The 288,358-nt window shown below is 43.6% G+C and overlaps 6 protein-coding genes and 1 long non-coding RNA gene across 19 annotated transcripts in view; 5 read left to right on the plus strand and 2 right to left on the minus strand.

The window, feature by feature from the left end:
• The first annotated feature begins 258 nt into the window (after window positions 1-258).
• On the plus strand, window positions 259-13,733 carry Dcaf4 (DDB1 and CUL4 associated factor 4). The gene is made up of 14 exons (XM_051196283.1): window positions 259-413; window positions 2,693-2,793; window positions 3,157-3,314; window positions 3,964-4,046; window positions 4,806-4,908; window positions 6,610-6,753; window positions 7,730-7,779; window positions 8,868-8,947; window positions 9,831-9,932; window positions 10,062-10,159; window positions 10,847-11,020; window positions 11,293-11,410; window positions 12,571-12,793; window positions 13,406-13,733. Exons 1-14 carry the CDS (start codon window positions 274-276, stop codon window positions 13,431-13,433), a joined length of 1,602 nt encoding a protein of 533 aa, XP_051052240.1. The 5' UTR covers window positions 259-273; the 3' UTR covers window positions 13,434-13,733.
• A 3,786-nt stretch (window positions 13,734-17,519) lies between these two features.
• Zfyve1 (zinc finger FYVE-type containing 1) lies at window positions 17,520-65,597 on the minus strand. The gene is made up of 11 exons (XM_051196282.1): window positions 64,838-65,597; window positions 43,656-44,160; window positions 38,442-38,656; window positions 28,168-28,274; window positions 25,583-25,691; window positions 25,029-25,126; window positions 24,822-24,939; window positions 23,991-24,161; window positions 22,767-22,947; window positions 22,112-22,225; window positions 17,520-19,160 (listed from the first exon to the last, which is right to left on the minus strand). The coding sequence occupies exons 1-11, from the start codon at window positions 65,318-65,320 to the stop codon at window positions 18,928-18,930; spliced, it is 2,334 nt and encodes a 777-aa protein (XP_051052239.1). The 5' UTR covers window positions 65,321-65,597; the 3' UTR covers window positions 17,520-18,927.
• On the plus strand, window positions 31,852-65,010 carry LOC127230948 (uncharacterized). Its single transcript, XR_007835236.1, has 3 exons — window positions 31,852-31,924; window positions 32,468-32,594; window positions 64,865-65,010. It is a non-coding gene; the product is annotated as an uncharacterized LOC127230948 (long non-coding RNA).
• A 13,912-nt stretch (window positions 65,598-79,509) lies between the features above and the next one.
• Window positions 79,510-123,249, plus strand: Rbm25 (RNA binding motif protein 25). 4 transcript variants are annotated; one of them, XM_051196288.1, is made up of 21 exons: window positions 79,510-80,040; window positions 86,009-86,074; window positions 88,875-88,992; window positions 89,101-89,221; window positions 90,699-90,748; window positions 92,140-92,307; window positions 94,808-94,865; window positions 96,905-97,065; window positions 104,051-104,236; window positions 105,627-105,680; window positions 105,911-105,994; window positions 109,270-109,550; window positions 110,901-111,111; window positions 111,223-111,312; window positions 113,360-113,433; window positions 114,520-114,670; window positions 115,942-116,266; window positions 116,651-116,925; window positions 118,596-118,694; window positions 120,032-120,079; window positions 121,644-123,249. In XM_051196288.1, exons 3-21 carry the CDS (start codon window positions 88,951-88,953, stop codon window positions 121,734-121,736), a joined length of 2,571 nt encoding a protein of 856 aa, XP_051052245.1. In that variant the 5' UTR covers window positions 79,510-80,040; window positions 86,009-86,074; window positions 88,875-88,950; the 3' UTR covers window positions 121,737-123,249. The 4 variants fall into 4 exon arrangements, with proteins under 4 accessions (XP_051052245.1, XP_051052246.1, XP_051052248.1 ...); XM_051196289.1 differs by lacking the exon at window positions 86,009-86,074; XM_051196291.1 differs by lacking the exon at window positions 88,875-88,992 and having other exon boundaries at window positions 79,511-80,040.
• A 4,154-nt stretch (window positions 123,250-127,403) lies between these two features.
• Window positions 127,404-178,089, plus strand: Psen1 (presenilin 1). 3 transcript variants are annotated; one of them, XM_051196292.1, is made up of 12 exons: window positions 127,404-127,558; window positions 136,660-136,733; window positions 136,827-136,966; window positions 151,146-151,396; window positions 152,781-152,922; window positions 161,902-161,969; window positions 166,165-166,385; window positions 169,981-170,079; window positions 170,489-170,575; window positions 172,613-172,786; window positions 175,367-175,485; window positions 176,924-178,089. In XM_051196292.1, the coding sequence occupies exons 3-12, from the start codon at window positions 136,880-136,882 to the stop codon at window positions 177,077-177,079; spliced, it is 1,404 nt and encodes a 467-aa protein (XP_051052249.1). In that variant the 5' UTR covers window positions 127,404-127,558; window positions 136,660-136,733; window positions 136,827-136,879; the 3' UTR covers window positions 177,080-178,089. The 3 variants fall into 3 exon arrangements, with proteins under 3 accessions (XP_051052249.1, XP_051052251.1, XP_051052250.1); XM_051196293.1 differs by lacking the exon at window positions 127,404-127,558 and adding an exon at window positions 127,816-127,959; XM_051196294.1 differs by lacking the exon at window positions 136,660-136,733 and having other exon boundaries at window positions 127,425-127,558.
• Window positions 178,090-199,953: 21,864 nt separating this feature from the next.
• On the plus strand, window positions 199,954-227,958 carry Papln (papilin, proteoglycan like sulfated glycoprotein). Its single transcript, XM_051196321.1, has 27 exons — window positions 199,954-200,225; window positions 203,741-203,856; window positions 205,244-205,304; window positions 205,524-205,626; window positions 207,681-207,811; window positions 208,469-208,592; window positions 209,002-209,082; window positions 209,168-209,340; window positions 209,433-209,556; window positions 209,993-210,119; window positions 210,477-210,542; window positions 210,957-211,164; window positions 211,857-212,039; window positions 212,199-212,340; window positions 214,844-214,906; window positions 215,071-215,332; window positions 216,175-216,295; window positions 216,569-216,707; window positions 217,831-218,293; window positions 218,899-219,036; window positions 219,239-219,363; window positions 219,614-219,767; window positions 220,213-220,350; window positions 221,662-221,789; window positions 221,877-221,985; window positions 224,237-224,403; window positions 227,495-227,958. Exons 1-27 carry the CDS (start codon window positions 200,172-200,174, stop codon window positions 227,668-227,670), a joined length of 3,876 nt encoding a protein of 1,291 aa, XP_051052278.1. The 5' UTR covers window positions 199,954-200,171; the 3' UTR covers window positions 227,671-227,958.
• Window positions 227,959-229,797: 1,839 nt separating this feature from the next.
• The window catches only part of Numb (NUMB endocytic adaptor protein), an 89,790-nt gene continuing 31,229 nt past the window's right edge, over window positions 229,798-288,358 (minus strand). For 3 of the 8 annotated variants that reach the window (XM_051196298.1, XM_051196299.1, XM_051196300.1), the window contains exons 3-13: window positions 282,058-282,142; window positions 266,862-267,002; window positions 261,478-261,552; window positions 255,237-255,269; window positions 244,307-244,381; window positions 241,552-241,692; window positions 239,866-240,070; window positions 236,712-237,005; window positions 235,104-235,253; window positions 232,700-232,846; window positions 229,798-231,843 (exon numbers count right to left, since the gene is read on the minus strand). In XM_051196298.1, coding sequence (XP_051052255.1) covers window positions 231,128-231,843; window positions 232,700-232,846; window positions 235,104-235,253; window positions 236,712-237,005; window positions 239,866-240,070; window positions 241,552-241,692; window positions 244,307-244,381; window positions 255,237-255,269; window positions 261,478-261,552; window positions 266,862-266,987 — 1,962 coding nt within the window. In that variant the 5' untranslated portion in view covers window positions 266,988-267,002; window positions 282,058-282,142 and the 3' untranslated portion in view covers window positions 229,798-231,127. The remainder of the gene's footprint in view (window positions 231,844-232,699; window positions 232,847-235,103; window positions 235,254-236,711; window positions 237,006-239,865; window positions 240,071-241,551; window positions 241,693-244,306; window positions 244,382-255,236; window positions 255,270-261,477; window positions 261,553-266,861; window positions 267,003-282,057; window positions 282,143-288,358) is intronic. The other 5 variants (XM_051196302.1, XM_051196301.1, XM_051196303.1 and 2 more) reach the window with 5 other exon arrangements.

Raw genomic sequence — 288,358 nt, forward strand, 5'->3', positions numbered from 1 at the left:
TGAGTTCGAGGCCAGCAGGACTGTTCTGCAGACAGCCAGGGGTACACAGAGAGCCCTGTCTGGGAGGTGGGGGGCTGGGTACACAAAAAGGATTCACACAAGTGTTAGTGGAGAAGATGTGGAAGAAGTTAAGATCTTCATGTCTAATCATGTATCATCTCTGTCAGTGGTGGGAAGGGATACTGGGAAAGTGCTAGAAGCAGACTTTTGGGGGAAGGCTTGGGTGGCAGCCTCGCCAGTGGCTATCGAGAGCATAATGGAGCTGCCAGGCAAATGGGAGAGCGCACAGCTGTGGTGTCTGACGTGCTGTCTTCTCTTACAGAAATGAGTAGAAGCTTCTGGCACAGCAAGAGGAGACGTGGGCGAAACCGCCAGCAGAACCCTGCCTTCAGGCAGAGTAATTCCAATGAGAGGCAAGTGTACAGATTTGGGAACCCGATTTGCCCAGTGCTCTTCTGGCTGTCCGGCACAATGCTCACACATGTGCTCGCCTCTCAGAATGAGTTGGCAGGAGCCGGTGTGCTCAGAAGCCTGACAGTTTGTCTTCAGCCCATGGCTCCAGGGAGTGGGGACACAGACACATCGTTTCACAAAACTCACTTCTGACCAAAGTGTTTCCTAACACATCTGCAGACCTGCTTTCCCATTTGGAGACTCGAGGGGGCAAAACAATCTCTCTGGGAATATTATCTAGTGTAAGTCCTGGAAAGGGACTTATGTAATATGTAGTTACCATATATTGCTTATACACATATATGTAGCATGTAGCATATTTACATAAAAAGGCAAATCTTTACGCAGATTCATGTGGACTACAAGTCTTTTTGGTGTGTGGGTGGGGGGGTCTCTACATAGCATCTGAAGTCCCCAGTATAAGCATCTTCCACATTTCATTTATTGTCCCGCTGAAGGAGGTTCAAACATCCTTGTCTCAGAACGAGGCCCCCTCTCACTTCCCCCCCAGTCCCCACCTGACCTTGGGTGAGGACTCCCAGGACTTGCACAGTAGGAAGTCTTCATGCAGGACGTGTGCCAGCTGCAATTTCTTCCAGTCAGTCCTCAACATGCCAGACCTCCTTGTATGTATTTGGGGTGTGTTTGTGTGTGTGTGTGTGTGTGAGTGATGGCATACATGTGAAGGTGAGGTGATAACTTGGGGAATCATTTCTTCACCATGTGAGTCCCAGGGACCAACTCAAGTCATCAGGCTTGACCACAAACACCTTCACCCACTTAGTTGTCTTGCCAACCTAGTCCTCCTGGATAATGGAGTTGGATAAATTTGGAGTTGGTGAGGTGACTCTTTGAGTATGAGTTCCCACTGCCATGGTGGAAGGAAAGGGGGGAAAAACATATTCTGTCCCCATAAGCCACCCTGGTTTAACTGTACACAAAATAAACTGCCCAGCTGGCCCTTGGAGCCCTTAGCACAAAGTTTGTTCCCTACCGTAGAAAGGTTAGCAATAGACTCGGTGTTGGTATATTTTGTTAGGAGAGCCATGGCTACCTTTTGGGCCTTGGGCCTTCCCCACAAGCCATAATGAGTAACAAGATGTGATCTATGAGAGCCCCAGCCCAGTTTTGGCAGAGTGCCTTGGAAACCTGCTGGGCACAGCCACCTTCTGGTCTCTGTGTGGAAAAAAATGGAGCAGCAGTCACTGGATGAGAACGACCAACATTTGTCATGACACTTAATCCATTCTCCTGCTGATCACAGATGGGCTGCCTCAGAAAGGCAGAAAAAGGAGAGAAAATAATTTTCCCTACAGCTGTGATAGCGTAGGTGTTGATGGGACGCAGGCCAGTCTTTGCTCCCCTCAGCCTCCCCTTGTAAACTTCCTTTTATTGTGTGTGGGGAGAGGGCTTCTTTCAGGGTTCTCACCCTACATGTCAGCCTGTAATTGCCACAGAGGCCACTGGTGGGTGGCTTTACAAATCCAGTGTGTTGGCCATGGCTCCATCCTAATATTATGGAAAAAAATTACCTCTGTTCCCCGAATCCCAGTGTCTCATCTGTGAGGTTGTCTAGCCAGGTAATAGTTAAAGTGTTCTGTTGCTGACACCAATAAAGAATGAGACTCACCTGGCTGTGTAAATGCTGCTAAGCAGATAGACAGCCCAGCTAGTAACAGTCTTAGTGGCCAAGATTTCTGGTTTTCTTTTTGTCCTGGAAAATTCTGAAAGACCTCACGACGTACACAATACCCAAATGAGAAGATGAGAAATTCCTATAACAGGTGTCCTCTTTCTTAGGAAGGAAGGAAGGGGGAGGGATCGGAGGAGGAGAAGGGAAGGAAAGGAAAGGAGAGGCTTGCCCGTGTTTTAGTGTGTTTGCAGGAGGGTAAGTGTGCCCCAGATAATCACAAAGATCAGTTGAAGGCTACAGACCTGCTCAAGTAGGACCTCCTGTCTGAAAGACTGAGAACCAGCCTGGGGAGATGCACTTGTTTGATTGCTTGGAACCCATGTTTGAAAAGGGGTGTGGCATCATGTGCTTGTGCTCCCCACACTGGGAAGGCAGGGGCAAACATATCCCTGAGACTCACCAGCCAGTCCCCGTCTATTTTGCGAGTTCCAGGCTAATGAGAGCCTCTGTCTCAAAAAGATGGACAGCATCTAAGGATTGACACCCAAGATTGTCTGTTGGCCTCCATGAGCCCACACACTCATTGCCACAACTGTATGTCAACAGGTACACTGCAGGGACATCTCGGGGCCCACAAGATTCTGGCCACCATGATGCTCAGGCCCCATCAACCTCATCCAGCACAGCTGCGGAGTCATCTGTGCCAGGTAGGCAGTAAGCTAGGTAGGGCTCCTGGCCTGCCTGGAGGGAGATAAAACCTCTTCCTGTGTCAAACCAGGGAGTGAGTCTGTCCTAGCTGCCATTCCTTGGCCAGGGCTTGGATGTGTCTCTTCACTTATTGAGGGGGTTGTGTGCCCATTCTTGACTTGAGGGAACTCTAAGAGCAAATTGATCCACTGGAGGAAGAAGCCAGGTGATGGGATTAATGATTGATTCTGGGCCAGATGTCCTCTCAGTACAGAACTCAGTGACGACCTTGACTGTCGCTCAACCAGCAGAAAAGATTAGGTAGGACTGTGATTAGGTAGGTTGGTGTTATAATTTGGTCAGTTGAATTCTTTTTCTTAAAGAACTTCCAGGCTTTTATTTCGACCCTGAAAAGAACCGCTACTTCCGTTTACTCCCTGGTCATAACAACTGCAACCCCCTGACAAAGGAGGGCATCCGGCACAGGGAAATGGAGAGCAGAAGGCTGCAGCTGCTTCAGCAAGAGGACAAGCAGGAAAAGGTGGGCACTCAGCCTTGGCTACTCAGGCCCCTCTCTCCGACAGCCCCCATCTGCTGGCAGCAGATTGCCAGTCAGACGCCCTGTGACACTCAGAGGGAGTACGTCCATGTGCCGTCACGTTTTCCCTAGTGTGGGAATGACGAGGACAAGCTCAGGCAAGAGACCCATTTCCTACTTGCTTTTCTGTTTGCTGACATGGACCCGGCATCTGGCCTTGCTCAACTCTCATCAGCTTGTGGCCTATCAAGGAGCCAACACAGGTGTGGGTGGCTTAGGCTCTCCAGTACAACCCACAGGGCTGCCTTGTGCTTGGGGTATCTTCCTGCCTTTGAGAGGACACCATCACATTTTACTCATCAAATGTCTGACCACTTAATACCTGTTTCCCTCATTGTGTGCTGTGGAACTAAATACCTCTGTTACCCAAACATATCACAGATAAATCTTCAGTGGCTTTTTGTTTTTGTTTATTGGGCAAGGTTTCTCATAACCCAAACTGGTCTTGAAAGTATTATGTGTCCAAGGGTGGCTTTGAACTGTGTCCAGGATCTTCCTCCTCGAAGTTAGAAATCCAGGATCTTGCTATCATGGCTGCCTCCACTACTCACCACTGACTCTTTTTTTTTTTTTTTTTTTTAAACAAACTTAGAAAATTACTAGAATGGGATTTAACGCATCTTCCATCCTACGGAAAAACCAGCTGGGTATTCTCAACATCACCAGTTATTGCCGGTAAGACAATGTCTTATTTGTTCTTTCCTGTCCTGATTTCTGTAGTTCACAAATCTACTCAAGAGACCTTGTGCTACTCTGTGGCAAGTCTCTGTAGCTGAGTCTTCAGTTTGCTGGCTGCCTTTGGCTGCACATCTGGGCTCTCATGATTTCGCCCTGTGCCCCTTAGCAGCTTGTTCATCTCAGGCATAGCCTTATCATCCCGAGAGAAAGTTGGTACCAGGTGACTGGAGTCTAACTACCTCTTTGATTTAGGGAAGGGCTACCCTTAGCATTCCATGTGAGAACTTGATGAGTGTGGGAACAGGCAGAAGCCTAGGTGTTTGCATTTTTTATTGTTGAGACATGACCTAGTTTGGCCTTGAAATTCTGCACTCAAATCATCTAATGGTTCAAGGCCAACCTGGTCTACAGATGGAGTCCAGGACAGCCAGGGCTATACAGATAAACCCTGTCTCAAAAAAAAACAAAACAAAACATCTTAGGCTGGAGAAGTGGCTCAGAGGTTAACCTCACGGGCTGCTCTTTCAGAGGTCCTAAGTTCATTTCTCAGCCACCACATGGTGGCTCACAGCCATCTATAATGGAATCTGATGCCCTCTTCTGGCAAGCAGGTGTACATGCAGATAGAACACCATTTACATTAAACATAAATGTTTTTTACAAATCATCTTGTCACAGAGGTGGTTCTACAGAAGTACACCCTAGCATCAGACTTGAGTGTCCATTCCCTCCCTGTATTTCTGTTTCCCTCTTCAGTTTATCCCATGAGCTGCGGGTGAGCTGCATGGAGAGGAAAAAGGTGGAGATTCAGAGCGCAGACCCTTCTGCTCTGGCAAGTGACCGGTTTAACTTCATCCTGGTAAGTGACACACGTCTGTGGGTGCCCATGTATGGCTTTCACTAAGCCTGGGTAGCAAGAAGCTGATTACATTGAAAACTGGTGTCTTCCCTTGGGTTTGGTGGGATTTTTCTTTTTTTGTTGTTTTAAGGGTGTGTGTGGGTGTGTGTGTCTGTCTGTCTGTCTGTCCCATGACGGAAAGCCTGGGTCTAGTCACATGCTAAGAACAAAGGATTTACTCCCTGGCTATAGTGTGTGCAGCTGAAAAGGGGCCCAGGGGGCAGGATCCGTGTACCATCAGCTCTAGCACAGTGGGTTTCTTCTCTCAGTGGCCCTGACCATAGTGGCAGGGCCCTATACACCACCCTCATACCATTCACAGAAAGTGGAGCGTCTCTATTTACTGAGACCTGGGTTGGCTGGAAACCAAAGCTAAGTACTAGAGCCTGAGGACAGTGGAGCATCATCTGGAGCCAGAGTGCACCCTGCACATAAAGGGTGCTCCCCTACATGGGCCTCCTGGGTGCCTGTCTTGCCAGAAAGGCCACATCCAAAGGGAAGCCTGGGAGAGTGAGAGTAGGCCATGGAAGCAGTGGTCAGCTTGCAGGATGGGAGGCCAAAGCCACAGAGTGACCCTTAAGTACGTTGTCTCCTGGCCCAGGAGACCTTGAGGGCAGAGCCTATCCATAAAGGGAGTATTGGGGTCAGGTCCAGGTTCTCTGTTGCTGCCGCCCTTGTGATGGCAGTGTGATCTGAATCAGAAGGCACTTGCTGCAGTGGGTCCCTCACACCCTTCGCTGGCACTAGAGTGCAGTCTGCTGTCTTTGGTAGAACAGTTCCCCGTCATCACACACGCGCGCGCACACACACACACACACCCACACACACACACACACACACACGCATGCACATACACACGCATGCACACACACGTACACGCATGCATGCACATCGTCACCCAGCATCACATGTGACTGGCTGCCTTGTATGACTGGAGAACTGGGAAAGCAGTTTTCCACATGTGATTCTCATCACTAGTAGGTTTATCCAGGCATGTAACTCTTGAAACTTGCAGAGTAGGGGGAATTTCACCAGTGTGTATGTGTGTACTTTTGTGCACACAAGCATATGATTACATATAAAAAAGGTAAGCCAGGCGGTGATGGCACATGCCCAGCAGAAGCAGGCAGATCTCTGAGTTCAAGGCCAGCCTGGTCTACAAAGTAAGTAGAGGCCAGGCCAGGCTCCAAAGCTACACAGAGAAACTCTGTCTTGAAAAACAAAAACAGAAAAAAGTAAATATGACGATTTTAGTTTGAAATAACAATGTTATGTTTTGTTTGGAGTTCTTTTGTTTTTGGTGGGTTTTCTTTAGTTAGCTTCCTAAATGTTAATATTACAGACACTCTGTTGTATTTTTAAATTAAATACAGTAGGATCTTACTATGTAGCTGGCTTTCATGGTGGCCATATGGGTATAGACCTCCAGGCCAACATTAAGATCCTCCCAGACTTAGTTCTTAGGTGGTCACTAAGGACACCAAACTTCTGGACCATGTCCTCTTTTTACCATCTTCATCTGTGCCTCAGAAATGGCAAGGCTCAGACTCACTACATTGAGCGGGAGCAAAGGTAGGGCCCTGCTATATTCCCTCATGGAGTAGAGTTCAGGCGGTCACATGGTTCAGCCTGAGAGGTCACTTACAGCATGTTTCCCTCCAGGCAGATACTAGCAGTGACCGCCTCTTCACAGTGAATGATGTCCAAATAGGAGGCTCCAAGTACGGCATCATCAACCTGCAGGGTCTGAAGGCCCCCACGTTCAGGGTGCACATGCACGAGAACCTGTACTTCACCAACAGGAAGGTGGGTCCTGCCCTGTCTCTTTTCTAAAGGATGGGGATTGCAGTGAAGGGTGTGGTCTGTGGGATGTGGGCTGCAGTGGCCACAGCCTGGATGGAGTCCTCCATGGCCATCACAGTTGTCAGGGTGTTCTCCCTCCAGGAGCCACCTTTAAACTGCTTCTAAGAGGCTGTGACTTCCCGTTCAGCAGGGACATGAGCCACGCGGTAGATCCAAGTTGAAAAATGACTTGGGGAGCCAGGTGTGGTAGCTAGAATCTCAGTACACAAGAAGACTGAGACTAGAGGGTCGCCGTTCGCTTGAGGTTAGCCTGAGCTACAGGCATTTCCCCTATCTCAGAGGAGGCAGAGAAAGGAAGGAAAGAAAGAAACTCCGGGTGGGTGAGCAGGACACAGGACTTGTCTCCTGGCCCTGTAAATTATAATTGAGAATGCAGGTCTGGCTTGAGTAGGGGTGGGGAAGGGGGTGTACCAGATATGAATCATAATGTAAATATCTAATATGCAGGATATCTGATATGCAACCCCTGGGAAAGGGCCGCCCGACACCCCTCCCGAAAAGGGGTCACAACCACAGGTTGAGAACCTGAATTAAGGAGTAACTTAGTGGTAGAGGGTTTGCCTAGTATGTTCAGAGCTTTGAGTTTACTCTCAGTACTTTAGAGGGTAGGAGGTCATGTGTCTGTGTCCCTTCAAGTCTTTTCTGTCTTTTTGCATTTTAAGGGGGTGTATGTGTGCATGCATGCACACGCACATACATGTGCATATGTATCTGTGTGTGTCCAGAAGAGGTTGTTGGATCTCCTGGAACTGGAGTTATTGGGTGTGGGTGCTGGGTCCAAACTGAGATGCTCTGTAAGGGCAGCAGGTGCTGAATCCTCTCTCCAGCCCCTACAAGGCATTTCCTAGAAAAGCATTTGGCCATTGTTCCCATGGGCGGCAGTCAACCTAGTCTTTGTCTCATCCTGCTTCCTCTCCAGGTGAACTCTGTGTGCTGGGCCTCGCTCAGTCACTTGGATTCCCACATCCTGTATCCTTTGGCAGGTGAATAGGTTTAGTGGACAACCATCTGTGAAGACAGCAGAAGGGTGGACCGTTCTGCACCCTTGTCTCACTTTTTGGACAAAGACTACACCTGGGTCCACAGCAGGGCATCTCCAGAAGCAACTGAAGTCCAGAGGTGGCTGTTGACTGGATGATGATGAAGTTTGTGTGCCAGACATCTGGGACTTGACGTGTAATTGTTAGAAGAAGTCTGACTCCAGACCCCATGTGCTCTGCCACTGACATACAGTCTCAGGGTCGTAGGTCACCAGACAAACCCAGCATCCCTGCCAGGGAAGTAGTGCTTTGGTGAAGAAATAAAGTAAAAAGGATTAGCACATTCCTAAGAACGTACCCAGCCGGGAGGTAGAGGAGGAAGGCGGTAAGGGAAGTACTTTGATGCTGAGCACAAGACTGTAGATCTGAGGTCTGTGCCTTCAGAACTCTCTAGTGTATGGCCTCTCAGTGAACCAGCAGGGCTTTTCTCTAGGAACACAGTAGGGTTTGTGTAACACATTCAGGACACTGGTTCATCCCATAACTGATTAGTTCTTAGCCTCTTCGCTGTCATTGAACTTGAGACTTGACTTCATCATATGCACAGGCAAATACATGTACAAACATGTTACACTGTGGCCTCAATGAACTCACTTCACTTTGAAAACCCTAGTTCTTTGGTAGAAGACAGGAAAGAGATTACAAGGGGCTTTTTTGTTTGTTTGTTTGTTTGTTTTGTTTTTTGGAGACAGGGTTTCTCTGTGTAGCTTTGGAGCCTGTCCTGGAACTCACTCTGTAGACCAGGCTGGCCTCGAACTCACAGAGATCCACCTGCCTCTGCCTCCCGAGTGCTGGGATTAAAGGCATGTGCCACCACTGCCTGGCTCACAAGGGACTAACTTTAACTGTGTCTGGGACATACTCCTGAAGAAACTAAAACTGGAAAATGTAGAATGTCATATCTGGACTCCCCACCCTACTTTGTGTTTTATAATTTCCTGAAAGTCACTGATGGCCATTCTCCTCCCAGAGGAGGGCCCGGTCCATACCTGGCTATCCTTGACAGATTTTTTGCAGGTTGTGCCTCATGGGCCTTGCAGAGACACCAGGCTGTGCCACCCTGCTCCCAGCATCACTGTTCGTCAGTAATCACCAAGGTACAGAGTCCCTTTGTCTTGAGGAAGGCCTGTGTCCTCTGGGTGACCCCAGTTCAGCACATGGGCTGGGGTAGGCAGCAGGGTGGGAGGGTTCCCAAAGTCTGTCCCAGGACCACTGGATCTTAAGAGTCTGCTGCTTTTTAATAAACCCTTTGAGGTCATTTCTGCAACCAGAGCAAAGTGGGTGTGACTAGCCAGCACAAGACATCCAAACACTGGTCTCAGCTGCAGCCTGTGGCGATCATTCAGAAGGTGTTGCTTAAGCTCCCGAGTGTGGTAGGCATGCTAGCTGGCTGGAAGCAGTTTGACTGTTCCTTCTGACAGACCTGCATGTGGTGTGCAGACATCAGGCAGAGCTAACCTAAAGCATAGCTACTCCATTCCCACATTGAAGCACTTCGCCTGACCTCTGGAAGGTCATGGAGGTAGAGGAAGGAGGCCATGAGCATTTAGCCCTGTGGGCGTCTCACTGCCCCCCACAAACGTATCTTACCATTTTACAGATAAGGAGACCGAGGTGAGGAGCAGGTCAAATTTTGCCCCACAAAAGTCTTGATAGTAACTCCTGTAGGAAACAATGTGAAGTGAGATAGAAATTGGAAAGCGGCGTGAGGGAGGCTTCTGGGATACTGGTGTATCTTAGTGGTGGGCACGTGGCTGGATTTACCCCTTGAGGTGTTCTGTCAGGTCTTAGTTTTCAGGGTTTGACTTGAGCACACTGTTGGTACTGGGACAAGGATTGACACCACCCCCGTCACAGCTGTTAGCACCATGAATGCCACAGTCTGGGCTGAGAACTTGACATCTGATCATCAGGCCATCTTTGTTAGATCATAAATAAAATATCACCACAGGCAGCCCTGTTTCCCTTTGTTTCTCTTAGCGGGTACAGACCAGCCTGGCATGCTCTGCAGCTTCCGGATCCCTGGTGCCTGGTCCTGTGCCTGGTGCCTGAACACCCAGGCAGATAACTGCTTCAGTACCGGTGAGCCATGGCCATAGCCCTGGGTGTCAAGTAAAGAACTCCCCAGACCTGAAGGTCCCACCCAGCATTTCCTCTTCCCCAGGCTGCCAGCATCCCTGGTCTCAGGGATCCATTTCTTGTCTCTACCAGGTTTGTCTCGAAGGATCCTGTTGACCAATGTGGTGACAGGGCACCGGCAGTTATACGGGACCAACAGTGATGTCTTGGCTCAGCAGTTTGCTGTCAAGGTTGGTTGGATTGGGAAAGGGTATAACAGAATGTTCCCAGAGTGAAATGTTTGTGGGAGTGAAACTGGTGTAGCGTCTGGGCCCCCACCTCTTTTACAAGAAAAAAGGCATGGGAATGACCAGTGGGTACTTTGTTAGTTGGTTGCTGGCTTGTTTGGGGTTTTTTATTGGTTGTTTTGGTTTCCTTGAGACAGAATCTCGCTATGTAGCCATGGCTGACTTGGAACTCACTTGTAGGCCAGGCTATCTTTGAATTCAGAGATCGCTCTGCCTCAGCCTCCTGAGTGCTGAGATTAAAGGTATGTGCCACCATGCTCAGCAGGATTTGTTTGTTTTTTCAAGATAGGGTTTCTCTGTAGTCTTGGCTGTCCTAGAACTCACTCTGTAACTGAGAGAGCTGCCAGTTCATAGCCAATCTCTGGTCTACAAAGTGAGTTCCAGGACAACCAGGGCTACCTAGAAAAAAATCTGCCTCCAAAAAAGGGGGGGTAAGAAGCCTAAGGGAACAATGGCACTACCTCCAAGCACCTACAGGCTCACCACAGGGTGGATACTGGAGGGACACAGGGTCGTGTCTTCTAGTCTCTCACAAGAACTCGGCCTCCCTTCTGAGTCCATTGAGACCTACACACCCTTAGGAGCTGGTGGTAAAAACTGGGCACTGCCTCTGGCTCTCTCTGTCTCCAGACTCCCTTACTGTTTAATGGCTGTCGTTCTGGGGAGATCTTTGCCATTGACCTGCGGTCTCCAAGTCAAGGCACGGGCTGGAAGGGCATGCGAATTTTCCACGACTCCGCAGTGACCTCTGTGCGGGTCCTCAAGGAGGAGCAATACCTGATAGCATCAGACATGGCTGGAAAGGTAGGAGATCCTGACTTCAGGCCTCAGGGTGGTGGGTGCGAGAGACGCTGGCACCAGGGTAGGGGCTGCCCTGAAGTTCTTTCGCTCCTCCGCGTGAGTGTAGTCTTGCCGGGTTAGAAGTGCAGAGGGGCCTCTGGCTCTGTGACTCTGATGGACTCAAGCTGTAGGGGTTAAGGGCCCCTGGCAATCGCCTCACCCTTCCAGCTTCATACCTGGTAGTCTGAGTGCCTGCTGCACCCTTCCCAAGTAACCCCTTGTGCTTTTCCTCCCAGATCAAGCTGTGGGACCTGAGGGCCACTAAATGTGTTGTGAGGCAGTATGAAGGTCATGTGAATGAGTATGCCTACCTGCCCCTGCATGTGCACGAGGAGGAAGGAATCCTGGTGGCAGGTGTGTGGGGAAGGGGAGACCCCGTGCCTCAAATGCTATCTGTGAGGGCTCTCACATTTAATTAGTATCACCTCAGAAACAGGCAGGTAATGAGCACCACTACACAGCAGCTGGGAACTGAGTTTGGCTTGGAAGTCATGCCTCTTTGAGTCATGGGAGTCCATCGGGCACCATCTTGTCTAAAAGCTGTCCATTCTGCTCACATTCCGTTCAGAGGATGCTGAGAAACTAAGGGTACCGAAAGTGCTTGTATCCTGGCCATTTGATATTACCTGTGATCTACCGAGGGGCAGCAGCCACCTGGCCATTAAGCCCTGAGGGACTTACAGTAACTATAGATCGTACTATTTCCAGGCCACAACAGTGTGTCTACATATGAAACAGTAATAGGCCCTTAACATGTGCTAGGCAGCATTACCATGTTAGCAGTTTAAATGTGCTTACCGTCTTCAGCTCTAGCACTGGGCTTGCTCCAAAACGTATGTTCATCTCAGAAGAGTTTTCATGTGCTAGATGGTGGGCTAAAGGTAAGCCAGCTGAGAGTCCCGCACAGCTGTCTGCCCAAATACAGTAGTGAACCACATACCCCAAGTGCATCCTCTGCTGAGGCACACTGGGCCTACAGTCGCTCAGCTGGAATCTGATTGCTGATCTCTAGGAGCATACAGCATCTGGGCTGCCACAATCCGTGGTGTCCTGGGCCACATTGCTCAGAACTAGGAGTCCTGCAGACTTTTAACTTGAATTCAACCAGAAATAGCTGTCATCTGCTCTGCCAAGATGTAACAAAGTTGAGAGATCTTCCTGGCTAGTTCATCAAAGGAACCCAGCTGCCTGGCATTTAGGTCAGGTGGGCAGGACTCCCACTTGAGAAGAATCCCTACCCATAAATGGTGCCAGCTGAGCCCCTGCTGTGTCACGGGCAGCCAGTGCATCTGTCACTTTGAACACCTGCAGCTGGTTACGGTTCAGGAGCGAGATACCAATTCATGGTCTTATTTTTTAAGAAATATGTTAGCACAAATACCTTCCACTCTAGGTTTGTGTTTTGGCTTAGTACAATCACTTGGCCCTGAGAGGTCCTAAGAAGCCGTGTCTACATGCCGTAACTTTCTTGCATTCTCTTACTAACTTGCTATGTTGTCTTCCTTCTTTCTTAGTGGGCCAAGACTGCTATACCAGAATCTGGAGCCTCCATGATGCACACCTGCTCAGAACCATACCTTCTCCATACCCCACCTCCAAGGCCAACATTCCTAGTGTGGCCTTCTCTTCTCGCCTTGGGGGCCCCCAGGGAGCCCCAGGGCTGCTCATGGCTGTCCAGAAGGACCTTTACTGTTTCTCCTACAGCTCATTCTGTCCAGGCCATCTGGAGGAAGGCAGGTGAGGGCGAATGGCAGCTTCCTTCAGCCTCTAACGAGAACTTTTTTGTTTTGTTTTGTTTCTTTTGGCTTTTTGAAACAGGGTTTCTCTGTGTAGCTCTGTAGACCAGGCTGGCCTCGAACTCACAGAGATCTGCCTGCCTCTGCCTCCTGAGTGCTGGGGTTAAAGGCATGCACCACCACCGCCTAGCTCTAACTAGGACTTGTGTCCAGATGATGCCCTTCCAGCTTGAGGGCAGTACAAAGTGGTTGACATAGGGGGCTGGAGAGATGACTCAGCTGTTAAGAGCATTGGCTGCTCCTTCTGGGTTTGACTCCCAGCACCCACATGGCAGCTCACAACCACCTTTGACTGCAGTTCCAGAGAAGCTAACACACTCTTCAGGCCTTAGCACCAGGCATACATGTGGTACAGACATAAAACAAAAATAATTTTTTTCTAAAATAGTTATGTGGTTTAACTTCAGTAAAGCAGTGGTTAAACTGTGGGCTTGGAGCATGAAAGGCCTTGACATAAGAGGTACTGGCTTTTCCTATTGAGTTCCATAAACAAAGCAGACTCTGGATTGGAGACCAACGAAACAAAATTAGTTAAAACTGCTGCTTTCACCAGGAATCACCCAGTGATGGAGACTTCCTGAGTGTTCAGCACTGCAGCCCAGGAATACGTGCATCTACCCTGGAGAAGGCACCCGGGCTGCAGAGGGAATGGCAGGGAAGACGGATCCTTTCGAGTGCTGTGGCTCTAAACATCCCCGAACATGGCTTTCTTGAGTTTCCCCAGGTGTAAGGGACAGTGGCTTCTGTTACAGTGGCTTGAGTGTCAGTTCTAAAGCTCAAGGCCAAATTTGGCTTTGACCTTTTATCTTGGAGCTGCAGCTTTTAAAATATTTATGCTAAAATCCTTTCTACCTACCAATAAAGTAAAAAGAAGCATGTGATATGTTGTCTCTCCATCTAATTCTATCTCGATCCCTTAAGCTGGTGAAGCATCAAACTGAGCCCGCCAATGGGGGGAAAGAGACCCTAAGACCAGCTTTGATAGCTTGCTGGGGACCTTCGGGTTGCCCTCCTATACCACTGCCCTGCTCAGCTCATGCTCCAGGAGGCTGCTTTCTAAGACCTCCAGACTCCCTGCCCCCCCCAGCAATCAGTGGGAGAGCAGTGGATGGGATTGACGGTCCTCTGGCTCCCTTCCTGTTGGAAATATGAGTATCTGACCAGTAGGCCATGGTCTTTATTGGAACACAGATTTCTGTCCTATGAATATTCTATTTGTCTTAAACATATACCACCTGTTGGGCACAATGCTCCCCAATTAAGCAATTACCCATTGAGTAGTCATCTTTTTTCCCCAAGACCCCTAATATAAATAACTTAAATGTAGACTATCACATATCTACTATTCTTACTATCTAAATTTTTATTTGATCTTGTAACAATTCTTCAAGGACAGGGAATACATAGTAACATGATTTATATCGGAAACTGGGGTCTAGGCTCAGTGGTTCAGCATGTGCTTGACAAGCACGAGGCACTGGCTTCAGGTAAAGCTGTGGCAATTTAAAACTGTCCTCTTCAGAGGCCGTAACACAGATGACACGACAGCAGCCTGAGGGACACAGGCTCTCATAATCCTAGATTGTAAGGACAAGGGGTCACAGGATAAAGTAGTTTAAAACACTCAGCGCCAAGCAATGATGTGTCCTGTTGACTACAAAGCATCAGAGCACTCTGGTCACATGTAATAGCTGGATCTATGACAAATACATGGGGCAGTGTAGCGTGACAACAGAAGCCAAAGGGTGGAGTGTGTACAGTATATTATAAACAGTAAGTGAATCTAGTTCTATTAATCAGAATATACATGCACAGATTCGATTTCTTCCCTGAATATGATGATTCTTAAGTTAGAAATGCAAACATGGTTGTACAATTACGACAGGTTTTTTTTTTTTTTTTTTTTTTTTTTTTTGCAACATCTGGAAGCCTGTTCCCAACTAGAACACTCTATAACCTCTGAGCCAGTTGCTGCCAATAAAGAGATATTACTGTTGTCGTGTGCCATGAACGTCAGAACAACAGGAAAGGAATAGGAAAGGTTAGGCTGCCAAATTCTCCCCATGCTAATGGAGAGTGGCTCTGAAACTTCTCTTAGGGAAAAGGTACTGACCTTACTGCAAATGCAGAAGTCAGCCTGTGAAAGGGAAGGGAAACACCTGACACCAGGTGGCTCTGCACTTGCGAACCTGAGCCTGCGAGTTCCAGCACACGCCTTCCAGCCTGGCGGGGGGGGGGGGAGACGGGACACAGCCAAAGCTCACACACAAGGCCTGGGGGTGCATTAGGCAACTTAAGTGGTTTTTTTTCCAACTCCCAATTAGCCTACCAGCTGAGAAAGCCAAGACACAGAAGGAGACTACTCAGGCACAACTGAGACCTCCTACCCACTGTGTTCACGATGACCAACCATTTCACCTGTAAGCTGGGTTTGTGTACTTACCTGAGCCAGTATGGAGGACGGTGAGCAAATGACCTAAGGAACGGGTGCCTGCAGAGCTATTGGTGAGGAGGGACGGGGTGTTCCTGGAGTACAGCCATGCTGTTTCTTAATCAGGGTGCTGGTTGAATTGGTGGCATCCAGCTGGAGAAAATTAACCAAGCTGATAGGTTTGACGGCTGAGGAAGTTTCTTCGGGCCTTGTTTTCAGCCTGCATTCAGCTAGCTACCCCCTCCCTAGCTGAGGCTGGGACTGCATTGTTTGTTTGGCCAAGAAAGGAGCCCCAATCTGATGCCAGTGCATGTCCTCTCCTGCACTGGACTGAAAAGCAGGAAGACAAGGAGCTTTTTGCAGACTTTCCTAAGATTTCTATACAAGCCTGAAATAGGCGGGGGGGGGGGGCGGCTCGCGCTCAATACATGCTTAGCGGGATTCACACTCAAGCACCCCGGCAATGTCAAAACAACAGGGTCTTACACAGCCAATTTCCACCTCTCTTGCCCAAGCCCTCCCAAAATAAAGGTAGAAGTGGGGGGGGGGGTAAATAAATAAAGGCAAAGAAGCTGCAGACCAGAGTGTCCATAGTCACAGAGGGACATGACAAGGTAGATGTTTGGAGGGGCATCTGTGGAGATATTTTTTTTGTTTGTGACCTAAAGGTCAGAGTGTGGAGCTAGCCACACTAGTCAACCACAGAGGCCAGGCAGTGGTGGCACACACCTTTAATCCCAGCAGGTGGAGGTGGAGGCAGACAGCTCTGCAAATTCAAGGCCACCCAGGATTATACTAGATTGAGCCGGTCTCAAAGAGAAACCGCTCACAACTTTGATCCCAGCACTAGGGAGGTCAAGACAGGAGTGTAATGGCTGGGCAGAGAAAGGAATGTAAGGCGGGAAGAGGCAGGAGCTCAGAGAATTCAGAGGTTTCCTAGAGACAGCATTCAGTCTGATGGGGACAGGTTTCCCATTCAATTTGAGGATTTGGTAGAGGTGAGAACTAGTGGCTGGCTATTCTGCTCCTCTGATCTTTTAGCATTTTCCCCTATATCTGACTTGGGATTTTTATTAACACCAATTAGAATTTGTGCATCCAGTGGTTAGCACAGCCTAGGACAATCAAGGGCCAGCACCACAATTTCCCACTGTCTCCATAGATCACTGACACTCATCTGTTTAAAACATCCAAGTTGCACATCAGGAGGAATGTTCAAACTACACCATGACACAAAGACAGAGGGAAGCCCGGTCAAACAGCTGCCACCAAGCTACAAACCACCAAACTCAGCAGGCCAGGCTGCAGCTGTCCCTAGCTCTCAAACCCCACCGAGAGAGTTTGAGGAAGAATGACAATGTGGTGAGAACTTACAGAGCCCACTGGTCACTACTAAGAATTCCAAGACCACCAGGCATTGGGGCACATGCCTTTGATCCCAGCACTCAGGAGACAGAAGCACACAGATCTCTGAGTTCAAGACCAGCCTGGTCTACAAGAGTGAGTTCCAGGACAGGTTCCAAAACCAGAGTAACCCTGTCTCAAAAAACCAAAATAAAGAATTCCAAGACCACAATTCACCTTCTCTATGAAGGGCTAATTTACAACAATCATAAAGATCGGGCCCCACTTGGTAAACTAATCTAGGGCATGCTAGCTACTGACCTGGAGAATTCGGATGAGGCATGTAGTTCAATTGGAAGAGTGCTTGAGTGTTGAGACCCAACACCACCTAAACCGGGCATGGTGGTGCATACCTGAAGTCTGGGCATTGGAAGGTGAAGGCAGCCATGACCAGAGGTTCAAGTTTGAGCCTGGAGTACATGAAACCTGAGACAGAGGTAACGTGGGGAAACTGTCAACTGTTAGGAGGTTGGCTAAAACCTATCCTAAGCTTAGTATGGTGACACACTTTTGAAGCTGACGAAGAAGGCTCTTGAGCTCAAGTTCAAGATCAGCCTGACATAAAATCAGACTTTATCCATCTTAAGTGTGTGTGTAAATATAAATGGGTTTGTGGTACCTATGTTCTAAAAAAGCTCTTGTCTGAATAATAAGCTGAAGTAATATAGTAAAATATTACTTTTTTTAATTTATTTTTTCCTTCCAATTATCACCTTTCTTAGACATGCCTCTCTTGACTTCTGCTAGCCACCAGCTCTGCTCCTATCAACCAGAAAAGAGACGGGAGAACAAAAAAAAAAAAAAAAAAAAAAAAAAAGCCAACACAGCCATGTTCAGCAGGAAGATTCCTTTATGGTGGTGAATAGATGACACAGTTCTAGAGTAGGGCAGGGCCTCGGGAGGCAGAAAGGAACAGGTCTAAGAAGGACCAATCCATTCCATTCCAGGGCTCACGACAAACAGATACACACCCCAGAAGTAACTGCCCAAATACCTCCCCAAGGCTCCACCCACCCATCAGTTTAATCAGTAACGAGGTTGCTTTCATTCTGCTTTTTTTTTTTTTTTTTTGGCCACTGCGGATAAACTCCACCCTAATGGGAGTTCAACACAACAGGCTTTGCAGTCATGATCGATAGATGTCCAAGCTGTTGTTGAGAAACATTTGTTCATTTGGTTTCTTTTGTAAGAACCAAAGAGGTTTTTTTTTTCCTCCTTATGATCTGTTGAAATATTCATACATATATATTTTTATATATATAATTAAAAAACATACAACCAACAGTCCATTCTGTGCTGTTTCCCTGGAAGGCTTCTCATGATCACCCCCCCCCCCAATAGACAGAGGGGTTGTATGTCTGGAAACAAAGAGTAAGACACTTTGAGTAATAAAAGTTCTAGTGTGACACTCAGAAGCAGGCTGGAACTCCAGGGACAAAGGGGGAGGTGTTGGGCTGACTCAGGAGCAGGGTGTGGGCCCATTACCTCATGGAGACAGGAGCATGGAGGGGCACAGGTCCCACTAGGGGAGACCTACTTCCTCCTGGACGCCCCCAACTGCAGGGGCCCCAAGCACCTGCATTTTGACTTCTTATGTCAAGGCCCCAACCCTCCGGCCCTCTACACACACCAGTGGCTTGCCGAAGCCAGGTGATCTCTGCCTACAACAGGCTGGAACCAAGGACCGGGACTGGCACTGGGAAAGCCTGGTGGAATCCCCCTAGGCTGCTGCAGGCAAGAGGAGGTTCAACCCCAGGCAGCCCAGGAGCAGGAAGGGAAAAGGGCAGGAAAGCCTCTGCCAAGCTTGGGAAGATGCAGCAGGGGTGACTCTGAACTGGCTGGCTTCATGAGGAAGACTGGCTCCCAAGGCCACCTTAACCCTGTGCTGGAGACACACCAGGGAAGCCTTCAAAGCAGAAGCAGCCTACTCACTCCAAATCCCCTCTACGTGGATATAAGGAGATACAGGTAGATAGAGTCGATATTTCTAACTGAAACAAATGCAATGGACTCGGGCCCATTAACCTTTACTGAGAGCTGCTCGGTCCTCTGCCCTGAGGTGGTTCATGCCTTCAGGTCCACAGCCAGGCTCGCCTCCACTGAGGGAAAAGTGGCCCAGGGATGTGAGAGGAGAGCACACACACCACAACAGGTGACCAGGAGGGCCTGCCTCAGTGAGTCTTCAGTTTCTAACCCTGAGAACCTAAGGAATTGTGAAGGAGTCGGAGAGGGAGCTGGGGTTAAAGGTCACCGGGCTTTTTATTGCAGTTGAAGCAGACTCGGACTGGATGGTCCCAGCCACGAGAGGGGACAGCCCTCCGGTCATGGGAGCACTCATCACAGAAGCCCTGTCCGCAAGCTCGGCAGTGGTGCTTCGACAGCTTGACGCTGAACTCCTTGCGGCAGTTGTGGCAGTGCAGGATCTCATGGTCGGGCACCCAGTAGGCCGGCCTGGCAGCATCTTTCACCAGGCCTGTATCAGGGAAGGAATGGGAACAGTTAGGACCCTGGAACCCTGCACCCTGAGTCCCTCTGACACTTCTCGGCTTGTCATCCCAACTGCACACAGAACCTTACTGTGTTATGGTTTTCAGTTTATTTTTATCCATTAATTTCTAAGATTTATTTATTAGGTATATAGTTTTCTGCCTGCATGCGTGCCTGCAGGCCAGAAGAGGGCACCAGATCCCACTATAGATGGTTGTGAGCCACCGTGTGGGGGCTGAGAATGAACTCAGGACCTCTGGAAGAGCAGCCAGGGCTCTTAACCTCTGAGCCATCTCTCCATAAAAATATTCATGTATTTTATGAGATATGTAGCACAGGGTAGCCTGAGACTCATTGTTGCTGAGGATGATCCTGTCCTCTGATCCTCCTGTCTCACTTCTCCAGTGCTAGGATTATAGGTATACACCAACGCACCTAGTTTATGGAGTGAATTAGACCTAGGCTTTCAAGAATGTTACCCAAACACTCTACCAAGTGAGCCACATCCTGGCCCTGCTTTCTGTGGAAGTCAAAGCTAACTGTGAAATCTGTTCTCTTCCTCCATTTTATTTAGATGGGTTCCAGGGACAGAACTCAGGGTGCCAGGCTTGCACAGCGGGGGTCTTTAACAGCCTGAGTTCAATCCCCCAGGACTCATGTGGTAGAAAGGGAAAGCCAACTCCTACAAGCTGTCCTCTGACCTATGTGTGTGCCATGGCACACGCAAGCAAGTACGTGCACCTGCCACACAAACACAATAGATAAATTATTTTTAAAAAGATGCCAGGTTTCCACCCTTGACCACAGGACTTGTGGCTGAGGCGGAGGCAATGTATTGCACTCTCCAAGAGACAATAAGGCAAAGCTGCACTCAAACCAATCAAAGGGGCCACGAAGAAGTCCTGACACTGTAGTCAGAAATCCAGTCGCATCCTAGCACCACTGAGCATGGCAGCTGTGGGATTAAGCAAGAGCAAGGTGGCTTCATTTTTTAGGGGCTTATTCATTTTTAACAAACCCTTCTAAAGCTATCATCAGCAATCAGAAATAATACGCCTATATTGTAGAGTTGGCTCAGTGGTTAGGAACATTTGTAAGCCCAGTTTGGTGATGCAAACCTTCAACACTAGCATTTGGGAGGCACAGGCAGGCCTGAGTTCAAGGCCAGCTTGGTCTACAGAGTGAGTTCCAGGACAGCCAAGACTACACAGAGAAACCCTGTCTCAAAAAATAAACCCAAAACAAAAAAGCACTTGTTGCTCTTGGGAGTAAATCTAAAAGAAAAAATAAAACAGAAAGAAAATACATACTGAACTCAACATGATATGGAAGCTCAGCAAGGGAACAGTTGGCCAAGGGCTGATGTAATCTTAGCTTCAAGCCAGGGTAAATCTACCTATTACTATACCATTGAGTCAAAAGCACAGAATGTTTTGTGGACTATTCATGTATTTGATATAAGCCATAGTTTTTTGTTGCCGTTTTGTCTCTAGCAGCACTGGCCTCTCTGGTCTCTCCCTTACCTTACACCAAAATACAGAGTCCTCCATCCACTATTCTCCTCTCTTCTTCCCACTCTGGTGTAAGTATCCCTCACAATGGGAGCAGAGTGGGAGCAGAGTTGTTGTTTTGAAACAAGGTTTCCCTGTGTAGCCCTGGCTGATCTCCTCTGTAGACTAGTTTGGCCTTGAACTCACAGAGATTCGCCTGTCTCTGCCTCCTGAGTGCTGGGATTAAAGGCCTGTGCCACCACTGTCAGTGAGCAAGAATCTTAAATGCTGAGTTAGCAAGCAATAGCTTTGGCGGATGAGAGGCCTCAGCAGGGAAGTGATAAAAGACACTTGCCACTAAGCCTGGTACCTGCACAGGAGAAGGGGATAACTGATTGCCAAAGTTGTCCTCTGACCTCCACACTTAGGCCATGCCAGGAGGGCACAAAGTAAATAAGTAAATTAATATAACAAGTTCTCTGTCATACTTTCCTTCCTTGAACCTAGGCAGGTTCTAGAACTGCAACACATTACACAAGCATACTTCCTACCTCTTCAAACTTGAAAGCATTAACTGCTTCTGCCCCACCCACCCACCCCCTTTTTTTGGAGACAGGGTCCTACTATGTAACCCTAGTTGGCCTAGAACATACTGTGTATGTAGACCAGACCGGCCTTAAAGTCAGAGACCCAGCTGCCTCTGCCTCTCTGCCTCTGCCTCCTGAGTGCTGCCTGTACCGCCTGGCTTCATCCGTTAGCTTTTTCTTAAACAATTAAGATTTATTTATTCATGTCTATGTGTGTGACAGCCACGTGTGGATGTGGGTGCACATGGAAGCACACACAAGAGCAGAAGAGTCCCTGGAACTGGAGTTATGGGGGGTTGCGAGCTGCCCAACACAGGTGCTGGACATGAACTTGGCCCTCCGTGAGCGCAGCAAATGCTCTTAAGCACTGAGCCATTTCTCTAGCCCTAAAATATTAGCTCTTGAAACTCTGAGACACTAGTTACTACCAGAGACTCCACAGGGAAAGGTCCACAGAACAGAGAGGAAGTGGGATGCTCCACTGAGCAGAGCTTCTAACTGTCCTTCTAAGGGCAGCGTGGACCTTCCAAACCGATGCAAATGCTACCCTGCAATAGTCAGTGACTCCAGGCAATGACAAAGGGAATAAGCAGATGATCTGACCTCTGGATGCACGCCACTTTAAGACAGAGCAGCATGGACCTGCCTTTATGTACGGCAACAGGAGATGGAAACAATAGCCTCCAGAAATAATGCTGATGCCACTAAAGGACTCGGCACAAAAGCAAATATAAAGCTTTCCTTCATTCCCTTGCTGCCAAACTCAATCCAGTAAGCAAGCATGTTAATGACCATCCAGGGTACCCTGAGCCCCTCATCCTTCATGCATTACACCCAAGACAGGCACTGCCCAGGCTCACCAAGTGGTATATCAATAGCTGTCACCACGGCTCCCAAGGTGTTCTGCACGGCCTCGCCCACCTTCCGGGCAATCAGGGTTCCACCTTCATCATCTGCCTGCGCCTCAGTCACATCTGTGGATGGTAACAAGGGATAGCTGCCCCTTGACAGTCTTTTCTCCAATGGGAGCTCCGGGCCACCGTGGAACCTTTCTGGATTCTCAGTCACTAAAAGGAAGTGACCTGTGGGCCAGTCAGCTTAGACTGCCAGGGAATCTCCTGTTCTTTACCTCCAACTCTCTAGGGCTGATTTTAAAGTCAACCAGATTGGTTCTGAGAGAAAGACCTAGAACTTTCTACAGAAAGAGGACTCAATCTTAGCTTACCCGAACTTATCAACTATATGCGGATATTCTTCTCTCAGAAGCACCACTAAGCTCAGAGCTCAGGCCAGGCCAAGTTCAATCCTGCCTCCTAAACCTCCACTCCAAGGGCCAGCATCTTAGGCTATACTAAGAAGGAGCTCAGGGGTTGCCTAGCTGTGACCAGAGGAGCAACTGCTCTCGGGACCGCTATGACTGGAGCAGTGAGCCACCCGGTGCCCAACATTCAGCAAGTGCAAAGGAAGGTGACTCCCCTTCCCTTCCACCCTGGCAGCTTCTGAGCCCCACGTTACCTAACTGGACGTTCCTGGCATCGTAGCAGTTGTCACACACCCGGACGGGTGCAGGTCCCCAGCCCCGCTCAGGCACTGGCCGTGTCTTGGATGAGCAGCTATCACAGAAGCCTTCACCACAGGCCCGGCAGTGATGCTTGGTGTCATTGTCTTTGAAGGACGTGGCACACTGGTTACAGCTCTGTTCCAAGTCCAAAACAAAGCAGAGATGCCGGGTTCTACCCACCTGCTCAGCTGGGCAGTGGGAATGACCCGGGGGGCAACCACAAACTCCTGGAAGTGGGTTCCAGCTCAGCCAGGACCCACCCTGTTGTGACATGTGTTTAATATTTGTTTATGCTGGGGGATATGTAATGATGCAAAGATGTGCTGCATTCTTTTATGTTGCATTTGTTTAACTCTGTAAAGCTGTGTTATTTTGCCTGCCTAAAACACCTGATTGGCCTCGTAAAGAGCTAAACAGCCAAGAGAGAGAAATAGGTAGGGCTGATAGGCAGAGAGAATAAATAGGAGGAAAGATCTAGAGAAGGGAGTGGGGAACCAAAAAAAAGGAGGAGAAGGGGATGCCAGGGGCCAGGCACCCTGTCAGCCCTGGAGTTAGAAGGAAAGAAAGATATATTGAATTAAGAAAGGTAAAAAAATCCAGAGGCAAAAAGGAAAGAGAAATGGGATCATTTAAGTTTGAAAAGCTGGCTAGAAACAAGCCAAGCTAAGGCCAGGCATTCTGAGTAAGAATAAGTCTCGGTATATTTATTTGGGAGCTGGGTGGTGGGCCCCATAAGACTAAAAAACCAAGTACACCCCACTTTCTTGTAATAATAATTCCCTGAATGCAGAAAGCAGCGGGGAGAGTTTCCTGTTACAGGTGTTTGGGCAGAAACGAGCCCCAGGTTTGGGTTCTCTAAAGGATTGTCTATCTAGCCAAGAACTGACTCCTTTCGCCAGATCATGTAGCTGTCATTTTTGACATCTAGGTAATATTAATTAGTTCTCCTGGGAATGGAAATAAAACCCATGACAAAGAAAATACAGGAAACAAAAGGGAGTCCGGAAGCAAAGAAGTGGCCTAAAGCTGAGCCCTTCCAAAGACTCCCAGAGCTAACTCTACGAGAGGAAAGGGTCTGCGTCTCCCTCCTGGAACCAGCATAGCACCAGGCAAAGTGGCATAAGCAGGGTGGTCTATGTCAGGGCTCAAGAGGGCTCAAGAGGGCTCCTACGTCATACCAGGATCTGGGAGTTGGGCCTCCAGTAGGCAGGGGCGATCTGGTCTGTTAGCCAAGAAGTCACAGCCTTAGTGGGTCCAAGGCTAAGCTCGGACACTGACTGAGCCATGAAGTTCATCCCATCCAACAGACGCTGGGCAGCATTGTTGTTGTCCTTCAGAAATGCATCAGTCTGCAACGAAAACACGGGGGGGGGGGGGGGTCACTAATCTCTGAGTGCAGGGAAGAAAAGAGAGGGACAGCTGGGACCTACTCAGAACAGTAAACCACCAGGCAGTGTGGTGCAAATAAAGTTTCTCTAAAGATCAGAAGGTGGAGCTTGCCACTAGCTAACCATAGAGGTCTGGAGGTCTGTACAGACAGACAGGAAGTGAAACGGCTGGGAGGAGAGAGGACATAAATGGGAGGAAACAGGAACTCAGCTCTCTTTCCTGCTTGGGAAGCTAAGGAGGTAAAGGTGGCTTTGGCTTACTCCTCCTCCTCTCTGGTCTCTCAGTCCCATCGCTACATAAATAAATGAACAGAAAGACATCTATAAAAATCAAGTGCCTGTGCATATGGAAAATTAAGAACACACATAATGAAGTTTTACTTGCCAGTTGAGAAAAGCAGACTAATTTCCATCTATTTCATCCCAGGTTGTGTTCCTACCATCTATGCAATGAAAGTAAGAAACGAAGGGCTGGGACAGGGTGCGCTCTGCAGATCTGCTTTCTAGACCACTAATATGCTGAAACTCATGGTTGACTTTTCTACTGTAAACAAGCGCTACCTCTCCAGGCACAAACACACAATCACTGAACAGGGCACCCAACGAGCAGTTCTTACTTACTCCAGGCCACACGTGTACAATCTCGGTCCGCACCACTGTATCCACAGGATCTTGGTTCCCAAACCAGTACTGCCGGCTCCGATAGACCACACCGCAGTTAGGACATTCGATCACATACCTACGGGAGGCAAGTTGGCAAGTCAACAGTGTCACTCTGCCAGGTGCTGAGAAAACAAATACCTAGAGGTGGCTGTTATTCAAACTCACCCAGACCAGGCGTACTTCGCAAGTCCCATCCAGGGAGAGTCAGTGGAGGCAGATGTTTTCGGCACCACGCTGACTTCCTTGCCTCTCTCATAGCAGGCCTGAAACATGGAGTACTCTCCCCGTTTATTCAGGGTACACTGAGCCCCCGTGACCTCACACCACCACCCCACAAATCTCACCAGCTGCGGGGTGCACGCCTTGAGTTTAGCCCCTCAGAAGGAGGTCAACTCTAAAGAAGCCAGTGAACGCCTTCTATGAGAAGGAGCTGTGATCTAGTCTGGAACCCAAAACTATGCTCTGTCTAAATTATATGCCTGTCACAGACAGGGGGAAAAAAATCCATCTAAATTGGTTTCCTGAGAAGCAGCTCTGCTCAGAAGTAGACAGATGATCCTTACCCATGAGCTCAACAGAAGGAGAGAGAAATAAGCTCAAACAACAGAGAAGAGGCCCCAGAATGAGGTGTAAGCCCTGCTGGGTCATCACTTTCTCTTCCATCCACAGGGTTTCTAGACTTTTCCCTGTTGGAAGAAGGAGCAGCACAGCAGACTCACCTTACAGGTATAAACTCGGTTGTCATACTGGTGTGAGTACCTACAGCGAGTCTTGGCTTCATGAGGTACTCCTTCCTTGCCGTGGTTCATGCTGTTCTTACATCCAACCCTAAAGGGAGCCAAACAGTGAGAGAGTGGGCTAAAACAACAGCAGCATCACGCACAAGCAAGCCAGCATCTGGATCTGAAGAGGCACGGGGCCAGATCCAGACCTGGTTCCCGCACACAGGGAGCCAGTGACCCCCCACACACAAACCCCTCTGCAATACTCATGGTCAGTCATAACAGAGGGCAAGTAACTGTTAGCCTGAAAGGGGGAATGGGGGAAAGAAAACTCAACCTGACTCCTCAGTAAAGATGGGAGAGACACAAGACACCAGCTAGACTAGAGATGAAAGCTGAGCACGTCTCAAGAAATTAAATACGAAAGGGATGAAATGGACAGGAGGCAGTTTAAACAAGACTGCTGCTAATAGGCTTGAATGCTTGGTTCCCAGGTGGTGTAGCTGTTCGAGAAGGATTAGGAGGCGCAGCCACATAGGAGCAGGTGTGTCACTGGGATGGCCTTTGCCTCCTCCCCCTCCCCCCCCCTTCATGGATCTCAAGATGTAAGTTCCCAGGTACTGCTCCAGCATGGTACCTGCCTGGCCACTGCCATGCTTCCCACCATGATACCATGGACTCCAAACCTTCTGGAACTGAGTCCCCACATTAAATGCTTTCTTTTGTATATTGCTTGCTCGTGGTGTCTCTTCACAGCAACAGAAAAGCAACTAAGACAGGAAAGTTACAGCATAAGGCTGTCAAAATGTAAAGATGAAGAGCAAGCCCCCAAACCTGGCAATGTATCCAGGAGCAGCTTAATGATGAGCCACAAGAACTTTCAAGCTCTGCTATGCAGACAAGGCAGACACGGAGGTCAGCACTTTAGGGATTCACTGCGGTAACAGAGAATTCTAGAAATCCTGCAGATGTTCAGATTGAAAGGTGATGGTGACCCAACAGTGCTTAATCCTCTCATGCTGGACTCAGGCAGAGCAAAAAGGTTAAGTAATACTGGTAACTAATGTGTCTTCCTGACCTCCCTTCACAAGAGGAACTCTCCAAAAGTACCCCTGCTCTCCACTGTAAAGTTTAAGAGCCTTTCCACCCAGGTTAGAAATGCTTCTGTAGCCCTCAGATGGGGTGTAGAGCCCAAGGTCAAAAGCCATTCATAAAAGAAAGGGGTTACAGTATCCTCCTGTAAATGGGCAAGAGTGGAGGATACAGAGGAGATGGCAGCCCTAATATGAGCAAAACAATTCAGAGGTGAAGAGAATTTGGAAGTGTGTCTACAGGATAAGAAGACTGGAACCTGGTCTTGACACACTTTCTTTAGACCCATAGGATCCATCAGGCAAGGAATAAGACTGATTTAATTGCCCTCAACAGCTTAAAATGATACACCAATCCTCTATAAACACTTGGGAAGTTACCAAAACCACCACTTCTCAGGTTCTCTGTAGAGCTACTAAATCTGAAATGTAACTAACCAATCAGTTCAGCACACTCTGGGCTCCTCTGACTCATGCTAACATTTGTGAGTCACTGCTCTAAGCCTTTTGCAGCCAAGTGGGGTCCACAGACCAGCAGCAGCATCACCCTGAGATTTGTTCAAGACATGGGCATATTCCAGACCTGCTGATCTGAGCCTGTATTTTAACAACTAGGACGCTACAGATTCAAGATGGGGAATTATTATACCCAATGCTCTCAGCTCAAGGTACACTTGAAAATACCCCCAGGAGCCTTGTGAATACACCACTGCCAAAGGCACACCCAGATCCATCCAAGTAAGAGCCCTGGATCCCACAAGATCCCTTGGGGGCCTTGGCCTCAATTCCATATGTTCCTTAGAAAAACCAACCGTGTTCTAAGAATTTGTCCTTAGAAAGAAAAGCGTCACCCAGGACCAGCACCTGTCACAGAGCTCTGTACACAGCTGGAGTGAAGATGGGGACACTAAGTACTAGCTGAATAAATAGACCAGTGTGAGAAAACAATAACCACTGACAGCTGTGGTTGAGGAACCAGAGAAAAGCAGGCCACACAGTCTCCTGCCAGGAAAACTGCCTGCACCGGAAGACAACCACTCAGATCTACAGCAGTCTGCAGGCAATTTCTCCTAACATGTATTCCTAAAGCCCTTACTGCCCCAAAGGGTGGTCTCCAGACCAGCAGGGCCACTGGAACTTGTCAGAAATGCACCACGAGGCTTACCCCTGGGAATTTATTTTCTTTAGTCCATCTCTCTCTCCTCTCCTCTCCCTCGATTCCTCCCTCCCTCTCTCCCTCTGCATTAGCAAAAGTCAGAGGATAACTTGTGGGATTCAGTTCTCTCTTTCCACCACATGGGTCCCAGAGATCAAACTCAGGTCTTCAAGTTTAGAAGTTTTTTTTTCCTCACTGAGCCATCATGCCGGCCCAGCCCATCAGATTCTATACTTTAACAGCACTCAGGTGACAGGGCCACACACTCAGTCAGAAGCAACACTTGTCAGCCTCTGGTTCCAAGCTGGAGGATGGGCACGGCTGCTCTCACTTACCCACAGCTGAGGCAGAGCGAGGAGCAGGTGAAGTACTCATCGGGAAAAAATGAACTGTGCGCCATTTGGTCATCGGGAATTTCACCGCTGAAGCGGTCGCTCAGTGCCTGCCAAGGAGGGAAGGTGATCGTGAAAGCCCTCGCAGAAGCCTAGGCTTTGCCTCTTCCCACCTGCCTTTGCAGGGTGGCCCATTCACTCCCAGCAGAGCTCCTGCAAGTACCCTAGTGCAGGAGGGAACCCCACACACGAGCTCCTGACTCTCCGCCCTGGCGCAACCTGCACCAACTCTCACGACCAAAAACTCCCGGAAAAAGCAACCCACTGCCCAAGAGGTCAAAAGTAAATGGTTACTCTTGTCCCTTAATTGCCTTAGAAGTCACAGCACGGCTCTCTCACACGTCAGTCAGCATTTTATTCAAAACCATCACAGATCCTGACCGGTGCTCACTTCCTTTGGGAAAGAACTCAGACTCAAGGGTAGGAGCCCAGAGGTGAGCTGGGAATGTCCTAGTCTTCCCTCCCATTTCTATACACCGGCTCCCCCGTGAATGTTAGTAGGCCACAGAACTATCTCAACATAAAGAATCTGTAAGAACAAAAACGCAGTAAGAATGACCATAGTATTTCCCAGTCATTTATCAACTGAATTAACCTAAAAGTTGGCAAATGACCAAACACTGAAGGGAAAGGGTCTAGTGCCTGAGACTGACAGAGAGCAATTTCATGCAGAGAGTGCCTTTCATTTCAAAACAATTCCACTATTTGATTTTGAAGCAGTCTTCACCTTACTGACACACAGGGAAGAGAAGGGAAAATAGCTGAAAACAAAAGCTTACGGGGTTATCCCCTCAGTGAAAGATGGACATGTTGATGTGAGAGCTGAAGGGCAGGGTGAGTGGAGTTGTGGTGAGGGCTTTCAGACAGGGTCTCATGTAGCCAGGCTGGCCTTGAACTCGGAGCTCCTCCTGCCTCTGCCTTCCGAGTACTGGGATTAAAGGCGTGTGCCACCCCCTGCTTACTTATTGTTTTCCTGGAGTTAGCTACACACACCAGCATCACAGAGGTCCATCTGCCTCCCGAGTGCTGTGACTAAAGTGGCGTGCCACTCGGCCCACCTTTCAAGCTTCTTAAAGAGTCTCAGCTAAAGGGAACTTACTTCAGCTTTCCTTTCCGCTGCTGGGCTGTAAGTTAGTGGTGAGCAATGATTTAGAATGCATTAGGACCTACATAAATTCTACAACAGCAAAACACTACAACAGCTTTCTCTTCTTCTTTCCTATAGGCTCAAGGGCTACAGGGCCAGGTGGTGCCAGTGCTGCATGCAGTCGGCATGACACAGAGCCATAGGGACTCGCACAAAGGCACTCAAATGCCAGGTCCTGCAAGGACAGTCAGGGGGCCCATAAAACACCATTTGTAAGTGATGGCAACCAAGCAGCAATTCCTGAGTCAGGCTAACAGAGACCTGACAAAAAGCACAAAGACCTGAAACTGAAGACTGGAATAGTCTATGGATTCATAAAGAGAATAAAATGATAATCAGGGCATGCAGAACTTGTTGGCGCTGACTTATTCATCAAGGAATGTGTGGTCTCCTCTCTTCCACTGTAGCCTTCCCAACCACTGAAGACCATACCTTCAGCCCTCTTGGATGCACCAATTACACCAGACACCTGAACTAGGTACTAAGCAGCCAGAGGTGGAACACTATGGATATTTCACAGATTTTCCTCCCAGGTTAGATCACAAACGCTGCAAATGTCCTTTGCTGCCACCTCCAAACCCAGTACAGGTCCTCAAAGGCAATCAAACAGGTCACCAGCATCCACCCCCACTCCCAATCAACTCCTACCCCCTCCTTCTTGGTCCTGGCCTTGATCCAGCCTTTATCTCATTCCATAGGCCCTCTCCATTTTTATTCCTTTAAATGGCCAAATTTTTGATAACCCTTAAGGCTGTGTTTCTCAAACATTGGCATAACTAACTTTGAGGGTAACTACAGGGGAAACATCATCTTCTTACTAAATCACCAACAGATTTGGGAATTTTTTTTTTTAAAAATTTAAATTTTATGTGTGTGTATGGGTATTTTGTCTGTATCTATGCCTGTGCACCACTGTGAGTCTGGTGTCTGAGAACCAGAAGAGGGTGCTGAGTCTCCTGGGATTGGAGTTACAGATGGTTGTGAGCCATCATGTGGGTACTGGGAATTGAACCCAGGTCCTCTAGAAGAGTAGCGAGTGCTCTTAGCCACTGAGCCATCCCTCCAGACCCCTTGGGAAGTTATTTTTCTATTTTAAAAAACAACAAGATAGAAGGTAAAAGTGTGGTGGCTCATTGTGGTTGTCAGCTTGACTTCATTTGGAATTAACTAAAAGCCAAGCAGTGTGTAGCTGACAGCTCTGCACTGTCTGTCTGTTTTCTTTCTTTAGAATGGGCTGCCTGTACCACTTCCCTCACCAGATCCCACAAACCACACTAAGAACCATGTGAGATGTCCCGGCCGGGACATTAGCTGCTGCTGCTAACATCCTTGCTGCTGGTTTTGATGGTGGGATTGTTTCCCTCTTTCTAAGCCATCCTCACTGCCCAACCAGACAATGCACAGGACCTAAGAACCTTTCTCAGGCTGTACGTTTATAATCCCAACACTTGAAAGGTTCAGGCAGGGCTGGAGAGATGGCTCAGCAGTTAAGAGCACTAGCTGCTCTTCCAGAGGTCCTGAGTTCAATTCCCAGCAACCACATGGTGGCTCACAACCATCTGCAATGTGATGTGGTGCCTCTTCCAGTGTGCAGCCATACATGCAGGCAGAACACAATACATAATAAATATATAAATCTTTTTTTAAAAAAAAAGTTGCAGGCAGAGGACCAGGAATTCAAGGTCATCTTTGTCTACATAGTGAGTTTGAGGCCAGCCTGGGCTAATGAGACCCTGACTCAAATAAAACAATGGAAAATATGGAGGAATATGATACAGAAGGCATATAGCAATATTTTAGCCTTGGAGGTTTTGCAACATAGTCCAAAAGCTCATTTATATTTGTTCTAAGACAGTCTCATGTAGCCCAGGCTGGCCTGAAACTCACTCTGAGGCCAAGGCTAACATGAATTCCTTGATCCTCCCACTGGCACCTCCAAGCCCCAGCATAAAGGATGCTACCATGCTCTGGCAAAACCTATTTCCTAGAAGACAAATAGTATCAAATCCAGCTGGCATGGAATCAGTTATCTGGGTTGAATTCAGAGGAGGGATTTGTCACTCAGTAACACTGGCAGAACATCCCAAGTAGCTCAGTTCACTACTTTGAAAAGTTCTTTATAGAAATGTGGGCATTTGCCACTAGTGATGGCACACGCCTTTAATCCCAGGACTCTTGAGGCAGAGGCAGGCTGATCTGACTTCCAGATCAGCCAGGGCTACCTACTGAGACCCTATTTCAAAACAAAGCACAACAAATGACCATTTTAAAGTATCTCTGAGCTTTTCATGAGACAAGCTGTGGCTTTTCCCCCATGGTATTCATGCCCTTAAAAGTGCAGCATCCTCTCTGACCCAAACAGTAACTGCTGCTTACACTGTCAAAGGTAACAGTGGCCTCTTATGACATCAGAGAGAGAACTCTTACACAGACCAGCCTAATCCCTTTGGAGGCTGGGTAAGAGAGCAGTCATGCCAATTCTTTCCCACATCACAAGCTGATAATAATGCATCCAGCCCCAACAAGCTTCAGGAGGACTTAGAGACATCAAGTGTATGGGAACATAACAGTAACTTTAAAAAAGAAAAATAATCAAAGGTAGCATATTTTAGACACGAGGATAGAGAAACACTACCTGCTTTCCATTGTAATTTTTTCTAATACAGACATAAACTACTGCCTGATCCACTGGCTCAGCCAATTCAGAACTCCCAAACCAGGCCTGAGGATGTACAGGCATGAAGTCCTAGGTACATTTCCCAGCACTAAAAAAAAAAATTCCAAACCTCACATCATTCCATGGGTCTTGTTCTCTGCTCCTCCTCGGGGCTCAAGCTACAAGGGAAAGGCAGGGAAGGGTTTCTCTTGAGAGTGCCTGTGAAAGTATTTGAGGCAAAATTGCAGACCTGGTTGCCTGGAGACCAGATGATCTTGAACTTTAGTTGCCTTGGCAACAGTAGGGCCCTTTCTATTGTACCTTTAAGGTTAGCCCCTGGTATCAGGAGCTAGCAGTGGAAGGCTTGGTTCCTAATGGACATTCTTCAGTCAATGCTGCCACCCCACCCCCCCAGCAATAACTTCATGAATATTTAACAGATGCTTGCTAATGTGATGGAATTGGAAAGTCAGAGTTTCTACACTTAAGGATTGGAGGCTAAAGAAGGTATCGAATGACACCTACATGGCTTCAACCTGAAAATGCATCTCCCAATTATTGAGGACGGTGAGTACAGATATCCACCAGTGATTCTATTTTCAATTCCCCTTTCATTCAACACGGATTCCCCTACTGGACTGGGACTTGGGCATCTATGAAGGTGTACTTACAGGTATCTAGGCTGGTGCTACTGTGTACCTTACATAAAGGGGCAGTTATCACAACTAGGGAATGGTACTGGGGCCTGGAGAACATCGCGTGCCCAGATGACAGGGAAAGTTACCCTGTGAGTGTAGCCATTTTTAGACACAAATGGGCACGCCACTAGAGGCCGCAGGCATCACTGACACTTGTACAAGTCACAGCCAACACACACTCCCATTACTTGCTTCCTTCTCACAAATCACATCTCCAAAGCCATCTTTCCCATTCAGTCATGCACATGACTGGATGTCAACAATAAGAGCACTTGACTAATGTGTGAAACCCTGGCTTCAATCCCTAGGACCCCCAAAACCAAAAAGAACATGGAAGCTGCCTGGTGGTGGTGGTGGTGGCTCAAGCCTTCGGTCCCAGCACTTGGGAGGCAGAGGCAGGCGGATCTCTGTGAGTTCCAGGCCAGCCTGGTCTACAGAGCTATACAGAGAAACCCTGTCTGGAAACAAACAAACAAGAACACAGAAGTAAGGCCAGGTGTCGTAACACATGTTTTAGTCCCAGCAGAGGCGAAGGGTCTCTGGGTTATTAGAGATCAGCCTAGTCTACAGAGTAAGTTCCAGACCAGCCAGGGCTACATAATGAGACCTTGTGTGTCTTAGTCACTGTTCTATTGCTGTGAAAAGACACAATGGCCAGGCAACTCTTTGAAAGTAAAACATTTAATTGGGGCTGACTTACAGTGATTCAGTTCATTATTGTCATGGTGGGAAGCATGCAGACATGGTGCTGGACAGGTAGCTGTGAGTTCTACATCTGGATCTCCAGGCAACAGGAAGAAAGTGACATTGGGCCTGGCTTGAGCATTTGAAACCCCAAAGCCCAGCCCCAATGTCACACTTCCTCCAGCAAGGCCAGACCTAATCCCTGTCAAGTATTGACACTCCCTATTACAAAGCATCTGAATCTATGAGCCTATGTGGGCCATTTTCATTCAAACCACCACAGTCTCAAAACAAGAAAAGAAAAAGAACAGCTATGAGGTAAGGCAGTCCCTGGACTCCCTCCAAATTCACTGCAGTTGCATCCATCAGGGGGACACACACACAAATAAGACACAGCTAGTTTTTGTTTTGTTTTGGTGAGGCAGGTTCATAGCAGGTACACCAGCACCGTTCTGACTTGAGTCTGCTAAGTGCTGATATTATAGACATGGACCTCACTGTACATTAAGTACTGTTAAAGCGTTAGCTATGTACTATTAACTAATATTAAAGCTCACCAAAATGCATACTTAAATGAAAGGAAAGCCAGACCTAGACGAGTATCATGATACTTTGATTAAAAAAAAAAAAAATCTTGGTTCCTGTTGTAAAGCGCCCTCCTCAAAGCAAGCTACAGAAACTTAGAATTCACAAGTAACTAATTAAGCTGAGTAGGGAGGGGAGATGTGGGAGGAGGAGGGGAAGATAACTAGAAAGGGGAATATATTGAGAAGAGGGATGGAAGGAAAACAAGGAAGTAATACAGTCAAAACACATTTGTTCATGTATGAAACTGTCAAAGAATTAATGAAAAATACTTTAAAATGTAATTTCTTACATTGTGTATGATGGTACATGCTAGGAATCCTAGCACTAGGAGGGACAGAGGCACGGGGGTCATAAGTTCATGACCAGTCTAGGTTACATAAGACTGTATCCAGAAAACAGAAAGAAATACAAACTAGAGTTTCTCTTCCAACTCATAGAAACCCTAACCTACCCTCCCCCAAACTTGCCTGTCTCAGCATCAACCATAAAGAAATTGTCTGACCTATTTCTGTCTGATAACAGTCATGTTCCCCTCCTTACTCCAGAGAAACCCTCCCCCATCCTCTGGAGAAAGCAAGGATGTACCGAAAGCACAAAGAATCTACACAAACCTTGCTGGGTTGCCTCACGCAGTCTAATGTACATTAGCTTAAGGCCACTCTAACCAATCACACATGCCAAAGCAAGGATGACCAGGCATATCCACAGCATGACGAGATCTTTATAGAAAGCCCAAAGAAAGCTAGATATGGTGCCAAATGTCTTTAATCCCAGCACTCAGGAAGCAGTAACAAGTGAATCTCTGTGAGTTCAAGGCCAGCCTGGCCTATACAAAGAATTCCAGGAACACAGTGCAATGTTTTCCTCACTAATCTACCTTGGGTAGGTCATCTAGCACCCTAAGGGGAAGTCCCTGAGCTCCCAGTATTCAGTGTCTCCAAGATGATCTCAGCAAAACATTAGGTTGGGTTCCTTTGGGGAAGGACTAGAAACTGCTTCATTAACCTGCCCCCAGGCAAGTCACCTAACAATTCCTGGCAATCAGTTACAATCCTTTGTATATCACAGCATAAACTCAGCCCCTTCTGAGACTGTTTACATTGTTTAAGACTAGTCTTTCACCTTCCAGCCACAACAAGGACATGTTGAGCTGGACAAGTAAGTACAGTCTAGCCACAAATGTAACAACAAGTACTTCACCGATCATTCCAAGAGAAATTTTGGTGACTTAAAAAAAAGAAGGAGGTTTTAGAGATTCGGTCTCATTCTGTACCCTAGGCTGGCCAGAAACTCACTATGCAGACCAAATGGCCTTGTTTGCAGTGACCTTCCTGCCTCTGCCTTCAGTGTACATGAATGTACTACCACGCCAAGATCTTTTTCTTTTCTTTTTTAGTGTCTGGAAACAGGGTTTCTCTGTGTGACCTTGGCTGTCCTAGAACTCGCTCTGTGGACCATGTGGTCTCTCTCTCTGAAATCTGCCCACCTCTGTCTCCCAGGTGCTAGGATTAAGGGCATGTGCCACCATGTTTCAAAGAAGCAAGGAAACTATTTTTAGCAAACCTAGAGACTGGTCGCAGCACTACAGGGGAGTACCCAAGAATGGACATGCTGAATTATGTCTATTTATAGACGTGTGTTCATGGGAAGGTGACACACATACCATAGCATATGTTTGGAGGTCAGGGGACAGACTGCAAGACTTGGTTCTGTCCTTAAACCATGTGAGTCCTAGGGCCAGCACCCAAGCCATCTTGCCAGCCCACAGGTGACTTTCATTTCTACATATGAATTTGCAGAAGCCTTAAGAACAGCTGAAGGAACACAAGTCACAATTTATGCACACTAGCCAGCTGTGGTGGTAAACGCCTGTAACCCCAGCACCGGGGTGAAGGATCTAAGGCAGGAGGATGGAGAGACTAAAGCTAGCCTGGGCTACAGAGGAAGCCTCGCAAAACAAAGCTCTAAAACTATGAATTCACCTACTGTCTACACCGTGCCCCACTGCACCAAGCAAAGCCAGGACCCACCCTGCTTTATGGCAACTCCTATCTTTTCTTTCCCACCCTTCCCAGGTCCACAAGTCCAACCCCTGAGTCACTGGGTGTCCTCAGCCTAGTTCCAATCTCTTGGCCAACGCTCCCCTCTTGTCTCCCCAAGAGCTCAAATACTAGCACTGCCTCAAGACCCTGGCTCCCTTCCTACCACCAACTGCCTGAGGCCTGCAGGCCTACAACAGTGTGCACAGAGCAAACAGCAGATGAGCGGTGAGTTCAGTACAAAGAACGGTGAATTAAAGTATATATATACTGAAGAGAAAAGATTATTATGGCAATGGTGGTGCCTTTAATTTTAACACTCGGGAGGCAGAGACAGGCGCATATCCGAGTTCAAGGCTAGCCTGGTCTAAAGAGAGAGTTCCAGGACAGGCAGTGCTACAGAAAAAAAACCCTATCTCAAACTGGAAAAACAAAAAACAGAAACAAAAAGAAGAAAAAAGAAAAGATTATGTTGAAGTCAAAGCCTTGATGGAAAGAGAGCAGGAAAAAAAAAACATTAAAATATTTAAATAGGATTCCATACTAAACTACATAAAAGTTCATGAATAATGATCATTTGTTAAAATATAAATACACAGCACTGGGCAGCCTGACAGCTGGGACAATGAGAAAGCACACTTCCAGAGAAAATACAATGCAGAGATCCCCTGCCCAGATAAGGCCCAGAGCACTGTACATACAGACAGACACACACACACACAGACACACACACACAGACACACACACACACACACACACAAACACTCCCTGTGATGCTAGCGCTCCCTCTGGAGTTAGAGGCAGGAGAAAGAAGAGTTCAAGGTCAGCTTCAGTGAACCGCCAATTTGAGACCAGCCTGAACTACATGAGACACTGTCTCAAAGAAGAGACACCTAGGGCTCAGTGGTTCAGAGCAGGTACTGTTCTTGCACAGGACCCAAGTTTGCTTCCCCGCACCCAGAACAGGTGGCTCACAATTGCCTATAACTTTAGCACCAAGTGATCCAGTGCCTTCTGGCCTCCAAGGGTACTGCACTCACATTCACATGCATAATTAAAAAAATAAAACCAAATGCTAGGTGTGATGGCGCATGCCTTTAATCCCAGCACTCTGGAGGCAGAGCCAGGCAAATCTCTGTAAGACTGAGGCCAGCCTGGTCAACAGTGTGAGTTCCAGCCAGAGCTGCACAGTAAGACCCTGTCTCAAAGGGGGAGTGGGGGCAGGAGAGCTCAGAGGTTTAGAGCACCTATTGCTGCTCTTGCAGAGGACACAGGTTTGATTCCCAGTTAGAGTACCTCATAACCATCTGTAAATCCAGTCTCAGGGATCCAACCCCTTCTGCCCTCTACCAGCACCAGACGTACAGCTTGTTCACAAACATACATTCAGGCAAAACACCCACACACATAATTTTAAAAACAAACAAACGAACGAAAGGTGCCAGAATCTGCCTAGTAGGTTCCACAGCAGCTGTCAAGGTTGAAGAGCAGGGCTCTCCTACCACACAGGTCAAGCTGTCTTACAAAGCAGTAGGCATCCTCCCTCAAAACACTCTACAAATGGATGGCCAGGAGCTTTACAACAGGATTTCACTGCACTGTGCTACCAAAACAACAGATTGATCCTGGTGCCTGAATGGGTCTATAGTAAGTCTAGTTTCAAAGGAAAATGAGGGGTTTTTGGTTTGTTTTGTTTTTTAAGATAGGTCTCACTATGTAGCTCTGGCTAGCCTGGAACTCACAATGTAGACCAAGCTGGCCGTAAACTCACAGATCTGCCTCCATAATGCTAGATTAAAGGCATGTGCTATTGTGTCCAGCAGAAATGATAAAACTCTTAAAGATGAACTTCCCAAAATGTGAGCCCACTACCACTTAATGGGTTTTAGATGATCGAGGTGACACACCGAATGACATCAAATTCTACAGTAGAAACCATCCATCCCCCTTGCAATTTTTCCACCAAATTTCAGACTGCTCTGAAGAAAGTCTTGTGCAAAGATCCTCCAGAATATCCCGCTCTTGAGTCCCAGGTGCCCTGAAACTTGATAATTAGCAGCCAAAATGTGCTTGAACTCTGATGCTCCTCCTTCTACTTTCCCAGTGCCCAGACTACAGGCACACACCCCCACGCCCAGCTTATGTGATACAGGGGAGCCAACAAGGGGCTAAATTCCTGCTAGGCAAACAGTCTACCGACCGAGCTACAATCTCCTTGCCCTTTATAAACTGTCTGACCGACTCAAGATCCCTTCCCACTGGAGTTCCTGGCAAGCTGAAAGCATATGACACCGGCAGCCTCCACTCGAACTCCCTCTTCTGTCCCAGCTCCTAGCCCAGGCCTCCAAGCACCTTCACTCAGAGCACTGGAGAACCGGGTGTTCTGCTGGCAGGAGCCAACTGACCTTCAGGGCTTTGAAGATGACCCCCGGGTGCCGGGGAGACCTGGTGGTATTGTTCTCTAGCAGCTGCTCCAAAGCACGACGAAGCCCAGAGAAGTCTGTTGGGGGATTGTATGTCCTTGTTCCCTTGTAATGAATGGAGCTAAAGGCTTCGGGGAAGCGGCCCAACTTCCTGAACCGGTCCTGGATGAGCTTCTCCGGCGCCTCTGAGGGGTGATCTGTGCAAGCAGAAACAAGCATGTGGGCAATGAGTGCCGTTTTTGAAAACAAAAGTTACCTACATTTCACTGTAAAATTAAGAAAAATTTCACTCCGAATATGTAAAGCACATGTTTAGGATTTGCTTGGTCCTGACTGGAATGGAGGGGAGAGGGCATGGACATCTCATAAGCTGCCTTACACAGTGTGGTATGATGGTCACTTGTCTGTACGTATAACTCAGAAGAATCTTAAAGGGTTCACGGGGAGAAAAATGTAGACATGTACGCATAAAAGGAGAGAGGTGCTGCCCGTGTCTTCCTACTCCCACGCATTCACCCCCTCTGTTCGTCTGTGCATCGTTACATTTACCACCGTTACCGCAGTCACAGAAGAAGCACCTACTTCTTTTTATGAGCGATGTAGTTTTCCAGCGTGTGGGGATATACTTAGCCAGCTGTCACTAGTGAGCATTCACAATTATATACTTTGAGGACTCTGCTCTTACACAATGCAGCTGCGAAGCTGTAGCTAGCTAGAGATGCAGGGGACTGGCCTGCACACAGGCTTAGTACCTGTCCGGCAGCCATGGGATGGGCAGTGTCAGTGCACCTTTTAAAGGGTTTGTTTAGACAGATACTTCCCTTAACATTTCAATAAAGTCACTCAAACATTAAAGATACATTAGTTCAAATTTAAAGGGACAGCCATTAAATAACTCTGGACTTACCCCTACACCCAGCTCATGCTGAGATCTGAAGAAGCAGTGGGAAGTGTTAGTCCCTGCCTTCTTCCAAAGCAGCCTGGGAAGCAGACCAGGCCGCTTCCCTTCCCAACACCTCTCACATGCCTTTCCTTGAGCACGCAATTATTGCTCCCAAGTGAATTCCTTCTGCTCACCTGTGTAACAACATCCAGGCAGGGCACTCCTAAAATGAATATCCTAACTCAGAAATTATTCCAACACTGTCCTAGCTTGATTTCTGTTGCTGGCCAAAAGCAACTGTGGGGGGGGGGGGAAGAATTTACTTTCTTACAGAGCCTAGGCCCACCTGCATAGGGATAGTACTGCCCTCAGTGGGCTAGGCTCTCATATATCAATTAGCAATCAAGAAAACAGGTTCGGACTGGAGAGGTGGACCAGTGGTTGCTCTTTCAAAGGATATAGGTTCTATTCCCAGCACTCACATGGCAGCTCACAAGGTTTGTAACTTGATTCCTAGGGAGTCTGACACCCTCTTCTAGCCTCCTCAGGAATCAAGGCATGCATGTGGTGAATAGGTGCAGGCATGCCTGCATAGGTGCAAGCATATATGCAAGCAGAACACCACACACATAATAAACCTTTAAAAAAGAAAATACAGGCCAGGTGGCGTCCCACACCTTTAATCCTAGCACTCAGGAGGCAGAGACAGGCGGATCTCTATGAATTCCAGACCAACCTGGTCTATGAAGAAAGTTCCAGAACAGCCAGAACTGTTAGGACAAAGAAACCCTGTCTTGACAAACAAAACAAAAATAAACAACATAGAAAAGAAAATATGAGCTAGAGAGATGGCTCATGGCCCTCTTCCAGAAGACCCAGGTTCAAACCCCAGTACTCATGGTTAGCCAACAAACCTATGTAACTCCAGTTCCAGGAGAATATAACACTCCTCTAGTCCCACCCCCAGGCACCGCATGCATGGTCCACAGACATACGCAGGTAAAACATCCATACACTTAAAAATAAATCCAAAGGAAATGCCCACAGACCAATCTGATCAAGTCAGTCCCCCAACTGCTACTCCCTCAGACAACATGGGGCTCTGTCGAGTGGACTTCTGAAACTATCCAGAGTTCAGACTTTCAGACTCAGGGTGCTCCTTTCACAAGGCTTTGCAAACATTCCAAAACTCTGATCTTCTGGTCCCAGGCATTTTGAATAAGGAATACTCAACCTGTCTTTCACTTTCCAACTAAACTCCTACCTAGCACTCTTCTACCCAGAAAAGCAGCAAGATCAAACAGCAATCTGAAACAAACAGCTCTGAGACATGAAAAATGCAATGACCAATTTGTCCACTTTTTGACCCACCTCCTACCCTGCTGTCCTTGCTCTGTCTCAAGGCTCCAAGAAGCCCTGCTGCTTCACAAAAGGCTCTGAATTTCAGGACCCCAATTCTGCTAAGACCCTCTTGGCCACAGATTGCACGCAGTTCTCTGTGCTGTCTTTTGGGGCTGCCACACATAACACAGTACACAGCACAACACAAAAGAGATGGCTTCTGGGGACTGGTTATTTCAAAAGCCAGAGCTGACAATTAAGCCATTTCTTTAGTCTCTCCCTTCACTCTGGAAGGTCATGACTCTAACACAAACAACTGGTCCCAATCCATCAAAACACCCCCCTCAAGGTCCAGTCTGACCACTGCCCTCTTACGGCCACTATCCTGGCTCAGTCCCCATATCCTTCTACCTATCTACTACCATGAGACTCCCCAGCTCCTCTACTTGTTCCTGGGGACAAGGGTGGTGCTCTGAAACACAGACCTGACATTAGGTCTCTGCCAAGATCATTCAGAGAACCGACCCAAGGCCAGCCATGGTCTGATCCTCAAGTACTGCCAACTCCCTCTAACGCAAACAAGCTATGCTTCAGATGGGCACAATTGTTCATTTATCACTGACACACATCTGTGCACCAAACAGTCATCTGAGCTCTTGAATACACACACACATACACACAGCAGTAAATGAGGTAGGCGGTGTTTCTGCCTTCTCATGGGAAACACCAAAAACAAATAAGTGCATGCAGGGGGACTCCAGATGAGGGGAATGCAGGTGAGAGGGCGTGGGACAGCACTGGGATGCGGGAAGGACCACATCATAGGAAGAGTCGGGAAAGGCTCGGCCCAGATGAGAGCTGAGCTTGAGAGCCGGTCAGCTAGGTGAGGCAAAGTCATCTAGACAGAGAGCATATGCCAAGGTGAGGACACAGAAATAATAGCACAGCAAGTGGGGAGTGTGTGTGTGTGTGTGTGTGTGTGTGTGTGTGTGTGTGCGCGCGCGCGAGTATTCACATATGCACATATGTACATGGGCAAACACACACACACAGAGTGAGAAGAGGATCAGTCAACTAGTGGCCAGACATATTGACAGAGGTTAGATAGAACACCACATTTGGGAGTTTAGGTTTCACCTATTTTTATTTTTGGTTTCTGAAAACAGGGTCTCACTGTTTCAGGCTAGCCCCAGATTTGAGCTCCTCCTGCCTCAGTTTCCTGAGTGACAGGATTACAGGAGTATATGCATATATCCAGCTACTAGATTTTTTTCTGGGCTTGGTTTACATTTTGATGTAATGAAGGAAGCAGGAATATCACAAGCTGGGATATCTAAATTATAAATGAAGCTTGAGAGCCCTCTTGGAAGGCAGACAGAGAACACATCCAAGGGCTGATGCTGGAGTTTAGGAATCTACTGCAGAACTAGCTGCAGCCCCCTGCATACAGCTGTTCCAGAAAACTCACGGGGATGTGCCCCTCCAAGACTCAACTTAGAGGAATCGCTTTCTCTTTCCAAGGCCCCACTAAGATGCACGGTACCTCCTCTCCATTCCCACAGCTCCAGTACCCACATGTGCAACCAAACCAAGAACCACACTGTCTCTCCAATTAGACTGAGGGTAGGGGTTTTGAGTGCTACACCTCACTGTCTAGAACATGGCATGGGTACTTTCTTGGCTGAATAAACAGATGAGAACAGTATAATTGTTTTAGAAGCCAGATTACTATCCCTACTACATCTAATAACTATTACTACACCTGATCATATTGCTTCATATTTCTCAAAGAATACAAACAATAAAATAAATAACTTGCAGGCACACTCACCACACACACCTCCTTACATTCCATCCTCTCTCCTGTAGTCATATGGGAACTGTCACGGTCTTAAGGCCAACCCCTCCACTCGAGTCACTCCAGCTGCTTCTGCCTTTTCTTTTCGTCCTTATTTTGAGTAGGGTCTCACTGTGTAGACCAGAACGGCTTCAAACTTACAGCAAGCAATTCTGCTGAGTCTGCCTCCCAAGTGCTGGGATTACACGTGTGTACCATCACACTGTCCTTTTCTTTTGCAGTGTTCAGGGTTCAACCCGAGCCTCCAGCATGGAGGTGTCTGGTCTCTTCCTCATGACTCATCTCATCAGGACACCAGTATCATAAATACTTAAATATTTAAAGAGAGAAATTCTTAGAAATTCCACATGAGCCACCAGCTACCACTTTATAGTCCTATTTCCCTCCGTGGAACTTTTTTGGAATGAATTCATCCAACATACTCACGTCCTTAATAGTAATAGTGATAGTGACAATGCATATATATATATATATATATATATATATATCTTCTTTTCTGGCTTTTTGAGACAGTTTCATGTTGTCTATGCTAGCCTCTGACAGAATGTAGCTAAGGGTGGCTTTAAAGCTACTAATCTCCCTACCTCTAGCTCTTAGATACTGGGCCTGTAGGCATGCACCACCTTACCTGCCTTTCTTTTGTTTCAATGTGACAAGTTCTCACTATGTAATCCAACCTCCTGCCTCAGGGTTCCAGATATTGGAATTACAGGCATCCATTATCACTCTATCAGCATTCCAGGGAAACAGATCTGACCTCAATCTCCCAGGACCCTTAGTCCACTGCCATGTCTTTTTGGGGGGAGGGGTGCAATTCGAGACAGGGTTTCTCTGTGAAACAGTTCTGGCTGTGTTGGAACTCACTCAGTAGACCAGGCTGGCCTCAAACTCACAAAGATCTGCCTGCCTCTGCCCCCCAAGTGTTGGGATTAAAGGCGTGCACCACCACTGCTCAGGCACTAGCATGACTTGATCCCGGCCACAGCTGATTACTCCAGCCTTCCTGGGACATTTTCTTAGTCTTGCCTGGGCACAAGTTTTTCTGGGCATTCCACCATCACTATATTGCATCCCAGAGGCCACCTCATTGTGTGACACAGCACTGTCTACTCACCAGAACCCAGAAGTTGAGTATGTACAGTCTCATGGAAAATAATAACTGCAGGGCCCAGGGTGGATAAGGGGACATCCAGGCCACAGCGTGCAGTGGTAGCCTTGAGTTCCTTGGTAAAGTGCTTCAGGTAAGCTTCCGAGGCATCCCCAAGGAATTTGAAGAGGTCATTATGCAGCCGGTCTGCATGAGTTCGATAGATGACCAGGTCTGAGATGGCCAGGACCTTTAGCAGCAGCCGTGTTCTCTGGCTTAGATTCACGGTGGCCCCCAAGAGCCCTTCTGTGTCTATCACTGCTACTTTATGGACTGGGTCATAGGCTGCCCACACTCCCACTGTGCAGGACTCCTGAGCAGGAGAGGTTTTGAAGACTTCTCGGCCATAGAAGAAAGTATGGTTGAGGGTATGGGACTTTCCATCACCAGTATTTCCAAAAATAGAAACCACCTTGAGATGTTGATCAGGCTTACAGTCCAACTTCCTAATGAAGTCCTCTTCATTCGTTACCTTCAAAAACAACACAAAAAGGAAAAGACAATAAAATATGGAAACTGAAAAACCGACAGAAATGCTTCCCAGGGTCAAGACCCTTTCTGACCCGTCTAAGTGGAAGGAAAAGGATGTTCTAAGACAATAGCTCCACCCTTAGCAAGCGGCTCACAGAGGACCCTCTGAAGCTTCAGTCAGTGGAAGAACTCGGTAGTCATCAAAGAGCTAAAGCCGGGGGCTGATGAGATGGCTTGATAGTTAAAAAATTAAAAAGTATTTGCTGCTCGTACAGAAGGTCCAAACTTGGTTCTCAGCATCCACACTGAGAAGCTCATAGCTACCTGTAATTCTAGCTCCGAGGTATCACATGCCCTCTTCTGGGTCCATGGGCCTACAAACACACACACACACACACACACACACACACACACAGAAAGAGAGACAATCACACAACTGAAAAATAAAAATTTAATGAAGAGCTAAAATCATAAAGTTCTTAAAAGAAAACATGGTGATTGTTGGTTAAGCAGTAGTGTCTAAAAAGGAAGGTAAATGAATAGTTTAAGCGAAGACCATGTGCTGTAGAGAGCCACCAACACAGTGAAAAGATGGAGTGGAGGGATGGCTCAGTGGTTAAGAGCACTGGCTGTTGTTCTTCTAGGGGACCGGGCTTCATTTCCCAGAACTCTTATCTTGGCTCACAATCATCTGTAACTCCAACCTCAGGGGTTCCAATACCCTCGTCTAGTCACCACAGACATAAAGTATGCCTGTGATTTAAATACATATATGCAGGCCAAGCAGTCATACACACAAAATAAATATAAATTAATGCATTCTTTTTTGAAATAAGCCAAGAATTTGAATAGGTATTTCTCCAAGGAAGATCTGCAAATGGCCAAAAGTGCATGAAAATCTGCATAATACCATTCACTACGGGAGAAACACAAATTGAAACCATAATGACAGCATTCTCCCCATCCAACAGAATGGCTATGTTCAAAAGGCATTAACAAGTGTTGGCAAAAACAGAAATTACAACCTTGCAGAACACAGAACAGCATGGTCACTCTAGAAATAGTGCAGCAGGCACTAATATGTATGTATGTATGTATGTATGTATGTATGTATGTATATATTTTTTAAAAAAACAAGTATGGTGGCACATGCTTGCAATCCTATTAAGGGAGGCTAAGACTCAAGAAATCAGAGGACAGCCTGTGCTACATCAAAAAAATAATAGGAATGCTTATTTTTCAATGTGTGTGTGTGTGTGTGTGTGAGAGAGAGAGAGAGAGAGAGAGAGAGAGAGTGAGAATGTACAAAAGGAAGGAAGGAAGGAGGGATGGAAAAAAGAGAGAGGGAAGAAGGAGATAAGAAGCAGGGAAAAGTTGAGGCTAGATAGATGGCTCGGAGGTTTAGAGCACTTGCTGCTTTTACAGGACCCAGGTTCAGTTCCCAGCACCCACACAGAAGTCTACAACAACCTGTGACTCTAGTTTCAGGGGCTCCAATGCCCTCTTCTGGCACCCATGGGCACCAAACATGCACAGGGTGCACAGGCATACATACAGACAAAACACCATACATAAAATAACTTTAAATGTGTTGGGCAGTGGTGGTGCACACCTTTTATCCCAGCATTCAAGAGGCAGAGGAGTTCGAGGCCAGCTTGGTCTACAAAGCAAGTTCCAGGACAGGCTCCAAAGCCACAAAGAGAAACCCTGTCTCAAAAAACCAAAAATAATAATAGTAGTAATAATTTTCAAATGTAATAAAGAAAAGATTATATGCAAGATTCCCATTACTTGTGGCTGGAGAGATGGCTCAGAGGTTACAAGCACTGGCTGCTCTTCTAGAAGCCCTGAGTTCAAGTCCCAGCAACAACAGGATAACTCACAGCCATCTATAATAAGATCTGATGCTCTCTTCTGTCATGCAGAGGACACATGAGGCCACTGTATATGTAATAAACAAATCTGTTTTAAAAATTCCCATAACTCAGAAATACTAATTCTAGGTTTGTATCCAACAGAATGAAAACATTCATCCACACAAACCCTCTCTTGTATGTAATATAAATAGCAGGATTAGCCATCCCAACCAAAAAGGTTTAGAGGCAAGCACCTTCCCCTGATGAGTCTTCCCTCAGGCTCCTGTTTGCAATCATGACGGTGCAGGTTCCCCCTCTCTAGCCTTCCTAAGTCTTTGCTCACTCAACTTCAGAGGGGATGAAAATGCTACACTGAGACTATATAGTCCCTTGGCTGCCAAAGAGTATTGCTGCATGGAAAAATGGCCACTGACCTAAAGCTCGGGTGGGCATTAGATCTATACCGTTTCTGGACTGAGCTGTTTTGACTGGTTGGAAAAAGCCTGAAAATAGCTTTGGAGGGGAATTACACATGTGAAGGATTTTGCTGGAAAGATGTATCGTAAATCATTCCAATTACTTTTCCAGTTGGGCAATTGACTCTGAGGCGTATTCTCCTCTGACTCATGCTAGTCTTCCACCTAAGTTCACTTAACAACAACCTTTACTGAATCAGAAAAGTGCATGAAATAAACATGATCACATTTGTTCTAAATTAGAGAACTTACAATATTTTATAGTACAAACTATTTTTATTTGTAACCCAAATGGAGTGAACAAATGACAGTTTCACACACCCATCATTCCCCAAACTGTAACTACAGATGCTAAAATAAAAATATTATCCCCATAAAAATAATAAAAAGGAAGCCGGGCATTGGTGGTGCACAACTTTAGGCCCAGCACTTAGGAGGCAGAGGCAGGCAGATCTCTGTGAGTTCAAGGCCAGCCTGGTCTACAGAGCAAGTTCCAGGACAGCCTCCAAAGCTACAGAGAAACCCTGTCTCAAAAACCAAAAATAATAATAATAATAAAAGCAGCAGAGTTGTGCATACCTACAATCTTGTCACTTGAGAGGCTGAGACAGGAGGATCAGATACAAGCACATGCAACAAAAGCCCAACATACCTGAGTTTAACCCCAGGAACAAATGGTAAAAGGAAAGAACTCCCAAAAATTACCCTGGGACTGGTCGCAAGGTCACTGTGACACATGTATGCCCACATACATTCATTCCACATACACAATAATAGTAATATAAAATCTTCATTGTTACCAATAACGGTTAGACAAAAATATTTTTAAAAAATATGACATAAAAGTAAATAACTATCTGGGAGGAGGCGGCTCCCACCTTTAATCCCAATACTTGGGAGGCAGAGGCAGGTAGATTTCTGTGACTTAGAACTCAGACAGCAAGAGCTATGCAGAGGAATCCTTTCTTGAAAAACCAAAACAAACAAACAAACAACTATCAGCATTTGCTTGACACGCTGCGAAGGAAAAAAACTAAGTACCAACACATGCTAAACATGATTACAGGCAAATGAGATTAAATGGAAAGAACCAGATAGAAATGCCACATATGATGTGACCCATTTATATCAGATGTTCAGAACAAGCCAATTCATAAGGCAGGCAGAAAGTAGATTAGTGGCTGCCAGCAGAGGAGGCCACAGGGAGAGCCTGTTAATGGGAACAAGGTCTCTGCTTGGGGTTCTGGAATCACATGGTGTCCTGAGCTCCACTGCTTTATGAATTCTCAGTTCATTTACTTACTTATTCTGTTTGTGGTGCTGGGGATCAGAACAAGCATGGGCTTTCAATGAACTGCACACTTTATAAGATCACTCTGGACTGAGGGTCAAATTTAGTAGTTTAAGAGTTGTCTAGCATGTCCAAGGCCCCAAATCTGGTCCTAACACTGAAAAAGCAACTTTGTTGGTGGGTTTGTGGTATGTGAATTCCATTTTGATGAAATTGTGATGTTTTTACAGAGCTTACTCTTCCAATTTCATGCACTGATAACCCCATGACAATGTAAAGAATACCAGTGGGAGGGGCTGGCTCACGTGCTACCACCCAGTAACCCTGGAGTCCCCCAACCCCTTCACATTCCCCACACATGCTCTCAAGAGCCAGAACACACACACACACACACACACACACACACACACACCACACCCTCTCAATATGTTGGGTTTTTTTTTTTTTTTTTTTTTTTTTCAAGATCCAGAACAGAGCTTCAGAAAGCCCCTGTACTCAGACTCCAGAACCCCACATCAATACCACACAGGGGTTTTGCTTTTGGTTTTTTGAGACAGGGTTTTTCTGTGTAGCCCTGGCTGTCCTGGAACTCTGTTGTAGACCAGGCTAGTCTTTAACTCAGAGATCCTCCAGCCTCTACCTCCCAAGTGCTAGGATTAGAGGTGTGGGCCACCACCATCTGGTAGGAATAACTTTATAACCAATCTCTTTGAGCCATCAGAGAAAAAAAACAAAACATCTGTTTGATTCAAGTGTCTGAAGCTTGACAGAGAATGGGAATACAGACAGACCACTGAGTGTGAAGATGATGAGCTTTTATCTCCTTTAATCATCAAGACATCGAAGCACTCATTATTAATGATGTGACCATTGTTGAGATTATTAAGTGCTTTAATGCTGATGACAATACCAATAATTCACTAAATGATCCTACAGTGACAGGGCTCAGCAATGAACAGGGCATAGGACCAAGTCTATCTTATCTTTGCATGCATAGCACTTAAGACACACGATTGACACCTTGCTAGAATTTTTAATCACCCACCCACCCCAACCCCCAGGACCTTCCACAGCAGCATTTGATAGCTTTTGGAGACAGGCTCTGTGAACTAGCTGATAGCTCTGAGAAATAAGAGATCCCGAAGCTGTCGTGGGAGTTCAAATCTGTAATCCCCGCAATGAGACAGAGGCAGAAGGATCAGAAATTCAAGACAAACTTGGACTACACAGCAAAACTCTGTCTCAAAATTTTAAGTTAAAAAATTGTAAGTGGCCAAGTATAGTGGCACACGCCTTTAATCCAGCACTCTAGAGGCAGAAGAAGGAGAATCTCTGAATTTGAGGCCAGCCTGGTCTACAGAGAAAGGTCCAGGGCTGCCAGGGCTACAACACAGTGAGATCCTGTCTCGAAAAACAAACCAACAAAAAATTCAAAGTAACACAGAACAGACCATTTTGGACCTGTGTCACTCAGCCAGTCTGGTTCCAAGTTGCTAAGGTGGCCAGCAAGACACAAACAAAAGCCCCACAAATTTCTATTAATAAGGAGTCAGCTAAGGTCAGGGTAGCCAGCTGGAAGAAGCATCACTTTCTCAAACACTCCTGAGGCAGAAAGACCAGGCCTTCGGGGTCCTCTCAAAACCTATGATGTGATGAAACTGTCAATGCAGAAGCAGCAGAGTGTGGTAAGAGCAGACATGTAGGAGCCTTTAGGTACAGAACCCAGTGTTTCTACATTAATAGTAAGTGCTTGTCAAATGATGTATGCAGTGTGCTGACACACTCCTATAATCTCCACACTCAGGAGGCCAAGGAAAGAGGCTCTTGAGTTTAAGGCCAACACAAGCTATAGAACAAGACCCATCCCAGAGGGGGAAAAAAAGGCAAAGTTAGTACACACACAGGTGCAAGCACACACAGGCATGCATACACACACACACTCGAGCACACTCATGTCTCAGTGTGTCTGTATATGCAGATGATGAAGCTAACATTTGGAATATTATTTGGTATTTAGTACCCTGGGATATATTAAACATGCATGCTCTTTTGTTGGGCATAGCTTCTGGATCCAGTGAGCAGACTCAGAGAAAAGAACTCAAAAGCCTTGGCAGGTTTTTCTTCTGGTTTTCTATGGACAATCAGCATATACCAGTGACTTTTTTCAGATGCAAAGAGAGGACATAGGCATTTTGAGCTCCACTAACTAGAAACTGCAGGGGCTAACTCACTAACTGAACAGACGAGGAAACACTTGGCAGAGCAGGCCCCACTCTCCTATCCTTCAGATTACTTTGCTCCCTGGTAACACTACTAAACACATCCCCACCTGTGGACACCTTTCCCTGAGTAAGAAAAGACCCAGCTGCCTTTACTTTGGCAGCAGCAAGACTGGTTTTTAAACTGGGAAAGCAAAGGTCAAGGAAGATAAAAGGTCAGGTGTGATGGCACAGGACACGAGAGGCTGTGGCTGGAGGATCAGGCTGCAGAGGAGTCCTGGGTCAGCCTGGGCTACCTGATAAAACCACATCTCAAAAAAAAAAAAAAAAAAAAAAAAAAGGGGGGGGTCCCCTTTGACAGCAGAAGAAGACTCTGGAAGAGACAAGGCTCCTGCTTATCCACCCCATTTTTGCTCCATTTGAGGTGAGGGAACTCCCTGTCCTTGTCACCCCACTCAATTCTGACTGTCTGAAATAACCCTTGGGCCCTGACACAAGAGCAAAAGCAGGAACGACATCAAAGCCACCCCTCTCCAAAATCACCTTTGCTCCCCCAGAGCCTGGACTCTGAGACCTTAGGCAAGTCAGCAGCTCCCAGATTCTACCACAGGCTTAGCCACACTGCAGGGCCTTGAAAGACCTACTTCACTAAGAAGCCTCAGGGACATTAGATAACAACGAACTGTCCAAGCCTGTGGGGACACAGAGGACTGCCTAAGATAAAGTACTGCTTAAGATACAGTAGCAAAGAGCATAGTCCAGTGTGCAGCCCACAGTGAGGAAGAACAGGGGCCATTATTACTTAGAACCAGCCCACTGGGAAAACACCCAAGAGTGTTGCAATGGGTTCCCACCTGCCTATTACCCAGAAGCCACTAACTCAGCAGCATGGCCAGATCTAAACCAACAACTCTACCCAAAAAAAAAAAAAAAACAGATGTCTCCACTGCACACTTCAAATAACCCCTTTCTTCTCCCTAACCAAAACAATGCTTAACACATGTCCTGAGGCACATGTCCTGAATCCCAGCACTCAGTTGGCCCTCTGTGAGTTCTAGGATAGCCAAGGATACACACAGTGAGTCCCTGTCTTGTGGGGGGGGGAGGGGGGAGAGGGAGAGACTAGGAACCAGGCAAGATGGCCCAGTAGGTTAAGCACTTGCTACCAAACCTGGTGAGGCTCTTGTCTCACAAAAACAAAACAAAAGAGAAATCAAGCCAGGCAGTGGTGGCACACCTTTAATCCCATGACTCTGGAGGCAGAGACAGGTGGAACTCTGAGTTCAAGGCCAGCCTGGTCTACAGAGTGAGTTCCAGGACAGGCTCCAATGCTTCAGAGAAACCCAGTCTCGAAAAATAAAAACCATCTAAAATAGAATTGAATTATTAATACTTGTGTGTTCCTGACTCTAGTAAAGTCACCATCTCATAAATTGGGAGGAACACAAGGCAGCTGGAGAGACGGTCAGCAGCTAAGAGCGTATACTTCTCTTCCAGAGGAGTCCCGAACCCCAGCACCTGCATCAGGAATAACCCAGCCCCACGAGACTCAATGCCCCTAACCTACACTCACACACAATTAAAAAGCAGTCTTTCAGAGAGAAACTCAAAAACATCTCTGCCTTACCCATGTCTCTTCCCACTTTCTCCTTTACTACAAAGTTTAATTTGTGTAACATTCCAAGTCCAGTTTGGAAAATGAATTAACAATTCTAAATGATCCCCACCATTCCCACTTGAAAATCAGGGTACTTCATGGGCAGAAAGTGCCCAGCAAGGAGAGCAGTTCGACAACCCAGTCATGCTCTAGAAGATGAGGCCTGGCAGGCCTCGCCTCCCTAAGATCCCATCTATATCAACCATGATCAGATGTCCCTCTCAAACTACTCTGTTCCCAGTGCCAGAGGCCCCAAAAGACACAATGGGCTATCAGAAGCTCCGCTACTCGTGCCACAATAAAAAACATGTGATAAATTCCACCCCATCCAACAAATGATTATTTTATAATCTTCCACTGAGATTCTTAAGTTATTCTAAACACTGAGTTTCTATAAATGATCTGTATTTGTTTGTTTCTAGTTCATTTTGCTTTCCTTTTCTGGCTGAGTTCAGAGGAAGAGCCAAAGAAACCAAGCAAGATTCTCTAGCTGTAACTGAGATCACTACCCTACAATACAAGTAGAGCTTGCCCATCGTCAACAGGCATATACTGAGTTCACCTTGTATCCAGCACTAACCTCTTTATGACAAACCACACAAAAACAGACAATTTTTTTTGTTTTCTTCTAGAGGAAGTTAAGAGATGGAAAGTGAGGGAATTTCCCCTTTAAGAACCCAAAGCCATTTCCATCACATTCAAGGTAACAAGGCAGGAGAGATAACTCAGCAGTTAAGACTTGTTGCTCTCCCAAAGGACCTTAGTTCAGGTCCCAAAACCCACATCAGGCTGCTCACAACCTCCTGTAACTCTGCTCCAAGGAGGACATCCTCTCCTGGCATCAATGGGCACCTACACACATATGGCATTCACTCACAAAAACACATATCCATAAATAAAATAACATAAACCTTGTAAACATTTATCAGAAGCTCAGTGGTAGGGCATGTGTGTGGCCCTGGAGGTTCCAACTCTCCCAAGATAAAAGAACATCAGGCATGTTCATGGTCTAATTTGTATCTTGACTGAATAAAAAGGTGCAATTTGCATCCTTTCCGATAGGACTTTACATGACCGCCGAAATGGCTCAGTGGTTAAGAGCGCTGGCTGTTCTTCCAGAGGACCCGGCATCCTCAAGGTAGTTCATGAGTACAACTCCAGTTCTAGGGCATCCAACACCCTCATACAACCACACATGCAGGCAAAACACCAATGAACATGAAATAGAAGTAAATGACTCAAATAGGACTTTATTAAAACTATGTTAAACAGATCAGTATTCTAGTCCCAACAAAGGTTCCATTCTAGTAACAAATCCCTGTTATCAGGAGGCAGAAGCAGGCAGATCTCTTGTGAGTTTGAGGCCAGCCTAATCTATAAAGTGAGTTCCAGGACAGCCAAGGATATTATGCAGAGAAACCCTGTCTCGGGGAGAAAAAAAAAAAATCCTTATAACCAGAACATTGTGGAAACTCTTCTACATCACAGGAAGTTCTAAAGAAGTGCACACTCTAGGTTCACATGTGAGATGGCAGAGAGAAGTAGCCATTTCCCTATCAAATGTTTACTTAAGGTGACTAGAGTCACAGTTTGGCCTCACAAACACTGAGTACATTTGATAAGGACAAAGATCACTTTCTTCTACTCCATTGTCCCCAAAGTGTCCTGTGACTTGAGGTCAGGAATTCCCCTCCTGTGTCTTATAACTCCAACAGTGCCTGGCCCTTGCCTCACAGACACTGCCCACAGCTCCTCCATTGTCTGAGCAGTGAGAACATATCTACAGAGAAATGATCCTTACACAAATTCTTCAAACATAGTTCTTTTTAGCTCCATGACGAGTTTCTTTGACACACCCAACTAACCCGGTTCAGCTCTCCTTTTATATCTGAATAGAGAGCCTTCCAATCCTGAGGACAGGAAACACCAACTCAAAAATATCTTTCCAAAACCCTTCCGAAGAGACATGCAGCCCCCTTTCACACAGCAGTCACTGTCCTGTGGGTCCTGCATGTCCAGTTTGGACAGCATACAGTCAAACAGCCCAGACAAGAGCAGTTTCTTGCCCAAATGGCTAGTCTTGCCATGTCGAAGGCAAACTCCATAGTGAGTTTCTTCCATGCCTATCTTCCTCTCTCAAGCAATTGGTATTGCTAGGAACAGTTGTGTCTGTCATGAAAAAGCCTAAACCTCTATTCTGTAGGTCTTTGAAAGGTTTGAAGAATAGCTATCCATTTGAAATATATCAATGTATACCTAGAAAAATCTAACATAAGTCTTGACTATTATAAAGTGACCACAATCTGTATTTTAATTATTCATTACATTTTTTTAAAAAGCTGTATAAACACAATACCTAAACAAAAGGAGAAATACACCTATAACAAATTGACCTTAAATTTGTATCAATAAATCAAAACCCATACTAACACAAAGTATTCATTTCTTTATCATATACATAGCAAACTCCTATTTAGCTACAACAAAACCAGCATAAGCTCTGGTGACACTTGGACCTTAGAAATAAGGTACCAGACTAGAAGACAAAGAAACAGGACACACACACACACACACACACACACCACACCAGAGGTGACCTCCTGCTCACACCCCTCACTCCCACCCACCCTTCTGCTAACAGGTCCACATTCTTCCCAGCTCTCAGCTTCACTACAGTGTACTTACTCCTTGCTGGCAGGGGTCTGGTCTGTGCTATTCCATACCGCACACCTAGCTAGCACTACAGTGTGTATTGCTTAAATGAATGGATGACGGTAGCACAGGACATCTAGATGGAGAAAGAAGAGAGTACTGTCACCATGGAGGGGTTGGTCAAGCTGAGCCTCCGGTCACCCACTTTGCAACAATCTTGACAAGTTCATGTAACTTCTTTTGGCCACAATTGTCTCACTGTGAAGTGAATGAAGCAGGGCCTTTTACTCCATTATTTTTAATGCTGTGATGGTTATCTTGACTGTCGACTAGAATCATCAAGGAGAAACACCTTCTGGATGCATCCGTGAAGGTGTTGTCTAGAGAAGCTAAACTGAAGATATAAGAGCCACCTGAGTGTGGGTGACACTATCCCATGGGCTGGAGTTCTGGACTGAATAAAAGAGGAAAATTGAAAAAAAAAAAAAGGAAAAGGATTCAAATGTAAACAAACTTTAAAAGGCTAGCTGAGCCCCAGCATCCATGCCTGCTCCCTGCTGACAGATGCTGTGTGACCACTGCCTCCCATTCCTCCTGACAGGTTTTCAACTATGACCGACTAAATCACTGAATGCTGAGGTCTAAATAAGCCCTGCCTGCCTGAATTTGCCTGGTCGGGTATTTCACCACAACAAATGCAGCTATGTTCATGGAGCTTACGTTCTAATACAAAGAATGACAATATATGATACAAGCTGAGTCCCAGGGCCACACCTAGAATTCAAAGAGGCTGATGCAGGAGGATCATGAGTTGAAGACCCTATCTCCAAATAAATGATGCATATGTACATATTTAACATAATCATCAATAAATAAATTACATTGTACCTATATAACTCAGAAACAAAATTAATTACCTTGCAAGACATACAGAAATATGACGACTCCCCAAAGCCTAATAAGCTGGGTATAACAGCTGGGGGCCTAGTTACTCAGGAAAGTAAAGCAGGAAAACCATAAATTCAAGGCCAGTCTAGACAACTTAGTGGCCAGGGATATCAATGTGATAAGTGGTAGGAGCATTTGCCATCATATCTGACCATCAGTCAAGAGGTTCCATTTGACCGATTTGTGGGTCAGAGTGGCACTGGTTGAAATTTTAGGGTAGAGAGTATACTAGTTATATATAAGAACCTGATCACTGGCTTGATATCTTTGGAGGATGATTTGATTTTTCTAGTAGCTATTGGAATCCCTGCCCCCATCCCCAACTTTTCTTAATACTGGATCATTCCTGATTGATTCAAGACACTGGGTGCTTGAAAAGAACTAACCAAGTTTGGTCCTTTCAGATACTCCAAGTTCAAGTTAAGTCACAACACAGACCTGAGCAACTTAGCAGTCAAAGAATAATCTAGAATTCTTCTATTTTTTTAGTTCAAGCCCTGTTGGCTGGTGACTATGTCATCCACATGGCTAAACTATTCCATATCCTTTTATAATCTTTTCTTTCCAAGTTCAGACATCAGTACACTGCCCTTGAAATGCAAGTTTTTAGTGAGTTGTACATCTTAGTCGTTGGGACAATCTCTGTGTAAACCTTTTCTATCCTGTAGTACTGGGGATCAAACCCAGAACTTTTATGCATGGCAGGCAAATGCTCCGTCACTGAGCTACGTCCCTACCTCACTCCAAAATGTTTTTAAAATGGGAACTTTCAGTGTTGAACAAGCCTGGGAGGAGTGATAGAGGCCCACATTGCATAGAATGCCCAGTTCTCCCTTGCCCTGAGTAGAGGTTATTTGAGGATTCCATAGGTCTTTCTGCACAGCCTTTCTGGTCCTAGTGACCATGGGTTTAATTTAGTTAGTAAGTCACTGTTGTGTGACCTACCCTTTTGAGTTTTTCTGTAACTTTGGAGCCTGTCCTGGAACTCACTCTGTAGACCAGGCTGGCCTCGAACTAACAGAGATACCCTGCCTCTGCCTCTCAAGTGCTGGGATTAAAGGCATTCGACACTACCACCTGGCTGGTGGCACACCTCTTGATCCTAGCACTCCAGAGGAGAGGCAGGTGGCAGGTGGATCTCTGTGAGTTCAAGGCCAGCCTGGTCTACAAGTCAAGTTCCAGGCCAACCAGAGCTGTACAGTGAGATCTTGTCTTAAAAAAAAAAAAAAAAAAAGTGGGACAAGAGGCTGTGAGATGGCTCAGCGTGGCTACGCCATATGCTTCCAAGCCTGATGACCTAAATTCAGTCCCTGGACCTCCTGGGAAGGAGAAAGGAGAGAATGGACCTCTGCTTGTTACCCTCTGACCGCCACACTCAGGCAGTGGCACACCTGCCCACCACACAGTCATGCACACAGACCACACAAAATTGGGAGTTGGGAATATAGCTAGCTCACTTGTTTGATGGAGCCCTGGGCGTGGTCTCCAGAACTACACAAACCAGTGGAGATGCATACCTGCTCATCCCAATTCTGAGGTAGACGCACGAGGATCGGTCAAGGTCATTCTCAGCTGAGTTCAGGACCAGCCCAGACTACACAAGATCCTACCTGAGGGAGGAGGGGGGAGGGAAGAGGAGGAAAATAAACAAAACTCCAGGGAAGCATCACCCATTCCTGCCTCAGAAAGCGCCTCTGCCAGCAACGCGCTACACCCTCGCTTCCCTTCCCTTCATCATGCTCTCTGCACTAGCTCCCTCTAATTTCTCATTACCAATCAGTTGTGCTCAAAACTTGAGCACTCAAGCTACAAAGGAGCTCCTAGGAACTCCAAGCAAATCAGGCCAGGTACCGGGCACAGTCCGGCCAGCCACCAGAGCCCCAGGAAAGCCCCAGCCAGCAACACATCCCAGAGAAAAGGCACAGAGTCAAGTTAAACCTGGCTCAGAAAGAAAAGCACTTGCCCAATGCAAAAAGATCACTTCAAAAGCAACAGACAAGCGGGGCGGCGGGGAGAACACACAAACTGGGCTGGCAGAACAGCTATGGTGGTTCCTAAAAAAGCTGACCCACTGATTTAGATAGTTTCTATGGGTCAAATCGTAAACAGCCTTGTACTAACAAAATACTCTCCTAGGTGAAAAGCCAGGAGTCAGTCAGAGCAGAATGAGCCCCAAAGTGCGAACACTCACAGGCCCCTGAACAGACACACAATAGGGGCTCTTTCATCTTCCTGTTTGTCTGAGTCATCCCCAACGCTGTGTTTCCCAGTAATCCCATTTAAGGCAGTCCAGTCCACCGCCATCACTAAACAAAGGGGCTTTTACTTTATATGAGTAAAAGGGGAAGGGGGGGCTGCCATTCAAGCAAGTATTGCTTATTATTTTGACATTACCAGGGAGTTTTTGTGTTTTATTTTTTTGTCACAGCACCTACAAAACTAATGGCAAAATGTACCTATGTTCTGAGCAGACTTTGCCCCTGGGTGACTACCCACATCGCCATAGTCAGTTCCTACTCTGTCTGGCCATTAGTAAGAAGAATGGATAAGTTCAACAAGGCAGAAAGGCAGAAAGTCAAGGCTCTCCCGCCTTATGACCTACTAACCAAAACTGATATCTTGGGGATTTAAACGAGCCTACCTAAGGAGAGGGCCCAGAAGGAGCAGAGCCAAGAAGCTACCTAGACCTGAAGCTAGAGGTGTCTTACACAGTGAGGTAGGCCCACGGCACATGACAGGAAAACAGAAATGTGGCAGACACGCCCAGCCAATCAGGGTAAAGACATCCCATCCAGTAAGAAAACACCCTCTGCTGGTTTCCCTCTTTGAGCCCTACTAAAATAAGGTCTCTTTTGGCCAATTAAAAAAAAAAAAAAAAAAAAAAAGACAAGTCCCAGTATTTTGCGCAGCACTATTCTAGGACTGTAAACACTGGAAGCGGCCAAGCAGTGTGTTGGGTCTTCTTAAAGGACCCGTCTCAGTGAGGTATCCAATGACCAGGCCAAGGGAAGGGCAGAAGACTCAGCTTGGGTTCCCATTAGCCTAGGGATGATTCTAACTCAAGCAGGGCTTGGCACACCCACAGGCTGTTTGTTAGCCTCTCTTCATTTCCTGAGCCCACACAGCGTCCTCAGAAGACAAGGGCTAGGCCCTCCTGAGTTGAGCAGTCTGTCAGCATGAAGGTGGGACAGAGTTCCGGGCAGCATGCTTCCTTGTGCTCCTGGAGTAAGAACTTCATAGACAACAAAGAGGTGAATTGTGGAAGGGTGAGGACCAAACCTGTCTGCAGCCTTTACACAAAGGGGGGCCAGAGCATTAGCCGCTCTTCCAGAGGACCCAGGTGTGGATGCCAGCACCCACACGGCAGCTCACCACTGTCTCTAACTCCAGTAGAGGGCCCTGTGGCACCAGACATGCACGAGACACCACAAACATACATGCAGGCAGAGGGCACTCATACACGTAAGAGAAAAACACACAAGCCTTAGAAAATGAAGTCACTGGCCTCAGTTGGAGGAAAAAAGAGTGAAGACTGGCTTTTTGTTTCTCATCGTGAACATGCTGACAAAACAATATGTCTGACTCCCTGAAGATCCCCAAACCAGGAAACATCCTCTTCCTCCCCTATGGCTAGAAATCGTATTCTCCTAACCTTTGAGACATTTGCTAAGGGCGATGCCCTGGCTCCTTCATATCAATTAAATAATGTGTCTCTATATACTGTGTTCCTCAGCCACCCCCCCTGAGGCCTAGAAAACCAGTGAGTATGACCTAGAAGTCTACCCATCTCACTAGAAAGGCCACAGACACTTGAAAACGAAGAAGGGCTTCCTCGGAGAACTACTGAGAAACCAGAAGCAAGAGAAAGGCAGAAAGGTGTCTGGTTAAAAACTGTGCCTGGAGGCAGCTTCACCCTCTGGAACCCAGTTCTGTAGTGGGCGTTCATCTGGTACATCCATTCCTCAATCACTGCACCGTGGACATTTTGCATCAGATGGTCCTTTAAGGTCCCCCTCTGTGAAACACAATCTACTTCACAAAATGTAGCAGGTTGGAGTGGCACTCCCCAAGTGACATCCATGTCCTAATCCCAGAAACCTGTGAACAATCCATGTCCTAATCCCAGAAACCTGTGAATATGCCACTTTGCATAACAAACAGAACTTTGCAGATGACTAAATAAAGGACCTAGAAATGGGGAGATTATGCTAGATTACCTTGGTAGGTTCCAAAATACTCTCAAGGATCCATACAAGAAGGCATCAGGAAAGACATAGAAGCAGAAAGAATGTGAGGATAAAGCAGAGAAACGCAAAGGGTCTGGAAATTACTATACTGCTGGCTTTGAAGTTCAATGACAAAGCCACAAACCAAGGAATGTGGGTCAATTCTTACAGCTAGACAAAACCAGAAGAAACAAATTCTCCTCTATGGCTAGCAACCCATTTTAGGATGCGTGACCTCTAAAATTACAAGGATAATCTATGTGATAATTTGTTGCTCCAACATGAGACTAATACACAGCATTATCATTAGGATTAGATATCTTATACAGGAACTAAGAAAAATTCCTAACCCCATGATAGGAGCTCTTAAAATTTCAGGTATCAGCTTATCAACATTAGTTGGGAGTAGGGTTTTCATAGAATCATTAAGTAAAACCTTAGGAAATTTAGGCCTGTTAGTGGTGGCACAAGCACCCGGGAGGGAAAGGAAGTTGAATCTCTGTGAGTTCAAGGTCAGCCTGGTCTACAGAGCTAATTTCAGGACAGCCCTAGCTGTCCTAAAACCCTGTCTTGAAACAAACAAACAAAAAAGCTTAGGAAATTACCTAGTTCAGTTTTCTGATAGATAGCTGCATGTACAAAACAATTAAAAACATGGTTTGTGAGGCGGGGTGGTGATAGCACATGCCTTTAATCCTAGCACTTGGTGGCAGGAGGCAGAGGTAGACGGATCTCTGTGAGTTCGAGGTTAGTCTGGTCTACAGAGAGTTCCAAGACATCCAGGGCTTGTTAAACAGTAAAACCCTCCCTGTCTTGGGAGGGTAGGGAGAATCCAGCTCTTATGTGCCAAGACTAGAACACAGAGAGAAGAAATTTCAGGGCCAGCTGTGGTGGTACACATGTGTAATGCCAGCATTAGGGAGGTAAAGGCAAGATTGAAAGTTTAAAAACAGACTGGGTTATATAAAAGCTCAAGACCATGAACTACATAATGGACTCTATAATTTTTAACAATGTTTCATTTCTTTGTGTGCAAGAGTGCATGAATGTATACAGAGCACATGTGGAAATCATAGCACAGCTGTTGCAAGCCTGTTCTCTCCTGGTGTCAAGCACCTTTACCTACTGAACCACCTCACAAGCCTGTCTAAAATGTAAGGTCAACACTAACACTGTGCTTATCCGTTGCATATGATGTTGTATAGGACATAAAACATACACTAGCTGGAGGTCCTGAGTTTAATTCCCAGCACCCACATGGTGACTCACAACTATTTATAGTGGGATCTGGTGCCCTCTTCTGGCATAAAAGTATACATGCAGATAGAGCATCAAATAAACAAACATAAACTGGCTAAATCTATAGTCTACATTTGTATTACACACTTCCCTCTTCTCTCCCCAAAGTCAGGGTATTTCCATGGAGCTGGATTTCTCTCATTACATTTCTTTCTATCTTCCTAATCCCTTACTAAGAAACATGGACTATCTTGTCATGGTGTCTAACATTTTTTTGTTTTGTTTTGCTTTTGTTTTGAGACTGGGTTTCTCTGTGGCTTTGGAGCTTGTCCTAGAACTAGCTCTTATAGACCAGGCTGGTCTTGAGCTCAGAGACCCGCCTGCCTCTGCCTCCCAAGTGCTGAGATCAAAGGTGTGTGCCGCCAGCACCCGACTGGTGTCTAACATTTTTAATCCTAGCACACAGAAGGCAGAGAGAGGCAGGCAGAGCTCTACAGAGCAAGTTCCAGGACAACCAAGGCAATCAGACAAACTGTCTCAAAAGTTGAAAAAATGAAAAAGAAACATGGAAATAGGGACACAGTGAGACCCTGCCACAAACTGTAAGAGGGGGCTAGAGAGGTGACTCAGAGGTTAAGAGAGTATATATGCCACTCCTCAGAGACCCAGAGACGGGCTCCCAGCAACCACATCAGCTGAAAGACTCACAACTGCCCATAACTCCAGCTTCCTTCCAACACCCTCTTCTGGCCGGATAAGACACCGGCACACATGTGGCACACGTGAACTCAGACAAACACATACACCCACATATATAAGAATAATTTTTAATTTTAAAAAAATTAAATATGCCATGGACTACATTAGCTGAAGCCTCTCCAAAGAGGAGGGAGAGGAGATGAAGATGATGTGGGTGTGGTAACAGGGACATGGGTGAAGGTGAACGCAGGGGGAGGGCCCTAAGGACGTTCAGGCCAGACAGCAAGCTGTAAGTTCAGCAAGTGACCCTGAATCCAAGAATAACTGAAGCTCGACCTCCAGCTTCAGCAGGCAAAAGACACATACACTCCCAACCCCCATCCCCACCCCCACACAAAGGTTAGGGTAAATGTTAGGTTAAAATGAACATGTACCTTAAGTACAAGCAAATTTTTTAAATCATAAATATTTAAATATTCATGAAAATTACTGGTTCCTCAAAAATCTTCCTCTCCAGAAAAATGTCAATACCATGAACTGTGACTTTCAGGGGCTGACATTCATTATACCAGAACAAACAAGAACCACCCAGACCCAACTGCTCCATTTATAAAACATTCAGTCCTCAATGTTGCCCAATTAGAGCATAACCCATAATGAAGACATTATTGCTGACAAGAGAGGCAGAATGGGATCTGGGTCATTCTTCCCTAACTCTATTAGTTCCTCTCAAACCAATAAAGGGAAGTCTGTGTTAGCAAAGTATTCAGCAATCATGACGTAATTCATTGCCATCAGCCTGTCCACATAAGAAAAAGGTAGAGGTAAAAGATACTTAGTGGATAATTGAGAAATCTCTCTAATGGTGACTTATATTAGTGTTCCTCCCTCTTGGGACTGAGTCATCACCACCACAAGTACTAAGTCAGTGGGCCACAAATACCACAGGGGTACTGGCAACAATAAACTGGTACTGGGACAGAAGGTTCTAGGCCCTGGGATAAGTCTTTTTCACTCCTAATCTCTGAATCCTCTCAACCGTTTTATGAAGCAGAGATGGACCGGACTGGTGTACAGCCTGTGAGCACTAGCTCGGATGTGAATTTCCACAGAGAAGCAGTCTTCCCTTGAAAGCCAACCAAAGGGCCTGCCTCAAGATGGCTTCTCCAGTGAGAAGCTTGCTGCTACCAACACCAGTTCAACCCCAGGGAACAGTGTGGTAGGAGGAGAGAATCGGGTCTTAAAAATTGTAAGGATATCCATACACAAGCAGTAGAATACACAAACACATGATTTTTTTTTAAAGCCAACAACAACAAAAATACACTACTCTAGCAGGGCAGGGGCACCAGGCTTTAACCCCAGCACTTAAGAGGCAGAAGCAGGTAAATCCTTGTCTACAGATTGGAGTTCTAGGACAGCCAGGGCTACACAGAGACTTCGTCTCAAAAAAAAAAAAAAAACAAGTGTGGAGTGGTGGCACATGCCTCTCATCCCAGTACTCGGCAAGCAGGGGCAGGCAGATCTCTGAGTTCAAGGCCAGCCTGGTTTACAAAGTTCCAAGTACACAGTGAAACCCGGTCTTGAAAAACTTAAAAAAAAAAAAAAAAAAAAGGAAGAAAGGAAGGAAGGAAGAAAGGAAGGAAGGAAGGAAGGAAGGAAGGAAGGAAGGAAGGAAGAAAGGAAGGAAGGATTCTATAGGCATTCTAGAAGCCCTCACTGGCTTCTACACATTATAAGTCACCATGGGCCTAGTGGTGGTGGCACCCGCCTTTGATTCCAGCACTCGGGAGGCAGAGGCAAGCAGATCTCTGTGAACTTGAGACCAGCCTGGTCTACAAGAGCTAGATCCAGGACAGCCTTCAAAGCCACAGAGAAACCCTGTCTCAAAACACCAAAAAAAAAAAAAAAAAAAAAAAAAAAGTCACCATGGTTGGAATATTCCTCTGAAACTATGTTTAAGTTTAAATGCTGTATACTCATGTGTGGTATGGGTTGTGCACATGGTATTCTTAGAGGCCAACAGAGTGTGTTGGATCCCTGGAACTAGGATTACATACAGACTTACAGACAGTTGCAAGCCTCCTAACATGAATGCTGGAAATTGAACTTGGGTCATTTGCAAGAACAATGCACTGCTCTAAACCAACAACCCGCCCTGCCCCACCCATACTTGATCTTCACATTCATATGCTAATGTTCTCAAAGTGGACCCTACAAGCAATTGAGATAAGGTCATCAAAGTGGAGCCCAGTAAAGGGAGAGGTGGCTTATCGAGTCAAGACACTTGAGCAGGACAGCAGGAGACACACACACACACACACACACACACACACACACACACACACACACACCAGCCCTTAGATGCTCAGATACAAGGGAGAGGTGGCTTATCGAGTCAAGACACTTGAGCAGGACAGCAGGAGACACACACACACACACACACACACACACACACACACACACACACACACCAGCCCTTAGATGCTCAGATACATTTCCCAGTCTCTAGACCTATGAGCAAAATGAACTTTTATTCATCATAAATAAGTTACTTGGGTATTTTGTTACAGCAACAGATAATGGACTAAGAAGCATATATAAGAAAACCAAAAGAGAGGCCATTGAAAGAATATTGTCTCTGTAAAAAAGAAAAGTTCCCTCAATACTGAAAATACATAGTCCCTTATTTGTCACATTATTCTTGGTTTGCTAAGTGCCCTCCTGCAGACCACTGTTCTACGCTGTTCTTCCTACTACTACTACTGACAGTGCTGGTAGGCAATCCCCTGCAGTCTCATTTCATTCTCCCAACCACTGTTCCCATTGTACAGATGAGGAAACTAAGGCTCAAGGGAAAGGAAAATGAATTTGGCCCAAATCTTACTCCACAGTCCCAGTGCCTCAGAAAGCTGAAGCAGGAGGATCACCAGAATCAAGGCCAGCCTGGACTACCCAGCAGGCCCTGTCTCAAAAAACCAAAAGGTGCGCAGGTGGTAGTGGTGCACGCCTTTAATCCCAACACTCAGGAGGCAGAGGCAGGAGGATCTCTGTGAGTTCAAGGCCAGCCTGGTCTACAAAAGAAGCTACAGGACAGCCAGGGCTACACAGAGAAACCCTGCCTCGAAAAAAAAAAAAAAAAAGAAAGAAAGAAAAAAAGGTAGGCCAGGCATAGAGGCAAACACCTACAATCCCAGTGCTTGGGAAGCTGAGGCAGGAGGCCAGCTGAGCTATGGAGTGAATTTCTGAAAACAAAACAAAAAAAACTAAGTATGACTCTAGGCAACTTAAGGCTTCTGAACCCTTGGCTTTTACTGCTTCTATGGGACACTCCTGGACTGTTTTGGGGAGCAACCTCCCAACAGAAGATCAACACAACAGAAGTCCAGGAGTCCTATAATGGCAGGTCACTTACCTGAATCTCTTCATTTTCATCTACCAGGAGGAAGCTCACAACCCTCTCTGTCATCTTCTTCCTCTTGGTCTCCTCATCCATCTCTTCCCCGTCCAAGGATTCCTGGACCTTACTGACAAGGTACACAGTAATGGGGTGTCTCCTCTTGTTACCTCCTGAATGAGTCCTCTTCTGGCAATCCAGGCACAGATTGATCTTGCAGGTCTGGCACCTCACAGCTGCCCTCTGCCTAACACCTGGCGAATGCCCATTGGGGCCCTTGCAGGGGTCACAGTAAGGGACGTGGCCAGCTTTGAGCCTTATCCGCTCATGGTTTCGTAGACGCTCTTGCCTATGCAGCTCCTCCTCACAGCGGAGACACTGCAAACTGCAGCACTCATCACATTCGAAGACAGCTTCGTCAGTCCCACTGCAGGCATAACTCTCCTGGCACATGAGCCCTGGATTCAGGCCCTTCTCTGCTGGGGAAGTCTGGGCACTCATAACTTAGACTTGTCTAAAAACCACACACCCTAGAACACTTGCTATTGCACTCTCCCAGGAATGAAGGAAGACAAAGGCTTTGAGTCGGAAGTGGCTAGTACTTCCACAGGGTTCTGAACACTTTAAAAAGGAAAACCTGTCCGGCTAAGAATTTATGCACAATCAACAAATGTTCAAATGTTTAACAGTCTGCCTCCAAGTCTCCTGAATCAGCACCGATGTCGACTGAGTTTGAAGGTTTCATTCTCCGCAAAGGATAGAGAAAGTTGCTGTCTCTGATGCACACTAAGAGGTCTCTGCATTCACAAAGGCAGGTACATCAGTTGGGCCTCGGCCTTAAATTGTAGTGATGAAATAAAGTGGTGAGGAGCTATTCCATATACGTGAACCTCAAGCCAATGTTTCAAGGGCTTCCTAGAATAGGGGAAGAGGGTTTCACTCATCTGGAAGCAAAAGGAGAAGTGCACCTTAAAATGAACAAACAAAAAGAGCACCTAAATGCCAGTCCACTTTGGGGAATCTAGTTCTTGCACATACAACTTACAATGGCTTATTCCAGGACCAGAAATTTTATCTCAAAATGATGGTTAAGGAGCTTCCTCATAAAAGCAATCTCTATGCTAGGTACGGTGGTAAACCTGTGACTCAAAAGGCTGAAGCAAGGCTACTGAACTACCTACAAAAAGTCTTATCTTAAAAAAAAAAAAAAAAAAAAAAACCCAGCCTACAGGCATCTGCACTTGGAAGGCAGAGGCAGGTGGACCTCTGTGAGTTCCAGGCCAGCCAGGGCTACCTAGACAGACCCTGTCTCAAAACAAACATCTATCAACAACAAAACACTCCTAGGCCTAGAGCCTCTAGATTTTGCAGCTTTGTTGTTGGCACAATGCTGTGTTCGTTTTATTAAATTCTGATTCAAAATCACTAAACAAACAGTCCTTGGGAAGCTAGCCCTTTGCACCTGCTCCTTACAAGTGAGAAGTGGAGAAGGCAGTCTTTAAAAGGCTAAAGAAAAAAACTACAACAATAAACTTTAGACTTCCCTCAAAGACCTAGACAAACCCAATCATCCTTATAAGAGGACCGCTTAGGCTTCAGACAGGTAAAGGTCTAGTAAGGACTCAAGTTGGCAACAATAGTCTCACATAGTCTTAATTTCATGCTCAAAAACTAAAACTACCACCATCCTTCTTTTTTGTCCCTTATTTCTCTTGTCTAGAGCAAGGAAGCTGGGAGCAACAGGAGGCAGAATTCCTGTACTCTGGTGCACAGGAGAGTCAGGCCCTATAATCAGGCAAAACAAATCATTTTTCTCTTGACACTCAAAAACTAACTTAAAAATAACTTTAAAGGAAAAAAAAAAAAAAACAGGGAGACAGGAAAGGGGGTTTGAGTCACTTCTTCATGTAATTACCCTCCTTATTCCTCCTAGATTTGCCTTCCATTCCAATAGCACAACAAAGTGTAAAGTCCTCCTTTCAAATATCCACTCCTCCCTTACAGTAATCAATCATTCCATCTGATCTTCAGATAAACAAGGAAGGCAATGGAGTAACCAGGGGCCATTATTTACACCCTAACCTCAGACGAGCAGAGCTAGCTCCCAAAAGGAAAACAAAAATCAAAACTTGTCACTACTGTGAAAAACAGAAAACCAACCTTCAGAATACCTGACCCCTACCAGGCCAAGCAAACAATCTGCTCCCTTGGGTCCCCCACCTCGACGCCTCTCTCCAATCCCCGGTTCCTCACCCCCACCTTGTGCCCGGACACCGCCACCACAACACGAGGGGTGGCAGCGGAGCCGAAGAACAAAGAAGGCCCCCCAAATCTCCCCCACACCCGCACATCCCGGAGCCGAATCCATTGTTTATGCCACCCCACCCCCACCCGAGCCGCACCCGTCCCCCCTTCCTCCTAGGAGCGACTGGAGCCCCGGGACCAGTGCTCGCCGCCCAGGGCTGGGCCGAGCTGCCCCCGCCCTGCCCGTCGTGGCCCGCAGAGCCCACCCGGAGCAACTTGGCCGCGGCAAGGCGATGTGGGGTGACGCGGGGTGCCGACGGGACCCAGGCTGCTCTAGAGCCCCGACGGATCCATCCTCAGCAACATCTCCGCCCCCTCCTCCTCTGCTGCCTCCCAGGCTTCCTCCTCTCTTGTTGTCAGTTGGAATCAGCTGATCAGAGTGAACTTCTCCCAGCTCGGACCAACAGGAAGGCATGAGCAGCGCAGCCCAGCGAGGGAGGAGCGGCCGGGGGCGGAGCGCGACGGCGGTGGGGCGGGAAGGGCGCGCATAGCCTCTTGGGAGATGTAGTTTTCTAGGGGCGTCCCCCTGTCCCAAAGACTAGAAATACAGGCTCCAGATGACTACAACTCCCAGATGGAAGTGTCGTCCTTGCGAACAGGTGGTGCAGATAGGCGGACGAGCATTTCGGGACTTGGAGTTTCCGCTGCGACTGTGGGTTTCTTTTTCTTTTCTTTTTTTCTTTTCTTTTTTTTTTTCAGGTTGCAGCCCGTTGTTTAGGACAGTGGCCTGGAAAGAAGTTCTGTAAATTAAACAAATATTATGTATATGTAATCAGGAAATGGAACGGCACATTTTTATTGTAACTTTACTTCAGAAATGTGCAAAGTGGGAAAAGATGGGTTAACATTGCTTGAAGGGATATTAAGGTGCTTGAGGGTATTTTGTTTTCCTTTCAAAGGTATTCCACAAACCCACTGTTAATTTTGCTCCTGCTTTTTCTTTTTCTGTGTTTTTCCCTATATAGGCTTCATAACTTTTAATTTTTAAAATGTGCACACTGGAGCACACACTCAAAAGTAAACTTTTGAGATTACAGTGCCTGCTAATGTTAACACTATTATACTATTATTATCTGACGTTTTAAAAATAGCTTTATATTTGTTTAGTGCTTTCAGTTTTTCTCAGTTATTTCTTGGAACAACAATAAGAGAAAACAAGATGTGTGGAAAAGATACTGGACTGTAATGCCTAGGAAAGCTAACTATGTAGGTGGTTAGCATAAATCACTTAATCTTTCCATGAAATAAAGGAATTCTGTTGTGTAATTTCTAAAGGCTCTGCCAGTTTTATCTCGATAATGGTTAACCTGAGAGAGAAAACTAAGGTTAAGTTTCTTGCCAAAGTACACCGCAAATTATTGACAATGCTGGATAAGACCTCATCTTCTGACTTAAGCAGGACACTCTTTTGTGATCTGATTCAAAGAACATAATTAGATCAATAGTCAAGCCAAATATACAAAATAGTAAATGGGTTATGTATAATGGTTATGTTACTGAAAATCATCTCTTCGTGACAGAAAACCAACAGGGGACAGCCCCGGGGGTGTAGCTTTTTCTCCTACACCATATCACAAACCAGGGTGGTAAAAACTAAGCTATTTGTAGTGCTTTCAAAATTAAATGTTTATCTAAGTGGTGGTGGCTCATGCCCAGCCCTCCAGAGGCAGAGGCAGGTGGATCTCTGTGAGTTCAAGGAAAGCCTGGTCTGCAGAGTGAAATCCAGGATAGCCAGGGGCTGTTAACACAGAGAACTATCCTGTCTCAGAAAAACCAGAGAAAAGAAAATACATAAATGTTTATTAAAAATAAGGTGGTGCAGAGAGAGGAAAGACAGGATTTTAGAAGAGAAGTTAAGCTAACAAGTTTTAAACAAGCCTGAGATTAGTCAGCATGAAAGATTTTATTTCTAGGACTGCCTCTGTGATGGCTTTGCCAGGTTATTTCATAACCCTGTTTATAAAATGAAGATATTGGTCTGTGTATACAGCTCAAAAAGAGTGCTTTCCTGAAATATACAAAGGCCCTGGGCTTGATTCCCTCCACAAAAAAAAAAAAAAAAAAAAAAGGATATAATGCATTTTACAAACAAACATTTAGCATCTCAAGTTTTATTTTAGTTACTTTATTTTGTATTATGGCTGCTGGTGCATGTGCACATGTGAATGTTTAGGTCAGAGGTCATTTATTCCTCAGAAGTCATCTACCTTGTTTGTTTATTTTTTTTGTTTTGTTTTGTTTTTGTTTTAAGGGAGGGAGAAGTTGAGACAGAGTTTCTTTGTGTTGCTAGTCCTGTCCTGTAACCTACTCTGTAGACCAGACTGGCCTCAAACTCCTGAGACCTGCCTGCCTCTGCCTCCCAAGTGCTGAGATTAAAGGTGTATGCCACCACCGCCCAGCTGCACCTTGGTTTTTGTTTGTTTAGTTTTTTGTAGCATTTTTTCTTTTCTTTTTTCTTTCTTCCTTTCCTCCTTCCTTCCTTTCTTTCTTTCTTTCTTCCTTCCTTCCTTCATTTCTTTTTTTGAGATCTCTCTTAGCCTGGATATTACCAAGAAGGTTAGACTGGCTGGCCAGTGAGCATCTAAGATCTTCATGTCTCTGTTGGCCAGCACTGGGGTTTCAAGCATATTCCTGGTCTATTAGTAAGGGTTCTCTAGAAGCACAGAACCAATAGAATGTATATTTATTCCTCTGAATTTGAGGCCACCCTGGTCTACAGAGTAAGAAACTCTGTCTTAACCCCTCACCAAAAAGCATATTTATTAAAATGAAACTATTAGATTGGTGTATTAGAGTTTCTTTTTCTTTTTTTCTTTTTGTTTGTTTTATGAGGCAGGGTTTCTCTGTGTAGCTTTGGAGCCTATCCTGGAACTCGCTCTGTAGACCAGACTGCCCTCGAATTCTAACTCACAGAGATCCACCTGTCTCTGCCTCCCAAGTGCTGGGATTAATGGCTTGTGCCACCAATGCCTGGTTTAGAGTTTCTATTGCTGTAATGAAACACTTTGACCAAAAAGCAAGTTAGGAGGAAAGGGCTCATTTGGCTTACACTTGTAGATCACAGTCCATCATTGTAGGAAGTCAGGACAGGCCCTCAAGCAGGGCTGGAACCTGGAGGCAGGAGCTGATGCAGTCATGGAGAGATACTGCTTACTGACTTGATCCTGGCTTGTTCGACCTACTTTTTTTCCCCTTGAGACATTGTTTCTCTATGTAACAGCCCCAAATATCCTGGAACTTAGTCTGTAGACCAGGCCAGCCTCAAATTCCTACCTCTATTTCCCAAGTGCTGGGTTTAAAGGCTTGCACCACCCATAGGCCAGCTCACTCTGCTTTCTTATAGAACCCAGGACACAAGTCTAGGGATGGTACCATCCACAATGAGCTGAGCCCTCTCCTATCAATCACCAACTAAGGAAATGCCTTACAGAAGATTGTTTTGTTTTGTTTTGTTTTGTTTTGTTTTGTTTTTGATACAGGGTTTCTCTGTATTGTTTTGGAGCCTGCCCTGGAACTAGCTCTGTAGACCAGGCTGGCCTTGAATTCACAGAGATCTGCCTGCCTCTGCCTCCCGAGTGCTGGGACTAAAGGCATGCAACTACCAACTTCCGACCTTACAGAGAATTTTATGGAGGCATTTTCTCAGTTGAGTCTCTGATGCCTCTATAGTGTCAAGTTGACATAAAACTAGACAGTATGCAAGGTGTTGCCTTTAGTCCCAGCATTCAGTAGGCAGAGGCAGACAAATCTCTATGAGTTTGAAAAACCAACAAACTAGACAGTATAATTGGCTTACACAATATACTCAACATTCCTAATACATGTCCTCATGTTGTGGTGACCCCCCCCACCATAAAATTATTTTCATTGCTACTTCATAGCTTTAATTTTGCTACTGTTATGAATGGAAACATAGTTACCTGTGTTTTCCAATAGTCTTAGGTGACCCCTGTGAAAGGGTCGTTCAACCCCCCAAAGGGGTCATGACCCACAGATTGAGAACCACTGCTCGGGTAGTACAACAATGGCTCCCTTTACATTGGAGAGGCTGTGTATTCATATGTTTGTGTATAGTGTGGGTATATGCATGTGCACATATGTGTGTATCTGAGTGAAAGCCAGAAGATAAAGTTGAGTGTATTGTTCAATCTCTTCCCACCCTGAGTCCCTCAGTTGAACCCCAGAAATGATTCAGTCTCGTTAGCCAGTTTGGCTCAAGGGATCTTGAGCAATGTGTTCTGTAGTAAAAATAATAAAAATCCAGAGACAGATTTTGGGGTTCAAGCTGAAGATCAGAGAAGCAAAGTATCCAGCCAATATCAAGGCTGAAATGGAGATACTGTTTTCCCTGTGACTAGAAACGGAGTCTCACATGAGACCCTTTGCTTCTTCCTTACATATCTCTCTAGTGCTCAGATTAAAGGTGTGAGCTCTGTTATTTCCTTAGACTGACTCACTGTCATGTAGGCCTGAGTGGTCTTGGTCTCACAGAGATCCATCTGCCTCTGTCTCCTGAGTTCTGGGATAAAGGTGTGTGCCACCACTGCCTGGCATCTATAGCTAACTAGTGTGGCTATCATTGCATTCTGATCCCAAGGCAAGCTTTATTAAATCATAAACAATACATCACCACAGTATTCTATCTGCCTCACACTGGGATTATAGGTAGGCAGCATGCCCATGGACATTTACATGGTTGCTGGGGATCTGAACTCCAGTACTCATGTTTGCTGAGCCAACTCCTCAGGTGCACTTTTAAGTTTTAAGATTTATTCGTGCATTTTTAAAATGATGTGTATGCGGTGGTGGTTTATGTACATGTGGATGCAGATGCCCATGGGAGGCCAGAGGTGTTGAGTCTCTCTGGAAATGGAGTAACCGGCAGTCATAGGCCCCCTGATTTGGATGCTGGGAATTGAACTCAGGTCCTTTGCAAGGACAATGTGTACTTAACTGCTGAGCCATCTCTCTAGCCCCCCAGAAGTTTAAATTTTAGATGATGTCAGACTCTCTTCTCTCTTTTGTACAAATTGAGGTTTGCACATCGGGTATCAGGCATGCAAAGCAAGTGTTCTATCTCAGCTGCTGCCTCAGCCCTGATGTCAGAACCTCCTAGAGCAAACTAGACAAATTTGCTGCCTTCCTTCCTTCTTGGGACAAGATCTCATGTAACCTGTGACTTCTTTATCCTACCTTTATATCCTAAGTGCTGGGATTACAGGTGTGTGCCTCTGTGCCCTGCTTAGTTTCTTCTCTTTTCTCTCTCTAAAATTGGTTTTGTTTTTTTTTTTTTAAATTATGTGTGTGCCAGTATATCTTTAGGGAGCACGTGCATGTTTAAGTGTCCCACAGAAGTCTGAAGAGGGCATTGGATCCCTTGGAGACAGAATTGCAGGGGGTTGAGAGCTCTGCATTGCAGACGCTGGGAATCATACCCAGGTCCTCTACAAGAGTTGTGCTCTAACCACTGAGCCACTTCTCCAGCCTAGTTTCCCTTCTTCAGAGAATTTGTGTTGACCTTTGCTAATAGCCCCAGAGTGTTATCAAGACGATACACTTGTATTAGTTTTACTGTTGTTGTTATAATACAGTTTAGAAACAGCAACCAAAAGAGAGGAAAAATCTACTTTGATTTCTGCTTTCAGTCTGTGGTCAACTGGCCCCATGATTATATGTCTGTGAGGTAGAATAGAGTTGCTTTCCTCATTACCCACTTCCTCCAGCTGGATCCAGAATTTTTTTTTTTTTCAAGACAGGATTTCTCAGTGTAACAGCCCTGGCTGTCCTGGAACTCGCTTTGTAGACCAGGCTGAACTCAAACTCACAGATCTACCTGCCTTTGCCTGCTGAGTGCTGGGATCAAAGGTGTGTAATCTCTTATTTATTTATTTCCTTCCTTCCTTTTGTTTGTTTGTTTGTTTTGTTTTGTTTTTAAAGAAAGGGTTTCTCTGTGTAACAGCCCTGGCTGTCCTGGAACTCCACTTTGTAGACCAGGCTGGCCTCAAACTCACAGAGATCTGCATGTCTCTGCCATAGGGGTGGGTGTGGACAGATGATTAAAGGTGCCCACCTCCAGTGCCCAGGCCAAAAGCCCTTTCAGTGATGACCCCATGGATTAATTAATTCATTGGTAAAATTCATTGGTAGGAACCCTTAGAATCCAGTCACTTTCTACAGTGTGCTTCTGAACACTAAGTGTGCTGGTGGTGATATTTCATTCATGTGCAGTCTATGACATGCCTTAATTCTTCTTTCAGAGTCTGACTCAGTTGGCAGACCTCACCTGTGGTGATCCCAGCCTTGATCTGCAGAGTCTGTGTAAGTACCAATGTTTCCTCATTATTCCTCTCTCTGCAGACCTGGCTAAGACACAGCTCAGGAGAGCACTTCTTTAGGAAGTCCTCCCTGATTCCCACACACTTTCTGCATTCAGTTAGTGTCACTGTCAACATTCTATGTATTTTCATTTTTCAGGGCTATCCAAATTTCCTTTTCTTTCAACCCAAAGTCTAACTTAATCTTCACTGACAATGACCTTTTGAAACATACATTTGCTGTGCATTTATTTTTTTTTTATTTGATATAGAATCTTGCTATGCAGCTATGGATGGCTTGGAACTTTCTATATAGAACTGGCTACCCTGGAACTCCCTATGTAGCTATGGATAGCCTGGAACACCCTATGTAGATCTGTCTGAGATTGAACTTGCCTTTGCTTCTGAAATGCCAGGATTATAGGAGTGCACTGCTGTACTGATCAGGATGCCATCTCTTTCACTCAATGTTGTTACTTTTTCTTCAGTGACTTTAGAAGATCTAACATGGCTTAGAAAGGAATGGTGCATGGGAGGGAGCTAGAAATGGTTCAGCAGTTAAAAGCCCTTGATCTTGTAGTCATGAGGACTGAAGTCTGGATCCCAGAACAGGAATGGCAAACCAGCTATCTATGCAAGTGCCTGTAACCTCAGCTCTGAGTTGGGCAGAAAAAGAAAGTTTGTTGGGGTTTGCTGGCTTTCAACCTAGCCAAGAAGACCTGAACCCCAGAGAGAGAGAAAGAGAAAGAGGGAGGGAGGTAGAAATGAATAGATAGATATAGATAGACAGACAGATGAAAGATAGAGGCACTGCCCTAAAGGAATGGGCAGAGAGTGACAGAGGAGCACACCAGACTCTTTTCTGAACTCTGTGCACATGTACCTGCGCGTGCACACACACATACTAAGATAAAGAAAAAAAGAAGAACTGGGCGCTTATTTTCCATTAACCCTACTACCCTTCCAGCCTGTGGAAGAATGGATTAGGACTGGTAGCTGTTTCTACCCATTCAGTGGCCTAGTTAGTAGAAGCAGCAGACCAGTCTTGTGCAATGAGCTGTCTTCTAGATTTCATAAGCCATGTGGTGAGCAGGCATTCACACACACACACACACACACACACACACACACACACACACACACACAGAGACAGAGAGAGAGAGAAAGAGAGAGAGAACTTCCTGGCCAGCACCTGTCACACTGAGTGCCTTTGTGCTGCAGGGACACAATTATACACACACATTTTAATCTTGGAAGCAATTGTTTGGAAGTTATATTAAGTCTGAATCTTGATGACAGGACTGAAATAGAACTTAAAGCAAAAATGTAGAGAAAAAATTTATATGTAGTTGCTTAAAATTATTTTTTGTTTCCCATTTTATAAAGACATATTCTGTTTTTAAATTAAACATTAATTTGGGGGCTGGCAAGATGGCTCAGAGGTTAAGAGCACTGGCTGCTCTTCCAGGGGTCCTGAGTTCAATTCCCAGCAACCACAAGGTGACTCAAAACCATCTATAATGAGATCTAGTGCCCTCTTCTGTCATGTAGGTGTACATGCAGGCAGAACACTGTATATAATATAAAACATTAGGGCTGGAGAGATGGCTCAGAGGTTAAGGGTACTGGCTGCTCTTCTAGTGCCCACATGATGGCTCACAACCATCTACATGCCAGAACACTGTATACATAATAAATAAATAAATAAATCTTTAAAGAAAGCTTTAAAAAAACATTAATTTGGTGGGATTGGAGAAATGGCTCAGTGTATCACTGAGTCTGGTTAGTGCTGTCTGTCTGCTGGGATGTTGATTGATTTTGTAGCCTTTTTTTAAAAAAAATTTTTTTATGTCTAGTGTTGGGGATTAATCCTAGGGTCTCACCCACGTGGACAAACAGTACCACTGAGCTGCATTCCAACCTCCCACTATCAACTTACCATCTCTTCCATGCCTCCAATTTAAATGCTTAGCATCTGGATGATTCAGCTAAATAATGCTTTTCCTGTTTAGGCAGTTTTCCTGGCAAGTCACCCAATAGGCCATGGAACACTTATGTCAAATGTGCTCACAGGGATAGCATCAGAATACACATGGCTATTTATCTATGGCAGCTGTCTTCCTAGCAAGTGACTAGAATAGCCTCTCTGACTCTGCAAGTGGATGGCTTAACCTGGCCTCCACACATGATAAACATGCTTATTGGTGGCTCATTCTTTTCTTTTCTTTTTGTGACAGTCTTAAGTTTTCCTAGCTGGCCTCAAATTCACTTATTTTTAGTTTATTTTTTACCCAAGACAAGGTTTCTACATGTAACAGCTCTGGCTGTCCTGGAACTCACTTTGTGGACCAGGCTGGCCTTGAACTCAGAGATTCACCTGCTTCTGCTTCCCAAATGCTGGGATTTATGGCATGTGCCACCACCACTAGGCTTCTGTTTTTCTGATGGCCCCATTCTTTTTATTTTTCTGTAAATTCAGAGTTCTACAAGGTGGCTTCATTGACAACTCTGTTCACCATGGTTTCCATTCATGCTACAAGAAAGCAACCTGCTTTCTTTCCTTTGGTTGGGTAGTTACCACTCAGCAGTCTTGAGAACTGGTCCAATGGTTTTTAGTTTAATTATTTTATTATTTTCCATGTGTATGGGTGTTCGGTCTGCATGTGTGCCTGTATACCACATGGGTGTCTGTTGTCCACCCATCATGGTCTGGACCCTCCGCCACTGGTCACTACATGAGAAAATGCCTTACAGCTGGATCTCACTGAGGCACTTCTCAATTGAGGCTCCTTCCTCTCTTATGACTGTATAGCTTTCGTCAAGTTGACACAACACCACCCAGTACTACCACCCCACCCATTCTACCCCCATGAAAAGAAAAAAAGGAAACTGAAGAGTTTGTATTTTTTTTTCTTTCTTTTTTGCGACAGGGTTTCTCTGTGTCACAGCCCTAGCTGTCCTGGAACTCATTTTGTGGACCAGGCTGGCCTTGAACTCACCTGTAGAATTTCTTTTGGCTTACAGTTGATGAGTACAGTCCATCATGGCAGGGGAATCACAGTTACAGGAACTTAAGGCTGCTGGTTGGATATATGACATCCGCAGCCAGGAAGCAAAAAACCATGAATGCTAGCAATCAGCCTTTCTTTATTCGATCTAAACTTGAACCCATGTGTGGTGAAATATTATTTATGATTTATTAAAGTTTGCCTGAGGATTCAGAAAGCAATCAGCCACATGCCATAGAAGCCAGCCACACACCTTTAATCCCAGCAGCCAGAAGCTTGGAAGTGGTGGTACACATCTTTAATCCTAGGTTTTAGGATTAAGAGATAAACCGATCTCTGTGAGACCAAGGCCACCCAGATCTACACAAAATTGAATCAGCCTAAATGAGAAATAGCTCACACTTTAATCCCAACATTAGGAAGTATATAAGACAGAAGCAAGGTCTCAGGGATTGATTCATTATCCAGCCACACTAAGGAGAGGTTACAGTCTGAGGCTTGGTGAGAGCTCATGGAGACAGGATCAAACCACTCAGCCTGAGCTAGAGGCAAGAAGCTAGAGATCAGCTGCTTTGCCTTTCTGATATTCAGCTTGAAGTTTGAACCCCAATATCAGTCTCTGAGTCATTTATTTGTCCATGTTACACCCATAGAATGGTGTCACCAACGTTTATATGTGGGTCTTCCTACCTCAGTTAACCAACCTGGGAAACCAACCTAGGTAATCCCTCCTAAGCATGCTATGAAGCTGGGACACCAGGTGAGTCTAGATCCTAGTTTCTCTATAATAACCATCACACTGGGTAAACTTAAAGAACAAATGTCAGCCAGGCAGTGGTGGCTCATACGACTTTAATCCCAGCAATCAGGAGGCAGAGGCAGGTGCATCTCTGAGTTTGAGGCCAGCCTGCTCTACAGAGTGAGTTCCATGACAGGCTCCAGAGAAACCTTGTCTCGAAACACCAATAAATAGATAAAATTTCTTTTTAGATTAATGTGTATGAATGCTGAATGGCAGAGATCAGAAGACAGCAACATTGATTATTCCCTGAATTGCAGATAAAGATTGTGAGCCAACACATAGGTGCTGGGATCTGAACCTAGTTCCTGTGCAGGAGCAACGAGTGTTCTTAACTGTTGAGCCATGCCTCCCGCTACTACAACCATCTTTTTATTTATGATTTTCAAGGCAGTGTTTCTCTCTAGCCCTGGCTTTCGGGGACTTGCTCTATGGACCAGGCTGGCTTTAAACTCAGAGATGCACCTGCCTCTGCCTCCTGAGTGCTGGCATTAAAGTCATGAGCCACCACTGCCTACCTTATTTGTTTTTTGATTATTATTTACATTTATTTATTGTTTACATGTGTGCATATAGGTTAACTTGAGCGTATCCCATAGTGCTCAGATTTTGGGAGTTTAGTCTCCTCTTCTACCAGGTGAGTTCAGGGGTTGAAATAAGGTTGTCATGGATGGCAGTCACCTTTATCTGCTTGACCCATCTTACTGGTCCCTGAGGACTTATTTAACTAGTGGAGAGATGACTCAATTAAAGGCACATGCTATTCTTGCAAAAGACCCTGGTTCACTTTCAAGTCTACAAGATGGCTCACAACCATCTCTAGTTTCAGTTCCAAGGGATATGATGTCATCTTTTGTCCTATACTGGTACCAGGCATGGAATGTGGTACACATCCATTTCTTAAAAGGTATTTATAAGCTGGTAGATGGTGGCACACATCTTTGATCCAGCAGTTGGGCAGCAGAAGCAGGCAGATCTCTGTCAGTTTGAGGCTAGCCTGGTCTATAGAGGGAGTTCCAGGACAGCCAGAACAGAAAAACCCTATCTCAAAAAAAAAAAAAAAAAAAAAAAAAAAAAGCCCTCCCCCCAAAGGGTACATAGTGATTTGAGAGGATTTCAATGTTTATGCTTGTGGTTGTAAAAACAAACATTTACAAAATATAAATAGCATTTAATGAGGATTTTTTTTTTTTTTTTTTTTTTTTTTTGGAGACAGGGTTTCTCTGTGGAACTCATTTTGTCCACTAGGCTGGTGATCTCACAGAGAGCTGCCTGTCTCTTCCTTCTGAGTGCTGGGATTAACAGCATGCACCAACAACTGCCCAGCTCAAATTTTTATTTAACAAATACTGAGTACTTGCTAAATTCCAATCACTATTCAATGCACTGTAGCTACAGTAGCTACAAGATCTGTGCTCTCTTTATGTGTACATTCTAGTGTGGAAGGATCAGGTGGACCATAAATTGAGACATATTAGTATGGCAGACGGTGATACATACTAGAATAAAACTATGAGAATTTGGGTGTGGTGGCACATGCCTTTAATCCCTGCACCTGTGAAGAGGCTGTCGGATCTCTCAGGCAGTCCAGCCTGGTCTATGTAGACTCAGTCTAAAAACAACTAAGGAAGACAACAGGCTGAGTATGAATGATAAAGTGGTCAGGGTTTGCTACTTGTTACTCCAGGATGGGACTCCAGTTCTCCCAGGACAGGAATAATTCTCTCTGTACTTTCTGACTTCTTGGCATACCACCAGGCATTCAGAGAAGCAAGATCCCTATGCACAAATTATAAGCCTTCTCAGTAGCAAGCAACAAAGTACTAGATACTGCTTATAAAGTCCATATGTTTAACAACACAGTAATTTGTGAGTGTTCACTTTATTATTATTTTGGTTTTTCCAGACAGGGTTTCTCTGTGTAACTCTGTAGACCAGACTGGCCTCAAACTCAGACTGGCCTCCTGAGAGCTGGGACTAAAGGTGTGCGCCACCACCGCCCGGCATTTTTTTTAAATTTTAATATTCTTTTTATAGTTCGCACACTACGGAAAGTTGTACTAAATATTCTCACAGGCTTTTGAAGCTGTCAAGCATCTAGTTACCTCTGGGATCCTATTACCTCGCTTAAGTTGTAGTGCGTGTAAGCACAAAAAGCCAAAAAACAAAACCACTGTAGCCGTTGTCGGTTATTTCTTGATGTGACCAGTTGTTTTCGAAGGACAAATGACATTTGGGCTTTCTGTTGAGGTTCTCGGTCCCGCCCAGGTGTCAGTTCGTCGAACCTCAAAGACCCAGGAGATCAAGGTTCTAATTCCCAGAAAACGAACCACCAAAAAGTGAGAAATCCTCTAACAAACCCCGCGCGGGTAACCAGCCGGAACCTTGACCTCAAGATGGCGTCGCGCAGTCATCATAAGATTTCAATCGGCTCCAATCAAAAATGGCAGGGTGGGTCGTAATTTACAGCTCGAGCCTCTCTAGGTCCCACTAGGCGCTCCTTCTCTATGGTTATTCTTCTGTGCGTAGCGAGTCAGAGGCAACAGTGGAGACTATCTATGTACAATCCTCTCTATGGTTTCCCTTTTCCACGCCTCCTGGCGCAGTGCACGCCGGGCAAGAGGAAGACCTCTAGGAGCTCCCCGCGCTGCGCGGCTGTGTTTGCGGCCTATTCGAGTAGGCGCTTCGGACCCGGTCTCTCAGTCCGGCGGCGCGCAGAAACCTCGAACCGGTGGAGCCCACCCGTAACCTGACGCCCAAGAGGCCGCGGAGACCGTACCGTTTCCTCAGCGGCGGGTGAGTTCACGCTTCCGAACGCGTGAGGAAACCGATCCGACCGGGTGGGTACCTCAGCTGCGGGAGGAGGAGAAGCCAGGGTGGCTGCGGAGGGCCGGGTGGGGTGGGGGGGTGAGGGGGTGGGGTGGGGGAGGGGACGGGCACGAGGCTCGGGGCTTCTCCGCTCCTCCAAGGCCTCGAAAAACCAGTGGGACGAGGAGGAGGCCATGGGGGCCCGGCCCCCGTCCCGAGCGCGCCCCCGTGAGCCCCGTGAATTTTTGTCGCCCACTCTCACTGTTGCTGCACGTTGCGCCTGGGTGTGAGTCGCCTCGGCCCTGACGGGGCTCGGTGTTAGCCGCGGCTAGGATCGGTCGGCCTGGAGGCCCTTTTCTCATCGGGCCTCCAGGTCCGCTCGTCGGTAGATTTCCGGGGCCGAGGGCTCACGGGCCTCACGGCTGCGTCTTTAAGCTGGCCTGCGCCCACTCTTTCTGCGAGGGGGCTGGCCGCCAACGAACTTGTCCCTCTCCGGCCCTCCGGTGCCGGCCGCCAGAAGAAGGGGCCCCACCCCTCCTTGAATTCAGCGAGCGCCCACTTTTTGGTTTTCTGAAGCACCTTTCCGGTTTGCTGAAGACGGGGATGAGCTTTGCCGTCCTGTCGTCTTTCCGTTTGGACGGATGCTGTAGCTCTCCATTCATTCTAGGCAGCGCCAACCTTCATATTAAAATGTAGTACCATCCTTTTGTTTTCGGTATTGATTTTTTAGATACCCTTCTCGAAACAAGGTTTGAAGGTTATCTTGAAGTTATGTAATAGATTAATATTGACGTGAAAATGCCATGTTGATACAGGGCAGAATAAAGCGTGACCAAAAGGAGGGAAATGGATTGGGTTTCTCACGGCATTACGTTCTTTTAGAATTGAAATACAGGGTAGCAGGTAGCTGGCAGTACTGTATAGACAGTTTCTTTTTCTTTTTTTGTATTGCCTGCGACTACCCTCTCCAATTTCCTTTAAAAAAATGATTTTTAAAAAACATTTTAGACTTGAAGAATGTCACAAATAAGCCTGTATATAGAACTAGGAATGGTTGACAGCTTAAAGCAGGAGTCTTCTCACCAGGAATGTAATTTTGTGAGAAGTTTAATTTTTTTTTAAAGGCCATTCCAAAAATATTGAGAGGTCTCAAAAGGATTCAGTTGCTCAGTTCTTGTAATACAAGCAGACAATGTGCTTTTTTTATTTGTTTTTTTTTTTTTTTTTTTCTAGATAGGGTTTCTGCTGGGATTAAAGGCATGCACCATGGCCCAGCAATATGTTCTTATTACTAAAATTTTTAAATTTTGATTTTCTTCATCAGTAAAATGAGTTATATTACAATCTACTTCACAGATTGGACTTGGGGGACCGAAGAAATGTATGTAAAATGCTAACTAAAGTGTTCCTATAACATGATGCTGGTTTATACTTGTAAATGTTACTTAAGAGCTAAATTGAGAAGGTCCAAAACCTTTTTACATTTCTTCTTGTGTACTTGGACTAGATTTAAATAGTTCTAATCTTTTTTTTCCTCTGGTTCTATTAATTCTTAAATTCCTTTCTTTCTCATTGGTATGTTAGGGAATTGAGACCTTGTAGTAGACTGAAAGCAGTCTTTGAATTGGTAATTTCAGGACAGTGGGGAACCTTGGAGTCCCCACCTACTTCCTATGTCCTGAACAAATTCACTTCTTCATCCACAAAGACAGTAACAATTAGCCCAGCTGCATGCCTTTAATCCCAGCACTCAAGAAGCAGGGTCAGGAGGATTTCTGTGAGTTTGAAACCAGCCTGGTCTACAGATCAAGTTTTAGAACAAGCTCCAAAGCTACACAGAGAAACCCTGTCTGGAAAAACGACCAAAAGAAAAAAAAAAGTATTTTTGAGACAGGGTCTCTGTCGCTCCTGGAAATAACTATGTAGACCAACCTGGCCTCCGATTCACAGAGATCCACCTGCTTTACAAGTGCTGAGATTAAAAGGTGTGTGTGCTACCATTCCTGGTCTTAAAAATGTTTTGAGGGTTAATATACAGTTATTTATTTACTTGAGATGCTGGGGAGCAAATCCAAGGCCTTGGACTTGTTAGGCAAGTTCTGTTCCCTTGTTTTAATATCATAACTACTATTCACATTCCTTAAAGGGATTTTGAGTCCTTAAAAGCTTGAATGCCATTTTTTTTTTTTTTTTTTTTTTTTTTTTTTTTGGTTTTTTGAGACAGAGATCTGCCTGCCTCTGCCTGCTGAGTGGTGGTATTAAAGGTATTGCCACCACTGCCCAGCTCAAGCTTGAATACTATGTACTTTTGGTCTTTGACACAGGATTCGGTACTCAAACTCAACCTTCTGCTCTGACATCCCCAATACTGGGATTACAGGCTTGTATTCAATCTTGACTTCTTTCTTATATTTAAATAACTTTTAAAAAGAATATTTGGAGAAAATACTAAGAATTACTAACTAGTATTGCTTTTTTTTTTTTCCCAATTATTTAACTTTATGTGCTTTGGTGTGAAGTTATCAGATCCCATGGAACTGGAGCCACAGACAGTTGTGAGCTGCCATGTGGGTGCTGGGAATTGAACCTGGGTCCTCTGGAAGAGCAGTCAGTGCTTTTAATTGCTGAGTCATCTCTCCAATCCTAGCATTGCTGTTTTTCCTTTATCTTTTCTCAAAAATTTTGAGACAGACTGTCATATTCTAGCCCAGACTGGCTCAAATATATTATGTAGTTCAGGCTGACCTAGAACTCATGGCACTTCTGCACTTTGACAATTTAAAATAGCACATGAATTCTCAATCATCCTAACTCTGAGATTCCTTAGCATCTTCCTCCCTTGTGCTGGGATTAAGGCCTGTGCCACCATGAACAGCTAGATTTTAACATTTTTGCCGATTTGATTTTGTTCTTTAAAGTTTTCCTTTTGACATTTGCTAGTAAGTGTCAAATGTGATGTTCTTAAACCCACAAATAATAATAGAGTAATTCCTGAAAGCTTTAGGAAATTTTTTCTTTATCATTTAAAAACAGTGATCACAATCAGGAAAAGAACATTGATACAATATTGTTTCATCTTCAGGCCTTAGATTTTTAGTAGTTGTCCTGAATTGATAACTGCTCTTCTAAAAATAGTCGCTTTAGGAAGCTCAGTGATCTGTCTTAATGTACAGAGCTATGTAACTGTTACCCCAAAGTGTCCCTCTAGCCCATTTGGGAAGCACTGTGTGTTCCACTTTAGTTTGTAGCAATCAGTAATGTGTCTATATAGGGCAATGCTGCCTTTTTCATTGAAAATAGTGAATAAACACAGCGGTCAGGTAATGCTGTCTTTTTCTCAATGAAAGTGAAAATTTTTGAGTGAAACACTTTAGTATTTCTTTCCCTGTCTCTTGCCATCAGTGTTTCTGTGTATTGCTGCCCACAGGGCCTTGACTGTATTAGTAAAGGGCTCTATGTCTGAGTTAGGTCCCTAGTCTGCTAGAAAGTTTTACTATATTACTATAAAAGTTTCTTTTCAACATTTTTATTATTTGGGCACAGAATTTTTTCTTTTTCTTAAAATATTGTAATCATCGGTGTCTAGTGATATGCAGACTGTAAGCTGGACAGGAGACAGTGTTAAATTAATAGTCACTTGCATTCATTGTGGCCACTGAATTACTTGTAAAGGTTTTTTTTTTTTTTTTTTTTCTTCGAGACAGGGTTTTTCTGTTTTGAAGGCTGGTCTCCCCGACTCACACAGATCTGCCTCTGCCTCCCAAGTGCTGGGCCTAAAGGTGTGCGCCACCACCCGCCTGGCTGTAAAGGTTTCTTAAAAATCTTACCCTTTTATAACTAATACTAATGGCTCCTAGAGGAGAGCTTGCAATATAATTGGATCTAGGTACTTATAAGTGTTTGCTGAGGGAAATCAATTGTTTATTCTTAACCATTTCAGATATTTGATATATACTGTCCCAAGAGAGCTAATGTGCCACTCTCTTCCTAGTAACATTTGTTTTTGTCTAGATGAGTGTGCAGTGGAGAACTGTTTAAAAGTAGTATTGGTTTTATTTTGTATACATGTGGTATTCCCAGGAATAAAAAAAGAATGGGCTGAAAAAAGAGAAAGTAGAGTACATGCATATGCTGAATATTATAAATATATTTCATGTCTGTTTTCTTTTTTAGACTGAATAGATACACATAAATTACATATATGAAATTAATACATTTTTAATTCCAGTGAGTCTTGACAGGTAAAATTGTGTGACTACCATCACACTAGATAAAGATTATGAACACCTATATTACAGATACTTGCTATTTGGGGACATAAAACTTCATACTTAACAAATAAAAGTATTTTAAATCTTCTAAAAGTTAATACATTTTAGGCCAGGCATGGTGGCATACACCTTTAATACCAGGACCTAGGAGGCAGAGGCAGCAGGATCATTTAGGGCAATCTGGTCTACATAGTGAGTTCCATAACATCTACAACTATACAAGAAGAGAGACCTGGTCTTGAAAACATACAAACAACCTCCCAAAACCCCAAAATAAGAAAATAAACATCTACAAAAGAAAAACAAAAAATAAAAAAACAATTTTACGATTTTAGTCAGACAGTGGTGGCATATAACCAGGGCTACACAGAAAACTTGTCTTGAAAAACCAAAAACCAAACAAACAAAAAACCAACAAACAAACCATCACCACAACAAAAACCATTTTTATAAGTAGTATTAAAATAATTTCAGTATTATCTGTAGCTCATTAAACATAACCCTTAGAAAATCCTTTTGGCTATCTTTAAAATGTGTCCAGAACCCAGCAACTTGTTAACTAGTACTTTGACAACTTCCACCTCCATCAGGTACAATCTCTGGTTTGTATTATTGCAGTATACAAAGCTTCCAACCTATATCCTTCTGGATTTAACCGGGTGACAATGATTGAGTCAGAAACATTTCAGAATGTGTTTTATCCCATGTAAAGTAGTAGCCCAAACCTTGACAGTGTACTACTACAAAGCCCTATCCTTTTTGATCACTCCCTCTTCCCCAGTTAATACTCACTTTTTACCTGACTCAGTGGTTAGTCTCTTCATGACATACAGATGATTGTGCTGGTCTTCCTCAAAGGCATGTCTACCTTAGTCTCTTTGTCTTTCCATTGCTTGGAAGGCTGTTCCTGTGATGTAGAATAGGGCTTCCTGCCTCAGCCTCTCAGCCTGTTTCAGATCTTTGTTCAAATCTTTGCTTAGTGAGGCCTGATGACTGGAACTGAAAGTAAACCACTCCTAGCTCTTTTCCTTGCATTATTATCAACTTACAATGTCCCTAAAACTTAGAAGAAAGTATATTTTAAAGTTTAAATTTACATTAAAAATAAAACCTGGTACATTTTGGTATGGCTGTATTTTCACTTCACATAACAAAGCATAATGCTATTGATAATTTGAAGTGTTTAAAATAGACATTTATATTGTCAAAGGCATCAGGAATTTTTTTTTAATGTCCCAAGGAGGGGGCCATTGTCTCAAAAAAGGACTATTTGTAAATGTTGGCTGTTGACTATGATTTTTTTCACCTTGAAGTCCAGCCCATGTTAAGTTTTGAGCAGCTTTAAATAAAAGGGAGGTTATTTCATAGAAAAATTAGAAATGTATGCAGTAATTATATTGATAAACTTAAAATGTATCTGGTTAATTAGCATTTAATATTAAAAACTATAAAACATAGGTTAACTCCTAAGATGATAGCTTTACTTTAAAACTTTACTTTAAAACTGCTATTTATATCTAATACTGGTGGGAGAGAAATGACTGTAAAAATGAATATGGCCAAGTTTACACCATTGTGAAATTAGACCCTGGACTGTTGCTGGGATGTAGTAGCTGTTTAATAAATATGTCAATGAGTCCTCAGGCATTGTTTACTGTTCATTAATTAATTTATTTATTCAACAGGTACTATACCAACTGCCTTCCTAAGAAAGTGCTGAGATAGAGTATTAATATAATACAAGAGCTTCTGTAAGTAGGACAGTAGCCTGCTGTTTTAACAGACACACCTTCCTGCTCATTTTCATGCAGAACATTTGTAATACAGATGACTAAAAAACTCAATGGGGAAGGGGGACAAATGAGAACCTAGTGTATAACAACACGTGTGAAGATACATAATTGAAACCCATTACTTGATGTGGTCATTTTAAAGGTAATAATTATTAAAAAGGAAAAGCAAGCAATACTGGGAAATTGAATGCATAGTGTCTTATAAGTGTATATCTTTCCGTTGTAAGATATGCTAATGATTACCTAAGTTTTTAAAAGCTTTTCTAGCACCTTTTTGCTAGAATCATTCTAACAGCTCTTATTTGTGAATAAGAACATTTACTGAAACCAAAGCTTCTTTGTGGGATGGTGAGGGTGGTGGTGTATGTGTGTGTGTTTGTATTTTCCAGACAGGGTTTCTCTGTAGTTTTGGATCCTGACCTGGAACTTGCTTTATAGACGAGGCTGGCCTCGAACTCATAGACATCAGCCTGCTTCTGCCTCCTAAGTGTTGGGATTAAAGGTGTGTGACACCACCACCTGGCCCAAAGCTGAAATTGTATAGTTTTTTTAAATTACTGATTTGTTTTGAGACAGGGTTTCTCTGTATAGTTGTATAGCCCTGGCTGTCTTGGAACTTGCTTTGTAGACCAGGCTACCTGCAGCTTATATTTGTTTGGCTATGCCTTCTGAGTTGTGGGATTAAAGACATATGCTACTTCTGCTTGGCAAAATAGTTTAAAGTTATATTTCTATTTACTTATTTTGGGGCATGTGTTCAATGGCACATGTATGGAATCCAAAGGACAACTTGTGGGAGTCAATTCTCAGGTATGAAATTTAGACGGTCAGTCTTGGTTGCAAGTATCTCCTCTACCTGCTGATTCATCTCACCAACCCTTAGAGACTATTTAAAAAGCCAGAGGAACAGTGTAAGAAGGAACAGTGTGAGCATGTGGTATATGCTTTTCTATTTCAAAGATGCTAATTAATAGGCAGCTTTCATGATTGAGGAACTAAACTGAAATGGGTTTTATTTTTATTTTTAAGCCTCAGATTCTTACAGTTTATATATACTGGTGATAGAAATATAAACATACACATTAGTTTGGAAGGAATGATTTAGTACTAGTGTTTGGATGCAAAAGTGATAATCTGTATTGCAGAATTATTGTGGGCTCACTCAATGGCTCAGTAAGGTTGTGCTTGCTGCTACACCTGACAGCCCAAGCTCAATCCCACCAAGACCCAGGTGATAGTTGCCTCCTGTGGCTTCTCTGAATTCATACATGTCACACACATAGTCAAAACACACATAAATTCACACAAATGGATAAATGTAAGTTTAAAAATCCTAAATATTTACAAAAATAAAATTAAATGTCCAGGACTCTTCAGTGTTAAAGGACTAAGGCAATTGTTGTTTCAGTATTATATATAATTTACTATATTATAAAGAAAAGAACTGATATGGAGAGATGTCAGCAACAATGAAGGAGAAATGCAGGTAATAGTGAAATATGAATACATTATAATAAATCATAAGTTATTAAATATCTGTATATAAAAAGATGCAGAATACAAAACATAGCAAACTGGTGCCATTTGGTGGGTAAGAGAAAAAGTAGATGATACCACACTTGAAGTCAGGAATGGTGTTATTATTGAGAAAGGCTAAGGATGCTGTGTTTTATGCCAGCTTGGCCACAGAATGTATTAAACTGAAGAAACCAAATAAGTATATATACTCACTAAAAATAAAACAGTGTACTTTTGAGACAGGGTCTCATGCAGCCTAGGTTGGTCTCGTAGCAGTCTGGCCATGAATTGATCCTCCTGCCTCTACCTCCTTACTTAGTGATTACAGTCATGTGCAGTAACCTGTTCTAGGCTCTCTCAGTTACAGAATATGGGATTTTCTCCTATAGGTGAAATAAGTTTTGCTAGTGACTTGACAGAAATAACTTAGGCTTAGTTAAAAACAAAACAACACACACACACACAAAAAAAAAAATAACAAAAAAACTCAGCCATTTGGAATTATATTTTTCTTTTTTCTTTTCTTTTTTTTGAGACAATGTCTCCCCATGTAGCCCTGGCTAACTTGACTATGTGAACAATGTGGTCTTGCCTTTTTCCTTCCCACCTCTTTGCACCCAGCTCAGACCTTGGATTTTTGAGGCAAATCCTAGCATACTCAAGATTCTTCTGCTTCCAGTCTCGGATTGGGATTATAGGCTTGTGCCACCAGGTCTGACTAGAGGTTTGCTTTAAGAAAAATGTCTTAAATTGGGTGTGGTGGTATCTACCTGTCATCTTAGTACTTGAAGTGTGGCGGCAGGAGGGTCAAGTGTTCATAGTTGTCATCAGCTATAGTGTTGAAGGCCAGCTTTGACTATGTGAAGTCCTTGTCTCCAAAAAGAAGGAAAAATCCAGTTTCCTTATTACAAATAGTGAGCTCTTTATATGTTAGAGCAGTTACTATGTGACCTAATAGCAGGAATACCCTCGTTCCCCTTCGTTTGTAATTTAAATGACACATTTGTCTTTAAGAATTAGGTAATATTGAGTCATCAAATACTGTTAACCATGTTAGTCGAGCTTTCAGACAGTTATTGGGTTAAAAAATGAATGTATTAGAACACTTAGAAAATTAGCTACCCTCCTGGATTCTGAGTTTGTTTTAAAAGATTCATTGATGTTTGGCATTTAATTTTTTGATATTAACTGAACCTCAAAATTTTTTTCTTCCTTTATATGTATTCCCACATGATTGTAGGAGTCTATCCTGAACTTAGTTCGTGTACATTTTGGGAACTTATTTTAGAAAAGATCTAAGTTTTAAAAAATTCTCAATGGACAGACAGAGAAAAGAGGGTCTTTGCCAACTCCTTTGGGTAAGAAACTTTAGACTTTTGCAGATACTCTAAAAATGAAGGTCAACAATGTAGGCAGATCATATTGGAAAGGTTTCAAATAAAATGATTTGTCATTTCTTTCTTTAGACTGGTGCAGTCAGAATGTCTTTCCCCCCTCATTTGAATCGCCCTCCCATGGGAATCCCAGCACTCCCTCCAGGGATCCCACCCCCACAGTTTCCCGGCTTTCCTCCACCTGTACCTCCAGGTAAGTTTGATCTTGTTTTTAAAATGTTTTAAACCTGTGTCTTTGTCATAGCGATACTATCTTTGGGACATGATACATGTGGTTTATTAGTGAAGATGGTAGTCTTACTGTGAAAATGGATGTCTGGTTTTTCTGTGGCATTAAGTTGTCTGGGAATAGAATCTGTGTTGCTCCAAGTGTTTAGTAACCCTTCATGCTCCTGAATGCTAGAATTACAGTTGTGAGCCTCTACGCCTGGTTTGATCAGTAGATTTGTGTTTGTGCTTGAGTTTCTGACTCATTTTGGAAATTCCTTAAACAGTATATATTTAAAGGTGCTCTATTCATAAGGTTCAAAATAGAGAAAGATCAGCAGCGAAATTTCCTTCATGTAGCTACATCAATAAACACAGGTGTTGTTACTGCCTGATACTGCCAAACGGAAACAAAGTAGGTTTATCTTTCCAGATATTTTTTAATGCATTACATAAACTAATTAAAGTTTACATTTTTTTTTTTTTTTTTATCTTTTTGTGTGTGTTTTTTCATGCCTGCCCTTCTTTGTGTATCCCTGTCTATCCTGGATCTCACTCTGTAACCAGGCTCAAACTCATAGAGATCCATCTACCTTTCTCTGCCTCCCAAATCCTGGGATTAAAGATGTGTTCCTCCACTGCCCGGTTTGAGACAAGTTTTGAGTTGGTTTGGAACTGTGTAGTCTAGGCTAGTCTTGAACTCATTATCCTCTTGCCTCAGCCTTGCAGGTGACTGTCCACATCCCAAATTTCACCTCTTAGTTTTACACACAAATTCTTTGATGGGGACTGGAGGGATGGCTTTCAGGTGGCCTAGGGTGGTCTGGAACTTAAGCATGGATCTTCCTGCCATATCTAAGTGCAGGATTATATACTTGTTTGTCAGCATGCGTAGCTTTGAATATTTTCTTGTATTTTTCTTTGTAGCCTTGGCTGTCAAATACAGAGCCTTCTGATTATGTTCATTATTACTATTTAGTTTGTACTTGTGCTCAGATGCAAAGCAAGGATATGCCATGGTGGCCATGGTGTGAGTAACAGCTAGAAGCCATTAGATCTCTTTCCACCATGAGGTTACCAGGGACTGAACTGAGGTTGTCTGTCTTGGCAGCAGGCACTTTTATCTACTTAACTGTATTTCTAGCCCTGTCTGATTAATTGATGCAGGATCTTTCTCTGGAACTGGGGCTCTTATTTAGGCAAGGATGTGATCCCTGAGGATACATCTGTCATCTGTCTTTATGTTGTCTCCTTGTTGGGATTATAAGTACTGGACCCTATGCTTTTTTTTTTTTCTTCCTCTTGTGGGTGCTGGGGATTTAACTGGGGTCCTCATGCTTGTGAAAAAAACACCTTACTGTGTAAGACATCTCTCCACAAACACCTTACTGTGTAAAACATCTCTCCAGCCCTGTAGTTATTTTTAATTGTATTCTTAAAATGTTATGCTTTTTCACTCTTAGGCACACCAATGATTCCTGTACCAATGAGTATTATGGCTCCTGCTCCAACTGTAAGTATAGTTGGGTTTTTTTGTTGTTTGTTTGAGACTGAGTCTCATCTCCTGCCTAGTCTTGTTGAACTTTGGTCCTCTTGCGTCTACCTCTTGAATGCTGGTGTATGTACTCATGTCTGGTTTATGTGTTGGGGATTGAACCTAAGGCTTCATGTTTTATAGGGAAGTAGTCTACCAAGTTGAGTACCTCAACCCTGTAAATATAAAGGGGAAATTACGATTTAGGATAAAGCTAGTACTTTTTGAAATATAAAACTTTGGTAAACTTAGATAACTTAAATACTTGTACATATGTGTCCTAATTGTGCAACATTTGCATGCAGTGCTTCTTGGGGGCCAGAAGGTGGTATGAGCCACCCAAGTAGTTGTTTTGAACTGAATCTGGGTCCTCTGTAAGAGTAGTATAATAGTTACTTTTATATTGCTGAGGCAAAACTCCAGGATGAAGGTGGTTTGTTGAAAGGTTGATTTAGGTTTACTGTTCTTGGAGGGTTAGGGTCCATCTTGTAGGATATCATGGCACCAGATGGAAATAATGGCAGAAAGAGCTAAGAGCCCAAATTTGAGACTACCAGCAGAAAGAAGAGAGGAAACTCATAATGGTGGGAATCTTTAAACTATCAAAGCCTCCATCTAGAGATGTACTTCCTACAACCAAGGTCACACGTCTTAAACCTCCCAAATTGTTGGACTATATTTTGTTTAATTGCTTTTTGTTTTTGAGACATTGTCTTACTTTTTAGTCCTGACTGGCCTGGAACTCATTATGTAAACCAGGTCCTCATTGAAATGTTTCTTGTCTCCTAGGATTAAAGATGTGTAACACTATAGTTTTTTTTTTTTTTTTTTTTTTTTTTAAGAAGCCTCCAAATGACACTCCCTTTGTATTGTAGAATAGGGTAAGTTGGAATTAGGGTTTGGAGCAACTCTACCAGTTCTCAGTTTACCTTACTGAGTTTATAATGGATTGCTTGTCAAGTTCATAGATATCTGTTTCTGTATGTGGGGAAGTTGCAAGTTTAGTTACTAACAAGCTTATAGCACAAGGACCTTGTAGAAAAGCAAAAGTGTTGCAGTGTTTGAATATTGTATGACAGTATCAGCAGGAATAATGAATTTGTTTGTATAATTGTGATGAACTTCTCAATGTTTCCAATCTCATGGTTTATGTTTTAAACATTTAAAAAACATGTAAAAGAAGGTTCCACATTTTTGTTTCCTTTTTAAAGGTAATTAACAATGGACATTTGTGAAAACTAAGTTTGCATTAATGAAACATACTAGTAGGGTCTTTAATACTATGCTATATATTTATACTTTAAATTTGGAATTTTAAACAGAATGTCGTAATTGCTAGATCAAGTTTTTTTTGCCTTTCTTTACCATAGGTCCTAGTACCTACTGTGTCCATGGTTGGGAAGCATTTGGGAGCAAGAAAGGATCATCCAGGCTTAAAGTTGAAAGAAAATGATGAAAATTGTGGTCCTACTACAACGGTTTTTGTTGGCAACATCTCTGAGAAAGCCTCAGACATGCTTATACGACAGCTCTTAGCTGTAAGTTAAACTGTTTTCTTTTTTTAAAGTTAAAATTTTAAACTTACCAAAAAAAAAGAAGAAGAAGAAAAAGACTTAAGTGAGTAGTTTGTTTTTAGTGAAAGGCTTGCTTCAAATGGAACCTCCTGCTTCTGCCTCCCAGATAGTTGGGGTTAAGTCCTATACCTAGCTTCTCTATTTTTTTTCCCCCCAGAATTTTATTATGAAACTTAGCTGGGTGATGGTGGCACATGCATTTAATCCCAGCACTCAGGAGGCAGAGGTAGGCCTCTACAGAGCAAGTTTCAGAACAGCCAAAGCTACTCAGAGACCCAATCTTGAAAAAACAAAATAAAAGGAAAAATTTCAGATCTTCAGAAAAAAGAGCAAGACAGTAAGCATACTAGTATTCTTTGATGCAGATTCATCTGAACTTTTTTGTTTTGTTTTTTGAAACAGGGTTTTTCTGTATAATATCCCTGGCTGTCCTGGAACTTGCTCTGTAGACCAGACTGGCCGCGAACTTATATCCACCTGCCTCTGCCTACCTCTGCCTCCTTAATGCTTAGATTAAAGGTATACATCACCACTGCCAGTGAACTTACCAATTTTGTCTCTTAAATATATACACATTTCATATTTCCTAAATAATTCATGGATAAGTTATGATATAATACTCACTTTTGAGTGAAAATACATGTTTACTGAGAGTAAATTGACACTGCCCTTATACATAATCACAATGCCGTTTAACACTTAATACATCTATAATTTGTGTGAAGCCTTCCCAGTAATGACCATAACTGCTTTTTCATTTCGATTTATAATATAATGAATGAATTCATGGCTCATTTAATCATATACAGAACAAGCTCTCTGGTTTTATTTTATTCATTTATTTATTTTGCTTGTTTCCCTGATACAACTTCAGATCTTTCATAAAATGTTTCTCAGAGCTTGAACTTGCTTAGTATTTATTCACATTCAAATCACACATTATTTTACACAAGTGTTTCATGATGCCCTTATTCCTTGTTTTGGTAATGCTGAGTTCTTTAGTTAAAGTAAAACCCAAACTATAATAAGAGTGGAGTTTTCTCAATATTAATAATGTATGGATTAATATACACTTGTTCAGATTTTTCATAAAATGTTTCTCAGAGCTTGAACTTGCTTAGTATTTGTTCACATTCAAATCACCCATTATTTTACACAAGTGTTTCATGGTGCCCTTATTCCTAGTTTTGGTAATGCTGGGTTCTTTAGTTAAAGTAATCAAAACCCAAACCATAATTAGTGGAGTTTTCTCAATATTAATAATGTATGGGTTAATATGGTGTAATTTTTGTGATATTTAGTAAACAGTTAAAAATTCTTTAAAAGTGCTTTTATACCGTATATTTTGATCATTAGAAGATTTTTAACATAGGTGATGATGATTCTTAATTTTTTGCATAACAGATACAATGTTTAGGTATCTTGGTGGTTTTTATTTCCAATTATATTTTGATTATAGAGCAAAAAAAACTTCAAAGAAATTGCTCATTTTCGGGGTGAGGTAGGTTCAAGTCATGGTTGACCAAGCTGGTCTTGAATTCAGATACACATCTGCCTCTGCCTCCAGAGTGCTGGGATAAAACTGGGCCCCATTTTTGACTGTCTGCTTATTTTTATATTTTGCCTGTTTGGACCATCCCATCCTGTGAGTCACATTTTTTTTTTTTTTTTTTTTGGGGTGGTACTAGGAATAGGATATAAGATTTATTAATGAAGACGGGGTCAGAGATTCAGTACAAGAGAAGCAATGCATTGTCCAAAGGGACTAATATAAATCCTATATCACATTAAAACAATCCACAGAATAAACGATAAAAAATACACAACCCCCTTCCTGTTTTCTTCTGTTAGGCGTTAGTAAGGCTCCTTTTTCTTTTTTCTTAAAGCTTCGTGGTTTTCTTTTTTGGTTTTTCAAGGCAAGTTTTCTCAGTAGTTACAGAGCCAGTCCTAGAACTTACTATGTAGACCAGGTGTCTAGATCTGCCTGGCTTCTGCCTCCCAAATGCTGGGATTAAAGGTGTGTGTCACCACTGCCCAGCTCATTTTTGGTTTTTCCAGACAGGGTTTCTTTTCATAGTCCTGGCTGTCCCTGGAACTCATTCTGTAGATTGGGCTGGCCTCAAACTCCGCCTCCTGAGTGATAGGATTAAAGTGTGATACCACTTCCTGGCTAAGGTTTTATGTTTTTGTTTTAAGCAATTTGTTTTATGTCTCATATTTATGGGAGACTTCATAATTTATTTTAGTTGCTGCCATGATCTTACTAAACATTTTGTTTCTGTGGTGGTGGTATTTTGAAAATGGGTCTCACATTGTAACCCAGGCAGCCATTAAACTTGTTCTACCTTAGCCTCCTGGATTACAGGTGTGAGCTACCATACTCTGTAGCCTTTTAATTGTGATCTTATTTGTCTTGAAGATATTTCATCTTGTTAAGTGGTAAATTCTTAAATTTCTTTTTAAGAAATGTGGCTTGGTGTTGAGCTGGAAGAGAGTACAAGGTGCTTCTGGAAAACTTCAAGGTATACATATTTTCTTTATTTGTTGCTAGCACTTTAACCTCCTTGCATAAATCACCTAGCTTGTTTTACTTTAATTTTCCTATTATAATGTATTAAAAGAAATTGAGAAGGTTTTGGCTGAAATTTGGGTTTAAAAGATTCAAAAGTTGAAATAGAAATGAGGTAGGAGAAGAAAATTTAATATATTAAATTGAAGAAATCTAGCAGTTTCTTTTTAAAAAATTTTTATAACTGCCTGTAAATTGTGGGTGGGTTTCTGCATGTGAGTGCTATGCCCATCAAAGCTGGAAGAGATCCCTTAGAGCTGATGTTAAGCCACTTTCCAGCTGCCTGACAAGGGTCCTAGGAATGTGCCTTCTGTTACAAGTATATATATTATGTGTTCTAAATTGCTGTGCTATCTCTCTAAATCTCCCACTAGTTTCTTGCCTGTTTAAGGCCCATTTTGTTCAAAAGAAAGGCTGTCTGGTCCAGTTGGGTTGGTTAGTGCTTAGAAAGAGAAGAAAGACAAGCTGGTGATTTATTATTTACTTAATTGAGATTTGTTTTGGTTTTTCCAGGCAGGGTTTCTCTGTGTACTTTTGGAGCCTGTCCTGGAACTCACTCTGTAGACCAGGCTGGCCATAAGCTCACAGAGATCCGCCTGCCTCTATCTCCTGAGTGCTGGGATCAAAGGTGTGGGTCAGCATTGCCCAGCAAGATTATTTTTGTATATGTGAATGTGTGCCTACATGTATGTACCTCCTGTTTTCAGTTCTGCAAACACCGGAAAAGAGAGGCAAATCCCCTGGAACTGCTGCTATTCCAGATGATTATGAGATGTTAATGGGTGTGATGGGAATGGACCCTGGGTCCCCTACAGGGACAAGTGCTCTCAGTGAAAAGAGCATCTTTAGCTGCTCTTTTTTGGTTGTGTATATCTAGGCATGGTTGGTTTGTTTCTTAGGTCTTAGTTTCTCTCCACTTTTGAGTCTGTTGCTGAACTTGGGGTTTGTAGATGCTAGTTGGTATAGATAGGCAATTTGGCCAGGATGTCCTCAAGTTTGCCTCTGGGGTGCTGGGATTACTAGAGGTTATGGTGTTACTTCTGCTCTTGTGTGAGTATTACATATCCTGACTTCGGTCCTCACACTTCTATAGCAAGTGCTTCCTAGCCACAAATGGCCTGTTTTGAAAGTAAATTACTTTTCATTCTAGACAGAAACACTGTTTAACTCCGTCCTTCTTTCTTCTCTTGATGCTATGAATTAAGTATAGTGGTTCCTATGTGTAATTGTTAGTATTTAAGTTATACCTAGTCTTGATTTAGAAATCTGTTTGTCGTCCGTCTGTCTGTCCATCCATCCATCTCTGTGTAACCTTGGCTGTTCTGGTACTTTGTAACCTTGTCTGAAACTCTTCCTGATCTGCCTCTCCCCCTCAAGTGCTGTGATCAAAGGTGTGCGCACCACAATGCCTGGCCTTTTCTTTCTATATTTTAGTAAAACTTCTGAAACAAAATTTTTGTTTTGCTCTTTTTCCTTGTCGGGGGAAAGAAGGGGGCTATAGAAAACATATCCAAAATATAATAATACCTAAAAAGACTTGTTTTTTTCTTAGTACAGAAAAAATAGTCATGTTGTACAGTTAATATTGAAGTGCTTGCTTATGTTTCTCTAAATTTGTTCTTTGAAAGCTATTGTGGTCCTCATTCTTTCTCTTGAGTACATAGTTATGTAATACCATGCCCAGCAAATGCCTGCATGGTTAGAGCTTTATCCTCAGTCCTTTGACTTTTTTGTTTTTAATTTATTATTATTATTTAGCTCTTAGTTAAATAATGATTTACTTGATTTCAATTTTTTTCCTGGTTTATACACACACACACACACACACACAACCAGTTTACAGATGTTAAAAGCAAAATAGTTATTAGTGAGCTAAAGAGCAGGATTGGAGTAGTGACTTAAGTACCTTCATAAGCAATGTCTTTAATCATTTTATTTTGCTGTATTTTTTCACTTTATAATTATATATCACAAATTTTTGTTTATTGCTAGCTTTTGGATTTTGTGAGTATAAAGAGCCTGAATCTACCCTCCGTGCTCTGAGATTATTGCATGACCTTCAGATTGGAGAGAAGAAGCTACTTGTTAAAGTTGATGCAAAGACAAAGGCACAGTTGGATGAATGGAAAGCAAAGAAGAAAGCTTCTAATGGGGTATGCAATATCTTTTCTAGTCTGGGTATGCCTGTTCAGTGTGATTACTTCATATTGTAATAAATCTAATATGGGGACTCAAGAGATCATTATTGTATCATGTGCTTATGGATTATTCAGGAGTGTATTTTTATAGTTTGTAGATAAGTGTTTTATCTACCCACAGTGGGTGGATGACTGTTGGTTTGCTTGTTCCAGGTTGGGATGAAGGTAGTAAGGGAGGCTGGACAAGGTTAACTTGCCAGAGAAATCACTTGTACAGACTATTCCAATCAGAGCTAATTCATTAAGGCAGCTTTGTAAGTAAGTATAAAATATATTTCAACCTACCCAATGTTTATTAGTTACCCTCTCTTATAGACGCACACAAATTGGGTTTTAAAATGACTAAAAATAAGTTGTATTGCTTAATGTATTGGGGTGACTTTATTAAAGCCATTTTTTAGTTTTCATTTTAATTATTTAAAATGAGCACAAAGATTTTTGTGTCTTGTGTGGTATATGTTATCTTCACAAAACAAATTTTAAACCTGAGTATATATTTTGTCCATTTTTTTTTCTTTTGTCTTCCATACTCCTTACAGTCTTCCTTTCCATCTCCCACCCAAAAAAAAAAAAAAAAAGTCTTTGCTCTCATCAGACTTTCATTATTTTTCAAGATAGATATTAGCCCCCTTCACCCCCTTTATAAAAGCTTTATAAATTACATTTTTCTTTAAAGGTTTAAAAAAAGAAACTCAAATTTAAAGTATAGAAGGGAATTAAGTTTTTAGCACTTCAAGTAGTATAGACATTTTGGTCTCATGTTCCTAAAGGCATTTTCTTCTGTGTGACTGATGTAGTTTTCTGTTCCCTCCTTGTTTTTTCTGTCAATGCTAAGGGTCCAGGTCTCCTGTGTAACAGGCAAGCACTCTACCACTGAGCCATGTCCCCGCCCCATGAGTATAGCTTTAGTTAGAATATTTTCATCTCATAAAAGTAGGATTAAAGCCATCTGTAATGGTACAATTCCAGTACTTGGGAGGGGAAGGCAGTTGGGACAGGAGTTCAAGCTTATCAGTAGATATACAGGGAATTTGAGTCCAGTCTGGGCGATAAGAGACTATTAAATCAAAAAGGTTTTTTTTTTTTTTTTTTTGGTAAACCACTTTCCCCCCTGCTTAATTTTGTTTTTCGTTGAACTTCTAGTACTTAAATAATGTCACTGTATGTATCATAAGGTAAAATAACCATTGCTTGTTTGTCAGACCCAGTCTAGTGGTTTGGATTTCCTTCTAAAGCCAAGCCTGTGTTTTGCATAGTGTTCAGGCTTTGTTGTATTGCATATCTCTTGTTCTTTTGTTTTCTCTTTAGAAATTTATTTTTATTTATGTGTGGGTGAGTGAGTGTGTGTATATATGTGCACCATTTGCATGTATTTCCTATGGAAACCAGAAGAGGTTATTTGTCTTCTAGAATTGGAGTTATAAGTAGTTGTAAGCTAATATGTGTGCTGAGCAGAGCGGCAAGTGCTTTTAACTCCTGAGTTATCCGTGTAGCTCAGGGTGGCTTCATACTCCTTGTGTGTATGACCTTGAACTCTACTTTCCCTATGTATTGGGGTTATAGATGTTATTATGCCATTTATTGGATCTAAGATTTTTTTTAAAAAACTGTTTTTACTTGTGTGTGTACGTATGTGTGTAGGTGTGAATGTGTGCATGTAGAAGTCAGAGGATCACTCATGGACGTTCTCTTCTATAGTGTGTCTCTCAGTCTGAGGTCATAAACCTTTGTGGTATAGGCCCTTCTCATGTTGAGCCATCAGGTGGGACCAGCCCACAGACTTCATTATTTTTGTTACTTGATGTTTTTGGTCCTTATTGCCTGTCTGTGCTCATCATTAAATTTTTGTTCATCCAGTTGTAATTAACATGTCCTCTGATTCATATAGCTGTTGTTTGCTAAAACTTCCTGGAGAGACAACACACACTATCTCCTCACTCCAGATAGGAAACCCATGACAAACCAAAATTGAATACCACTGAAGTTCAACTGGTGAACCGATGAGTTTTATTAGGGTATGGGTATTAGGAGCATAAATGAATCAGAGACTATTCCAGCATGGGTGACAACTCAGAAAAACTGGGATTTGCACAGCCTGCAGGCAGCTCAACAGTTTCTAAGTGACCCTGGTCTGAACCTCTTCTGACAGCTAGCCTGGCTTCTGCTTCTTCAGGTAGCTTGTTTGGTCTGTATTTCTTCTTTTTCCTAGCTTTTCTCCTTTGAGAGACTTCCTTGCAGCTCAGCTTTCTATTCTGGCAGGGGAATCTGAGTTTCAGGAACTTCTGAAGCTATGTTCTTTTGTTAATCTTCGTATTCAAGGAGCTTCCCTTCAGGATGGAATGTTTGTTTGGAAAAAAACTTCACAGTAATTTTTACCAATTCTTTATTGTCTTTAAATCCTGTTTTCCTATATCCCCCCCCCCCAAAAAATATGGTCTCTAGTATTTATTGTCTCTTGTTTCAGAACCCATCACACCCTGTCTGATTCTCACATTCTGCCCCCCTTTCCATAGCTCTGATTTTCAGTATACGGGGAAATAATTTCACTAGCTTTGCTCTTGTACCCACACTGTCACCTAGAAAAATGTCTTCCAAATTGATAATGGAATGAATGAGCATTTAATTGAATAACCGTAGTAGTTTTGTGGTTAACTCTTGGTTTCCTCCGACTTTGAGGTAGAAGAAAGATTTAAAAAAAAAAAGTTTTAACGAGTCAAAGAGAAACATGAAACTGTATGAAAAGAGTGAAGAATTTTTCCTGATTTTGAGTTTTAAGAAAAGGGTTCTTGTAAACTAACTTGATTGAAAATAAAGATTAAGTCTGTTGTTTAGGGGTTTTTGTTTGTTTGTTTCAAGATAGGGTTTCTTCGTGTAACCATCCTGGCTATCCTGGGGTTTTATTTGTGGGCCACTCACAGAGCTCCTGCTTCTGCCTCCTGAATGCTGGGACTAAAAACATGCATCATCACCGCCTGGCTCTTTCCATTTTTTAAAGACTGGTGTTTAATAAAATTGTATTTCATTCCAGCTAACCAGTCTATTCCATGCCCAAGTTGCTGTGTTGTCTGTTCAACAACAATAAATCTGTAGAGATAGATAAACCTGCTTGATTGTTTCAAGCTGTATTTGTTAACCATGAATTTAAGAATAAACTGATGGGCTGTAGAAATGGCTCAAGGGTTATTAACAGTGGCAACCTTTGCAGAGGACTTAGGTTTGATTCCCAGCACACACATGGCAGCTCACAAACTGCCTATAATTCTAAGTCTGGGGTATCTGACACCATCTGCTGGCCTCTCCACCACAAGATTGCAAGTGGTACATATATATAGGCAAAACACCCATACAAATTAAAAGAATGAATTGGTGAGCTGGGTATGCTTGGTGAATGCCTCTAATCTCAGCATATGGGAGGGAGAGGCTGGTTGATGAGGTCACCTTGGTCTGTCTTTAAGTCAGGCCAGCCCGGACTAGCACCTGTCTTAGAAAGCAAAACAAAATAATGAGAACGGATTGGTGATGGTTAGAGTACAGAAAATAATCTTACAGATAAATTTGCTCCAGATGAACATCTTCATATAATTGCTTCCAAATTCATCTAGCTAATGTTTTCTTAAAGAACTGTGATTTAGTTTTAGGTTTCCTTGAAAAGGGTTTGTTTCATTTTATAAAAGTTAGTCTTGAGTATGTGCCTATAGGATTTTTCCTTTTTTAAAAAAAAAAAAAAAAAAAGGTTTCTCTGTGTAGCTTTGTAGCCCAGGCTGGCCTCCAGCACACAGAAGTTTGTCTGCTCTGCCTCTGCCTCCCAAGTTCTGGGATTAAAGGAGTGTGGAGTGTGCTGCTGCTGCCTGGTCAATTTGCTATTTGGTTTTTTTTTTTTTAAGTTTTGGTTTTTCGAGACAGGGTTTATCTGTGTAGCTTTGGAGCCTGTCTTGGACTCTGTAGATCAGACTGACCTCAAACTCTTGTAGATTTGCCTGCCTGTGCCTCCCAAATGCTGAGCTTAAAGCTGTGCGCCATCATTGCCCAGCTAGTATGCATTTTGGATTTGGAGGTAGAAGTTGAAATTGGGAAGTGGGAAATTGTTTGAAAACTCATCTAGAGCTTTGGATCAGATTTGGCAATCGGTCTAATGAATGACCTTTCTAACCCAAATTAACTTCTGCTTCCATGTTCATTTAATTTACTTTTGTTTTAATGATAACCAGCAGTCAGCTAAGAGATGTAACTTACCTTCCCTAGCTAGCTTTCTTTCTTTTTGAAAATGCAGATTGAGGGACAATCAGCCATTTGAAAGGTTGAGTTCAGTTAGTTTATTGTAAAACCTTCATGGTTATAGTTCTGCCAAAAAACTATATTTAATTTTCAGTTTGTTTGGATGCTAATTTAGAGCCAGTGAGTTACTTTTTTTTTTTTTTTTTTTGTATTACCAGGTCTTTGGATTTATAGCTTCTATTCTTATGGAGATTCTTGTGAGAAATAAAAATCAGGAGTGCAAGAAATGTCACACTGATTGTATGTTTTTCTTCTGGTTTGTTTATGTTAAGACCTTTGCACTGTGTAGCCCTGATTGGCCTGGAACTCACAGATATCCACCTGCCTTTGTTCTTCCCAAGTGCTGGGATTAAAGCTTTCAGCACCACACATGTCCCAACAATATACTTTCTAATGAATAGGATTAGATATCAGAAGTCAGTTTTCAGGGAGCTAGTTTTGATGACACCTAGCTGTAATCTCAGCATTTAGGAGGCTTAGACAGTAAAGCAAGTCGGCATTGTGAGGAAAAACAACACTAACAGAACACTCCTGACATGGGATCTGAATGTAAACCTAAGTGCTACTGGAGCATTCTCTTTCCTATAAAACTTTAAGAGAGCCATAGTATATCATTGAGGATTTTGGTGACAAGTATATAAATTTGAAGACCTTATTGTCCTTATTTCACCTATTTAAAATAAGCAGTCACCACATTGACTACATGTTGTTGATAAATAATTTTAATAGTTTAATTACAGTCTTGTGTAAAGCATCTTGTCTTTATCTAAGATGCCAAGTAGAAAATTGGCTACAAGAAGATTGGATGAAGAGGCAGGTTTGAGAAAGTAAGAAACTCTTAATAGAGTGGGTGTTATAATTTTGATACAATGCCTTGTATTATCTGTCATAACCTTTTGTTTCTTTCTGTATGTTCGTAAATGTTTATGAACAATGTTCTGATTTAAATATTTGTTTGTGCTTTATACTTTCTAACAGTGTCATACAGTGTGCTCTGAATAAGAATTTGTTTACACTAAATATTGGGTAATAAAAGGCTCATTGACTGTATACATGAGTATATTTCTAATGGTAGAAACAACTTACTGGTTGTTATGAAATAATTGGTAAGTTACAATTACTTAAGTAACCACAAAGCAAGAAATTCAACTTTAGTAAAGTTAAATGTGTTGTGACCAAGAGCCTGTTACTTATGTGAAAGCTTATGGTGCTTTTTCCTCTTGATATATTGACTGTTGAATCCAGTATAACACCTTTGGCAAGTTCTGTACCACTGAGCAATATCTACAGTATGGTTTTTGTTACCTGCAATTGAACTCAGTATATATTTACCAAGTAAATTGCTATTTAGGATATGTATGCATATAATTTTAGAAAAATGCTTTTGTACATGTGGTTTTTCATGTTTCTTTCCTTCTGTTCTTATTTTTCCCCATGTTTTGATTAAAAAGTGCAAGTGAGGGGAAATCAAAAGTTTTCAAGTTATAGTATGAATTCCATTATTAGTTTTAACTAAATTAACTTTATATCTTAGAAGATTGTTTATTTCTGCTAGACAGACTTTCTCTTTAAGATAGGGTCCCCTTATGTAAGGGAAGCTTTCCTGGAAGTTACGATCCTGCCTTAGGGCTGTTTTTATTTGTCACCATTCCAGCTTTGAGTAGAGACTAAATTACTTGCTTTTCACTTGTAGCCTTTGCAGAGTCTATCTGTTTTTTGAGGCTTTTATGTCTGGGTAGAAAGGAAGATAAGGTCTCCTGTAGTCCCTGCTGCCCACAAATTCCACATCCTATGTCTGTCTCCCTAGTGCTGCAAATACAGCCACCAACCATTATTGGCCAATAAGAAATTTACTTTCAAATGATTATTGTTAGAGTCTAATTTTTTTTGAGAAATATTAAAATAAGCTAATCATGTGTATGCTTTTGATTGACTCTTTTTGTTCAATTGTTTTTGAGACAGGGTTTCTTTGTGTAGCTCTGGCTGTCCTGGAACTTGCCCTCAACTCAAAGATCCACTTCTCTCTGCCTCCTCAATGCTGGGATTAAAGGTGTGCACTACCATTCCTGGCTAGGTATTGGTATTAATGATAACTGCATGTGTGACTCAGAAGGAAAGACGTATATATGCTATATATAGAACAATGGGAGACATGATTTCACTCTGTAGCTGTGGTTCTGAACCTATATACAGAGAAGTCTGGCTTTGAACTCAGAGATCCATTGGCCTCTTCATCCTGGGTGCTGGGATTATAGGAGTGCACCTTCATTCCTGGCCAGGTATATGTTTCTGCTGCACCATTGAAATTGTAGAAGCTGGGCTGGTGAAGTGGCTTATTAGGTAAGGAATTTTGCTGCTAGGCCTGTTTGAGCACCCAAGTTTGATTCCTGAGATCCATGTGGTAGATGGAAGTAGAGAACCAATATCCCAAGTTGTCCTGCTGATTTCCACATGTGTACCAAAGCGCACACACATCCATACACATAGAAATATTTTTTTTAAAGATGAAATAAATGTGGGGAAATAAGCCTACATTTTCAGCCAATAACCTTTCTAATATTTGCATTTTGTAGCTGTAGCTACCTAGTATTTTGTCTTTTCTAGCCTATACATATTCTTTGGAATAATGTTTTCTTTTTCCCCAAATTTGTCTTGGTTTTTTAAGACTGCCAGACCAGAGACTGTCGCTAATGATGACGAAGAAGCCTTAGATGAAGAAACAAAGAGAAGAGACCAGATGATTAAAGGGGCCATTGAAGTTTTAATACGTGAATACTCGAGTGAGCTAAATGCTCCCTCACAGGAGTCTGACGCTCACCCCAGGAAGAAGAAGAAGGAAAAGAAGGAGGACGTATGTGTTCTGACAATATAGTCGCTTCTTTTCTTTTTTTTAAAGATTTATTTACATATATGAGGGCTCTATTGCATGTATGACTTTATGCCAGAAGAAGGCATGAGATCCCACTCTAGATTGTTGTGAGCTACTATTTGCTTGCTGGAAATTAACCTCAGGACCTCTGCAAGGGTAGCTAGTGCTCTTAACCACTGAACCATTTGTCCAGTCCCCCAACATAGTCATGTCTTAATATTTATTCTTCTGAAAAATTACAGTGTTCCTTTAGAGAGTCAGGGATTGTTTGTGTCTTGAAAAGTGCTATAAACTAATGCTGGGCAGTGGTGGCGCATGCACTTGGGAGGCAGAAGTGGTGGATCTCTGTCAGTTGGTGACCAGCCTGGTCTACAGAGTCAGTTCCAGGACAGGATTCAAAACTACACAGAGAAACCCTGTCCTGAAACACCCCTCCTCCCCCCAAAAAAGGTGCTATAAACTGTACATATTGGTTATTAAGGAGTAGTAAAAGGTTACATTTTGGGTTTCAGTGTCTTTTGGGCATTTTAAGTTATGTTTGGCTAGATACAGTTATACTTAATTATTTTTCATTTAGTCCTAAAAGTGGGTATACTTGGTATGTTTATTGGGAATAATAGAACAAATCTTTTTGTAGGAAAGACAAATTTGATTTTGTGTATTCAAGTACATATCAAGTGCCAGATGTTCTTAAGGATGATTATTTCTTGCATCTTATAGATGTGAAATCGGCCCTGCTACTTTTTTTGGTTCTCTTTTTTGTGTTTTGGATGTTTTTGTTTTTTTTTTTTTGTTTGTTTGTTTTGTTTGTTTTTTTTTGTTTGTTTTTTTTTTTTTTTTTTTTTTTTTTTTGCTTCTTTCTATTTTGAAGACAGGGTTTCTCTGTGTAACAGAATTTGCATTGTAGACCAGTCTGGCCTTGAACTCACAGAGAGTCCCCTCACTGCCTCCCCAGTGCTGGGGTTACAGGTCCATCACTTCCTGGCCAATCCTGCTACTCTTTTCAGTTTTTCGAGACAGGGCTTCTCTGTGGCTTGGGAACTAGCTTTTGTAGACCAGGCTGGCCTTGAACTCACAGAGATCTGCCTGCCTCTGCCTCCTGAGTGCTGGGCCTAAAGCTGCGTGCCATCACTGCCTGGTAAATCCTGCTACTTTTAAGACACATTTTTTTCCTGTATGCTCCAGTATTTGGGTTATTGGAAAGAGTGCCTATGATGGGTAATAGATGAGGGATTTAAGAATAAGGAAATGATTTTTATTTTAATTTGAAAGAAAAATATTACAAGTAATATATTTTGTAAATGTGTAGACTGTTGAATTAATAGCATAATGTGAACTGTTTTTAAAAAAATCTTTGTGGGTTTCTCTGCAGATTTTCCGTAGATTTCCAGTGGCACCATTGATCCCTTACCCACTCATCACCAAGGTTCGTTTGAATTGTAAAATTTGATTGTTATGTGTGTGCTACTAGTTGTCACATTTGTGGTTTTTATTATTGTTATTACTATTATTATTTAATTTTAGATTAGATTTTACTGCCAAGTTGGTAGGTTTTTACTTAATCCTATTCATACCTGCATAAGATGCTGAATCATGACATTTTTATATTAATGTATGTAAATATCTATTCATTCCTTTCTATTTTCTTATTTTTAGGAGGATATAAATGCTATAGAAATGGAAGAAGACAAAAGAGACTTGATATCCCGCGAGATCAGCAAATTCAGAGACACACACAAGGTAGTATTTTTGTATGTTTACTTGATACCAATCTAGACTTTTTACAGAATCCAAAGCAAACAGACAAGAAAATCATCTTTACATTAGAGTATAATTTATTGCCTTTTATAGCCTTAGTTTTTACTGAGGTAAAAACAAAAGAAGACTAGCACCATATTTAAAAGTGGTCATTGCTTAATATTTTTCAGTCACTGACTACAGTCATCTCATTTAAATATGAACAGAAATTAATTAATAGATTTCAAAATAGACATCAGGTTAAACTATTTTAGGGGGCAGCAGGATAACCTACATCAGTTTAGTTTATTTTTGTGGGCAGTTCTTTAATCTTAGGAAAACTTTTATTAAAGAGCTGAGATTAAAATTAAGATTTATATTTGTGTGGATTTAAATTTAAGTTTGAGTGGGGGAGATTTTAAAAATAGGTCAGTGATTACCAGACTTAACCAAATTATAGATGCATGGAAGAACTGTAAATTCCCATAAAGCTAATCTATTCATTGACCCCCACCATTATGATAGAGATCATATGGTGACTAATGCAAGATGAAACTCTCAGCTTGGAAAGTAACAAGGAATAGGATGTAAGTATGAGCTTCTGTTTTTTATTATATTTATGGATGCCCCCTCAGAAAAATATGCAAAGGGGTAACTGGCTTGGAAATTGGTCTTTGTATATAGTAAATCCCACTCACGAGTTTTGCCTATTTAAAGCTTCTCTCAATGACAGTGCATCTGTGAATGTTCGCTGGTATTGAAGGTGGTGCTTTCGATGGTGAAATGCAAAATGCATGAGATGTATTTTGATGATAGAGGTAATAAGATATAACTTGTTCTGACTAGATTGAGAGGTACATAACATAATTCAGTGGTGTTAAGTGTTCATTTTTTCCATATTGAGTCTTTCATTGCTTTCAAAATCCCAAGTTGACAATTAATGCTGATGAATAAATGATACTGAACACTTAATGTCCAGATGCCCAACCATAGCTCACACACAGTGCTTTTTCAGGAATTAAATGCGTCTAAAAGCACAAATGTAACTCCCAACAGTTTTGAGAGTTACAATGGTGGTCTGTGGATTGTCATTGTAGAATACTTCTATGTATGCTCCGTATTCCGATTCAGGGCTGAGTAAGCTTAAAAATGGTATACAGTTGTGTGTGTGGTTTACCCCCTCCCCCTTCTGTTTTTATTCATTTATTTTAAACCCTGTCATGTTACTGGTAAATTCTGAGGAAATCAAGTTTGTTTAAAAAAAAAAAATAAATAAGATATTCAGCATTTTAAGTGTCTGTCAGGCATTTCATTGCCTCAATATTATTTTGATGGGAATGTTCTGAATAATCAAAACCAAAAAGGTAAAAACTAGTTCTCTTTGGGTGGTGTGGTTAAGGGGATATTTGAATTCTTAGAAATAAAAAAATGAGCTCAGTGAACCTTTGCATGTTTTGGTATGAGTTTATTAAATAACCACAGACTGTCAGGGTGTCAGCGTGGCAGGGGGCGTCCATTTACAGCACGGATGAGTCTGAAGAAAGAATAAGGTAAGAGCTTTGATTCCGCCCCCCCTATCCCAACCTCTTTCCTTTTCTCTCCATTACTTAGTTGATTTTAAGGAGTCACTTCTTTCCTTTCTTTATATGCATATACGATATATAGATCTGCTTGTGAACATACACGTTTCATATATAAGTAACTTAGCATTTATTATGGACTAGATTTTCTCACTTTTGCTTACATAGAACAATTAACTTTTAAAATGAGTTCTGAAAAAAATTGTTTTTACATCAGATTTAAGGTAGCATAGTAAACAACAGAAGTAAGAAATTGAGGACTTGTACAAAAGAAATTAAAAATCTGTAAGTATATATTATCTCCGAAATAAATTTCTTAAGTGTATGACACTGAGGTAAGTTTCATGTAGTCTAGATTGATTTTAAAATACAAATTTTAAATTCTATTAGGGATGTTCAGAAATCAGATTTTACCACTGTAGTAGCATTCAGTGTCTGACTTCTCTCTCTCCATGTCTCCTATCTTCCCCTTCTAATGTCAATGTATTCAGTATTGGCTCTGCCTGTACATTTAATTCAGCAGCTGAATATATTGATGCCTCACACACTAGCTTTTCTTTCATAATCCTCTGTCAGTTCTTTGGTCCATGAGCAAGAGAAAAAGTATAACAGGTAAGCCTGCTTTTTAAAGTTTTCAATGCTTTACATGACTGAGAAAAAAGAAAAATGCACATTTTGTTGTTGCAGTTCAAAATTCATTTCTGTGGAACTAAACGTGGAACTTCAAGGATAAATGTATTTTTGTTTTGTTTTACTTGATTGGGGTTTTTGTTGTGTGTTCTTTTTTCCCCTTAGTTTATATAGAAATCTTGTGGTACACTGGTAATCTTTCAGGATACACTCTTGGTACGACTGTTACTTGGTTTATTTGTGAACCGTGTACTTGCTCTTCCTCCCAGAAACATAGCTTGTAGGCAAGGTTAATCCAGTGTTGGCGATCCATGTCCTAGCACAACATCTGTAAGTTAACATCAGATCCTTGCAAGGGTGGATTTATCATTGTAAATAAATTTTTATTGTCTTACAGGCATAATGGTGGGCATAACTATATGGCTTTTAACTTTTAAATTAAAATGTTGCAGTATGTACATATTGCTTGAAGTGACTGGTTTTTCAAAGTTTCTGTATTTGGACTATATTTTGTAATGGTGGGGATAAATATTTCCATAATTAAGAAAAAAGAACCTAGCTGAATCAGGTTCTGATTCTTGTGGAGGGGGGGCCAACTTAGAGGACAGATGATTGTTGTATCCTTAGCTGACTGATTTCCACCTCCACTTTAAAATCCTCACCAAGTAGCCCGATGTCTAGGGTTATAATTATTATCACTGTTCCCATTAACTTAAAGATACTCATAATAGGCAGAATCAAGCTTTAGCTGATTGTCTCTTTAGAAATTAGTAGGAATCAACACATTCTTTGTGATTATTTTAGATATATGTAGTCAGTGACCAGCCACTCAATACAGTTTCCCAACCCCAAATTGGAGATTCCTGGTTTGTGTAGAGTATATGGTATATGGTTTTGCACGAAATCTAGCCGTCTGAATGTTTCGTTTTAATTTTTCAAATAAAGCCACAAGTATTTAAAGCTTTGGTGGTTTGATGCTTTTCTTATAAGTATTGGGCATTGTGCCGGGGAAAGTCTAAACAGTGGAGCCACAGAACTAACTCTAAAAGTACTTTTATTGGTTTCTAGAAACTGGAAGAAGAGAAAGGCAAAAAAGAAAAAGAAAGACAGGAAATTGAGAAAGAACGGAGAGAAAGAGAGAGGGAACGTGAAAGGGAACGAGAAAGGCGAGAACGGGAACGAGAAAGGGAAAGAGAACGTGAACGAGAAAAGGAAAAAGAACGGGAGCGGGAACGAGAACGGGATAGGGACCGTGACCGCACAAAAGAAAGAGACCGAGATCGAGAGAGAGATCGTGACCGTGATCGAGAAAGGAGCTCAGATAGAAATAAGGATCGGAGTCGATCAAGGTAAGAAGACTTTATATATATATATATTTATTATATAGTTTCTCATAGCTTTTAGTTGGTAAGTTTTCCATAGCCTGCTTATCTTGTTTATACACAGTAATATCATTGGTGAAAGCTATAATGTTGTCCTTGGTTTTGGTGTACAGGGTCTCTCTGTGTAGCTCTGGTGGCCTGGAATTTGTTACATAGGCTAAGCTGATCTAGACCTCAAAAGAGATTCTCCTGGTTCTGCCTCCTGAGTGCTGGGATTAAAGGTGTGCACCACCGTACCCGGCACATTTGTGTGTGAGTGATTTGCCTTCATGTATATATATGCACCAAGTATGTACAAGCCAGAAGAGGTTGTTAGATCACCTGTAACTATAGTTGTGTGCCATCACATTGGTCCTGACTCTTACTACAAGAGCAACAAGTGCTCTTAACTCTTAAGATGTCTCTCCTAGCCCTGTTATTTAGTTTGTGAGATAAGCTTTATTGTATGTAACCTAGGCTGATTGTGAATTTAACCTTTTGTCTCAACTTCATGTGTGCTGGTGGGCTTACAGACATGCCCCATCATGCCAGTTAGAATGCTTGATGGCAGGTCGAGCACTCTACTGCTGAGCTACATTCCCAACAACAGTTTTATGGAGTTACTCTTTCTCTGAGGCCAGTTTTCGTAAACCTAGACCCAGTTGGTCTCTCAGTGTTAGGGCAGACAAGTTCCATTATCTTTGGGTTGGTAGTCAGGTTTTTGCACTGAGAAGTCAGTTCTGCCAGTATTCTCTTGAGAGGTTGTGTGTGTGTGTTCACGCGTGTGTATTTGTCTTTGACACTGTGTCCATCTATATTTAGAGCAATGAGAACAGTATCTCACTATGTATGTAGTTGTGGCTGACCTGAAACTATGTAGGACCAAGATGGCCTAAAGGTCAGTTTGTCTCTGCCTTCCAGACATTAGGATTAATAGTGTTTACCACCATGCCTGGCAATATTCTTTTTTTGCAAATAATTATGTATCTCCACGTATAATCAGTCAGAATCAGTAGTTTTTCAATCTTTTATGTAATCATGTTTATTTTTTGAGGTAATTATTAGCATTCACTTCAGAATGTACTTCAAATTTTGTAGTTAACAATCTGCCTTTCTGTTTAATTCCAACATTGGGATTAGAATGTTGAACCTTGTTCATTGTAGACAAATGCTTTACCTGAGTGTAGTACCTTTGAGTATAGAGAAGTTTACAGTTCTCCAAAATTTGAATATTCTGACTTGTTCACATACTGATTTATAATACATGTCACAGCTTCTCTTGGTCCCTAAAGAAAAAGAATTATATAAAATATATTCTGTATTCTTTTATTTCCTTAGAGAAAAAAGCAGAGATCGGGAACGGGAACGGGAAAGGGAAAGAGAGCGAGAACGGGAACGAGAAAGAGAACGGGAACGAGAGAGAGAAAGAGAACGGGAGCGTGAAAGAGAGAAAGACAAGAAAAGAGACAGGGAAGAGGATGAAGAAGATGCATATGAACGAAGAAAACTTGAAAGAAAACTGAGAGAAAAAGAGGCTGCTTATCAAGAGGTAAACAGGAAATGTTTTACCTTGTAAAGTATGTTGTACTCACATAGGTTGGTGAGCCATGGTTTGTAGAATCTTGTGTGGAATTTTAAAGTTTTGAAAACTTTTTTTTAGCGCCTTAAGAATTGGGAAATCAGAGAACGAAAGAAAACCAGGGAATATGAGAAAGAGGCGGAAAGAGAAGAAGAAAGAAGAAGAGAAATGGTGAGATTTTAGGTTTAAAAAGGTGTTTTGTCAAATTAGAAAACATTCAATTTTACTGTAACACAGAAAACCTTATTAAAAATACATGGCAGCTTCTCAGTTAATACTGTTTTTGTTTTTTTCTTTTGGTGTGTGGTCTCACTGTACCTCTGACTATCTTGGAGTCCATGGTGTCAAACTCCTAGAGATAACATGGATATCTTATTTCAAACAAATTTGAGATCAACTCCATATACATTCCTTCCTACTTTTCAAATTGTTGCTACTTATTAGGAAAAATGTGTAATGTGATGTCATTTAAGATTCTAAGAATATGTTGAGCTTGCTTCCGATGGGTGAGTTGTCTGCAACTGCTACCCTAAAGTTCAGTCCCCAAGTTCAGTTGGGTTGGAAAGTAAAATTTGATGCTTGAAAGCTATACCCTGACTTCCACATATGTGTTATGACATCCACATGCACACACACAAAATATAAGTACCATAAAGTAATTCTTACAGAATTAGTCATTGCTGTTGTATGATTTATTGGGAATGAGTTTGTTGTGGTTTCTTTTCTCTCTCTTTTTTTAAGGCAGGATTTTTCTGTGTAGCTCTGGAACTAGCTCTTACAGACTTGAACTCATAGAGATCCCCCTGCCTCTGCCTCCCAAGTGCTACAATTAAAGGTGTGTGCCACCACTTCCCGCCTATGATTTATTATTTTTACTTATTTTCATTGGTCTTTTGCCTGCATGTATGCATGTGTGAGGGTGTCAGATTCCCCCGAACCTGAATTGTGAGCTGCCATGTGCGCGTTGGGAATTGAACCATTGCTCAATGCTCTTAACCTCCCTTTTGTTCCTCTTAACAGTGCTTTAAGCAGAAGTATGTTTAGTATTTATCAAGTAGTTTTCTTACGCTACCATATTCCCTTTGTGTGGTCATAGAGTTAGGTTTGTGTTTCATTTATACTGGATTCTATTAAACCTGAACCAGTTGGCATATTTGTTTTGTATAGTGGTTAAAAATTACTTTATTGTTTTGTGTGCTAAGGTGGTGGTGTACACCTTTAATCCTAGTACTTGAGAGGCAGAGATAGGTAGATCTCTGCAGTCTAGGCTAGCCTGGTTTATAGAGCTAGTCCAGGACAGCCAGGATTACACTCAGAACCACTATTTAAAAAAAATAAATGGTGAGAGATAGAATTAGGGGAGGAAACAGACAATGTTGTGCTTGTTGTGAACAAACCTGTCCTGTATAGCTGTGTTTTCAATATTGATAATGCATAAGAATACTGTTATGTATTTATTTATTTTTCCTCTGAGACAGTTTCTCTGTATAGTTTTGGAGCCTATCCTGGAAATCAGGCCGGTCTTGAACTCACAAGGTCTGCCTGCCTCTGCCTCCTGAGCTCTGGGATTAAAGAAGAGCAATACCACTGCCAGGCTAGAATACTGTTATTCTTGTCACATAATCTCCTTTCATTTATTTGAGTATTCATCATATTCCAGCCTAATGCCTTGGGGTGGGCCATACAGAAGTGATCATAATTTTGAAAAAAAAAAAAAATCAACAATGTAAGCAGATAAGCCAGTTACTGTGAAGTTGTGAATGTTTCGAGAAAGAGTTATGTTCACAATATTTTGGAAGCACTACAGAAGAATGTTCATTGTGCCACAGGAAGTAATTATTAAGGAATATATACATGATTCCTCTGGATGTCTGTTACAAGACTAAGATGGCTTTTGTCTATCTAATGCATTTAATACAGTCATATTGTTTTGCTTCCTAACATGTTCAGGTTTCATTGGAAAACAATGTATTGTGGAAATGACATTCAAATGAAATCAAAGGATATTTGTTTTTCATACTATATACATGGCTCTTTTTCATGTCTCAGATAGGTCCTGAAGCTGAGTTATGTACTATTTTAATAAGATAACTCATTTCATATGTGAAGTAATTGAGACATTGTAGTTTTAAATGCTATAAATAAGGAAAGAAAATACTTTCCTAAGGGAAGTACTCTTTTTACCCTGAGTTTTATATACTTTGTTCTTTCTTCAAAGGCTAAAGAGGCTAAAAGACTGAAAGAATTCCTAGAAGATTATGATGATGATAGAGATGATCCGAAGTACTATAGGTAAGCAAGTGTAAAATGATAGCCTGCTTATGAATATGAGCATAACAAGTGTCCTTAGGTTTAGAATCAATAATCCCATGTGTCTTTAGAGGGGAGTCCGTGATGGAGGGTTTTTTTTTTTTTTTTTTTTTTTTTTTTTTTTTAAGATTTATTATGTATATAGTGTTCTGCTTGTATGTCTGCCTCCAGGCCAGAAGAGGGCACTAGATTTCATTATAGATGGTTGCTGGGAATTGTACTTATGACCTCCGGAAGAGTAGCCAGTGCTCTTAACCACTGAACCATCTCTACAACCCTGGAGGGTTATTTTTAAATAACTATTTAGGCTTATGAATTTGTCTTTAGTGTTTTAAAAATTGTCCCTTCTGGTCCCTACCTACCATTTCCACAATTATTGATGTATTACTGTGTAGTTATGAATTGAACCACTTTGCCTTTACTGGATGACCCATTTTGCTTTGTAGTCCAGGCTGGCCTTGAATTTACAACTTCCTGCTTTGGCATACAGATTGTAGTTAAAGTCAGGTACATCACCCCCACTCATTTTGGTGGGACAGTGAACCTTACACATGTTAAACATTCATTCAATACTGTCTGAATTACACCCCCATCCCCAAAAGTCTTCTTAGTTCTTGTAGTGTCATTACACCTTACCTGAAAAAATACAAATTAATAGTTGTGGCTGGGCAGTGGAGGCACACACATTTAATCCCAGCACTAGGAGGCAGAGGCAGGTGGATCTCTGAGTTCCAGGCCAGCCTGGTCTTCTGATCAAGTTAAAGGACAGCCTACAAAGCTACAGAGAAACCCTGTTTTGGGACAACCAAAAAGAATTGGGAATTCACTGGAATAGATAGACACAAAAAAGCTGCCTTTTGAAAGTTACCTTTCAGCTTTTAGGCACATTAGAGTGATTTTTTTCAGAATAAAATGATAACCCATGTTTACTTGTAGAGAACAAGCACACTTGGATCTTAGCTTAGCATTCTGTTGTGTGGTTTCCAGTATTGAGAAAATGTACTGCTGGGCACATTCTGTATACTAGGCAATGATGTGGTTATTAAATGAGTCCTTTTACCGATGTAGGGGGAGTGCGCTTCAGAAACGGTTGCGTGATAGGGAAAAAGAAATGGAAGCTGATGAACGGGATAGGAAGAGAGAGAAGGAAGAACTTGAGGAAATCAGGCAACGTTTACTGGCGGAAGGACATCCAGATCCAGATGCAGAGCTCCAGAGGGTGAGATACTACTGAAATTGTTTGGTTTTGAATCACTATGTATGTCATTTTAAAGTCAACTGTGTTATATTTTTGTTGGTAGCTAAAGGGAATACACAATATGATTTTGGGACTTAGTGGTGTTATTATTTGGTAGGTTATTAGTACTTCTGTTATTTTTAGTGCAGAAGTCATTAAGTCGAGTTGAATTCACAGCTGTGTGTGTGTGGGGTGGGGGGAGGTTTAGGGGTGATGTATATTGTAGAAACCAGAAGTCAGTCTTAGGTGTCATTCCATAGGTATAATCTCCCTTAGTTTACTTGCGACATAGTCTTTCATTGTTGTGTTAGCAGGCCAGAGATTTGCCTGTCTCAATCTTGCCAGTGTTCTCATCACAAGCTCACAAGTGTTTGTGCTTGGTTTGGGTGTAATAGGTACTAGAAATCAAACTCAAGTTTTCATGTTTGTACAGCAATCATGCATCTAACAGAGCTATTTCCCAGGCCCTTGAATTCACATGTCAATTAAGTCTTCCATTAATAAAATTGAATAGAAAGCTGTCCTTACTATTTTCTTTGACTTGAAATGCCTATTTGAAATAGTTTTTTTTTTTTTTTAAGATGCTTTCTTTTTATAATGTATCACTTTAAAAAAAATAGCTTATGTGTATGGATTTGCTTACATGTAAAAAAAAAAATAGCATATTCCTGCCTGGTACCCTTAAAGGATATATTCTCTGAAACTGAAATGCCACCATATGGGTTCTGAGAACTGAACCTGGGTCTTCAGGAACAGCAGATGTCTGTTATCACCCAGCTGTCTCTTCAACCCAACAGTCCATTTTTAATCATAACAGACTGTTAGCAGATGTACCATGCTGTTTTTGCATCTAAGAGCTGTCATTTTTAAAACAGTTATTCTATCAAGTAATAATGGAAAGTTTCCATATTTTTACATGTTATATGCTTCAGCAAAAACATGTTCCTTTGTTGTTTACTGGGTGTTGGATATCTTGGGACTGGAGTTTCAGACAGTTGTCAACTGTAGCCATGTGGGTTCTAGTAATGGAACCCAAGTCCTGGAAGAGCAGCCAATGCTTTTAACCAGACCCATTTCTCCTGCCTCTATTGCTCAATTCTTAATCTTAATTTGTTTTGGGCCCACTGTTCAGATACATTTTTTTATCGACTATTTTACGTAAGATTTGTAAAACAAAGAGAAGAGTTACAGTTGTAGTCTCTGAAAAAGGTAATCAGGTGGGTTTTTGTTTTTGTTTTTTGGGGGGGTTACAGATGGAACAAGAGGCTGAGAGGCGCAGACAGCCTCAAATAAAGCAAGAGCCAGAATCAGAGGAGGAGGAAGAAGAAAAGCAAGAAAAAGAAGAAAAACGAGAGGAACCTATGGAAGAGGAAGAAGAACCAGAGCAAAAGCCTTGTCTCAAACCCACTCTGAGACCCATCAGCTCGGCTCCATCTGTGTCCTCTGCCAGCGGCAATGCAACACCCAACACTCCTGGGGACGAGTCTCCTTGTGGTATTATTATTCCTCATGAAAACTCACCAGATCAACAGCAGCCTGAGGAGCATAGGCCAAAAATAGGACTAAGTCTTAAACTGGGTATGTTAGAGTTGCCTTCCTTTTTTCGTCCTTTCCTCCAATGTCCCAACAACCTTCACTGTAAGGACAAAGAAAATCCGTGTACATGTATAGCTCCTTGGTAGATAGATAGCAAAGTATTCAACCATGCCTTTCTAGCTCACGATTGTTTTCGTAGTTCTACTAGTGCTCCTATATCTCCAGCTGCCTCAAGTTCTGAGAAGAAGTGAAAAGTTAAATTTTCTAGCACTTGTGAGTAGAGAGTTTTTGTTTTTTGTTTTTAAACAGTTGGGATCTTTCTATGAGATTGTGGAAGTATATTTGCACTTTATGAGGGATGGTGGGTTGTCAAATTTAGCATTTGAAAATGATGTTTGCATACTAAGATAGTGTTTTTAACTATAGGTGCTTCCAATAGTCCTGGCCAACCTAATTCTGTGAAGCGAAAGAAATTACCTGTAGATAGTGTCTTTAACAAATTCGAAGATGAAGACAGCGATGATGTGCCCCGAAAAAGGAAACTTGTTCCCTTGGATTATGGTGAAGATGATAAAAACGCTACCAAAGGCACTGTAAACACTGAAGAAAAGCGCAAGCACATTAAAAGTCTCATTGAGAAAATTCCCACAGCCAAACCTGAGCTCTTTGCTTATCCTCTGGATTGGTCTATTGTGGATTCCGTGAGTAGCACATTTAAGTGTTTGGGCTGGTTTTCAGTGTTACTGACATACAATCTTATTTGGTTTTAGTTATAACAGATATGATGACGTAGTCTCCTTGGCATGGTGAATCTTGTCCCTAAGTAGATAAGTAGATACCATGGCAGAGGTTTTTATATTTCCTTCAAAAAAAAAAAAAAAAAAAAACCACTTTATTGTAGCTAGGTGGTGATGCATGCTTTAAAATCCCATCCCTCAGGAGGCAGAGGCAGGTGGATCTCTGAGTTCAAGATCAGCCTGGTCTGCAAAGCTAAGCAGAAAAACCCTGTCTCAAAAAAGTCACTTTTTTAAATAAACTCACCAAGAATAACATCATACAGCTAGATTAAGAAAGCCATTTAAACCAGGGAGGGGTGATCCATGCCTTTAATCCCAATACTAGGGAGGCAGAGGTAAGCCTCTGTGAGTTTGAGGCTAGCACAGTCTATAGAGCAAGTTTCTAGACAACCAGGGCTACACAGAGGAACCCTGTTGAGGGTGTGAGTAGGGGTAAGGGAGCCACTCTATACATTTAATTCATTTGTAAACGAAGTTATTCTTAAGCCATGGAGCTTTGCTTATGCTTTGATATTTTCACTGTCAATTACCACACACACAATAATAAAAACACCATTATAGTTGAAATTAGAAAAAAATAGCTTTATGTCTCTCATCTTTGAGAATTTTCATATCTTTTGTCCTGCATTCTGTTCTGTAGTACCTAAAGCTACCTTTAAAAAAAAAACAAAACAAAACTATTTTACATCACTGCCTCAGCCTCCCTGCCCCAAAATACTACCTTTTCAAAATTCACCTATTTTATATCCCTGCTACAGCCTCCCTCTCCAAAAACAACTACCCCTTTAAAGCTTCTGCTTTAAATGTTCCTTCACTGTTCAACTTAATAGTGTTTACTTAGACAGTAAGCTAAGCAACACATAGGAGGAAGACAAATTTTTTCCTCCTCCCACTTTGGTTGACAGTACTTTAATGTTTTATGCCTAAGTTCATCCATTATCCTGCAAATTTTTATGAGGTTTTTTCCCCCCCCTCGATTTTGCTTTTGCTTTTTCTTTTCTTTTTTTGGAGACAGGATTTCTCCGTATTTCTTTGGAGTCTGTCCTGGAACTCTCTGTAAACCAGGCTGGCCTTGAACTCACTGATATCCTCCAGTCTCTGCTTCCCGAGCGCTGGGATTAATGGTGTGTGCCAATCAACGCATGGCTGAGTTGGCTGAGTTTTTCCTGTTTTGCTTTTTTTTTTTTTCCTCCTTCTTCTTTTTTTTTTTTTTCTTCTTTATACAGATTCTTTGTGTGCCAGATAATCTTTCCATTAATCTGCTGTTGAATATCTTAGTTGAGTCACTATCTTTTCTGTAGTAAACAAAAAAGGAAATTTATTTCGCTCTGTGATAGAGTTCTCTATATCCTAGGCATTGAATACTGAGTCATATAGTAATTGCTTTTATTTATTTGTTTATTTTTGAGGCAGTGTCTCACTGTGTAACTCAACTGTCCTGGAACTCAGATCTTCTGGGCTTGTCTCCTCAGTCCCGGATTTCATATCTGTGCCTCCACAGTTGACTTATTTTAGTCTTGAAAGTTGTGACTATAAGAAAAAATTTAGATTTTCAACAAGGCTTTGTTTTGCAGATACTTATGGAGCGAAGAATCAGGCCATGGATCAATAAGAAAATCATAGAATACATAGGTGAAGAAGAAGCTACGTTGGTTGATTTTGTTTGTTCTAAGGTTGGTCTTTTCCCCCTTTCATCCTCAACATTTATTGTAGATCCTTCCTAGTTTAAAAAGTAATACAAAGTACAGTGATGATTAAGTTTTAATTAAGTGACCTGTTATTTAAAGGAAAGTTCCCAACGTGAGTCCCATCATTCTACCACTTTGATTTTTGAGAACAGAATTGGTAACTGTTCTCAATTACATTTTCTTTTTTCTACTGCAAAGGTCATGCTACCCTTTTGTCTTGGGTTTGTATTTTCCAGAGGTAGCCAATAGTTGATTTCCTCAATTTCTTTGGCAGTCACCTATCTTTGGTGGCAGTCATGAATAATATTTAGGATCTACTGACTGGTTAGAGTTGTTGGCAAACACAAGATTTGTATTTTATGGGAATTTTTCTTTTAACAGTCTTAGGGGATACAAGTCTCAAATGTTATCCTTACTCTATTTATATACATGAAGAAAGTCAGCCTTATGGAAAAGTTGTGTTTTGGTATTTTTATAGACTGTAAAATTTTAAATTCTATAGACCTTTTGTTGGAGACAGGTTCATGTAGCCCAGGCTGACCTTGAACTTGTCTCTATTTCCTTAGTGCCGGAATTAATGACAGGCACCAGAACATAGAACCATCATTCAGCAAGATGTATTCTGTTGTATGACCTCAAAATATAGTTTTGTTTAATAAGGTGGTTATTATAGAGGAAGTAACATTTTTGTAATGGTATAACTGTGTCATTCTTCCACTAGTATTGCTCTTTTAATATTTTGAAGAGCAAACACTGTCTTCTCTGCTTGTAATTATACAATTAAGACTTGGATAGCTAAGTGTGGCAGATTTCTGAAATCCTAGCACTTGGGAGACTAAGGATAAGGATCACAAGTTCACGGACACCCTTTTCCACTGCAGGAGGAGTTAAAAAAGCAACCTATAAGTAATGACTGAACTGTCTTGAGTGATTAGGATCCCAGGGGGAAAAGCTTAGTCAGATGGTAGTGTTTTATGCCTTTAACCATAGCATTCAGGAGGAAGAGGAATGGATCTATGAGTGTACAGAGCATATTCCTGGGACAACCATTACTCTACAGAGAAACCCTGTCTTGACCCCCACCCCCAAAAACAAACAAACAAACAAACAAAAAAAGAAGCTTATAATGCCAGGCATGGTGCCCATTGACTTTAATCACTGCATTATGGAGGCAAAAAGATCTCTCTGTAACGTCCAAGCCTTCCAGAGCTAAACAGCTAATGCCTCAAAGTAGAGCAAACTTAACTAAGACACAAGAAATTTCCCTACCATTTAGAGCTTTTGTTCAACTTCATAGCATAACAGTTGTTTGTTTCTTTTAGGTTATGGCACATAGTTCACCACAGAGCATTTTAGATGATGTTGCCATGGTAAGTTAAGAAAAAGATTGTTACTTAAATATCTATAATGAACAAAATAGTCTTATAAATTTCATGCTGGAAAAAAAATCAAATTCCTAATTGCATTTGATTTTGTATTATGGTCAGTGGTTACTTGTATTGAACATTGTGATTTTATAAGCAGAGGGAGGATAGGATTTTGCATTTTAAATGAGAAAAAAATACATTAAATATGAAGAGGCAAAAAATTTGAGTGCAACTGATAGTTGAGTGAATGGACTGGTAGATCATTGAAGGTAAGTTAGAATTAAGCAATTGGGGAAAGGTTATTATCAATACAATGGTAAAGTACGGCTGGGTGTGGAATTGCACTCCTTTAATCCCAACCCTTAGTGGATCAAGCTCAGCCTGGTCCTCTTAGACTCTGTCCCATTTAAAAAAAAAAAAAAAATCAGTCCAAATGATGGCAAGTGCATATCATACAAGAACATTGAGATACGGATTTAAGGAAAATACTGGAACTAGATTTCAACATTATGACATGTGTATTCTTACCCCAACAAATAAACATACAGGTAATTTTTTAAAAGTTTGCATTAAAATAAAAAGTATTCCATGGGGAGGCACGTGTATAATGTTTACAAACCAACATAGAATTACTTTCTCACACACACAGGCACACACACAGATAAATGGGGCCTCACACATATAAGTAGATATCTCAGACAAATTGCTCACTGCTTAAGCATGAGTTCTGTACCCAAAACCTACTTAAAATGCTTAGTGTGTTATGCTCTCCCAATCCCAGCACTGGGGAGTTGGAAACAGCAGATCATGGAACTTATCCACTGTTTCCTATAATTGGTAAGTCCCAGGTTCTAGTGAGAGATCTTGTCTGGACTAAGGTCTTTAAGGAAGCAAGGTCTACCATTACTCTTAATAGCAACCCTGAGTGCCAGAGCCTGATGTGTATAGGCTAAAGGTAGGGGTAGTATTGGGAATATTATGTAGTAATTAAATCCTAGGTAGATACTGTATTCTAGAGACTTAATTCAGTGTCACAAAGCATTTGCTAAATGTTAGGTAAGATGGTGGGTCTGGTTTGGGATAAGTAAAATTACTCAATGAGGATATATTTAAGTTCTTCACAAATTATTATTTATATAGCAAGCTTTTGCTTTATTTGTGTAGTTTGGCGAGATATATAAATGTAATGTCTATAAAATTAACATGAAAAAGTATTTTTGGAGGCAAGAGTGGTGCCATATGCCTGTAATCCTAACACTTGGGAAGGGTGTGAGTAGGAGCTCAAGGCTATCCTTGTTTTTATTGTATTTTTGGGTTAGTCTGGGGCTGTGTGTCTAAAAATCAAAACTAGTAAACAAAAGTACAATGGAATTATATAAGAAGTCATGGTATTTGGTTGAATCATTATCTTTCTTTTGGTAACTTAAATGTTCTGTTCACAATCTTTCATACTGGACACTTTTTTTTAATAAAAAAGTCATTATGTTGATTGTGTTTGGGTAAAAATTTTCTTGTATGTTACTGTCGATTTGGCATACCACTAATTATATGTCCTACTGTTTTCTAGGTACTAGATGAAGAAGCCGAAGTTTTTATAGTCAAAATGTGGAGATTATTGATATATGAAACAGAAGCCAAGAAAATTGGTCTTGTGAAGTAAAACTCATTTTACAGTCAGAGTTACATTTCAGATTTCTTCTTTCACACCCTTCAAAGAACTTTGAATTTTGTGTCTTCAAAGACATTTGTGAGATCTGTAATTTTTTTAATGTAGAAAATGTGAATTCTTTTGTCCTCTAATTTGTTGATGCCCTGTGTACGCACTTGGTTGTAAAGTCCTCTGAATCCCTGGTTGTCTTTATACTCACCAGGTACAAATTGCTGGTGTGTTTTATAAGCTGCAGCTACTGTACACAGCCTATCTCATGTAATCTTGTTCTGCTGATTTGTTCCTTGTAAATATTGAAATGATTCCCCAGTTCTTTTGCAGGATTCCACCTAATATTAAAATTGTACTGTATAGGCACCAACGTAATAATTTGAATACTAGTCATACCTATTACCATCTCATCCCACTCCCCTGATCAGAAATTACAAGCCCTTTTAAAGGCATGGAGTTTAAAATTAGAGTGCAAAACCTAGCAGACAGTCATTCCTAATGTTTCTCTGTATTAATGTGTTTATGTGAGTGTATGTATAAAAGTCTTTTTTAAATTTTCTTTGGTGGGCTCCCTTAAACATTTTATAATTCACCAGTAGATTCATAAAGGAAAAGTGATAATTGTGCCAACCCAAGTAACTACTAGTATGATTAAGATGCGAGTTTCCCAGATCTTGGTATTCTGCAGTGAGTAACAGTCTGCTAAATCAGATTTTTGTTTCTGAATAGGATGATACATCATAGTCTTTACTTCTCCAATTTGATGGTTCAGAATTGAAACAGATTCTAAAGTTCTAGAACATTTTACTCAGTACATCTTCTACTTCATTTAATTTGGGTGTGTTCCTTTTTATAAAGCAGAATTAATTCCAAAAGTATATAAGGGTGGGTGGGTGAAGGAGCCCAACTTCTTTAAAACAAATGACCAGGGAGTACCTCAAGGGGAGAGCTTACTATGCTTAGCATAAAAGAGGGCCTGGGTTCTGTCCCTAGCACCAATAAATAAGGTAAGTTTACAAAAGATTTTGACAAAACATAATTGTAATCCACCATGGTAGTAAAGTGTTTACATCTTTTTTCTGAAGATTCATCATTCATTGCAGTTTCCTGCCCACAAATTTTTATCACTAGTCATCAAACTTTAAATATAGTGATGACTTGTTTAGAGACATCCTTGGACTTAATTTGTAATTCAGAAGATCACCAGGGGACAAAATTTATTTGAAAAGTACCAAGTTCTAAATATTGCTTATAACAAATAAGGTGCAGCTTTTGCCATGTTAGTTTATTAAAAGGTAAAGACTGGCTTGTGAGGATAATGTAACTGTGAGCTTGAGTTACTAAGGTTTTTTTTTTCCCCCCCTTAAACATCTTGAGGACATCAAAAACAATGTTCTTAATGTTGAACCTTGACATGGTTTCCTTATGTAAATATTTCAGTTATTAAAAATGTATATATTTGATCTTGGAGATGCTTCCTTTGAGTCTTGTAAATAAATGGCATTATGTTATAGTCGTGTATTGCATATGCTAGAAGACAACCTGAAAATATGAGCTGACGTCTTTAAATGAATTTTTATGGTATCAGAAGAGACCTTACCCTATTTTGAATAAGGCTATCATCCTTGAATATCTTTACATAGTGTTTGATTATATTTAAAAGTTTGGTCTCAAGAAGTTCCAGAAATGAGCCTTCCAATTATAAATCAATTTAATAGCCCTTTTCCAGACCCTGTTTAAACAGATCTGAAGGCCTTGTTTGTTTTTCTGTGTTCTGAACACATTGAACATTTGCTTTGACTTCATGCAATGTTTCTGTTTAGCCAATATTACTTGTAGTATATTCAAGTAGATTGACTTTGTTATTTTCTCAGATACCTCTAGAAACTAGAGGTTTTAGGTGTATATACTTTATACTGCATAGCACCCCCCTCTCAAATAATACAACAGCATTTCAATACTGATGGGGTGGTCATGTGGTTGGCCGAAAAGGTGGTTAAATTAATAGTTTAATGTACTTTAAGCCATGTTTTGCCATTAAATCTTATTTTTAAGTCACTTAGACTTCTTAGTTTTTATGATAGAACTGAGACTTTATATTGGTTGGTATTGCTCACACATGAAGGTCTTAAGCTTTTCCCTGGTTTTCCCATGAAATAAAATTTTAGTAGGAAAAAATAGTAGAATGTTTGAGACTAATTTTGTAATTACCAGGTGACAGTAGTGCCAACAGATAACATGGGTTTTTCTCAATTAAGATTTTTCAGATACTTGCACATTATTTTATCCTGTCAGACTGTATAGAGGTAACATATTTTTCCTTTAAAGTAGATTTTAAAGAGAATAACTGTTTAGTTGTCCTTTTTTTTGGGGGGGGGGAGACAGGTAGCTACCCAATCTAGTTCAGGCTGTCCTGGAATTTAGGGCTGCTTCCTTCCCTTGCAATCCAGAGGGCTGGGTTACAGGTGTACAAGCATGGTGATGCACTAGAAAAATAGTTGGCTGTGTACAATATGTTCTGCTAGTGAATATCAGAGTTGCCCTCAAACAGTGTCTAGGAGGACAGTGCAAATATTCTAGGCTCTATCCCAGCCATACCCTGAGGATGTTCTTTAGAGTTTTGTTATGTGAGCTTTATAATAGTGCTTCCCTATAAACTGCAATAGAAATGCTGATGTTTTCCTCATTGTAAAGTTTCAAATCATCGGCATGAATACCATCCAAATAAAGTTATCTGTATATATTTTTTTTAACTACTATGAAGAAATAAAATTGCAAATACATATAAGTAGGCATCCAATGTTTGTGAGACTTGGTTTTGCCAAACTTGATATGAAGGTCTATGACGCAGAATAAAGGTTTTATGTCAGAATGGCTATGGATTTTTCTGGCTATCGTAAAGCTTTTTTACTACATAAAATGTTTGTATTTGAATATATACCTTTAAATTGGATTTTTTTTTTTTCTCCTATTTTTAACTTACCTGTTTTGCTTTTAATTTTGAGACAGGGCCTCACTAAACTCCCGTAGCGTGGACCTGCTTCAGTGTTTTGGGTTTCTTTAGACAATTTCTGGGTTGTCCTGGAACTCTATAGACCAGACTGGCCTTGTTAGACATTTGCGGGATTAAAGGCGTGTACCACTGCCTACCTTCCCCTCCCTGAGTCTTTTTTTAGTTTAGTTTTTCTTGGGAGGGTCTGGGATACAGAGTTTCTCTATATAGCTTTGTATACTAGACTGGCCCTGAACTCAGAGATTTGCCTGCTTCTAATGGTTATAAATACCAACAGAAAGATAATTATAAAAACAAGAGTTTAAACGTGCTACACTATATTAGTTGGATTGATGCACTTTATATTCTCATACAGAATGGGAGTTAAAATTGTGTAGTAGCCAAACTTTTTTCCCCTTCCTTGTTGATGAGTTTTCCTATATAGTGCTGGCTAGTTAGGATGAGCATGGTGACCTTGAAGTCACAGATGATCCTGCTGCCTCACCTGTGTTGGGATTAGAGGCATGCCCCACCACACCCAGAAATCCACTATCTTTCAAATGTGTATGTAGTCTCAGTATTGTTTCATTTCTTTGTTTTTCCGAGACAGGATTTCTCTGTGTGATAGCCTTGACTGTCCTGGAATTCTCTCTCTAGGCCACACTGGCCTCAAACTCCTTTGCCTCTTGAGTGGTGGCATTAAAGGTGTGCACCACCACTGCCTGTTTTTAAGTATGTACTTTTTATTGGGATTCATTTAGTTGAGTCCCTTCTCCCTCGTCTTCCTTCTTTCTGTCTTTTTGTCTAGGTCTGGCTTGAGCCCATCTGTGTGGCTCAGGTTGATGTAACCCCCCCCCCCAAAAAAAAGTCCAACAATACTCCATTCTTATTTTTGATAACAAGGAAAACTGTAGAGTTCAACTGCTTTACAGTGTTGTGATATATATACCCAATTGCAGAGAATAATTAGAATTACTGAAGAAACATTTTAAATTTCTTTTGGCTGAGTTTATTTCTAGACAAGATTCCAAAGTATGGGAAAGTTTTTGATTGAAAGATAATTAAATATCTAGAAATCATGATAGTGTAACTGTATGTGAGTAAAAAGCAAATTAGGATCATATGCAAATATTGTGTGGTGCTTGGAGTCATTGGTAATAGACATAGCTTTCTCATTGACTAGGCCCTGGCTTTCAGTGATAACTTCATTCCCATTTCTAGTCTTGCAGGCTCCCTCTTAAGTAGTGCTTTCAGGTTCAGGACTCTTCTTCACTATTGGATTTCCTCACCTACATTTTGTTACTCATACCACTGTCAGCGTCCCCAAGGTTTTTTTGTTGGTTTGTTTGTTTGTTTTTTGAGACAGGGTTTCTCTGTGTAATAAGCCTTGGGTCTTCTGAAACTCACTATGTAGACCAGGCTAGCCTTGAACTCAGAGATCTGCCTGCCTCTGCCTTCCTGGGATTAACAGTGTGTACTTCCACACCTGGCTTTGCACAAAACTCACACAGTTTTTTATAACATGAGTGAACTATGATCTGTTGCATAACACTATTATTTTTATGTAACAATACTCCATGACCATCCTTGCACAAAAATGTCTTATGTTGAGATTGGTTCTATCAAACAGATTACAGTTAAAATAATGAGCAACTATACAAAGTGCTTTAGCCTATGTTTGTTTAACATATGCATTGTTTGTCTTATGTGGTCTGCATTATTTTCTGCATTCTTCCCATATGAATGGACAATTGGGGGGAAAAGTATATGTCTCCTTCCAGCTACCATTCTGCTGGTGGGAAAGGTTTGTATTAGAACAAGGCATCCTGGGAAATAGAAAACGGTAATGTGACTCTGTAGCCAAGTTTGCCCTGTAATCTGTTAAGAAGCCAGTCTGACCTCAACTCATTGACCACCTGCCTCCATCTACTTAGGCATAACTGTCGATAATCGTCTTTACAATTACATAAAATCACTTGGTTGCAAAATCAAAATAGGAAACATTTTCTGCTCATTAGATGCTTGATATTGGAAGACTTGAAGACTTTCAGTTTTGAGCCTAGAATATATAGGGTAGTTTCTCGGATTCTGTTCTGTGCACCAATCGCTTTGATTGAGGGCACAAACAAATTATTTACATTTTGGGGAGCTGTATAAAATAAGTACTGCTGCTGGGGTGTGATGACTTATGCCTTTAATTCCAGCAGCGGATCTCTCCGATTGAGATCAGCCTAGTCTACTGAGCTAGTTCCAGGACAGGCTCCAAACCTACATAGAGAAACCCTGACTGGAAAAATCAAGACAAATACAAATAAGTACCGTAAAGAAATGGGAAGTGTTCGGTTTTAAATGTCATCACAAAACGGGGCATCTTGTGCACATGCCCGTGGTGGAGGCAGAATACGTTTTTCAAGGCCATCTGTCTCCATGGTTTGTTCGATTCCAGCAAGAAACGCATGAATCTCGGTCTCAACCAAAAAAAAAAAAAAAAGAGGGGGGGCGGGAATGTCATCTCTCATAGCCTGGGAGAACATAAGACAGCTGCCTCAGATTGCGCACAATCTTAGACCGACCGCATTGAGTTCAAAATGAGCAAAGCCCACTGCAGCCCACAACCCTCGCGGTCTGCGCGCGCCGCCGGAAGCTCCGTCCTCTCCCGGGCCAGTGGCCAACGTCGCGGAGGCCGGAAATTACGACACCGATGAGGCCTCTAGGGCGGGGCCTAGGACGACCTGCTCTGTGGGCCCCGAGTTCTCGTCGGAAACAAAACAGCGGCTTCTAAGACGGAAACGTGGCCTGCGAGCCGGCTTCCTGAGCGCAGAGAGAGAAGGTGCGTGCCCGGGATGTGCGGGACGGACGGTGTCCCTGCCGCTGCGTTCGCTGGTGCTGGCCGAGGGCCGGGGCCTGAGTCTGCGGGCCGCACAGCGGGCGTCCTCGAGGATGAGGGGCGGGGTCCGACCGGGCGGAGACGGAGGAACCCGACCTGGGAAACGGGGGTCCGCCGGTTTCTCGGGCCCCGGCCATCGCGGCCAGGCTGAGAGTTACCCCCTCCGAGCTTTGGTCCGGAAGTGCTGCCTTTCCCGGGCGGCCTGGAGCAGGTGGCTGCCGTCCGCGGTGGCCGTCTGTACGGGAGTGGATGGAGCAGGAGATAGAGGAAGCGCCCTAGGCTGGGTCTGCTTGAGCAACTGGTGAAACTCCACGTCTCCTCCCTGAGAGTGTCCTAGTCCAGAAGTGAGTGGCACTCAAGGCTAACTTCTCATTGTCTCCATGGCTAGGCAGAGTCGTATGGCGCTTGTTCATCAGAACTGTCACGATGTGTGTGTATGCCTGACGCTTGTAGGCACCTTTAGTGTTTGCTTTTTCTTCCCTTTCAAGTGTGGCACTGCCATGGACAGACGTTTGCTTCCGGCACATCCGTCTGGTAGTGAGGCTGGAGTTAATAGGAGAACTGAGGTAAATTTTACATAATTAGCAGAGATGAGAGTTAAACAGAAATGCAGAAGAAACGTGAGCAGGACAGGTGCCTGATCGGTTCAGCTAAAGTGTCAAGATTGAGTTCAAGTTTGGAGAATGAGAGAGAAATAAGGAAGTTAGGAAGTGGTTTGGAAATACCACTTTTGAAGTGTCAGCGAGTGAAGATGGCCTGAGGTCAGAACTGTAAAGTGTAAACGTGGGTCACTTAAGTAGATTCACTACCTGATGTTAGAGTGGCAGTGGCGACCTGGGTGGACACTTTAGGAACTCACAAAGGGCCAGGTGGAGGGAGGGCAAGGAGGCAGCTGAGGGTGAGTGTAGAGTCACTATAGAGCAGTGTCACAGAGTTCTCAGGGAGCGGAAAGCATTGTCAGCCACTTGGAATGAAAGGCCTGGTGTAAGAGGATCTGAAAATTCCGATTGTGAACCACAAGTATCAGTTTTAAATGTTAGAACAGACACCTTTGTAAAGGTTACAAGAAACAGGTGAAATTAATTTTAATGATTTGTTAACCCAGTATGGCTAACAATTTTATTTTAACATCTAGTCAGTGTAAAAAATTAACTTGTCTTTCTCTCCAGATAGTAGACTCTGGAAAACAAGCAATTTCTGATTCTACAATAGCCTAGGCACGTGTCACAGTGTTTCGTTGTGTAAAAGAAACCCAGTTCCTCTTTGATGCAGAATTCTTGTTTGGTTTTCATAATGCCTTGCCCAGTTCCTTATTTAAGTTGAATAAAAGAAGAATTTAGGCAATGATAAGTATCAGAGGCTTACACGTTAATTAGATTTAAATATTCAGTTTTAATTAAAAATTAGTTGTATTCTATACATTTCCACAGAAGGTTGAGAAAGTGACTCAGAATAATCATAACTCCATTGTAGAGTTATTAACATAACATTAGGTCTTCATAGTTTGGTGGTGTGCATTTGGAGTCCCAGCTACTTGAAACCTGAGCAAGAAAATCAAGGCCAGCCTTGATGACAGAGATAGAGTGAGCGATTGAGATGCGTTAGTCCTCTCTGATCTGACTATTATATCTGTAGTCTATTTATAGGGTGTATGAATAGATAGGACGTATAGTACATACTGTGTATGTGAACATGTGTACTTTATATGCAAAGCTAGAGTGTACATACGAGGGTGCATGTATCCATACATGCAAATGTAGATGCCAGAGAAGGACATTGGGTGTTTTTCTCCATTATTTATCCCTTACATTTAAAAATGTATGTTATTGTGTGTGCAGGGTTGGGGTGATGGTGGTGGTGCCATGGCCATGTGTCTGAAGTGAGTTCTCTCTCCACCTTTATGTTGGTACTGGGAATTGAACATGGGTCTCCAGGCATGTGGGGCAAGTACCTTTACTTTCTGAGCTGTCATGATAGCCCCACCCCCTTTTTAAATTAAAAGTTAATTTTTAAATGAGGCGGGGTCTTTCTATATGGCCCTGGCTATCCTGGAACTCACTATGTAGACCATGCTGGCCTTCAGCTGACAGAGATCTGCTGGAACTAAAGGAATGCTCCACCACATCCAACTTTAATATTTAAAGACTTAATTTTTGCACGTGTTTGCATGTATTGGGGATCATGTGTGCTGCAATGCAAAGGATAACCAAAATACAACTCTGGGGACTCATTCTCTCCTTCATTTAAGTGGGTGCGGGGATGGCATTAGGTTTGTCAGATGTGTGCAGCAAATGCTCATCAGGCCTATACCTGATTTTTTTAAGCCAGGGTTTCTTTATTGGACCTGAAGCTATTTCAGCTAGGTGTGCTAGCCATCAGTCTCCTGGGATCCTTGTCCCTCTGCCCAGTGCTGGGATTATAGGCACAGTAGTGATACCTGGCTCTTTCGGGGTGCTGAGAGTTTGAGCTCTAGTTCTCTTACTTGCAGAGCATGTGCTTTTACCCACTGAGCCATCTCCCCAGTTCCTACACACTGTCTTAATGACTGTTGGTCTGTTTGCCTGTAGACTTAGATGTAGTTGACTTTTGTGATTCTAAGGCTCTTGGAAGTACTATCAAGCATATATATTTGCATCATATTGCTTTTACAAAATCCAGAAAACAACTATATTCTATTATGTTTAATCCTGAAGGTTTGAGATAAGAAATCCTCAGCTAATTTTAGGTCATCTTCATTGCATTGCAATGTCAGCCAGCATTACCTTTGCTGTAAGTCTCCATAGCAGACCTCCAAACCCAGGAGCTCAGAACATGTAAGTCTCACTCAAGGCTCTGCTTCAAAGTGGAAAAGTGTGTGGGTAGGTTGGAACCATTTTGATTTGAGCATCTTCTTTTGGGGCCCAGGTTGAGGGGACAAGGACTACCAATCCCTGCTAGCGTCTTAAGGCAATGTCAGCTGCATAAAAAGGCAAGGCCAACCAACCGCACAAGCATAGTTCACCTATCTGCCAATGTCCCTCAGCTAAGATTGCATTGATAGAAGCACACTCCAGGACCTCACCAAAGGCTTATAGAGTAAGTAGTGGATTTCACACATCACAAGGCCAAAGAGAGGTATCTGGGAATTGACCACCAGATTCCAAAATCTGAGGATGCTCCAGTTCTTATATAAAATGGTACAGTGTTTGGAACTGAGAATTTAGTCATGTACAGAGTCCTACACTTGATCCCTAACACTGAAGAAAAAATTCTAAACAAAAACATATTTATTACTTTAATCTACACATAAATCCTCTTGTATACTTTAAATCATCTCTCCATCAGGAAACCCAATAATGCAAATACTGTGTAAGTAATCATTGCACTGTGTTGATTAAGGAAGAACAGAGAAAATGACATGCCAAATATTTTCAGTCTTTAGTTGGTTAAATCCAAGGATCCTGAACCAGAAGATATTAAGGCTAACCATTCTTCCCTTGGGGATACTGGGGGAAGGAGAGAACATTTACTGCATAATAATTTTATCTACTACAGATGGTTCACAGCGATGGAGTGGGATGGAAGAGGGAAGCACCCTCAATAAGATGCATCACCACCTCTGCTCTTTTTAGTTCTGTCACTTTCAAAAGATCTCTTGGAGGACTGGGGAAATGATTTCCTCTTCATACCTTAGAAATCAAGGGTGTAGCAGGCTGTTGGTGGCACATGCCTTTAGTCCCAGCACTCAAGAGGCAGAGACAGGTGGATTTCTGTGAGTTCAAGTCCAGCCTGGTCTACAGCAATACAAACAAAACAAAACAAACAAAAAAATCAAGAGTCTATTTTGGCTATTCCTAAGTTAATTGGTTTTTATTTCAGTTATAGAATATAGTTTAGAATTCGGCTATATTTACTATTGCATGTGAGCCTTTAGAAACCCAAGTAGACCCAGGTTTGGTGGTAAAAATTTGGAATCCTAGTACATGGTAGTGGGAAGCAGGAAAACCTCAAATTCAAGCATATGGTGATATTCTATTTATGATGAATTAAAGCTTGCCTGAGGATTCAGAAAGCATAGTCAGCCACAAGCCTTAGAAGCCAGGCACACACCTTTAATCCCAGCATCCAGAAGCTAGGAGGTGGTGGTACACACCCTTAATCCTAGGACTCAGGATTAAGAGGTAGAAGGATCTGAGTCCAAGGCTATCCAGATCTATACCAGGATGATCCAGTCCTCAAGAGAAAAAGCTCACACAAAGATGATCTCAGCACCTGAGATCACATACCTTTAATTCCAGCACTAGAAGGGTGTAAAAGATAGGAGCAGAGTCTTCAGTAGTCAATATCAGGCATTCATTCTCGAGCCACACTGAGGATAGGAGGACATTCCTTCTCAGGGCTCTCCAACCATGGTGAGGAGAGGCAACAGGATCAGCCCTTTCAGCCTGAGGTAGCAGTAAGAGCTAGTGGCCAGCTACTTTGCTTTTTTGATCTTCAGCTTGAAACTTGAACCCCAGTGTCAATCTTTTATTTATCGTGTTACATAGCATATTGAGCAAGACCCTGTTTGAATAAATATAGAAATACTAAGGTACGTCTTTAATCCCAGCACTCAGGAGGCAGAAGCAAGAGGATCTCTTTGAGTTTGAGGCCAGCCTGGTCTACAGAGTGAGTTCCAGGCCAGCCAGGGTACATAGTGAGACCCACCTCAGACAAATGAGTAAATAGCCAAGGAGAGAGCTGAGCATGTGGACACTTGCCTAATATATTTGCTTCTCACCAGCCAAAATAAATAAATCAAAACTGTAATCAGAATTTGGGCTTGTTATCAAGGAGCAGCTGTCAAAATGACAAATAGATTTGAGTGGGGGGGGGAATGTGTGTGTGTGTGTGTGTGTGTGTGTGTGTGTGTGTGTGTGTGTGTATGTATGTATGTATGTATGTATGGCCCCAACTTTCATGAGAAAGCTTTAGTTTTCTTAACAGGTAACCTTGAGCTCATGGAACCTTCAGCAGTCTCAAAAATGTTTATGTGTATAGAGGTTGAACCCAGGACTTCTGTGCTAGGCAAGTACTCTGTGAAGAAGCTACCTCCTAACCCTTTGGGTGTTTTGCTCCCGGGATGCTTTTGAAGTTTTAATGTGTAGAGAAAGTTTTCTAGGTGGATAGACTTCATTCCCCCCCCCCCCATGTGTGAAGAGTTACATGCTGTATGCATGCTTTGTTGTGTGTCTGAGGCTGATTTCTGGACTCCATCTGAATCACCCTCCACCTTATTCACTGAGGCATGGTTTCAATCAAGCCCAGAGCTCAGTGATATAGATGGTCTGTGTGGCTAGCAAGCTTGCTTTGGGGATTTCCAGTTTCTGCCTTCTGTGTTCTGGAATTACAGCCAAGCTTTCAGAGCCACCCAGTATCGACGTGGGTTCCGAGGAATCATATCTCCACATTGCACAGCAAGCGCTTTCCCCTGCACAGACTTTGCTGTGGATTCTTTTCCCCTTTGTATATCTGCCATCCCTAGTACTCGGGATGGAACCCAGGGTCTGCACATACAGAGCTGCATCCCATTCTTAGTGTCTTTGTCTGATAGAATTGTAATTGTTATAAGAACAATGATTTCTTTTTCCTTTGTCTGCCTACGTTGTTGTGCTAGGAACAAGCCCAAAGCAGAGGATAAATTATTTATCAGAGCAGACATGATATGGAAGTTCTAGTAAAGAAATACACTGTGGGCAGAAGCATGGTATCCCTGAAAGGGAATGGCAGTCTGGAGACTGACCACCCTGGCCTTACCTTCTGAGCTATTTTTGTGGGGTTAGTTTGAGTAGGTGAGAGGTAGTCTACTTATATAAACAATTAGGAATTAGTCTCAATTGTATGTATAAGGTCAGCAGCACAGGCTCCATAGTTAGGATCTGATTGTTAGTGAGGGATTTGGCTTTTTACTTTTGGCCCTATGATTTTGGCTTCTTTGTCTCTACACAGTGTGTGAGAGAGATAGCAGCAAAATGCTGCAGTGTGTTTGTCTGTCTTCACCAGGTGTCCAGAGTGGAAAGCAACAAGGCCTACATCCCTTCTCCTCCTCCCTACAATGCAGGTCACTTTCCAACTACTGGCCTTTAGTGTTTATCCCGATCGCCCGATCGCACAGCTGAGAATGTTATCAAATTTGCAAGTATCTTTCTTCTGCCATGCAGCTAAACAGTGGGGCCATTGACCTTCTCCGTCACTGTTTTCAGCTGTTCCTGGAGCAAAATCAACTGTTTTGGCCTATCCCTCCCTTTGTGCCAGCAGGGTTCCCTTGACATGGCATGCCTGCTTCTGGGCTCCTTGTGAAGACAGTTCTATCTATCGGAGAGGCTGCTCTTATGCCCTGTGACCCTCAGAGCTTCTGGGGAGGCCCGTAACATCTCTGGGTGACGAGAAGACCCCTGGGCTCTGTGGTGCTACTCATTTGCTTCTTAACCTACACAGGCAGGTTCGTTTGCCTCCACCTGGGTTGTTTGTGACTTGTAAATGCAATCTTACGAGAATTTTGTGGGGTTATTGAAAGGTAGAGAAAGAGCTCCCTGGAATAGGGGGTGGGGGTGGGGAATTGTCCCTTCATGAGAATTTTATTGTTTTCATAACTTTTTGTAGATTTATTTTATGTGTGTAAGTGTTTTGCCTGCTTGTCCATATGTGCACATCTGTGTGCCCAGTGCGTGTGGGGGTCAGAAGAAGATACCAGATGTCCTAAAACAAGAGTTTTGAATGGTCATAAGCCACCATATGAGAGCCGGGAAACAAACTTGGGTCTTCTGCAAGAGCCACACATGGCCCTTTAAATGCTGAGCCAACTCTGCAGCCATGGGAACTTTTTTTCATTCATTTGTTTGTTTTTATTTTATGTGCACTGGTGTTTTGCCTGCATGTATGTCTATGTGAGTGTGTAGGTTCTCCTGGAACTGGAATTACAGACAGTTGTGAACTGCCATGTGAGTTCTGGGAATTGAACCTGGGTCCTCTGGAAGAGTAGTCAGGGCTTTTAATCGATGAGCCATCTTTCCTGCCCCCCATGGAAACTTTTAGAGTCAAATGGATAATGATTATGAAAAGAACTTTGAAAATAGTGTTGGGAATATGCTGAAATGATGGCTGTGTTATTGATGGTAAGAACTCAGTATGATTTCATCTAATGGCTAAACAGACTGTGTGGGCGTTAAACAAGTTAAAATGAGAGTTCCATCATAACTTGTCCTTTTAAAAAATAAATACTAGGACTGTCTGTGGAAAATATTTTAGACATCTCAGGTTTTACTTTATACTGAAAGCAGTTATTGATGTTAAATACCTTGTTTACTTGTAAGCAGTAGTTTTGCTAGTAGTAATAATTAGTTTAGTAAGCCTTGAGGTAGCGGCACATGCTTTAACCCTAGCACTCAGGAGGCAGAGGCAAGTGGATCTCTGCGAGTTCAATGCCAGCCAGGTCTGCTGTGAATCCAAGACCCAAGACAGCCAGCAGCCAGAGCTATATAGTGAGAGCCCCATTTAAAACAAAAACAAAAACAAAAGAAGAAAAATTAGTTTAATATACTCTAGTCTGAATTTCTGTAAAAGCTTAGGCAGGGTTTGGATATTTTTCTTTTTGAGACAGGGACTCATTAAGCAAGCTAGGCTAGCATCAAACTGTCAGTGATTTGCCTCCCAAGTGTTAGTATTAAAGTCACGTGTCACCATATCCAACTGTTGATTCTATTCTGAAATGAGTATATAAAGTGAATATAATAAATTAATTAGATGTTCTTACTTTCCATTTAAATTTTGCATGGAAGGAAGGAGAAAAATGAACATAAAAGAAAGTCTTCAGTGTTTAGAAATTTGTCATGAGAAGGCTGGGGTGTGAGTTGGTAGAGGGCTTGTCTAACTTGAGTGAGACTTTGGGTTCCATTCCCAGGAAACCCCTCTCTTAGAAAAGCAATTTGTCATGATTTCCATTGTCTGAATATAGTTAATTAAGGGTTAATTTGAACCCATACTTTACTAAAGGAGCAGGCTGCTTAAGTATTTTTTCCCTAGGAGAAAAAAAATAGACTATATATCTTATTTTTCACTTTACTTATTTATCTATTTGTTTATTTTGAGGCAGGATCTCTCTGATGTATGTATTCCTGGTTGTCTGGCTCTGTATACTAGGCAGACAAGCCTTGAACTCACTGAGATCCACTTGCCTCTTCTTCCCTAGTGCTGAGATTAAAGGTGTGTGCCACCATGCCTGGCCTGTTATATTTTAGAAGATAGAAGAGCCTGAAGTTAAAAGTGAACATGAAAACGAGGCATGGTCACACATGAATTTAATCCCAGGGCTCAGGCAGACTGATCTTGCTTAGAATCTCTGAGATCCACCTGCCTCTGCCTCTTAAGAGTGTTCTTAAGCAAGACACTGAACTCTGGATCTGCTTCTTCCGTCCCCACCCTCATCCCTGGGGATTGAACCCAGAGCTTCACACATGCTAAGTGTACACTGTCCCGTAAGGTCAGTGCCCACTCCCCTCTCCTGCTCTTATAAATGGTAAGCCCTCTCGGTAGAGATGGAGCTGTCATGTGGGGCGAAGTGAGACTAGAGAAGGGTAATTTTATGGAGATGCAAAATTAATTTAGAGATGCCAGCACAGGAAAATTAGTTTGAGCCCATGATGGAGCACACCTTTAATCCCAGCACTCAAGTCTCAGAGGCAGGCAGATCTCTGTGAGTTTGAGACCCAGCCTGATCTACAGAGCAAGTTCCAGGGCAGCCAGGATTATAAAGAGAAACCCTGCCTCAAAAAAACAATACGGAACCAACTAACCAAACAACAACAACAACAACAATAATAATTGAGAACATCTCTTAAAATCATCCAACTCCCTGGTCTGAAGTTAAAGTATTGCTTGAGGTCTCATTGCCGTACCCTAACACAGTAAATCTGACAGCCAAAGGTCGTGCATGGCAAGTGAACACATTTCTTCTGGCTTGTAAATATGTAAGTGAATGTGACTAATTATGAGTAGTTTGGTAAAATCCTATTTCATACTTAATCTAGGAACCAGCCAACACGTGACAACAGCCTGGAGGTCCTTAGACAGCTCGGCCTGGAGGAGAACACATGAGAAAAAGGTTTGTCTTTGCAGAATGTAATTCATGAGAATGTTTAAAAATGAGTAAGTAATCTTAAAAGCTTGAAGTTGTGTTTTGTTTTTCCCTTTTCAGAGTCCCAAGAGGCTGCATTTCCTTGGAAAGGGCGTGTCTGTACAGTTGCTCCAATGACAGAGATACCTGCACCCTTGTCCTACTTCCAGAATGCCCAGATGTCTGAGGACAGCCACTCCAGCAGCACCGTCCGTAGCCAGGTACAATGTGGCTTCTGAAGCTTTCCTACTGTCCTCCTGCACCTCTGACAGGTGCTGAGCCTGGGGCAGCTTTGTTTTACTTCGCTGATACCTTGATTTACTGAACACTAAGCTGGGGGTAAAGCATCATAGCCTTGGTGCTGGGGACTTACACATGGGACTGTTTTATGCTCATACACTGAGTGACTCCCCCCAGCCCATAAGCCTGTTACTACATGAGGGTTGAGGCAGGCAGCATGGGACTGTTTTATGCTCATATACTGAGTGACTCCTCCAGCCCATAAGCCTGTTACTACATGAGGGTTGAGGCAGGCCCTGCCTGCCTCATACCACCTCAGCCGAAACTTCTCCAGCTTCCTGAGGGATAAGGGCCTCATGATCCACATAGCCCTGATCCTACTCTTGGGAAGAAGTGACTACATTTTATTTTTCTAGTTTCTGGGCCAGTTTCTGACAGTGTTCAGTAAGTATTTAGTGACAGTGATTATAGAAGTCAAGGTAAAGCATCAAAGTTCTGGGGTCAAGATAAGGCTGTGATACATGGGACAGTATACAAACACTTCACAGACTACATGCACACACAGAAATCTGTCTGCTGAAACCATTAGCTAGCCATTGCTGACCACGTGCAGACTCCACAGGAGCCTGGGAAGTGACGAGGGAATTGGTAGAATTTCCTGAGATACAGCCAGGATGGAGGAAGACCTTGACTGGGCCAGTCTAATTTCTGCAAGGCTGGCCTTGGAGTCTTGTGTACTCACTACTAAAAGCTGTCATTAGAGGCAAGTCACAAATGAGTATTAGGGACCAGGAGAGATGGCTCAGGGGCTCAGAGCAATGCTTGCTCTCCCAGAGGACCCAAGGTTCCCTGCATCGACATAAAATGGCTCACAACTGCCTATTAACCCCAGCTCCAGGATCCGATGTCCTCTTCTGGTGTCTGAGGGTACCTGTGTGTGCACAAGCATGCATGCACATACACAAACGAGGCTCAAGAATTTCTTCTGTCCTTTGTAATCCTGTTAGCTAATCATTGTTGACTGAGTTCCACAGTAAGTTGACAGATTCCACAGTAAGCCTCAAGATATAGGATTCCTCATCTTCCTATCAGTAAAGTTAGATGATTTACTAAATTGTCTCACTTATCTTCTAACTTAAATGTTTTGGTAGGACGAAGGGTTTGGATAGCCTGATACTAGAAAGTAGGACTTTGAGTTTTGAAATTATTATAATCCTAAACAAATAGTTTCAAGATTGGTTACTCTTACCACAAGTAGAATGAATTGAAGTAATTTTAGCTGTGTGTTTATGGACTGCAGACTAGAAGGCGGTCTAATTAAATAATGGTTTGTCTATTTTTGAAAAAAGGGCAAGGTTTAAAAAGCTATAAATGACTAAGGTCTTTGTGTTCTAAGTTACCATATAAATTAGGTATTCAAGGAGCGCTAATAAGTACGGAGTACTTGACTATAGTTTGGAGAAACAGTTGGTAATTATCGTGTTCTTTGAGGCACAGTCCTGTGATAGAGTTCAGGCTGGCTTTAGCTTTGCCATTCTTCTGCTGCAGCTACTTAAATGCAGGGATTATAGATATTCATCATAATACCTGACTCTGATTTTTTACTTTTTTTTTTTTTTTTTTTTTTTTTAAGTTTTTGTTGGTTTGTTTTTTGAGACCTCTATGTATCCCTGTCTTGGAACTCCATAGACCAGGCTGGCCTCAAACTCACAGAGATCCTCCTGTGTCTGCCTCCAATTAAAGGCATGCACCACCACTGCCCAGCCCTTTTTTACTTTTCTAAAGCAATGTGTTTGAAGCCTAAAGCTAGGCACTTTATGTTGTTATTTATGCCTTGTAGAATAGGTTACAGCACTGGTCTTCAAATGTTAGTGTACCTTGGAGTCCCTTAATCTGTCATTCTCTGACTCCCGACCTTCATGGTTTCTAAGTTTTGTAAGTCTGGATTGGGCCAGAATTTGCATTTTTGACCAATAACCTTATCTTGCCGATGCTTCTGCTCCAGGGACCATAGTTCGGGAACAGCTGTGTACTGTGAAGAGGTAAAAGAAAGGTGAAGTAAGAGGAAGAAGGATTAGATTAGATTTAATTAATGTGTTTTTGCTCACATTTTCTAGTCCTTAAGAAAAGTCTTCAACTGATTATTTACAATCAGTAATTTGTTAGCTAAAAAGAAGCCTTAAAATAGAAATAATTGAAAGACCAAAATGTTTGTCTGTATAAAAGCAGTTGCTGAGGGTTCCCTGGGGATGTCATATAGCAGGGGTGGGGTGATTGCTTAGCATACAGGACAGGAAGCTCTAAGTTCACTCTTCCCTGCCACCACCAAAGGCCAGTAAAAAGTAGTCACTGAAGAGCATCTGTACCTCTGCAGCCTTAGGCTTCAAGAAAAGGCAATGCAGTGGTGGCTCACGCCTTTAATCCTACCCCCCATCCCCCACCCCCATCCCCCGGGAGGCAGAGGCAGGAGGATCTCTGAGTTTGAGGACAGCCAGTTTCAGGACAGCCAGGGCTACACAAAGAAACCCTGTCTCAGGAAAAAAACAACCTTCAATTGATTTAATTGATTTTTCTAGATTGTAAAATATTAAATGCAGAGAGCCTTAGTAAATTGTTAGCAAGTATAGCAGGCTTTCTTTTGGGCCACTAATCAGCTCCAAATTATGACAGAGACTTATAATTAGTTATGAATACTTCACCTTAGCTTATGCTTATTTCTAGCTAGCTTTTTTTTTTTTTTTTAAAGTTAACCTGTTTGACATCATCTTTGTTTTCTTTCTGTATGTCCTTCTCTGTGTCTGTTGACTGGCTCCAGGCGTCTTCCTTTCTGTCTTCCTAATTCTTTCCTCTATTCTCTTTTTGAGCCTAGATTTCTCCTCTTATTTATTCTCTTTCTCTGTGAGCCAGCCCTGGCTATCCTACTGCCTAGCTTTTTATTAGATGAATCAGGTGCCTCCTGCAGGCAAGGTAAAACAACAACATATCCTTACATTGTTAACAAATGCCGCATCAACAAATGTAACACACCTTTACACATTAAAGTAATATTTCACAGCATAAACAAATGTAACACATCTTTACATAGTTAAATATTCCACAACAAGCAAGTTGTAGAATGGTTTCATTTTCTGAATGACACTGGATCACTTTTAAAATTTATTTTTAATTAGCTGTTTTGAGACATGGTCTTTCTATATAGCCCTAGCTGGCCTAGAACTTGTTATATGGGCCAAGCTGGACTGGAACTCATGGAGAGCCACTTGCCACTATACATCCTTACCATCATTTTTAATGTGAAAAATTTATTTATTTATAAAATTATAAACTTAAACATAGAATGGAGCTTGATGTGGCTCAGTGGTAGAGTATATACTTAAACATGGTCAGGCTTCCATTGCCACCACCAAAAGTTAAACTCAGGTGAAAGAGCCTGTCAGTATAAACGTGTATAAAATGCCAAAGGATGAACAAAAAGAGGGAAGGAAGGAGAGAAACCTGTAAGCTATAATTTAAAGTGAAGAGAAAGAAGTTCATAAAATGGTGATCTAAGTATGAACTGAGTCATACCCCAGGCCAAGTCAGCCTTTGATAATTGTTCTATTTATCATAATAAATTTGTTTTCCCAATTAGGTCAAAGTGAAGTAAGGGGGTAAAAAACAAACTGGAAAATCTCTAGAATGTCATAGTGTTTGCATGACAGTAAGGTTGGGAACCTTTGTCACAGATCTTAATAATTTGTGAAGAAACTCTAGACTTAAGACTAACACACAGCCCCAAAACTCTTAAGTGGAAATGTCCTCATTTACCTTGGGTAAATGCTTAAGGGGAGAACATAACCAAGTATTGCAGGTTGTATTTAGCTTCTTGAGTTTTCCAAATTGGTTACCATAAAAATTTATGAGAGTCCCAGTGTGTCCCATCCTTGCCTACACTCCAGGGTTAGAGGCCTAAGCTTTGCAGTCCTTTTAAAAGGTACGTGGTAATATTTCCTTGTGACTTTAATTTTCATATCTCTAGTGAACAATGGTGTTGAATGTTTTTGGTTGTCATACTGGTGGAACTTTCTCTGGTTAAGTGTTAAAATTTGTTTCCTATTTTTAAATTGTTAGGTGGTTGGACTTTGGTTTTTTGAGTAAATTGTTTTCTTATTACTAAGTTGTGAAAACTCTTTGTATTCTGGATATGTAAATTACAATATATATACCTTGAAAATATTTTTTTCTAATCTTGGGCTTCTCTTGTTATTAATGATATATATATGCACACATACACACACATATATATATTTTTTAATATGGTTTTTGTTTTTTTTGGTTTTTTTTTTTTTTTTTTTTTTTTTTTTTTTTTGTATGTTATATGAGAAATCTTACCCTGTCCCAAGAAGTTTGTGAAATTTTTTCTCTCTAGTTTTACGTTTATCTGTTATTGGGCATTATGGTGCACACTTTCAGTCTCAACTGCTTATTTGGGAAGCTGAGGCAGAAGCATCACTTGAGGCAAGCCTAGACAACCCACGTTCAAAGACAACTTTCCTTTTGCTGTGTGATGCAGTGGACGTTGGTTTTGTGTAGGGTAATGCAGTGTGGGTCATTGTTTATTTTCCTGCAAATGAACATCAGGTGTGTCAGGACTGGGTTTGTTTTGTTTGTTTGTTTGTTTGTTTGTTGTTGTTGTTTTCCTGGCTGTCCTGGAACTTGCTCTATAGGAACAGGCTGGCTTCGAACTCACAGAGATCCACCTGCTTCTGTCTCCCGAGTGCTGGGTTCAAAGGCGTGCGCCACTACCGCCCAGCAGCACTGTTTTGAAGGAGACTGTCTGCTGTAAAGTGTCTTTGGACCCTAAATTCTGGGCTCTGTTCTGTCCCATTGGTCACGTTGTCTTTGAACCAGTGACACATATCCACTATTACTGTAATTGTATATTACATTTTGATATCACTACTTAAAAAACTTTTTTTTTTAATTTTTACTTTTCATATCAGCTGGATCTGGTGGTGCACATCTTTAATCCCAACATGAAAGAGACAGAGGCAGCAGATCTCTGAGTTCAAGGCCAGCTGGTCTACTTCCTTTGTATATTTTAAGTCCTTAGTGTTTTTTTCCTATCAGTTTTATAAAGCTTTGTTTTAAAAGACCAGCTGGCAGTTTGAATTGCACTGAATCCACTCATATGTTTTGTGAGGATTTGTGAAATTGATACCTTCATGATACCAGTCTTCCATTGCATGAATTATATATATTTATACATTTTTTCTTTTCTGTCTTTTCTTTTTTGGAGCCTGTCCTGGAACTTGGTCTGTAGACCAGGCTGGCCTCGAACTCACAGAGATCTGCCTGTCTCTGCCTTTCAAGTGCTGGGATTAAAGGCATGCATCTCTACCTCCTGGCTAATTAGTATGTTTCTATATATTTTTTTAGATCTTTTAGTTAAAAATTTTAATAATGGTAAATAGAGTAAAATTTAAAGTTGTCTTTCCTAACCATTTTTAACTCATAGTTTAATATTAATGACATTCTAGAACCTTCTCATCTTGCAAAACCAAAGTATCCAACCATTGAACCATCGTCCCCACCTGCACAGGGACAGTCAGTTTCTGTTTATCTGTGTGCTACCTTAATAGTTCTCTTCTTGTGGCTTGCTTATTTCACTCAGTGTAGTGTTCTTAAGACTCATCCATATTATAGAATGTGACAGGAGTTTGTTTGTTGTTTAGTTTTTCCTTCTTGCCCTTCTCTCTCTCTCCTTTCCAAGGTAGCCAGGACTACAGGTATACACCATGTCTGGTTAGGATTTCTTCTTTCTTTCTTCCTTTCTTTCTTAAGATGTATTTGCTTTTGTGCATTGGGGTTTTGCCTGCATGTATGTCTGTGCAAGGATGCCTGATCACCTGACAGCTATGAGCTGCCATGTGGTTGTTGGGAATTTAACCTGGGTCCTTGGGTAGAACAGCCCTTGCCTCAACTGCCGAGCCACCTCTCCAGCCCCTGATTAGAATTTCTTTACATATTTCTTTACATATTTCTGTTACATATTTAGAATGTATTTTTTGGTTTCCTATTGTCAGTGGGCGTTTAGGCTGTGAGACTTCTGTCTCCTCTATAGGAGATAATGTGCTTCTGTGAATATGTGTGTGTATCTCTTGGAGATCCTGTTTTCAACTTGGTGATTTAATATATATACCCCAACTGGAATTGCTAGATCATATGCTATTTTTAATTAATTTGAGCAGGGTCTTGTTATCCCTTAAACTTACTGTCTTCCTTCCTCGGTGTTCGAGTGGTGGGAATATAGGCTGTGCCACCATGGCTAGCCCCACCCCGTCAGGAATCCACCTGTTGCTTTCCTTAGTGGTTGTACCATTTTATGCTCCAGATAGTTAAGTACAAAGGTCATGATTTCTTCACATCACCACTGCTTGTTACTTCCTGTTTGTTTTTCTGGAGCTGGTTTTTCTTGCCCAGCTTTGCTCTAACTAGACAAACACTCTAGACTGAGCTACACCCAGCCTCTCTTGTGGGATTTTTTTTGTTTGTTTGGAACTTGCTAATAGTCTCTTGTATTTGTAGATTACCTGTTCACTCCACTCCTACTTGTTCTTTTTTTTTTTTTGGTTGGTGTAGTTCTATTTGTTTTGCTTCTGGTCTTTAATTTCTCTTTGAAGCATTCTATAATTTCTCAAGTATTCAGGACACTTGCAACAGGAGCTCCTAGTCCACCCTGGGTTCTTCAGTTCAGTGGAAGGTCTTGCTGACCTCAGGAAAACTTCTGTGCTCACTGTTACACTTGGTTAGAGTGAAAGGATACAGGTTATCATTGGTAATAGAAGATGGTGCATCAGGCAGGCCAGAGCACACCTGCATGAGACTCCAGTGGATTTATGCAGATAGCACTTAATTCTCCTGGCTACCACATGGGATGGCACACTTGGAAAATTTTCAGTCAGGGAAACAAACTCAGGCCTCTGTGTCCAGGGTTTTTATTGATAATGGTCCATACAGACATGGCTGGCCTTAATTGTCCTCTCCCTTCATAAGCCAAGCTGTCAGTGTCCTCGGCAGTCACAGTGTAGGTTGCTGGTGTGTCCCAAGGCCTCTCATAAACAGTCCTAATAGGATATTCCAAGGCTTATAGACACCTTCTAGATCTGGGTGGCCTGAATCTTCTTGGCAGGTGCAAGGTTTAGAAAACACTACTGTACTAAATTGGTAACTTTACTGTTCAACAGACCCAACTCTTTCCATTCATCTGGATTGGTTTTCTTGTGTCATAGTGTCCCAAAGTGATCACATCCCAAGTTTCTTTACCAGCTGTTTATTCTTTGCAAAATGATCCTAGACTGTAGCAGTCTGGTCTATTTGTGTCCTTTGTATCAGAATAGTTCAGAAGAACAGGACCTGTCTAGTTTCACTGCTTTCTTCCTGGCTCCCATTTTCCTGTCTGCACATGGGTTATAGTCACTCTTTTCCCCACTGTAACAAATGTAGTGATTAATACTTAGACACTGAAACAAATTTATGTATGGGAAAATGGTAAGAGACATGAATGTAGTTTATTTTTTGAAGATTTGTTTGTTTGTTTGGGTTTTTTTGTTTTTTTTTTTTTTTTTTTTTTTTGGAGACCTTGTGACCTTTTATAACCTTGGCTGTGCTGAAACTCACTTCCTTGATCAGTCTGGCCTTGAATACACAGAAATCTGTAGTTGGACTTTCTTTGGGCTGCCAGCAGTCTACCAAATAAAGATATATGGAGATGTATTATTAATTATGAAATCTCAGCCTTACCTTAGACATGTCTCCCATCATCTCTTTTAATTTAACCTGTTTATGATCATCTATGTTCTGCCTTGGGTCTTTATACCTTTCTTTCATTCTGAATGTCCTACTTCCCTGCCTTCTCCATGTCAGGCTGGCTGGCTCCTAGAGTCTCCCTGTCATCTCCTTTTCTTTCTCTTCTAAGCCTAAATTCCTCCTCCTACTTACTCTTCCTCCCAGAAGGTTCTGCCTGTACCTTCTCCCTCACTATTGGCTGTTCAGCTTTTTATTAGACCAGCCAGTTGCCTTAAGAAGGCAAGGTAAAACAGCAACACATCTTTACATAGCTAAACAAATGCAAAAACATCTTTGCATAGTTAAACAAATATTCCTCAACATTCCCTCCTTTTTGTCCAAATAGAAAGATTTTAATTTTAACATAGTAAGACTATAAACAATAAGAACAATTATCAAGTAAAAATTATAATATCTAGTCCACTTGCATTTAGCAAATTCAGAGAAAATACTCCTATTTTGGTGAGTCCAAAGTTGTATACCTAATTTACTTTCTTAATTTGTATTACCAATACCAAATTATCTTTTTAGACCTCAAAACATTTTCTTAAACAATTTAAAATTTTATGTTTCTCAGCCTTATGAACGTTACATCTCTTATTTAAGTTTCTTTTTTGAGTTTGGTAGCAAGGAAAAGTATAACTGTAACTATCTTGTATTCAACTCCAGCAGAGACCTGAGAAAAATATAGTGTCACCCAAGTAAAGAGGAAGTGAAGAGCAAACATCTTCTAAAACTATAAAAATGACAGAAGCAGCTGGCAGCCTCAAAAGTCACCCAGAGTTCCTCTACACTGTTGGGGCATCATATCTGACAGACTTTTCTGTCATTTTTGAATTTTGAAGGACTGTCCCACATTGTCTTGGCAAAGTTTGTGTCCTGCTTGTCCAGTTTGTATAGTAGCCTGTCAGCAGTCCATCCAAGGGCAGTTTCTTCCCCAAATGGCTAGCTTTGCCTCAGTGAAAATGAACTCCATATAAGAGGTTCTTTAACACCCATTATCCTATTAAGAAATAGATTGGTGCTACTAGGGACAGACATGTCTCACTGTCAAAAAAAGCCTTAAGTTATTAAACCTTTAAATGCCATATTCTGTAGGTGTCTGAAGCACTTGAAGATGACCTAACTTTCTAGAATATATCTGTTTAACCTTGAAAACATACCTAACATGACTATTAACCTGCATTTTTAAATTATCCTAAACAGTTTGTAATAATACCTTTCAAGGACTAGAACTTTATATTACTTTTTTAAATGAGCTGTATAGGTACAATACCTTAAATAAGAGTAGAAACACATATATGGTATAACAAAACCTTACATTTGTATCAGGATACAAAAGTCCATACCAATGTAAAATATTTGAGATGAATAGTTATCTTTTTATCCTATAATTGCTATATCCCCACTAGACATTCATAAGGTACCAAAAGTCCAAAACCCACCCATTCTACCTCTTGGGAATGTATTTACTGTGTTCTCTAGACTACTACTTGTTGTCTGAGGTGACATCCCCAGGAGACCCTGAGAAAATTGAGATAATGGTCAAGTCCTAAGAAAACTAACTATAACATTTGTTGTCCAGTCTCAGTGTAATGGGAAAGCATAGGCTTATCTGAAGTCCTGGCTAGAATAGTCTGTGAGGCTGGACCATCCCAGTTAGCAGCCTTGATGTTGTTCTGAACACAAAACTCTGAGGAAGCTGCAAGAGCTGGAACACCTGAGCCACCAATTTCCAGGGGTGCCCGGTCCCCCTGCTCTGAAAACACACAAACTTTGAAAGATAACATACATATCTGCATTAACACAAATATGGACTGTGCATTATACACAAGCCAGCCAAAGTTTTGTTTTGTTTTTGGTTTTGGTTTTTTTGGGTTTTTTTTTTTTTTTTTTTTTTTTTTGATGTTGTTTTATGTTTGAGCAGGTATCGGTCAACTTTATAACTTTTGTTTGGGCTGTATAACCAAACCTCTATCCATGCCATATGAAAGGTTTGCATGTAATAATAATAAGTCACGAGGACTCTGCAGCCAACAGGATCTGTTATGTCTCATCCAGTCTCAGAGCTGTTCCCATGTCAAAGGATCAGCATATACGTCACCTGTCTTGTAATATTTCTAGTGTGTTTCCTCCCCTCCACTCCCGTTTGTTTAAGACAGGTTCATTTAAGACAGCCTGTTACTCTGTAGACCAGGCTAACCTTGAACTCACAGAGATCCATCTGCCTCTGCCTCCCAGGTGCTGGAAATAAAGGCAAGCACTACCACTGTCCAGCTAGGTTTATTTCTTTATGTCATAGCCAAGATATTCAGGGAGTCTCCCCCTTCAATCTAGCCTCTATTGATTTTGAAGGAATCCACAGCCTTTCATTTCCTGTGGGAACAAAAGCATAACTTCTCCCCCAACTCAGTACATTTTCTGACTTCCATTTTTAAAGTATCTAGACCTCGTGAGCCAAACAAACCTTAAACTGCTAACTGGCAGCTTTGCCCTCCACCTGTTGGCTCTGGCAGGTAGGGTCCGCCACCTCCTCAGGTCTGTTAGAGTCTGTTTAACTAGAAGCCATGTTTAACCGAGAGCTGCATTCAACCGCCCCAGCTCTAGGAAGTTGGTGTGGCTTTAGGAAGTATGGTGGGTCTTTTTACTTAGCTTGCGGTTGCTGCTTAGCTGTTCAAGAGCTCTGCTGCACGGCAGCACCTCCTATAGGAGCTGTATCCCTTTTTGTTTGTTTTTCTAGCTTTCTCAGGCCCTGTGTGGAAATTGGGCCCCACATTAGGTGCCAGAAATCCTCCTGCCTCTACCTCCTTAGTACTGGGATTAAAGGTGTGCGTGTACCACCAACCAGTGGGAGACCTTAATCTTAAGAAAGGAATAGAGAAACCGGATGTATACTTTTTCCTATTTTCTTACTTAAAAACCATTTAACCTTTAAAATATTGTGTAATAATTCTGTCCACTGTAAATTATGCTCTGATTGGTTTAATAAAGAAGCTGACTGACCAGTATCCAGGCAGGATAAGGCTAGTGAGAAAAACCAGACTAAGGAAGAGAAGAAGGGCAGGATCAGGGGAGATGCCAGCTAGCAGAGGGCACGTGCGTGCGTGTGACAAGATGTGCTAGAGGACAGGTAAGGCCATGAGCCACATGACAAAACTAAGATTAATAGAAATGGATTAATTTAAATAAGAGAGCTAGTTAGTAATAAGCCTGAGCTATCTGCCAAGTGTTTACAATTAATATAAGTGTGGTAATTTGTAATTTGGGAATTGGCTGGCAGGAGAAAAACATCCATCTACAAAAATACATTGTACCTTTCTAAAAGTTGAAAATATAACCAAAGGGGGCTAAGTGAAAGTGTAAGAGTGAGTGTGTGTGTGTGTGTGTGTGTGAGAGAGAGAGAGAGAACACAATTATCCACTGCTAAGTTAAACAATGCTCTCTCCTAAGCCATTTTCAGCTTGAAACAGGGCAGGGGTAGATCATACTCTTCATCAGCCAGAATATCCAGTACAGGAGTGAGTGCTTGATCTCTCCTGTCATGTCAGCTTTAGCATAATTAAACTGTTCATACAGACTGATGCTAGGGCTGTGGTGCCGAGGAAGTCACACCTATTTTAGTTCATGGTGACCATTAACCCATCAGGTTGGTTAGAATTATATTGCCAGACACAGACTTCACAGTTTTTAGCTGATGGCTTGATCACTTCCTTCTCTGGGAAAATAGAAGCCTAGTTTCTATATTCTAAATTTATTACTATGTGAGTGCACACATGTGCTTTAGTCTTTATGACTTTGTATTGCTCACAGGATAAAGTCTCAAGTCCTTGATAGAGCAAATAAAGTTTCTTAGAACCTGTCCCTAAAGTCAGCAGAAACTTTTTAAGAGCAGAGTCTTTAGAGCCAGGACCCTATTTATGGCACTGGATTTGAACCTAAGGCCTTGGTCATAATGAGTACTGCTTTACCACAGAGATACATTCCCTTTTTAAAGTTTTATTTAGACTGGGTCTTACCAAATTGCCTTCAGACTTGCAATTCTCCTGCCTCAGCTTCCTGGATAATTAGAATTACAGGTGTGCCTCACCACACCCAGCTCAGAGTCTAGAACTTGGTGATTTCAGTGTTGCCGAAGCAGAGTACCTGGGATGAGTAAGATCTGCTTGCTTGTGGAATGGTATCATGGTTACTTTCTGTTCCTGTGGTAAAACACTGTGACCACGGTAACGCGTAGAAGGAAGGGTTTATGCTGCCAGAGGTTTGGTCCATCAGCACCGTGCCAGGGTAGCATAGCAGCAGACAACCATGGTGGCTGCAACAGGAAGCAGAGAGCGTGCACTGGGAAGGGAGAGACTCTTAAAAACCCAAACCCTACCCCTAATGACTTCTTTTCAGTAGGGCCGCACCTCCTAAATCTCCCAAACAGCACCATCAGTTGGGGACCAAGTTTCAAACATCTGAGCCCATGGGGACATTTTCATTCAGACCCCCACAAATGGTTATGTTGTAAGTGAAATACAAGAGAAACCTTTCTTGCAGTCTTTCAAGCTCCCAGGTTGTTTCTCAGAGGCAGATTGTGAGAACTTTTCTTGTGAAGGCAGGCTGACCTGGATTCAGACCCTCCGACACTCACTAGCTGTGTCTGTTCCCTCACCTGTGAAGTGTCGTTAGTAGAGGGGCCGAAAATTAAAGGGCATGTAAATGTCATAGTCCTGTTTCAGAGGAGGAATTTTTAAGCAAGCAGATCTTACTCCTCCCAGGTACTCTGCTTCGGCAACACTGAAATCACCAAGCTCTAGACTCTGAGCTGGGTGTGGTGAGGCACACCTGTAATTCTAATTATCCAGGAAGCTGAGGCAGGAGAATTGCAAGTTTGAAGGCTGTTATTAAATGTGGACTGTATTATTACTCGTGTGCGTGCGGGCGTGCGGGCGCGCGTGCGTGCGTGCGTGCGTGTGCTCGCGTGCTTGCAAAGCTTGGCATGCCTGTGGAGGTCAGAGGGCAGTGTTGTAGAGTCAGTTCTCTTCCACCTTTACATGAGTTCCAGGGGTGAAACTCAGGTTGTCGGGTTTGCTTCAGTGGGTGGCAGGCCCTTTCCTTTCCCACGGAATGTGTTTTTAATGAGTGGCTGTGATATTCCACAGTAAAGGTCACATCTGTAGTTGGAACTTAGATTTGCGGGTAGCTTGTTAGTAAATCATCACCCTGAGACATGTTAGCTTAATCACCTGCCTTTACCAGCAGTGATTAGATTCACAGTGGGAGTTGGCTCTTTCCTTGCATCATATGGTTTCAGGGAATTGAATTTAGATTATCAGGTTTGCTAACAAGTGCCTTTGCACTGAACCATCTCACTAGCTTTGTTGCTTTTTGTCTTCATTTACCATTGACGCAATTTAAATTTTAGCCAATGAACAGTAAATACCAAAATAAAAGTAATATTTGAAAAATAAGAAAATAAAGCCAGGGGTCAATGAGGTGGATCATTGGATAAGGGCACAAGCATCCAAGCCTGATGACCCAAGTGTGTACCTGTACACACGCGTGCATGCACACAGGACACGCACAAGTACAGTAAAGTCAGGAGTTGAGACTGGCTGGGTAATGGCAGGGCTCTTGCTGAGCAGCTATGAGGCCCTAGGTTCAGTCCCCAGCATCACAGACAAAACAAAGATGGGCCAGTAAACCTAAGCGTAGACTAGGAATGACATAACAAGATGGCCCTGGGTTTAACTAAGGAAAGTGGGATCTTACGAAGATTTAAACTCATCGTCCATTCATCTGGTGTTATGTTCCCTCCCTACTGCATTAGGCTCCGTGAAGGTTGGGAAGGTGAGGACACAATGTCAGAACTGTGTAAAGTCATTTGCTGTCCGGGAGATTGCTTGCTTGCTTGCTTGCTTGCTTGTTTTGTTTTGAGTCAGGGTTCCTTTGCATAATGCTGGCTGGTCTGGAACTCCCAAGTGTGCCACCATGCCTGGCTGGGAGAATTTATTTCAACTAAATATTTTCGATGCAGAGAGATATCTTGAACATCACTGCATATATTTTAAGGTCTTATTATTGAATCCCAGCACTCAAGAGGCAGAGGCAGGTGGATCTCTGTGAGTTCAAGGCCAGCCTGGTCTATAGAGGGAGTTCCAGAACAGCCAAGGCTACACTGAGAAAGCCTAAAAAGAACAGTACACTATATAGGTTGGCTTCTTTTTTGCTTCATATTTTTCAAACTTCAGTATTGATGGCCCATTACTATTAATCCTAGGTGTAATTTTTGCAGAATGCCTTGGTTGTGCTGAGAGTCTGATTTACTGAATGGTTTTCTTGTGCTTATAGAATGACATTCAGGAACGGCAACAGCACCATGACAGGCAGAGACTTGACAACCCTGAGCCCATATCTAATGGTCGACCCCAGAATCACTCACGGCAGATGGTGGAACAAGATGAGGAAGAAGATGAAGAGCTGACATTGAAATATGGAGCCAAGCATGTCATCATGCTCTTTGTTCCCGTGACCCTCTGCATGGTGGTAGTCGTGGCAACCATCAAATCAGTCAGCTTCTATACCCGGAAAGATGGACAGCTGTATGTATAAGTGTTTCATTCTCAAGGCCAATGTGGCTTTTCCATGCCATAGCCTGTTCTCTTGAAGACCTCTGTACTCATAGAGCATGGTAGAATCCCTCTTTTCTGATGGCCAGAGCCAGTGGAGATGATGGTGACTGATTACTTGATGTGCTTTCAGTGACAAAAAGAGTGGTGTAGAATTATTCCCAGGATGCAGTCATTGGGTAGGGCTGAATTTATGTGGGATTGAACAGGCTGGCAGTAGTCTTTCCTGCCTCAGGACCATTGGGGCCATCATTCTTCCTTCTGGAGTACTGGAGCTTTTTTGTTATTGTTCTATTTTGAATTGAATTCTTAATTTTCAGCTAGGCATGGCATAGACCTGCAATCCTGTAACTTGGGAAATGGCTCATGGGAGATTAGAGGGTTAGGAGCCCTGGATGTCGGGGATCAGACAGCAGGAGGGAGTTGAGAAGGAGACATAGTCATCACTTAGCAAGGGCACTCCTCTAAGAACTTCCTTATAACATGTATTCAAAGTCCCTTGGCCATTACTTAGTCTCATAACCTCGCCTGCTATAAGGGATAGAAGGAAAGTAATTGGGCCAAGAGTCTTGGCACCAGGAAAGAAGGTATTTTATGTAAATGAAAATCAAGGAGAAGACAGCTCCATTTGTAATCACCCTATAGATAAAAGACAGTAGTTCAAACCCTGTCACCTCCCTCTAATAATTGTTGTTCAATCTGGATAGTTTATGTGGCAGATCCTGGTCATTTAACAGATTCTAATGAGCTATAGAAAGAACATTGGGTGAGGTTATTATTTCAGTACAAGCTGTCCACTAGATGGAGCCAGTGCCTGGATCATGTGAGTTCACCTCTCCAGAGTCTGGCTATTTCCTTTTACTTTGAAGAAGTTATTTTAGAGGATAGCTGTTTTTCTTAGGTTAAAAATTCTTAGCTAGAGGGTGTACTACTCTTATGGATGTCCTGAGTTTGATTCATAACACCCACATCAGGCAGCTCATAACTGCCTTTAATTCCAGCTCCTAGGGATTGGATACACGCACACGCACACATTATTAATTAGAGCCAGGGTGGTACAGACCAGTAATCCCCACACTTGAAATGCAGAGGCAGGAAGATCACATGTTCAAGTGTAGCCTGGGCTACCTGTTGAAGTCCAGGCTAGCTTGTCTCAAAAAACTAACCAAACAAAAAAGTTAAAACAAACAAACAAACAAAAAAACAAAAAAGTCTTAGTTGACTGATAAACTTGGAAAGGTACATTCTAAGGCACTCAGTAAATCAAAGACCTCACAAAGAATTACAGTTTTAAAGAGAGTATGTGGCTTGTGATATCCATTAACACTTTTGTATTTTGTTCCTCTCTCCCCTCTAGAATCTATACCCCATTCACAGAAGACACTGAAACTGTAGGCCAAAGAGCCCTGCACTCGATTCTGAATGCTGCCATCATGATCAGTGTCATCGTTGTCATGACCATCCTCCTGGTGGTTCTTTATAAATACAGGTGCTACAAGGTAAGCATGAGATGCAGCTTTGCTGTCTGCCTTGACCTGCGGATCAACTGTTTTTTCTTGTTCCACACTTTGTTATTATGTATGTGAGAAGAGAGAGGTTATGTGTGTGTGTGTGTGTGTGTGTGTGTGTGAGAGAGAGAGAGAGAGAGAGAGAGAGAGAGATGAATGAATGAATGAATGTATGTATGTGCAGGCCTGGGCACAAAGAGGACAACTTTGTGGAATAGGTTTTCTCCATCTTTTCTTGGGTTCTAAATATCCAGTCCTCAAGGTTGCAGACACTTGATTTACCTCTTGAGCTGCCTCATAGCCTTCTTGTCTTATTATGTACTTGATGTGGTCTAGTAAAAAAAAAAAAAAAAAAAAAAATGCCTTATATTTGGATCTAATTTTTAGCTATTTCCCATTTCATTATGTAGATGTTTAAAGTTCCAAAAGACATAACTGGGAAACAGATGTTTCCATGTAAGAGCATATAACCTGGTGGTATTTTCATGTAAGATCAAATAGCCTGGCAGTGATAGCACACACCTTTAATCACACACACCTTTAATCCAAGCACTTGGGTGGCAGGAACTGGTGGATCTCTGAGTTTGAGGCCAGCCTGATCTACAGAGTGAGTTCCAGGGCAGCCAGGGCTACACAGAGAAACCCTGTCTCTAAAATGAAATGAAATGAATTGCTTTCAGTACTGCAATTCATATTGTACCTGTGGCATTGGAAAGGGACGTGCCCTAAGACTGTTGTGTATATCCTTATTGACAAATAGCACTATAGGATTTATGTGTCCTATAAAGCCACCTTCAAATGCTATTGAAAAACTCAACAGTGACTGGCCAGCTCACTTGAGAAATCTCAGCATCATTTGTGTGACCTCTGGCCTTGGCCACTGGGCCCAGAGAGAAGGTACAGTAGTGATGCAGGCCAACCTCCAGCCTCTCTTCCCTCTTTCTTGTTCTCTCTCACTAAGTGACTGCCTCCTGAGTTTCAGCCACCTAGCACATATTTCAGAGTCAAACCCCAGAAAAACAACAAATCATTATAAGTGTGGACCTTTAAAAATCATTCTCAAATAATAGGAATAATAATTACTGCCTCTCCAGATTTAAAGTCTAATTATTTCCTCCTAGATTTTTCTGTGTATTCCTTTTTGTTTGTTTTTGATTTTTTGAGACGGGTTTCTCTGTGGCTTTGGAGGCTGTCCTGGAACTCCTTCTGTAGATCAGGCTGGCCTGATCTGCCTGTCTTTGCCTTCAGAGTGCTGGGGACTAAAGGTGTGTGCCACCACCGCCCAGCCTTCTGTGTGTTCTTAAACATGGTTAAAATGTGTAGTCAATGTGTGTCCTTTGTTAACATTTACTTTACCATAAATGCTTAGGAAATATTTCTGTGGTTATGTAATACTTAGCTTGGTGAGTATAATTTGTGTCTTCTGAGTTTCCTGATGTTGGACATTTATTTCTATTTACTACTATAAAAAGTGATATCTTTTAAGAATAGACCTTTTTCTGTTATTTCCTTAGGGTAAAATCTTAAACTTAAATTTTTTCTGAAGCAAAAATTATATACAATTATATACAATTGTTTTGTTTTATTTTTGTTTTGAGACAGGGTTTCTCTGTAGCCCTGGCTGTCCTGGCTGTAGACCAAGCTGGCCTCAAACTCAGAGAGAGCCACTTCCCTCTGCATCCTGGGATTAAAGGTGTACAATACCACCAGCTTTCTACGAGTTTTTAACTCATAGTGTGCCAAATGATTTTTTAAATTTTCTTTTTAGCCTTACTCATTTTAATACACACACACACACACACACACACACACACACACACACACACACACACACACACCACGTATATGCCTGGTGTCTTAGGAGGTCAGAAGAGGGTGTTAGATCCCCTGGAACTGGAGTTACAGATGGTTGTAAGCCACCACATGGGTGTTGGGAGTTGAACTCCAGTCCTCTATAAGAACAAGTGCTTTTAACCTGCTGAGCCATCCATCTCTCCAGACACAATATTGTTTTGTATTTATTTTATATTTATTTTTGTATACATGTGTGTCTGCCACATATGTGCAGAAGACCAGAAGAGAGCCTTGGGTCTTCTGGAGTTAGAGGACTGACAAGCTGCCTGACATGGGTGCTTGAAACCAAACTCATATCCTCTGGAAGATCACCGAGAACTCATAACCACTAAGCTATCTCTAGCTCACAAAACTATTTTTCTAAAAAGATCTACAATTTGTGTTGAACACTAATAGTAAATGAGAGCATCTGCCTTAACCTTCACTAGCTTTGATTTTTTTTTTTTTTTTAATTAAGCCAAATGTGGTCACACAACATTTATCACAGGCAGGTAGATACTTAAGAATTTGAGCCTAGCCTATCCTACATAGCAAGTTATAGACTAGCCAGGGCTCCGTGGTGAGACCCTGTCTCAAAATAAAGTGCGCACACACACATTTTTATAGGGTGAAACTCAATTGACTGCCAGCCGAGATCAAATCTTTTTCAGTGCCCACAGCTCTCGGCTCACAGTCTAACCTTGCTAGATGAACCTCTGCGTGTGTGGTGGTGTCAGCCTGACAGGTAAGCGTTGTGATCTGACAGGTGCAGAGGCCACTGACGAGGGAAAGTACATGATGGTGACAGGCGTCAACTCTCAGAAACTAAAGGGAGCGGCTGAGTCCTCCCCTTCCGTGAATGTTGTGTTCTCAGGGGTCTTCTGTGCCCCCTCAGTGCCGGCTGTGTGAGTCTGTGTCCGGGGTTTAGCTGCCAGTCCCTTTCTTGCCTTAGTGGGCATGTTCTAGAACTCGACTGATTACAAGCTGGGCTTGTTCTTTTGCCTGCTTTTGAGATTTAATTAGGGGTGGGATTCTGCCTCTTCCAGGTTCATTCTTTCCCACTCGCAGATTTCCTGCTTTTCTTTTTCAAAATTACCTTGTACTTGGATATAGAGCTGTGGACTCAGCATTGAACTTCCTGAAGCTCCCCCCCCCCCCAGTGATCTTGGTAAATTATTTCATTTCTGTGTGCTTTTTACATTTTCACGTGTAGAAAAGAAACCACCATCTGTAAGCCGCCTCCGCTTCCCTGTTTTAAGTTTTTCCATGCAGTGATCCATTGCTGACAGTATAGCAAACTACATAGACTTTGTGCATGCGCCTTGTTTCATTTACTGTCTCATGAGCTGTTATCTCAACTTTACAGATGAGGCATAGAGGCAGGGTCACAGTTGCTGTGAGTCCAAAGTTAGTCAGTGTGGGAATTTTAGTTCAGAATTCAGCCTTGGCTCAGTCATTATGTAAAAATCCTCTCAAAGCTAGTCCTCAATTCTTAAAAGCTGTGTCTCACGGGAACTATTTCCCCATGCTGGACAGTATTTCCCTGATCATATCTGCTGTCTTTTTCGAACTTAATTCTTCTGGACGCTTCTGTTAATGTGCTGTCTGACTTCATTCCTTTCCAGGTTCCTCTGAAGCTCATCAACCCAAGTCCCAGGCATTGGAGTGGTTCCTTTCCCTTTGTTTCTTAGCGACTCATAGGTAGGGCTGGAGAAAAGAGTCATCAGTAGGGGCACTGGCTGCTCCTGCAGAGGACATGAGTCCACAGTGCACTTCCTAGTCATCCAGGGAATCTAACAACCTCTTCTGCCTACACATAGGGTAAAAATAAATCTTTAGAAAAGAAAATCATGCCGGGCAGTGGTGTCCACCTTTAATCCCTGTATTCAGGGATACAGGGGCAGGAGGATCTCTGAGTTCCGGGATAGCCAGAGCTAAACCCTGTGAGGCGGGGGAGAGAGAGAGAATGAGAGAATGAGAATCATTTAATCTCAGGCTTAATTTTGTACCCTCAGATACAACTTTTAAAATTATGCTTTAAAATTAGTATATGTCTGTGTGTGTGTGTGTGTGCGCGCGCGTGCACAAATATGTATGTATGTATTATGTATGAATGTATATATGTGGGCATGATGTGCCATGGCTCATATGTGGAAGTCAGAGGTCAGTTTGCAGAAGTAAGTTCTCCCCTTCCATGTTGTGTGACAGACTTCTCCTGAAGCACACATCTATTCACCCCAGAAAAGGAACCCAATTTGGTAAACCAGTGAATTTTTTATTGGGGTTACTAACAGGAGTTAGTAACTTCCTTACAGGGCGCAGCAATGTTCCAAAAGCAGCTGTGTCATTGGAAAGGCAGCCCCAACATAAATGATGATTGGAGCTCCCTGCACTGTTTGCAGGCAGCTCTCCAAATATCTTTTTTTCTTTACTTGAGCTGGTCAGAATCTCCACCACAAGCAACTGTTTACTCCTCTTTATGTTGTTGGGGAGTAGCTCTCAAGTATCTTGCATTTTCTGGGCTGGAGAGATGGCTCAGCAGTAGCACTGACTGTTCTTCTAGAGGTCCTGAGTTCAATTCCCAGGAACCACATGGTGGCTCACAACCATCTGTAATGAGATTTGGTCCCCTCTTCTGACATGCAAGCATATATGCAGACAGAACGATGTATACATAATAGATGAATAATTGAATTTTCTTTCAGCTATATGACCTTTGACCTATTTGTGGTTCATGAACATCCATCTCTTACATCGAATGTTTCAAATCGGAGGAAATAATTGCCATATGAGAGCATCCAACTCAGTTGTCATGCCTGGCAGCAAGTGCCTTTACCAACTAAGATGCCTTGCAACCCCAAACACAACTTTTAATTCAATGTTTTAGCTTAGATGTCATTGCTTGTTGGGCCCATGGTTCCGTTGATTGTTTTTCTGTACATAACAATTCTACTCAGATACCTGTGAACACATGCATTGAACTAATTATCTTTCTGCCGTCCCCTTACCCTCAAAGGTCTTCTTTGCTAGCTATTAATGTTGTGATCATTTCATCTGTTGCCTTCTTTCTTACCAGTCACTTACTTTTGCATCTTTCTCCAGGCCAGCCCTTTCTGACAGTCCCTTAGCTTGATTTCACATACCACCAAACAAAGGGACTTCCTCCCATGTCTTGGTTTTCTTATTGTTGTTGTTTGTTTTTTTTTTTTTTTTTGAGATAGGGTTTCCCTGTGTAGCCCTGACTGTCCTGTAGCTCCCGTTGGAGACCAGGCTGGCTTTGAACTCACAGTGATCTGCCTGCCTCTGCCTCACGAGTGCTGGAATTAAAGGTGTGTGCCACCACCCCCTAGCCTGAATTGTTTTTGTTTTGTAATGCTGAACTCAGAATAGGTTGGGAAGTTATGTTCCCTCCTGGTCTCTTCATTAAAGACTAAGAATTGTAACATACATATTATCTTGCTAGTTGTGTATGATTATCTTTTTCATGCAACTGGTATTTTTTTCTAGTATTTATATGCTGAGTAATTTGAGTTGTATCTTGGATGCTTTATTTTGAATTTTTTAAAACTTTCAGTGGGTCTGAAAAGATGGCTAGGTGATTAAGAACTCTTCCAGAGGACCCAGATTTAATTCCTAATACCCATATAGTGGCTCACAGCCATCCATAACTCTGGTTCCAGGGGATCAGATGCCCTCTTCTGGCTTCTGCAGGCACCAGGTGCACACATGGTGCATAGTCATGCATGTAGGCCACAAAGACACATAAAGTAAGTAATAAAATCTTAATTTTTTTTCAATGCCATGTACACACCTTAATCGCAGCACTCAGGAGGTGGAGTCAGGCAGATCTCTGTGAGTCAAGGCCAGCCTGGTCTACAAAGTGAGTTCTAGGACAGCCAGAGCTGTTACACAGCTGTTAACCCTGTCTCAAAAAAACTTTTTTTGCAAGGTGTGTGTGTGTGTGTGTTTGTGTGTTTGTGTGTGTGGTGTTTATAGGCTAGCCCAATCTACATAAAGAGTTCAGGCCAGGCAGAGTTTCATAGTGAAACCCTGTCTCAAAAAAACAACAAAACCCAGAGGTGTCTAGAGTGAGTTCCAAGACTACACAGAGAAACCCTGTCTCAAAAATAACAAACAGAGGCTAGAGAGATGGCTCCATGGTTAATAGTACTGGCTGCTCTTCCAGAGGACCTGGGTTCAATTCCCAGCATCCACAGAGAGGCTTACAATTGTCTGTAACTCCAGATCAAGTGAATTTAACATCTTCTTCTGACCTCTGCCACTACTAGACTCACAGGGTGCATAAATATGCGTGTGCATGTAGGCAAAACACCCATGCATATAAAAAGATACTTTAAAAAGAGTCCTGTCCACATATGCTTCCTGGGAGATAGGCCCATGAGTTCATGAATGGCTTCCAGAGGTGATTTTCGGTTTCTCTAGACTTCTCTTTTTGGTTCCTCCAGTCAGAGACTGTTAACCTGGTGTCAGGGCTAAAAGATGGGAAGTCAGAGAGAAAAAGAGCGATTCATCCCATTCCCTGATGCCTTGACCCCATCAGAATGAAGATTCCCTGGGCTCTACCACTCTCTACCACTCAGGCTGGTGGTGGCCAGGCTTGGGAGACTAGAGAAAGGAGAAGGGACCTTGTGTGGGCGGGAGTGGGTGGAGCTGGAGGGTGAAGGTGCTGCTGGAGTGGCTACCACTTGCCCTTCCCCAGCTGCCCGTCTGTCTCTTAGTGCCCAGCGAGCTGGGGCAGGCGTCCTTCCGTGTGCAGTTGCTCTCAGAGGAGGGAGGGACACGTGGAATGTGCTGATTCTGTCATCTCTAGGCACGATCTTAACATATTTGGGTCAGTTCTGTATATCTTTTAATTATGCTTAGTTTGGAATGTTTGTGTCCAATTCTTATTTCCATGCTTGTTCATTTGTGTTATTTCATTGTTTTTAATGTTCCAGCTGGTTGTACAGAAAGTTATTGTTGACTTTGACGTCTGTGGAAATAGCTTTTGAGCCAGACATTCAGAAGCTTGCTGGGACCTGTTTGAAAATAAACCCTGAGTATTTCTCCTATCAGTAATTTGATTGTGTGGTCTCTGCAAGAAGCAAAACAAACAAAGACAAAACAAAATAAATAAATAATCAAAACAACCTTACAGAAAAGGCTTGGTCATGACATATCACTTGTGACAGATGAAGTATAACGTTAAAGCCATGAGATTTCCAGCCTGCATAGCTCAGGGTTAGAGAAAGTCCTCACCACTGGGAGCAGAGCGAACGAAGCTCCCGACTTCCAGAGCCTTTCCTGGGGCACTCAGCTTGGGGGCTGAGAAAGAAGAGAAAGCTTTCTTGCCCCTTGATTGTCTTAAGTAGAGGGTATCCCTTAGTCATCAGGAAAGGCTTTGAGAGTCATAGGTGACCAGCCTAAATAATTTACAGCCTCATTATGGGTAAGTGAATTATAAAGAATGGACAAATATTCTGTCAGAAGTACCTAAACAGAGAAGTTAGGAAGGGGATGCTGATAGCTAATGAACAGGAGAGAAGAAAAAGAGAGAGAGAGAGAGAGAGAATCCTTAGTAGTGAAAACATACTAAAAAATCAGATTAATATATTTGGCATATTGATGTGATAGAGATTAATCCAGCCATTTTTGTAATTATTAACCAGCATGTATTCATAATCAAGTAATTATGAAAACATTGTACACTTTAATTAAATTTAAGTAATTTTTTAAATTTAGTTTCTGTAAAAGAATTGAAAATACATAAAGAAAAATGCATTCCAGGACATTCATGTTAATAGAAATAATAATTGGATGAGGAAAGGGAATATTAAATACATGCAGATATAAACAATACAGATTCCATATGTAGGGAAAGGTTCAATTTTGCCCATATGAGCGGAATATTATTTAAAAATAATGTTTCAAAAGATACTTGGTATAGTATGTGAATATGTTTATAATAAAGATGAAGTCTAGCTGGCAGCTGTGACATACCCCTATAATGCCAGGATTGAGGCAGGAGGACTATGAGTTTGTGGCTTGTCTACCCATCTCTCAAACCAGATTGTTTTTAAAAGCATAAATACAAAGCTGCATACTCTAGAATTTTGTTAAAAGACTTTCATACATGCTGACACTTGCAGGTAGAAATTGTGTGTAAAGAAAATGTTAGTTTTCTTTCAGTATTTTTATGTTTTCTAACTTCTATAGGTATTTGTTGCTTTAATTCCTGCAATACTGGAAATTGAACCCAGGGCTCTTCTGCATGCTAGGAAATGCTCTACCATGAGTTGTAACCCAGCATAATTTGCTACTTTGTGTCAAAAAAATTGAAAGGATTTCAATACTGCATATAAACAAGAATTTTAAAATTGTTTTTTTGATGTCTGTGAGGTATCTACTCATGAGTGCAGGTGCCCATAGAAGCCAGAGGGTTCAGATCTCCTAAGCACCTGTCCAGTGTGGTTGCTGGGAACCTAGCTTGGGTTCTCAAGAAGAGCAACATACTACCTCTCCCTCTCCCTCTCCCTCTCCCTCTCCCTCTCCCTCTCCCTCTCCCTCTCCCTCTCCCTCTCCCCCTCTCTCTCTCTCTCTCTCTCTCTCTCTCTCTCTCTCTCTCTCTCTCTCGTGTTTTGTGTGTGTGTCTTTGTGACATTTCTGTTTTATACCCTGACTAGCTCCTAAGATTTCTGAATATTCACTGATCCCAAAGCCACATTTGTTCAGCCATTTAAAAGTAAACATGGGTGGACTGTAGATAAGGCTCAGCAGTTAAGAGCACTGGTTGCTCTTCCAGAGGTCATGAGTTCAATTCCCAGCACCCACATGGTGGCTGACAACCATCTATAATGGGATCTGATGCCCTCTTCTGATGTGCAGGTGTACATCATATACATAAAATAAATAAAACTTAAAAGATATTTTTTAAAAAAGTAAACATGGGCATGGGTTGGAACACAGTAATATAGCAGTTGCCAGCATGTGCCAGGCCACAGGTTTCATCTCAGGCAGTACAAAGGAAAAAGAAAAAACAAAACAGAGCAGTTAACACACGCCCTGCTCCTGCATAAGAGCCTCCCTATTTAGGAGCTGTGGAATCTGCTGGTTATACTTGAATTGTCTCTTTTCTAGGTCATCCATGCCTGGCTTATTGTTTCATCTCTGTTGTTGCTGTTCTTTTTTTCATTCATTTACTTGGGGTAAGTAATAAGTTTTTGATCTCTCTTTTATTCACTCTGGTATCCATCACTACCCTTAGAGCCATGTACTTTGTTGATGAATTAATTATTCTTTAAGTAGTATTTTTTCCATATATGTAAAAGATGAGTTGGTATTGATAGGAATATTGTCTTTTTTTAAAATTTGTTATTATTTGTATGTACATGAGTGCAAGCACCCATATGAAGGCCAGAGAAGTACTGTGGATCAAACTCAGGTATCAGGCTTGCCAGGCAAGTGCATTTACCGGATGAGCCTTCTTGGTAGCCAGCTAAAGAGGTGGGGCCTCATGTCACAGTAGACATGCAGCAGTCGGAGGACAACTTGAGGGTGTTCTCTCCTTCCACCTGCTAGGTCCTGGGGATAGGACTCCCATCTTCAGGCTTCACAAGCATCCATACCCACTAAGTCATCTCAGCAGCCCCACAGTAGGGATTTTCTTGTCCTTTGTTTGCAATAAATAGACAAGTAAGGTTTAACAGCACTGGCTGCTCCCAGCATCCACATACTGGTTCATAGCCAACTGTAACACACTTCCTGGGGACCCTCCATCCTTTTCCAACTTACTCAAGCACTAGTCCACATACCAGCACATATACATATATGCAGACAACACACTCAGGCACATAGAAGTTCACATACTAGTACATATACATACTCATAAAATAAATTTTAAATAATTTTTTAAAGAAAAAAACCTGTCATAGCATTGTGTGTAATAGACTGTCATTTGTATCTAATAAGAATGTGTGTGTTTGTGGGGCTAGGGTAATAGCTCAGTAGGTAGAATGCTTGCTCAGTGCACATAAAGCCGTGGTTCTATTCCCACATAAGCCAGGAGGGTCAGAAGTTCTAGGCCATCCTGTGTTACTGATTGAGGGCAAGCCAATCTTTAAGCCTGTATGAAAAAAACAAAAAAGAGTATACATTAGATAGACTCTGGAAAGATAACATAAAATGGATTAATATAGCAGGGTTTTCCCTGAAGAGCAGAACTGTGGGATGGAGGGGAGGGAGATGTGTTATACATCTTTATACTGGTGTTGAGGTTAGTGTGATTTTAGTATACTTGAAATATTTAGTGTAATATACATTGCAACCTCATCTAGAAATTTTGAGATTTTACTTAAAATATTTTAGAATTTCAAAATGAGAGAGAAATCATCTTCCTGGACAGTCCCCTTGGCCTACAGTTTGTGCTTAAATATATTCTTCCTCTACAGCTCCTTAGGACGTCTACCGTAGTTACAATCTCTTAAGATGATAGGTTTGTTCTCCAGATGCTAAAGTGGTAGTTTTCTTCACCTAAAAAAGTTAAGCAGGGTCTGGGGAGCTGGCTCAGGTGGCCATGTGTGCTAGTCAAGCACGAGGGCCTGGGTTTGGCTATCCAGAATCCACGTAGAAGCCGGGTGCAGTGGCAAACTTCTGTAACCCCAGCGATGGGAGACAAACAGACAGATCCCAGGGATTTGCTAGCCAGCCAAGCTAGTTCAAACATCAAGCACTAAGTTCAGTGAGAGATGTTGTCTGAAAGAGTAAGGAAAATGCCCACTTTGGCCTCTTCGTATGCCATTATTGGCAAGCTCACCCGAGTACACCACTCAGGGTGCTGCTTGTTCTTTTGTTAGGAAGTGGACTAAGACAATACATAAGCACAGGCTTAGGATGCACGAGGCCTTGCGTTTCATCCCAGTACCACACAGGCACCCTAAAGAAAAGGTATTCGGGTGTGGTGACCTGCCTTTAATCCCAGCACTCGGGAGGCAGAGATGGGCAGATGTCTGTGGGTTTGAAGCCAGCCTGGTCTACAAAGTGGGTTTCAAAACAGCCAGGACTACACAAAGAAACCCTGTCTCAAAAAACCAAAATAAATAAATAAAGGTAAATCCAGTCATGCTTCTAGAGATTAATATAAAAATCTCTAGCTCTATTCTTTTTTTGTTTTTTGTTTTCTCAAGACAGGGTTTCTCTGTGTAACAGCTTCGTCTGCCCTGGAACTCGCTTTGTAGACCAGGCTAGCCTCAAACTCACAGAGATCCACCTGCCTCTGCCTCCTGAGTGCTGTATTCTTCTATAAAGACATTATTTTCATCAGTGGGATGGTGTAGAGAGCTGCGAAGTGCCATGCCTTAAAGATGGCGCTGGCTTCCACCCTCCACCTTCCTGATGGTAAGTGCTCTCTGTATTAAACAATTCCATATTTGGCTAAGGCTGAGGATCTGGCTTGCTTCCGTGTATGTGGACCTGTATGTTTTTTGTTTGTTTGTTTGTTTTTTAATCTATGTAACAACCTATGTCTTTCACTTATTTCTCTTGTCCAAATGGCTTTCAGATGCATTTCAGGATTTTTGTGTTTTCAGTTGTGGGACAACTTTAAATCAAAAAACATTATATTCTTCCCATTTCCAATTTGAAGCATTGAAAATAAATGACCCTTTGAGGCCCAGCTGATCCTTTACTGTCAGAAAACTGTCTTTCATTCTGATGTAGTCTGTATTAGTACCATTCAGTTGTGAATTTTTCAACAGCCTGTAATGATTAATGCATTTATAAAATGCTTTAAAAATTAATATACCAGATTAAAAGAAATAAGTATAGTTTCCCATCTCATGCAAATATATTTTAAGCAAATAATTCCTTTCACTGATATATGATAACTGCTTGGAAAATAGGAAAGGTAGAAAGTATAGGTCATTTTAATAAATATTGAAATCTATAATACACAGAAAATTTGAAATCTAATATACAGCATACAAATTACTTCAATAACTTAAATTACTGTTAGCTTTATTTATCTGACTCTTGAATCTGAAACTGAATTTACCAAAACATTTCACATAAAAAAAAAATAATTTTGGGCCTTTTGAATAAAAGTCATTCAGTTCAAAGATATTTCTCTGGACAGTATTATAATCTTAAAGCATCCTAACAGGACATCAGCGTGCAGTGTCAGTTCCCTTAAGAAAGTGCCAGTTCTGGGGCTGGAGAGATGGCAAGGCAGTTAAGGGTGCTTTTTGCTCATACAGAAGACCCAAGTTCAGTTCACAGCAGCTACATAGCAGCTCACAACTATCCCTGCATCCAGTTCCCTCTGGTGGCCTCCAATAACATGCACATAACACCACACACACACACACACATACACACACACACACACACACACACACACACACACGTACACACGTACACACGTACACATAATTAAAAAAAATAAATCTTAAAATTCTAATTGTATATCAGAACTAAGTAATGGAAAGAACTTGATTTGGATTCATGTATAGAATAAAATGATTTAAATAAAAATTTAAATGTATTAATTTAAAAACATTTTTACTGTAGTAATTTGTGAAGACATATACTAAAAACAGACAGGTCCACATACACGGAAGCAAGCCAGATCCTCAGCCTTAGCCAAATATGGAATTGTTTAATACAGAGAGCACTCACCATCAGAAAGGTGGAGGGCGGAAGCCAGCGCCATCTTTAAGGCCCGGCACTGCGGCACTTCGCAGCTCTCTACAGGATGGGGTTTGTTTCTGTAGCAACAATGAGTCAAACTATGTTCTCTAAGTTTCAGTATGAACATGTGTTTCTGCTGTAACGCTTATTGGTCCTTTTTTTTTTTTTTTTTTTTTTCTAGTTTTCAGATACTTTAAACTGGGATTTTATAAAATATAGTATTGGCAGGGGGAGGGTCTAGGCCCTGCTCCAAATGATATGACAGACTTTGAAGATCCCCACAGAAGGCCTCACCTTCCCTGGGAAGCAGAAAAGGGGTGGGAAAGGGGCTTGGAGGGACCAGGGGAGGAGGGAAGGGTTCGGGAACTGGGATTGACATATAAAAAAAAAAAGCTTGTTTCTAATTAAAAAAAATATAATATTGGTATAGTATATGTATATGGTATTTTAGGTGGTATGATTTCCTTTTTTTAAAGTTTTTGTTATTTATAGATGTGACCTATAAAAATTCATTCATTAATATAAATAATGTGGTACCTGCTAAAATAAGTTCTGCTTGAGGAAAATGTGATTTTAAAAAATGTTACTTAAATGACAGTACAGCATAGGCCATAGTAAAACATAGATATGGATTTGAATAGCTAATGTTTCAGCATTCGGTATGTACTTGAGAATCATTGCACATAAGCCACTTCAGATCCTTGTTTAACTTTCCAGGGAAGTGTTTAAGACATACAATGTTGCTGTGGACTACATTACCGTGGCACTCCTGATCTGGAACTTCGGTGTGGTGGGGATGATTGCCATCCACTGGAAAGGCCCACTGCGACTGCAGCAAGCGTACCTCATCATGATCAGTGCCCTGATGGCCCTGGTCTTCATCAAGTACCTCCCTGAGTGGACCGCATGGCTCATCCTGGCTGTGATTTCAGTATATGGTAAAACTCAAGACTGACACTTTGTTCATCACAGAAATACTCACTGGTGTGTTTTCCTTCCTCTTCTAGTTATCTTGGTTTAAGGAAAATCTTAACGGTTATGTCCCATAGCAGTTTTACAGTGCTGAGGGTTGTATGTGGAACCAGTTGGTGCTAGGCAAGTGCTGGGCCTTGAGCCCCATCTGTAGCCCTGAGAGTGAGGGCTTGTAACATGTTTATCATGACTTCCAGTTGTAACTCTGTGTGTGCTGGATTCATGGGAGGAGTGGAGTCATAGTTTGCTGGTTAGAATACTTAAGACTCAGAACTCTTTCTCTTAGCAAATGTGAGGCCCTGGCTGTAGTCTCCAGACCACAGGAAACAAAACAGCAAAATAACATCTGTCATCAATAGTTTCATTGAGCTTTGATTTCCTTGGGAGATGGAAACAAGTTTCCAGGGACTTAAGAGTTCAGTGATTTTAATATACTGAGAAGTGCTAGCAGACTGCCTGACACATGTACAGTGTTCATTTTATTTAAAATTTTTACCATAGTTTTGGGGGGAAGGTCATGTGTCCGGGCATGAGTGTAGAGGTCAGAGAACTACTTCAGGGATCAATGCTTCCCTTCCTGCATGGCGATCCTGGGGATTGGATGAACTCAGATTGTCAGGGTTGGTGGCAGGCACCTTAAGTAAGCCACCTCACCGCCCTCAACTCAGTTTCTTTCTTTGAAATTTTTATTTTATGTATATGAGTGTTTTGCCTGTAAATATGTCTATGTGCTACATGCATGCCTTGTGCCTGCTGCAGAGGCTAGAAGACGATGTCATATTCTCTGGAACTGCATTTCCATCCAGTTGTGAGCTCCATGTGGGCCCTTTGAATTGAACCCAGTCCTCTAGAAGAACAGCCAGTGCTCTTAAGCTCCAAGCCACCTGTCAGTCCTTCCTCAGTTCATTCTAAGGTCAAAATCATACAGCAGCTTCTGTGGAATCACCCCTTTAAAGATTAAAATTTTCCTGATGTGGTTGGTGTGTATGTCTGTGATCTCAGCACTAGGCGGGTAGAGGTAGGAGAACCAGCATATTCAAGGTTATCCATAGCTAATGTAGTAAGTTCAAAACCAACCTGGCCCACTTTAAGCCTTTTTTAAAAAACAACAAAAATAAACAAAATCTGAGAGTGAGGTTTACATTTGTAAAATAAGCCCAATACCTGTTTCTACAGAAAGACCTGTGGATAGAACCCATAACTTGAGGGGCCCCTGCAGGAGTCATACAGGGAAGCAAGTGTGTTGGCAGTGCACACCTTTGATCCCAGCACTTGGGAGGCAGAGGCAGGCAAATCTCTGTGAGTTCGAGACCAGCCTGGTCCATGGATGCTATTTCCAGGACAGTCTCCAAAGCCACGAGAAACCCTGTCTCGAAAAACCAAAAAGAAAAAAGCAAAGAAAAGCAATGGAAAACCTGGTTTAGACTGACTTCATCAACCTGAACTTCGGGGAGTCTAATGCAAGGCAGGCAAATCACCAGCCTGGTCTACAGAGCGAGTTCCAGGACAGCCAGGGCTACGCAGAGAAACCCTGTCTCCAAAAACAAGACAAAACAAACAAAAAACCCTGACCTCAATACCTTTAGGACTGGAGAGATGGCTTAGTAGTTAAGGTTGCATCCTACTGCAAAGGACCAGAGCTCAGTTCACAGCACTCACATACGCACAGCCATAAAGATATACATGAATACACATAATTAAATTTCAATTTTAAGAATTGTGAACAACTGCTGTGACATGGGTCACATTAATACTCTAGTCATGAGTAACAGGGTGACTAGCTTTATCTTCCCGCTCTTGTCCACGTGAAAGCCAAACAGATCCCTCTCAGAGACTACTGGGTGGCCCCCATTCTAAAGAGCATCAAAGTATGTGGTGACCTGTAGCTGGAAACTGCCACCCTTTAATGGACAGGGAAAGCCTGTGGGAATAGAACTCAGCCAGTCAGTGTGTATGTGTAGTCGGGGTTAGAAAAGTATTTGCTCTATTAGGTCACATCTGGGTGATCTAATCTTACTGAGGTTTTGTAAACCTCCTATCTGTCCCTGAGAAAGGGAAGAAAGGCCAGTTTGGGGCTAGTGAGGTGGCTGAGCCTGTAACAGCTCTTACCACCAAGGCGGACAACCTGAGTGGGATCTCCAGAATCCATGTAATGATAGCAGAGAACCAATTCCTGCAAGTCCAGCATACTCATACACAGCAATGTACTTATCACAGACTTGTTTATTGCTAAGAAGCTTGAAGGTTACAGAGGTAAAATATTTGCCTCATCTCATGTGGCTTGACCTAGAATCTGAATTCTAAGCTTGTGATATTCTCTCCATGACCCTCAACCCTCTGCTCCTAGCACAGGTGACCTCCTCCGAGCTTTGGGTCTTCTGAATGTGGAGGAGCTGTGTAGCCAGTTTTAGATAGTGACTCTCTCAACTCTGCTTCTTACAAAGTATCAAGATGTTTTGTCAGAAGTGTTCTGAAAATGTTTAAGTGAATTAATTTTCATTTATTTCAGTTGCCCTAAAAATAACTGAATCTATTTATTTCAAAATTCTATAAGGGGAAACATGTCATAAAAACCAAAGGAGTTACAGGATGTGGCAGCTTTAAACCAGCTGTGATCTCATTAGTTGCAAGTACAGGAAATTTCCTTTTTCTCACTTGAACACATAAAAGGAAGTGGCGAGAGGAGGGAGTTACTGGTGTATTGCTCTTGCTATTGTACACAGACATGACCACTGAAGCCGTCTGAATGACAGTGATGTCGGCTGTCAAGTCTTCCTTTACAAATTTAGCTATACCTGTTTCATATTTTTAAATGTTTGAGGTTATTTTCAGGATTTCTGTAACACAGAAAATGTAAGAAAAATTGTAGTGCATGGAAGAAAATGGTGTTAGAATCAAATATAATTTAGGCATATTGCTTCCTCTCTGAGCTGCTATTTTTATGAAATAGGTCAATTTTTAGCATCTCATATGTTTTGAGACCTAAATATTTGTGAAGTACTTTATTGACTGGAAACTGAAAAAATATTAAACTTTGTCATTCGCTATCACTTTATTTAAATTTGCTGCCCTCTTATTGCAGGTTCCTTAATTAAGCGTGCTTGTTTAAGGTGCTGGGAATGGGGTGCGGCCTTCACAAGCTGTGCACGTGCACGCCCCTCCCCCAGCATGCCCCATCCCGCACTGTTATAATGCCTTCCCATTCTGCTTGTCACAGATTGAGAAATACTCTAGAATAGCTCTGCCTTGCTGTTCCTGCCTCTCCTTCCAACTAAGAAGAGTTGTGTCTAGACCCCAGTAATCATAGACTGTAGACTGAGCACACAACAGCAAGGCCAAAGTGTAATTTGCACAGGACTTCTTTGGGTTCTGTTTTATTTTGTTCAGGTTGCTTTCTCTTACTTGCTTAAGTACAAGTATTTCCATATTTTTCCAGTACCTTTTGTAAAAATTCATTAAGTTTGTCCCTCATTTAAGTCCTCCCCAGCATGTATATATATATATATATTTTCAGTCAATATATTTTATTGGGTGTCTTTTTTTTTATTTTCCTCTTTCTAGATTTGGTGGCTGTTTTGTGTCCCAAAGGTCCACTTCGTATGCTGGTTGAAACAGCTCAGGAAAGAAATGAAACTCTCTTTCCAGCGCTGATCTATTCCTGTAAGTATGCTGGAGCGGTGCTGTATTAGTGTCTTTAGCTTTAAGGTGCCCTTGGAGGTCAGAAGTCAGAAGAGAGCATGGATCTCTTGGAACTGGATTTATGGTGGTTCTGAACCACCATGTAGATGCTGGGAATCAAACCCAGGTCCTTTGCAAGAGCAGCCAGTGCATCCATGGCTCTTAACCACTGAGCCATCTCTCCAGCCCTGCTGCATTCAGTGTTATACATGGTTCTTAACCTGCAGTCTTTTATCATTTCTTAACCCTTGTTTACTTCTGATTGTGTAACATTTGAGGTGACAGCACAAAGACCAGTGGTTCCAAACCACAGAGAATTAATGGCCTTTTGCTTGCTAGTGCAGTGCCCTAGGCTTTGAGAACTCACCTGCATCTTTGTCTTTCTCAACAGCAACAATGGTGTGGTTGGTGAATATGGCTGAAGGAGACCCAGAAGCCCAAAGAAGGGTACCCCAAAACCCCAAGTATAACACACAAAGTAGGTGATGCTCTTGTAAATGTCCTAGTTTTGTAGGTTCATTATCACGTATAGATAAATTGTTGAAGTTAGGAAGCAGTAATTTCAACCTCTTTGGTCCTGCTGGAGGTCAGGGCCAGAGCACTTGCCTGCCATTTGAGAAGCACTAGACATAGGAGGACATGTGATGGTGAAAGATGTCACAGAGAGTCTCCTAGAAAAACTGGCCATCCCAGTAAATGCATGTACAACTATTTAAGGCACTGAAATACTTGTAAAGCCACCAGTCCACACTGGGCTAAGATGCTGTCATTAATGTATAATTTTTAAAGAGGTATGCCTTCTTTAAAAAAAAAAAAAAAAGAAGAAGAAGAAGCAGCTCTCTCCCTCTCTCCCACCCTCCTAATAGATAAAAGTGAGTGAGAACCTTAACCAGATGTAGTCAGAATGCCTGTAACCTCAGACTAGAGGTAAAATGAATTGAAGAACAGTGTGGTGTAAAAGTAAAGCAGCAAGGCCATCTCTTAAAAAGACAAATGGCTAACCTTAGGAGGTTGAAAAGGAAACTGAAAATGACTGCTAAGAGAAGGACAGTGGGCCTTGGTTACTGCTGTTTGGGGTACAGAGAACAAGGACGCATCTGGCTGGCTGTACGAGTACCCTGAATAACTGGAAACTCCGGTCTGAGGCTCAAAGCTGTCGGACGGACCTCATTTCTGTAGAGCGAGGCAGCAGAACAAGGTGACATTTGACAGTAACAGATCAAAGACAAGTGAGAAAGTATTGGAAATGGTGGCTAAAAGCTTAATTTTAAACTGTATATATATATATTTAATTTTGTGTTTGAGTGTTTTGCCTGCATGTATGTGCACATGCATGGTTGGTACCTGTGGATGTTGTGAACCATCGTGTGTGCGTGCTAGGAGCTAAACTTAAGTAATTTGGAAGAGCCATCTCTCTTGCCCCAAGTTGACTATATGTCTTAGTTGGGGTTTCTCCTCCTCCTCCTCCTCTTCTTCTTCTTCTTTCTTCTTCTCTCTCTCTTTTTTTTTTCCTCTCTGTATTGCTTTGGAGCCTGTCCTGGAACTAGCTATTTAGACGAGGCTGGCCTCAAACTCACAGAGATCTGAGTGCTGGGACTAAAGGCATGTACCACCAATGCCCAGCAACCTTAGTTGGGGTTTCCATTGCCGTGAAGAAAGACCATGACCAAAGAAACGTGGGGAGGAAAGGGTTTATCCAGCTTCCACTTCCACATCACTGTTCATCACTGAAGGTGAGGACAGAAACTCAAACAGGCAGGAGCTGACACAGAAACTATGGAGGTGGTCACTGCTTGCTGGCTTGGTCCTTGTGGCTTTCTCTGCCTGCTTTCTTACGGAACCCAGGACCACTCGCCCAGGGATGGCACCACTCATAATGGGCTGCGCTGTCTCCCATCGATTACTAATTAAGAAAGTTCTCTCCAGGCTTGTGTACAGCCTGATCTTATGGAGGTGTTTTCTCAATCGGGGCTCCCTCCTCTCTGATGACTCTAGCTTGAGTGAAGTTGGCACAAAGCCACCCACCACACTGTATGTTATATGAGCATGGGTGTGTGTGGTGTGTTAAGATTTTATTCTTTCTTTCAAAACTGGTGAGTGGTCACTAGGTGTATGCCCAGTGTCCCCTACCTCTGGGGATAGTGAACAGAAGACATTCCCTGTTGGTGTTCACAGGGCACAGGTTCTTTGCCATTTCATTCTTTGCCACCTCTGACATGCTGGCTGTCCTCAGCCCTCGTTTGTTTGTGATCACGACAGTTGCAGTACTGAGCATTAAATCCAGACTGCATGCAAGGAAGATGGAAGCCATGCCTCCCTTCCGTGGAAAGAGGAAAGAAAGGGAGGAGTGTCAACACTCAGACAGTTCCGAGCCACAGCCCTCAGCTGGAGAACTTTAGTTGAGAAGAAAGAATGGAAGAATTGCTCTGCTTGCTCTGACCAAGACTCTGCCGTCTAGTCTATGGGGGAAATGGCTCTAAGTATTAGTCTCTAATTGCCACCTTCTCTCTTAAAGGAGCAGAAAGGGAGACACAGGACTCTAGTCCTGGGAACGATGATGGTGGCTTCAGTGAGGAATGGGAAGCCCAAAGGGACAGTCACCTGGGGCCTCATCGCTCCACTCCTGAGTCAAGAGCTGCTGTCCAGGAACTTTCCAGCAGTATCCTAACCAATGAAGACCCGGAGGAAAGTACGTGTGTCATCTCTGTCTGAAGTCAGGGTTTCTTTAAGTGACTCTGTCACCCATCTCTCGAGAGCACATTGAATTGCTCAGAGGAACTAGCTTACGTGGGTGTTTGCCACACAAGCATGAGTGCCTGAGTTCAATCTCCAACACTCACATTTTAAGAAAAAACACTGGGGAGGAGAGACAGGAGGGTCTCTGGGGCTTGCCGACCAAACTGAATTTTTCCAGGGCCAGTGGGAGACCCTGTCTCTAAAACTTAGATGGAGAATGACTGACGAAGACACCAGGTGTCAACGTTTGGCCTCTAATTGCTGTGCACCCCCCCCAGGTCCCCTCTTTTAATACATCCACACAGGAGAGAGCACAGTGAAGTGAGAACATAAGCCCACAAATAATGCTGAGAACTATAGTACTCACTTAGCAGGAGGTGCCATTAACAGCCAGTGAATTTTTAGAGCTAAGTTGCTAAGCTTGTGAATTGTCAAGTTCTGGCCTTCATGACTTTTTTTCTGTGGGTTTTTTGTTTGCTTGTTTTTTGTTTTTTGTTTGTTTGTTTTTGTGGGGGTAAGGGGGGGCCTCACTATATAACTTTGTCTGGCCTGAAACTCAGAGATTTGCCTGCCTTTCCTGAGTTTTGGCCACCACACCTAGCCCTTCATGGGCTTTCTATCTTTGTTTTTATTTTTAATTTGTGTGCATTGGCATTTTGCCTGCATGTATGTCTGTGTGAGGGTGTCAGATCTTGGAGTTACAGACAGTTCTGAGCTGCTTGCCATGTGGGTGCTGGGAATTGAACCTGGGTCCTCTGGAAGAGCAGTCAGTGCTCTTAACTGTTGAGCCGTCTCTTCAGCCCCATTTCATGGGTTTTTAATTCTCCCTTGACCCCTATTTTATGGCACCTAATTGATACATTCTTGTACATCCAAGTACCCAGACATTCTTAATCCATATGCGACTGATAGTGTGTTAAAGCAGACATGGTTTCTTACAAAAGTCTGGTTACTGCAGTGTTTTGATTCTAAAAGGCACACACATGTCTTCCAAAGCCTTTCCTGTGTGTTTGTGTGGGAGGTATGTGTGTATATGTGTGCAGGCGTGCTCTCCCGTGTGAGTCCCGTGTTAGGTGTCTTTCTCTTTTGGCGCCTTTTCTCTCTGTCTCACCGCATCCCCGATCACATTCTATTGAGGTGGGCAGTCTCTGTTTGCTCTGCGGATGAAACAGGTTTCAATACGTTTATGCAGCTTTTCTCCTTTGCTGGTTTCTTGGTATTTTTAGCCTCTTTTTTTTTTGAGACAAAGTCCCTCGCAGAATTAGGAGTTGGCTGGCCATGCTGGCTAAGCTGGCGGGGTCCATCTGTGTCTGTCTGTCTGTCTGTCTCTTCACTTTCCATTCATTTCCCACCCCCCCCCCCCCAGCACCAGTGTTAGAGATATGCACCGTGCCCAGGGTGCTGGGCTCCAGACTTAGGCCCTCATGCTTGCATCGCAAGAAGTTTACCCACTGGGGCCTCTCCTCCAACCCCAAAACAACTTTTTTGTTTGTTTGGTTTCTCTGTGCAGCTCTAGCTGTCCTGGAACTCTCTCTGTAGACCAGGCTAGCCCCTAACTCACAGAGATCCTCCTGCAGAGTCTGCCTCCCAAGTTCTGGGATTACAAGTGTGCCACCCTGCTGAGCTCATAACAACTTTTTAAAGGTTAGTATGTAATCACTAAAGACATCTTTTGTATGACTGTATATGAAACGTCTAGAAAAGATAAATTCATAAAAATAGAAAATGAGGGGACAAAACCAAGCCAAAAAGATGATGACTTTTAATTCCAGCACTCGGGAGGTAGAGGCAGGGGCATCTCTGTGAGTTCCAGGGCAGCCAGGGCTGCAGAGTGGAACCCTTTCTCAAAAAAAGAAAAAAAAGAAAGTGGCTTGGGTTTGGGCAGGGGCAATGGCACATGGTGCCTTCCAGCATGGTTTGGTGTGGATTGTGATGATGTCATTCACTCTGAACTTTCACGGTCACTGAGTCACACAGGTCACTGAGGTACACACGAGGCTCTGTGCAGACTCAGTGGTGCAGCCCGTAGAAGCCTGTTATGTGATGGTTGATTAAGTTTTTGTAGTTACTGAGATGGAGCAGCAGCATCTCTTAGGACTCCAGTCACATAGACTCTGAAACTCATGATGTAGAAGAAACAGAAGATAAACAAAACAATCTTTCTGAACCCTAAATTGCGTGTATCATTTACTGACTTCGCAGTTAGCATGGGGCTGATTTTTGATTCATTTTGGCTTTGGATTTTGAGACATAGTCACACTCCTGGTCCTAAGCCGTCCTCCTACTCAGTCTCCTGAGTAGCTCAAAGTACAGGTGCATGTCACCATGCCTGGCTTGGGGTCATAAAATTGAATTATGAAATCACAGTGCTTGGGTGTGGTGGCACATACTTGTAGTCCTAGGGCTTGAGTGGCAGAGGCAGGAGGTACACAAGTTCAAGACCAGTCTGGGCTATATAACAACACCCTATCTTTAAAAAAAGCATAGAAAAGAATGGCAAACTTTCTTACATCTTTAATCTTTCATATTTTAGGGGGCGTAAAACTCGGATTGGGAGATTTCATTTTCTACAGTGTTCTGGTTGGTAAAGCCTCAGCAACCGCCAGTGGAGACTGGAACACAACCATAGCCTGCTTTGTAGCCATATTAATTGTAAGTATACCCTGGCAAGGTGTTATGTGCACATGTTCTGTGACAAATGTGTAATAGAACAACTTTTGGGGAGCCAGGTCTTTCCTTCCACCCCAAGCAGGTTGCCTCTTGTTTTTGCACTGAACTGTGCACTCTAAGCTGGCCTCCTGTCTCCACTTCCCATAGCTCTACAGGAGTGCTGGGACCACAGGTGAGGCCCCTGCTTCCAGCTTTTTCCATGGGTTCAGGGATCAGGCTTTTGTGGCAAGTGCTTTTACCTGCTGAGCTATCTTCCTGGCCCTAACAATTTTCTTTGGACTCCAGATAGGCTGAGAATTCCAATCCGTTGAGAAACTTTAAAATTGGGTAATTAGACCCTATCTGAGTAGTTCTCTACTCTGGCCATATATTAAAATCGCCTGATGCTTCCAGCCTAGCTGTGTCTTGTCTGTGAAGAAGTATATTGCTGAGTCTGATGAACTGAAGTATGCACTTGCTGTGATCTCTTCCTACATGAGCTTTTGGTATCAGTCCTGTGCTCAGCTTTGTCTTCGAAGTTCTCCAGGAAATTACACTTCTGCTTAGACACTGCGTGGGGAGGCCAGAAGCAAGGCAGTCAATAAAGACTCTCCTGATCTATGCACTGAGTCAGAGCGTGTTCAGTGATTTTCCATTGATGCTCAGTGTGCACCCGGGTTGTTTTGGGACAGCAGGTGTGGAGCAAGAGAGGCTGGCCCAGAGTGTACTCCCATCTTACAGTGCCTGTGGCTTTCAAAATTTAGAAAGCTGGGTGTGTTAGTGTGCACCTTTAATCCTGGCATTCTGGGGACAAAGGCAGGTGGATCTCTGCCTGGTTAAATTTTAGACTGCTTAGTGAGATCCTGTCTCTAACTAATAATAAATGGACTGTTTCCGACTGCTTGGAGTTGAGGTGTGTGGTGCAGTTGCTAGAGGCCTGCCGAGCGTATTCAAAGCCCTGCATTCGGTCTCTGACTACATAACGCAAGCATGGTGGCCAGTGCCCCCTATGGAGGTAGAAGAAGAAGGACCCAAAGGTCAAGGTTGTTCTTAGCTGTATGGGGGATTTGAGGCCAGGCACCTTGGCACTTAGCAAGTTGAGGCAGGAGGATACAGTTTGAGGCCGGTCTGGACTGTGTATATAAATGAACAAGAAAACCCAGCAGCTTCGTTTTCACAGAGGGCACAGATTGCTCCTTCCCTCTCACACTCGCATCCCCTCTTTTCACTGTTGCCCAGGCTGGGCGCAAGCTTCTGGGCTCAGGTAACCCTGCCTCAGCTTGCTGAGTAACTGGTGTGTGCCATCAGGTCGTTCCAGAAGTTTTTCTTTCATGACTAGATTTCATGAAACTTTCGTTGTAAAAGGTAAACTTGAAGGAGAGCATTCACTGATGTGGTACTGAATAACTGAAATGTTGAGTGTGCCTCTCCGTCCCCACAGGGCCTGTGCCTTACGTTACTTCTACTCGCCATCTTCAAGAAGGCGCTGCCGGCTCTTCCCATCTCCATCACCTTTGGGCTGGTTTTCTACTTTGCCACAGATTATCTTGTGCAGCCCTTTATGGACCAGCTTGCATTCCATCAATTTTATATCTAACATATCTGCAGTTAGAACCCATGGATATTTCTTCTTTGATTATTAAATGCGTGAGGAGGACACAGGTGACTTTCCCATGTCCTCATCTAACGAAGTCAAGACTCTAGCTGGACTTTGGCAGCTTCCTTCCAAGTTGCCCTGGGCCCCTGCACTCTTGGACTTTGGAAGGAGGTGTCTACAGAAAACGGTTTCCGACTTTCATCATTGCAGTGGACAGATGTCCCCCAGTGCAGAAACTACCAGATTTGAGAGACAAGGACAAGAAAACATGCTGGGTCAAGAAGTTGTGCTCTGCCTGTAACGCTTGGATTGGAGATCTTGCCAACACTAGGAACTCTCAAGAGGCTAAATGAAGTGGCATGACCCAAACAGCACTTGCACCTTCCACACCGTGCTGGAAATAAAGCATGCACTAGCTGAATCCTGCGCTGTCCAGGGGTTCTCTGAGGAGGTGGCCCTGGGCCCCGCCTCACCCTTAGGCTCGTTTGCTGCCCACTTGCAAGTTTTAAATAAGGACACCACCCTCATACAGACCCCGCTCCCGTCACATCCATGGCTCTTGACCATTTTTGTTCTCAAGCACTGACACTGTTACCATCTGTGGTTGCCATTTCTTCCCAAGGCCAGTCTGAACGTGTGGGATTGCTTTATCCTGAGAGTCATAACCTCAGGTTCCAAAGTTTATAATTTCTAGGAATGATGGAACTATTGCTCAACAGTCCCCTGTGAGCCTTAAGCAAGTTCTGGGTTTCCACAATCTCCTCGTTTTCAGACATACTCGCAAGCTTACTTTCGCCCCAGATGCTTCCTCTCCCTGCCCTTTCCTTATCCTCACAGCAGTTCTCTTTGACAGCAGATAAGGCAGCTCTGGGAGGTAGCAAGTGACCCTGGTAATGCAGGGTCTCAGCCTCATAGGATGCAAATACTGTGTCAACTCAGTGCTGCCGCCTAGCTGTCGGGGGCAAATAGGATGTGTGCCCAAAGAATTAAAGTGAAAAGTGGCTGGTGAAGCACTCTGTCCTGGTTTTTCTTTTGTCACTGCAACCCACTGTCAGGGTCAGAATTGAAACTAGGGCCTGGGGTAGAATTCAGTGGTAGATTGTTTGTCTAGCAAGACCTGGGTTCAATCCCCAGCATTGGAAAAATTAAAAAAATAAAACTACAGAATTTGAATTAATGTCCAATGCTGGAGTTTGTCAGTTCATGAACCAATTGTCTGTAACAAAACAAGGGTTTGGAGAAAAGCTGTGGGAGAAGCTGGAGTCTGGACTAAAGCAGCTGCCAAGAGCAGGGGCCTCCCACAGCCATGGGCCCGTGTGCTCACCCACAGGCGGGTGCGGGTGTGAAGGGCGCCTGGTGACTTCGTGTCTGCCTCTTCCCTCATCTCCGCATCACTGTGTGAAATGGGCAGTGGCCATGTTGCCGAGGCTACAGGGGTCCCACACGCATGTGGCAGTCGCCTCAGCTAGGAGATCACCTGAGAAACAACTGTGGCCCAAGAAAGGCCTGTTGGTTCTCTCCCAGACTAGCCTGTGTATGAATCGGTTATGAACCAGTTTGGCTTTCTCTTTAGAATTTAGAGTATTTATTTTGGGCCACACTGGGGTGTATGCGTGTGTGTTACTGTTGATCACACCTGGGGTTTGGGACATACTAGCAAATGTTCCACTAATGAGCTACACCTCACTCAGCCTGGGATGATCCTAGTAAGAATTTGACCTTAGCCCCTCACTGGTGAAGTGGAGACAGGTGGATCCCTGGGCTTGCTGGCCAGCTAGCATAGCCTCATCGAGGTCTAGGCCAATGGAAGGCCCTGTATAGAAAAGGAAGGCTCCGAGTATATGGGTGTGCGTGTGTTTAAGTCCCGGAGTGGAGTGGCCGACAGCCAAGCAGCACCTGGGACAAAGCCACTGAATCCAACCCGCTTGATGGAAAAATAGTGGGAGAAAAGCAGTAACTTCAGGGCTCGGGTCTGAGGCCTACAGGACAGGGCTTTTATGGGCAGCACGGCGAATGAGAGCCGTGCAGGGGTTGGCCGGAGAGGAAGGGCTCCTTCCTGTTTTTGATCCTGCTGTGTTAGAGGAGTCCTAGGGGCACAGCTTTCACTCCCTATTTCTCCAGGAGAAAAAAAAAAAATGGCACAAAGGACAACAGCCAAAAGCAATCTTTGTCTTTACCACAAAGGAACAAAACCCCAAAAGGACAGTTTCACTTTCAAACTTCACTTGGAAGCTTAGTGTCCTTTTGTGAAAGGTGCCCAAGTGTTTCCTGCTTGTCCTGTCTGTGGTCCTAAGCAAATGTACATGATAGGGTCTCCAGTGTAGCACAGGTTAGACCCAAATTTATTATCCCCCTGCCTTCACCTTACAAGTACTGGGGATCACAGGCATGTGCCGCCATGCTGAGTTTGTGTATATATATTATATATCACATTTATTTACTTTATGTGTAGGCATGGAGCATGTGCCTGCTCATGAGTTCAAATGCAGATAACAATAACAGCAGTTGGTTCTCTCCCACCACCACCACCATTCCAGGAATTAAACTCAGATCCTCAGGCTTGGAGGCATGTGTTTTTACCCACTGAGCTATCTTGCTGGCCCTATGTACATTCTTTTTGATTTTTCAAGACAGGGTTTCTCTGTATTGCCTTGGAACCTGTCCTGGAACTCGCTCTGTAGACCAGGCTGGACTCTCAAACTCAGAGATCTGCCTCTGCCTCCCGAGTGCTGGGATTAAAGGCGTGCACCACCAACGCCATTCTTGATCAGGCTTCAAAAAGACATCTCCGTCTGTGGTCTCCAGAGTCAGGCTTTGCATTTGTGACCGTTTGTGACCTAACCCTGGAAGAAAAGCTGAGAAGCGGGCTTTGTTCATTCTCTTGTGTGCTTGGCATGGTACAGGAGGCTAAGGCTGCAAAGATGAGTCAGAGCCCTGCTTGTCCTCTCCCGTTCCTCCCTCCCCTTTTCCCTTCCATTTCCTGTTCCTTCCTCTTCCCCTTTCTTTTTCCCTGTCTGAAAGAAAATCCCAGGCTATCCTCAGACTCATTATGTAGCTGAGGATGATCTTGAACTTCTGACTGCCAAGAGCTGGAATTATCCACATGCACCACTATGCCCAATTTACTCTGCTGGGGATCGAACCTGGGTTGTGTGCTTGCTACCAATCGAGCTACAACCCCAGAGCCCACACAGATTGAAGGCTTGCACCACCACTGCCCAGCCCGAGCCCCTCTCTAAATGAGCCTTAGGGTGGTCTATGCAGAACAGCCTGACCCACCCCTCCTCACTTCCAGTAGGTCCTTATTGCTGAGTTTGAGGATAGCTTGGAAACTGGATATTAGCTTTCATCATTAGGATGGAAATAATGTTGTACCTTAATAAGTAAGAATCTACAAACAATCCTGGGGTATTCTGTCTTTAGATTATACAACCATGGGCACTGAAACAAAACAAAACACTGGTTTTAGTTTTTGCCAGCCCTCATTGCCAGCTAGATACCCACAGACTGTCACATCTCAGGGTCTTCTGCACCTCTTCAGTCCACTAATCCTGATAGGAAACCCCAATCTGCATATTGCAAAGCACACCCTGGTGCTGAAATGAACCCTTTTTTGAATGTCAAAGCCATTTCCAGGAGTGTGGGGCAGCAGTGTGCCTCTCTGGGATGCAGGAGCTCCCTCTGGGCCTGGAGTGTAGCTTGAACTTGGCCTGCTGAGCAGGAAGGATTTCCCTGAAAAAGTTTCTATTCAAATGCATACTTGGCGAATGAAGGCCAATGCAGAATGCCAAATGCCAGGGTGAGGGTTGCCTGGCTTCCTATGGGTACTACTACTTTTTACATAACAGACTGTGAATGCAACTTTTTAAATAAATACCTTTCAAACTCTTGGTAAGATAAAATTTTGATAAATGATTGCAGATTTTCTTTCTATTTCTGTCAAATGAATAAAGAACGCATGAGCCTAGTGGTACTCGTTTTCTTCCAAGGAACACGGGATATGGAAGCCTGTGCACTGGTTCATAGATGCCAAGACACTTTGAAACTTAATGCTGTCTGTTCGTAACAAGGCAGCATGGGTTATAGCAGAGCCACACCTTTAACAGCGTAGCAGCCAGCTGTTTCTAACCACTGTTCATGGTTCTATGTTATGGATCTGTAGTTAAGCAAAAAAACTGCATTTGTACCAAACACACAACATACTTCCTCTTGTCCTCTCCTAATGAAAACACATTTATCAGCAGCCTGTATTCTGAATAACCCAAAGCTGGACATGATGCATGCCTGTACACTCAGCTCTGAGGAAGTTGAGCCAAGAGGATTGCTGTGGGTTCAAGGCCAGCACGGGATACATAATGACACATTGCCTTAAAAGAAAAAAAGAAAGAAAAAAGAACAAGCCCGGTGGTTGGTGGTGGCCCATGCCTTTAATCCCATAGTTTCAGGATAGCCACGGCTATGTGGTGAGCATTTTGAAAGTGGGGAGGAAGAGAAAGGGATTGCTACACAGCCACACTGATGGAAAATGCACTACTGCTTTCATTATGTGGTATGCGCCCTCCTTCTGTCTCTGTCCTGAAACTACAAACATTTCCATTTCTAAGCTGTGAATAAATACATGATAGGGGTCTGGTACTGTGGTTCAGCAGGTGAAGATACAAGCCTGATGACTTGAGTTTCATCTCTGGAATCCACTTGGTAGAAGGAGAGAATGGACTCCTGGGGTCACACAAATAAATAACCACACCATCAGTTTGGTGGTAGGAAAAGCCACAGCTTGCCATTGTCTTCAGAAGGAACAGCTAAGAGGTGGGGCCAGGTGTGGTAGTGCACCCTATAATCCCAACACTAAAGAGACAGGCAGGAGGATCAACTTCAGTTCAAGGCCAGTCAGACCACATAGGTAGCAAGAACCTGTCTCGAAAAAAACAACAAACAAAAAAAACAAAAGATGAATGACCAGTCATGCCAGCAGCACAAAGCATCTGGAATCTAAATATCCACTCCTGTGAGAAATGCAGTGTTTTAGATAGGGTTGCTATTGCTGTGAAGAGACACCATGACCATGGCAACTCTTACAAAAGAAAACGTTTAATTGGGTGGCTTACAGTTTCAGAGGCCCAGTCCATTAATTAACATCATGGTGGAACAGGGCGGTATCCAGGCAGACATGGTGTTAGAGGAGCTGAGAGCCCTAACCTTGATCTGCAAGCAGCAGGAAGTGGTCTGTGTCACTGAGTGTAGCTTGAGCATAGGAGACCTCAGAGCTCACCCCCACCCTCCAACAAGACCATATATCCTGATAGTGCTACACCCTTTGGGGCCATTTTTCAAACCATCGCGTGGAGGCATCGTTTGTTTCCATGAATCTTAAGAGGCAGTGGTACTGTATTCTGATGGAAGCTCATGGCTTGTGTGCCTCAGCTGGAAGTGGGTTCTGAATGTTAGGAGCCCTGCGTGGACTCAGAGCCTTGAAAGAACATGGAAAGAGCAAGCCTGCATTTCTCACACAGGTAAGGACCAACCTCACTCCGTATCTTGGGGGTTGGAGACCACTCAGAGTCTGATTAAAAGGGCCATCACAGGTGAAAAGTGCTTCGCAGGCCTGAGAACCTGAGTGTCCTCACCAGATCTACACAGCTGAGGGAGAAAACCAACTTTGAGAAGGTTCTCTCTGATCTCTGCGTAGGCACTGCGGTGCACAAAGACCATACTCACACAAAATAATACAAATTTAAATATGAAAGAAAGAAAATGGCTGGAGCCATGGAGAGGTAGCTTCCTTGGCTAAGAGCACTTGTAGCTCTTGCAGAGGATCTGGGTTTGATTCCCAGCACACACACAGTGGCTCCAGTTCCAGGGAATCAGACTCCTGACCTTGGGCACCAGGTATGTACGTGACAAACCACAACACTCATATGTATAAATCTAAAGATTTGGTTTGTTTATACTTGTGCACATACACAGAGTGAGCAGGAGAGCTATGGGTTTTTTGTCTTTTGTTTTTGTTTTTGAGAAAGGGTCTTAGTATGTTGCCCTGGCTGATTTGAAACTCACTATGTAGACCAGACTCACAAAGATCTGCCTTCATCTGCCTCCTGAGTATTGGGATTTAAAGTATTGTGCCACCAGGCCCAACACATGTATGTATATATGTACGTATGTATGTATGTGTATGCATATGTATACATACATTATTTATTTTAAGTAATTGGCCAGGGGCAGCATAGTGTTGGCTTCAGAAGTTAAGAATAAACCCAGGAAGGAGGGAATCCACAAAAGATGAGGTTTTAAATTTTGTTTTATAAACTGGGCAGTGGTAGTGCATGCCTTTAATCCCAGCATTGAGGAGGCAGAGGCAGGCAGATCTCTGTGAGTTCCAGGCCAGCCTGGTCTACAGACTGAGTTCCAGGACAGCCTTTGAAAGATACACAGAAAAATCCTGTCCTGACAAACAAAACCCCAAGAAATATAAACACAAAGTATGTTGCTAAAAATGGAATCAACCCCAAGAGAGCCAGGAACAGAGCATCTTACTCTGCTCTAGAGAGGATTAGAATTCAGAAATTGGATGTTTGTGCCCACACTGTCGAAGTACTGACTGAGGATGGACTAGAGACAGGAGGCAGATGCTATTGCCCTGTGCAAGGAGCTCCTGGAGTTCAGTGCCACTGGAGGCAAGTGCCACCAGGTTTTGCCTGTGCTGCAGGTATCCCCAGAGTTGGCAGAGCCAAGGAGCAGGATGCTGATAGATGACACCATGGAGCCCTCCGTCTTCCGTCACTTGTTGAGGGCAGGGCTGCTGGTATCAGAAGCCAGGCATAGGTCTGGAGGCCATCTGTGATGTCTGCTTCGGGAAACCCGTATCTACTGTCTGCTAGAGTTGCACTGTGGGAGCAGCCCTGCCCCCTGCTCCCTGCTCCTCCCTGCCCTCTGGCCCCCGGCCCCTGCCCACAAGCATCTTCCTGGGGCCAGCCAAAGAGAGCCGAGGCCTCAGTGTAGCCCACTGGTAGAGCAGTTGCCTGGCATGGGTGAGGTTCTAGGCTGGGCCTGGTGGTACACACTTATAATCCTAGTACTTGGAAGGCTGAGGCAGAATAATTGCCGTGTGAGACCAGCCAGGCTACGTAGCAATACCCTTTCTCAAAACATCAACATAGCAGCACGGGGGAAAAGGTAACCGCCACGGCATATGCCATTTCCTTGTGACACCGGATAGCAGACACATAAGGAAAGCCAACAGTGCAGATGTAGTCACATGCTTCCGTAGACCTTGGAGAAAGCGGTTCAGAGCCAGGGAGACTGCTGAGTGGATAGCACTGCCCTGCAATGGTGAAGCCAGATGTGATGGTGAAATGAGAGGCAAAGACAGGACAATCCTGGAGTCTTCAGGGCCCAGTCTACCAAGCAGTGAACAAGAGGCCCTGCCTCAGACACAAGGTTAAAGGCAAGCACTAACACCTGAGGTTGCCCTCTGACCCCCACATGAGCATGATGGCACACACATGTCTGCACACATATGAGTACATGTGTACACAATACACACATACCATACACATCCTATACATACATGTCACATACCTACCATATACACATACTACACACCATATACACGCACATCTCACACACACACCATTTATACACACATACCATATACACACATTTCATATACACACACCATATGCACACACATCACATACACATACCATACACACATCATGAACACATACCGCACACACATCACACACATATACATAGCATATATACATACACTACACAAACACATAAAATAAGTTAACCAAGTCTGCATCATACCACAACAGACCCCTCCCTAAGAGAGGGGCAGGAGGGAGGCAGTGGATTCCACTCAACCTGCTGACCTTGATTGTGAGACACAGCAAAAATCAAACCTCTGGGAGATGGATTTTCAAAAGGAAAAGCCCACTCTGAGAAATGTAATTGCTACTTTGAATAGAGGAGATAGCACTTAAAACCCAGAATTAGAGAAATTAAATGGAGCCTGTAGGACGGGAAAAGCTGCAGTCCCAAAGGTGGTTGAAAAACTAAAACTCAAAACCTCTCGGAGTGTTTACACAGAACAGCTTACCCTCCAAGAGAAGTGTGCTGTAATGTGACACAAAGAAAATTCTGTGTTTGGATAATGTGGTCAAACTCAATTCCTAGGGAAACTTACGAATACTTCCCTTTCAATCACAACCAACTTGACCACACACAAAATTGCTTTTGTAAAATCATTTTTTAGCTGGGTGGCCCATGCCTACGATAGCAGCATTCAGGAGGCTGAGGTAGGAGGACCCCAGGGCTCAAGGCCGGCTTTGGCTGTGAAAGTCAACAAGATCCTGTCTCAAAAAACAACACCAAGAAAAGATTCCTCCTTCACGAGCTTTTTACACCCTCCTTGGCTCTGGAGAATGTTGGTCATGCCTATATTCATAAAGACCCTGAATGGCCACCCCTGTATCCATGAAGACCCTGGATGGCCACCCCTGTATCCATGAAGACCCTGGATGGCCACCCCTGTATCCTCAGAGACCCTGGACGGCGGCTGCCTTTGTGGTACTCCTGCAGTCCCAGCTATTGAGAAGCTGAGGAAGGAAGATGAGTTGTAATCAGAAATTCAGAGCCATCCTGGGCACCATGGTAACAGCCCTTCCAGAGAGAAAAGGAAACCTAAGACAAACGAATTTCGAACTGCAATAAACCAGCATTTTAAGGCAACTTTTGAGTTTTCAAAAACATGATTTTAGCCAGGACAGTGGTGGTGCATGTCTTTAATCCCAGAACTTGGGAGGCAGAGGCAGGTGGATCTCTTTGAGTTCGAGGCTAGCCTGGTCTAAAGACACAGTTCCAGGATAGCCAGAGCTACACAGTGAAACCCTGTCTTGAAAAAATAAAAGTTGATTTTTAATTTTTCAAGTGCTCACACCTTAGCCAGGACAGGCTGAATTGTGTAAGAGAAACCAACTCCCCACTTGCACCTGGAGGAGCAGGTTTGCCCCTCGTTCGTGTTAGTCAGGGCTGCTGGGCAGAACAGCACAGGCTCTAAGGCTGGTTTCTAAGGCATTCTCTGCAGTGCTCAGCCTTTCCCGGCCTGCACAGCAGACAGGGCAGATTTGATCTCCATGCACAGTGGAATTTCAGTATTGCTCTGAGTTCAGGGTTTTGACCAGGGTGGTTGACACTCATAACCACCTGTCTTGCTCTTCACTGTGGAGACTGTCAATCTTTTAATTAGCTGTTCCTCACTCTAACCAATCGTTAGCCCCACAGACCTTAAGTTTACATTTGAAAAAGGGATGACTCTGCTGTTAGCTGCCACGAAGCTGCTGTGATTGGCAAGGCCATTAATTAGAAGATTAGAAGGCCCAGTTCTTTCTTATCTTGGCTGGAATAGTCTAGGGGAAAAACTTCGAAGCAGGCCTTGAAATTAGCTATATATATATATATATATACATATATATGTATATATATATGTATATATATATATATGTTCATATTCCTGAATGCTGGGATTAAAGACATATGTCATCACACGAAGTCTTTGCCCCTTGATTTAAAGAGCATATAGGAGCCAAGCATGGTGGTGACACTTTCCAGAAATCCGGTACCTAAGAGGCAGACAAGAGGGTCACCCACAAGCTCCAGACCAGTCAAGGCTACATACCAAAACCGTGGCAGCCAGGGGTTACAAAGAGAGACCCTGCCTCAAAACAAAAACAAAACAAAAAACCCACAAAATTTGGAAACCCTACCTTGGTGTGGTGGCATACCTCTGGAGTTCCAGCACTCAGGGAGCTGAGGCAGGAGATTTACACTGAGCTACGCAGTGAGTTCCATTCTGCCTCAGAAAAGCAGTATGAATTCCTAACTGCTCTCCAGCCCCACAAGAAAATAATTTTAAGTGGAAAAAGAACTTGTAGCCTGGGAACTCTATTCATTCTACTTTTAAATTCCTGAGGTTTTGGTGTGTGTGTGTATGTTGGAACCAGGACTCAAACCTTGGTCCTTGTACATGCTAAAACATGCCCCTGCCCTGAGCTAGGGCCTCAACCCCAGTATCTACCTGAACTAGTTGACCTTTTACAAGGTTCTTTTTAAGGAGCAACAGAGGTGGCTGATAATCAAAATTAGCCATCACAGACACATTTGAGGATTAAACCGCAGTAACCCACCTGGGGTCCCATAAGGCTCACAGCCATCTCATAACGTGTTTGTTTTGTCTCTGAGAGTCCTCGTGGTCTTAACAGTGTAAACATTGTTGAGCCTAAGTCCAAATTCCATACAGAGATGCAATGCATGTTCTTAGCTATGAACCTCTGTGAAAGTTGCAGACTTCCAATAAGCCAATGAGATCATGTAACAATATCCCACTCCAAAGGCAAGGTGCAGGGGGACAGCCAGGAGAGAGTAAACCAAACACTATGAGACAAACACCAAGCTCCATGTCCAGCATTTGGGACATGTGGTAACACATCTGGACCCTACTGCACTGCTGTTTGTAGCACACATTTCTCTTGGGCTGTGTCGAGTTCTTCCATGGTTCCAAGGGGATTGGAGAGGAAATCAAGACAGATACATGATTGTGATGGAGAAGCCAGAACGCTAAAAAGGGAGGTGAGGTCATTACAAACAGCTGAACAGTGAGGCAGAGAGGTGGGGTCACTGCATACAGCTGGACAGGGGGCGGGGTCACTGCATACAGCTGGACAGGGGGCGGGGTCATTGCATACAGCTGAGCAGGAGGCGGGGTTACTGAATACAGCTGGGCAGGAGGCGGGGTCATTGCTTACACCTGGACAGGAGGCGGGGTCACTGAATATAGCGGGACAGGAGGCGGGGTTTATGGTATACTGCTAATGAAGGAGGAACAGTCTGCAGAACAATCTTCAGGTCATAAACATTCAAGCAGAAAAAGCTATGGTGGACAGTTTCTGTATGCACTGTCACCATTCACACTTGGATCCCTGAGAAAGACTGCCATTTATCTAAACCGCCTGGGAGAAGGCTCTGCCACTCCAATGGGCTGTTCTCGGCACTGAAATCCTTGACACAGCTGAGCCCATGTCAACAGCATGCATTCACTCAGCGCTCCCTTCACGCAGGGCTCTCCCACCACCACAGGACTAGCTGTACTCCGTGCTTGCGCTCCATTTCCTGGTAGCTTCAGGCTTTACTAAGAGCCTTAGGTTGTGTGTCCTTGTTGGAAGTTGTTTTGGGGGACTTCAAAACCCATGTCAGGCTCAGTCTGTCTCTGCCTGCAGATCAGGATGTAGCTCTCTGCCTGCTCGCTCTGGCTCTCACTGGCAAGTCTGTTCCTTCACTGGCATCAGAGCCCACTTCTTCCGGATTCTGTGTATACTGAAGACCCGCTGGGACATCCAGCCTCCTGCCTAGCTATTGTCCAGTCAGCTTTTTAGTCCACCAATCACAGCAATACATTTTCACACAGTGTGCAGATATCCTGTGACTACAGAAACACAAACACAGTCAGAAACAATCTGTGGAAGAAAAGAAAAATGTGTCTAGACTCCTGGTTTCAGTCCATCATGGCAAGGAAGGTGAAGAGTGGCAGGCAGTAGGGGCCTGTGGTGGTGCAGTGTGTCACATCTCTGCCCAACAGGAAGCAGGACACCCAGGACTTCACAGGCTTCCATGTGCCCTTGCATGAGCCCGACTGGCTGTAGTGGCTCACACCTGTAAGTTTGTCACTTGGGAGGCTGAAGACAGAATTGCTATAAATTAAAGTCCATCCTTGGCTGCACAGAGAGTTCCTAGTTAGCATAGGATACAGAGTAAGTCTGTCTTAAAAAACAAACAAACAAACAAGCAAACAAACCATATAAACTTAAGGCCCCGTGGTGAGGGCTTCCTAACCAAAACACAGCATTCCCACAGTGACAACTGTGTAGGAATAGCTCAGATCCCTGAGGAGAGGTTTTTGGAACTTCATCCTGTTCCCTGGCTTTCAAGTATATTGTTAGGAACTGTTACGTACTAGGTTAGGATTGGTTTTTCTGCTTATCAAAACTGCCTGCATGTGTCACAAAATGGCTTCAACTCTTGTGAGCTGGATAGGAGTCAGTGTGTGATGGATGTCTTGAGTTTTCTGAAACCCCTCCCCTTTTAGTCTGAGGGATTCAGGAATGCTGGGTGTTCGCTATCATCTTTTTCTTTCATATCTGCTCTGGGGTAGGGCTGGGCCATAACCTCATATTTTGCGAGTGTGAGGTCTCTTTGTGGTTACTTCCGATAGCATCCAGAAGCCAATTCCATGGAGAGGTCCTTTGGCCTTCACCAGGGCCTACCCAGTTGCCCAGGCTAACAGGCCATGGGGGAAGGCCTTTTGTGCTGGCAGTATCAGACACTTTCCTCTAAGCCAGGGTTTCCCTGTGTGGCAGGTGGCTCCAAAGCGGCCCACTTGTTCTAGAGAGTGTCACCTTTCCTGTCCCTTTGTATAAGTGACCCTTTGGGGGACCACTTTCCCAGCAGGTAAGTTCATGATACAAGCCACAGGCACTTTCATAGATAAAGATTTACAAGGATATTTCAGAGTCATCAAGATAATGGGGGGATGAACTTGCTTGTGTTTTGAAGCCGAAGTGCACTATGGGCAAATATTCTTACGATGTGATACCAGAAGAGGCGATGTGAAGAAGTCTTAGATGAGGGGCTTCCCCAAGTCCGCACTCTGGGCTGACTGACTTGTGAGCTATTAGGCTTTTCTCTTGCTCATTCTCTTCCTGGCCGTGCTCCTGCATCCTGGCTCCTGCTCCTGCATCCTGGTGGTGGGGAGGAGGGCCCCTTGCCCTAGCCCCTGGAACACAGACAAGTCTAGCCAAATCTCCCACTGGGAACTTGGCCGAGCCAGATGTTTCCTCCGCAGCCCCTCCCCTGGCTTGCCCTCGCTCACAGGCCTGCATCTGCTGTGCACTTTTCTCACGCCCCTTCGTCCAAGGACAGCCTTGCCTGGGCCCTCGCCTGGCTGAGAGGGACGAGGCTCTCATTCTCACCTTGATTTCTCTGAGAATTGACATTTTTGGGTCCCCTCTCCCCCCTCCCCCGGGTCATTCTCAGAGCAAAGCCAGCCTGGACGGGAAGTGCACAGATGTTTCCCTCACTCCGCATAGGGAACCACAGGAGGGTCACACAGATCGTGGGGGTGGGGTGGGGATGACGGCATCCAGCCATCCTGGCAGTCTGGGTCCGAGAGTGTGGGTCACCCCAAATGAGGAGGCCCCTATGAGCTGCTGAGTAACTGTTTGAATCAGGGAAGCAATGGACAGGAGTCTGCCAAAGGGGATTTCCACTCCAAGTGATGTAAAGGGTGTGTTTTGAGTAAGAACAAACATCCCTCCCTTGTTTACAAGGCTGTGCTGTAGAGTGGCAGGGCCTTATGTGTTTAAGGGACCCTTGGTTTACAAACAAGTAGTCAGAACTGTGTCCAAAGAACATCCCTCCCCCAGGAGACCTCCCTGAGCCTTGGCTTTGTCCTGGGTCAGTGTCACAGTATTCAATACTGGAGAAGGGGTTCATGATGGGTCTCTCAGGGCTTTCCCCTCCATCAACCAGAAGTGGCAGAGAAGGGAAGGTTGCCCCAGGAAGCCAGAAATGATGGAGCGGTTACAGATACTGTGTTCCAGATCCATCGGAAGGATGGCTCAGTGGTTAAGAGTGTGCACTGTTATTCCAGAGGACCTGAGCTCAGATCCCAGCTCCCATGTTGGGCAGCTCACAGCTACCTGAAACTCCAGTTTCAAGGGGTCCAGTACCTTTTTGTGACCATTGTAAGCACATGCACTTACAATGCTTGGTTGTACACATCCACCCTCCCCTCACCACACACACACACACACACACACACACACACACACACAATTGCTTTTTAATGGTTTGGGGGTTTGATTATGTGTTTAATTGGTGTTTTGCTTGCATGAATATCTGTGTGAGAACGTCAGATTCCCTGGAACTGGAGTTATAGACAGTTGTGAGCCGCCATGTGGGTGCTGGGAATTGAACCCAGGTTCTCTGGAAGGACAGCCAGTGCTCCTAACTGCTGAGCCATCTGTGTAGCCCATACATAATTTCAAAAAAATAATAAAATAAAAACTTTTTTTTTTAAAGGAAGTTCATAGTCATCCTTGGGTAATAGCAGTTCAAGGCCAACCTGGAATCCATGAGACCCTGTCTCAAAAATGGACAACTAGCCAGGTGGTGACGGTGGTGGCACATGCCTTTAATCGATGCACTTTGGAGGCAGAGGCAGGAGGATCTCTGTGAGTTTGAGGTCAGCCTGTTCCTCCGAGGTAGTTCCAGGAGAGCCAGGACTACACAGAGAAACTCTGTCTGGCAGGGAGGGGGAGGCAAATAGGAGCTGGAGGGATGACTCTAGGGTTAAGAGCATTTGCTGCTTTTGCAGAGAACTTGGGTTTGGCTCCCGGCATCCACAAGGCAATTCACAGCTGTCTGTAATGCCAGTTCCAAGAGTTTCTGAGGCCTTCTTCTGGCTTCCTGGGTACTGCAGGAAGATAGCACATACACATACATGCATGCACAACATAGATACATAATGTAAAGATAAACAAAAACAAAATAAATAACAAAGATAATAATAGTGAACAAGCAATTCGCTAGAATGCTCGGACTAAAGTTTGGCCTGCAACACTGCAAATAAGTAAATGTGGATGTATACACATACAGTACGGCCCAGGGTAACAGGATCCAATGATTCTAAAGTTAAAAAGTATTTAGAAAGAAGTACAAAGTTGGGCTGTAGCTGTGGCTCAGTGTATAAGACTTGCCTAGAGTCTGGGCATCCCCAGAACTGAGGACGGAGGGAGGGAGGGAGGGAGGGGGGGGAGAGAGAAAAAGCACAAAGACACTCAAGTTATGTTTGGGAAAATCTGGCAGAACTGGGAGGCTGTGAAACTGAAGTTTCTAAAAATATTGTAAGTGGAAGTTATGCTTCCTATCCGATCCCTGAACATGACAGCTTGGTCCGGTGCTCTGGCTTCAGCTTCCACCATCAGGACCCCGTGACTGCAGGAAGCCGCCCTTCCCAGCATTCTTCCCAGCATGGGGAGGGCACAGTGGCTCTACAGTCTGCAGAAATGAGCAAGGGATGAAATCAAAACAAAGTCTGGATGGAGAGGGCATGGGGTTGAAGGAAAGACTGGTTTTCGTTTGTTTTCCTTAAAAACTTAAATTACATTTATTTATGTATTTATTTTGTGGGTACGCATGCACGTGTGTACATGTGTATATTCGCACATATGTGTGATTTGAGGAGTTGGGTCTCTCTGTTCACCACATGAGTTTCAGGGATTGAACTCAGGTAAGCGCCTTTTGCCACTGAGCAGCCCGAACTTAAGCCCAAACTTTTTTTTTTTTAAGCAGCTAGTGTGAGCTTTATAGACACCCATTAGCCCTTCTTATTTCCCCCTTGAGGGTCAAGGGGACAAGCTGTTGATGAAGTCTTACCTCTGGGCATCCCAACAGGCTGTTACCTGTCTGAAAAGAGCTCAAAAGGGGAGGGAGGAAACGAGAAAGGAGGCTGAGGCAATGCACACTCTTCCTGTGTAAGATATATGCTTAGGACAATGGCTGAAGACGGGTGGGCACCTTTTGGGGTGGGCAGTCTAGAGCAGGACACTATAAAATCTGTGGTAAGGGGCCAGTGACATGGCTCTCGCTGCCAGTCTGATAACCTAAGTTCAACCCTGGGACCTCTCAGAACATGTCTAAGAATGGAGCCTTGTGAGGGAAATGCTGAGTGCTTGAGAGAAAACTTCAAGAAACCAAGACAAGAATATTGTGACCTCTGTTTCTTCAAAATATGAAATTGAGCCAGGCAATGGTGGTACAGACCTTTATTCCCAGGGCTTGAGGCAGCAGCAGACCGATCTCTGAGTTCTAGGCCAGCCTGGACTACAGAGCTAGTTTTAGGACAGCCAGGGTTACAAAGAGAGACCCAGTTTTGAAAAAACCCCAAGCAACAGCAAAAAACCGCCATGGAATTGTTCTTGGAATGTGTTTGCGTGAGCCTCCCAGGCATAGCGGATGGCAGTGAGTTCACCTCAGCTTAGTCTGTGCAGCTGGTTATTGTTACTTAGGAACCTCTGTGGGAAAACATGTTTTTGCCATGTGTAGCTTGTCCTTGTGATTGCTTGAACTCAGGAGAACTTTGCTCACGTGACCTTTCTTAAGCCTCGGGGTATATGTTGTCAGATGCGCTGAATAAAGGTGTAGATTGCATGAGATTTTAGTCCGTCTCATTTCAGGCTTCATTCTTCCAGGCCAACCCTCCTCCAGAGCGGTAAACAGGGGCCCGAGTTGCCTCCACAGGCATGCTGTGACACCCAGGTGAGTGTGCACATGCATGTAACGATTGAATTTTCTAAAGTTGATAGTAAAGACACCTTGTTTATGCGCATCTGTGGGTTTTAGGCCTTGATGGACTGGAATAAGCTACCTGGGGCATCACTGGTGTTGAGACACTCACTCCTTCAGTGATTTGTATGCTCACTCTGCTTAAGTAAGCACGAATTTGACACAAAGTAAAGGAGACAGACACAAAACAAAGGCAGAGGTGCCAGACTTCTGTCCTGCTTGCCGGTATGGGTAGGTCAGTACTTACCAAAAGTACTTTCTAGTGATTGTCATATTGTCACTGACTCGTCTTGCCCACATTAGCACACAGGACAGCTCACGGTTCTCTTGCTTCTCAGGCTACCTTACTGCCACCCTAGGCTACCCTGCCCAGACAGAGGGGTCCGGGTCCAGGGGGAGGCCCGATGTTGATGTATGGGGATTTAAAATGGCTTTACGCTTCCTCCTGGAATCTTTCCTTCAGTGTGGATAGTACAAGTGTGCGTGTGCGCACTCTGTGCAGATGTGTTGAAGCTGGAGGTCGATATCGGGATCACCATTTCATTTTTTGAGACAGGCTCCCACTGAACCTGGAGCTCTCTGCTTTGGCTAGACTGGCTGAGCAGTGAAACCCAGAATCTTCCAGTCTCTGTCCTCCGGTGCCGGAGTTTCAGGCCCAGGTTGTGTGTGTGTGTGTGTGTGTGTGTGTCTGTCTGTCTGTCTGTCCTGGGAATGTGAACTCAGAATGGAATGCTTAAGCACTTAGCCAGTGAGCCACCTCCCCAGCCCTCTCTTCTGGAATCTTACTAAACAACATTATATGTCTGTGCTCTGATTAACCCCAGGCTGAGTCTGTGCTAGGTAGGTCTTAGTGAGTTAGTAGGGCAGGTCTTGTCTACAACAGCGATTGACTGGAGAGGCTGGGCCTGATCCTTGATTCTGCTCTGAACAGGCTCTGCCTTCGGCTCTACACAGCAGAGATGAGGACCAGGAATCCAGATCTGGGTGTGGGGTAGCAACTGCAACCAAGCATTTGGCTCCATGTCTCACTCCATTTTGTTGGTACAGCCTACCACGAGGCTAGAGGACTCTCACTAACGATGAATCTGCGAGTGAATGCATGAAAGGTGTTTGCAAAATGTATAAAAGACACCTGAAGATTTCCCAGCAGTCCCTCCACACAGTTTCATTTGATTTTATTGACAACCTGACAACCTGGTGGGTCTCAGCTGTCTTTATTTATTCAGTCAATGCACGGACTGGATCAAAGAGAAGATTTACATGCTCCCTCGTTGACAGGCCCAAAAGGCTGGGAAGTAATTTGAGTTGGAAGCATTAGGGGCTAGGGGTGGGCTTGAAACACAGTGTACTGTAATGAACATTTTGTATGATAGTAATCCTGTTTCCATTTTGTTACTAGAGCCAAGATTGAATGTATGACATGAAACGTGAATGACCTTTTCATTCTAAAACCACCATTGCCCCTTTGCTCATTTTCTTTTTTTACTTAAAACATTTTTATGATAATTCAGAGAGAAAGTGTTTTTTGCCATTTAAGGTTGCTTCCAGTCCTTGAAACTGTTCGTATCTGCTCTACAGCAGTGAGTGCACTAACCGTTTGTGGGGGGGTGGGGGTGGTGACAAGGTTAGTTATGTCCTAGTGAAAAATAAATGTTCTGTCGGGGTGTGCTGGATAGTTTTATGTCAACTTGACACCAGCCAGAGTCATCAGAGAGGAGAGAACCTCAATTGAGAAAACCCCTCCCTAAGACAGGCTGTGGGCAAACCTATAGGGCGTTTTCTTCATCTCCTTTTTCGAGGCAGGGTTTCTCCATGTAGCCCTGGCTATTCTGGAACTCTCTCTCTGTAGACCAGGCTAGCCTAGAACTCAAAGATCCACCTGCTTCTGCCTCCCAAGTACTGGGATTAAAGGTGCGTGCTACTATGCTCTGTTATTTTCTTACTTAATGATCTATGGGGGGGGAGGCAGCTTATTCGTGTAGTGCACTCTTGGGGCTGGTGGTCCTGGGTTCTATAAAAAAGCAGACTGAGCAAGCCAGTAAGCAGCACCCTCCATGGTCTCTGCATCAGCTTCTGCCTCCAGGTTCCTGCCCTGTTGGAGTTCTTGTCCCGACTTCTTGTTTGAAGAGTGATATGGAATTGTAAGCCAAATAAGCCCTTTCCTCTCTGACTTGTTTTCGGTCATGGTGTTTCATCATAGTGATAATAACCCTGACTAAGACAAGAGGGTAAGAAGAAAAGTCCAGATCTGGACTGAGTGAAGTCAGTTGGTAGAATACTTGTCCCGCATGCCTGATGGCTTCCAGGTCCAGGACTATATAACCTGGACAAGGGGTCTGCCACCCCAGTCTCAGATTCCTCTGTCTTCAGCTACAGGTTGAGGCCAGCTCAGGCTCCATGAGATCCTGCTTTAAAACAAAGCAAAAGAACCCAAGTCCAGGCATCTGAAAAGGGGCCAGGGAAACAAACCAGAGGCAAGTTGCTCCTCAGCTGCTCAGCCCTCAGGAGGAGAAGCACTTCCCTCCCACACCACAGGGACTTTTGACCAAATTCAGAAAGGTCCTGGGCTGGGGTGGGGAGTTTGAATGAAGAAACATTTTCCTTTCTAAGTGATCTCACTGTCTTTGCTGCCTCGATTTCTTTGCCTGAGAATCCTGTTCCTGGAGCCCGGAAACCTCTGCCTGCCTCCTGCACTGGTGTGTGTGTGTGTGTGTCTGTGTGTGTGTATGTGTCTGTGTGTGTATGTGTCTATATGTGTGTGCTTGTGTGTGTGTGTATGTGTCTGTATGTGTGTGCCTGTGTGTGTGTGTGTGTGTGTGTGTGTAGAGCTTCATGCTTTACTTAGTCCAGTCTGAGATCCTGTTGCAAACTGCTTTCTCTGAGCCCAGTGAAGTGTCCATGTCAGGGCCAGCAAGGGACTCCTGCCTCTGTGTCCTCCACTGGCCTGGAGCCAGCTCATTTTTTCTAGGGGGGGGGTGGAGAGTAGACTCTTTTAAGCTTTCAGAAAATGAATGGTTGGCAAAGGAATGTCTTGATTTGGGGAGGGGGTGGAGGAATAGAGGGAGTAGAAAAGCAGGAAGGAAGTTAAATTCACCACAAGTGTATTCAATAAGAGCCTCTACCTCAACACTACCTATTGTCCAGGGCATCAGCCACAATGCATTGGCTGGCCTTACCCAGCCCAACTCACAGCTAATTCCAGGTGACAGAATTTTACTGAGTCTTCATTAGAACTGTAGCAGCAGCCTGTTGGTGGCGCATGCCTTTAATCCAGCACTCGGAAGGCAGAGGCAGGCAGATCTGAGTTCAAGGCCAGCCTGGTCTACAGAGCAAATTCCAGGACAGCCAGAGCTACACTATGAAACCCTGTTTTGAAAAACGAAAACAAACAAAAAAGCCAAAACTTACAAACAACAATAATTAAAAAGCCCCAAACACACACACACACACACACACACACACACACACAGGGCAGCTGGAATCAGTGATGGAGTGTGGGTAGGAGGCTTCTAAAGGTGACTTGTAAAAAGGGGTTTTTGTTTCAATTTTTGTTTATCAAGACAAGATTTCTCTCTATAACTTTGGTCCCTGTAGCCCAGCTCTATAGACCAGGCTGGCCTCAAACTCAGAGAGCCGCCTGCCTCTGCCTGCCAAGTGCTGGGGTTAAAAGGCCACTGTGCAGGAGGCAGAGAGAGTTTTAAGGGTTCAGGAGAAGCTGGGGAAGTTTGGGGGTGGGGCGGATGTAAATTCAAAGTGATGGGGGAAGCTAGCTCTGTGTGTGTGTGTGTGTGTGTGTGTGTGTGTGTGTGTGTGTGTGTGTGAACTAGCTGAAGTATAGAATTGAGAGGGTGGCTGGACACCCAGCTGTGTCAGTGTTGGGTAGGTGCAGTGAGGAGGGGTTTGGGCAAAGATCTGGAGGGCTTGGGCAAGGGGAAGTGGGGCTGAAAAAGTGGCTGGCACAGACCCAAGACCCGGAGCCCACAGAGTTGAGAATAAGCAAGCCTTGGCAGGAACCCAAGAAGAGGAAACTCGGGGCAATCCTGGGCACGGGGGGGGGGGGAGGGGCTCTCGGTGGGGGTGCTGTGCTCCTTCAGGGATTGGAGGTGGGTGTCAGCAGACTGGGTGGGGGAAGATGGGGCGGGGGGAGGAAACCAGCCAGCAGCGGGAAGAGAAAGTCCAACCTCCCCTGGCTTTTGTCAGTCCTGGAAAGGTTGACCCAGTCAGCTCCCGGGCTCCCTGAGACAGGTAGGAAGGCAAGCGGGCGCCTTGGGCAGGGCTTGCCCCAGGCATCTGCCTCTCCTGGCTTGGGTAGGTCTCAGTGGCGTGGGAAGTGAGAGCCCCCCCCCCCGGGAGACCCCCTTCTCCAGCTATGTGGTGGCCGAGGTGGGCATCGAAGAGGTTCTCAGCTCCACCCAGTATCGGGCATGGTGATCTGGTCCCCCACTGTCCTGACTGCTGATCCTCTAGAACAGCGTTACTTCCTACCCCACCCGCCTCTCCGGGGCACAGTCTCGGGGTAGATCCACGACACCCCCTGGGGACATGCGGTGCGGTAGAGAGCCCAGCTACAGCCAGCACCTGCCAGGCTCCCAGGGCCCTCAGGGAACCTCAGTGCCTCTGGGGACACGCGATGCCACCCCGGGGCGGGGACTCGAGGTTTGGAGAGTCCTCCTGATGGACTCAGGGGTGGCTTTGATTTGCGAGAAGGAAAACTGTCAAGCTCTCAGGACTTTGGAATAGGGGTCGCAGTCCTGGGCAGTGCCTGCAGTGAATGGAACTTCTTAATCCGTTCGTCTTCAGTCTCTCTGGTGAAGCTCACCCACCTCCCCGCCCATTCACCAGCCCTTGCTCAGGGCTGCGCCCACAACCCCTGGTCCCTCAGGAGGTGTTGCCAAACCCAGGAATCTCTGCTGATGAGAATGACTGAATGACTTGCTGTTTGTGTGCCAAATTAACCGGGGCTTACTTCCATCCATGTACCGGGGTAAACTTTGCTCAACGTTGCTTTTGTATGCTGTACTTCATTCCCATAAAATGAGTGCAAATCGTTTTATTCTAAAAGAATTCAGAACATCGGTAGAAGTACAGATTTTAATACTAAACATACCTGTCAGCGCTTGTTGAATGTTCTGTACTGAACTGCACGTTGCTTACGTGTCTCTCCTACAGAGACATGTGCACACATGCAAGCACACCCCGCACTGCACATACACTTAGTGCACACGTGCACATACCACTACCATGAACTCACATGTGTGTGCTCACACGCTGCACACAACTCTGGGTTCGGGGGTGCACACACTCCTTATGAAGACTGAAGGAAGCTTTCCTGGGTTGGCTTGGGTTTAAAACGGGAAACTGGGGGGAGGGGGAGGAGGGAGGAGGAGAAGGGAGAGGGGAGCAGGGAAGAAGAAACATGGTCGGTGCTGGGGAGCCAATCAGGGTCTCAGCATAGTTGAGCAGGAACTGCATCTCAAGGCCTGATTTAAAATTTAAAAGCAATTGAATCTGGAGTGGGCTGCCTAGACTGGCCTTGAAGTCCTGGTTTCTAGTGGTAGTTTTGCCTCAGCCTCCCAGTGGCTAGGACTACAAGGTACCCACTCTATAAACCACACGCACCCCACACCACACTTGGATAAGCAGTTGTTTATTTTTTTGGTTGGGTCTTTGTAGAGCTAGCTCTGTAGACCACCACCAGGCTGCAATTTATATATATATATATATTTTTTTTTTGTTTTTGTTTTTTTTAACAAGCATTGGTGTTTTGTCTGCATGTATATTTGTGTGATGGTGTTTGATCCTCTGGAACTGGAGTTATGGACAGTTGTGACCTCCCAGCCATGTGGATGCTGGGAATCCAACCAGAGTCCTTTGAAAGAACAGCCAGTAATATAAACTGCTGAGCCATCATTCCAGTCCTGCAATTGAATTTTTAAACTATCCTCAGACACCGTCCCCCCCCAACTCCCCCCAACCCCACCCCCGCCAACACACGCACATATTTTCTGATGAGGCTGGGGAGATGACCTTGTTAGTGAAATGCTTGCTATGCAAGCATGCAGACCTGAATCCAGGTCCCTTTGACTCTCGGTAAAGCTGCCTGGCAGCTGCTCTTCAGCCTTGGGGGGAGGAGAGGGAGGCGGATCCCTCCCACCCATTGGCCAGTTAGCCTTGCAGAAAAAGCTGAGCTGCAAGTTCAGAGAGACACTGTCTCAAAACATAGGTGGAGAGCAGCTGAGGAAGACAGCACGATCAACCTCTGATCTCCACACTCCTGCACACACGCACACATGTACACACACACACACCCTTATTTTGGGTGATGAAAATTGACAGCAAATCTATTTTTTTTTTAAATGGGATGAGATGGCCTTTTAATTTCTTACTGAATTTAACGGTCTGGTTACTTTGATTCCTGGCTCATTTAGTTCAACAACACAGCAATATTTTAAACCATTCTTTTCCCCTCTGGAATTCCAAAACAAGTTGTTCCTGTGCTTCTGCCCGCTGCCGACCAAGCCTTCTCTCCCTTGTGTGTGAGTTGCGTGACATGTTGTCACCGTGGTGCACCCAGCAGACCCAGTCTCTGAGGGAGGAACATCCCACCCACATAGCAGGAGTCACCACTTTGGGCAGCTGCGGTGGCCCCTCTGGCTCTAACCCGTGACTTCTTCTGCACACAGAGATGCAGCTGTTCCTTCTCACGCTCCTGCTGCTGGTCTCCACTTCAGGGTCTTGGGTGAGTGTGACCCCATTGGGCCCTGGGAAGCTCCTTTGGGAGCCATGGGGGAGGGGCAGGAGATAGGCAATGCAGGGAAGACTAGACATAGGAGAGTTGAGCCTGCATCGCTCCAGCTCCTTCACAAGCCGGGGTACCATGGCCATCTGGGGTGCTTAAGTTTCCTAAAGGGGCAGTCTGCAGGGTTGGCAAGAATGGGTACAGTCCTAGGCCTGGCTGATGCCATAAAACACTTACCAAGGCTCCTCCCTTTTAAAGAGAAAAAAACTTTCCCGGAAGGAAAGGGGGCAGTGCCACCTCTATGGTAATATGGGTGGAGAGTGAGGAAGGCAGGCAGGGTGGGTGTCAGTGGTAGACATGGGGCAGCCCCCCAAAAGTTCATTCCTGACACATAGGCACGCCAGGGAGTTGGTAGGCCGGAGCCCCTTCCTCATTCATAAGCCACCGGTGCCAGCCTCCAGCCCTCTCTAGAACCTCTCTGGAGCTCTCCAGCAATGCTGGTGACTTAGCGGCTTGCAGGGGAAGCACCCCCGTCCCCTCCGCCAGCCGAGGTTCTCCATGACTACATCAAAACCCCCGGGGTGAGATCCCAGAGCCCTAGAGCCACTCCATATATATATAATAGCTGCTTGATTCCAGCCCGTTCCCCAGGCCATAGATAGACCAAGCGAATTCCATGAATCTAGTGTTCACACCACATCACATGCTGTCTCACAGACGAATCCATGATTACAAAGTACGCTGGAGCCTATAAGGTCCCTTCTTCTGGGTAAGGAACTCTAAGTGGCCTTCCGCCTCCAGCATGAAAGGCGAAGATGAGGTTGAGGTCTTGCCCTGTCCTCTGTGTGGTGGAGAGGGATGGTCCAGGCTCACTCAGCTCCTTCTACCATGGCAGGATCCACCATGGGTCCTGATCACCCCAGGGTCCCTGTCAGGGCTGACTAGACAGAATGACAGGATGAATAGTTAAAGGGGAGGCTGTGAGTCCCTTGCCAGTGTCTCCATCTCCTTCCCACACATCCTGGTGTGCACAGCAGGCACCGAGTCTTCTAGAAACGGGCAGGGAAGGGGCTCGTGAGCCTGAGCGGGAGCTGGAGGTAGAAGGGTGGGGAGCAGCCCCAGGCAGGTGGGAACAGGCCCAGAACAGGGCTGGGCCACACCGGCTCCTGGCTTGCTACCACCACACAGCTTGGAGTTTAGATAATTACGGAGAACAAAATGTGCTCACACTGCTCCTGACGTGATGTTTGCGGAAAGGTTCAGTATTGTATGGACCAGGGTTCACCCTGCACCAGTAGGGTACCTCAACCTACAGGTTCTGGTCTCGGGAAGCAAGGGATGTCTGGAAAAGCACCTGGCAGGAGTGTGGCCCTAAGTTCAGACCACTCCCCTACCAGTCAGACATCCTAGAATGCCTCCATGGCCAGAGCTGCGGGCACAGGAGTTGTCCCTACCTTGCTGAATTTCTGGGGGCTGTTGCACCAAGGAGCCTAGACAAGCATCCAAACCAGACCCTGGGCAGGGTCAACACCAGACAGGCGTGCGTGCGAGGGCAGCAGGCCACCAGGGGCCACATGCTAGTACTTATCACATGACAGCAAGGCCTGACTGTCACATGGGTCAGGATCCCAGCCTGGAAAGTTACCACAACACCTACCACACAATAAGTGGCTCTTCCCTTCAAAACAGAAACTCAAGCCGAATAAAACCAGTTTACATTTTGTTGCCAGAATGAATACCTGAGCATTTTGGTTCGCTGGTTTGGAAAGCCTGGAGGTTCTGTTCCAGCTAGGACTGGAGCTGGAGGAGTGGATGATTTACAGTGAGGCAAGACCTTTGGTCTGGCTGGCTGGCCTGTGCTTGGCTCTGCCTGTGGTTAGCAAGTTTGGTGCGGTTTGCTCTGCCTCTGAATCGTGGTCTATAAAAACAAGAGGAATAAGGTATTTGGTGTTAGACATCAGTAAACATCCCTGCTCACCTCAGACTGGCTAGCTGTGAGGCTCCAAGTTGGGGAAGGGTTTTTTTCTTTGTTCACACTTCTTTCTAAACAATGGGAGTTAAATTTCCTAAAGGTTCCTGCGGTGACATCTCAAAAGTCCCCTTTCAGCACATGGGACATGTTTACAGGGCTGTTCTGCACCCTTGTCTAGCTCCTCAGGATCCAGTGACTCATTTGGCTGCCTCTCCCCCAGGCTGGTGGGGACACAGCCTATAGTGTATGGTGCCATGCCCTTTCCAACGCCTTAGGAGTTATTAGGCTATGAGGTTAGATGACAGAGTGTGTGTACCCGTGTGGTCATGGGATGCTGGCTGTAAGGTGTCAGGTCCATAATGAGTTTCCATTGCTAATTTCTTTTGTTTGTTTGTTGAGAGACAGGGTTTCTTACCTCTCGTGTAAACACTCAGGGGTCAGAAGTTAAGAGCTGTTTTCATTTCACAAAGTCCTCACAGTTTGAGGCCTTTATTCCAAGTCACTTCCCAGTCTGAACTGCTGTTCCTGCTCTACATCACCTTTCCCAGCAGGAAGGAGAGTCGAGGAAGAGGAAGGCAAGCCCGGTCCGCTGTCTCTTCACAGAGTACTAGAGACTGCTGCCCAACACTTGTATTTATGTGCCGTGGATGAGAACTGAGGGTTGGGGCCAGTAAACTACAGGAAACTAAGAACTGAGCCAGGAGCCAAGCTTTCAGATTCTCTTACAGAGGCCAGAGGACCCTTAGGAGTCTCTGCCTCTGATGAACTGGATACTATAGTCCCATCTCACCCCAACCCACATGAAGTGCTAGTTTAATAGGTCAGAACTATAGAAGTTTCTGGAAGTGAGCTCACACATCCAGAGCAGAAGAGGCACAACTAGACTTGGGGTGGATTTTCTCCGGGGAAGCCGACTGGCATTCTGTCCTGTCTTGGTTACACTCCCTGAACAGATAGAGGTCAACCTACCTGATGACCTGCCATGATCTGTCCCATCCCTTAGAGGTCTCTCTTGAAAAGGATGGGCCTGCTGATCCACAGGCTCCATTCGAGGGACACAAAGCCAAAGCATAGCATAGTCAGGGGAGACAGCTCTGTCCGCCACAACTGGCTGACACCCAGAATTCATGGCTACCATGCTAGATGAGTAGACCGCAGCTGAGTAGTGTCCAGCGCAATGCATGGAGGCACCTTTTCCTGCAGGGTCCTTTCTTCTACATTAGAGTCAACCCACAAAAGCCCGCACTACAAGGCCCCTTCCCCAGAGCCCCCGGAACTGCAGGCTCTTCCCAGCTCGGTCACAGCTAGGCTGGCTCTCCCACTCCTTAGGACGGCAGGTTAAGTTGCAATGAACATTTTGGAGTACCCGGTGGTACTTCCTGTGTCCTAAACAGGCAGTACTGGAAGGCCCCAGGCTCTTTGAACCGGTTGGGGAACATCTCTGCAGGGAGCGCTCTGGGTTCAAGTCCCGAGGTGTGTGTGTGTGTGTGTGTGTGTGTGTGTGTGTTGACAGTGAGTCACAGCCAGAGCATGTCTTTCACAGGCTCAAAATGTGAGGCGCCAGAGTGACACCTGGGGCTCCTGGGGTGAATGGAGCCCCTGCAGCCGGACCTGCGGGGGAGGCATCAGCTTCCGGGAGCGGCCCTGCTACTCTCAGAGGTAGGGCGGGGAGGTCTACAGCCCACCAGCCGCTTGACAGATGGCAAGTGAGGAATGGCTGGCTGCCTGCTGGGTGGGAGGCTGTCATCAGGACCATTATGTGCCGGATTTATTGTGGAAGAGTGATGGCGCATAGGAAAACAAATTATTTCCCATGTACTCACCTTGATTCCAACACTTGGCCTAGATCAAGAGGAGCTGGGCCATGTCTGCCTCCTCTACCCAGTACCTGGGGGTGGGGTGGGGTGGGGTGGGGCTTCATTTGCAGAGTTAATGTGTGGTGCGTTTGAATCCACTGGGAGAAACTAGAGACTTAAGACTCAATTCAAATTTAGATTAGACGAATTTATTCTTACTACTGGCAGAAGGACGGGCAGCCTTAAAGCCAAACAGTATGCTGTGTGGAAGGGGGGTTTTGGCCAGAGGTTTTAAGGTGGCCATCAGGAAGGTGCACATTACAGCTATCCATGGAATCCACAGCTGGGCAGCTGTTTTACTTCCCTCAGGGGTTTCTGACTTCCCGGCTATGTAGCAACGAAACGACCATTCTACCCCTTTCCATAGCGACAGCAGGTTTTAAGGATGCAAAGGCAACTTAACACCTCACAGCCCATTATCCCATTCTCACATCACCTGCAGGCCACTAAGATCTCCAGGCATTCCAGGGCAAAAGGTCAACAGCCCTTAAGGGATGCCTGGCTCCATATTAGTTTCTTTCGCCACCCCACACAGGGGACCTGTGAAAATTATTCCTCAGGTCTGAGCACTCTAAGGACTGGTTAGGGCTGGCTGTCACATCCCCATCTATAACATTAGCCCCCAATTCCTAGTTGCAGCGATTCCTTTGCCTCAGCTCCTCTGTCAAGCAGTGACTTTAGAATTTACTAGGGGCTCTGATTGGGGGTGGTGGTGAGGGGTCAGGTGCCAAGGAGAGGTAATGATGCGCCCCCTACTGGTGAGTTTGTGAACTGTTTCCTGAGAACCTATGGAGTAAGACAAGCGACTAATCCTAGCACCAAGAAAGTAGAGGCAGGACGGTCAGAAGTTCAAGGTCATCCTCAGCCACAGAGTCAACCGGGGACTTTGTCTCACAAAACAAAACAAACAAAAACCCAAAACTCCAAACATCCTGGAGTATTTATTACTAAGTTGCAGATCGAAACCACAGGTATAGTAGGGGTATAGTATGTAAAGTTCCAGGGTCTTGTGGCCAGGAGTCAGGTCAAGGGTACGGACAGTCAGCCTAAGGACATGGTTACACTCACCCAAGGGATTTGGTTCTGAGTGTACCTTGCCCGGGACTCTGGTCCAGCCTTATCCATCAGGGTGCCCTGTGGAGATGAATGGGTGGGGATGTTGGGGTCTTCCCCATGCTCTCGCCCCTTAGGAGAGATGGAGGCGCCAGCTGTGTGGGCCCCACGCGCAGCCACCGCATCTGCCACACGGAGGTAAAGCCTGAGTGGGCCCTGCTCCCCACAGCCCCGCTTCCCAGCCACACCCTCAGCCTGCTTCTGACCTGCCAGGCACTTGAAGTTGGTGACCTCTCCTGGGAACAGGGTGGGTGGATGGGACAGAGGCACAGGACCCCAGGGCTCCAGGACACAGGGTGAATAGGGCAGGATGGCAACCTCTCCAGTACCCACACTGGCATCTATGTTCCCACGCAGAACTGCCCGGATGGCATGCGGGACTTCCGGGCCGAGCAGTGCGCAGAGTTCGACGGCACCGACTTCCAGGGCCGGCGCTACCGGTGGCTGCCCTACTATGCGGGTAAGCGTGCTACCCTGCTGTGCTGGCTCTGCAGGTCGCAGCTCCATTCCTTGTCACCAGTCAAAGCAGCACACTGAAAGTTCTTATCGCCCCCTCAAAGATGCCTTGTGGCTCAGACAATGACCTAGTCCTTAGCGCGCCCGCATTAACCCAGTAACAGGCGTGTGGATAGCGCTTTCCAGCCTTTTCTCCTCCATATGCATTTTCAGTATTGAAGCTCTATTGTGTGTGTCTCCGGCCTGGCTTGTTCAGTTCTGATGCTTCCCCACTGTTGCACAGAGGTGTGGATTGAGGGGTCCCACGGAGGCATGGTGATGATGCTTGGGGACAATAGTGCCAAAGGTGGGAAAGAGCTTGGGCCAACTGTGTCCATCCACCCAGACCTGCGTGAGGAATGCTGGATGGGGTTCAGGAAAAGAACACCATTGTGTATGAATCTGAATCATTTTGGAGTGGCCAGATGATGTCTTAGGAGCTAGGGTTTTGACTCCGCGGTAGAGCGTGTGCCTAGCATGCACAAGACCCTAGCACAACCACAACTTAAAAAAAAAAAAAACAAAAAACAAAAACCGGATGGCGGTGCATACCGCCACCTCAGTGCTTGTGTCAGGAGTTTGAGGCTAGCCTGGACTACATGCTGAATTCCAGGAGTTTCAAGCCAGCCTGGTCGCTTGGTGATACCCAGCCTAAAAACAAAGATTAAAAACACAAGCCTCGGGAAAAGTCCGGGGCATTGCTTTTCTCTGCTAATGATCCATAGAGACATTGCACACTAATTTCCAACACTAACATTGTGCCCCCTGTGGTCCTGGAGTCACCATGGCCAGAGAAATGCCCCCCTCCCGGGGGCCTTCAGCATGCAGTACTCCTGAGACATATGTTAAAAATAACTTTTACATGGGACTGGAGTACTGGCTGCTCTCCTGGAGAACATGAGTTCGAGTCCCATCACCCATATCAGGAAGCCCCTCTTCCACCCCCCCACCAAAATACAAGAAAATAGCCTCTATACATGGCTATAAATAGAAAACTTGGAATATAGAGTAGAAGCTAAACGGAGCGGTGAGGGGAGGGGCGGGTGAAGATGCCTCAGCAGGAAGAGTGCTAGGAGCCAGGTGATGTGATTTAGAGTCTCGGGGCCCATAATAGAGGGAGAGAACTGGCTCCTGGAAATGGTCTTCTGACCACAACACACACACACACACACACACCTTCATTGCACACACACCCCTGCACTGCACACACACACTCGTGCTCGCTAATAATGGTGATGATGATAAGGGGCAGGTGGAAAGATGAGTCAGTAGTTAACCGCTTGCTCTAAGCTGCAGAGGACCTGCGTTTGGTTCCCAGCACCCATGTTAGGTGGCTCACAACCGCCTGTAACTCCTGTGCCAGGGGATCTCAAGCCCCCAGCCCCCTTGTGGCCTCCATGGCACCTGTACATGTATGCACACATATGAACAGTTAATCTTTGGTTGAGAGGGATTTCAAGGCAGGGTTTCTCTGTGTAGCTTTGGAATCTGTTCTGGCACTTGTTTGTAGACCAGGCTGGCCTCGAACTCAGAGATCTGCCTGCCTCTGCCTCCTGAGTGCTGGGATTAAAGGCATGGGCTGGGATTCTGTGCCATTTTGGGAGCTTGCTGTCAGAGCCTTCTCTCCTGGCGAGAGCGCACTTTTGGCCACTGCCCACACCTCTTTGGGGTTTCTTAGAAGGCCATGTGCTAGGATCTCAGCTTCTCTCTCTTGCCTACCCAGCCCCCAACAGATGTTCAGGGGTTAGTTAATTTTTTGGAGTTTATTTGGGCTTATGATTCCAGAGGGAGAGTTCATAATAACTGGTGGCTAGACTGGGAATCGGGCTGATCGTATTTCAACCACACACACAAATAACTCAAACCGGAAGTGATGTACTTCCTCCACGTTTCACAACCCCCCTAAACAGCACCACTAACTGGGGACCAGGTGTTCAAATACATGAGCCTACGGGAGACATTTTTCATTCAAACCGCTTTCTATGTGGAAACATCAGCTTTTTCCTCTTGTCTACCCAGCCCCAAACAAATGCGAACTGAACTGCATTCCCAAGGGGGAGAACTTCTACTACAAACACAAGGAGGCCGTGATGGATGGTACACACTGCGAGCCTGGCAAGCGGGACATCTGTGTGGATGGCATCTGCCGAGTGAGTTATACCCCTGCCTGGCCTTCAAGCTGGCTGGGGATGGTTGTGGCTGGCTTCTTCCAGCACCAGCAGGACCAAGTGGCTGTGAGGAGCTTGGTGGCTTCTTAAGTCACTAGCTCCCAGAATGCAATGCAGTCATTAAAGATGTTCTCTGACTACCTCAGCTTTGCCCAGGAGAGCACTAACCTCATGAAGGAAACTCCAGATGGCTAAAGATGACTTTAATCAACCCGATCGTATGTGAAGGATGGCTGTAGATGATGGAAAGATGCTAAATTCCTCTCACCATTTCTTCCCTTCTTCTCCTCTGAGTCAATCTCAGGCTCATGTAGGCTCTTTTCATGAGCTTGCAACAAGATGGCAGCTCAAGGCCTCTCCCATACCAGCCTATGGGCTCCCAGGGGTCCCAGCTCTCTGACCTGTTAGCCTGGGCTCACCTGAGTCATTCTCTGAGGAAAGGAGGGAATAATAACTCTCTGGCATGCCCAAACCCACGTTTGTGGAGTTCCATCTAGACTGGGAGAGACAGGACCATATGGGTGTGAGTAGACAGATGAGTAGATGTCGGTCACTCTGTGCCCTGCTGGCCTGCTGGGGACATTTGGAACCATGTCTCTTCGCTTTCATCTTGCCCTCTCTTCCCTATCCTCCCTGCAGGTTGTTGGCTGTGATCACAAGTTAGACTCCACCAAGGAGGAGGACAAGTGTCTGCAATGTGGGGGTGATGGCTCAACCTGCTACCCTGTCACAGGAACCTTTGATGCCAATGATCTCAGCAGAGGTGGGGGCCACACAGGGGGCTCTGAAGGGGTCTGTTGCCTGCCTTGGCTTGCCTGTCACCTTCTCTCACCAAGGAAGGCTTGAGGCCAAGTGATCCCTTGGCACTCGGGTCATGTGGCTGCAAGGCAGAGGCTGTACCCCTCCCAGCACAATCCTCATGTGCCCACCTTGGTTGGGTTCCTTACCCCCGTGTGCAGCCAGTCTAAGCTCACACGGTGGACCCTGGATGCCTGCTTTCAACCCTCCCCCACCTTGTCCTTGTCCCCATGCTGTTTTTCCCCCTCCTAAGATGTCCCAGTGACTAGAGCTTACTCCCAGCTCCCCCGACCTCTGTAAAGCTAGTTCCTCTGCCAAAAGCACTCTTCCCAGCTCCAACCCAGCACCCCTCACTGGAATCTTGTCCTAATCAGGCTATAACCAAATCTTCATCATTCCTGCGGGGGCCACCAGTATTCACATTGAAGAAGCTGCAGCCAGCAGGAATTTCCTGGGTGAGAGATGGTTTGGAGCTGGGCAGCCTGGGGCTGGAGAGGCAATTGGCTGCTCCACATCCCCTGACAGGCTGGGTCTCTACAGCCGTGAAGAGCATCCGCGGAGAGTACTATCTCAATGGGCACTGGACCATTGAGGCAGCCCAAGCTCTGCCAGTGGCCAGCACGGTCCTACAGTATGAACGGGGTGTGGAGGGGGACCTAGCCCCTGAGCGGCTCCATGCACGGGGTCCCACCTCAGAGCCACTGGTCATCGAGGTGAGTGGGCCACAGAGAGGATGGGTGCCCCTGTACAGGAGTTGGGGCTACCATGGGCCAGGTATGGGAACTTCAGCCAAGACTCTCTGCAGCTCATCAGCCAGGAGCCCAACCCCGGTGTGCATTACGAGTACTACCTGCCATTGAATGACCCCAGCCAGGGTTTCAGCTGGAGCCACGGCTCCTGGAGTGACTGCAGTGCTGAGTGCGGTGGAGGTGATCACCGGGGTCTTGGGGAGGACAAAGAGATGACATGGGCTGGCAAGTTACAGTCCTGTCCTCAAGGCAGTGCTACCTGGGAGGGACACCTCCATGTGTGGAGAAAGTTAGACATCCCCATGAAGGACTGTGGGCTTTGCTAAGATAAGGGAGATCTCCTAGGATGAGATGCCCACTGTGGTTGGAGGCCAGGCCTCGAGCCTTGTGACCAGGGTCTGTCACTCACACTTAAGGCTCTTTGAGCCTCCCTTTACTCCTCTGTAAGTAGGTTATGATGGTGGGACCTGTCACAGAAGGACACATGGGACTTAATCGGGGCAAGCTGTGGGTCAAGTCCAGAAGGGTGCCTGACGACTAGTGAGTTCATTTGGAGAGTACTGGTCTACCAGTACTTGGTCTACTTTTCAGCTGTTTGTGGCTCTGTTCCCAACAGGCCACCAGTCTCGCCTGGTATTCTGCACCTTTGACAACGAGGCCTACCCAGACCACATGTGCCAGCACCAGCCTCGGCCAGCACACCGACGCTCCTGCAATCCTCACCCTTGCCCAAAGTCTAAGCGGTGAGGCCTTGCCAGCCCCTTCTACCTATGGTGGGGCCCAAAAACTTGGGTGGGAATGGAGGGGAGCCCCTAAACCATTTTAGGCACAGGCCAAAGAAGTTGGGGGGCAGGGATCTTCACGTTGGTGGCAGCTGTCACAGAGGGAGCCGGTGTGAGTGGGCCTGAGCACGAGGCCCAGGACAGCTCTCTCCTCACAGTGTCGAGGTACCTAGGCTGGGAGCAAGAGGATCGGGGACAGGTGCCAGAAGGTTCTTGTATTGAGGCATCAGGGGGTTCAAACAGATGCCTCGGGGTTGAGGCAGGAATTTGGCCAGAGGGCCAGTAGACTTTGGCAAATGCCTTTGTTCGTGTACAAAGGATCTCTTTCCTGCACCGACCCGGAGCGTGGCGCCATTCTGGGGCCCAGCATGTGTGTGGGAACAGGTAATCCTTGGGCCACGGGGTTCCTGGAGGGCTGGTGTCGGTACCCTTACCCTCCTGGCCTGGTGAGACGGTGGTGGGCTTGGCTTTGCATGGTGTGTTTGGGGCTTCCCTTTCCTTTGCCCTTGTACCCCCAGCCAGGCAGGGCTTCTCCACATATAAGGGCAGGGCCTTTCTGGAGATGCCCCCACACGTGGCAAGGCAAGGGGTCTGGCTGGGATGCCGGGACCCAGAGAGAAGGAGAAAGAGAAAGCTGAGGGGCAGCAGCCAGGCTGTCTATTACATAATCAAGGCCCTTCAGGGGCCAGTGAGCCAGGGAATGCCTAGGAGGGCCTGGCTGGTGGTCTCTCCACAGAGTTCTAGGGGAGCTGCTACCTCCTGTGCCAGACTTACCTGTTTCTAATTTTTTTTTGTCAGCTGGAAGGTAGGACCATGGACACCCTGCTCAGTCTCCTGTGGAGGTGGATTCCAGTCTCGTCCTGTCTACTGCGTATCCTCAGATGGGACTGGTGGCCAGGAAGCTGCTGAGGAGACTCAGTGTGCTGGTCTACCTGGGAAGCCCCCTGCCCAACAGGCTTGCAACCTGCAGCGCTGTGCAGCCTGGAGTGTGGAACCCTGGGGAGAGGTGAGGCCCTGCCTAGGACTAGGAGCTGCGTCTAGGGCCTGGGTAGCAGCAGGCCTGGGCTTGAAAGGCTTGTCTTCTGCTGTGGAAGGAAGCTTGGGTCCTCAGGGTAAGGGACCTAGCTGCTGGTCATCGTGGAAGATGTGGCCGATGCTGGAATGAATGAGATGCAACGTTTAGACTCTGGTCCAGGGTTCTCCTGTCTCAGCATCCCAGGGCTAGATGGGAAAGGGTTTGTTTTGGCTAGAAGACAGCAGGGTGTGTTTGGGGCTGAGGGTGAGGCATTGCCTCCTGCACCTAAGTTGCAAATACAGGGCATGGAGGCCACGGGGACAGCTCAGTGGTTAAGGACACTTGCTGCTCCTCCAGAACGACTTGAATTTGATTCCTGGCACCTGTGTCAAGTTTTGCACAACCGCCTATAACTCCAGTTTCAGGAGATCTGACTCCCTCTTCTGGTGTCACAGATACCCCCACACAAGTGACATACACACACAGAGAGCCGCATACACACATAAGCAAAAATAAGAAGTCTCCCAGCCTGTGTGACTTCAGAGCAGTGACTCAGCCTCTCTGGGCTTAGGAGTGAGATAAGGGCAGCAGAGTGGCCTCTAAGCCAGACTGGTAGCGTTCCATCTGGCCTCACTGACATGATGCCCCTGGGGGACGGTCCTGCTGATAGCCTGTCCTTACAGTGTTCTGTGACCTGTGGAACCGGTATTAGGAAGAGGAGTGTCACCTGCCAGGGGCCTGAGGAGCCCCTGGTCCACGGCACAGCGTGCCCCTTGAAGGACCGGCCGACCTCCACTGAGCCCTGTGTGCAAGAGGCCTGTCCTGTGCTCCGTGGCCAGGCCTGGCACGTGGGCTCCTGGAGTCTAGTAAGTGTCTGTCCCCTCCTGGTGTGGCTGTCCGGCCCTGGTCCCTGGGGCCCTGGAAGGCTGCACACACGGCTGCCAAGAGCACTAGCTCCCTCTTCTTTAGGTGTCTCTGGCCTCAGGGCCTCTTTCTCCCCACTCCTCCCCACCCTGGGTCCTCAGTGCTCTAAAAGCTGTGGTTTGGGAACCCGGAGACGACGCGTCACCTGTGCCATTGGGCCGCCCGGTCACTGTGGGGACCTGCAGTCGTCCAAGCCCGCCGAGGTGGAACCCTGCAACGGCCAGCCTTGCCATCTTCCTCAGGGTGAGGACAGGGCAGGGAGGGTGCACCCCGTTCTCCCGGGCTGCCTCTTTGGTGTGCACCCCCTGCTTGGGGCCTTTCCCTGGCTGCTTTCCCACACCTCGGGCCAGAGCTGTCTGCAGAGCCCTGTGAGCCTTAGACCCACCCACCCAGCGCTGTCTTATATGCCGCCTTTCCAGTAGTTTCCTTGTTCCGTATGGTCCCGCTGCCCTTAGCTTCCCGAGGGCTGGGTCCGTGGCTTCCTGTTCTTGTGTCTACTCTCCCCACCCCACCCCACCCCCAGTGTACCGAGAACTGTACCTGTACCCCAGTATCTGGTACCTATACTCAACTGCTTGCTGAATGGACCAAGAGAGGAGGCATACTGCTTCTGCCTGTCTGTCCTCCCTTACACCCCCGCAGCCCATCCCTCTGGAGAAGGCGGATTCTTAGGCATGCAGACTACACAAGGAAGGGCTTGGTGTGTGGATGTGAGAAGAAAGTCAGGGTGGCGGCTGAGCTAGGATGGGAGGACAGGTTTGTCCTTGAAGTGCTGGTTTGTGGGGACTCTGAGATATGGATGGGCACCTCCGCTTGGGGACGGCAGGACTCCAGTGGAGGAGTGTGGCAGGGTCTCGGGAGCTGCAGGCTTGGTTCAGACACCGGCATTCTGACTACAAGTGTGGTTCCTTTCTCCTGGACAAGGGCAGCAAGGGTGGCTGTCATGGGGCACAATGTGGGAGCCCTGGGGTGGGGGCAAGCCCTGAGAGGCAAATTTGGTCCACACCCAGGGAGCAGAAGGCAGGAATCCATGAGCCAAAAAGGGTGGTGGCACCTAGTGTGTGTGATGCCCTGGGCACTGGAAAAGGGGGATGGGCAGAGTAATGCTTTATTATTATTTATTATTGAGACAGGGTGTAATGTAGCCTAGGCTGGCCTCAAACTCATAGCTAAGGATGACCTCCTGTCTCCTCCCTCCGAGGGCTGGGATTACAGGTGTGTACCACCACACCAGACCTAGAGATGCCTTTTAAAACTGGATTTTATTTTGTATGTATGGTATTGTGCTCCCATGTACATCTATGCATCTTGTGTATGCACGGTACCTGCAGAGGCCAGAAGACAGCACTCGATCCCCTGGACCTGGAGTCACATATGGTTACAAGCTACCATGTGGGTGCTGGGACTCCAATGCCTGGGTCCCCTGGAAGAGCAGCTGATGCTCTTAACTGCCCGATGATCTTTCCAACCTCCCCACAATTACATTTTGAATTATTCCTTTTAAAACAAAGATTTACTTAGTATGTATACAGTGTTCTGCTTGCACACCAGAAGAGGGCACCAGATCTCAGTACAGATGGTGTGAGCCACCATGTGGGTGCTGGGAATTGAACTCAGATCCTCAGGTCCTCTGGAAGAATAGGCAGTGCTCTTAACCGCTGAGCCATCTCTCCAGCCCTGGGTTGTCCTTTTTAAAGGCTGGTTCTCACCATGTATCCCTGGCTGGCCTTGAACTCTCAGGTCACTTTTTGTGGATCTGGGACTGCTGCCCTCACAGCCGCAGAGCCCGAGCACTTTCTCTGTGGATGCACTGCAGTGCCCTTCATTCAGGGGTCTGTGTTAACTGTCATCGGCATACACTTACTGTGGAAAAGCAGGAGGACCCCACCCCCATTAAGATACGCTGACTGTTTGGGGGGAGTACCCTGTTAGTTTCCTATTTCTCTGATTTTCTACAATTAAAAAAAAGATCTAGCATTTTCATTAAGACTATTAGCTACTCAAAACCATGAAAATCTATTTTTCTCTTGGGGTGTTGGGGCTCAAACCCAGGGCCTGGTTCATGCTAGGCCAGTGTCCTCTCAGCTGGCATGGTCCCAAGTCACCCAGTCTAATAGGATCCTCTAAGTTCAACCAGATTAAAAAACATTTCACAGGGCTGGAAAGATGGCTCAGAGGTTAAGAGAGCTGGCTGGTCTTCCAGAGGACCCAGGTTCAATTCCTAGCAACCACGTGGCAACTCACAACCGTCTCTGTAATGAGATCCGGTGCCCTCTTCTGACATGGAGATGTACATACAGGCAGAACATTATATGCACAATAAATAAATCTTTAAAAAAAATTTCACCAGGTGCTGGTGGTACACACCTTTTAATCCAGTGCTCAGGAGGCAGAGGCAGGCAGATCTCTGAGTTCGAGGCCAGCCTGGTCTACGGAACTAGTTCCAGGACAGCTTAGGGCTGTTATAGAGAAACCCTGTCTGGAAAAACCTAAATAAACATTCAGACGTGTAGAAAAGCTGAAAGAAATCATTGATACATATGATACATTGATACCGGTATGTGTTGATACATTCCGGTAATCCCTGCGCCCGAGAGGCCGAGGCAGGAGGACTGTGACTTTAAGGCCAGTACAGGCACAAAGTCTCTGCTGGGTTGTGTTTTCAGGGCTGGGAATCTTCCTTTTCATCTCTGGTGTTGCCTTTCTCTGGTTCTGCCCTCTACACCCATTACTTGGTTCCCCACAGAGGTCCCTAGCATACAGGACTCACGGATCCACCCTTCAGGCCCCAGGATGTCCCCAGTCTCAGGTGAGAAGCTGGGTGCCTGCCCCAGGGCCCTGTCGCCCGGTGAGGCCGCTGGTCTGGCGTTGGTACAGGGGGAGTGCAGGAAGGTGGTTTGAAAATAGACACTGAGGGTGAGGAGCGTGTGGGTCCACCAGTGATTTTTTTTTTTTTTCTCTCTTCCTATTCAGATGCGAGAGACCAGCGATGGGCGGCCCAGGAGCCACCCAGGGCCCAGAGTAAACCCAGGGAGGGCCAGGACCCCCACCTGTCAGCTGCAGGCCAGGTCCCCACTCTACAGCACCCTCCACACCGGCCACCCCTGAGGCCTAGCTCAGGACCCCGTGACTGCAGACACAACCCCCACGGATGCTGCCCTGATGGCCGCACACCATCTCTTGGGCCGCAGTGGCAAGGCTGTCCCCTGGCTGGGGCCTTGTGTCTTCAGAGCAGGTGGGTTGGGACAGCTCTTCCTCAGCACCCTCAGAAGGAGGGTGGGGCTGGGCCACGTTGGCCAGGGCCAGCATCCCTGACCAGGGCAGGCTTGCCCAGCCGAGAATTCCTGAGGCTCTCTGACTGCGCTGTTTGGGTGTGTGGGTGGGGCTCTCTTCCTCCTGACTGGATTCTAATGCACTCAGCCTGAGGTAGGTAACCTGAGGCCCAGAGCAGGTACAAAAGGTGATTTCACCTCTCACCTCTCCAGCCCAGGCTAGGATCAGGAGCACAGTGTGGAGCTGGCCACCTCTCAAGTCTTGTACCAACACTCTTCCTTCAGCCTTGTAGGGGAGGGGCTGAGCCACCCCACTGTGCCAAATGCCTTCTCTGCAGTTCTTCTGAGCTCTCCCTAGCACGGGTCCCTGAGGGACTGCACTGCTAAGGGTCTGGGATTTGGGACCAGTGACTTCCAACTGTTTGCTGGATGACAAAGCCAGTGCCTTTCCTGTTGGTGGCTTCCTCTTCTGAGGGCTGGGAACCATGGGAGCTGCTGAGGGAGGCTGTGAGGGAGGCGGCCCTCCCTTCACCTTGCTTCAAACCCTCTGGTTGGTGGAAGATCAATGGTGGACTGGAATTGTTCTGGGAGCCCCTTGTTTGTGCAGGTGCATTCCCCTTTCTGGTTTGGGGATGGGAGGTGCGCCATGCATCAAGCAGAGGTGCGGTTTGGCCTGCACAGGACTGGCTCTCAGGCAGGTCTTTACCCGGACAGCCTCCTAAGTGATCGGCGGCCTCAGAGCCTCTCCCCACCCTGGGAGCGCGGGGGCCGGGCTGGGCAGTGAGGCTGGCTCTGTGCTCTCTAGGTACGGATGCTGCCCTGATGGGGTGTCTGCAGCTGAGGGACCCCAGCAGGCTGGCTGCACCAGGTCTCTGGGCAGTGACAATGCTGGGAACAGGCCAGGGTCCAGGGCAGTGGCTCCCAAGGTAGGTGGCTCCCGTGGCAGGAACACAGCTCAGGGCTACTGGCATCTCTGCAGCTTCAGCCTTGCGAAAGGGAGGCCCCTACAAACCTGGTAACCCAGGCCATCCTTTCAAAGAGCTGGGCTTCAGAGGTGGCCTCCAGGCTCCCCCCCCCCCGCCTGGGTGGGTTCTCATCTCTGCCCCTTTCTTTTCCCGTCATCCTCCCTCTGGGCAGCCCAAGCTCCCCACAGGAAGCAAGCGTTATTCCTCATTCCCAACCTCTCACTTCCTCTCTAGGTCCCCAAGACCCACCAACCCCAGGCCCATCAGAGTGAACCCAGTGACTGTCGTGGCTCCCAGTTTGGCTGTTGCTATGACAACGTGGCTTCTGCAGCTGGTCCCCTGGGGGAAGGCTGTGTGGGCCAGCCCAGCTATGGTGAGAGGGATACCCCTTCTCATCCTTACTAATGGGTGGATTCTGGGGTCTCGATGGGTCCTCATCCCCCACCCACAGCCAAAGGCCTCATTGACTCATAGGTCCCCAGTACCTGAGCAGGCAGTAGATACCAGACCAGAGGACTTTGGTAGATTGTTCCTGCATCTATGGTGTTTGCATTTGACTGAGGAGGGTTATAAATGGAGCTCCCAGGGCTGTGGATGCGGCTCAGTGGGTGGAGTGTTTGCCCAGCATGCACGGAGCCCTGGCTCAATCCTCAGTGCCACATGAACCAGATATGGTGGTACAGGTCTGTAATCCCAGTACTTGAGAGGTAGAGAGACAGGATGATCAGAAGTTCAAGGTCATTTTTAGCTCTATGCCGTGTTTAACGCTAGCCTGAGATAAATAATTGTCTCAGAAAGGGGGGGGGTATACAAGTAAAATCAGCCCAGGCGGTAAGGTCAGGTGGGCAGTGCTGTAGGGCTAACCCCTGCCTGAGGTAGGGTGTGTGTTGTCAGGAGAGGAGGCTGAGTTTTAGAGACAAGGTAGAGGCTGGAGCAGAATGGTCTGTCATGGGAATATGTATGTGAAGTCTGACAGGCTGGTGGCCCAGGGCTCAGCAGAAGGGTGGCTGTATCAGGACAGACAGCCATAGCCACTTGGAACATGGAAAGATGGAGCAGGCTATTCATGCTGGCCAGCAGGGTTTGTGAGGACAAGCAGGCTAGAGGCTGGTACATGGTCCCAGGGATGAGGACAAGGGCGGGTCTTCCACTGGGCATGTTCACAGCCCTCGGGGGAGGGCACAGTGCCGTCAAACTCTAGCTGGTCTGTGCGTGCATACCAAGGGACCCAGGCTGGAAGGGACATGAGAGAGCGGCTCAAGCTCTTTCCTGGGGGCAGGCTCGAGTTTGATACGGGTGCAGGGTGTTGTGACACAGCCCAACCAGGTCTAGGACAGACCCTGGGAGTGTCCTGGGCTCCTAGGGGAGGTCGGGGACCCTGGCAAGAGTGGGAGCTACCCTCTGTAAACTAAGACTGGTATGTTCCTTAAGGCTGAGGGGAGAGGGCATTGTTACCACTGGCCACCTGGGTAACATGTTCCATTCACAATCCACAGCCTACCCAGTGAGGTGTCTGCTGCCCAGTGCTCCCGGGTCGTGTGGAGACTGGGCTGCCCGCTGGTACTTTGTGGCATCAGTGGGCCGGTGTAACCGCTTTTGGTATGGTGGCTGCCACGGCAATGCCAATAACTTTGCATCGGAGCAGGAGTGTATGGACAGCTGCCAGGGACACCACGGCCCCCGCCATCCTGAGGCAGGAGCCTCTGGCCATCGCATCCACATGGACGGTGGCCAGCGTGGTCCTGGAGGCCAGCAGGAACCTGACTGGCACAGGACAAGAGCCACAGTCCCGAGACTGCCCTCACCTGGAAACCCTTGGCGAAGAGAACCAGAGCCAGGGCCAGAGGAGGTACCCCATCCCCCAGCCTATGGCAAACGACCCGGAGATCAGGAACCCCGCTCCAGAGTCCACGGACTGGGTAGACCACCAGTGCTGCCCACACGTAGCTCCTCCTCCAGGTGAGGCCTGCTTCCCAGGTAAGGACAATGGATGCCCAGGCCAGGGCTGAGCCCTAGACAGACAGCCCAGCCAGGTGGGTCTTGTCACCATCACACTACACACAGGGATGCCGAGGCTCTGGGGATGTAGGCTTAGCTGAGCTTATCTGCTCCCAGATTCTCTCTCTGCTTTAGCTACTGAACCCCGAGGTCTGTGTCTAGACAAAAAAAGCTTGCTAGATCCCAGCCTCAGTTTCTTGACCTGTAAAATGGTGGTAATGTTTCATTTCCTGAATGGACAGTTATTTATCACTTATTCTGTCGTATTAACAAGGGGCTTGGGGAAATAAGCAACTAAAACACGGGGCACATGTCACAGCTGAGCCTCTTGGTTGGCTCCTCACATGGTGCTGACATGTGGTCCTCCTCAGCCCCTCCCTCCTCCCGTGGGCTGCCTGCCTTGCTCTACTGCACAGCTGCCTAAGGAGCAATGCCTGGGGGTACGGCAGGGCTGGCAAGGCTGGAGTCGCCCACGGGACTCTAGCCCTGCAAATACCTACAAGAGACAGTTTGCTGGTGGCCTGCTCCTGTGCCGGGAGGCAGACACACACCTCTTGCCTCTCCAGGGTCAGCTTGGCAGGCTCCCAGCCCTCCTTGGTCCAAGCAGCTGTCGGGCAGGCAGTACAGCTCTTTTGCCCTGGTAACACCTCCCCAGAGTTCCAGGCAGGGTGGCAGAAAGATGGCCAGACCATCTCCTCCAACAGGTGAGAGGCTCTGAGAGTGTGGTGAGCAATAGCTACCCTCCATCTCCTGAAGGTGCAATGTCCTCTCTTGTGGAGGTGCCTCTGGCATTTCTTGGGAGTGTGAGAGGGCTCCAAGTGCTGTGGGGCTGTTTGGTAGCGTGGGTGTCAGAGGACTCATACTGCTGTCAGGAGGCCAGAGACCTGTCCCTCCTCCCTCCATCAGGTACCAGCTACAGTCAGATGGCTCCCTCATCATCAGCCCCTTGAGGCCAGAAGATGCCGGTGACTATGGCTGTGGCAGCCACAGGCCAGGCCATGAGCCCCAGAAAATCCAGCTTCGCGTCACAGGTTTCTGTCTCATCCTCTCTACCCCCACTTCCCAAGGTCTCACAAAACAGAAGGATGAGGGAGGGTGACCAGAGGGCAGGCCTGGGCAGGGCTGACCCACCCTACAAAGGCCCACGTTCTTCTTTGGTTACTTCCTCCGAGGGTGGGAACAACGCCCCCATTGTCTTCTCCACGGTCTTTGATGGTCTTATGGCCTCTTTCATTCCCTTCTCCTCAAAGCTCATACTTGCTGCTTTTGGCCTCATGACAGGGGGTGACATGGCAGTGTTGTCCGAGCCCCAGCAGAGGCAGTTCCCTCAGACCAGGCACCCGGACCCTGGCCATGGTCCTCGGGATTCTGGAATAAGGGCAGAAGCTGGGAGCCAAGGGGTTGTCTCTTCCCCACACACCAGGCCTGCAAGCAGGTAACAACACAGCATACATGCCCTAATGCTCTCTGAACAATATACTCAGGGTCTTTCAGGGTTCCTGATCTCAACAGGGGATAAGGGAAAATATGTGCTGTGGTTAGGTCTTTACCAGCCAGTGCCCTGGGCTTGGAGAGTTGGCCTTGAGGTCTAGTTCCATCTCGGGATTTGGGGGCCGAGGGAGTACCTCTCAGGGCTTGGTGGCAGATGTGCAGGTCATGAGAATGCAGGCAGACACACTGGTGTTTAGTCAGTCAAGGTGGCAGCCAGCCCTGGGCCTTTACCCCAGATCTTAACTAGTGTTGGTGTCTTAACGGGACTAAGGGATAATTTTAGGGATCCAACCCTGGCTAGAGAGGGAGAAAGGGGCTTATGCAGAGGACTATGTTATGGGGTGAAGTAGCAGCCAGGGCCCCTTAGCTATGCATAATTTGTTTTGTAGGCTGCGTTTGGACCGGACTCAGCCTGGGGTGGTGGATGCCAGTCCTGGCCAGCGGATCCGGCTGACCTGCCGAGCTGAAGGGTTCCCACCCCCCACCATCGAGTGGCAAAGAGATGGGCAGCTGGTCTCTTCTCCCAGGTTCATTCAGCCTGTTCACCTACCTCCAGACACACATCCTATGGAGGCCAGAGCAGGGCTCCGGACTTGGAGAAATGGGGTTGGAGCATAGGTCTTCTAGCCATTTTCCAAAGTATGGCTGATGGAAATGAGAGGCTGCCCAGGGGGAGACAGATTGTGCACGCTCCTGGAGGATCCCCATTGCTGACATGTACTGAGCCTTGTTCCCTGTTGTGTAAGCTGCAGGGAGCCATTGTGAACTATGTGTTTCTTGTCAGTGGTTTATACACAGGAGCTTAGGGTCACACAGCTCACTCCCCAATCAGGGTTCGAGTCTACTTTGCTTATGGCAAACACTAGAAATCTGAGCCTTTAATTGTAGAATCCTAGAGGTGAGGTAGGTGGACTTCTGTGAGTTCTAGAACAGCCAGTATAAATGGTATGAGACTGTCTCAAACAAACTAGAAATTGAATCTAAGATTGTGTTGCATGTCCATGAGAAACTTCTGTACAGAGGCTGGAAGTCAACTGGAGACATTATTCTTGGGAACTGTCCACCTTGTTTCTTTAAGATGGGGTCTCTCATTGGCCTGAAGCTTGCCAAGTTACTAGGCTGGCCGGCCAGCAAACCCACCCAGTGCTGGGATTAGAAGCATGCCCTACCATGCCTGCCTGCCCCCTCCCCCACCCAAGCCTCCACTGTGGATTCTGGGGGTTGAACTCAATCCTCATGCTTATAAAGCAAGTACTTTACCAATTGTGGTCTCTCTGGCCCTTTTTGATTTTTAGAGATAGGGTTTCTCAGTGTAGTCCTAGCTGTCCTGGAACTCGCTCTGTAGACTAGGCTGGCCTTGAACTCACAGAGATCCACCTGCCTCTGCCTCCCAAGTGCTGGGATTAAAGGCATGTGTCATCATCACCCAGCTCCCCTTTCCGTGTGTTTTTTGTTTTTGTTTTGTTTTGACACAGGGCATCACATTGTAGCTCAGGCTGGCCTGGAAGTCACCAGGTTATATACTAGGTTGGCATCAAACTCATGGCAATCCTGCTTCTTCTGAGTGCTGGGATTACAGGCATGAGCCACCACACCTGGTCTCAAATAGTTTTTAAATCAGAAAACATGAAATGATTTGTTATTGAGTTTAAAAGCCAGGTATTGTCAAGTAAATTACAATGTTGGCAGCTGGACTGCGTGAGGGGCTGGGGCCATCAGCTCTTTTGCTGGACGGTTTTGAACAGGGGGCCCTGCTCAGCCCTCCTCCCCACTCCTGCCCCTCTTGATCCCAGCTCAGTCCCTAGGTGGGTGAAAGCCAACTCTTGTTTCGTCCCCAGGCACCAGCTGCAGCCTGATGGCTCTCTGGTCATCAGCCGAGTGACTGTGGAAGATGGTGGCTTCTACACCTGTGTTGCTTTTAATGGACAGGACCGAGACCAGCACTGGGTCCAGCTCCGAGTTCTGGGTAGGAAAGGAGGTTCTGAGTGGGATGGGGTGGGGATAGTGGGGGTGGGGTCTGCGAGAGCCACTGACGACGTCTTCTTGTGTCTAGGGGAGCTGACAATCACAGGCCTGCCTCCTTCCGTGACCGTGCCAGAGGGCGACACTGCCAGGCTTCTGTGTGTAGTGGCTGGAGAAAGTGTGACCATTAGGTGGTCCAGGTACAGTGCTATTTTAGCCATACATGCTCTTCTAGTCTCATTCTGTCAGAAATGTCACTATTACCACTATACCACCATCCGCTGAGGCCTGATGACACAATTTCCTTTTTTTTTTTTTTTTTTTTTTTTTTTTGCGGGGGTGGGGTGGGGTGGGAGGAGGGTTGAAACAGGGTTTCTCTGTATAGCCCTGGCTGTCTTGGAACTCCTTGAAATTCCATAAATCTGCCTGCCTCTGCCTCCCGGATTAAAAGCATGCGCCACCACCTTGTGGCTAATTTGTTTTTTGGTATTTTCAAAACAGGGTCTCACTATGTAGCCCTGGCTGGCCTGGAACTCACTGTGTAGATGCTGGATTCAAACTCACAGATACCTGCCTCTGCCTCCTGAGTGCTGGGATTAAGGGTGTATGCCATCATATCCAGCAACTACAGTTTTCTTAATTTTAGTATCATTGAAATATTGGGCCAGGCAAGCTTGTTTTAGGCTTGTTCATGGTAGGATATTTAGCAGCATCTAGAACATCATCTGTTAGAGCCAGTAAGCAACATCCTCCCTGCCCAGGTTAAAACAGTACACAGTATTTCCAGACATGGTCCTATCTCCTCCATATTGAGAATCACAGGGCTGTATGCAGCTTTGGAGACTTCAGGGTTTTTCTTTTCCAAGTTTACTTATGTGTATTTGTGTAAAACACATGCGTGCCTGTGCCTGGTGCCTGTGGAGGTCAGGAGGAGGAGGGTGGGTCTCTGGAACTGGAGTTACAGCTGAGTCACCAGGTGGCTGCTGGAAACCGAACCATGATCCTCTGCAGGAACACATCCTTAACCACTGAGGCAACTCTCCAGCCCCAACTTCAGTGTACCGATTCCAGATCAGCTCTTCTTTTTAAATTCAGCAGCTTTCTTTTGCCTGTACCTCTTTAGAATATGTCCAAATCTACATGAGTGTCTGGAGATTTGGGGATCACTTGAACCTCAGGGCACTATGAGCTGAGAGGTGGCTTTGGCCCGGGTTTCCCCCCGAGTGCTCACTGAGCACAGAAGGGAGGCCCTCGATCTGGGAGAGTCAGGGACAAGGCCAGGGAGGGTAAGAGAGGGAAGGATGCTCTTGGGAGGAGAAGCGGTGAATTGTCAAAGGCCAGTACTTCCTGGAGGGAGGCACTGGTGGTGATGGCGACTATGGAGGCCGGCTGCCTCCTCGGCAGCTTCAATTCCAGGGGCATCAGTGCTCAGTGTCCCCCTCACAGCATGGTTGTACATCTTGCCGTCTGTCCTGATCACTGCTCTACCTACATCCAGCCCCTGCTCCAGGGGACATTCAGTGGAGAGGCCACCAATCACCCCCTTCCCATGGCTTCCCTACTGTCCTCAGAGCTGTTGCCCTGGACAGCTCTGGAGATGGGCTCCTCCAGAGGTCATTCCGTGCTGACACACTCTTGGGTCGGGACTTCAGTTCCAGATCTCCTAGGCACCCCAGGTTCAAAACATCTCACTATTCATTCCTCTCCACTTTGGCGGGCTCCAGTGAGCCAAGACCGAGTTACCTATCTGCCCTCATGGGCAAAGAGAAGGCTGCCCTAATGCCACCATTGCCTAGTGACCAAGCTGTACTTTCCACCTCCCACCTCTGATCTTCACCTGTCTGTACTTCCGTGCCCGTCATCTTCTCCACGTGCACAAACCACTAACCCCCCCCACCCCTGCTTCCTCTTCCAGGTTACCCCAGCCAGTCCCACTCCCCTCAAGCCCTAGTCACTCCCAGAGCTGTTTAAACCCTTGCTACGAGTCTTGCCTGGCTCCCTCCTGCCTCTCTTTGCTCTGGCTTGTCTTCAGGTTCCCAAATCCTAGTTTCTCCCGTTGGCCAGCTCTGCTGCTGACTTCTCCCCTCCTCAGGTCAGCTAGCCCCTTTCTTGTGGAAGGTTCCCTGGACACCTGCACCCTCCCCTGTACCATGAAGGTGAATGTAGGTTTCCCCCGACACAGGGCCTGGCATTTGTCAGTGACAGGCTGGAGTGGGTTCCTTTGTGGATCCAAGGCAAATTGATAACTCAGTGCTTAGTCGTGCCACCGGGCTTTGGGAATGTCCTCCTACTAATTTAGTGCACCTGTGCCTACTTCCTGAAGTGTCATGTACTTGCTCTCCTGGGGAGAGAAGGTTGGCTCTGGAATAGCCTTGGCCAATGTCTCCCAGGCCTCCTAGGGCATGTATCCAGAGGTCCTGGATGGCTCTCTCAATGTCCTCTCCCCTCCAGGAATGGACTCCCAGTACAGGCAGATGGCCACCGTGTGCATCAGTCTCCGGATGGCACACTGTTGATCCACAACTTGCGGCCCAGGGATGAGGGCTCTTACACATGTAGTGCCTACCGTGGGAGCCAGGCCGTGAGCCGCAGCACCGAGGTGAAGGTGACCCTACCAGGTGAGAGGCTTGTCCCTGGGTTTTGCTGCCCTGAAGGCCAGCTGAGCATGCAGGTCACAGGCTTAGCGATCTTGCTCTTACCTGTGCTCGCACCTGTGCACAAGTCTAGTTTCTGGTGTTGTGACTGGGGGTGGGCGTTTACTATCACCCCAGAGCCCCCTTCCTGGGGCTACCCTACCACCTGAGGCCGAGGAAGTGTTCAGTCTGGCACCGCAAATGCCTCAACTCTGCCATTTGTCCTTAGCAGTCTTACTCTTAAAAATAAGATTGGTTGGAATGTTTAAGACGGATGGACCCCTAAAATCTGTGCACTCTAATCAGGGTGGCAGAAGGGCTGCGTCTCAGAGACCCAGGCTCTATCCCCAGCACCATAACAAACGAGAACATACATATGGAAACAAGACTTCATTCTTAAGGACAGGATCAATGTTTGGTACAAGCTCCTTTGTAAATCATGCTGGAGAAGTGCCTCTTTGATCATCTAGGCACGTGACAGAGGGCAGGGTCACCACATCCTTTATTCATGATAGGTACCCAGAGAGCTTCAGGGACGCTCTCACCATCCACACTGCAGAAGTGTGGACAGCTGGGAACCAAAGGCAGGCTTTTTTTTGACTCCTGGTTTTATTTATTTACTTCTGTAGCCCAGGTTGGCCTTGAATTTGCTATGTAGCCATGACTACTCTCTACTTTAATCTCCTGGCCTTTGTTTCCCAGGTGGTACCATGCCTGTTTTTAAGTTACATCTTAGAATTGGTGAAACAGGACTGTTTAAAGTTCAAGCTCACATGAGCTCCGCGTTTAAGTGACAAGGCTGGGGCCGGAAGGGTTCACTCACTCTGCTCTCCATAGGTCTTAGTTGAGGGAGGGACTGAGCCAGGTCAGGGCCTCTGGCCAAGCAGCCAGTTCTCATAGACCCGAGGCAGACCTTGGAGAAGGGTACCGGGCTTGGAGGTAACAGGGCACTAACTACCTGGTCTGCATGAACACTCATGACTAGTAGAGTTGACATAAGTCAGTACTGGCAGTCTTCCTGGCTACTAGGCTGAGTGTGGGAACTGGCCAGAGGCTGAAGGTGTGTGTTGAAACGTTGCTTTGCTTTGGGACTGCTACTCACTTTGAGCTCCCTAAGCAGTGTCAGGGACATCAGGGCCGAGCCCAGTGCTCTGCAACCAGGGATCGTTGGCGGCTTGGTGTGCCTGTGTGAACAATAGTTCTCTGGTGAAAACACCTACTGAAGTACTCCCACCTTTGACATTTCTAGAAAATCTATCTCATCTACACACTAACCAAACACACAAGAGCAAGACTGCAGACATCTATGGTCCTAGCTCTTGGGCTCTTGGGTTACAGAGGCAGGTTACCAGTTTGAGCGACATCCCTATTAGAACAATAGCCAACCAAACAAAATCCACCTCGAGGACAACCCACCCAAGGGGATCTGGACATTCACATTTGTGATCAACTGTAGGAATGTCTATCGTGAGGGAGACCAGATGATAATCAGAAGCCTGTCCAACAAGGGAGGCTAGTGAGCTTTGGGTGACGTGTGGGTGCCATGAGTTAACTTCCACACCCCACTCACGGCTGCAGCGAGGCCTCCTCCTCTGTCCTCTGCTAGATGTTGCAGTCTTTACATATTTTGGAGGCATCTCAACAGAATTCCAGCAGTCCCCTCCCTATCTGTCTATATTCCTTCCGTTGACCAGCCTGCAGATATATGCCTTTGTTGTTGTTTTGACAGTTACATAGTGACTATCGTGCTATCCCAAGTTATGGCTTGGTGCCACTAGAGTGTTAGCATGGGGTGGTGGCTTAGGCCTATGAGGGCCAAGTAAAAAGCAGAAAATACTGTAGGAATGGGAGGTAGCCTGACACCCATTCTGTTCCTGTCTCATGAGGAAAAACACGTTGGGGGGGGGTCAAGACAGTGCTAAGCTCCATAAGCTCTCCAATTTCTGTCATGGTTTTTATACACCCTGGGTGGCATTGTGAGTGGGTTTTGTACATTATAGATAAGCAATCTACACTCCTGTCACCAAACCATACTCCTATGCCTCTTTTTAGTGTTTTTAGTATGAGACAGGGTCTCCCTGGGTTGTCCCGGCTGGCCTTGAAGCCGTGGTCTGCCTTGGGGGCCCCAAGTAGAGCTGTTACAGGCCTGTGCCAGCAGGACCAGCTGTTTTAAGTCCTTAGGAGCACCTCTTTAAGGCAGACACTATTCCCTCTCCATTTCACAGAGGGAGCAGAGGCTCCAGGAGCTCAAGAAATGAATTTGCCCAAGGGAATCATCTTAACCACACTACACAGAGCACTTATGATAGGTTGGGACTGCAGCAGCTGATAGTTGAAATCAAGGTTTCAGATTTTGGAAACAGTGTGCACACATGGTATCGTTACCATGCACACGCAGGAAGCCAGTGCCGTGGTTATGCTGGTAAGAATGGCAAACTTTCTTAAGGCCACTCAGCTGGTCTGGTCTTTCCATGGTGTCTTCTGAAGCAACAGGGACATGAAGATACTCAGCCCTGTATGCCTGGCTGTAGGGACACTGGGGACAGGGCTGCACAGAGCCTCCAGAGAAAAGGCAGGGTGCCTAGGATGAGGCAGTGGACTGAACTCTAGGAAGGTGGAGGGTGGTGCAGGGGCTATGCTCTCAGCGTAGCCTTAGAGCCACAGTTAACAGGGCTTTGAAGAGCTGTCGTTTTCTAGGTGGGACTAGGACATGGGCAAGCTGGGGGAGGCTGGGGGACAGAGCAGCACCAGGGAGGATGACAGCTCTCGCTGACTTCCAGCTTTCCTAGGACTGACCCTACCTCCCCTTCCTCCTAACCCAGCTGCCATGTGTCTCTTCAGCCGTGGACAGTAAAGGCAGGGAGTTACCTTGGAAGAGCCATTTGATGGTCTAGTTAGTGAGAGTCTGGAAAGGCTGTGCACTGGGCTGAGGCCACAGATAAGAATCACGGAGGACCACTAGTAAGGCCAGCAAGGGGTGGGAGCCATCCTCCCTTGCTGCTCAAGCATGTGTGGACCAGGTGAGAGGCTGCAGCAGGACAGCTGCCTCAGCCCCTCCTCTCCTCTCGTTCTGCAGCACCAGCCGCTCAGTCCAGGGACCTGGGCAGGGAGTGCATCGACCAGCCGGAGCTAGCCAACTGTGCCTTGATCCTGAAGGCCCAGCTCTGTGGCAATGAATATTACTCCAGCTTCTGCTGTGCCAGCTGCTCCCGCTTCCAGCCGAATGCTCAGCCTGTCTGGCAGGAGGGATGAAGGCTAGCTGTGGCGCCAGTCCTGGATAGTTTGCTGGGGAGAAGGGATGGTAAGCCATGGCTTGCAGAGGGAATCTCCTTTCGGATACTGGCCCTCTCAGAGATCCAGGGATAAGGTCCAGCAGGCTGCCAGCCTCCCCTTGTAGTGTAGTCTGTTTGATATGACTTCAAGCTGCTGTCAAGAGGAATCTGCCTATACAGAACTGTTCCTTTACACCTTCTCGCTATAGTCCCTGCTGCCTCGAGGAGCCTTTATCTGAGATGCTTGGGCCCAAAGTGTTCTAAACATTGAAATATTTGCAGACTTTACTAATTGAGCATCCATAATCTAAAAATCTGAAATGCTCTGACGCTTGGAACACCACATGCCATGTCAGCCTTCAAAAATGTCTCAATGTTTGATTTTTGAGTGAGGGGTGCTCAATCTGTACAGGGGACCCACTGGGCACACTGCAGAGCAGGCTGGGTGGGGAGAGAATGTGACAGTAGGGGGAGTGGCAACTGCTCAGTCCCAAGTGTTCTTTCTGTGCTAGAACACAAAGCCATCAGGTCAGGTGCTGAGCTGTCGCTCAGGTCTTTTCCTCTTCCGAGGCAGTGGCACAGCTGGCTTCAATGCCATCACAGTATGGAGTTCACAGTGATGCCTGGCAAGTTCTTGGCAAGTTAGAGCACAATCATAGGGCCTCTATGTAGGGATGTGGGATGAAAACGCCAGATAGCATTGTACCCTGAGTGTGAAAAATTGGGAAAAAAACTACACTGCAGCCCTCCTGGGGTTGCCCCACAAAGTAGGCTGGGAAGGTTCACGTGCCTCTTCCTTTACACAGTTCACTAACCTGCTCTGAGCAGCAGAGAGGAGCATGCTTCCTTAAGTGGAAATCTGTGGATCAGAGTATTTGTTGCTAGAGAAAAATCAGAACTAAATCAGAGCTAAAACAGCAGGTGGGGGCTGATGAGATGGCTTGGGGTGAAGCACTCACTGCCAAGTCTGATGACCTGAGTTTGTGCCCTAGAACCCACACCTAGCAGAATGCAGAACGGACTCAGGCAAGTTGTCCTCTGACCACCATGCATGCACACACACACCAAAAACAAAAAAACACAAAAACCAAACAAAAAACTGGGAATGATCAGCCAGCCTGGGTCACAGAGTGAAACCCTATTTCAAAGTAAATAACCCCAAACTCCGTATTAGCAAGATGGGGGGTATGATGTCACAGTTAGGGAAGTGGTTTTAGTAGTCAGAGATGCAGGCGGGGATCCTTCATCTTTCAGAGCCTCTTAATTCTTAAATAATAATGCTCAAGAGGCACACATTTAGTGAGCTTCCAGGCTTCCCCACTAACTCCGATGACAAGACTACAAGACCAAAGGGTACCGAGGGACCAAAGCTTCATGTGTAAGTGGTGTCCCAGGCCATCTCACTCAAAAAGAAAAGACACAGAGCCTCTCTGAGAGCTGAGAAACATTTGGGTGACAGATGTTTGTAGGAACAAGAAGGGGGGGGGGCTGAGAGGTGAGGGGGTAAACTACCCTAGTCAGGGTTACTTAGCCTGCTGTCAGAGCACAACAAACCACCAAAGACAAACTCCTCAAGACCTAAAGCACAACTTGATGTCCTCCCCACCGGAATTCTAAGTGGCCTGGTGAACAGGCTGGGTATTACAGGTGTTTTGTGTGTGTGTGTCTGTGTGTGTATGCGCACATGTGTGTGCATGCGTTGGAGGATCTGGCATGCTAAGCACACATTTCACTGGGCTACACCTCAGTAAATTCCAAGATACAGCTAAGGCTGAGAGGCAGTGTTCTGTCAGGCAGTGGTGGTACACTCCTTTAATTCTAGCACTTGAGAGGCAGAGGTGGGCAGATCTCTTGAGTTCGAAGCCAGCCACAGCCAGGGCTACATAGTGAGACCCTGTTTCTATGCATACAGCATCATGGCTCCAACCCTGGGGTTAAGAACCCCGCTTCTGGGTGTAGTTCATGCTGTTGCTGTAGATCAAACTTTGTTAGTAAGGAGAGTCACAGATGCACCCATGTTGGCAGTAGAGTAAGAATAAAACAACAACAACAACAAAAAACCTATAAACTCATTTGCAAATAAGAACAGCCCTTCACAGGCAAAAGCTTCTACCACGAACATTTATTTTTGTTAAAGCAGATTATAAATTTTCATCAGTACAAATATATATATATGTATATATAACTTACATCTGATTGTAAGGCCAACGCTTAGAAGTGGGAATGAGATGGGGTCTCACGTTGTCACCCGAGGTCAAGTAGCTGCAACTGGCATGGGATGTTCTGTTTATGGTGGGAGGAAGGGGAAACGGACACACAGAGCAGATAAATCCAGAATCCTCATCCCTATGAAACTTATCGGAACAAAACCTCAAGGACAAAACCCACACTACAAACCAACACAATAGCCTGCGTTCCCTCTTCTGGATATGATTATGTCATTGTCACCTTAATGATAAAGGGTTAACATAAGGAAACTGCAATGGTACATAAAGATAACACACATTCTCTGCAGTGCAGATTGATCCCATTAAAATCATGACAGTAGAGTTTCACCACAGGGTTAAACAAGGGCAACACTGCTTTCGTTTCACTTGAAAGTGTAACCAGTGACTGTACTGGTCATCAGTATGATTGCTGCTAATGTGCTAGTTACAGTGAATGATCACAGACAAGCCAGGGCTCCTGCCTACAGTTCCCAACCCTTCCCCTTTACTTCAATAGGCATCAATGATAAATCAATCTTATGTACAATTTCTTACAACTAACCTGCTCACTTTTGGCAAGATTACTTACAACTCATACAACTTTAATATTGAGAACTATTTAAAATATTCTAGGTGCATAAAAATAAAGATTTTGGCTTTTTTTGATATATATATGTATATATTTATAATATTGATTCTGTTACTCAAAATGGAAGCTCAGTTTTACCCACAGAACACAGCTCCGCTAGGCAGCTGCTAATGAGCTCTCCTGTGAACCTGGAGCACGGCTTGCCTTGCTTCCTAGCCTGCACAAGCCACTGTTCTCCATCGAGCTCTCTAAGACAGGCCAGTACTGGGAGGAAGGGGTGCCTGACCTGAAAAGTAAAGGGAGATTGTTTTGCTTACTGTTGTTTTATATTCCAGTAAATGTGCTTTGAATACAGATTCCTCTTCAGATACTTCTGCCTCTCTGTTGCCAGAGATTTGTAAGGTAGGAGAGGGACCGAAAGGCAACATTTCCTTGACCCCTCTAGCATAGCTGCAGGGTGGTCCTCTCTGGAACTGCTTTCCTCTCTGTGGACATCACCCCTCACTGGACTCTGTGCTTCGACTCGCTCCTTGGGACGTTTGGGATTAGTGAAAAGTGTACTGATCAGGAAAGCCAAGTCCCCTTTGCTCCTCTGCCCCCGTCCTTGCCTAAGTACAGAAAAGACATGTCACAGAGATTGTCTAAAGTTCTATTTCAAACGTCTTCTGTAAGTCACTGGAGAAAGGGTTGGTAGGGGAGGGGTTAGTGCGCTGCTTGGACTTGCTTTCTAATGCAGCCCACTGGGCTTCGAAAGGATCCACTGGGCAGGTGCCTGCAGGGACCTCTGTATGCCTGCTTCCTGAGGCCAGCCTGCCATCGTCTACACCATTGAAAGCTGCAGAACCATTGAGGTGCTGAGCAGGAGGCTTAAAGAAGGGGCTGGTGGTAGCACTAGTTGTCTCATATTGAGGGAATGTCTGCTGCTGGGCCAGGCTTGGTGACTGATGGGGATGGGTGGCCTGAGGATGGCCTGCAGTGCCAAACACGTTGGCTACCATCTGGGATGGGGTAATGCCCACTACAGGCACATTAGAAGCTGGATAGGGCATCCCATTGGCCACAGGGTAGGACTGGGCAGGGACAAAGGCTGGCTGCAGGGGTGGGACCACGCCCACTGGTACAGGCTGAGAGGCGAGGAATGCATTTCCTTGGAAAGGTGCTGGCGGTGGGGCAATGGCAGGAGGTGGAGGAGGCTGAAGAACTGGCTGCAGAGGGGCTGCGGAGGCCTGTGGCTGCTGGGCACGGACGCTCTTGGATACTTCTTCTAACCAACGGTCAGCCTCAGAGGGAGTACGTCTATGGCCAGCCTGGAAGAGACCTGCAGAGGCAGCAGCAGAAGACTGACCCCACTCAGTCCCTAGAACCAACAAGATGGAGAGACAGGAAGGAGGAATTAGAGGCCGTTCTCACTTGATAATCTTGGTTATGTGAATGATCTTAAACCGTGCAGCATACTCCATGATGGGACACTTGTGGTTCTGGTAGAGGGATTGAAGTGTCACCAGCCAAGAAGCTCTGTTTGTAGGACAAGCCAAACCTGTTAGAATATGCTGTCATCTTAAAGCATGCTCAGGCTCAAATGCCCTGAACCAAGGCAGCTGAGTGGTGTCAAAAACGTGTCCTGTTGCCACAGTCATCCACTGTGGAGAAACTGGCTCATAATGCTCCGGCGGCCCAAGGGGCTGGGCAGTGGTGCAGGCCTGCATTCCCAGATAACGGAATTTGAGGCAGTGAACCAAGCGTTTAAGCAAGACTGTCTCAAAACCCTAAAAAACATGAATGATAGAAGGAGAAAAAAAAAAAAAAAAAAAAAAAAAAAAAAAAGGCCAGAACTGGTGGTGGATGCCTTTAATCTCAGCACTCAGAAGCCTGGTCTACAGAGTAAATTCCAGTCAGAGTTAGACCCTGCCTCAAAACACCCCAGAAAAGCTGGTAAATAGGCTTACCAGGCAGGGTGACTTTACAGGCAGCTGCACGTGCTGCTAAAGCTGGTGACAAGGTTCTCTGGGGGTGGCCCAGGAAACGGTGGCTTACTAAAATTCTATGGTAGTTCTGAGAACCTCCCACCTAATCCTTTTGTTCTCAGCTTTAGAGCCTTTATTCACAGACACTTCTGTCTGGGAAGGAATATCCTGCTTATAGTCTTCACCGGGTAACTGGCTGATTTTAGAACCTGCTCCCAGAATCCACTTCAACATCTGTGGCCACCTTACCCGGACGTATGGCTGCAATTTCCTTGTTAGCAGCATCAGGGGCATGGGCCCAAGGGTTGGTTTCACGAACAGGCATTGCTACAGGTGCTAGAGCAGTATTGGCTGGCTTAGCAGTAAGCACATGGAAGGCTGAGTCAGTGCCATTAGCTATAATGGGAGCAGACAACATCGATGGAGTTAATTCATGCAGGGTGTTCAAGCTAACCCCATGGCGATGGGCCAGTCAGGCCACTGTACACTGGTGGGACAGATAAGCAGATGATGATCATGCCACCATACAGTGGATACACACCTTCTGACAAAGAAGAAATTGTATCAACGACTGTTCTACAAAAATATGCCTAACTAATACAACTTCAAATTAAGTTGAACATGACTATTCATAAAACTAGGCTTTGGACTAATTACATAGATAAAGCATATTTCATTCTTTTACACTTTTCCAAAAGATCAAATCAGGCCAACAACAGCCAGTTAAGTATAATAATTTTAGTATGTTCTGGACACCAAGCTAACAATATTTTATATATATCATCAAATTTAATTCTCTCAAAATCCCCCATAACTCTGGGATTGGGAAATAAGTTCCCAGATGTTTTATAGATACCTAAAACTGTACTGTGCTTTTTACCTATACCTTCACACTAGGATAAAGTTTATAAGCTAGCCACACTGAGAGTTTAATCACAACTATTGTAAGAATGTATTGTAATAAATTTAAAACTTATGAATTATTCATCTCTGAAACTTCCTATTTAATATTTTGAAATAGCAGTTAACCACAGGCAACTGAAAATTCAGAAACAGACCATGAATAAGGGGTTCAACTATATCTATACAACAGGTGAGAAATCAGATGGTGTTTTGCTTTAATATATTTGTCATTTACTACAAAATTGACTTTATATATTTAAGTCTTTTCCCCCATGTAATACATCTCAAAGTGCTGATCATTTCATTTTATTCAAAGCTTATCAGTTTGTAGTCTGTGTTCCAGTTCTCCATCTTATTAGCATGGAGCAGACAAGTATCTTCCCCTGCCCTATAATAAACTCTGGACAGCCAGACTTAGGGTAATAGTATTGTTTACCTGGAGCTGAACAAAAACAAAACCACCTTAGCCACAGACCAAGGTTTTCCACCCAGGGCCCTGTAAGCAGACAGGGTCAGTGGGATGTAATTAGTTCAGGAAGATCTGAATTTAAATCCCAGTTGTACAGTGTGGGCTCAGTCTCTTTTGGGCCTCAATTTCCTTTTTTCTTTTCTTTTTTCCAAGACCGGGTTTCTTTATGTAGCCCGGATGTCCTGGAACTCAGAGATCCTCTGCCTCCTGAGTGCTGGGATTAAAGGAGTGTGCTATCGACACCCAGCCATTTTTTTCTTATTTGTAATGCCTACCTCAAGGAGCTATTTGAGTCTTAAATAGGATGATGTGTGAGGAATTTCCATGGTGGCAGGTACTGTTAAGTGCTCAACAGATCAAGCTTATTTTTTCTAATACTATAAATGTCTGTCAGATGGAAAGAAAAGCTATGCTATCACACATGATTATAGTCATTTGCTTCAAAAGAAGCAAAGATCAAAACCTAGACCCAAAACAAAGGTGTATGGAAGCATCTTCCAGGGATAACGGCACTATCCTGCAGAGCAGTCCTGTATCTGCACTATCAAAAGAAATGGGACTGGGCAGTTCATTGGAGCTTTACTTTAGAAGTCACTGATTTAAGTTACATAAATTCTTTGTTGACCTATGAGTGAGGACTTAATTTAGCATGGGGGGAGAGGGACCTCCAACCCTGAAGTAACTTATCACAAAGGCTAATTTTAGGATACTTGTTATAGACCATAAAACGAACCAGTGAGCCAGAAAAAAGGCTTCTACTTTATGAGCCTCTCAGTAGATAGGAGGCATGCCAGGTCTCCTCAACTTTAACACCACTCACATTTTGGAATGGGCAATTTTTTGCTTTAGGACCTGCCCTGTACACTGAAGGATGTTTGGCAGGATTTCTGTAAAATGTCTCCAAACAATGAATGCCAAATTTGCCCTGAGGAGGTAAAATTATCCCTAGTGGGGAATCATTATGCTAGAAGGCACAGAGCCTGAACGAATCAGGATAGCTGACTTTTATAAAGCTGGCTGGCTGCTCTGACCCTTAAAGTCATGAGGCAAATAAAGTGGTGGACCGAGGTTACAGAAACTCCTACTAGAAGATGAAAGACAGATGTACATGTGCCAAGTGATGAAAGCAGACAATTTAGACAGGAGAGGAACAAAGCCTGAAGAGGTGACTGGGCAGGAGATGAGGGTAATGGCAAGCTCAGATGCTAACTTCCAGTTCACAAGCTGCATGCCAACAGGATTAGTTTTAAAGAGGAACAACTGAGGCCAGGGGTCACCAACCTTGTAGGACAGGAGACTGTGGTGCCACCAGTGTCACTGGCTTGGTCATTGGGGCAGAGGAAAAGGGGTCCTCAGAGGGTGTGCTGAAGGCACTGGTGATCTGTGAGCACAGGGAGCTGATGCTCTCTGCCTCTCCTTCCACCTCTGGCACTGCAAGGCAAACAAAGTGGTTCTAGGCAGGAAACAGAAACCCTGAGATATGACAGGATGGCGTAAACAGCCATTTTTCACCTTCTCTCCCATGCAGAAGGACAAGGCTCAACTGTCAGGCTACACAGTCAGTCTCAGTACTTAACTGATGAACACTTCAATTTTCAGACAGGAAAGCAGAATACATCAGTAAACCATGCCCTAAGATTGAGCATCTTTCTCTACAAACCCTCAATGTCTTTATTTTTACGACATTGTTGGGAATTTGAAGTTTTAAAAGAGGGTGTTTGTAATAGCTGGATCTTTCTGGAAGATCTCTGCAATCTATTATGAGTTGACTGGGTCCCAGAAGCTATGTATGACCCAATCGGGTGGGTTCTAGAGCCATCAAGCAATTTTAACTTTAAAAAAAAAAGGGAGGGGTGGGGAGCAAGGGAGTTAAGGCTGGAAACAAAAGCTTTTTCCTGAGTCAATGACATGTCACCACTCTCATTTTCTTTAAAGTTTCCAGTGTATGAACTGTGATCCCAAAGAAAAGTGAACTGAAATGTAGGATGCTAAAGACCCCTTAATACTAATTCTGGAAAGCCAAGCAGGAAGACTGCATTCACCCAGAGTTTTGGGTCCAAGCAAGTTTGAGATCCTGTGGGGAGGTAGGGGGTGGTGGGAAAGACTCTGAGAACACTTCCTTATTACTGAGCAAATAAATGATGTGTACTGCACCTTTTGCTCTCTGTAAAGAGACTTCTATGCTTCGTCTGCCCCAGAGGGAGACTGCACAGAGGTGTCAAAAAGACTTCCTGTGATCACCTACCTCCAACTGTTCTTTAAGCCTTGTTTTATTTGCCCCACAGTTCTTACCTCCCTGTACTTTACTGTTGTCAGAGCTTCCTCTCAGTTATAGAGACAGTGTGCCTCAGAGAGACATATTATAGGGCCCAAAAAAACACCAGCACATCTGACACTTTAGCTCTAGAGGATAGAGCTCACAGGCTGGCTCAGCTGCACAGAGGACACACAGGTGAGGAGTCAATGTGAGCAATCCCCTGCTTCTGCTCAACCACAGACCTTAGATTTGTATAAGAGAGCCATTTAGAGTATGTTCCCTATAAAGCCAACCTCCCACAAACACAAGGAATGCATACCCATTTTCTGTTCCTTTGACAGTGATACTATTAACCTGTAAATGCTTCTAAAGCCTCTTTAATTCTCCCGGGTCCTATGCGGCACAGGAAGAATGGGAATTTGGAATCCTTGATGTTTGAAAACAGACTGGCTGAGAGAGTACATGTACACCAGGACAAACAGACCTGTGGCTCTGTCAACTACTTATGGGGCCCTCGTTTTCTTTCATCTGAAATGACTCACAGTTTAGTAACAGCTCCAGAGAGACAGGAGACTAAGAGGGATTTGTATTGTTACCGAAGGTGACAGCACTTCAGAGCTACAGCACATTACCTGTATTTTTTATTGGGAAATCAGTTTTCCTCTGCATAGTGGAAGGCAACTCATTGATGCGTAGGGACAGTTGGCGTTTAAAGGGTGACATCTTCTGGCTAAGAGCAGGAAATCCCCGGAAGGAGCCTTGGCGAGCAAGCTGTTCAATTGGTGCATGCCGGCGTGGGATGGCATGAGGGTTGTTCATCTCCAGAGAAGCAGTGGTATCGGAAGTGGGAGAGGTGGGGGAGGATGGGGATGGAGCAGTGTTGCCAGGAGCCATTGATGGACCAACAACTGCCTTATCTTGCTCTGCTCAAGACAACCAAAGAAAAAGACCTTAGACCTCAGCAGTGACCGTCAAACACCATGAGTTTCCAGAGCTGAGAGCACAGGGGCCTCTTGTTTTCTTTTCACATGGGAAGGAAGTTTTACTGGGGGAAGGGAAGGGGCTCAGGGAAAGGAAAAGAGAGAGAGAGAGAGAGAGAGAGAGAGAGAGAGAGAAAAGAGACAGGCCTGTCTCTTCAGAGAAATGGCAGATAGAGAGCGAGCAGGCCTCTTGTTCTTTACTTCACCCACACCCCATGTCTTACAGAAGACCGGCCATGACACGTGAGGGGTTAGCAACACTGCTTGTCTTATCTTCTATTAAGACTGAATAGATAGGGCTGGAGACATGATCAGTGGTTAACAGCACTGGCTTTTCTTCTAGAGGGCCCAGGTTCAATTCCCAGCACCTACATGATGGCTCACAACAATAACTTTAGTTCCATGGATTATGCCCTCTTCTGGTGTGCAGATATATAAGCAAACAAAATACCTACATACAAAATAAGTAAATAATCTTAAAAATTGTTTTTTAAAAAAAGACTGAACAGACATAAATAACCAGGCTCCAATGGAGTTCTCATGCAATGTCTTTGAAAGAATGGTGGTTTGGCGACTAGAGAGATGACACTGTGGTTAAGAGTATTTGCTGCTCTTCCAGAGGGCCCAGTTTAATTCCCAGCACCCACATGGCGGCTCACAGGATCTCTTCTGAACGACACGGGTACTTGCACATACATATGCATATATCTCCATGTGCAAATGTTAAAAAAAAAAAAAATGACAGGTTGTTGGGAACCAGCAGTCTGCTGACCCCGCCCCCTGATGATGGGCAGGATGCTCATGGCCTTGTCTTATCTACATCATGACTTACCTGGCTGCTCAGGCTTTACCTGGCTGCCAGGGGACTCAGTTACCCATGTGCAAGTTTCCCTTTAAAGCAAGCGCACCAAGTGCACCTCTCTCTCTCTCTCTCTCTCTCTCTCTCTCCTGCTTTCGGTTGGCCACCAGCTACCCCCCCTCTCCCCTCTCTCAATAAACTCCACGTGGGCGCTGAGTCTCGTGTTCGTGTTTCGTAGGCAATAGCTGCAGCAAAAGAACAACATAGGTCATCTGGATGGTAAAACCCTATAGCTAAAAACACATGCTCTGGCATAGGACACAGAAATCGTTAGGATTGTGCTGGAGGAAACTCATACACAGTGTTACTCACTCAGCAGTGGACCCCCGCAAGCAGCGGCTGGCTAGGCAAGATGTGCCCACTGGTGCAACAGTATGAGGTCTATTGTGGGAATAACCAACTACTGTCTAATTGGATTTGGGGCTCACTCCAAAGGAAGGGGGTTCATGTCTGGTACTGTAAACCTAGTTAAAAAAAAACCTGTGGATGAGAGCTAAGGAGATGGCTCAGTGGGTGAAGTGCTTCCTGTGCAAATCTGACAACTGGAGCGTGGATACCCAGGATCCATGTAATGCTGCCAGGGCATGGTGGTCCATCTGAGACTCCAGCACTCAAAAGGAGGCAAGGGATTCCTAAAACAAGATGGCTAGTTAAACTGTCCAAAAACAGTGAGCTCTGGGTGGAACTGAGACCCGGTCTTAATGAATAAGGTGGACAGGACTGAAGAGATGGCTCAGTGGTTAAGAATAGTGGCTGCTCACATTATCCATAATAGCCAGAACCTGGAAACAACCTAGATGCCCCTCAACTGAAGAATGGATAAGGAAAATGCAGTACATTTACACTGTGGAGTATTACTCAGCAGTAAGAAACAATGTCATTTTGAAATTTGCAGGCAAATGGACAGAACTAGAAAAGCCATCCTGAGTGAGGTAGCCTAGACCCAGAAAAACAAATATAGTATGTACTCACTCATAAGTGGATATTAGACATAAAACAAAGGCCAACCACTGTACAGGCCACAACCCTAGAAAAACTAAGTAACAAAGAGATATGCATGGATCCACCTAGGAAGGGAAAGACAAGATCTCCTGAGTAAATTGGGAAGGGGGGAGTAGGGAGTAAGGTGAAAGAGAAGAAGGGGAGTGGGGAAAAACATATAGCTCAATAAACACACACACACACACACACACACACAGGCTACTCTTCCAGAGGTCCTGAGTTCAATTCCCAGCAACCATGTGGTGGCTCACAACCATCTATAAGATCTGGCCTGCAGGCATACATGCAAGAAGAACATTGTATACATAATAAATATATGTAGAGCAACTGAAAAAGACTTGATATTGACCCTTGGCTTTTGCATATGCTCTCACACAGACAAGCATTCATACAAAATTAAAAATACCAACACGTAAGCACTCAGGATTATACCAGTATCTATCTAATCAGTACATATCATCATTAACTCTCTGCCAGCATCATAGCCAGTGTTTCTTTGTGTCTCTAAACCCTGGGGCTTGTGCTTCATCCTCCAAGATGATGTGTCTTTGATGGTACTTATGTATCATAGAGACAGACACATCAGAATTAAATGTGTTCTCTGCAGCTTCTTCAACTGCTCTACTTTCCCCAAGGAGCTTACTCTAAGAATATGGAAAGAATATGGTTTTTAAGTCACTCTAAAGAAAGCATTTCTGTAAGATTTTTAGTTTTGTCCTTGAGGTTGTCACACATTGCAGAGAGATCTCTCTTTGAATGTATGGTGTGGGTGGAGGATAAGGAGTAATCAATAGAAACTGTATTAGGAACGCTCTATCACTGAGCTACATCCGCAATCCCAAGAGTTCTTTTTATCTGTAGAAAACTTGTCACTGATAGCTTCAAATATAAACCTGTTGGGAAAATCTGAATTAAATAAACACACCACAGCAGAATATACTGTACCTTTCTTGGCATCTTGCAACTGTTTCATGATCTCCTCTCTTTCTGCTTGTTCAGTGGCAGTTGTGACTCGAAATGATCCTTCTCTTGTAAAAGTGGTTCTACTGGCATCAAAAGTAGCAGTGACTCCACACTCCTTCTCCCGTTTCTGTTTCCGCTCTAAACAGGCTGCAAAAGCACAGCCCACAGCATGGCTCAGTCTTTCCCCCTGCAGAGAGCAGGTTTTGAAAGCTCTATGAGAGTTACAGCACTAGCAACTATATACACATCCAGCTGTTGCAAATTCCAGTTTAAAATTGACATGCAAAATGAACTGTCTTTATATTCAAGCTTCCAGTTTCCCTTTAATTTTTAAGTGTGTGTTAGAATTTTTGATTATGTACATGAAAGATGAAATTATTCCCTCCCATCCTATTTTCCCACCTATCTTTCTTCCTATATATAGTCTAGATTGCTTTCAACTTAATTCTCCTGCCTCTGTATCTCAGTGCTGGGATTTCAGGCAAATGTTTTTCCCTGGCTGGCCTAGAACTTAGTATGTGGATCAGGCTGACCTTCAAATTGCAGTGACTCCCCTGTCTCTGTTTCAGAGTGCTGGGATTATAGGGGGGTGGCATCACACTTGGTTTTGTGGTGGCTTGAATGAGAATGACCCCCAGAGGCTCACAAGTTTGAATGCTTGGTCGCAGGTAGGTTGAGCTGCTTGGGAAGAGTCAGGAGGTGTGGCCATGCTGGGGGAGGTGTGTCACCTGGGGAAGGCTGCTCTGTCTTTGGCCTTTGGTTCTGGATGAAGATGTGGGCTCTCAACTGTTTTGCTGCTCTGCCATCATGGACTCTAACCCTAAAACCATAAACCAACTTACAGCTCTCCTTTGATAATCCGCCTTGGCCTTTCTTTATTTTTTAGAGATGGGGTTTCTCTGTGTAGCCTTGGATATCCTGAAACTTGCTCTATAGACCAGGATGGCGTTGGCCTTGAATTCAGAGATCCACCTGCCTCTGCCTCTGCCTCTCAAGTGTTGAGATTAAAGGTAACACAGTCCAGACACAAACTCTATTTTTTTTTTTTTATGTTTATGGGTAGTTTGCCTGCATGTATGTCTGTAAATCATAGCCCATGCCTGGTATCCAAAGAGGCCAGAAGAGGACATCGGATGATTATGAGCCATATGGGTGCTGGGAATTGAACCCAGGTCCTTTGGAAGAGCATGGAAGAACAGCCAGTGCTCTTAACCACCGAGTCATATCTTCAGCCCCCAAACTCTATTCTAAAAACAAACAAAACCTGCAAGCATTTTACTGATGAAAAGCTCCAACTAAAGTTTAGTAACTATGGCAACATGTTTTCCTCCTCCACCCCCACTCTTTGCTTTCTTCCTTTCTTTGTGGTGCTGGGGAATGAACCATGGTTATCAGTCAGTGAGCTAGCTCACCAGGGCATCTCTGCTTCCCTTTAATGACTCTGGGTCTTAGCCAACTGCTTGGCTTTGTGACACTCACAGGCTCAGACCAAGAGTGAGAATCACTTGAATAAAAGGAATAAAGGAATAAGATCTTACAAAGAAGGCACTTTTATGATCAGCCTTAGCATCCAGTACTTACTAAAAGTTTAGTGGAACTGCCTGGCTGACACTAGCTGAAAGCAGCTCAGCTAGACGCCTCATGATGGCACATACCATGTTGACTTACCGTGTCCTTGACAGCCATGAAGCAGTGACAGATCCAGCGACGAGTGGTGCCATCCCGGCATATATAAGAAAAGGCTCTGTCAAAATTCCTATCTGGGGCACAGAAAGAAACTTTCTCTATCGTCTGGTCAACTATGAGGTCCTAGGAAATGGAAGCACAGAGCAAGAGAAGGCTTATGAGTTAGTTACCTGGTCTTCTCAGAGGCATCACTGAGAATCCTTACATAGGTTGCAAACTGAGCTATGAATAGCTGATTCCCATAGTTGGAATAGAGTCTGACTAGGAAGCATCACTTTGCTCAAATGCTTCCCTTACTTCATCTCCATATTCTAAAGTAAATACATGTCAGTTGGTCCTAGCTTAGAGCTCTATCACAGTAATTGCTGTGTTCAATTTAACAGTATGCATACATATATCAATGTTAAATCCTCTTGGTTTAGTTGCAAATATAGCAAAAAAAAAAAAAAAATATGACAGTGAGTTCCCAGTACCTTTGGTATGCAAATGAGACTGATACATAGTGTTCTATACTTGCCCTTTTTTCAGTCAACTGTATCCAGTCCAGTGGACTTCTTTTTCATTTCAAGTACTGTAGTTTTGAGATGTACAATTTTCTCTTCCAGCCCTAGGATTTTGCTTCTTTTTCATAATTTTTGAGATTTTCTAGTTGCTTATTTGATAATAACATTTCTTTTCTTTCTTTTTCTTTTCTTTTTTTTTTTTTTTTTTGTATATCCCTGAGCACAGTTGTAATGCCTGCTTTACATGTTTTGTCTGCTGCTTCTAACATTAGATTATTTTGGAGTTTGGGTATCTGCTTTCTCTGTGAGGATGAAGTATATATTGTTTCTTTGTATGCTAGAGATTTGTGTGTCACCACAACATAGTTTCTTGCACAAAGAAAGTTTAGGGACCTGAAGTTCAAACTTCTATATTGATTTGTACAGATCATGGCATGGCCTTGTCACAAGCACCAATTCCAACATTGTGTTTAGTCTCTGACAATAGGTAAACTATAACGGTGGGAAATGGATCCAATGGGGACAAGCCACCAATCAACAGTATGCACAGTGGCTCATGCCTACACCTAGCACTTAGGAGGCTAGGGCAAGAGCTGATGTAAATTCAAGGCCAAACTGGGTTGGTACATAGTGAATTCCAGACAAGACTAGGCCATGGCCTCTCTGGGGCTATCATAGAGAAACCCTGTCTCTACCAACCCACTCAACCACCAGTTGCTATCATCAGTCAATGTAGAAAGGACAAAATTCATAAATGCAGGTGCTACAAGTAGCCACCAAGGGGCAATATTAATTTCCAACAATAGTGAAAAAACAAATTCATAGTCATAAGTATGACAAATTTGCCTGGTATGGCAGCACAACCCTGCAATCCCAGCACTTGGGAGGCTGAGCAGAGAGACTGTTAGATCAAAGACAGCAAGACCCCTTTTCAAAACATCATCCAAAACATGAATTAAAATGATTCAAGTTTTAAAAGATAATTAAATCATTATTGCTTTAAAAAAATTCAAAATTTAAGCCTATTAATATTTTGAACTTAAAAAAAAAAAAAAAAAAGGTCAGCTGGGAGGTGGTGGCACATGCCTTTAATCTCAGATCTCTGTGAGTTCGAGGCCAGCCTGGTTTACAAAGCAAGTTCCAGGACAGCCAGGGCTACATGGCAGGAGAGATGAGAGAGATGGCTCAGAGCTTAGAAGTACTGGCTGTTCTTCCAGAGAACCTGAGTTCGATTCCTAGCAACCACATGGTGGCTCACAACCATCTGTAATGAGATCTGGTGCCCTCTTCTGGACTTCAGGCATACAGACAGAACACTGTATACATAATAAATAAATCTAAAAAAAAAAAAAAAAAAAAAAAAAAGTCAAAAGTCCGAAATGTACTTAAAAATTATCAGACATAGCTGAGTGTGGTTGTGCACACCTTTAATTCCAGCACTCAAGAGGCAAAAGCAGGTGGATCTCTGTGAGTCTGAGGTCAGCCTGGTGTAGAAAGTTCTAAGATAGTCAGGGCTGATATACAGAGAAACCCTGCCTTGAAAAACAAAACCAACAAACAAAATCAGATAAATTGTTCATCAAACCTGTTCTTTGTCTGCCTAACCTTACCCACTTCCAAATTAAGTTCTTGTTAAAAACGTTTCCTGGCTTTAGGTCTCATGAAAATTTAGAAATGATTAAGTGTCCTTACATATCTTAAACATTCAGGGTCACTTTCTATTAAATACAAATTAATACTCAGAATATTGCTTGAATCCTAAATAATTTCTCACCTCCAATGCTTAAAAATCACTTCAACTGAGCCTTGAGTTGGCTAATTCATTTATCACTTTCTAACATACATTTTAACAGGGGCAAATTTAAGATGTGGCCTGTCATCTAAAAAATTACAGCAAAAGATACATCACTTTATATATTCATGGATCTGAAAAAAATTAAACATGGAACAAAAATAGAACTCATATCTTAGCATTAAACATTAATGCTTGGTACATGAAATATGCGACATCATGTAGAACAAAATGCTGAGGTTTTTTTATTTTCACAAAGTAAATGAGTTACTAAATTAGTTTCCTGGACACTGAAACAGCCTCTCAAAAGACTATACTTTGGACACACAGGAGAATATTATAGTGCTACTATAGTGCTACTACAACAACTTAATGGTATTTTATCATTAGAGATTAAACACACACACACACACAAGCAGTAATTTGAACTCATAAAACTTACCTTAGTTTTTTCATCCACAACCCTGAGTCCATCCGCTGACACCCACAGAACAGCCTTCACTGCTTTCTTTCCCGTCTTTTAAAAGATAAGGGGCAGGGGGAGACACATACATACATAATGTTAAAAGGAAAAACAAAACAAACAAACAAAATGCATCTAAAGAAAATACTGATTTGTCTTCCAAAAGTCATAAGGGAAGAGGAAGTCCAAGCTCAGGAAGGATGCCCAAAGCCAGATACTCAACCAAATTGCACAAACATTCAGGAAAAAACAAGCCAAAGCTGTTACTTCAGAAACACATCACAAAACCATAAGATAAACTAAATAAGAGAGAAGGGACAGATACAACTAAAACCATAACACATTCCATAAAAGGGAAAGAATTAAAACTAGATTCCTCACCCATTTAAAAAAAATCAGTTGAGAAAATTAAGAGTCAGATAAATATTAAATACATAAGGAGTTACACCACAAGAACTTCTACAGGTATAATGTAGACAGTAACAGATAAACCTGAATCACTGTCTGACCATTCCACTATCCTAAAAACCAGTATGAACCTTGGTCATCTGAAATGTTCATGTTAAAAATAGCAAGAAACCTTCACTACTCTATGAACAATCTTTAAAATCCATTAATTATCCCCTCAAGATTAGCACCGCTTCAGCTTAGTTTAAAAAACAAAAACAGAAACAATGATTTATGCATATAGTTGTTTTGATTACATGAGTATCTGCACAGTAGAAGAGAGCACCAGATCTCATTATGGGTGGTTGTGGTCAGTCATGTGGGCACTGGGAATTGAACTCAGGACCTCAGGGCCATTGCTCTGGCCCTGATTGATTGATTTTTGTTTTTTAGAGACAGGGTTTCTCTGTATTGCTTTGAAGGCTGTCCTGGAACTAGCTCCTGTAGACCAGGCTAGTCTCCAACTCACAGAAATCCTCCTGCTTCTGCCTCCCGAGTGCTGGGATTAAAAGCATGCGCCACCACCACCTGGCCCAATTTAGTTTTTAATTTAACATTAAAAGCATAGAAACATTCTGAGGGCATAGGAAGATTTAAAAACTATTGTGTTATGGGAATTCTTTCAGCCAATAGTCTTTGAGATGGCTGCTCCTTTGGGGCAGGGACTCAGGTACTACCTGTGGACTGGTAGCAAGTGCTTACTCTCTAGGGTTGTGGTCAGAAGGCAGATAGCAGCATCCAGCAGCGAAGGGCAAAAGACCTCAGAGGTTCTCTACCTTTCTTTGTCTTTGTGAGTGATTCCCCAATAACTATCTGACTTCCCTTTATTCTGGGCTCTTGTGGTCTCCCTAAATACATCGTCACTACTGAGAAAATAAAGGGTTGTTTTGTTATTGCTGTCATCTGGTAGGTTGGTTTTTGAGACAGGTTTTTACTGTGTAGCTCTCGCTGGCTGTCCTGGAACTTGCCCTGTAGACCTGGCTGGTGATCTGCCTGCCTCTGCCTCTCAAGTGTTGGGATTAAAGGTGTGAACTACTATCCCCCAGCTTTTTTTTTCTCCTTTCTTCCCTCCCTCCCTCCCTCCCTCCCTCCCTCCCTCCCTCCCTCCCTTTCTTTCCTGGCTGGAAAAAGACATTTCTTTGGGCTGCCACCAAAACAGGAATTACTGAGAACAAGTTAGTAATTTATATGCAATAGTACTCGATGTGACTAGTGAAAAGCATTAACTTTCAAGTCACTACTTCCTTTTTTCTCTATGTGGAATGGTTATTGGAGGAAGGTAGTGGAGTGAGGAAGAGAGAGGACAAAGGGAGAGAGAGAGAGACAGAGAGACAGAGGATGGAGGGCTGCCTCCTTAGAGAAACGGCAGGAGGAGTCAAGTTGCTACTTTCTAAACACCCACCTTTGAATTAAGAAATTAATCTGCTTGAAATTTCTTTTATTATGAGTAAATCTTTTAAATTTAAATACCCCCCCCCCCCAAGACAAGGCTTTACTATACAGTCTAGGCTGGCCTGAAACTCTTTGTTAATCTAAACCCACATGGCTAGTAATCAGGCTCAGACAAGGAGTCAGTTACAGCGTAAACCTGCTACAAGTAAGAGAACCACACATTCTGTAATTTTTGTCTGTCTGTTTTAGAGATAGGGTATGAACTTTTTATGTAGCAACTGGCCTTGAACCTGTGATTCTTCTGCCTAAACCTCCTGGGATTACAGAAGTGTGCTACTATGTATGCCTGGTGTATGGTGTGTTGGAACTGAACCTCGTGCATGCTAGTCAAGCATTGTGCCAACTGGACTACATTCCTATCCCTTCAGAGTGATTAGGCAGAAATAACTTTTGTTTTGTTTTTGTTTTATTGTTTTTCGAGACAGGGTTTCTCTGTATTGCTTTGGAGCCTGTCCTGGCACTCACTCTGTAGATCAGGCTGGCCTCAAACTCACAGAGATCTGCCTGCCTCTGCCTCCTGAGTGCTGGAATTAAAGGTGTGCACCATCAATGCCTGGCTCAGAAATAACTCTTTAAAATAAAGTAAAAACCAGTGAACATAACAGGCTGGTGACAGCCTTCCTAGATTAGAGCAGGCTTACATTGCTTTCATTTTATTACTGATGCTAAGCTGGAAGAAATGAGATACATTTATAGGTATGAGTTTTTAAATTGTTTAAATCAGGTATTGGCACCTTCTTTGTGAAGGGCCAAATAAATACCAAATGCTCGGGGCATTACCAGTCATTTAATCTGCATGGCGACTACTCAACTGTCACTATAGCACAAAGAAGCCACAGACAACATGCGCACCAATGGGAATGGTCTTGTTCCCGTGAAACTTGATTTTCAAAGACAAATATAGTGGGCTATGCTCTGAAGATTTTTCTAGAATGTAGTCATTAACTGATTCTTTTGAAAGATTCATTGTTCATTATTTTTACCCCCCCTCCCCCCTTTATTCCCTATCCAATAGTTTAGACTAACTCACATCTTAGGTTCTGTCTAAATCTAAAATTCTATGATTCCCAGTATCACCAATGAGGTAAGAATACACACTATCATAAGCTGAACTGATATTCAGAGACAAGATGGCTGGGGTGGCATATGACAGCTAAAAGTAAGAAGGGTAAGCTCACGTTCTCACGGAAGAAAAAGTAAGGAAGTGTCAGGAAGGCCAGGAAAGCAAGTGTGGCACCGCTATGGAGTCCCAGGAGCAGCACTTACACTCACAGATAACTCTGTCACCAGAGTAATAACGACACACCAGCCAGGTGATCATGATGCAGTGTGCCTTGTAGTAAAGAAAGACGAGCAGGGCAGTGGTGGCGCACACCTTTAATCTCAGCGCTGGGGAGGCAGAGGCAGGCGGATCTCTGTGAGTTCAAGGTCAGTCTGATCTAAGAGAGTTCCAGGACAGGCTCCAAAGCTACATAGAGAAACCATGTCCTGAAAAACTAAATAAAATAAAAGTAAATAAATAAAGAGAACTTTTCCTCTACAGGGAACTTGGATTCAGTTGTTTTAAATTTTATTTAAAATATGAGGGAAAAGGACTGTGTTCATAACTCAGTATTTGAATTTCTGAGGAGAATGATATGCTGAACAAATATATTCATATTCTCCAAAGCAATAGCAACAGAAACATAACTTCCCCAATGGCTGCTTCATTAAAAGTTCCTTTCTTTGCCAACTTAATTAGTGAAAACTTAGTTTGAAATCTCAGCCTGGGTGTTATCCCCAGAAAGCCTTCATTATACTTTCTCATATTTAATTCCTGTTCCATTCTGGCAGTATTTGTTACTGCTGAACAATTTGGTAGTATTAAATTAGTAATAACTGATTCTTTAATTACAGGTGAACTTGAGAATATATATTTCATGTATTCATTCACTAAGTTAGAATATTGTCAAGTAGAAACTAAGGACCACATAGCACTCTAGGTACTCAAGACCCTGTCACAAAGTGAAGATCTGTGTCCTCTGAGAGCTTACACTACAGTGGGAAACACACAAACAAGTAAGAAAAGGGTATGGAATGACAAATGAGACAGCAGAAACAGAGAGCATGTGTGTAAATAATGTGGTGGAGTTTTAAGACAGTTGTAACAAATGTGTCATTTAGACGAGACTTTTCAGTAAAGAGAGAAGGGGAAGTGGGTCATATATTTGTGTCTGGATTGGTATATATGTGTTCCATATTTTAATAAGTAATATAAAGGCCCTGACATAGGAGCATTCGTGGTATCTTTTAAGGAATTATTAATAAGGAGGGTAGGAGGAGAGGAACAAGGGCAGAAGGAATATCTGTACAATGACCTATGAGATCCCAAAGGTTCTTTAGTAAAGACACTTTGCTGAGGTAGGTGCTAACCACAAAGCTTTTAAATGCATGGAGTGGAATTAAACAGAAGGGGCTCCAGAACCTGTCTTTGAGCCTATGCTTTACCATTGCTATGATAGCTGAAAAAAAGAATAGTGGAAGAAATTCTGGGGGCCAGAGAGATGGTTCAGCAATTAAGAGCCCTGGCTGCCTTCCAGAGGACCCAGGTTCAATTCACATGACAGCTCACAACTGTCTATAATCCAGTTCCAAGTGATTTAACACTCATATAAAATTAAATAAATACATTCTGAAAGGGTATTGTTTGTTCTTTGAGGCAGGGTCTTATTATGCCACTCTGGCTGTCTTAGAACTGAGTATGTAGACCAGAAGGCCTCAAACTCACCGAGATCCACCTGCTTCAGACTTCTAAGTGCTTAGAAATTCTGAAAATTTAGGGAAAAAAGCAGCATAAAAGTTACCTAAAACAAGAGAGTACTTGTGCTATGAAAATCAAGACATCTTATTTGTCTTTGACTAGGGATAGAGAGCACATTCCCTAACATGCTTTATATTCTAATGCTGACTTGAGAATCACTGAGATGCTATGAATATAGTGTGTATGTGAGGACTGGCTTGTGAAACTTTATTTACCCACCTTTAAAAGACCAATTGATCACTGCATAAGAAAAAAAGAACATAAAAGGAGAATATAAAAGCCCTGTGGTTACTTGTTTTTTGTTCCTTCTTCTCCCAAGGATTTGTCTTAATACAGGTTCGTTCGTTCGTGTGTGTGTGTGTGTGTGTGTGTGTGTGTGTGTGTGTGTGTGTGTGTCTGTGTGTGTGTGTCAGGGGTCCTGTCCCTGCCTCTTCTTCACTGGGATTACGAATGTGTGTGTGCTATCACACCTGGCCCAACATTTTTACATGTTGTAGGGTTCACACTCAGATCTTGTGCTTGCTTTACTAAGCTATCTTCCCAGTCCCTGAATTGTACTTTCAGAAGGAAGCATAAAGCAAATTCTAAAAATCATCTAAGAAGAAACTAGAGAATATACAATTAATGTAAGGAAGAGTTCAGGAATTTAAAAAACAAAAAGGAAGAAAAGGACCTTGAGGCTGGGGAGATACAGCTCATGGCCAATTTAAAACTAACTTGCACAAATATAATATTTTTAATAATTTTTATAGGTCAGAAATGACATAATAGCCTAAATAAGTTCATAAATTTAGACTGCTACAGAGCTCAAGACTGCAATAACCTGGTTTTCATGTTAGAGTACTCAGTATCTGAAATACATACATGCAAGCAGTGTAATCCATGTCTATGGAGCTGTGTGCACCCTTGAGCTGCCTAGTGTCTTCTGTGTTACATACTTCTTCTCCATTCACTATAATTAATGTAGACCTAAGGGAAGCAGGTCAGTGCTTTTGAACGAGATGATATTGACATGGAGTAGGTCAAAGATAGCTACACCAAATTTCAAAAAAAAAAAAAAAAAATTGATTTTAGCATATGATAAATGTACTAAGTAGGCAACCTTTCCAGCTTGTCTCCATGTGCTTGTACAATGCAGTGTCATGAACTAGTCAATTCACCAGCTGTTGTAAGTAGCAAACTAGAAAGTAGATCAGAGCTCATCGTAAGCTATACAAACTAAATGAAACTATTGAAAAATGGCTTAAGAAGAGACTTACCCTAGAAGTTTCCATCTACAGAGCTTTTCTCTCATAAAATGGGAATACAGACTACCTATTTCATGAGGTTTCTCAAACATATTAATATTATAAACGCCTTTCAAGTGTTTAAGTGATAGGCATATCTCTGTGAGTTTGAGGCTAGCCTGGTCTACAGAAGAAGTTCCATGATAGCCAGGATGGTTACACAGAGAAACTCGGTCTCCAAAAAAACAAAAACAAAAACAAAACAAACAAACAAACAAAAAAACAAAAAACCAAAAACCAAAAACCAACCAACCAAACCAAACCAAACCAAACCAGAACATCTTATGACAGGTGGTATAAACCTTTAATCCCAGGATATTAAAAACCAAAACAAATAAAAGGTTTATGCATCACGTAGCTACTTGGCAATAAAGTCTTTAACACAGCAGTTAAACTAACAGGAATGAGGTACAAATGATCATCTCTCAAAAGCTGAGTTTATTACGGACTGCAGACAGCAATTATCTGGTTTGGAAAGTTAAGCTCAGGTCCAGTTCCCCTCCCTTTCTTTTTAGATGTTCATAGTACAGTTCTGTAACCAATCACATGTCTATGGTTTTATTACTGTAGTTTCTAGAAGCACTGCTGTCAACATGGAGGTAAGCATGAGTGGTTGGGTCAAATGGTGAAATTTGAGATGATGAAGACAGCTTATTAGCTATGACTAATGGATTAGAAATGAAGACTAACTTCTTTCACCTACTTTAACATAAAAATGTAGTGTAACAAATTACTATTGTTCTCTTCATCATGGACCATTAAACCATACAGGCTTAAAGATTAGGACTGCATCATAATTTATGAGGAGCTATACTAATAAAAGATACCACCTGCCAGGCTGTGGTGGTGCACACTTTAATTCCCAGCACTTGGGAGAAAGAGGAAGGCCAGCCTGGTCTACAAAGTGAATGCCAGGACACCCAGGATTGTTACTCAGGGAAAAGTTGTCTCAAAAAAAAAAAAAAAAAAAAAAAAAAAAAAAAAAATCACCCAACCACCAAATAAAAACTCCGTGTATCTGCTGTTTGTGTTTTTTTTTTGGGGGGGGGGAGATAGAAGCTCATGTAGTCCAAGCTGGCCTCAATAGATGAGCCTGATTCTTTGGCTTCCACCTCTATATGTAAGAATTAAAGATGTACATATACTACTATTCTCCTACAAGAGAGAGAGGGAGGGAAGGAGGGAGGGAGGAAGGGAGGGAGGGAGGGAGGGAGAGAGAGAGAGAGAGAGAGAGAGACTTGCCGACTGAACCCAGGGTTGTATACATGCTAGGCAAGTGTTCTACCAATGAACTACATCCATTTTCCATTTTTAATCTGAGTCAAGGTCTTACTAAAATCCCAAATTTTACAATCATCCTACCTCAGTCTCATCAACAGATGTTATAGCAACATGCCTGCCCATCAAATATTCCTGTATAAGATTCTTCATTTATAGGGCAACTGAGATGGCTTAACAGATTAAGACACTTGCTGACAAGCCTAATGACCTGAGTTCCATTTCTGGAGACCACATGGTGGAAGGAAAACTGGCCTGACTCCATCTGTACACTATACACAAGTACACACTGATGTGGGATGTCCTTCTGTATGCTGCAAATATGTGTTGCTTTTATTGGTTGATGAATAAAGCTGTTTTGGCCAATGGACAAGCAGGATTTAGCTAGGTGGGAATTGAAAACAAGGAGACAGGAAAAGAAAGACAAAGGACAGACACCACCAGGAAGGTAGGCCATCGGGGCACACTCTCCAGTAAGATAAAGCCATAGAGAGATACAAGAGTTAATAATTACGAGAGCTAGCCAGTAAAAAGCCTAAGCCATTGGCTAAACAATTATAAATGTATATTAAGTATCTGGGTGGTTATTTCTTTAAGCAGCTGTGGGACCTAGTGGGTGGAGATAAAACGGGTCCAGTGGGAACCAGACTAGATGGAAAAATCTCCATTTACAACACACACACATACCATACACACTCTACATGTAAGTTAAAAACATTCACCTTCAGCTTTCATTAAACAATAGCTCAGCTAACAAACTCAGCACATCAAGTCTTTTTATCCTGTTTCTTAGAGAATAATGTAGACACTGGAAAGCCTGAGAGGCTCTAAATTAAAGTGTTTCAATTAAAGCGCATTGCTGGTGATGTTATAAGTAATGCTTTTTTTTTCCTTTTCCTGCACTCATTCAATGAAACCTGAGTTGCTGAATTTTATAACTATTTAACAAAGTTCTTCTACTGTAAAAGGACTCCTCCTCATAACATAAAAAGTGCTTGTTTACTTAGAGGCAGAGTCTGTCATATAGCTTTGGCTGTCCTGGAACTGGAACATGGCCTCAAAAAGCACTAAAAAACATCGAAGGTTTATTTTTATTAAATGCATTTGAGTATTTTGCCTGCATGTATGTCTATGCACCATGTGAGTGTCTAGTGTCTGCAGAAGCCAGAAGAGGGATTAGATCCCGTGGAACTGCAGTTACAGAGAGTTGTGAGCTACTATGGGGTACAGAGAACTGAACCATGGTTCTTGAAAGAACAAGGGCTCTTAACTGCTGAGCCATCTCTTCAGCCCAAGAAAATAATTCTTATAGTCACACATATTCATGGATGTAGTGCTAAGATTGCTTAGTGTTTGATTTTTTTTTAAAGGAAATACTGTAGGAGTAAAGTCACTAGTAGGCCCAACTGATTTATATATTTGTTTTTTTATTTCTTGAAGCTGTGCCTTGCTGTGTAGTCCTAGCTAGTCTACAACTCACTATATAACCCAGGCTGGCTTTAAATTTACTGTCATTCTCCTGCCTTAGTTTCTCAAATGCTGGGATTACAGGTACACAACATCTGGGTACTATTAAAAAAAATCTCCAAATAAGCTGGGTGTGATGGCACAATGTCTTTAATGCCAGAACTTAGGAGGTAGCAACAGGTAGAGCTCTGTGAGTTCAAGGCCAGCCTGGTCTACATAGCAAAGTCCTGGGCAGCCAGGGCTACCTAATAGAGACCCTTCTTCAATAAACAAACAAAGATCTCTAAATTAAAATGAAGTGTTAGAGCCAGGCATGGTGGTGTGTAGAAAGCAAGAGCGTCACGAGTAGCAGACTAGGCTCCAAATGTGTTTAAGGCCTTACCAGTTAACTAATAAGACACCACCTTAGAGAGGGAGGAGAGAGGCAGAGGGGGATATAGCTCAAGCTCGGTGGCACAGTGCTTACAGGGAGGAGAGAGGCAGAGGAGGATATAGCTCAAGCTCAGTGGCACAGTGCTTACCTATCATGTTCTAGGCCCTGCGTGCCATGAGCTAGTTTTAATCACTGAGGAAAATGGTTTTTGAAAAACTATAATAAAAAAGTAGTTTACTAGAAATAAAATCCAAAGACAACTATTACCTCTTTAAAAAGGAAGTCAGATAGTTAGGGACGTAGCTTAGCTGGTTGAGTTCTTGCCTAACATGCATGACATTCTGGATTTTGCTGTACCAGGCATAGTGCTACACACCTGTAACCCAGTACTTCCATAGAGGTTCAGGTGATCCTCAGCTAGAAAGCAAGTTCTAGGCCATCCCAGGATGCATGAGACCTTGTCTCAAAAATCTAAAATACTAGTTCTCTATCCCCACACACAGAAGAATGGAAGCCTGGTAGCACAGGCCTGTAATTCCAGCTATTTAGGAAGCTGAGGTATGAGAAACACTAAATTCAAGGCCAGCAAATTAATAATATCATGCCTCAAAGGAGAAAGTTAAAAAAAAAAAAAAAAAAAAAGGCCGTGGATATAGTTCATGGGAGAACACTGGCCTGGCTTATGCAACTCTCAGAACTTACAAAAGAAAAGTAGAAAAACAAAAGTATTTTAAGAGGAGACTCAGGAGATAGATTATCTAGGTTCATATCCAAGCTCCTATCACTTATTGGACCTGGAATGGGAGGCCACTTAACCTTTGAAACCTTAGCTTCCTCACCGTTACTTAAAATTAAAGTGAGTCAATTTTGTCCATAGGTCATATAAATTTGGCATTGTGACATTATTGCCAATGAAATCACCTGGGAAAGAGTCTAATTAGGGGTTGTTTAGATTAGGTTGGCTGTGGACATGTAATTGTGTGCTACCCAAAGTGGATGCTGGGAATTGAATTCAGGTCCATAGAGCAGCAATCACTCTTAACGGGCCATCTCTCTAGCCTCTTTTATTTTCCTCTAGTGTTGGAGACGGAACTGGGCCTCATATATGCTGATTCTGGGCAAGCACTCTACCACTGAGGTATCTCTTGCCCTGGTACTTCTGAAGACCTGAGCAGTGAACAAACATCACCAGAACTATCAGAGTGCCTATGTAAACAGCACCCAGACAGCAGATCTTGGAGGACTATTAATTACAACTGATTTTCCTAAATTAGCAATACAGGTTAAAGATCACAGCAGAATCTTCAAAAGTAAGTTTATGTACTCTTCATTTATTCCCCTGAAATTCAACTTAGATTAAAAAAAAAAAAAAAAAAAAAAAAAAAAAAAAAAGAGAGAGAGAGAGAATTGAATGTAAAATTTGGGGTACCTTAAATTTTTCCATGAATCTAGTATTTCTTTCTGTTTCTGTCAGTCTTGAGCCCTAACTAAAATCTACCTGTTAAAAATATAGCTAGTATACTAACAAAACAGTTATGAAAGAGCAAATAGTTTATCTAATAGCAGGTGCTGAAGAGATGATTAAAGAAACTTACTTGATTCGTTTATTGGGCTTTCCTAGAAATGAAGATTTAGTATTACAAGAAAAACAGGTAAAAACATAGACAGCAACTAATTCATTAGTTGTGAGATATGGTCAAATCTATTGTGTTTGTGTAGAAATCGAGGCTTTATTCTGTTAGCATGTCAGTGCTATACTGGGTGTAACTCCTTATAGAATAAGCACAATCATGGCATCAAACTTACTTTTCCAAAGAAGCCTTTGAAGAACTTCCTTTCCTGGAGGAACAGGGGGACAAGTCGAGTGCTATTATTGTATAGGCTAAATGTCCCAGGGTTTCACATCAATTAAACACATACAGAAATAAGAGAAGAAGTGGGAGAAAGGGAGGGGGTGAGAGTTTTAAAGAGTTACCCATACCAGGAGTGACGAGGAAAGAACAGTGCGTGAAAATGCAGGGCAACACACTCTATGACCTAAGAATCCCTGGAAAGAGAGGGATTCAGAGCCTGTATTCATGCAGTGCAGCTACTTAATTTAGGAATCTATTTTCCAACAGAGATCATCCAAATTTGGCAGCAGAGCAATGGCCCAGGACATACCAGCTGGGCATGATTTTTGTATTTAAAATTTATAATAGTAACAAATAGCTTAGCTCCATATACATTTTTCTACTTAAAATCAACGGTAGTCAAATGTGGTGGCATGTGCCCATCACCTTAGCTCTTTAGGAGGCAAAGGCAAGGCTGCCCGAGCCCAGGAATTCAGGGTCAGCCTTGACATCATAGTAAAAAGCCTGTCTCGTAAAGAAATAAAATTAAACAGGAACCTGTGAAGAAGCTCCAGGTCAGCCTGGCCTTTATAGTGAGAGTCCAGATCAAAAGCAAACCACCACCTTGTTAGTAGAGCATGTTTCCCATGCTGTTAGGCTCTGAATTTGATGCCCTGCAACAGCAAGCTTGACAAAACACAAAAATGGCAACCCATAAAGCTAAATCATGAGTATACCTCAACAGTTCTTGCCACACCCTTTCTAATTCAGGGAGCTTAGTCCCAGGTGGTCCACATCCATTAATATAAGTCTGTATATGTGTGTGTTCATCAATTCTACAACATACAGAAATGGTAGGATCTATTCCAGGTCAGCATAAACCATTATGAAGGATCTAAGTCTAATGTTTACAGTGGGACATAGAAAAAATACAGGAGAACCAAATTAGGCTCATAGTCCACAAATGGAATTTAAGAAACAGGTTTTTGTTTCCTTTTTAAATGTTCTTTTAGAGCAAAGAATTCTGCATTGATATAACTATATAATTATCAACTATCAAGATAAGGGAGTCATTGACAATCTATGGTCCTACCATCAATTTGTTGTTTTGTTTTGTTGAAACAGGGTCTCACTAAGTAGCCTGGAATTCACTATGTAGACCAGGCTGGCCTGAAACTCACAAGAGATTGATCTGCCTCTGCCTTCTGAGTGCTGGGAAAATAACCATGTGATCCAGGTAGCTGTCACAGCAAGACTGACTTCTGCTGCCAAGTTTGGTGGCCCTAGTTTTGTTAGACTAGTAATGCTCAGGTTTCAAGGATGCAGCCAAAATTAAAGATTCACATTCTCTCATAGGGGGTGGGGGTGGGGTGACAGTTAATATTTAATTCAGCTCCTGGAAAAGCTCTTGTTAAAGATGGGAGTTTTTTTCTTTTTCTTATAAAAGACCTCAGATGTTAATGAAAAAAAAAAAAGTGACATGCAAAATATATAAAAGACAGATAATGGGTTAGAGAATATTAATGTTCTTTAAAAAAAAAACAGGTTATGATTCTTTTACCTGCTAAAATAAGAACATATATTAAAACAAATATATCAAATAGTGAATAAAAACCCAACATACTAGGAACTAGTTATATACTGAAACAAATCTAAAACTAAGGCAGAGAAAGAGAGATAATCAGAAGCAATGGAATGAAATAAAAGGCATTTTTGATCACAGTGAAGCAAGGCAAAGCTTGATACAATAATTACAGTGCTCACTGCTGAGCAACAATAGCTACCACCCTGTAACATACAGGCAACACAACTAAGCAACAGCCATTTCTGAAATTAATTCTATACAATCTAAGTTTTGTAGTAGCTAATTATTGAATTATGTCACAAATTAAATGATTTCAAAATAATTGTTACTTTATGTATATGAGGGTAAGAAATGGTCTGAGGTACACATTTTAAAAACTATCCTGATTCTATTTTATTCACTGGAGAATGTCAACTTTGCCAATGGCCTCTAATACAAGTTAAAACCACTAGAAATTGAGTTTTCTGGTTTACAGGTCAATCACAATGCCAGGCTTAATACGTCTGTTTTGCTGCTTAACTGGAATGTGAGCTACACAATTCTTTGTATTTTAAAGCTTTGATATTCAAACAGATTTCCAAAGGTATTTTGTTTCTTTAATCCTCTGTACCTTTGTATACTCCTTCAACTTTTTTCCATTTATTTAAAACTCATTCAGGAAGTTTTATGATCTTTAAACAAACAAACAAACACTAATGACATTTCTTTTGATACAACATAAGAATAGGACACAGAAGGCTACAGATCCTAGATAGATTATCTGTTAAAAGAACGCTATCAAAGAAAAAAAGGTACCCAATAGCTCTACGTAGTGGAAATATGAGAAGATAAAAACAACAACAACAACAAAACCACAGAGACGTGGGTTCGTGAGAAATATCCTGAATTCATCCTATGACTGCTTGAGTATAGCATTAGCTTACCTACAGAACAGTGATGTTTTATTGAGCATAACAAACACAAGTTTACCCATCACCCCAAAATCCAATTTAATTTTTGAACACGTTTGCCAATGCAAGTCTATATAATTGTCCTAATTTTCCTGACTATGCCAGAGGATGATGCAGGTGTGCTCTTTAACTGTTCCATATTGTTTTTTGTCCCTCTGAACTAAGAGTACACTAACTCACCTACACCTGTTAGTGCGTGAGCCTCAGAGATCTTTGCCTTCATGCTCACAGCTCAGAGATTAGAGCCTTGTGAGTTGTAACCAACTCTCTGGTCCTACATAACTATAACTTTTAAAATGAAAATTTAGGTTATATTTATGGTGAATATAAAAGCATAACAATTGTTATTCAAGCAGTCATAGTCCTAAAACAATAATCTTGTTTTCGAAGTAAAACAACAACAAAAAATCTATTCAACAAAAAAAAAAATTAGCTTTAAACTAGGTTCTGAGCAGAGTGAAATGGCTTGTACCTGTCCTTCCAGTATGTGGGAAGTAGAGGCCAGAGGACTAAGAGTTTGCGGCCCTGTCTCAAAAAAGCTGAAAACCCCAACAGCAGCAGCAATAAAAACTAGATATTTAAATATTGCCTACATTTGCAATTAGGATAGATTTTTATTTAATAAGTATTTTTTAAAAATTAATTTTATGTGCATGGGTTTTCTACCTGCACATATGTTGAATACCACATATGCCTGGGGCTCTTGGATGCCAGAAGAAGGCAGGCATCAGATTCCCCTAGAACTGGAGTTACAGGTGGCTGTGAACCACCATGTGGGTGTGCTGGAAATCAAACCTGGGTCCTCTGGAAGAGCAGAGAACCACTGCTTAATCACTGAGCCATCTCTCCAGCCCCTATTTATAAATCTTGGGGTTTATTTGTAATTTATACAATAAACATATTTTTCCTACATAGTAAAGAGCTGTTTCTCTCTCTCTCTCTCTCTCTCTCTCTCTCTCTCTCTCTCTCTCTCATTCTTTTTAAGTTAAGACCCAGATGAAGTGACATACCCAGGAGGCTGAGGAGGATAATGTTCTGGAAGTTGAGGCTGTCTCAAAAACCCAGCTAAGACAGATACCAAAACTAGATAGTAGTGCTAGAGTTGTGACTTGACCAAGTGCTTGGCTCCTGTGAGGCCCTGGGTGTGCTATTCAGCACCGAAGAAGAAGAAGAGATTTTCCTTTTAAATATTCACTTATTTATGCACATTAGTGTTTTGCCTGCATGTGTGTCTGTATGAGGGTGCCAGATCCCCTGGAATTTGACTTACAGTTGTGAGCTGCCATGTAGGTGTTGGGAATTGAACCTGGGTCCTCTTGAAGAGCAGCCAGTGCTCTTAACTGCTGAGCCATCTCTCCAGCCCTGAATTAAAAGATTTTCTAAAGGCTAATTCCACAGTGGCCTCATAACCCTAAGTAATGTACATTTTAAGACTTTAATAACTATAGTTTATTTTAGGATGATCTAATCTGCTTCTTAGGATTTTAAATTATTTTTTAATTTTTAATTTTTAGTTATGTGTGTATGAATGTGGGTTTGTGTACACATATGTGGTGATCACAGAGGCCAGAAGATGGCATTAGATCCTCTGGAGTTGGAGTTATAGGCAGCTGGGGGTCACATCAAGAGGGTGCTGGGAACTGAATTTGAGTCCTCTGCAAGAGCAGCAAGCCCCTTTAACTGCTAAACCATCTACCTTGTCTCCTCCTTTCCCTGTTTCCTGGTTTGTCTATTGTTTCCCATCATTAGTGACTGATATAAAATATTCTTTAGTCTGGGAATGGGGGCTCATGCCTGTAATTCTATCACTTGGGAGGCAAGCCAGGATCAGAAACTTGAGACTAGCTTGGGGTATATACTGAGCTAAAAGAAACTACCTCAAAAAAGAAGGAAGAAACAAAAACATTCTTTAAGGAGGTTATATAATTATTTTTAAAGCATGCTTAGTTAAACTCATCTGGTTTATCATTCTAGAGGAATAGAAAATTATTTTATAAGAGAAAAAATCTAAAACTTTCATTTCTCTTTTAAACTAGATTGGATAAAAATGGAAAGCTAAATTATCATGGTCTGTATTTAATTAGGGAATAGTTATATAACAGAGAAAAATCTGTCAAACTTGTTCATGGACCACAGAACATAGACATTAAGTTCTCTTAACATTGATGAAGTCAAGGAAACTTTCTGGGCTTCTACCATTTAAGAATTTAAATGTCGTGGGACGGCCTAGGCCCTGCTCCAAATGATTATAGACTTTGTAGGCTCCCCATGGAAGGCCTCACCCTCCCTGGGGAGCAGAAAGGATATAGAATAGGGAGTGGGGGAACACAGGGGAGGAGGGGAGAGGGAACTGGGACTGACATGTAAAACAAGCTTGTTTCAAAGTTAAATATACAAAATCTGAGATAAAGGGTTTTATATATATATAAAGATGAATGTATGATGTATGTGTACCATTTGTACACAGAGTATTTATTTATTGTCTACAACTAAGTTATTTTCCTACTTTTCTTTAAGTCAGGCATTTATTCCAAAGTAAAATTTACCTCTTTGTTGTATTTTTATTTGTCTTGGTTTTTTTTTTGTTTTTTTTTTTTTGAGACAGGTATCTGTGTAACAACACTAACTGCCCTGGAAATTGTTTTGTAGACCAGGCTGGCCTTGAACTCACAGAGATCCTCCTGCCTCTGCTTCCTGAGTGCTGGGATTGAAGGCTTGCACCACCACACTTGGCTATTTGCCACCACACATGATGATCTATTTTTAAATTTTACATATTTTATACTGAGGGAATACATAAACTATATCAATAAAGCAGAAAAGTTTTTGCTATTAAGCAAACTGAGAAATAAGAAGCACTCATTAGTAGCCAAACTGTTCACACCAGCAAACCCAAAGTCACATGGATTTAATGCTGTTTGGGGATAGGCACATGCAGAAGTGATGCTTAAAGCTTTCACAGTGAAGAGGGGATGGCTCTACACTGGAGAAGGAAGGCTGGGAAGGGGGCCTCAAGAGTTAGTTATGGGACAGCCCTAAGACATGTTGAAACAGGAAAATAACTTCAATATGACCCTTCATCAACTGTGAATACTTTATCTCCCTTATTAAATACACAAGCATGAATGTAGCATGTATTCTATGGTGTAACAAGCAAGGTAAACATTATCTTGAAAAGGAGTTATACATTTCAAGTTTATGCAAAAGGAAGAAAAGTATGTTGTTTGTGTCAGAGAGACATAGGAAGAAAGATGTGTCAGTAACGATAATGGAAGTCCTTCCCATCAGGCATCACTAAGGCATTTTCCACTCTTGTCCCTGGACAACTTTTCCTTACAGATTTAAACTTAACAGTGTTATCATCCAAGTATCATAATGAAGTTAACTGTATCATTTCTGTGCTGATTCTGGAATAGTATCCTCTATCAGATTACATACTGCTTGTTTTGGGGCCATAATAAGTGAAAAGCATATTAGGATAATGCAGGAGCTGGTCTTTACAATCTGTACTTTTGAACAGAAAACATGAGATGTTCTCTTTTTCAGTAAGCCCACATCTTTTGCCGTGATAGAACACACTGCTCTTACTGGATACTGGCTGGCTAAAATGCAATGAGCACAATCTTGTAAGAAAATATTGACAGCATATAGATCAATATTAGCAACCACCAAATACATACAGCTTTCAGTCTTTTTACAGCATCTTCACAGATGTGCATTCCTCTCGACTCATCAACTTCTACATGGCCAAGGTACTGTGGAGAGAAGGGAAAGGAGTTAGTTCTGTTGATGTTTATTGAGAAGCTATTTATCTAGTAGATAGCAGATGATGGAAAATTAAAGACCTGTATCAAGAAACTCCAAGTAGAAAAGTGAAGGTAATCTTATTTTAGTCACTTAGTGTTTTCATAGGAATGAAATTTAGAATATTTTAGAATTATTAGGTAAATAAATGAAAAAGTATATGACAGTCACTAAATGTTATTTGAACTTATGGATTCAAGTGCATAATAACCTGAGTGAGATACAATTCTCCACATGTAATGAGCCTAAGACAAAATATGTACATCTAGCATGAAAAGTATGAACACGATAGGCAAGATGGCTCAGCTGATAAGGTGCTTGCTAACAAAGTTGACAACCTGAGTTCAATCCCTAGAACCCACATGGAAGAGGGAGAGCCAATCCTGAAACTGTCCTCTGACCTTTACTCATGCATCATGGCATACATGTGATCACATGCATGCGTACACACACACACACACACACACACACACACACAAACATACACACACACTCATGAATATACACACACGTGTGCACACACACTCACAAATATACACACACACAGATGTGTAGAATTTGAGGAGGAAGAATTATAAGGTTCAGAAATTATCATGGGCTGAGAGAAAAACACAAACAATTATGTGTAATAATCAGCAAGTATTCCTGTTGCCTGGAATATGAGCTATAAGAGCTTGGAGATTCTGAGTACTGAAATGAGTCTGCACTTAACCCTAGAGACAGTGGGAATATAAGAATGAGTTTTTTTGTTTTTTTTTTAATAAGGTGATTATAATTTAAACTAAACCTTATTATTAGTCTCAGGTTAGAGCAAAAGGCATGGTGGCAATATGCTCCTGATCCCATATTCTAAGGGCTTCCTCCCTCCTCCCCTAATAGACAAGATCTTGTTATGCACCTCAGGCTGGCTTTGAACTCATGATCTTCATATCTCAGCCTCTGGAGTGGCTGGGACTACAAATACACATTATCATACAGGACCTACAAGTGCCTGTGTGTGTGCGTTTGTGCATGCGTTTGTGTGAGTCTTTGCATCCTTCCTTCTTTCCTTCCTTTTTTTTTTTCCTTTTGTTTTTGATTTTTCAAGACAGGATTTTTTGTTTTTGTTTTTCCAGACAGAGTTTTGCTGTATGACTTTTAGAGCCTGTCCTGGAACTCACCTTGTAGACCAGGCTGGCCTCAAACTCAAGAGATCCACCTGCCTCTGCCTCCCAATGTTGGGATTAAAGGTGTGCATGACCATTTTCTAGCTCCACAAGTGTTTTCTTAAGGGCAACTCAGAATCAGGTTCCAGGAAAGATGGAGAACACTTAGTACACACACCCTAAGCCCCCCACTAAAAGAAACCATAAAATCTGGAAACAGTGCATTGGAGCAGCGACTGAGATTCTGAAAAGAAAATAAAAGAATGAGAATATGGTAATTCGAGGCATCACTAATTTCCAAGTTTACCTTTCCCATATCCGTCTTTGGAATCTCTAGCTAAAAAAAAAAAAAAAAATAAAGCCAGGGCAGTGAAATGGGTCACGAAGACATTCTGGTAAGAAGTACTCTAGCTGTGATGTGAGGTCCAGGAAGGGAAATTCCTAAATCCAGAGAAAGCCCAGGAGCTGTGGGAAGCCTATAGTAATGTGGAGATTATGAAGCAGTAGAAGCAGCAAAACTGAAAACACCTAGAATTCACAGTATCTGCGTAGTCAGAAAAGAACCTGAGAAAGAGGATGCTACATGGGAGATCCAAGAAGCAAAAAGCTATTAAGAGTACAGAAGCTTGAAGTCCTGGGCTAAACTTGGACTGGTTATTTCAGAATTTCAGAGCTGAACCAATAGATAAAGCATTTCCCAGTTCTCATACTCACGACCAATGGGCGGTGTACACACCACGGGTTTATATAGGCTTTGAAAATTAGACAGATACAATTCTCATCTCTGAGTATAGACATGAGATACATGTTTTCATTTTATAGAATAAAATGACAACAGGCCTTTATATGAGTTACTTTTAGATTCTAGAAATAAATACAAGATTTTCTACTCATTTTCATTCTACCATGTAGCTCAATAAATTCAACTGACCACACGTGACTACTTATGCCAACAATAACAAAGAAAGAAAACTTGATAGAAAACAAAAACCCAAAAATATTTTATATTTGTGCTGATCCTTAGTGTCATTATCTGTTTAGAAATTTGAAAATGGGAATCAGCCCCGAGTCTCAGTAGACTAAGAACATGTCCACTGAAATAAACACATTTCAAAGGCCTCTTTTCTTCTCTGAGGCTCCATCTCACTGAGAAATTGCAGCTGACTTGTGCTTTAATGGCTAGAATATTTGACACTGGAACTTCTTTTGTTTATGCCTTTCCCAAACTCTCTAAGGAACTTTTATTCATAAAAATGTACACTAGAAAAGCTATGTGAAATTGCATTCTTCATGAATTAAATCATTTTCCCCTTTTTGAAAAATAATTAAAAATTAGATCCCCTTCCCCTACTTTGGTAATGTTATCCATGAGAAGAAACATAGAGCCTGATGTGAGAGACCACACAGGGAGTGCTTCCCAGCAGCAGAAAAAAACAAAATAATAATACTCATTTGTAACCAGCTATGAAGAATTTAATCATGCATATATAGAACACACTATATAGCAAATATAGTATGCAAATGTACAGAAAACAGTATCAAAGTTATGTGTGTAGTAGTAAGTCAAATTAAAATATTCTCATCTTTAAAATTTGGAGTATAATTTCATATTCTCATCTTTTAAATTTGGAGTATAATTCCATCTGAGTAAGTTATGACATATAATTGTGGAAGTTCAGTGCTGGAAAGAATTAAGATTGTCAATAAAGTTAAATGAGTAGAGTCAAAGTCATATTAACTGGTCAACTGACAGAGCCAAGAATAGAACTCACGTCTTTTGCTTCCTAAGTCTTTCCTAACTACCTAAAACCATCTTTCTGTTAAATAAATAAAGGACATGTAAAACCATCCTGTTGAAATCATGGTTGATAGTTTACTGCTCTTATATACATTTACTTAATGTTATTCTTCAAAAGAAAGTAGCCGATCAGACAGAGCAGTCACTAGTTTTGATAACCTTGTTTATGGCTCAAGTAGGATTTAAGCTCAGAATTTCCCTCACTATTGCCTTGCCATACCTAGCTAACAGAAGATTAGATACAGGAAAGTTTATGACAATACATAGACCATTCATGAATGAAGGATAGGAGAACTGGAGTGGCAACATTTTGCAACTCATTTTTTTGTTGTTGTTGTTGGTGGTAATGTTTTTCCAGACAGGGTTTCTCTGTGTAGAAAAGCAACTGGCTGACCCTGAACTCTTTATAGACTAGGATAGCCTCATCTAGAACTTTGCCTTTGAACTTAGAGATCTACCTGCCTCTGCCTCCCAAGTGCTGGATTAAAGATGTGCACCACTATCGTCTGGCCCTCTTTTACCTTTTAAAATACACTTCTTTTTTTGTGCGACACAATTTTAGCAAAATTTATTTCTTCTTTATATACATAATTAAGTGCCAGTATAGAACTATAAACTAATTCAGAATTTATAAACAGTACTGAATTTGTATAAAAGAATGCAGCTGGTAGGTGTGATATTATTTGAAAGTACTAAACTATACAATCTACTTTCTACTTACCCACTTTCGTGGCTATCTGCTCCTCTGGTTCTGCACACAATGGCTTTCTCTGTGCCTCTTACTATGCTAGGCATCTCTTGCTGAAGAGCTGCTCCCTTATCTAATTCTGTTTCTTTAGATACCTGCCATGCTTATTTTCTCAATTTCTTTGGGTATTTTCTCAAACATTTTCCCCCTAATGAGGACTTCCTTAGCCATATTTTAAACTGTATTTACCCTCATTTATTCCCTTTATATACAATTTCTTTCTGGTATATCAGATATTCTGTTTGTTCACTCTCTGACATATACTATCATGAAAACACTGTGCAGGGATTTTGTCTGTGCTGTTCACTGCGTACCTAGAACACTATCTGTTTTAGGTAGCAGACAGCAGACATTCAGCAATAATCTGTCAAATATATCAATGAACCAATGGCTTCAAAGAGAAGAAACTAGAGTAAATTACTTAGATTTACATTAAATGTAATGCCTCACAATGAACACTTTTAGAATAAACAAAAGCTATAGAAGATTTAATTAATGTCTATAGGAGACAATGTAAACATTAGTGACCTATTAATATGTAAAGAAAATGAAATAAAAACAGCTGGTATAAATTTGAAAATAAGAGAAAGTGGTTTCATTTTTATGATGCAATATTAAGATAAATCATCTAGCATTAATGGAACAAAAATTATAAGTACAGGAAACCAAGAGTAGAACTAAAGTAATCTAATCACAAATGCTAGGTGAAAAAGAGTTTACAAATGAAGACAGAGAAGAATGCAGGCTAAACCACGATAAAAGTGAATAAATTACAACTGGATAGAAAATTATAGTAGGTAAAGAGATTACAGCATTATTACTGGAGAAATAAAAAAAAAAAAAAAAAAAAAACATTTAGCCCTCACTGGGAGTCAGGAGAAATAGTGTTTTTTTTTTTTTTTTTTCTTCTTCTTTTGAAAATAATTTACTCTTGATATCTGAGGATCTTCAAATGTTTTAGGATTTGCATTCTCATTAGAAGTGGTCTTATCTGGCCGAACCTGATAGTGCAGGCTTCTAGGTAATCTCACCTGCTTGGGAGGCTGAGGCAGGAGGACCACAAGTTTAAGGCTACAGGGTAAATTAAAGGGCAGCCTGGACAATTTAGTGAGATCCTGTCTCAAATAAATAAGAGGGCTGGGGATGTAGCTCAGTGTTAGAGTACTTGCCTAGCACATGCAAATAAGTGTTCTTATTTGTACTAATTCCAGATTATGTAGCAGAAATCATTATTATTATTAATTAATTACATTTTTTTTTTTTTCAAGACAAGGTTTCTCAGTGTACCCCTGGCTGTCCTGGAACTTACTATGTAGACCAGGCTGGCCTCCTGAGTGCTGGGATTAAAGGCATGCACCACTACCACCCAGCCAGAAATTCTTACTTAAATAATTTAAATACAAAAAGGAAAATCATTAACTGCAATATATTTTTCTCATTTAATTCTACCACTAAAGCAGAATATGGAGTGATTAATTTTTGGAAGACCCTGATTCATGGGATCTCACATCCTATGGGTTATCATAGAAAATTCCCCCTGACAGAGAATCATAGATAATTGTTTTTTACCTTAACTGGGAAGCTACACTTCCCAGTTCGGACTCCTTCTTCATCTGTCTGCCACTGATGTGGACGACTGGCCTCTGGGACATAAACATCTTTCTTTCTCCTAAAACTCTGCCGTAGTTTGTTCATGTTAACTTTTACAACCTGCAGAAATAGTAAAGAAGGGCCAAACAGTTATCATCTTCTTAAATAAACTTTGGATCACCATCTTAGTACAAAACCCACCCTAAACCCTCAAGTCCCATGTGATGGTATAGCTTCAGAGAAAAGAAGCCATTAGTACAATCCTCTTAGAGTGACGTTAAGTTTAAACAGACTATCATTTTAAGAACAACTACAATCCCCTCCAATCACAAATGTCCCTCAACAAAGGTGATGCCTTTGCCTCCTTTCAACTGCTGGGGTTACAGGAGTGTACCACTGTGCCTCAGTTTATGTGGTGCTAAGGAGTGAACCTAAGATGTGTGCATACTAGGCACACATTTTGCCAACTGAGCTAGAGGCCCAACTTGTCATTCTTTCTTTCTGTGGTCTTATTTACTGGTTTTACCTCTTTAGTATCTCTTCTCTGCCCTTGTTCCACTATTCACTCACTCTCATATTCTGTCCTACCCCCTTCATTTGTAGTTATACTACTGGTAGACAAGAAAAAGACACTGGCATTCCTGACTTGAAGAATATTAGACAATAGCCAGGATAGCTCACGCTGCTTGAGTGAACAGAAATGCCTCCCCATCTTGTTTGCAGGGCAAGGGATTGAAACTACAACCCTGTACATACCAGGCAAGCACTCTGCCTTTGAGCCCTTAGTTGTTTTTATCTTTTCCTATTTTATTCTTTCTGGTCACTTCTCATGTCCCCTGATGGGGATAGAACCCACAGGCAAAAGCTACCTCTCTAAACCCTGCCTTTACTTTGTGATATCTTTTGTTTCTATCTATTTCCACTGAAATATAAGCTCTGCAAGGACAGGATTCTATCACGTTCCCTGTTTACTTCCATGCTTCTTAGAGCTGGTAGGCAGAGAAGTACATACTTCCATACTTACTCACATATATTTACCGAATGAATGCTGTTCTACAAGTACTCATGATTAGTAAACAATGCGTGCCTAAGGTTCTGGTCAATATCTAACTTATATAACAAGAGTACTTTGGCACAAGTGAAAGAACCTTGTAAGCTTTATAATGAGACAGGCCTGAGTTTGAATGCTATGCTGCCATAGATGGTAGTGGGACTGGAGCAAGTAAATTAAAATTTCTAATTCTTAATTTCTACTGCTGTAAGATATGGTGATAACTGTTACCTTGCTGGGTCACCGTGAAGCTCAGAAATGTTAGGCAAAATGGCTAAATGTTTTAAGAGGGGACTCATTATGTTTCTGGGACTGGCCTTGAACTCTTGATCCTCTTTCCTAAGCCTCTTGGGTAGCTACGGCTACAGGCTTGAATGTGGCCAGCATTCAATTCTACTATTCTGAGACAGTTCTGTTTAACTTACTGCAAAAGGCCATTCCTGAGACTCTGCTTCAAATAAAGGCCCATATCATTCTAATTTGTTCTGATTACTGTCAGATTTCTAAAACATCAATCTGACCATGCATCACTCTACTTTAAAATCCTCCAATTGCCTCACATCACCTTCAAGACAAAGTCCAAATGCTCAGCGTGGTAAACATAGTCTTTGTCTTATGTCTTCTCCTATCAGCTCACATTTGCATGCTAAGTTCCAACTATGTGAAGCTACTTACAGTCCTGTACAGCTAGACCTTTTGGTGTCTCTGTCTGCACAGAACACAAATACTTCAGTTTGAGCATTAGCTCAAGAGAGACTAGCATTTAACAAAAATTTGTTATTTTTCTGACAAGCCCTTACCCTGCCTGGGCAGGTCCTTCTACTTTCCCATGACTCCATTAAAGTTTCTGCTGACTTCTGCTACAGTACTCATTAGACCCTCGAGCAATTTCTAGTCCCTTAATAGCAGGCTGGATCTACTTGTTTAGACAGTACCTAGCCCTGCATCCTAATATGGTGCCTGTCATGTGTAGCATACTATAAATTTGAAAAAACAGAAAAGAGATCTCTCTCATAGCAGAGACTACTTAGTAGGTAGGATAACACTACACAACGACCAAAGAACTATCAGTGTTGGAAAGGACTACAGATGTCACAGTCCAACTTCCTATCCACAAAGAAGGACTACTACCAGTGTCTAACTGGGCACTAGCAGAGTCTGTTTACTTTCCAGGCAGAGATGTCCTGTTGTATTTTGGTTGCTTAATAAAAAATGAAAACGTCCAAACAAATTGGGATTAAATATCTTATCACTTTCGGTATTCACATGATTTGCTGCTACCAGCACTTCTGCCATGATTCTTGAGTTATGTTTTATTTAAGTATAGGATTTGCAGTGGAAAGGCCCAGCAGCCACTGCTTGTTTAGTAAGGAACATGAAGGAGTCTGGAGATTGGACACAACTCTTAAGGAAGGCTTCAAGTGCCCATCATAACCACAGATAAGATCCATCTTACCTGATTTCCATGTACAAGTTTAAGGAAAAGGTCACAGCTAGAGCAATTTGGAAGAAAGTGACAAAACAGTTCTAAAAAAATTTACAAAGTAAGGTTAGGAGTTGGTGAACTCCCAGAACTCAGGAGGCAGAAAAAAATTAAATAAAGAAACAAACAAATAAATATTACAAAGTAAAACATATAATTACATTTTGCTTGCTACTTTTGTTTTGTTTTTGTTTTTTTTGTTTTTGTTTTTTTGTTTTTTTTTTTTTGAGAGACAGACTTTTTCTATGTAGCCCTGGGTGTCCTGGGACTCACAATGTAGACCAGGTTGGCCTCAAATTCAAGAGATCTGTTTGTACCTTGCTTCTGCCTCCCAAGTACTGGGATTAAAGCCGTGCACCCACTGCCCAACTGAAAGATAAATTTTAAGTATAAGAATTACCCAGATTGATAGCTGGGAAACTGAACATGGGTCTCAGTTAGAAGGCCTGGGCCATCTAAGGGACCTCGGACAGTGGAACCAGGATGTATCCCTGGTGCACAAAAGGACTTTGGGAGCACATTCCCCAAGGAGGGATACTCCCTTAGCCTAGAGGTAAGAGGGAGGGCCCAGTCCCTACTCCAAATGACTTGACAGATTTTGATGATCCCTCCTGGAAGGCATCACCTCCCTGTGGAGTGGGGTACAGGCGAAGGGATGGAAGGGGGATTGGGGAGTACGGGAGGGAGGGAGAGGGAACTGGGACTGATATGCAAAATAAAAAATAATAAATATATATACATATATATAAAAAAATTGAGAATTATTTTTGTCCTATAGGCTAATTTTTTTTAAAGTTTCATTATATAATTTCCAAAGGCAACTAGATACAATATAATTGTCAGAGAGAAAGAGAGAGTGTGTGTGGGGGGGGGGGGAGGTGCCTCCGGTCATCAGGCTTGGTGGCAAGTAGCCTAACCCAGGAAGCTGTACCTCTGTCCTCAGAAAAACTTTTATACCCCTTAACTGCTCTATAAATGGTTGATGTCATGACTCCTATCTCCTTTATATACTTGTTTCCTACCTAGACTCCTCTCTTCTCCAGTTTTCTTCAAGTTAATTTCTTCATCTATTTGTTGACTCTTGAGGGCTTCTACTTTTTACCGTCACTGAAGGTGTTCCCTACATAGCATGGTTCAAACTGTACTCTATTCATGCTATTTTTTAAGAAATAATACAAGCCATATATATATGATTTTTCTCCATTTGTACTTTTTATTCAAATTCATTATTTGAGCACACTGATGTTGCTTCACACATACTTAAATCATCCCCTCTTACCTCTCCTACCTAAAGACCTCCTGATCTAGCCCAACTGTTAAAGCTAGTGGTTACAGAAATGCTAATGAGACTATTTCCATGCCTTCATATGGCTCTTAATAATAACAATGATAATGATACAGAAACCCTGAAACCTATTATTTCCTATAAGCAGTCACAGGCTGAGTTAAGTTTTAAGGAGCCAAAATAAGTGACAGATGGTGGGGTATAGGAATAAAGAGTATTTCAAGTAGAAGCAACTACATCAACAAAAGTACAGATGTGGAAAATCTAATGCTAGGTGGCAGCACCCAGTAAGAGGAGAGTCAGAAATAAGGCCAGAGAATCTTAAAAGGAACGAGGGTTTATGGGAAATCAGAAGTTGTTGAAAGGGTTTAAAAAATGACTGGCATGGCCAGGCTTGCAATTTGGTTTAATTACTCTGTTAATAACATGGAAAAAGAAATCCGAAGGGGGAAAAGACTTACAGACAAGTTATAATGAGAACTTAAATAGGGTACTGGTGGTAGCCTTGGTGGAGACAAGGGAACTGGAGTATAGAAAAGCAGCAGTGAGAATTGAGTCAAGTTGATACAACTGAGCTCTGGAATTCTTTTTGGGGGTGGGGGGGGCAAATGATAAATTTGTTACACCAGTGGTTCTCAAAATGTGGGTCAAGACCCTCTTTGGAAATACCATATAATATATGTACATTATGATTCTTTTTTATACATAATTTATTTCTTTATGATCCATTCTACATTCTAACCCAAGTTCTCCCTCCCCAAGCCAACATCACCCCCAACTCCTCCCCACGGGTAAGGGCTCCCATGAAGAGTCAACAAAGTCTGGCACATTAAGCCAGGGCAAGACCAAGGCCCTCTCCCATGCATTAAGGCTGAGCATGGCATCCCACCCTAGGGGATCAGCTTCAATAACCTAGCTCATATACCAGGGTAAGATCCTGGTCCTACTGCCAGGCATGGGGGACAGTAACGGGAAGGGAAGCAGGGATGAGAACATGAAGGAATGGGATGGTTGAAGAGGGGAGGGATGGAGTGAAGAGCAATGAAAGAGATAGCCTAATAGAGAGAGCCACTAAGGGGTCAGGGAGAAACCTGGTGCTAGGGTGATTCCCAAGAATCCACCAGGATGACCCAGCTAAGACTCCGAGTACTGGCCTACCCCTGTAATCAGATTGGTGGATACCACAACTATCATTATAGAGCCTTCATCCAGTAATCGACATAACCAGATGCAGAGATCCACAGCCAAGCACCAGGCTGAGCTCTGGGATCCAAAGAGGGGGAGGAGAGAATATATGAGCAAGGAAGATCAAGATCATGATGGAAAAATCTGAGTCAGGCCATGGTTACATTATGATTCTTAACAGTAGCAAATTACAGTTATGAAGTAGCAATGAAAATAATTTTAATGTTGAAGGTCGCCACAACATGAGGAACTATATTAAAGGGTCACAGCATTAGGGAAATTGAGAACCACTATGTTAAACCCTTAATTAGCGTCACTGTTTGATTCCAGAAAATCCTGGCGAACTAACTGATCTAGACAAGTAGATCCTACATTAGGGCAAACAGTTTCCATAACAGGAAAATAGAGAAAAGACCCCTTTCTTGCTGTGCTCACCATTCTAAATATGTGTCACATACTTTGTTTAACCCCAATCAGTTCAGGACCTTGAAGGACTTGTCTAAACCAAAGCAAGGTACAATGACTTGCATGTAATTCCAGTGCTTGGACTGAAAATGAAAAAAACAAGATGTACATCTAGATTCCATTCCTGGGGGTATTAAAAAAGTGATCGTTTAATTTCTTTCTTTTTTTCAACATGGGGGGGGGGCATGGTGCACATGTGGAAGTCAGAAGAGAACTTGCAGGAGTTGGCTCTTCCTCCATGGGAGTGAACTCAGATCACTAGGGGTAGTGGTAAGCACCCTTATACGCTGGGCAATCTTACTGCCCCTAAAGTTTAATTTCTGAATCTAGCAGGAGGATTACAACAAGTTCAAGGCCAACGTGGATCATGTAGTGAGACCTCATCTCAGAGACCTCTGGGGTTTATGGGCGGGACAAGCCTAGCACACTCAGTGAGCTCCAGGACCAGTGAGAAACTTTAACTCAAAAAAATAACATGGAGAACAATTAGGAAAGACTCCTGATACTGACCTCTTGTCTCACAGGCACGTGTATACACATGGTCTCATATCCTCACAAACAAGTATACATACATAGACCACATACATACACACAACAAAACCAAACAAAACCTAATGAATCAATAGCTTAAAACAAACAACCAAAAACCTACATTCTTTTTTAGACAGGGTTTCTGGGTAACCTTGGCTGTCCTGGAACTCACTCTGTAGACTAGCCTGGCCTCAAACTCAAAGAGATGCACCTGCCTCTGCCTCCCACTGGGACTAAAGGTATGTGCCTCCTCTGCCTGGCTAAATACTCTTTTAACTCCCCTAATAACCAATAATCTGTCAAAGTGGTGCTCTCTCTTGACGCAATAAATCAAATAAATTCGTTTTTTGACCAACAGGAATCTCTTGGTAGGGAAAGTTGTCTACAGGAATTGAAAAAGACTATTTTAGGTCTTAGGAAACTACACAGAAAAAGAAAAACAGAATAGCCAGGTGTGATTTCGCACACATTTACTCCCTGCACTCAGGAGGAAGGGGCAGGCAGGAGTTCAAGGACAGCCTGGTCTACAGAGTGAGTTCCAGGACAACTGGTGCTACACAAAGAAGCCCTGTCTCGAAAAACAAAACAAAACAAAAACAAAAACAAAAAAGACAACCAGAATAGATGATTAGAAGTGCCTAGGGCCATATAAAGTTTTTAATTATAAAACAGAAATTCAGGCTAGGAGTGTAGCTAGGTGGTAGCGTACTTAGCTAGCACCACAAAGCAATGGTTTGATCCCATCATAAGTAAACAAATGACTGAGGGAGGCAAAAAAATTAGGCATGGCAGTGGGTAAGAGTAAACAGTGTAGTGTTCTAAGTTAGTAAAGCCTGTCCAGGATGTCGGTGAACCTGTCATCTTGAGAGACACATTCATTCACTGGTACACTGATGCCAGAAATAAACCAGTTTGTTTTCATTGTATCCCAACACTTTTGCACAAAATCCTTTGAAAAATCAGGTAACTTGTGAATCTTATTTCCATACTGCCTCTATTATTTAAATGAGAAGAAGATTTGTCAGATTCCACAGTGTATACTAGGATTCAGAGGTCCATCCTCATCTTTCTACTTCCTAAAGTTGAGATACTTGTTTGTATGCTTGAAGGTGAGTTGAAATTACTACAGAAGCTCCTCAACACCCAACTCAGAAGCATACGTTAGGATCCACAGTAATTTCCAACATAGCCAAGAATGAACTCTGAATGCATTCTTCTGTTGTTTCACTTTTACCTTACTCATTCACGCAACTGTTTCAAACAGGAAATCATATAAGCATCAAGTACAAGTCTGCTGCATTTTTGTATTTTTTCAAAGTAAATATCTGTACACTTGATAACTTCTGAATATTCCTAAGTTTCTGTCTCTGTGTGGCAAATTACGTCAATCCAAATGTACCATGAATGGTACATGCATGCACGAACACAACTAAGCCCACACCATAATCCATTCTCCAAAGAAAGCAATAAAGTAAATGAAAAGCTGTGGATTCATTCCAAACTAATGTGGTTTGATCAAGCCAGACCCCCTGAAACAGAGTTCCTGGTGATCCAACATTCAAAACAGCTTGAACAAGGCAGCCTTGCAGACTACAGCCAGGATTTCTGTGTCTTCTTAGGATCCCCAATGACAGCGCCCCCTAACAGCAGGAAAAGGTTTGGAAAGAACGATGCCCAAATTCCCAAATATTGTTTATAAATGTTTGTTTTCATTTAAGTGGGCTTGGTTATAAATGGTTAGTGACCACAACCAATCTTTTTAAAAGTAAAAAGGGGACTATGGTATAGATATGAATACTTTGTTTTGGAATGGATTTTCATTTATTGATACAAATTTAATGTCAATTTTGCTATATGTATATTTCTCCTCTTATTTAGGTATTATGTTTATATAGCTCATTTAGAAATGTAATGTATAATTTAATACAGATTATAGATAGTTATCTATAACAGTCAAAACTTATAGTTAGATGAGTTAGGTTTTCTAGATATACAGAGATGTATTTGAGATGAATAGGCATTCTTCAAACCTTTCAAAGGCCTACAGAATATGGCATTTAAAATGTTTAGGGATTTTCTTGACAGTGAGACATAACTGCTCCTGGCAATACCACCTGTGTCAGAAAGGAAGATGGACATCGAAGAAACACGTTATGGAGTTTGTCTTTAATTTGGCAAGACTAGCCATTTGGACAAAATACTGCTCTTGTCTGGATTGTTTGACTTTATGCTCTATAAACCAGACATGCAGGACCCACAGAAAATTGACTGCTGATTCAAGATGGAAATTGCTACAGAGTTCCTGCTTCATGAAAGAGTCTGCCAGACATTCTGCAGGACACAGAGAAAAGTGACTGACAAACTGCCAACACAGGCAGACAGTTTAAAGTTTCCTGCTTTGCTGAGGAGTCTGCCAGACACACTATGGCCTATAGGCTGAAGATGGAACATTACAGAAGAAGGTTGGGTGCCTGACCAGGGTAGTTGTCTCTGTCATTCTAGAGTTATGTATTATCCTTCTGTGGTCTTTGATGGAGTTGAAGACAGATAGTTATGGTTATAGTTTTCCTTAGTTAGGATTAAAGATAAGTTACATAGACTTTAGACACACAAAGATAGGATAGATGATGGAATATTTTCTTTAAATCTTACTAAATGTTAATGGACTAAATATTGTTAACTGTGATTCTTATTTGATAACTGTTGTGTTATATATTTTGCTTTGTTAAGGTTAAACCCCTTCTCTTTATTTAGACAGAAAAGAGGAGATAATGGGAGATGTCAGTCTGTAAATATGTTTCTCATACTGGTTAATGAATAAAAGCACTGATGGCCAATAGGAAAGCAAGATAGGCGGGACTAGGAGACAAGGAGAATTCGAGGAAATAATTAAGGAGGAGTCAGTATGTAGAGACTGGAGAGAACAGAGGTCCCGGTCCACTCTCCCGTAAGATGAAACAAATGGGTTAATAATTAAGATAGAGGTAGCTGACAAGAAACTAGTAACTGGCCAACAGCATTATATCAAATACAGAGTCTCTGTGTGTTAATTGGGGCTGGTGGAAAAACCTACTTGTAACACATATGTATGAGGATGCCACATCAAATCCAAAGGACCACAAATAGGTCAAACTGCTTGCAATTATGACTGCTAAGAATCCAGGATTACAGTAGGTATTAGTCAAATGGATAAAGCTGGCCCAACAAGAAGCAACTGTGAACATACTCAGTGCTATAGCTGCTTCATTGCTACAGACACCAAGCCAAAGGAACAGCGACAGGGACAACAGCTTCACCACAAACCACAGATTAACACACACAACTACTTAAAGAACTAATAACATTCATTTTAAAACTTCATAGTGTTCTGTTAGAAGTTAATTTACAAGCAGATACAGGGAAAGCTAGAGAAAACAAAGGGTTTGGTTTTTTTGAAATCAGGCCCTTTACTGCCCAAGCAGGCTTTGAACTCTGTGTAGTTGAGGATGACCTCAAACTTGTATCCTCCTGTTTCCGATCTCCCAAGCACTGGACTGCAGGTGTGAGACAACACAACCAGCTTAATCACCCCACACCAGTCCCACTTTTTAAAGGAAATGTTAATTTAGCGCTCAAATAAACTTAGCTCTTGGTAAATTTGAGTTTGCTTATATTCCAGTTTAGCTCTTAAAAAATAGGCTGTATATTGGGGTATCATGAATACTGTATGACTCACATCAGAAAATTCTTTCATTTGCAGCATGAAATTTCAAAGAAAACAAATATAGGAAGATAGTATTCTAATTTTTCAGATTAAAACTAAAATTTACTTTGCTCCATTAGCTGTCAGACAAGTTATTTTCAAACAAATGAAGTCTTGGCTGCCCTGTGGTTGGCATTTTAAAACTACACAATGACAGAGTTTGAGTGTCCCAGTTCTCTACCCACATACTCCTCAGTCCTCATTACCCTTTAGATCACACTCTCAAACAGTCATCCGCGATACACATCTCCCTCAGTCCATCAGGTTGGAGGATCATTTACGGTTATGTACCAATCTGAATGTGTTGTGCACTTTCATTCCAAAGGATTCTTTACTTGCAAATTAACCCTTGCTTTAAATAGTCTATGGTCTGATTTTCATTTTAGGTATCTTTCTTACGCATTTCCACCTTCCCACTCATCTTGTCTACAAAATACTTTGCTTAAAGATAGTATTTCACTATTTACTCCTTAAAGATAATCATGGCCAGACATAATGAACGGTACAAGCCTACAATCCCAGCACCCAGGAGGCAAAGACAGGCAGGTCTCTGTGAGTTCAACACTAGACTGGTTTACAAAGTGAATTCCAGGCCATCACAGTGAAACCCTGTCTCAAAAAACCAAAACATAAGACAAAAAGTTGAACCTGGGGATATTTAAGAAAAAAAAAGTTTTTAAGGGCAAGGGGTGGAGTGTGGCTCAATGGTAATGAAAGAGGAGGGACACTCATCTCTTTCTGGGGACCGAGACTGGTATTAAGCATTGTTGAAGCACTATTAAAATCAGTACTCGTACTGGGGTTCTCTTTCAACAGCCAGTTGGACCAACCTTAAGCCAACAATGGTTTTTTGTTGTTGTTTTTTAAACAGTCACTGACACTTTGAGGAAACTACAAGACAACTGAAACTGCTTCTGCAGGTTCAGACCCAGCCCTACTCTCTAGAAGAATTAAAGAGATGTCAAAGTTGAAACCCTAGTACACAAGCCTCCTTAGAAATTGCAACGCCAGTTATTGCCCGTTATTACCCAGGGCCTAGACAGGAACTCCAACACCTGCAGACTCAAGAGCCCCCTTAACTAGCACTGGGCATGAGCTAGTAAAATCAGAGAGTGTTAGCACTCACTGCCCTAGTCTGCCTGCTGCCACCACTTGCTACTCTCAAACACCAAGAGACGCTTAAAGCTGTCAAAGGCAGCACCTGCAGAGCTCCTCCTGGCCTACTGTAGATTTCTGGTATTTTTTAATTGGAAAAACAATTCAGTGAACTGAATTTATGATTCATGAACATTTAAGTCATGTTAACATTTTATAGATTAAAAAATATACATGTATATGGTCAAAGCCAGACACTGTAGCATTGGCACCTGTAAGGCTGAGTGAGGCAGGAGGATCATGAGTTCAAAGCCAGCCTAGGCTAAACAGGGAGACCTAACAAAAACAAGACAACAAAAAAATATGGTCATCACCCTTAAGCCCAGAACACACATTCATATATGATTTCATTAATAACATACTCAAGAATTTACCTTTACTTAAGAAACAAAATTTAATTTTGTTCTGATATAGCAAAAACTGATTTAGCAAGCAAGGAACATGTTGGTGAGAAAGGGCAGAGTTCCTGAGAATGATAAACTACTTTTTACACTGACTCTCTTCCCCTTAGCATCTGTCAAGTGTAGGAAGAGAAAAAGGTGCTGAAATCTGGAGAGGTAGACCAGAATAAAAACATGCTTGCTTCCAAGAATGAGAAGTGAGAAGAGGAAATGTGGTAGGAGGTGGGGGTGGGGTGGAAAGCAAGAGACGGTAGGGAAAGAAAGACAGGGGAGAGAGGAGGAGGACGGGACTGGAAATGATTTAAGTTGGCAAGTATTTTACACACATCATCCTTCAGCTTTCTGAACCCTCTCTAATCTTGTTCTTGCCTTTCTTATATTCCTGTTCCCTAAGCTATCAACAAACACATCTAGAACATAACTCACATCTGTCCACTGCTCTGTCTCACTGTCAGAACCACCACAGCCCAATACAATTTATCTGGCTGGGCTACCAAAAGTGCAAACTAGGATTTATTTCTAATGTTCCTCTCTGATCAAATATGTACGTGGCAGCTAAAGCTTTATATTTACTGACTGACTGGTTGTAGAAGTCTGTTTTATCTTTCCAACATGAGGGTACCAGGGATTGAATTCAAGTCATTAAACTTGGTGGCAGGGTCACTATTGCGATGGCAAGCCCTCAGAATAATCTTTTAAAAATAGATCATGGCACTGTTTAAGTTTCCTGCTGGCTTTCTAAGTGTATTTTCAAATCAAGTTCAAACTCAGCATTTAGTGACTCAGATGCACAAGACAGCATCCAGACATAAATGCTCAGTAACTGGTCCAATACTAAGGTATTGCCTCTGGAATAAGGAGTGCCTCTGGAAGTGACACTTTCCAGAAGTAACTCATTATGATTCTTTTGTTTCCTGAAGCTTATTTCTAGCTGGAGCCTGTTGTCTTTCTCCTGAAATGTTTTTCTTCTAGACTCTTTAAGGGCTTATTTCTTCCTCATATTTCAAGTTTCACCTTCAATGTTCTCATTGATGACATTTTCTTTTATTACTTTCTAAATACTTTTCTGTATAATTCATCTTTTTAAAGATTTATCTATTTATAAATTTTTAGATTTTTAATTTTTTCTGTATGAGTGCCTTGCTTACATGTATGCATGCACACTACATACATACCTGGCTCCCACAGAAGCCAGAAGGAGGAGGCATCAGATCCTCCTGGAAATGGAGTTACAGATGGTTGTGAACCTCCATCTGCGTATTGTTGTAAACTGAACCCAGGTCCTCTGCAAGAGCAGCAAGTATATTTAATTACTGAGTCACCTCCCCTGCCCTCTTAATTCTAAAAAACAACAACAAAAAACACAAGACAACAAAACAAACAAACAAACAAAAAACAGGTTCTGTCTATTATGTATCTCTGGCTGTCCTGGAACTTGCTATGTAGACCAGGCTGGCCTCAAAGATATCCATCTGCTTCTGTTTCCCAGAGTGCTGAGACTAAAAGCATGGCCCTCCATGATCAACCCCTCTTCATTTCTTTCACAGTATACAGTAATTATTTACTTCTTTGTTTCCTTGATTTAACTTGTCCTTGAGTATTTTCAGATGCTTCAGCATTCAATAAGTTCCCTAACTTGCTTTAAAAATATCTTCTTTTGCCCAAAATAACCTTAAATAAAGAATATTTAAATTTTCTAACCAACAAGTTAGAATATGGTTACTAACATATTGTTAGAGTCTGTTTTATGATCCATCAGATTTCCCCATGCTTCCCTTAATTGCTAATACCATGTGTCCAACAAAATACTGTGTTAGGTAATGGAAGAAGAGTCAGGATAAGAAAATTAAATTATATCTTCAAGCATGGGATAGTTATCTAACATGGGTAAAACACAGTGTGATCTCAGCACCATAAGACAACCAAAGTGTGCCTATGTGTGTGTATGTGTTCACATATATTTCTTCCTTTAAATGTTTTGAATGATTTCAGTGTTAATAATGTGACAACAAAGGGTATATTTCAAGTAGGATAAGATAAAGAACCATACTGTACTGAATATGTAAAAATGAATGTTTTATCAGAGGTGGTGGTAGAAGTTAGGAGCAATGCAGCCTCATTTGTAGGCAGTCAATCAGGTTATAGAGCCAAGAGAAACAGTAATCTATGTCTTGGTGGAACTGGTAGTCACCTCCAAGAACACTGGGGTTTAACAAGGAACAACCTAATTGGTCACTGGTGACCACCAGCCTCTGATCTTTTCACTTGCTGGTTCTTCATGCCCTACACGGAACTTACGGTGGGCTTTCCTCAGACTGTACATGCATGCTCAACTGGTCAGAATTCCCCACTTACACATTAACTATCCAGATTCATCCTGGCTTAATAACCTAATTTGCATACAGACAGGACCAAAGTGGCCCATTCCCAGGTCACAAACATCCTCTGGAGAGCTATTTCCTTACTTCTCCATAAACCCTGCCTGCCTGCCCTGCTTGTACTGTCCGCATCCTTCATTCTTCTTGATCCTGAGACTTGGCTCTGACTCAAGAAACTAGTAACACTAGATACCATCAACTACAAGATGTACCATTATTTTATATTCCACTGAAGAAAAATGGTACAAAGATGTTCATTAACTATGAAAAATCATCAAAAAATAAATGAGATGCTTGCTAGTTCCAGAGATGTTAAGGTTTGTGAGGAAGGAGGGAAAAGGGTGGGCTGGGAGGAAAAGTAAAGACAGGACAAAAAAGAAAATCACCAGTCAATAACACTAATGCGTTTTCCAGAAACCACAGTAAGCATAAAGACATAGATCACTGGTTATTTATTTAAGTTTCATCAGCATGAGAAGGAGAAGCCACTGAGGTGCTGTCACACAGCAGCTGCTACTGTAAACACATACACCCAAGCACACATATTAAAATAAAAAAAATTTAAAATTCATGGGAAGGGACGGATATGACCAAAATACACTGTTGATATTTCCATTAGAATAACATGTATAGAATTCTCTTTAAACACACGCACGCACGCACGCACGCACGCACACAAGAACATAGACTTAAAATGTGAACCACGTCTCCCACACACCATTATGCATGACCTCGGGGCTGTACCATGCCTTCCCTGTCAATGTGGCCTCAGACTCACTAAGGATGTAAGTCAAAACAACCTTGTCCTAGGTTGTTTCAGTCAGGTGTCATCATCACCAATATAATACATATAACCAATATAATACATAAGACTCTTGTAGCTACTCAACATGCTTCACAACAGATCTGAATTCGATCAAATTAGTGATTTTCCTCTAGGTCTAATTTATTCAAGTTTAATCTTTATTACTGTAGCCTAAGCTTTGCTATTTCCTATTAGATAATTTACCAGCCACTAAAAGATGAAAATACCTAGTTGACATTTATTAAATGTTTACTATGTGCCAGGCATATAGTAAGACAAATGTAGACAAGTAGAAAAGTATCTTATATGTATTAAATTACTTAGTATTCACAGCAATCCCATCAGGTGAACAACAGCACTATCAGTATTTTACAGAAAGGGAAATTCACATATAAGGAATTAAGTAAGTTTCCCAATGTCACACATGTAAGCACAGAAGCTTAAAAGTCTCTACCTATGTTATCTGTCTTCAAAACCCAAGTGCTTAGCTACTATTTTGTACTGCTTTTCACAATACTTAAAAGAAAAATTAAAAATTTAGGAAATTTAGGAAAATGTCACCATTAAAAATTATTCAAAGGAGTTAAGGAACACTTAAGCAATATTAATACTAATATAACTAATCATAGGTTGGTACATCACAGCTATTCCAAAGTGTCTTAGCCTTGATTAGTAGTTTTGAAGTTAGACAGACCTGGCTTTGAATCTTGGCTGTGCCTTTTACAAGCTGTGTGACTTTGGACAAATTTCGTAACTTCACCAAGTGTCAGTTTCCTCATCTGCAAAATGAGAATAATAAATATCTTATACAGTAGTTCTTAGTGACACAAGTACAAAAAATAAAAATGTTTTCAATTTTTGTCAGAAAACAGCTCTATTGTAATGAGAGAATGAAGATTATCACTCCAAATCACTGAGCAGCCCCAAGATCCACACACTGGTGAGAAACACAACAGATAAGATAATACCACAAATACAAGCCAAATGCCTAGAGATATGGCACTCAAATTTCTGTTGTTTGTGTTTCTGCAGCATTAGGTACAGACTCAGAGCCTTGCAGGTATATGCTAGTCTACCACTGAGATACACACAGAAAACAGAAAAGGAAAGACCAAGGGATCAAGAGACTGTCAAGAAGGAATTTTTATGGAAGAAAAATTGGGTAGAAAATGAACCCAGAGTTGTGAATGCAAGGGAAACCTACTCAGAGTGACAGGGATCTCCATAATTAATCCTAAAGTCTTACCCATTTTTTCCTTTTTCATATCAACTAAGGCAGAAAAAAAAAGTTTTGTTTTTTTTTTGTTTTGTTTTTTTTTAGCAAACAGTAGCTCTGTTATATGTTAAAGTAGTCATTTATAATTTGATTTTCTGTTCGGTATATTTCTTTCAGTGCCCCTTCCCCCCAAAATGCATGGCTGGTAAAGGGTAAACATAGAATTATAGTTAAGAACTGGGAACGGAATTTCACAAGTGAAACATGGTGAAAAGGAAATGTTTTGTAATATGTGGTTTAGATTCATTTATCTTATTTTATGTGATGAGTGTTTTTCCTGCATGTGTGTGTATGTTTACCACATGCATGCCTGAGGCTTGTGAAGGTCAAAAGAGGTCAACAGGTCTCCTGGAACTGCAGTTATGGGTAGTAGTGAGCCAAACTCGGGTCCTCTGTATGAGCAGGCAGTACTCTTGGCCACCAAGCCATCTCCCTAGCCCTAGAGAATCTGTTCTGTTTCTTAAAAAATATTTTATTAACTAGTTATTAGTGTGTGCGTGTTTGTATAAAATGTATGAACACATATGCCATGCCATGTGTGGAAGGGACAACTTTTATGGAATCAGTGTTCTCCTCCCACCTTTCTGTGGGTTCCAGTGATTGAACTTGGTTCACCAGGCTTGTAAGACAGGTGTCTTCAACTACTGAACCATCTTGCCAGCACCAAAAGGGAAATCTGTATATTGAAGTTCCCTGGTTTACGAGAGCTATTATGCATGCAAATTAAGCTATAAAATAGTTTTCAAGACTAAGAACAATTCAGATCAAATAGTTATAGAACATCTACTATATACAATACAACTAGAATATCGGTCTCAGGAGTACAAAAAAACAGTGATATCATCTCCAATCCCTAAGTTCTCACAATTCAGAAAATACATAAAAATAAAAGCCTGTATGACATTAAGATGCATTTAGAAAGAAACAAACTGCTACCTTCTTTAAAAGGAAGGTCAGATTACTGAGTTAGAGAAAAATGAAGAAAGGTTTCTTGAAAGATAAAACATTGAAAAGTGGAACTCAAACAACCCTAATTTCTGGATATAAAAATAAATGAAATAAAAACATTATCCTTTTGTCAACAAGGTGCTTATTGACTGCTGGTTACTATTAGCTATGAGGAAAATGGAATAAAAATGACTAAATACATATATATTTTTTTAAAGAAAAGGAGATCAGCAACAATAACCATATTGTTAAACTTCCATTTACCTCAAAAAAACCTTAAAATTTTATATTAAGAAACTTGAAAGACTAACAGAAAACACATTTAAAATAACAGGCTATTCATTTGCTTTTACTACTTTAGAAACCATCTTTTTTAAAAAAAAAAAGCCCTTAAGAACTAGGCCTCCACTGTTCAGACTTTCTGCACCTTTTGACCAAGAGTCTCAACAGAACAGAACAGTTCTTTGCAGAACAACACTTCATTTAGCTTGGTCGCCATTCATTTCAGGTTAAGAGAAACTAGTGGATGGAAAATCATGGAGTAACTTTACATCCTTGTCCACAGGCAGAGAAAAACAGACACTGGGTATGGCATGGGCTTTTGAGACCTCGAGGTCTACCCCCGGGGACACACCTCCAACAGAGCCACATCTCCTTGTCCTTCCCAAATAGTCTGGCTGACTGGTGACTGAGCATTCAAATATATGAGCCTATGGGGCATTTTCATCAAACCACCAGGGGAAAATGGCATGTGGGCAAAATAACAGTATTATTAATTTTTCAGAAACCTGAAACTCCTCTAAAATAATTATACTTTTTGAAAGCTGTACTATATTGAAAACTCCTGAGAGCCTGAGAATTCTCATTATGTATCTCTTTCAGCAATACTTGGTAAATAACAATTTTCTTTTTCTTTTTCTTTTCTTTCTTTTTTTTTTTTTAACAAAAATAATGAATGGCAAATTACTGCCTGTGTTCCCTTACTATAATCCTTTTCATCAATAAGGTAAAATATCTACTGACTATTTGTGACAGAGATGACTAGCTCCATCCATATTTCTTGTATTATTAGTATAGATGTGAGCAGGGGCCATGTTGTTTCAGTTAAGAAGGTACTGTTGTTTCCTCAGCTGATTATAAAGAAGCATGTGGATTACCTATGGCTATTGGAGATAAGCTGGGTTCCTATATTCCTACACAGCAAAAAGTTATCTTCTCACAAAAATATGTTGGACTGTTAGAGTTGTAGGGGAAAAGGGCCAGCCAAAGAAACACACCTGAGCAGAGCCAAAGAAATGCACACTGACCCTGAAACCAGTGCCAAAGAAACACACTTTGATCAGAGCCAGAGAAAGAAATACATCCTGGCCCTAAAATTACAGCCAAAAGGCTAAGAAGGACCAGTGAAAGAAACACTCTGGCCCTGAAAACAGAGCCAGATCTGATCCTGACCCTGACCCTTTGCAGAAAACCAACCAATCCCTGAGCACAAGATCTAGCTAATCTGAGCTCAGGGACTGAAATCTGACCAATCCCCACCCTGGAAATCTTCTCCCTGGAAAAACTTGACTCCTAAGAAGGCCTATATAACCCCTGTGCTGTTGTTTTCTTCCACGCTGGCAGAGGCAGACACTCTCCTGAATTCTTCCCAATAAATCTCTTGAATGAGGTTTGGGTGAGACCTTCCTTCCCCACAATGGAACAGAGGAGAGAAGCAACAGCTTTTTGTCAGAGCTGGAGCCAGAGCTGAGCAGAGCAGGGCTTTTGCCCAGCAAAGTCAAGTTGTTAAACTCTGAGAGAAGAGAGCTGTAACAGCCTCACCCGGGAAGCCCTCCCCTGCTGGGGAAGCCTTTCCAGGGAGCAGGGATGTAAGCTACTAAGCTTACTGTGGCCTATGGTATTCCTTGGCTTCCGAGTGCCAGAATACTTTTCCATCAGAGCTGTGTAATGCTCTGTATTCTTTGGCTCCAGAGTGCCAGAATACCTTTCCATCTGAGCTATAATGCTTACAAGAGAACCCATAATTACCATTGTTATTTTAGAGTCTGTGTGTATGAAATCCATGATCATATTTTTCCCCCTCTTTACCATCTGATGTTTGTCTATTACATATTGCATTATAGACTGTCTTAAAGTAGTGTGGAAAGCCATCCTATTATAAGGGCCAGAGGATTGGGGAAATGCTGTGAAATACTGTCTTCTGTACATGACATGGCTGAGATACACAGAAATGCACAGAAGCTGTGTGTACCTAAATAAGACCTTCACAAGATCACAATTCTAGCATGGATGGGGAACAGCTACCAAAATGAGCTAACGGAAGCTGATAGCTACTAAGGGGTGTCGACCACTGGTAAACTACCAAAGATCCAGTATATGGTTCTCATACCTACATACTTAGTTGGATTTAGCAGATTATTTAAAAAATAATTGAAGATGGAGGTTTCTGTCCTGCCAGGTCCCATCCTCCTTCAACTCCAAATAAACACACGGATACTATATTAATTATAAAACTCTTGGTCAATGGCTAAGGTTTCTTATCGGCTAGCCCTGTCTTAATTATTAACCCATTTCTATTAATCTAAGTATTTCCCCATGGTCTTTATCTTACCAGAGAAGGGTCTGGCTGGACCTGTTATTCCTTCCTCTGCTACATGGCGTCTCTTTTCACGCCTCTCTCCCCAGCATTCTCGACTTCTAGCCCCACCTATCTTCCTGCCTCTCTTGGCCAACCAACAAGAGAAACACACACACACACACACAAACACACACATATATATATGAGCATCCCCCATCAAATAACAGGACAAGAAATTGGGCCTTACAGCCAGTTCTTATGGTGTCATTTTCTCAACTGAGTTTCCCTTCTTTTAGATAATTTTAGTTTGTGAGTCAAGCTGACATAAAACTAGCCAGCACAGGGCTAAAAAAATCCAGAGAAAAAGCAAGAACTCAAGACATCCAATACTGCTTCTGTCCTCAAAGCAATTTGGTAAATCCTGACCTGGGTGAGGCAAAAGGCCAAGCATTAAGAAAAGTGCCTATCTTAAAGTATAAAAATACTAAGTTAATTAAGTAAATAAAGTAGGACCTTCAGAGTGACTAAGAGAGAAAAAAATTAAGAGTCAAAATCTGCCAAAAAGAAAGGTCCTGGCAAACTCCCCAAGACTCCATTTGATACCTCTGAAGAGCAACACTCGAAGTAAATGGAAATTGGATTTAAACCAGGCCTTTAGAAACCTAAAACAAAGGCTCAAGCCATCTCAAGTCTGCGAACCAAGGGCACTTGCTTCTGCTTTTAACTACTGTCAGAAGAAAATTAAATCCTCTCTAATGAGCCATATCATCAACAACATCTACCATCCCTCATGTAGAAGTTTTGATATCCACTTTGAAAATTACTAGGAAAGGTAACAGAGAGGACCAAATGACTGAAAGTCAAGAGAAAAAGCAGACAACAGAAAAATAAAAGCAAACGAAAAAAACAAAAGGATCTAAACATTGCAATTACCAAGTACAGACTTGAAAATAACTATGATTAGTACGTTTAAGATAATAGGTGACAAAATTTACCAGAAAACTGGAATCTATAAAAACAAACATACAATAACAACAACAACAAAAAACCAAGCCGGGCAGTTGTGGCTCATGCCTTTAATCCCAGCACTCAGGAGGCAGAGGCAGGCAGACCTCTCTGAGTTCGAGGCCAGCCTGGTCTACAAAGCTATACAGAGAAACCCTGTACACACACACACACACACAGAGACACACACACACACACACACACACCCCAACAACCCTGGAATTCTAGAACTAAAAAATACACACTATATAATTAGCAATGTAATAGATACCTTTAGCAGTAGATTGGACATTAAGTGAACTAGAAAATACATTTGTACAAAACAAATAGATGAATCACTGAGGGAAAATAAAATGTTGGAAAGTACAGAAACAGCATGAATGGCTAGGGATGCAGCTCAGTTGGTAGAGTGCTTGCCTAACAACGCAGAAGCCCTAGGTTCACTCTCCAACTCTGCACAGAACAAGAACTAAGTCCAGAGCCAGAAAGCAGGATCAGAAACACAGGTCATTCTTGACTACATACATAGTGAGTAGAGGCCAGCCTGGGACATGTAAGAAACTTGGATTTTCATTTGTTTGTTTGTTTGTTTGTTTTTAAAAAAGGAAAACAGCATGAGACACATGGAACTCAAGGAATGACAAAACAGAGATGTCTAAAATACAAAAGAAAAATTTCAAGTAAAGCTGAAACAACATTAGAAGAGGTAGTATAAACTTGGCAAAAGACAAATATCGGTGAATTAAACATAAAACAAACACAAAGGTGTATTATTAAAAACAAAGCAAAAACATGGCATCTTTAACCAAAACAATGAACTAAGAAAACAATAGTGTGATATACTTGAAAGACTGAAAGAAAATTACTTCAAACCAGGCAAGCCAGGTAGTGGTGACACACAACTTTAGTCCCAGCACTAGGGAGGCAGAGGCAGGTGGATCTCTGAGTTAAAGGCCAGCCTGGTCTACAGAGTGAGTTACTGGACAGCCAGGACAGTTACACAAAAAAAACCCTGTCTCAAAACAACAACAAAAAACATAAAATAATTAATACAAAATAAAAAAGCTGTCTATTAAGAAAATTCCAGATGGAAGTATGGTAACAGGAAAGAAATAAAAAAGTACTACAAAGAAAAAACATGGGTAAAATTAAATAACCATGGATTAATTCAAACCACAAGAAAAAAAT

The sequence above is a fragment of the Phodopus roborovskii genome, unplaced genomic scaffold (genome assembly GCF_943737965.1).
Source record: "Phodopus roborovskii unplaced genomic scaffold, PHOROB, whole genome shotgun sequence".
NCBI classification, from domain to species: domain Eukaryota; kingdom Metazoa; phylum Chordata; class Mammalia; order Rodentia; family Cricetidae; genus Phodopus; species Phodopus roborovskii.

Excerpts from the sequence above, each read along its gene's own strand:
- Dcaf4 (XM_051196283.1), top strand. The coding sequence starts at position 274 with ATGGGAGAGCGCACAGCTGTGGTGTCTGACGTGCTGTCTTCTCTTACA. Across the intron at positions 9,933-10,061 it reads AGATAACTGCTTCAGTACCG|GTTTGTCTCGAAGGATCCTG; the intron begins GTGAGCCATGGC and ends TGTCTCTACCAG. Across the intron at positions 11,021-11,292 it reads CATCAGACATGGCTGGAAAG|ATCAAGCTGTGGGACCTGAG; the intron begins GTAGGAGATCCT and ends TTTTCCTCCCAG.
- Zfyve1 (XM_051196282.1), bottom strand. The coding sequence starts at position 65,320 with ATGAGTGCCCAGACTTCCCCAGCAGAGAAGGGCCTGAATCCAGGGCTC. Across the intron at positions 24,162-24,821 it reads TTGTACACGTGTGGCCTGGA|ACTGATGCATTTCTGAAGGA; the intron begins GTAAGTAAGAAC and ends TTTTCGTTGCAG. Across the intron at positions 19,161-22,111 it reads AGCTATTGATATACCACTTG|GCCTGGTGAAAGATGCTGCC; the intron begins GTGAGCCTGGGC and ends TCCCTGATACAG.
- Rbm25 (XM_051196288.1), top strand. The coding sequence starts at position 88,951 with ATGGACAGACAGAGAAAAGAGGGTCTTTGCCAACTCCTTTGG. Across the intron at positions 90,749-92,139 it reads TTATGGCTCCTGCTCCAACT|GTCCTAGTACCTACTGTGTC; the intron begins GTAAGTATAGTT and ends TCTTTACCATAG. Across the intron at positions 109,551-110,900 it reads AAGGATCGGAGTCGATCAAG|AGAAAAAAGCAGAGATCGGG; the intron begins GTAAGAAGACTT and ends TTATTTCCTTAG.
- Psen1 (XM_051196292.1), top strand. The coding sequence starts at position 136,880 with ATGACAGAGATACCTGCACCCTTGTCCTACTTCCAGAATGCCCAGATG. Across the intron at positions 136,967-151,145 it reads GCAGCACCGTCCGTAGCCAG|AATGACATTCAGGAACGGCA; the intron begins GTACAATGTGGC and ends TTGTGCTTATAG. Across the intron at positions 172,787-175,366 it reads CAATGAAGACCCGGAGGAAA|GGGGCGTAAAACTCGGATTG; the intron begins GTACGTGTGTCA and ends TTCATATTTTAG.
- Papln (XM_051196321.1), top strand. The coding sequence starts at position 200,172 with ATGCAGCTGTTCCTTCTCACGCTCCTGCTGCTGGTCTCCACTTCAGGG. Across the intron at positions 207,812-208,468 it reads GTGTGGATGGCATCTGCCGA|GTTGTTGGCTGTGATCACAA; the intron begins GTGAGTTATACC and ends TCCTCCCTGCAG. Across the intron at positions 210,543-210,956 it reads CAGCATGTGTGTGGGAACAG|CTGGAAGGTAGGACCATGGA; the intron begins GTAATCCTTGGG and ends TTTTTTTGTCAG.